This window comes from Oryctolagus cuniculus, chromosome 18, assembly GCF_964237555.1.
Source record: "Oryctolagus cuniculus chromosome 18, mOryCun1.1, whole genome shotgun sequence".
Classification (NCBI taxonomy): domain Eukaryota; kingdom Metazoa; phylum Chordata; class Mammalia; order Lagomorpha; family Leporidae; genus Oryctolagus; species Oryctolagus cuniculus.
This window is the reverse complement of record NC_091449.1, coordinates 20,115,790-20,390,256: the sequence shown is the minus strand read 5'-3', so window position 1 is coordinate 20,390,256 and position 274,467 is coordinate 20,115,790. Positions and strand designations below refer to the sequence as shown.

General features: G+C 49.9%; 4 protein-coding genes and 3 long non-coding RNA genes across 21 annotated transcripts; 4 read left to right on the top strand and 3 right to left on the bottom strand.

The window, feature by feature from the left end:
- Positions 1–36,593: 36,593 nt before the first annotated feature.
- LOC138846500 (uncharacterized) lies at positions 36,594–46,023 on the top strand. Its single transcript, XR_011384023.1, has 3 exons — positions 36,594–37,597; positions 39,577–40,081; positions 44,021–46,023. It is a non-coding gene; the product is annotated as an uncharacterized lncRNA (long non-coding RNA).
- A 751-nt stretch (positions 46,024–46,774) lies between these two features.
- LOC103346641 (b(0,+)-type amino acid transporter 1) lies at positions 46,775–79,896 on the top strand. 3 transcript variants are annotated; one of them, XM_051829742.2, is made up of 8 exons: positions 46,777–46,987; positions 49,145–49,191; positions 54,358–54,520; positions 55,584–55,788; positions 70,099–70,195; positions 71,023–71,172; positions 76,938–77,112; positions 79,569–79,896. In XM_051829742.2, exons 5-8 carry the CDS (start codon positions 70,130–70,132, stop codon positions 79,631–79,633), a joined length of 456 nt encoding a protein of 151 aa, XP_051685702.1. In that variant the 5' UTR covers positions 46,777–46,987; positions 49,145–49,191; positions 54,358–54,520; positions 55,584–55,788; positions 70,099–70,129; the 3' UTR covers positions 79,634–79,896. The 3 variants fall into 3 exon arrangements, with proteins under 3 accessions (XP_051685706.1, XP_051685702.1, XP_051685701.1); XM_051829741.2 differs by lacking the exon at positions 55,584–55,788 and having other exon boundaries at positions 46,779–46,987; XM_051829746.2 differs by lacking the exons at positions 54,358–54,520; positions 55,584–55,788 and having other exon boundaries at positions 46,775–46,987.
- Positions 79,897–80,220: 324 nt separating this feature from the next.
- Positions 80,221–189,615, bottom strand: LOC127486059 (putative ATP-dependent RNA helicase TDRD12). 4 transcript variants are annotated; one of them, XM_070062490.1, is made up of 32 exons: positions 189,224–189,615; positions 174,681–174,839; positions 172,486–172,622; positions 168,301–168,420; positions 166,115–166,170; positions 165,014–165,099; positions 153,822–154,008; positions 152,144–152,236; positions 141,191–141,288; positions 139,850–139,926; positions 135,387–135,464; positions 121,708–121,768; positions 121,239–121,346; positions 112,894–113,079; positions 111,184–111,340; positions 110,652–110,779; positions 108,143–108,334; positions 107,777–107,905; positions 106,168–106,285; positions 105,406–105,545; positions 105,070–105,290; positions 102,942–103,041; positions 93,573–93,760; positions 92,717–92,927; positions 90,894–90,986; positions 88,708–88,880; positions 85,263–85,369; positions 83,256–83,319; positions 83,060–83,173; positions 82,827–82,980; positions 82,678–82,744; positions 80,221–82,271 (listed from the first exon to the last, which is right to left on the bottom strand). In XM_070062490.1, the coding sequence occupies exons 1-32, from the start codon at positions 189,365–189,367 to the stop codon at positions 82,180–82,182; spliced, it is 4,038 nt and encodes a 1,345-aa protein (XP_069918591.1). In that variant the 5' UTR covers positions 189,368–189,615; the 3' UTR covers positions 80,221–82,179. The 4 variants fall into 4 exon arrangements, 3 of the variants coding, with proteins under 3 accessions (XP_069918591.1, XP_069918592.1, XP_069918593.1); XM_070062491.1 differs by lacking the exon at positions 152,144–152,236; XM_070062492.1 differs by lacking the exons at positions 168,301–168,420; positions 172,486–172,622; positions 174,681–174,839; positions 189,224–189,615 and adding an exon at positions 161,327–161,504 and having other exon boundaries at positions 166,115–166,134.
- A 6,461-nt stretch (positions 189,616–196,076) lies between these two features.
- Positions 196,077–211,651, bottom strand: LOC100337781 (TBC1 domain family member 3D). 7 transcript variants are annotated; one of them, XM_070062503.1, is made up of 9 exons: positions 211,557–211,651; positions 209,505–209,568; positions 204,981–209,347; positions 201,301–204,536; positions 200,578–200,672; positions 200,142–200,207; positions 199,430–199,529; positions 198,903–199,055; positions 196,077–197,370 (listed from the first exon to the last, which is right to left on the bottom strand). In XM_070062503.1, exons 4-9 carry the CDS (start codon positions 201,371–201,373, stop codon positions 196,619–196,621), a joined length of 1,239 nt encoding a protein of 412 aa, XP_069918604.1. In that variant the 5' UTR covers positions 201,374–204,536; positions 204,981–209,347; positions 209,505–209,568; positions 211,557–211,651; the 3' UTR covers positions 196,077–196,618. The 7 variants fall into 7 exon arrangements, with proteins under 7 accessions (XP_069918604.1, XP_069918606.1, XP_069918607.1 ...); XM_070062505.1 differs by lacking the exon at positions 211,557–211,651 and having other exon boundaries at positions 204,981–206,484; positions 206,636–206,705; positions 207,288–209,979; XM_070062506.1 differs by lacking the exon at positions 211,557–211,651 and having other exon boundaries at positions 204,981–206,484; positions 206,636–206,705; positions 208,130–209,979.
- An 863-nt stretch (positions 211,652–212,514) lies between these two features.
- On the top strand, positions 212,515–235,980 carry LOC127489228 (uncharacterized). 4 transcript variants are annotated; one of them, XR_011384021.1, is made up of 5 exons: positions 212,515–212,648; positions 214,789–214,958; positions 225,459–225,654; positions 225,761–225,897; positions 235,811–235,980. It is a non-coding gene; the product is annotated as an uncharacterized lncRNA (long non-coding RNA). The 4 variants fall into 4 exon arrangements; XR_011384020.1 differs by lacking the exon at positions 235,811–235,980 and adding an exon at positions 226,651–230,885 and having other exon boundaries at positions 225,761–226,238; XR_011384018.1 differs by lacking the exon at positions 235,811–235,980 and having other exon boundaries at positions 225,761–230,885.
- A 9,311-nt stretch (positions 235,981–245,291) lies between these two features.
- Positions 245,292–253,763, bottom strand: LOC138846499 (uncharacterized). Its single transcript, XR_011384022.1, has 2 exons — positions 253,628–253,763; positions 245,292–250,434 (listed from the first exon to the last, which is right to left on the bottom strand). It is a non-coding gene; the product is annotated as an uncharacterized lncRNA (long non-coding RNA).
- LOC127485353 (protein Aster-A-like) lies at positions 252,800–273,565 on the top strand. Its single transcript, XM_070062493.1, is given in 16 exon segments — positions 252,800–252,871; positions 253,530–253,820; positions 260,980–261,190; positions 261,272–261,292; positions 261,549–261,633; positions 261,729–261,832; positions 261,922–261,967; positions 261,970–262,016; positions 262,559–262,639; positions 263,243–263,355; positions 263,505–263,658; positions 264,032–264,230; positions 264,866–265,009; positions 265,861–265,979; positions 266,070–266,212; positions 268,974–273,565. Coding segments are annotated over 16 exon segments (1,794 nt in total). The 5' UTR covers positions 252,800–252,845; the 3' UTR covers positions 268,984–273,565.
- Positions 273,566–274,467: the final 902 nt, after the last annotated feature.

Below are 274,467 nucleotides of genomic sequence, written 5' to 3'. Positions count from 1 at the left end.
CAGGCCCAGCTGGACTCACCACGGCACTGATCGCGTGCCCCTTCTCCTCTGCTGTCAGTTTCCCATCTCGCACTGCTTCAGCGCAAGGGCTGCACTAGCGGGTCACTTTGGTAATTTTGCACATAGGAAATATACTCATCGGAGGGTCCTGACAGAAATTCACAAACAGCTGTCTGCACAGCCGGCAGATGTCACAATCTGAAGAGAAATGGAAGGCCTGGGTCATGGCAGGTGCGTCCCTTCACCCGCCCTGGGAGCCAGCACTGCCCTGGAAAGCTGGCCCCTGCCCCCAGAGCACCCCCAGCCCAGGCGTCCGTGGCTGGCACCCACTGGCAAGAGAGAACAGGAGCCAGGCAGCGCCGAGCAGCACCAGGCAAGCAGCAGGCTTCATGGTGCAGGGACAGCCGCTGCCATCGCGGGGCCCTTTATACCTGCTCTGTGTCCCCAGTGGGGCAGGAGGGGCCTGTGTGGCTCGTCCCTCTTCCCTTTTTATGTATTAGGGTTATATATATATTTTTAAAGATTTAGTTGAAAGTCAGAGTTACACAGAGAGAGGAGAGGCAGAGAGAGAGAGAGGTCTTCCATCCACTGGTTTACCCCCAATTGGCCACAGCGGCTGGAGCTGCGCTGATCAAAGCCAGGAGCCAGGAGCCAAGAGCCTCTTCCAGGTCTCCCACATGGGTGCAGAGGCCCAAGGACTTGGGCCATCTTCTACTACTTTCCGAGACCACAGCAGAGAGCTGGATTGGAAGTGGAGCAGCTGGGTCTCAAACCGGCGCCCATATGGGATGCCAGCGCTTCAGGCCAGGGCATTAACCTGCTGCGCCACAGCACCGGCCCCTAGGGTTATACTTTTTAAGACAAGTTTTAAAAGTCAAATGGAGCCTGTCTTAGCAGGAAGCAGCCGCTCACATCCCTTGCAGGCCTGCAGACAGGGCGGGAGGAGGGCGACAAGTGTCTAGGTGCACCTGTGACACTCAGAGGGCCCCCCCCACCCCAGGGTACCAACATAGTTCACAGACGCATGTGGACCAGCCCCGCGTGGCCGAGAACTTCAAGATGGGGGTCCTTCAAGAGCTGATTAGACAGGTGGATTGATGCCAGCATCATGGGAGGGGGTTAGTTCTCTCTGGAGTGGGACCCTGAGGGAAGGATGGGCTAGGCCCCCTTCTCTCTCTCTCTCTCTCTCTCTCTCTCTCTCCCTGGGCAGAGACACTGCCTGTCCCAGAAGTGCAGCCACAACTTAGGTCTCGCTGTGTGCTCTCCTCCCGTATTTCTAATGAACAAGATCTTGCTACTGCCTCTGTGATGAACTGGACCAGACAGAAGCCGGGAGCCACACTTTCTGGGTGTCCTATGTGGGTGGCAGAGGCCCAAAGACCTGGTCTATCATGCACTGCCTTCCCAGACACATTAGAAGGGAGCTGGATCAGAAGCAGAGCAGCTGGGACTCGAACCAGAACTCTGATATGAGATGCTGGCATTACAAACAGCAGTTTAACCCGGTGAGCCCCAACACTGGCCCCAGCATTCTATATTTTAATCTGTGCACTTAAGATTCACACACTTTTCTGTATGTATGCTGTTATCTCAATAAATAAAGGTAAATACAAATTCAATGACAAGTTGCAACGGATCATTATCAGCAGGGAGCTGTGTGGAAGTGGGGCAGCCAGAACTCCTATGGGATGTGGCATCACACGTGGTGGCTTAACCTGCTGCACATGGTGTCCACCCAGACATTCAAGTTTTATGTCGCACGTTTTTATCACTGAAATAGTTGCACATTTTTTTTTAACATTTTTTCTGACAGGCAGAGTGGACAGTGAGAGAGAGAGACAGAGAGAAAGGTCTTCCTTTGCTGTTGGTTCACCCTCCAATGGCCGCCACGGCCGGCGCACCGTGCTGATCCGAAGGCAGGAGCCAGGTGCTTCTCCTGGTCTCCCATGGGGTGCAGGGCCCAGGGACTTGGGCCATCCTCCACTGCACTCCCTGGCCACAGCAGAGAGCTGGCCTGGAAGAGGGGCAACCGGGACAGAATTCGGCGCCCCGAGCAGGACTAGAACCTGGTGTGCCGGCGCCGCAAGGCAGAGGATTAGCCTAGTGAGCCACAGCACCGGCCACATTTTGTTTTAGGAGCAGCGTCAGAAGAACACAGTCCAGTTCTGGCGTGTCTGGGGCTCTCTGAGAGACCAAATGCAAGCAGGAAGGGGGGCTACCAGTACACAGTGGAAGTCCAAGGAGACCAAGAAAAGCCGAGAGCGTGCCGGTGCTGATCTGAAGCAAAGCCGTGGCCGACGTGCCAGAAGCCGCACTCCGGGACCGGAGGATGGGCATGTGCAGCCGGCGGCTGGACCCTTCCCGGAACCAGCTGGGAGGAGGCCAGGCTGAGCCGGCACAGGGACAGCGGGGTCCCTGCTGCACTCCCGGCCTGCGGGGGCAAAGCGCGCGCTTGCTCTCTCTGGCCCAAGCCAGGAACCCGGACTCAACCCCGTGTCCCACAGGAGTGGAAGGGGCCCAAGCACTTCTGCCTCCCAGGGTGGACGTTAGCAGGAAGCCGGATCAGAAGTTGAACCATGGAATACTGAAGACAATGAAGCGATCTTTTTTTAAAAAAATTTTTTTAAAGATTTATTTTTTATTTATTTGAAAGACAGAGTTACAGAGAAAGGTAGAGAGAGGGAGAGAGAAGTCTTCCTTCCGCTGCTTCACTCCCCAAATGACTGCAATGGCTGGAGCTGAGCCGACCTGAAGCCAGGAGCCAGGAGCTTCTTCTGGGTCTCCCATGTGGGTGCACGGACCCAAGGACTTGGGTTGTTCTCTGCTGCTTTCCCAGGTGCATCAGCAGGGAGCTGGATCAGAAGTGGAGCAGCCAGGACTCAAGCCAGCGACCTTATGGGATGCCGGCACTGCAGTCCGGGGCTTTAACCCACTGCGCCACAGCGCCGGCCCCGACAGTGAGATAAGCTTAACAAAACGGCTGGGGCGAGTGCTTTGCTCCTGCATCCCACATCAGAACGTCTGGCCTGAGTTCCCACTCCAGTTCCCATCCAGTTTCCTGCTCACGCGCACCCTGGGAGGCAGTGGTGATGGTGCAAGTGTTTGGGTCCCTGCCCGCCTTGTGGGAGACCAGGTGGAGTTCTGGGCTCCTGGTTTAGACCTGGTCCAGCCCTGGATGTTGTGGGCATTTGGGGAGTGACCCAGCCGATGGAAGACCTCTCTCAGACACTCTCTCTCTCTCTCTCGTTTGCTCTGCCTTTCCTATGAATAAAAATAAAGTGAGTACTTAAAAAATAAAACTACTGGAAATAAAAGACTGAGTACCTTCGTGAAAGCAAAATTGGGTTTTCTGCAGATTTCTCAACAGCACACATGGGAAGACGAAGGTGGCAGAGTGGCTAGTGCCTGCCTCTCTAAGGAAGTGGCTGGGGGCGCCGAGCGGAAAGTGCCTGACCAGAGCTGCCTTCCCAAGCTGTCGCTCCCCCTCTTCGTGGAGGAATGACACAGGACCCTGCGCTGTTCTTTCGTCTGCTCGGCCCTCCCCGGGTTTGCTGCTGGTTCTTCCCGGGTTGGCTACTATCCCTTCCACCTCCGTGGAAGGGCAGTTCCCCTGGCCGCATTCCCCACTTCCGCAGGGGAGTGGCACACCGCCGGCCAGCTTTCTCGGGGGCTGCACGGGTTCCCTTAGATGTTCCCCATAGATGTTCCCGGTGCATGCCGTTTCTCTCCTCCTTTATAGTCCTCCTCCGCCAATCCCAACTCGGCTGCCCACACGCCGAGTACGCTGCTCTCCAATCAGGAGCAAGTCCTACAGTTAATTGGTTGAACTGGAGGCAGCTGTGCGGAAGCTGTTTACTTCTCTCCCAGCGCCATATTGTGGGAGAGCAGATGCATAGAATAAGTCTTAATTCCAGTAACAGTCTAGTCCGGTTTGCTCCCCACAGATCCCCCTTTCTTTTTATTTTTGGCGTTGATACGCGCCTGTCTTCGGTGTCCCGCGGCACACACTCTGCTCTACTTGCTAGAGTTGCCACAGGCTCTTACAAGTCCTATCAATCAGGAAAACCGAATCCGGGTCCTCTCTTCGCCATTGTGAGGAGGTTTTTAGGCGCTGATGCGTGCCTGTGTTCGGTGCCCTGCAGCGCATGCTCTGCTCTGCTAGAACTGCCTGCAGGTGTTTACAAAACCTATCAGGCAAACCGAATCCAAGCCTTCTCATTGCCGTATTGTGGGGGAGACTTATTAGTGTTGGTTTGTGCCTATCTTCGGTGACCTGCAGCTCATACTCTGGTCGAGCTGCTTGCTGGCGCTTACCGCCTTAAATCAGGCAGACCGAATCCAAGCTTAATATTGTTATATTGTGGGGAAGCCTTACTGATGTTAATTCGTGCCTGTCTTCGGTGACCTGCGGCGCATAAGCTGCTAGCTGCCCGCAGGTGCTCATCGCCTCACTTGATTAGGCAGACCGAATCCAAGCTCTCACATTGCAGTGTTGTAGGGAGGCCTTTTTATTTCTCTATTTCTCTATCTCCAGGCATTCCTATTTCTCCCATTTTACTTCTATCTTCCAGCATTCCTATTTTTCTCACTTTACTTCTAAACTTCTGTTTCTCTTATCCCTGCGGCTTTCCGGCACCTCGCCCCGCCGGCGGGTTCCCGGCTCTGCGCCGCTTCAGCCCGCGCGCCTCTCTCATCTGCGCAGCTTCCCGGCTTTGCGCGGCTCGGCTTCGCGCGCTCCGCGGTCTCCACGCTTAACCCTTTCGCGTCTGAACCACGGCCTACGCCAGCCCCGTTCCCTATCTATTCACGCCCCGTGCTCCCTGCACGCGGCGGCTTCCGCGAGTAACACAGCGTAGCTTACGTGTCCGCCACTAGCATTCAATCTAAGTTCCCCGGGCTAGCCTGGCGAATTCAACCCAGCGTACGTCTCCGCCCCATGATTTGGCTTCCCGTCCTTTGCTCCCCGGGCTAATCAGACGGATCCCAATCTGGCTCACGTTTCAGCTTCTGGTTTCAACTTTTCGCCCCCTATTCCCGGGCTAACTTGGGAACCCCAAAGTGGCTTTCGTTTCCGCCTTGGCCTGCCCCCCGCGGCTTCAATTTCCCTACCATTTTTCTCTACCCGGTATGTTTCCCCATGCTTTCCTCCAACAATATTCCTCCCTCATTTCTCCTGGCCTCTCCCCACAGTCCACGTCCGAGTCTGTTTGTTCTAGCTTTCACTTTCGCTTTCGACCTTAGAGATTTCTCCCAGCTTCCCCCCGTAGTCCGTATCCGAGTCTATGCCTAGGCTTTCAATAGCTTCTTCCGGCTCCTTTTTCGTCCGGCTTTTTCCCTAGGCTGTTTCGAGTCTATGCCTAGGCTTTCAATAGCTTCTTCCGGCTCCTTTTTCATCCGGCTTTTCCCTAGGCTGTTTGCTAGTTTCTCTCTCCGATATTTTCCCTAGTTCTTCCCGTTTCTTCCCTCCTAAGTTTCCTATCCGAGTCAGGTTTCCTATCCGAGCTAGGTTTCCTAATCCGAGTCACGGCACCATTATGTCGCTCCCCCTCTTCGTGGAGGAACGACACAGGACCCTGCGCTGTTCTTTCGTCTGCTCGGCCCTCCCCGGGTTTGCTGCTGGTTCTTCCCGGGTTGGCTACTATCCCTTCCACCTCCGTGGAAGGGCAGTTCCCCCTGGCCGCATTCCCCACTTCCGCAGGGGAGCGGCACACCGCCGGCCAGCTTTCTCGGGGGCTGCACGGGTTCCCTTAGATGTTCCCCATAGATGTTCCCGGTGCATGCCGTTTCTCTCCTCCTTTATAGTCCTCCTCCGCCAATCCCAACTCGGCTGCCCACACGCCGAGTACGCTGCTCTCCAATCAGGAGCAAGTCCTACAGTTAATTGGTTGAACTGGAGGCAGCTGTGCGGAAGCTGTTTACTTCTCTCCCAGCGCCATATTGTGGGAGAGAAGATGCATAGAATAAGTCTTAATTCCAGTAACAGTCTAGTCCGGTTTGCTCCCCACACCAAGCCTCTTGCTAGAACGAAGGGGAACTAAACACACTTCCAGCTAAATAAAAAGGGAGACGTTTTGCTTTGAAACTATCCTTAACTACAGGAAGTCCTGGAGACCTTAGCAGAAAGAAAAGCAAAGAGAGGAAAAACTAAAAGGTACAAGTAGAATAACGAGCATTAACAATGAGAAATGCATGGGAAAATCGAAACGGACAGCGATCGTACGAAGCAGCACAGTTTTCGGGTTTCAGGTTAAAAAGAGCTGCAATGCGGGATCATAACAACCCTGAAAGTCACGAAGAATGATTCGAACCCTAAAGGCTCTAAAAATCTTTGCGTTGTTCAAGAATAAGAAATATAAGAAATCATGACGTTACACGTGTCACTCTCTGGGTGACAGGAAAGGACCCGGAACAGGAATTGGGTCCCATCTCGCCCACCACACTTTCTCTTGGATTAAGGATTTTACCTGTCCATTTCCCTTCCCCTTGAGTGAGCTGTCACCCAGAGAGGCATTCCAAGGACAGGCACGTGTATGGTGCACAGCCCGTGGGCCAGGAAGGGGAAAGCCCAGGAGACAGCGTCACCTGCAGGCAGAGCGGCGAGAGCGAGCCCCTCACAGTGGCAGGTGGACGCGCTGGGAAAGGGGTTGTTTGACTGACAGGCTAGGGGAGTACCTCGAGGGGAGGCGCTGTGGCCCTGGCTTAGCTCCCTGCCCTATCCCATATCAAAAGGCCAACAGGGGGCGTGACAACGGGAAGGTGGAGGGGTCAGTGCTTGGGACACGACGTTCCATGTCAGCGTGCGTGGGGTCAATGCTTGGGACACGACGTTCCGTGTCAGCGTGCGTGGGGTCAATGCTTGGGACACGACGTTCCATGTCAGCGTGCGTGGGGTCAATGCTTGGGACACGACGTTCCATGTCAGCGTGCGGGCTTCGAGGTCCAGCTCTGCTCCCATCCCATCTTCCTGCTAACCCGCGTCCTGGGAGACAGCAGGCGGTGGCTCAGCCACCCACAGGGGATCTTGGGCTGAGTTCCAGTCTCCTGGCTTTGGCCTGGTCCAGAGCATTTGAAGAGTGAACCGGTGGATGGGCACTCTGTTTCTGTCTCTGTCTCTTCTCTTTCTGTCTGCCTTTCAAATAAAGCAAAATTTTTTTTTAATTTAAAGAAATGAATGAACAGGGGCCGGCGCCATGGATCAGTAGGCTAATCCTCCGCCTGCGGCACTGGCACACCGGGTTCTAGTCCCGGTTGCTCCTCTTCCAGGCCAGCTCTCTGCTGTGGCCCGGGAAGGCAGTGGAGGATGGCCCAAGTCCTTGGGCCCTGCACCTGCATGGGAGACCAGGAGAAGCACCTGGCTCCTGGCTTGGGATCAGCGCGGTGCGTCGGCCACAGTGGCCATTGGGGGGTGAACCAACGGAGGGAAGACCTTTCTCTCTGTCTCTCTCTCTCACTGTCCACTCTGCCTGTCAAAAAAATTATTAAAAAATTAATAAAAAAAGAAATGAATGAACAGGCCAAAGGTACTATGCTACAAATATTAAGATGACAGAACATATTATCAGCGACGTTTTTGTGAATATATTTGAGGACTTAGATGCAATGGACCATTTCCATTTGCCAAATGGACTCAAGAAGAAATATAAAGCAGAAAGGTCACAGAATAAGAGAATCGAGTAATTTTGAGTTCCTGGTTAAAATTCTACCCCTGCACATACCCCCATCAAACCATACCTACAAGATTTCTGTCTTTCAAATAAATACATAATATAAATACATAAACAGCTCTATGTTAAAGAAAAAGGAACTACTATATGAAAAATCCCCACAGTGGAAGGAAGCTAGAAGAGGCCTCCAGGGTGGCTCTGGTAGTGATGATTCCAGGTCTGTAACAGATTGAGAGAAAAATCAGGACGTAAGCCACAGTCAGATGGTCAGAGTGAAAGGGCATTGGATGAGCTCTCTGCTGTGGCCTGGGAAAGCAGCAGCAGATGGCCCACGCCTCAGGCCCCTGCACCCGCATGGGAGACCCGGAAGAAGCTCCTGGCTCCTGGCTTCAGATCGGCACAGCTCCAGCCATTGTGGCCAATTGGGGAGTGAACCATCAGATGGAAGATATCTCTTTCTCTCTCTCCCTCTCTCTCTCCCTCTCTCTCTCTCTCCCTCTCTCTCTCTTTCTCTCTCTCTGCCTCTTCTCTCTCTGGTAACTCTGACTTTCAAATAAATAAATCTTTTTTATTATTTATTTTTTATTAGACAGAGAGAGACAGAGAGAAAGGTCTTCCTTCCGTTGGTTCACTCCCCTAATGGCTGCTACGGCCGGCGCGCTGCGCTGATCCAAAGCCAGGAGCCAGGTGCTTCCTCCTGGTCTCCCATGGGGTGCAGGGTCCAAGCACTTGGGCCATCCTCCACTGCCCTCCCAGGCCGCAGCAGAGAGCTGGCCTGGAAGAGGGGCAACCGGGACAGAATCCGGCGCCCCAGCCAGGACTAGAACTGGGTGTGCCGGCGCCGCAGGCAGAGGATTAGCCTAGTGAGCCGCAGCGCCGGCCTCAAATAAATAAATAAATCTTAAAGAAAGAAAGAAAGAAAGAAAGAAAGAAAGAAAGAAAGGGCATTGGATGCTCTGGCAAAAATACTGTGGAACCCAGAATTCTCTCAAACCATCATCAAGTGGAAACAGGATTAGACATTTGCAGACCAACAGCGGCTCAAAAAAAAAAAAACAAAAACAAAAACAAACAAACAAACAAAAACCTGCCTCCCAAGCGCTGCCTCTGAGGAAGCCCCTGGAAGATAGTTCTTCGCCCACAGGGGTAAAAGGGGAGGGAGGGAGTGGACCCCACACGCAGGCTGCTGGAGGAGCTCCTGCATTAGGAGCTGCCCTGCTGGCTTCAGGGAGCCAGGCCGACGGGAGCAGCCGGGCAGGGGTCTGGAGACGGAATCCTTCCACATGACTCGCTGGAGATGGCATCGTCCCACATGACTCACAGGCGGGGTGGGGGAGGGTGCAGACAAACAGAAACGGTGCTTGAGAAACCAGTGTTAAGATTTATTTGTTTGTTTGAAAGACAGAGTTACAGAGAGGCAGAGGCAGAGAGAGAGAGAGAGAGAGAAAGTCTTCCATCCGCTGGTTCACTCCCCAGATGGCTGCAATGGCCGGAGCTGTGCTGATCCGAAGCCAGGAGCCAGGAGCTGCTTCCAGGTCTCCCACGTGGGTGCAGGGACCCAAGCACTTGGGCCATCTTCCAGTGCTTTCTCAGGCCACAGCAGAGAGCTGGATCAGAAGTGGAGCAGCCGGGACGCGAACCGGCACCCATATGGGACGCCGGCACTGCAGGCGGCAGCTTTAACCCGCCACACCACAGCACCGGCCCTAAGCTGCTTTACATATAATATCCTATTTGGAACTGGCGCCCATCTGGGACGCTGGCACTGCAGGCGTCGGCTTTACCCGCTACACCACAGTGCCGGCCCCCTTCCTGCGTATTTTAAATTGTCTCTAGATCACTTTCAGTTAATGTCAATGGGGTCTAAACGGTTGTCACACTGGATTGTTTAGGGAATGATGACAAGGAACAAAGTCTGTACATGTTCAGTACTCACACAATTGTTTCCTTTTTTTGCAAATATTTTCCATCTTCAGTTTGTTGAATCTGCTTGGGAGCAACCCGAGGAGGGTCGTACCCTAGAGAGGAGCAGGAAGGGGGCTGGGGTGCAGGCGGGCTGGCCGTTGTTTGACAGGACCACAGCAGCTCTCTCCCGTGCTCATGGTGCCTCTCTTTGTGCGGCTCTCGGGTCAGAGGAGGGAGCCACGGCCCATCACAGCACCCGCACGCCCGCCTGTTCTTCCGCTCTCAGATCTAACTTTGCAAACCCCTTTTCTTCACGTGTCATCCTTCCATTCACTCCGCAGATGTTTGCGTGAAGTGCCAGAGCTGCCGCGCCTTCCAGCAACTCACGAGGCCCGAGATGGGCACTGCTGCTGCTGGCCCGGGCGGAGCGCTTACTTCTAGCGAATCTGCTTTCACAAATGAGAAATCAAGTAAGGCAGCCGACCTCTGCTGGGAAGGCACCGGCTCCCAGACCTGCAATGCAAAACCTCAGCGTGGGTTGGAGACCGCAGCCGGCGGCAGACAGACGAGACCGCAGAAACAGACCCCAACCCGGGGGAAGAGCTGTCCCCGCTGCCTATTGCCACCGTGCAGGGAAGTGGCTTCTTGTTCCGACGCTGCAAGTCCCCCCGACATCTCAGCCCCTCTGCTTTCCATCCAGTTTCTTTATTGGTTTTCAAATGTTTATATTTTATTTATTCGAAAGGCAGAGGGTCAGCGAGGAAAAGAGAAAGAGATCTTCCCTCCTCTGGTTCACTCCCCCAAACGGCCACAATGGTTGGGTCAGGCAGAAGCCGGGAGCCAGGAACTCCATCTGGGTCTCCCACGTGGGTGGCAGGGGGCCAAGCACTTGGGCCATCTTCCGTCGCCTTCTCCGGTGGGTGCGCTGGGAGCTGGTCAGAGGCAGAGCTGCTGGGGCTTGAACTGGAGCTCCAGTATGGGATGACGGCTTAACTGCTGCCCTGCCTCCCCCAAAGCCTGGAGTCCCCAGAGCTCTCCTGTGTTCCAGCAGGTCTGCCTCTCCTTTGTCTACGTTTTACAAGCCCAGCGCCGAAGGCCGACTCTCCGTCGATGGCGGCGAGGGAGCTGCTCTGCGGCCGGCGCCCAGCGGTGCTGGGGCACGGAAGGCTGGACACGGCCTTGGCCGCTCTGCGCACGGACTGTGGCCCTTGCGCCCTCTGCTGGTCGGGACCCTCCTAGCAGTGCGTAGCGGAGCACAAGAGCTGACCTCAGAAGCCCTCTCTACCAAGACCCCGAGGACTTCAAAAAGTTCGAGGAAAACACGGCATTAAGAAATGAGTTTTTGTAGCGGCAAAAAAAAAATTTGAAATCCATGCCTGGTTTTTTCATGACATGCATTTCACATGAACTTTTGTCATGGATGTCTTTGGATTCCATTTGCCATGAGCTTCCCGAAGTACCCTGGGGTGATAACCAGAGGTTTGCAGTCTTCTCCCTGGAGCCCAGCTGGTGGGCACCTTGTACAGACCTGAGCAGAGCCCAGGCCCGCCTGCCTGGCCCCTCACCCACAGCCTGAGCTCACAAGGGACCGGTGTTTAAAGCTACTCCTACGGAGGGCACCTGCTATGCCACGATTCCTGGTAGGGAGCTGGATGGGACGCAGATCAGCTGGGGCTTGAACCAGCACCCATAGAGGATGCCCGGCGTCACGGGTGGCGGCTTAATCCGCTGCACCACAACGCAGGCCCCAAAAGGAGGACATTCATTCTCTCTCTCTCTCTCTCTCCCCCTCTCCCTCTCCCTCTCTCTCTCTCTCTCTCCCTCTCTCTCTCTCCAGGCTCATCCCGGAACTCAGGCCACACACTGTGAGCAAACACAAGCAGCCACACAGAAGGGCTCCCCGTGGCTTTTCCAGATTCAGACAGGACCCGGCTGGGCACCCACCCTGCCACCTCCCGAGACAGGTCCCAGCGGGATCCAGAAAAGCTGCACCGTGCTCTCCGCCCCCGAGTGTCACAGATCCCTGCCACACACACCCCCACCCCCACCCCCACCCGCCAGGCTGAGCCCCGGTTTTGTAAAAACCTGTGACTTCCTCAGGATGCACCTGCTTTTCCCGGGGCAGGAAGAGCCGTTTCCCTCCAGGCCGGGAACTTTCTCTCGTTTGCGCTGCTTCTGCCAGCTCCGGCCCCATCCCCTGTCGGGGGGCCAGTCACGCTCCTTGACTTTGGAAATCTGCAGAGGTCTGGCCCAGCTTTGCCGGGAGGGGCCCAGGTGCCTCACCCTGCCTGGTCTCCCTGCCCCCGCTCCCGCTGCTTCCACATTTTGTGACAATCCAGGTCTCCCCCACAACGGCTGTCTTCAATTCGCCTCTGTTCTTTTTGTCCCCACCCACAACATTTTCACTGCAAACCGTGTCAACTTAATCCAAACATCGCGCAAGGAAGACTGGGCTGCTGAGTCCCAGACAGAGGAAACTTCCAGAACATTGGCTCGATACATTTGTGTGCAGCGGAAGTTGGCCCACGTGCTTGGGCCCCTGCACCCGTGTGGGAGATCTGGACGAAGTCCCACGCTCCTGGCTTCAGCCTGGCTCAGCCTCAGCTTCTGTGGCCATTTGAGGAGTGAACCAGGGGATGGAAGACCTCTCTCTCTCTCTCTCTCTCTCTCTCTCTCTCTCTCATCCTCCCTCCCTCCCTCTGTTTGTGTAACTCTTCCTTTCAAATAAAGACATAAATCTTTAAAAATAAATCTGCCTCTGCCTTCAATGGGCTTTTTAAGTTAGAGTTTTCCAAATAGGACATTATATGTAAAGCAGCTTGGGGCCAGTACCGTGGCCTAGCAGGTAAAGCCACCTCCTGCAGTGCCGGCATCCCATATGGGTGCTGGCTCAAGTCCCAGCTGCTCCACTTCCAATACAACTCTCTGCTATGGCCTGTGAAAGCAGTAGAAGATGGCCCACGCCTCGGGCCCCTGCACCTGTGTGGGAGACCTGGAAGAAGCTCCTGGCTCCTGGCTTTGGACCGGCCCAGCTCTGGGCGTTGTGGCCAATTGGGGAGTGAACCAGTGGGTGGAAGATCTCTCTCTCTCTCTCTCTCTCTCTCTCTCTGTCTCTCTCTGCCTCTCCTTCTCTCTCTGTGTAACTCTGACTTTCAAATAAATAAATCTTAAAAAAAGCAGATTTTATTATTATGTTTAATACAAATAATCAGTCAACAAACTACACATCACATGCCTTTAGACTATGACTTTGTTTATTGCTTTTCCACTTGCTACTTTGGATGTTCTTGTCACTTTTATTATACACACACATACACACACATATGTATATATATACATATATGTGTGTGTATATATACATATGTATATATATATATATCCCCACCCCCCTTTTTTTGAGCTTTGTGCCCATTGCCTGTCAGAATTCTACAGAATTTTACAGAAGTACAATTCCCAAAAAGACAACGCCGGTCTGACTCTTTGGGATAGTGACTCCGGCCTAGGGAGCAGAGATGGCTAAGTTTAACAGCGGCAAAGTTAGCCCCAGGACTGCGTGTTCTAAAACCTCTTCGCTCCTCAAATGTGGCTGAAAGGTGTTTGACACTGAGGTCTGATGGGGAACGATTCCCCTCCCGGCGTGGGCGTGGGGTGGGATCCAAGCTGGCAACAAGGGACAGGTGGAACCTGGCTTAGGATGATTGATTAGCCCTGTGCTCAGAGAAAGATCTCGCTCACCAGGAGGGAATAAAAGTCAAGACAGAGCGCGAGAGAGGAGACACTCCCATTGCTGATACTCCCCAGATGCCTGCACTGGCCAGCTAGGACCGGACCGGCGAAGTTGGGGACCAGGAACCCGATCTGGGCCTCCCCCATGGGTGCCGGATCCCATCCACTCAAGCCGTCCCCTCCTGTCTCCCAGGGTGCACGTTAGAAAGTGGAGCTGGGACTGAAACCTAGGCCCTCTGATGGAAGACGGAGGCACCCCGAGCTGCGTCTCGCCTCGGCGCCGCGCGCCTGGCCCAGTAGCCCTTGCCTCGTCCCCAGGTACCCGTCTGTTTTCCTCTTACCACTGTCCAGCCGCCTGCTGTCTCGCAGCTGCGTCTCCAGTAGGACACGACTTCCTCTGGGTCTTGGTTATCTTTAACGAGCCTGCTGCGTCTGCCCAGAAGTTGAAGCAGTGTCTTGTTTGTTTGGGGGATATCTGGACATCGACCTTTTAATCTGAGAGTCTCATAGGAACTGGTAATAGTAAACTTTCTCTAGCACTTTAGAATTTATGAGCTGTTCTCTGGCGTATACATTCCAATGAATGCTCCCAGCAGCCCGGGGGAAGCTGCAACCATCTGTGTCTGGAGTAGGAGGAGCCGAAAGCTTAGAGGGCCAAGTGAATGATGAGTCCGAAAGCAGAACCCAAATCTTCAGATTTTTTTTTTTTTTTTGCAGTCAAACTCCCGAAGTTAGGAGTCAAACTCCTAATTCTTACCGTAAAGCACTTGTCTTGGAACACCACAGTGGCTCCATGTCCCTGACTGAGCTGCAGCTGGGAGACGGTTCTTGGTACCACGAGTGGTTTCAGGGAAGCAGACCCTCACAGCCAGAGGTCTAGAACTGGCTCTCTGCTCTGCCCAGCTTTCGTGGCATGGATGGCCCTGTGTCCAGTGGTAAACAAAAGGAGCGGCACAAGAAAAGCTCCTACCATAAAACAGACACCTTGGGTACTTGTTACTAGGTTGTCTTATTTTCTCATTAAAGCTCACAGCAAGGCTGTGTGTCATGAGGCGTTTGGAGTCCAAGACAAGCGAGTAGGCAGCTAAACCAGAAGTGGAACTTGAGCCTGACTCCAGAGACACAGGTCTTCATCTCCTGGGTGCGTTAACGTAGGGGACATGCAAACGTGTTGAAAACTAGACAAGACACGAACACACGTGGACTTTAGTCTGGGTTCTATAAAATATAGAGGTAGACCAAAAAGGGAAAGAAAATGCAGAGAGAGCAGTGAGAGAGAGAAACAGAGAGAAGGTCTTCCTTTTCTGTTGGCTCACCCCACAGTGGCCACCGCGCTGCGGCTGGCACACCATGACAATCTGAAGCCCGGGAGACAGCAAAGAGCTGGACTGGAAGAGGGGCAACCGGGACAGAATCCAGCAACCCGACTGGGACTAGAACCCGGTGTGCCGGCGCCGCAGGTGGAGGATTAGCCTATTGAGCCACGGCGCCGGCCCTAAAAGAAATGTTCAACATGGCCAAAGTGGTGCTGGTTCCAGCTCTCTGGTGTGGGGTCAGGAGCCCAGTTACTTTAGCCATTACCAGCACCTTCCAGGATCTGTGTTGGTAGGAAGCCAGCGTCGGGATCCAGAGCCAGGGACTGGAATCGGGTACTCCGATGTGGGACGTGGGTGTGCTGACCCTAGGCTAGACATCCACATGGGAGCTGTGTTTTGATACTTGAAAGGGAACTTCTACATTTAATGGAAATAGCAATTAAATATTTGAGATGGAGATCGTAATACTTTGAAAAGAATGAATCGTGAAGAAAATCCTTATCTTTCCTAGCATAATATATTATGAAGTGATAATGATTGAAAAAGTGAAATTGAGTTGCATGTGAATATGTAATTCAAGGAAACAAAGCCATGGGAATGAAAGAATTATGAAAAAATGACATTTATATTAATGGGTGAATAATAAAATAATATAAATTTAACATGGTAAAAAATGGTGTCCCATTTTTAAAGATTGGATTTAAGAAATATTGTAAAATTATTTATTTTTATTATTATTATTTTTTATTTTTTTGACAGGCAGAGTGGACAGTGAGAGAGAGAGAGACAGAGAGAAAGGTCTTCCTTTTCCCTCCAATGGCCGCCGCGGAGCCAGGAGCCAGGTACTTCTCCTGGTCTCCCATGGGGTGCAGGGCCCAAGCACTTGGGCCATCCTCCACTGCACTCCCTGGCCACAGCAGAGAGCTGGCCTGGAAGAGGGGCAACAGGGACAGAATCCGGCGCCCCGACCAGGACTAGAACCTGGTGTGTCGTCGCCGCAAGGCGGAGGATTAGCCTAGTGAGCCGCGGCGCCGGCCTTGTAAAATTCTGAGCCATGCTAAGAATCAAAAGTTTCAAATAAACAAATAAATCTTAAAAAAATTAAAAAGAGGCAGGCGCTGTAGGTGTGTAAAGCCACCTCTTGCAGTGCTGGCATCCCATATGGGCACCCGTTTGGGTCCCAGCTGCTCCACTTCCAATCCAGCTCTCTGCTAAGGCCTGGGAAAGCAGCAGACAATGGCCCAAGCCATTGGGTCCCTGCACCCATGTGGGAGACCCGGAAGAAGCTCCTGGCTCCTGGCTTCAGATCAGTGCAGCTCCGGCTGTTGTGGTCATTTGGAGAGTGAACCAGTGGATGGAAGACCACTCTCTTTCTCTCTCCAACTCTGCCTCTCTCTAACTCTGTCTTTCAAATAAATAAATAAACCTTAAAAAATTTAAAAAATCAAAAGTAAATAAGACTTTTCATATTAGAAGAATAAATTGGACAACATCAATTCCTGTCTTTTCTGGTGGGAAAGAGGGGTCACTTTTGTAAAAAAAGATCTGAGAATTTATCTAATTATAGAGATCCAAGAAGAAAGAAAAGCCAAAGAAGAGAACATTTTTCAGAAGATATTTTCTATGGTGAACAAGGATCTAAGTTTCAGACTGTAAAATCTGCTGAATATAATAATGATAACTGAACTGTCAACCACTCAACTCTGATGGTAAAATTGTAGATTGGACATGTCTAAAGGGCAGTGCTTAGGAGATTTCGGGGCCGGTGTTGCGGCACAGCGGGTTAAAGCCCTGGCCTGAGGCGCTGGCATCCCATATGTGCGCCAGTTCTAGTCCCGGCTGCTCCTCTTCGGATCCAGCTCTCTGCTGTGGCCTGGGAAAGCAGTAGAAGATGGGCCAGGTCCTTGGGCCCCTGCACCCACGTGGCCCCTGCACCCACGTGGGAGACCCAGAGGAAGCTCCTGGCTCTTGGCTTCGGTTCGGCGCAGCTCTGGCCGTTGCGACCCTCTGGGGAGTGAACCAGTGGACGGAAGACCTCTCTCTCTCCACCTCTCTCTGTAACTCTGTCTTTCAAATAAATAAAACAAATCTTTAAAAGAGAGAGAGAGAGATTTCAGGGTAAGAGAAGGGAGAGTGTCAGTTACAAAAGCACGTTGGTACAACGAACGTCAAACCTTTCATCCCCAACAATGAGGAGAAAACAATCAACAGTTTCAACATTTGGTGGGAAATTACAATTAATTAAGAAATTAATGCTTAGTAGTATTATGAATATTTTCCCCGTATATCAAAGGTCTCACAAAATAAACCACCCATAAATGAAATTCAAATAATGATATGAATCTACAAATTAACAGAAAAGAATATAACCCAAAAAAATGAGCTAACATGATTTGACCAAAGTTTATTCAGGCTTCTCTCCTCCCTCCAGGCCCTTGAACTTGAATGCATCCTTGAGTTTCAGCAATGCAGAATGCAGAACAGCCTTGGCAATGTCCCCTTCTGAGGAGCAGTGGACTGCAAAGAAAAACATTTCCTGTGCAGATGATCGCACCTGCTCACCCCACCCGAAAGCAGTTCTTTCTGGCCTTATTTATTCCTCTCGGGAAGAGAAATGCCTTCCACCCCACCCCCAGCCTTTTCAGATGCTTCTAGATCTTATGACTTGAATGTCCTGTCTACTGAAATTGCCTTTTTTTTTTTTAAAGATTTATTTAGGGCCCGGCACCGTGGCGCAGTGGGGTTAATCCTCTGCCTATGGCGCCGGCATCCCATATGGGCACCAGTTCTAGTCCTGGCTGCTCCTCTTCCAATCCAGCTCTCTGCTATGACCTGGGATAGCAGTAGAAGATGGCCCAAGTGTTTGGGCCCCTGCACCCACGTGGAGACCTGGAAGAAGCTCCTAGATCCTGGCTTTCGACCAGCCCAGTGCTGGCCATAGCAGCCGTTTGGGGAGTGAACCAACAGAAGGAAGACCTTTCTCTCTGTCTCTCCCTCTCACTGTCTGTAACTCTACCTCTCAAATAAATAAATAAAATCTTTTAAAAATTATTTATTTATTTATTTGAAAGGCAGAGTTACAGAGAGGCAGAGGCAGAAAGAGAGAAGTCTTCCATCCACTGGTTCACTCCCCAAATGGCCACAATGGCCAGAGCTGGGCTGGTTGAAAGCCAGGATCCAGGAGCTCCTTCCAGGTCTCCACGTGGGTGCAGGGGCCCAAGGACTTGGGTCATTTTCTATCATTTTCTCAAGCCACAGCAGAGAGCTACATCGGAAGAGGAGCAGCCGGGGCCATGAACCAGCACCCATATGGAATGCCGGCACTGCAGGCAGCGGATTTACCTGCTGTGCCACAGCACCAGCCCCTGCAATTGTCTTTTTAAATAAAATCTCACATTAAATTTTTTTTAAATTTATTTTCATTTTATTTTGAAAGACAGAGAGACCGGGATAGACAGAAAACGAAATCTTCCATGCCTTGGCTGGCTTACCCCCCAGATGCCTGCAACAGCAAGGGCTGGGCCAAGCCAGGAGCCTGAAACTGACCTGGGTCGTTCAAGGGGGTGGAACAGACCCAGCTGCTCACCAGGCCCTGCTGTCTCACAGAGTTCATTAGCGGGAAGTTGGAATTGGCTGGAATCAGAAGTGGAGCTGGGTGTCTTGATTGCTATGCAAAATGCCCACCTGTAAACCACTGTTTAAGTTGTTTTCAGAGGTTTCACCACCAAGCTGGCCTGAGCTGGTTTCGGCTAGATAGTGACTGACCAGCTGTGCCATGGATGTGCAAAAATAATCCGATCTATGGATGACAGCTGGGACTGAGCTGTGTCCCCTCACCTTGAAACCAAAAATTGAGGCATGAGCCAGAATGGAACAGACAGCTTTAACAGTGACGGCTCTGAAGGTGACAACATCTGTTTAGTTAGTTTAAGATTTACGTAATTATTTGAAAGGCGGAGTTACAGAAATAGGAAGAGAGAGAGAGACAGAGAAACAGAGAGAGAGAGAGAGAGGTCTTCATCTACTGGTTCAATCCTCAAATGGCCGTGAAGGCTGGGGCTGGGCCAGTCCAAAGCCAGGAGCCAGGAGCTTCTTCCTGGTCTCCCACCTGGGTGCAGGGGCCCAAGGACTTGAGCCATCTTCCACAGCATCATCCCCAAAGAATGTCCACTTAAAAAAAAAATGATTTATTTTATTTGAAAGGGAGAGAGAGATCTTCTATCCACTGGTTCACTCCCTAAAGGCCCACAACAGCTGGGTCTGGGCCAGTCTGAAGCTAGGATCTTGGGACTCCAGCCAGGTCTCCCACATGATCTGCTGCATCCAGGTGCATCAGTAGGGAGCTAAATCAGAAGTGGAGTAGCCAGCACTTGAACCAGGCATTATGACACGGCATGTGGGCATCCCAGGGAGTGGGATGAGGTCTGGTCTCATGTGTCTGGCTTGGAAGGAATTAAAAACAATAACTACAGGAGCACCAATGACTTCCCCTGAGGGACCTGTGCCTGCTTTCCCAACTCCGGGATTCACCTCCTGCTACCCACTATATTCTACGGGGTACACAAACGATCACCATGGGGGGTTAGATAATTCACCATACAATTCATCCTTTCAAAACCCTTTTCATGCGCCTCAAACCCCGCAATACCCAACATAGCTTTTCTTGGTTATGCTTCCCTGTCTTTCAGTCTACAGGGCGGGGATTTCATTTCCAGTTTAGGTATTAACACTCGGGCAAAGGACTAACCTGCGAAGCCCCAGCCGCTTCCCTCACCCACCCATCCGTGCTCTCTCTGACGGCTCTGGGAAGTCACCCAAGCATCCCTGGCCTCTCACGGCTCCTCAGGTCACTGATAGTCCTCATGCTTGGGACAGATTTGTTCCCATTCCTGACACACTTTGGGGTCAAGGGAGATGGGCACGGGACGCATTTGGGAAGCAGTGATTTCGAAGATGCTTCTCCCTCAACCGGCACAACGCTCTTCAAAACTGGAGGCAATGTGTGGTCTCCAACAAAAGGGGCCTTGGATAGATGATAGGTAGATAGATGGATAGATAGGTAGATAGATGGATAGATAGGTAGATGGATAGATAGGTAGATGGATAGATAGGTAGATAGATGGATAGATAGGTAGATAGATGGATAGATAGGTAGATTATGGATACATGGACGGATACCACCCATCTGCTGGTTCACTTCTCAGATGCCGACAATGGCTGCGGCTAGTCTGGGGCTGAAGCTGGGAGCCAGGAATTCAATTCAGGCCCCCACACGGGTGGCAGGAACACCGCCACTTGAGTCGTCACCGCTGCCTTCCAGTTCTGCGTTGATGGGAAGCTGGAGCCACAGGAGTCAGAGGAGGGCGTGGCACCCAGGCACTCCACCAAGGGCTCCAGGCATCTTGGCCAGCATCTGCCTCCTGTCCCCGACACACACACATTGCTTTAGTAGGTTTATTTGTACCGATCCATTGCTGCATCAATCCCCAGTCCCTGGAGATGAGGAGTATTTTCCCATCTTTCTCAAAGGCGTCGGAGAGGCTCACTACAGGCAGGATGGTGGGTCGTTTCGCAACTGCAGCAGGAAGCACCGGACGGGCTGACTCAGCAGAGGTTACTCCTTCACCTCCCCTGCGGTGGAATTCATTTCCGGGATGCCTTTGGCTCCACCCTTATCCTGGGGCTCGCAAACTCTTCCTTTTCCTGCCCCATCCCTTCACGAGCGGAGACACCTTCAGACTTCCGGTCTCAGAAACGCAGCAGAGCCAGAGTGCCCACGGCCGTCCCAGTCCCACTCCAGGGGCTGACCCTGACCTGAAGTTTCTTGCTGGAGAGCTGTGGAGGCAGCGGCAGGCTGGGTTCAAGGTCGTCCCCCGCGCTGTCTAAACCCCTCTCCTGCGAGAAACGCTACTTCTCGTCCTCTCACCTTGCCTCTCCTGGGAGTCCTCTGCTTCCTCGTCCTCACATTATTTTCCACTGTGGTTCAAAACCTTAACTCTGCCACTCCTCTTCCTCCCCTAACTCAAGGACAAACTCAAGAGCGCATGGTGGTGACCTGGCCATTTGGGGAGTGAACCAGTGAATGGAATATCACCCCTCCCCCTCTGCCTCTCTCTAACTGATTTTCAAATAAAAATAAATAAATCTTAAAAAAATATAACGAGGGCAAGGTCTGGGGGTGAAGGAGCGAGGCAGTTTAATCTGTTAATAGACGAGGACCACAGCAGATCAGCAGCCTGAAGCAGGACCGACCGCCTGCTTGCTGAGGACGTCTGGGTTAGCGGTGCAGAGAAGGGGGCTGGTTTCCCGGAAGATGCGGCAGGACAGCGCATCTGCGGGTGGCTCTGATACAGTCCCAGACTGCTCAGCCAGGCGCCGAGCTTGCCACGGCATTGCAGCTGGGCCCTCGGGAGAGGCTGCAGGTGCAGAGATGAGCCTCTCTCTGACTGGCTTGCTCGGCCCCGGCTGCTTGCATGGGGGAGAGGGGAAGCCAAGGACTTAGCCTTGAAACAGAACATAGCAGAGTGTTTTCTAAGAGTGGCTAGAATCAGGGAGAGTGAAACTGTGCATGGTGAGAATCTGCCATCCTTAGACGGCCCTGTACCCAGTGACAAGAACACTCTGATCCTTCATGGATGCGTCCGCAGTCAACTAATTTTTGACAAATGAGCAAAGGCAGGTTGATGGAGAAAGCAGCATCTTTTCAAGAAATGATGGAGTTACTGGACAGCCACAGGACAAAAAATACCAAAATACTCTGGACACAGACCTTACACTCTTCACAAAAATTAGCTGAGGGCCTGGCGCTGTGGCGTAGTAGGTTAATCCTCCACCTGCCTGCAGCGCCAGCATCCCATATAGGCACGGGTTTGTGTCCTGGCTGCTCCTCTTCCCATCCAGCTCCCTGCTAATGGCCTGGGAAAGCAGCACAGGATGGCCCGAGTGCTTGGGCCCCTGCACCCACGTGGGAGAGCTAGAAGAAGCGCCTGGCTCCTGGCTTCAGGTTGGCCCAGCTTCAGCTGTTTCAGCCATTTGGGGAGTGAACCAGTGGATGAAGATTGCTCATGCGCGCGCTCTCTCTTTCTCCCTCTCTCTGTCTGTAACTCTGCCTCTCAAATAAATAAGTAAATCTTTTAAAAAATACTATCTCAGTGCATTATAAACCTAAATGTAAAATGCAAATCTATAGAACTCTCAGAAGATAGCACAGGAAAAAATCTAGATGGCCTTGGGTTTGGTTAGGACTTTTTACCAGTAACACAAAGGCATGATCCAAGAAAGAAACAATTACTAAATTGGACTCCATTAAAATGAAAAACTTCCACTTTGCCAAAGACACCGTCAACAGGATAAGAAGTCAAGCCTAAGACCGTAAAGAAATATTTGCAAAAGACATTTGATAAAGGGCTGTCGTCCACAACAGGTGGAATCTGCAAACGCTGGCCGGGCAGGGGCAGGGTGCAGAACGGTGGCCGGGCAGGTGCAGGGGCCGCGGTGGGAAGCGGGCGGAGAGAGGAAGTGCTGATCAAAGGCTCCAGAATTTCAGTTAGGCAGGTGAAGGACTTGAAGAACTCTGTTTTCCATAGATAACAACAGCACACTGTGTTCTTGGAGCATGTCAAGAAAGTAGATTGTAGGTGTTCTGACCACAAAGACCGTAACTATGTGAGATAAGACATATATGAACTAGATCGCTTTAGCCATTCCACAACCCGCACGTATTGCAAAACCATGTTGTACATGATCCCTTCATGTGATGTTGTCAATTAGAAATTAAAAATAAATTGCACTGATTTTTGAAGAAGATGAAATAAAATAAAACAAAAGAGCCCAATGGTGCAAGGGTGCGCGTCCCTGTGAAAGTCGTGATCGTCACCTGAGACAGTCGCTGCATTTTCTGTCCCAACAAAGGTGGGAGTATTGTGATTTGTAACGGCCAGCTTCCGGCTCAGGACCACCCAGAGAATGCCAAGTGTGCCCCTCTCACCGTGACACCTTGCCCATGGTCATCTCTGCCCGTGCTCCACCCTCGTGGCCTCAGGCCGACTCCACAGCTTCTGCTGTGGCACTTGCCCACGGTGGCCTACGCTGCAGGTGTCATCAGACACACACATTGCCTAGAAGTTCTGGTATAGAGCTCGGCTGCAACAAGATTTTCATGGGTCTGGACATTCCTGCTGTAGGCAAAGGCCCCGCTTAAAGGTCTTGGTAGGGACATGAGCTGGAGATCCTGTCTCACCACCCAGCACTGAACCCCATCCTTGTGTTCTTGGGCTTTCCCAGTTTGTGATCCGACCAGGCCAGCACTGCCATGTGGACCACTCCTTACCATTACCCAAGGTTTCGTATGTTTCCAACAATCCCGTGAACTCATCCCTGGGTCAGATGGGCACATGCAATGGGGCCGTTTGCTGTTATCAGAGTTTACGTGAACTTGGCCGGCATTTCTCTGCTTTCAGGTCGTCACTGTGGATCAGAGGGTGAGGAGTTACCTTCTCAGCCAAGTGTCTCTGTAGAAGGAGTGTCACAGGACAGGAATCCCAAGGCAGCTGTGTCCACCCAGGAAACCTACCCCTGTGACGTGTGTGTGAAAGACATTTCACACTTGGCTGCACATCAGGCCTCATATCCCGGGCACAAACCATGTGTGTGTTGAAGCATCTGGGAGCAGATCTGAGTTCAGTGTAAAACTGTCACAGCAGCAGCAGGTGCAGCAGCAGGTGAGCAAGCCCTTGGAAGGGAGGAGACGAGGCCTGGCCGGTGGGAACCTACAGAGAGAACACATCAGAGAAGCTTTGCACACGTAGGGAGGGTGGGGAGGGTGGGAAGGCCTTGGGGGCCACGGGAGACTTTCACGCCCGGTGTGGACAAGAGGACTGAAGCCGGGGGAGATTTGCACACTGCACAGGGCATAACGAGCGCCGTGATTCTGGGCGCAGATTCACACCTGCTGGGCATCAGAGAATCAGACGAAAGATCTTATGCGCGCAGAGATGTGGAATAGTTTTAGCCATGCCACTCATCTCATTCAACACCAGAGTGTTCATAACAGAGTAAAACCCGATGGATGCTGTGAGTGTGAGTCTCCTGGGAAACCCTTTGCCGGCAACCCCAGCCTGATTAAACACCGGAGAGTTCACGCTGGAGAAAGGCCTTCCCAGGGCAATGATTGTGGGAAACTCTCCCCGAACAGCCCTTTGGGGGGCAGTGAATGTGGGAAGGCCTTCAGCCGTTGCTCCGACTTCTGCTGCTTTTCCTAGGTGCAGTGACTTTACCTGCTACAACACAATGCTGGCCCCTCTTATAATGGTTTTTATTTCTGTAAAATCAGTAATAGTCCCTGCTCTTGTTTCTAATTGTTTTAGTAATTTGTTTTTCTCTCTTTTTCCTTGGTAAAAATAGCTAAAGTTTAGTTATAGTTGTTCATCTTTTTTTTTTTTTTTTTGAAAGGCAGAGTGGACAGTGAGAGAGAGAGACAGAGAGAAAGGTCTTCCTTTGCCGTTGGTTCACCCTCCAATGGCCGCCGGGGCCGGCACGCTGCGGCCGGCGCACCGCGCTGATCCGATGGCAGGAGCCAGGTACTTCTCCTGGTCTCCCATGGGGTGCAGGGCCCAAGCACTTGGGCCATCCTCCACTGCACTCCCTGGCCACAGCAGAGAGCTGGCCTGGAAGAGGGGCAACTGGGACAGAATCCGGCGCCCCGACCGGGACTAGAACCCGGTGTGCCGGTGCCGCAAGGCGGAGGATTAGCCTATTGAGCCGCGGCGCCGGCGTTGTTCATCTTTTTGAACCACTGACTTTGGTTTTGCTGACTCTATGTTGTTTTTCTGTTCTCTAGGTATCTCTAATGTCTTTATTCCTCCCTTCCTCCTACTAGCTTTGGCTTTTTTAAAATTTTATTTGAAAAAGAGATAGAGATTTTCAATCTACTTGTTCACTCCTCAAATGACTGCAACAGCCAGGCCTGGGTCAGGCTAACACCAACATTTGGGAGCTCAATCCATGTCTCTCTCGTGAATATCAGGGACTCAACTACTTGAACTATCCCTGGCTGCCTCCCAGGGTGTGCATTAGCAGGAAGCCGGATCAGAAGTGGAACTGAGACGCAGATCAGGTACTCCAGTATGGGATGCAGGCAGCCCAAATGGTATCTTAGCTGCCAAGCTAAATGCCTGCCCTAGTTTTGGGTTTCAGTTTGTTTTTCTTTTACTAGTTCTTTAAGTTGTAAAGTTAGATACAACTTTTTAAAAAATTATTTGAAAAAGAGAAAAAGAGCAAGAGTGCCCGTCTGCTGATTTATTCCCCAAATACCCGCAACAAGCAGAGCTGAGTCAGGTCAGAGCTGGGAGCTGGGAGCTCCTTCCAGGCCTCCCACGTGGAGGGCAGGTCCCCAAGTACGTGAGCCATCACCAGCTGCCTCCTGCGCTATGCATTAGCAGACTGTTGAATCAGGAGAGGGGCTGGAACCCGACCCAGGTGCACAAAAACGGGATGTGGGTGCCCCAAGCATGATCCTAACTGCCATGTCAAACAGCCCCAGAATGAGATTTCTGATCTGAGGTCTTCTTGCTTAATACAAGCTTGATAGCTGTAAAATTGCCGTTTAGGACTGCTTTGACCACATCCCATACATTTTGGTAGGTTGTATTTTCATTTTACCTCTATTTTATGGCTTCTTTTGTGATGTTTTTCTTTGATATACTGATTATGTTATTTAATTTTTACAAAGTTATGAGTTTTCCAGTTTTCCCTTTGCTCTTTTTTTCTTTTTCTTTCTTTCTTTTCCTTTTCTTTTTTCTTTCTTTCTCTCTTTCTCTCTCTCTCTCTCTCTCTCTTTCTCTTTCTTTCTTTCTTTCTGACAGGCAGAGTTATAGAGAGACAGAGAGAAAGGTCTTCCTTCTGTTGCTTCACTCACCAAATGGCCGCTACGGCCAGTGCTGTGCCGATCCAAAGCCAGGAGCCGGGTGCTTCCTCCTGGTCTCCCATGCAGGTGCAGGGCCCAAGGACCTGGGCCATCCTCCACTGCACTCCTGGGCCACAGCAGAGAGCTGGATTGGAAGAGGAGCAACCGGGACTAGAACCCGGCACCTCAACCAGGACTAGAACCTAGGGTGCTGGCGCTGCAGGCAGAGGATTAGCCTAGTGAGGCGCAGCACCGGCCTGCTCTTTTTTTTTTTCTAGCTTTATCCTGTTGAGGTCAGCGAAGAGACCATGTATTAAACTGATTTTTAATGTCTATTCATTCTTGGGATGAGCAGAAGCATGGTTGTGGTGAAGGTAAGACTTCACCAGGTGTTTTTTTAGCTATTAACCTTTTTTTTTTTTTTTTTTTTGCTAAAGTTTGGGCTTTCTCATCACTCTTGCAAGCACATGTTATCTTTGGTCCTTTGGAAAGACAACAAGTAAAATTCCTTGAATATCCCAAACAAACTATTGCTAAGATTTTCTCTTGAGTGGTCTGCTCTTGTCTTTTTTTTTTTAATCTATATTTTAGTTTTCTGAGCCCTGTACTAAAAACCACAATTTTCATGTGGGGAAATTAGTTACACAAAGCAATTCACAGATGGTGCCCAGAGGAAGTAAGGTGGGTGAAATCCAAAGTTGTTTACCACCAAAGCTAATTGGCCATACAACATCAGGGGAGGTAACAAAACTAGTAACAAGTGTATAGACATATGGCTAGTCCTATAGAAATCGCCCCGTAAAATGACCGTTTAAGTGACTGGTTGGTCCTTAGCCCTGCCCCAATGACTCTGCAGTTTTGTGCTTTAAAAGGCTCTGTTACCTGTTGCTAGACTTGACTCCCCGCTGCGTCTGATTGTCTCTGGGATCAGGAGGCTGGGGAACGGGCGAGCGGCGCACTTACTTTTCCTCGGACCCAGTCCATCCTTGTACGGGTGGACTAAGACCCTGCATTTCATACTCAGACCATCACAACCCATGCCCATGGGAATCTCTGGCTATTTTGTGTCTTTGAAAAAATCCTAATTTTTTTAAAGAATCATTGCTCTCTGTCCCAAGCTGTTCCACAATCACCTGTAATCACCTCTGTCCATTCCTGGAAGTAGTCATTTCTCCAGAAAGTCTTGGCTAATTTTGGGAAGAATGCTATTGAAGGAAGAACGTTACAGACTGAGTATGTCTCCTCCAGATGCATATGCTGAAGCCCCAATCCTCAACGTGATGCCATTTGAAGGAGAGACATTTGGGGGATAATTAGGTTTAGATGAAGTCGTGAGGGTAGAATCCCCACAAGGAGACTGGTGTCCTTTCAAGAACAGAGGGCGACACCTCTCTTCATAAAGCAACAGAAATAAAAAATGAATCAGGTAAAATGTTATCAAAGACGGTGGCAATTTTGCTCTCCTTTCCACTTTCCTCTGTTGAAATGTTCATAGCAAAAAAGTCAAGAAAGGGATGTTTAAAGGAGTAGTTGGCTTTGCTACTGTATTACTGACTTCCAATTTCTTTTTAACTTCGGACAGTGTAGATCACAGGCTGTTGACATTTTCGCACACATTAAAAGTGAGTATCTTCCAAAAACTTGATTCAGTTTAAGAGGTAATTTCCACATGAATATCTTCTCCTGTTCCTTTCCTTCTACAAAATTTTATCAGAAAGATTCACCTACAATTCTAAACTGGACGAATGGAGGCATTGCTAGACTAACTACGTCTGTGGGTTTTTTCGATCAAAGTTTCGCTAACAGGTAGAAAAAAATAATGAAACTAAGATTACTGAGCAAAGAATGCAAGTTCTATTAATCATCATTTTGAAAACAATACCCCGACCGGCGCTGCGGCTCACTAGGCTAATTCTCCGCCTTGTGGCGCTGGCACACCAGGTTCTAGTCCCAGTCAGGGCGCCAGATTCTGTCCCGGTTGCCCCTCTTCCAGGCCAGCTCTCTGCTCTGGCCAGGGAGTGCAGTGGAGGATGGCCCAAGTGCTTGGGCCCTGCACCCCATGGAAGACCAGGATAAGCACCTGGCTCCTGCCATTGGATCAGCACGGTGTGCTGGCCGCAGCGCGCCGGCCATGGTGGCCATTGGAGGGTGAACCAACGGCAAAGGAAGACCTTTCTCTCTGTCTCTCTCTCTCTCTCACTGTCCATTCTGCCTGTCCAAAAAAAAAAAAAAAAAAGAAAGAAAGAAAGAAAGAAAGAAAGAAAACAATACCCCATAGTGGTAAGCACACTGGCTCTCCTGTTTGTTAACTATACTGGTCCCCTGTTATATCTAAGTATAAAATTTCATGCTTTCAACCTTGAGAACATTAAATTATGTTTATTATCTTTCCCAAAAAGTCCACTGGTATGATTATTCTAATACTTTAAACACAAGAATGACAAATGAAGCCTTTTTTTCTGAATTACATTATAAATTCTCTAATTCAGACAGGCCCTGACTTACAATGGTTTGAGTGTTGATTCTTTGGCTTTATGATTGTGTGAACTGATATGTATTCAGTAGAAACCGCACTGTAAACTTTAATCTTTTCAGTAAGTTACATGAGATATTCAATATTTTATTATAAAATGGACTTTGTGTTAGATAACTTTTCCCGGGTGTAGCCTACTATAAATATTCTGAATATGCTTCAGACAGACTAGGCTAAGTTATGATATTCAGCAGGTTATGTGTGTTGTATTAAGTGCATTTTCAATGTCTGACATTTTCAACACAAGATGGGTTTATACTGACAGAATCCCACTGCAAGTCAAGGGGCATCTGTATCAGAAAAATGAAAATATCTTCTGGAAATCTACCAACAATCTTTGCATTTTGAGTTTTTCTTGCCAACATGAGTTCTCAGATGCTGAACAATGAGCCCCACGTGAAAGACTCCACATTCCCACGACTGAAAGTCTTTCCACATTCCTCACCTGCATATGGTTTCTCTCCAGTGTGAATTCTCAGATGCTGAACAAGCTATGCACCAGTGCTGAAGGCCTTGCCACATTCCGTACCCTCATAGGTTTCTCGCCAGTACGAAGTCTTTTGTGTTGAACAAGCTATGGAGAACAGCTAATGGCTTTCCCACATTCCTCACATTCATAGGGTTTCTCACCATTATGGATCCTTTGGTGTTGAACAGGGTATGAGCTACTACAAAAAGCTTTTCCACATTCTCTTCACATGGCTTCTCACCAGTATGGATACTTTGGTAAGTAAGTTGTCCAGACACAGAAAAGGCCTTTCCACATCCCTCACACTCATAGGGCTTCTCACCAGAGTGAATTCTCTCATGTTGAACACCATATTAAAAGGTACTAAAGGCCTTTGAGCATTCCTTACACCCAAACTGCTTTCACTAGTGTGAGTATTCTGATGCTGAATAAGTCTCCCATAGGCTGTAAGAGCTTTCCCACATTCCTTACCTTCATAGGGTTTCTCACCAATATGGATCCTTTGGTGTTGAACAAAGTATGAGCTACTACAAAGCTTTTCCACATTTTCTACACACAGGTGGCTTCTTACCAGTATGAGTACTCTTGATGTACAATACGTTGATGGCTGCTGAGAAAGGCCTTCCAACATCCCTTATGTTCATGTGGTTACTCACCAGCATGCCTTCTCCCATGTTTAACACAGGCTGAGCCTTGACTAGAGGCCTTCCCACATTCTTTACATTCATACTTTTCTTAACAGTGTGAGTTCTCTGATGTTGAACAAGATATGAAGAAGCACTAAAGCCCTTCCCACATGCCTTCCATTTACATGGTTTCTCACCCAGATACAACTTCTGATGTATAACATATTGATGTTCACTACTAAAGTCCCTCCCACATTCTTCCTGTTTTTCCTGGGTATGTGTTCTGCCATGTTGAACAAATGCTGAGCCTTGACAAAAAGTCTTCCCACATCCCTGTATCCAAATGGTCTCTCTCTGTTAAGAATACTCTGTTGTAGAGCAAAAGATGTACAATTTTTATAAGTGGACATTTCGTCATAATTGGTTATCTCACATTTCAATTGCAAATGTGAAAGCAAATTAAAAAATTTTTTTTGTTTTCCTATGTAGAAAAAATAAATTCCTGTGGAAGAAAAAAGACAAAATACCATAATACTAAAATATTGTTGTGATAGTCAAAAAAGGAGGAATGAAGCGATTAATGAGAGTTTATATGAACTAAGGCTGGTTATTAGTGAAACAGGTGTCACTTTATTTGAAGAGCTAATTAAAACATTGACATTCAAGCACCCTCCAGACCCCCTGAACCAGAATACACAGTGAATGAATGTTCCTGTGCATCTATTTTTTTAAAAAAGCATTTTACTGAAATATAATAAACATACCAAGAAATGCATGTAAGTTTACAGATGAGTTCTTTGTTCTCTGATCACACTCCTAGCCAACACCCAAGAACAAAACATTACTAGCACCCCTAAGAGTGCTTTTAATTCTTTTAATGTGGGAAAGAAGAGTATATTGTCATTCACATGGTATGATTAAGTGAAACAATATTTATAACTTATTGCCAAATTATATGACATCCACATAATTTTTATACTGTTATATTAACTATCACAAATAAGAAAAAAATCTGATATTTATCTTTTGGGTTTGGCTTATTTCACTGAGCACACTGATTTCCAGTTGTATTCATTCTGTTGTAGATATATTTCATTTTTTAATACTAAGTAATATTTCATCATGGATATATACTTTTGGTATATAGGTATATGTGTGTGTGTGTATGGGTGGATATGTCTGCCCATCAGCTGATGGACATCTAGGTTGATTCCAAATGTTAGCTACTGTGAGTTGAACTGCTATTAACACAAGAGTGCAGGGAATTCTTTCATATGCTGATTTCATTTCTTTTGGATATATTCCAAAGAGTGAAATAGCTGGGTCATATGGAAGATTTATTTTTATTTTATGAGGAATCTCTATACCGTTTTTCATTATGGTTGCACTAACTGGCATTCCCATCAACGTATTAGGGTACCTTTTTCTCTACATCCTCACCATCACTTATTGTTTGTTAATTTCTCTATGTAAGACATTCTAACTGGGGTGAGGTGAAACTTCATTGTGGTTTTGATTTGCATTTCCTAGATGGCTAGAGATCCTGAGCATTTTGTCACTTGTCTGTTGCTATCTGCATTTTATCCTTTGAAAAATGCCTGCTCATATCCTTTGCCCATTTCTTAGCAGGTTGTTTTGTTGTTGAGCTTCTTGAGCTCCTTATGTCATCTGTATGTTTTTAATCCTTTATTGAATGCATAGTTTGCAAATATTTTCTCCCATTCTGTCAGTTGCCTCTTCACTTTGTCATTTGTTTCCTTTGCTGTGCAGAAGCTTTTTAGCCTGATGCAATCCCATTTGTCAATTTTTGTTTTCACGGCCTGTGTTTCTGGAGTCTTATCCAAGAAGTCTTTGCCTAGGCCAATGTCTTAGAGCAGTTCACCTACGTCTTCCTCTAGTAATTTAATGGTTTCAGGTCTTAAGTTTAGATCCTGGATCCATTGAGTTGAATTTTGTATGTGGTTTAAGGTAGGGATCTTGTTTCAAACTTCTGCGGGTGGAAATCCAGTTTTCCCAACACCTCTTATTGAAGAGACTATCATTTATACAGGAAATGATTTTAGCTAGTTTGCCAAAGATGAGTTTGTTGTAGATACAGATATGTGGATTCATGTCTGGGGTTTCTATTCTGTTCCATTAGTCTACAGGTCTACCTGTGCATCAAATTTTTAACATCTGTAACAAATGCTTCTGACACAGATGAAATTTTTACTTGTGTAACCTGTATTTCATCCCTCCATCCCCTCCTCCAGATTTCTCTTTGCATTTAAATTAAAATCCATCTAACTTTTCATAAATAATGTGGTCCTTGCTTACCTATCAGGCCTCATGCCAAGCCACATCTCTCTTGGTTCCTATTCACATCACTTCCCCTTTCAGCACCTAGAATGTATCACAAGCTTTCTCATCTTTTGTGTAGGTGGTGTCATTTCCCAGAAAGCCTTTGGCATGGGTTCTTTGCAGACCAGATCTTTCTCACCCTATACATGTTTAAGGTAAAAGGTCATTGCACCAAGAATGTTGTAAGCTGCTGGCTTTGTCTAAGAACATTCATTTATTTTCTGTTCCTATTACTTCATTTCTTTGCTTTCCCACTGGCTTTCAGTATATAAATAGCAATATATTCTTCATTTATTTCTCCCAAACTCCCTGTACTAGACATTATTTTGGCTCTCATGCCCTTTGCCCACTTGCTAAGCCAGTGAATATGTTGTATCACATGGCAAAGAAATACTTATCAGTTGATTTATGATAGGGACTGGATTACTCCAGATGGGCCCTCAAAGCAGAGCTTTTTCCTTGCTGGGGGTGCAAGAAGTCAGAGAGATTTAGCAGAAGGGAAGTCAGGATAGTCACAGCGTGAGAAGGATGGCTCCTGCCAGACAGAGATAAATTCTGCCAGTAACTGGTGAGCTCGGAAGAGGACCCTGAGCCCCAAAGAACAGCAGCTATGGTTGATATCAGTTTTTTCTCCACATATTTACTTAATTAACTTATTTGAAAGGCAGAGTGACAGGCAGAAGGGGAGGAACACAGATCTTCTATCCACTGGTTCACTCCCTAAATGGCTGCTACAGCCAGGTCTGGGCCAGGCCAAAGACAGGAGCCAGTGACTCCAGCTGGGTTTCCCACATGGGTAGCAGGGTCCCAAGCAATTGGGCCACTCTCTGCTGCCTTCCTATGCACATTAATGGAATTGAATCAGAAGTGAGCAGCTGAGACTTTAAGCTCCAATATGGGATGCTTGTATAACAAGCAGCAGCTCAACATGTACGCCACAATGCCAGCTGTAGTTGATATCTTGACTTGGCTATGCTGCACTGGACTTCTACTCTATAGAACTACAATTGAGGGTGGTTTTAAGCTACTAAGTCTATGATAGTTTATTACAAGCATAGTTTGTTACAAGCAGTACACATTAATACATTCTTCAAGAGTGGGCCCAACCCATGTCAATCAGCACAAAACTATAACCCATTGATATACAGAAGGAATTGGCTGATAACAAGCAACAAACAAAATCATTGGACAAAAATAAGTTAAATCAGGATACTAAAGGGCAATCATTGTCAATCCACTAATATGAATGAGGGAATCCTTGAAACAATGTCTAGAGTGAGACAGAGAAGGTACAGGTAAAGTTCAGATATCTTGTGCCAAAAAGGAAGGAAAATATCAGATTCATGGGTTCCTAAACTCTTCAAATTATATTAATTAAATATGTACAGCTTTTTGTATGTCAGTCATAGCTCAACAAAGTGGGTAAAAAAATTGGGATGGATATTTGGCGAAGCGGTAAGACACCACTTTGCAATGTCTACACCCTGTATCAGAACACCTGAGTTCTAGTACCAGCTCCACTTCCAATTCTAGCTTCTTGCTAATGTACACTGTGGGAGGCAGCAGGTGATGGCCCAAGTCGTTGGGTCTCTGCCACCGAGCTGGGAATCTGATGGAGTTCCATAACTGGCCTAAAAGTCATCTTAAGAATGGGAGTACGAGTTGGCGAATTATTTCATCTTTGTAAATATACACTGAACCAAATGTCTCAGCTTGGTCTAATTCTGTCAATCTAAGAAAATACTTTCCATTGTTATTTGGTATCCCTTTCTCAACACTTCTTCCTGCTTTTTTTAAAAAAGATTTATTTATTTATTTATATGAAAGTCAGAGTTACACAGAGAGAGGAGAGGCAGAGAGAGAGAGGTCTTCCATCCGCTGGTTCACTCCCCAGTTGGCTGAAACAGCTGGAGCTGCGCCAATCCGAAGCCAGGAGCCAGGTCTTTCACATGGGTGCAGGGGCCCAAGGACTTTGGCCATCTTCTACTGCTTTCCCAGGCCATAGCAGAGAGCTGGATCGGACATGGATTAGTGGGGACTCAAACTGGTGCCCCTGCTTTTTTTTTTTTTAAGATTATTTATTTATTTGAAAGGCACAGTAATAGAGAGAGGAAAGAGAGAAAGCATTCATTCCCTGATTCACTCCCCAAATGGCTACAATGGCCAAAGCCTGGAACTTGGAACTCCATGCAGGGTCTCCCATGCAGGGGGCAGGGCCCAAAAACTTGGACTATGATCCACTGCTTTCCCAGGCACATCAGCAGGGAGCTAGATCAGAAGCAGAACAGCTGGAACGCAAACTGGCACTTTGACATGAGATCTCATCTTATTAACAAGGTGATCAGTCATCTTATCAGGTCCCTGGGGAATTCCAAATCTTCTGACGTGTGGTCCAATGAAGCCATCAAGTGAAGCCCATGGCTCTAACTCCCCAGCCACAGACTGCCCGGGGAGCTTAAACAATTTTCTAGGACATTTCACTCCTTCACTGCCCTATGGTAGCCCCCCCGGCAAGAAATCCCACATCGTACCTGCTCCTTAATTTACTCAATGAATGCATGAACGCCAGTTAGAAAAAAAAACAGTCTCATAAGGAGGAAACAGGTACTTGGCATCATTCCTCCAAACAGGAGGAATTCAAGAGGTAGGTGATTAGATGGTGCCGTCTTAGGTAGAACACTTCAGGCTAATTCATGAAAAATAGTTATGTAACCTAAAAATCCCAGCATTTCAAGGAGAAACACCGACTTATGTGAGCCACGCCTTTAGGAACGTGAGAACCAATCCGTCTCTGTTGGAGTTCTATCAGACTCTGGGAAACCCAAGCTGGAAGAAAAGGAGACTTCGATGTCCACAGATGACGGAAGCCAATAAACCTTCTCGTCCCTCCCTGTCAGCCTCCTTACAGGCTACGACCACCTGCAGACAAAATCTGGGAAGAGTGGGGGCGGGGGGGTCGAAGCCCACGGAACCCAGCTGCTCACAGCTGCACGCAGGGCAGACCTCTTCCTGGAGGCAGAATCACAAACGCCTACAGTGTTCCAGCCAGGCCCCCCTGGAGGAGGCTGATCTACGTCTGACACTGGGCTCCATGGCTCTCCTTGACAGATTCTCCTCGTTCCACCCTCACACTCTGGATGTTGAAAAACAGTTCATATCACCCAAGCCAGAACTTTTTTCATGGTGCCAGGAGAGGGTGAGGTCAGCCAAGACAGGACAAGTGGAGAAAATAGAAGAACTCGCTCAGGCTCAATTTTCTCATCACTAATACAGGGTTAAGAACACCAGTCACTACATATGGTTCTCTTGAAGAGTAAGAAAACCCACAGAAAACACTTAATAGAAGAATTGTATAACATGAGTTAGCTGTTATTATTGAAGTTATTATATGAAGAACATTACATGCCCTTTATTTCATTTTTACAAAAGAAGAACGTTGCTTCTATTCTTTGTGGACACATCTCTCTGGCATGCTTTATTATAATTTTAAGCACAAAATTTAGAAAGCAGCCTTAAGAATATCGTTCTACAGGGCTGACACTGTGGTGTAGTGGGTAAAGTCGCCTCCTGCAGTGCCAGCATCTTGTATAAGGTGCCAGTTTGAGTCCCAGCTGCTCCACTTCCGATCCAGCTCTCTGCGATGGCCTGGGAAAGCAGTGGAAGATGGCCCTGTACTTGGGCCCCTGCACCCACAGAGACCCCAAAGAAGCTCCTGGCTTTGGATCGGCTCCGCTCCAGCCATTGCAGCCATTTGGGGAGTGAACCAGTGGATGGAAGACCTTTTTTTTTCTCTCTCTCTGCCTCTCTCTAACTCTGCCTTTCAAATAAATAATTTTTTAAAAAATCATTCTTAAAAAAAAGCAGAAAAGACTGACACTTGAATTGACACTTGAATTTCTCCCACACTAAAGAGGCCCCACTCTGATATGATGGCTGGAAATATCAAAGCTTGTCACTGGGAAAGTAATTTGTACGACAGGTCTTTGGAAGTCCTTTTACCTGCACTAACAGCTTTTACATAACACTGCTATAATCCTTAAGAGATAATAAAATTTTTCAATGATTTATTTATTTGAAAGGCAGAATGTCAGAAGGAGAGAGAGAGGGAGAGGGAGAGGCAGAGAGAGAAAGAGATCTTCCACCTATTGGTTCACTCTTCAAATGGTGGCAACAGCCAGGTCTGAGCCAGACCAAAGCCAGGAACCAGGAATTCCATCCATCCGGGTCTCCCATACAGATGGCAGGGGCCCAAGCACTCGGACCATCTTCTGCTACTTTTGCAGGTGCAGCAGGTACTCCAACACAGGACGTCAGCATCGCAAGTGGTGGCCTAGCCTGCTGAGCCACGCCAGCCTCGAGGGTCTTTTTCAGACTACAGGAGGCTCAGGGCGTGCTCTTCTCTTCCTGGAGCACGCATGCGCATGGTATGAAGTCCACAGCCTCCTTTTTAAACTAAGAATTAAGAGTCTTTTGCTTCCTAACATAAGTGGTTAGCGTGAATCTATTCTAGACACAAAACAGAACCCTAGTCACAAGCTAGCAAGAAAGAGGTAGAGAATGCATCCCTAAATAACTATTCTATCTTCAGGTTACTCATTTTTTTCACAAGTCTGTATTAACTCTGCCTTCAGAAATTTCATATGCACATCCATTAATTGTACTTTATCAATATAATTAGGCTCATTCACTAACAAGAGTCTTCTCTGGAAGACATAACTCTGGCTAAGTGGTGGTTATAGACTAAGAGAATGAATGCAAAGTGGACGGAATCTTGCCTACGGAAAAGATGCTCACAAACTTGCCAAACCCCTGTTCTCCTTCACTAAATAACCAAAATATTGCCCACAAGAACCTTGCAAAATATCTTAGAAAATCTCATATTTAGATGGGATTCCTAAAGAACTTAAACACTTCTTGACTACCACTGCCCGTAACTGCACATCTCGGGCTCACACGGGTACCCCTTCTCAGGACTAACCCTATTCCCCGCCCACCAGTCCATCACGTGAGCGTCCCTGACCTAGCCAGCTGCATGGTCTTGAGCTCTGATCGTGCGCACGGCCATTCCCAGCACAGCCTCACATCCAGAACCAACGGGAGAGAAAGGGAGCCGGGCTCTGCTTCCCCAAGCTCCCAGCCTGGCAGGAGGCGCAGTCTCCGCGGGGGAGGTCCCCTGAAGACCCCTCTGGCTCAGAAAGGTCAGCAGCGGTCAGCACGGTGCCGGGACACCGCATCCCGCAGCCCGAGGCCACCCAGACCGGCTCCCTGCTGGCGCACCCCTGGGAGGCAGCGCGGGCTCCAGGCTCCGGCCTGGCCCACACCTGGCCGTTGAGGGCATCTGGGGAGCGCGCCCGCGGAAGGGGGACCTGTCTGTCTCCCTCGCTCTCTCAAATACAGGAGTGACTGGATAAACACACACACACACGACAGAGAACTCGTGCAATCGTAGTTCTGCGTCTCCTGCGGGAGAACATCACTCGAGGGCTTGGTAACCGCCCCGGCGCGGGCCCACTGCCCGGTGCGGACCCGCGCGGCGGCTGGAAGCCGAGCCGAGGCCTAGGTCACGGCGGCACCTCCACAGCTAACGGACGCAGGGGCACCCAGTCCTCGCGGGCACGCGCACGAGCGCACGCAACGACCCCCGCGCCTGAGACCCCGCCAGAGCCCACGGAGCCTCCCTGCCCTCGCGCTCGCCGCCTGTTGGGGTCCGGGTCCCGCGCCGGCCCACGTCCGCAGAGGTCCCCCAGTTCCTCCCATTATTGTTGTCTTCTTCACTCAAGCCCTGGTTACCCCGTGGGGTTGGTCGGAGTCCGCAAAGCCCTTCCCCAGAGAACAAGCACTGCCTTAGCCTAAGTTCGCTGCCCGGCTATAGTAACGAAAAACTGGCAGTGGGATCCGGGGTCCTAGTTGTCCCCGGTGGCCTCTGGGAAATGTAGTCCAAGCTAAATTGGCCTGGCCTCAGTGGCCTTTGGGAAATGTAGTCCAGAGGCGTAAAACGGCCGCGCAAGGACTGCCCACCCGGCGCCCCGGGGACTGGGAGTGCGCAGGCGCAGGAGCGCCGGTAGCGCTGGCCGTGGAACCCGGAGCTGGGAGATAACGAAAAATCCTGTAATAGGTACTAAAATGTGTCCTGACGTTAACGTGAAAATATGGTAGCTATTCAAAATAACTTATATTATTCAATAAAATATTAATAGGCGTAAAGTAACCTGGTATTGCTAATAATAGACTAAACATGTGAGGGAAATGTAGCCGCCCTCTGATAAAGCGATTTAATTTTTATTAGATATTAAAATTATAGGCTAGGGGCCGACGCTGTGGCGTAGCGGGTTAACGCCCTAGCCTGAAGTGCCGGCATCCCATATGGACGCCGGTTCTAGTCCCGGCTGCTCCACTTCCAATCCAGCTCACTGCTAGGGAAAGCAGAGGAAGATGGCCCAAGTCCTTGGGCCCCTGCACCCACGTGGGAGACCTGGAAGAAGCTCCTGGCTCCTGGCTTCAGATCAGCGTGGATCCGGCCATTGTGGCCAACTGGGGAGTGAACCAGCGGATGGAAGACCTTTCTCTCTCTCTCTCTCTGCCTCTCCTTTGCTCTCTGTATAATTCTGACTTTCAAGTAAATAAATAAATCTTTAAAAAATAAAAATACAATTATAGGCTATAGTGTTGTGTAGTCTTAAGATTTTTCTTGAGGGGCTGGCGCTGGCATCTCATATGGACACCTGTTTGAATCCTGGCTGCTCCACTTCTGATCCAGCTCTCTGCTATGGCCTGGGAAAGCAGTAGAAGATGGCCCAACTCCTTGGGCCCCTGCACCCATGTGGGAGACCCGGAAGAAGCTCCTGGCTCCTGGCTTTGGATCAGTTCAGCTCCAGCCATTGCGGCCATCTGGGGAGTGAACCAGCAGATGGAAGCCCTTTCTCTGTCTCTCCCTCTCTCTGTAACTCTACCTCTCAAATGAATAAATGAAAAATATTAAAAAAAAGATTTTCTTTGAAAAAGAAAATAAATACAATCAGGCTAATTAAACAACTATTACCTAAATTTAAAAGACATGTATCTTTCTGTCCTACCATGCATTACAGGATTTTTACTCTTCTTGATTACTTTTCCAGTAACATTTCTCTGAATTGCCTGGAGCTTTTACGGCGTAGTTCTTTTTGTTTATGTAGCAGTAAAGCCGAATTCAGGCAAATGTAAGATTCACTTTGCCTTCCAACCCAGCTTTTATTAAGCCCACATCACACTGTCTCCTGTTGTCAGCTCAATAACATTTGGGGACGGAATAGGATTCTGCTTGATGGTAGCAGCAGGCTTCGGCCTTGGAATTGATTCCCAGCTCTGCACGCGTGTCCATCCACTGTGTTCTGCAGGCTTTCCCAGGTACAGCGGCTGTGCACGTGTAGACTGCTCATCTCCCTCTGAACTCCGTTAACCTGGAAACTACAGGGAGAGGGGTTGCTGCCTGCTCCCTTCATGTTGATTTTGTAATTGGCCAGATAATATTTTGGCTGCTTCTGCAAAGGCATTTTTCGGATAAGATTAACGTTGAAATCAATGGTCTTTGAGTAAAGCACATTAGCCTTTATGATTTGGGGTGGACCATATCCAATCAGTTGAAGGATTTAATATAGACTTCTTCATGCAAGAAGGAATATTTAAAAAAAAAAAGATTTACTTATTTGAAAGAGTTACAGAGAGGCAGAGAGAAAGAGAGAGAGAAAGAGAGAGAGAGAGAGATCTTCCATCCGCTTGTTCACTCCTCAAATGGCCACAACAACTGGAGCTAAACTGATCCGAAGCCAGGAGCCAGGATCTTCTTCCACGTCTCCTGCATGGGTGCGGGGCCCAAGGACTTGGGCCATCTTCTGGAGTTTTCCCAGGCACATCAGTAGGGAGCTGGATCAGAAGTGGAGCAGCTAGGTCTAGAACTGGCACCCATATGGGATGCTGGCCCTGCAGGCTGCGGCTTAGCCCACTGCACCACAGTGCCGGCCCCGCCTTGTATTTTTAATATGCGTCCTTTTCTGTTTGAATGATGACACTACATTTTTTTTTATTATTGCATTTGAATGGATTTTAGTCTTTTTTCAGAGATCCAGCCACTGGAGGGAGGAGCCTGTTGTGTATAAGATACTGTGTTCATCTGAAGCTGAAGGTAAACTCACAGGTGCTGAGGGGAACGGGAATGTCCTCTGTGCTATTACTCTCACCCGCGGAACTTCACAGACCTGCGTAATGCCAGCACCCAGGACATCTGGGGAACGTGTAAACATGACTCATGATCTCCCAGCTGACTTCCTGGTGCACCTCAGGTCCCTCCTGCGTTGGCTCTATCTTCAGTTTGGCACCGGTGATGGTTCCTGCACGGATCTGTCCTCACTGAATTGGAGAATAAATGACACCGTGACATAAAGTGACGCAGGGAGAGGCAGCTTCGGTCCTTTTCCTGTCGAGGAAAACATCTCTGCACAAACTAATAGAGATGAAGGCATCAGCAAGATTGGGTCACCTGGGCCGTGCTCCTTTATAGCACTTTGCAGAGAGTGACGGGGAAATTCTAAGGGGAAATGAAGATGCTCAGCCTGATCAGGCCACGGTAAGCAGCCAGGTCCCCATGTTGTTGTACCCGGATGTCCGGCAGTGGTGGTGCCAATTATACTGCTCAGTGCTTGGCAGCTAGCATTCCCCTCTCTTCCCGGCCCCCTCCTGCCCTTCCTGCCTCCCTCCCACTTCTCTCTCTCTCTCCCTCTCTCTCCCTCCCTCCTCTCCTCTTTCACCTACACATTCTTCCCGTTTTCCACACTCTCCCACTCTGCTTCATAAGGCAGGCATGAGCTGTCCTCAGAAAGAACCCTCAGTATCTTGGGAAGCCTCTGTCTTAGGTGAGGCTTCTAGATGGTGTCCAGATAAAGGGAGGCCCCTGTCCTCCCAAAAGGAGGTGGTGACCACATCTGTTAGCCCAGTATCATGGAGTGCAAATATTTTCTTTTCTTTTTTTAGAATTATTTATTTATTTGAAAGTCAGAATTATATAGAGAAGGAGAGGCAGAGAGAGAGAGAGAGAGAGAGAGGTCTTCCATCCACTGGTTCACTCCCCAGTTGGCCACAATGGCCGGAGCTGTGGCGATCTGAAAGCAGGAGCCAGGATCTTCTTCCGGGTCTCCCACATGGGTGCAGGGGCCCAAGGACTTGGGCCATCTTCTACTGCTTTCCCAGGCCATAGCAGAGAGCTGGATCAGAAGTGGAGCAGCCAGGACTCGAACCAGCGGCCATATGGGATGCCAGCACAGCAGGTTGGCAGCTTTACCCGCTACGTCACAGCGCCAGCCCCTCAAGTATTTTCAAATGCATCCACTGAAATACATCCCAGATCTCAAGGTGCAACTCGTTCCGTATCAGGCGCTGACTTCAGTGTGACAGACCTGCCAGGGCCGTGAATTGAATGCAGAATAGGAGTGCAGAAGCTCTACTGCATTATAACTGCACCTCGTCATTAGTTTTCAGCGAAGCCTGCTCTCTTGCTGCAGGGTGAGAATGCCTTAAACAAGGGAGCTTTCTGGCTTTGCTAGCATTCTCAGAGTTCATTTATTTTAAAGTCTGACCATTTGTTTTCTTTAGGTATTCTATGGAGGTTACAGAAAACTAACCAATTATACAGTCCTTAAAGTTGCCATTGCTCATGTATTTTTCAAGTTCAAGAGCCTTTGTTACCCCCATACATATGTAGCTCATCTCATTCACCACGGGCAAGAGTTCCAGTAACTGTGATCCTGCAGCATATTGGGGGAAATCAACCCTGGACTGCAGCCAGCAAGTGGGCCCTTGTCCTCTGATGGATTGATGAGTGATCTAATTCTATTTGTTTTTAAAATATTTATTTATTTGAAAGTCAGAGTTAGAGAAAGAGAGAGAGAGAGAATCTTCCATCTGCTGATTCACTCCCCAAATGGCCCAGTGGCCAAGGCTGGGTCTGGCTGAAGCCAGGAGCCTGGAACTCCATATGGGTCTCTAATGTGAGTGCTGGGGCCCAAGCACTTGGGCCATCTGTGGTATGGGAGACAGGGGTGGTAGGAGCACCAGTAAAGACCCCGTGCAAACTGGGGCTTGAACACAGGCTACCTCTGAGAGGCAGGAAATGCACCTGAATTTTTTCTCACTGAGGACGAGGAACACTATTTATCCACCCGATTCTGTGCTTAGTAACTGTGGTCACTTCAGGGATTCTGTTGCTCTGGCTGGGCACCACAGACTGGGTCATTTATGAGGAACAGAGGTTGGTCTGACTCCCAGGTCTGGAGGCTGGGCAGGCCCAGAGTGTGCACTGGCGACTGCTCACCAACTGACCTTTTCCCTGTGTCATGGTGGCAGGCATCATGCGGCGAGATGGAGCAAGTCAGAGAGAGAGTTTGCTGTTATTGCAAAGTCCCTCCCTGGAGAGCCCACGGCTCTCTCAGTCCCTGGCTCCCTCAGTCCACGAGCGAATTAAGACGTTCAAGAAGGCAGAATCTCATGGCCCATGCACCTCTCCATGACGCACCTGTCAGACACCATGAACACATGACTTAGGGGGCTGTGTGTCCAATGCATGAAATCTGGAGGACACAGTCAAACTGTAGCAGCCAGAGAGGGTCCCCATCACTCTCACCGAGTCCGCCATGATCCCTCCTCTGGACCATGGCCTCAGCCTCCTGATGGCTCTCCTCGCTTCAGGGCTCGCCCCCAGCTACCCATCGCTCATCCCCGTCTCTCAGGAAGGGGCAGCTTTCTCCTGGCTTCCTTCAAAGCCTGCACAGCCTCTGCTCTGTTCTCTCTCTGAGCCCCCCTCCTCTCCTCGACTCCATTCCATCCCCGTTGGCTTCAAGGACCATTCCCTGAGGGCACCAAGCGGCCCTCCTCAGGCCTTTGCCGTGACTGGATTGCCCTTCCACTGACTAACTCTGTGGCTCACTCAACTGCCGCCTTCTAGACTTCACTTAAATCTCACCTTAGTGAGGCTTGCCCTGTCCATTCAGTGTGAAACCTGAAACCCATGCTTCTCCCCATCCCCAAACTCAATTCCCCATGAGTTGCTTTGTTCTCTACGGCACTGGTTACTGCTGATCTATGAAGTAATCTACTTTTTGATTACGTTCCTTGCTTGTGCTCTCCCCTCCAACTAGGATGTGGGCACGATTAAGGCAGGAAGTTTTCCTTTCTGTAATCGATGCTGCACTTAAAATTGTCCCAAGCACATCCTCGGTACTCAGTAAGTTGGCTAATGGATAAATGAGTGCCTGAGCAGTGTTCTGCATGTTATCTGGAGTTTCACTAGAAATTGAATTTACTGGGGCAGGCGCCGTGGCTCACTTGGTTAATCCTCCGCCTGCGGCACCGGCATCCCATGTGGGTCCTGGGTTCTAGTCTTGGTTGCTCCTCTTCCAGTCCAGCTCTCTGCTGTGGCCTAGGAAGGCAGTGGAGGATGGCCCAAGTGCTTGGCACCTTCCCCTGCATGGGAGACCGGGAGGAAGCACCTGGCTCCTGGCTTTGGATCGGCGTAGCGCCGGCCGTAGCAGCCATTTTGGGGGTGAACCAACGGAAAAAGGAAGACCTTTCTCTCTGTCTCTCTCTCTCTCACTGTCTAACTCTATCTGTCAAATAAAAAAACAAAACTAAATTTACTGTATTTTGGCAAAGCCAGTCAAATCTGTTTATTTAGACCAAGTGGCCAGGATGGTTCTGGTCCTGTTTCAGTCACCTACTTCCGTTTTCTGTCAGCTTCTCGCCATCGCCTTTGTCAGCCCCTCTGTTCCAGCTCATGGTTTCGCCTTTGAGTCATTGCAGAACCATTTAAGCTGTCACTGGGTATGGGCACTGTGCAGAGCCTGCCAGGTTACCCAAAGGGAACGAGCTGGAAAAGCTCTTAGGGGGAGGTGCGAAGCCAGCCTACTGGGAAATGGGTGTGGCATATCCACAATGGTTTCATCAGAGTCAAAGCCAACCCTGACTTCGCAGTCTGAAGAGCGGCTGCCTACTCGAGTGAAGGTGACTGTGGAATCCGTGGCAGGTGGGCCAGAAAACAGGACACCGGGCGGAGTAGCTCTCCGTTGCTGTCCATCAGGACCCCAGGATTTCAGCCGAGGGGTGGATCCTGGCTCAAAGGGAGGTTTTAAAATTGGCTGGGGCGGAAGTCGCCCGCGACTTGGGGCAGATGCATTAGGGGCTGATGCGGCTGGGGCTGGAACCCCTGCTTTCTTCTTGTCACAAAACGGTGCGGTGGCCGGGATGCACCCGTCTTTGAACAGCCCACGAACTCCTGGTTCACTTTTAAAATCCGGCAGTACTAGGCTGAGCCCTAAGCAGCATGACCTTTTCGTGGGAAAAGCTGAATGGTTGGGGGCAAGTGACTTCACTTTCTGTCTCTTTTCTTCCACGATGAGTTTTCATTCTTTAATTTTTGTTTTTAATTTAGCCTAAGCTTCCTGGTTTTCGCTTATCTACAATAAGGGGCCTGGCCACAGCCCCTGACATTCCATCTGACACATGCCTACCCTTTCAGGTGCTGGCATGAGGGGCTCATCGTCTTGCAGGCAGACGCAGAAGGACGAGGGAGGGGAAGAGTAGCTTCTCCGCAAACAACCACAGGACCGATATGGCCACCACCAATTACGCCTCGCTGTATCTAACAGACGTGGGACCTGTGCATTTATTCTGAGGACCAGCTGAGAGGAGGCCGCACGTGTTCCAGGTCAGAAGTTCCAGGCTCAGAGCAGACGCCTTCAGAGAGCTCATGCCTGAGGGTGAAGTAGAAGCCATCTTCCGAGGATTTTCTGGGATGGAAGGGAGAGGTTTGGGGAAAGGTAGTGGGGTACCAAGAAGCCACTTGCATTCCTTATTGTTGAAACAATAACGTACTAGTGTAGGCCCAAAGAGGATAAGGAGTTAAAGAATACGAAGGGGCTGCTGTTGTGGTGTAGCGCATAAAGCTGCCTCCTGGGACGACGATGCCAGCATCCCACATGGACAACGGCAGAGTCCCCGTTACTCCACTTCCCGTCCAGCTCCCTGCTGATGTACTTGGGAAAAGCAACAGAAGATGGCCCAGGAGCTTGGGCCCCTGCCACCCATGTGGGAGACCTAGAAGAAGCTCTTGGCTCCTGGCCTCAGTATGGCCCAGCCTTAGGGCCATTGCAGCCATCTGGGGAATGAACCAGAGGATGGAAGCTCACGCATTCGCTCTGTCTCTCCCTTTCTTAGTGTAACTTCGACTTTCAAATGAGTAAATCTTTTAAAATATATTTTAAAAATTGGCTGGGGCTGCTGAGCATAAAACCAGGTGGAGTGGTGGAGACGTGGCCTTGGTAGGGGGTGTCTGCTCCGGCTGGCCTGGCCCTGGCGAATGGGGGAAGCTCACACGGGGTCACCGTGGAGACCCGAAGGTGGGTGCCTGTGAGTGGGGATTGGCTTCCATGTGGCTTACCAAATCACACTTGGCCGAGTCCACAGACTCTGTGCAGCAGAGTCTGGCTGCACTGGTGACAGTGACCGCAGAGGCCGTGCTGAGCTCGCTGGTGAAGACGGGAATTTGTGGCAGCGACTCAAGGAATCTGTAAGGAAAAGAGAGGGACTCCATATCCATAGGGGTGGAGGACTCAGTCCTGCGGGTGGTAGACTTGGAGAAAACGGAAACAGCTGCTTTCTCCTCTGGTCTTCGGTTGTCCATCAGAACACATCCGAGTTTTAATTTCTCCTGACAGTAAGATACTTTGAAGATCAGAGTAAAGACTTATAGCGAAAAGACCAGAATTGAAATGGGCTCTATTTCCACTTGAAAGTGGAATTCTTAAAAAAAAATACTGAACTTCAGGAAAGAAATGGCCAGAACAACAAAAAGAAAAAAAAAATAAGGATTGAGTGTCTCATCCCATCATTTCAGGATCAGCATATGGCGTGGGGTTGGTACAAGGGCAGAGGAATTTTGTTAACAGAGCCCGCATCTGGCAGGAGTGGGTGGAGATTTTGTTTGACAGCACATCTGTAGCCTTCCTCCCTTCCTCTCCTCTGTCTTCAGTGGGGTTGGAGAACCAGGCCAATGGCCTTCAGGAACTTTTCCTTGGCTAAACTTTCTGAACCCATTGTGGCTGGATCCCAAAGTCCCTGCACCACTCTCCTAAAGAGGCAGGAGCCGGCTGGTGCCGCGGCTCACTAGGCTAATCCTCCGCCTGTGGCACCGGCACCCTGGGTTCTAGTACCAGTTGGGGCACTGGATTCTGTCCTGGTTGCTCCTCTTCCAGTCCAGTTCTCTGCTGTGGCCCAGGAGTGCAGTGGAGGATGGCTCAAGTGCTTGGGCCCTGCACCCCATGGGAGACCAGGAGAAGCACCTGGCTCCTGGCTTCGGATCAGCGCAGCGCGCCTGCCATAGCGGCCACTTTGGGGGTGAACCAACGGAAGGAAGACCTTTCTCTCTCTCTCTCTCACTATCTAACTCTGCCTGTCAAAAACAACAACAACAACAACAAGAGGCAGGAGCCCCCCAGCAGGGCCGGCTCCATGAGCTGGGGAAGGCACGACTTCTGACGCCTGAGCTCACAGGGGAAAACTTCGCCTTCTTACTCCCGGTGGCTCCCGGGTGGTTGGAAGGAATGCAGGTTTCCTGCAGAGGCCCAGGTCCCCAGAGCAAGGAAAAAGCATCGGGTCGCTTCCCCGGACGATGCTGATGGCACACTCCATTGCCTGCATGTGATGGGCGCTTCTACGCTTGGGTCACTATTTGGCCGTCCTCCATCTTCGGCTGTCCCTTCCTCCTCCCCAGGGCTCGCTCAGTCTTCTTGGGGCCGGCATCTAGGTTCTCTGGATGGAACGGAGCTCATAGGGGGAACTTCTTTCTCGCCGGGGTGGTGATGGAGGAGGGTCAGGTTGCACCCTGGATGACAGATCTTAGCTGTCCGGAATGGCCGAGCCTCTTGGAGTTCCCAGTGCCCAGTGCTGGCTCCATCTGAGAGTCCTGCCCAACACTGAGGAGCTTGGAGCCTCCTGGATCGCATAAGCTAAGCAGCGAGACAGAAACCCCGGTGGAAGACAGGCCAGGGAGCGGTGCAGCAGCTGCCGGGTGGGCATGGCCAGTCAGGGGGACCTGGAGCGCGGTGGCCCCGGGAGGCGGGTATGAAGCTCGCCGAGGCCGTTGCCCGCGGACAGCAGCTGCGTGCGCCGTGGGGTCCCTTGGCGCGGAGTCCGGAACCTCAGAGCGGTGTCCTGGCTGCCAACTCGGAGGCGAGGCATAGCGCTCAGCCCCAGGCGGGTGAGGGAAGGGTGCGTGAGCCAAGGGCGCGAAGACATCGCAACGGAGGCCCAAGGGCGAGGTCCAACGGCCCAACCCCTGCTGGCCTCGCGCGCTTCGCGCCTGCTCTCGCTTGGTGGCGGGCGTTTGGCACCGAGCGGGCCCCCGCCGTAGGTGGCGACCGACCAGGTCTGCAGGGGCTCGCCCAGCACCGGCCCCCGGGGGCAGGAGCGTCTGTCACCTCTGCCTGTGAGTCGGCCAGCCCTTGTCACGAAGACCCTACCCGAAGGCAGAGAGGCGGGAGCAACCTTGATTCTCCCGGGAGAGGAGCTGGACTACGGGAAGGGGGTGGGGCAGGGGAGAGGGGCTGCTGACCACATCCCGGGCTGGCAGGCGGGTTCTCTTCACTGCTCGCTGCAAGTTTGCTTTTTAAAAAGGCGTGTGAGCCTTAGAACCCTTCCCCCCGGCCTGACAGCTGGTAGTGGCCCTAAAAGGACTTCTTGTCCCAGGCGCTCAGACTCCAGAGCCCCCGAATATAACCGTTTGAGCCACGGTGTCTCCCTGTGTCATGGACGCGTCGTGAATTGATGCTTTCTATGGTCTTCGGGATACTGTGCACCAGGCACCCCTGTAGTGGGCACAGGCACTGCCTGCTGGGAGGCCGTGTTTGGCTCGGCTGCTAAGCAGACCATGGGCCACAACTGGGTTGTCAGCCCAACCCACAGGCTGTTTCTCTTCAAGCTGACCCATACAGCCAACCACCTGTCACCTGTGTAACGACAGGAGATGGCACATCCGCGGGGTGCAGGATCCACCTGGCTTAAAACCCTGGTGTCACCAAGGGCACCGATGTCTCTGGTGACAATTTTTGTTGGCTGGATTTTAGTGTCCTGGCCCAAATTGATGTTTTGCCAATATTAGCTTCTTCCGCGCACCACATGGGGTGTATCTCACACATCTCCATACAGCTGGGTCTTTTACCTTTTCTCTCAGCAACGCTTTGCAGTAATAGCAAATTATGTAACCCATGAGCCATTTGGAACTTAGCCTGATTTTGTAAGGTCAATAAATGAAAAAGGAGATTAGTATGTTTAAAGGGTTGTAAAGAAAGTTTAAAAAAACCAACAGGAATCCAAAGAATATGTTGAGAGATCAGTGCAGTGTGACCTCCAAGGCCTGTGTTATTTATTATCCGGCCCTTAAGGGAGGAAGTTCGCTCTTGCTTTTATGATTTTCTGTGTGGAGTCTTGGTCAGCTTTGTGCTAGTTTATCCTCTCATATTTTATGGGATTTGGAAATGTTCTTTAAGTGGTTTTAGATTTTATTGTTGAGTAGGTCATTGGTAATACACAGAAAGTACATATATATGTGTGTGTATGTATGAGGGCACTTCAAAATTTCACAGAAAAATTAAAATAAGTTGAATTTGGCACAAAAATTTTTTGAAATCCATATATGTTTTGTTCAGAATACACATTTTTTGTGAACTTTTCATCCTTTTAAAAAGTTATTTGTTTGAAAAGGAGACAAGGTGAGACAGACATCTTTTTTTTTCAAGATTTATCTTATTTTATTTATTTTGAATTTATTTTATTATATATTTATTTTATTTATTTTGAAAGACAGAGTTACAGGGAGAGGTAGAGACAGAGAGATTTTCCATCCACTGATTCACTCCCAAATGGCCACAATGGCCGGAGCTGTGCCAATCCGAAGCCAGGAGCCAGGAGCTTCTTCCAGGTCTCCCACATGGGTGCAGGGGCCCAAGGACTTGGACCATCTTCTACTGCTTTCCCAGGCCATAGCAGAGAGCTAGATCAGAAGAGAAACAGCTGGGACTAGAACCAGCACCCGTATGCAATGCCAGCACTTCAGGCCAGGGCTTTAACCCGCTGTGCCACTGCCCCAGCCCCTGACAGACATCCTCTCTCTGCTGGTTCACTCTCCAAATGCTCATGGCAGCCAGAGTTGGACCAGGCCAAGCCGGAAGCCCAGAATTCAATCAGGTTTCCCATGTGGGTGACAGGGACCCAAGTCCCTGCTGCCTCCCAAGATGTGCATCAACAGGAAGTTGGGCTCAAACGTGGAGCCAGGATGTGAAGCCAGGGACTCGGATGATGAACTTTTTGAAGCTCTCTCATGCATGGATATATTTTTAGTACTCGTGTATACAATACTTGTGTGCATGTGTGTGTACACACACATATATATATATCATAAATATATATGTAGATGTATTTACGCTGGTACCTTGCTAAATTCACCTTTTATTTCTGGTAGTTGTATTCTTTTCTTGGCATTAGGATTTTGGTGGTCACCTAGAATGAGTTAGGAAAAATTACCTTCTCCATGACCTCAAAGAGTATGCGTCACACTGATGAAATGTCTGTCTTTTATATTTGATAGAACGCACCAGTAAGACCATTTGGATCTGCAGTTTTCTTCCTGGAAAGGTTTGTTTGTCCTTTGCTGTTCTTTTAATATTTTAGATCTGTATTTGTGCCCCATTTTTATTGTTAAATTTTTTGTTTTCCTTTTTATAGCTTTGTGGTATCGTTCCTATAACAATATCACTTCCACACTTAAAGAATACAATTTGGTGGTTTGTATCAGAGTCATGCATATATAAAACCATCACCAGGGCAAGATTTAGAGATTTCTATATTTAGAGATTTATATTTTTATTTATATATTTATATGAAATATTTAGGCTATATTTATATATTTATATTTTATATATTTTACTTTTATATTTAGAGATTTAATATTCCATTACCAGCTGCTCCTCTCCAATTCCCAAGCCCCAGGCAGTCCCAATCTACTTTCTGCCTCTATGACTTTGCTTATGTGGACAATTCACATGAATGGAATCATGTAACACTTAGCATAATGCTTTCAAAGTTCATCCATGTTTAGCATGCATGTTTTTATGACCAAATAATATTCCATTACTTGCATACACCACGTTTGTTTATCCATTCATCAGCCGATGGGCAAGTGGGTTCTTTCCACTTTTTGGCCCTTCTGAATAACGCCACACTCAGGTGTGAGTTTTGATGTGGATAGACTTTCAGTTCTCTTGGGGATGTGCCTTGAGCCAATTGCTGGGTTGTATGGTAGCTTTGTATTTAAGAGTTTGAGGAACTAAAAGACTGCTTTCCTAAGTTGCTGCACCATTTCGCATTCCCACCAACAATGCTGAAGGTTCTAATTTCTGCATGTTCTCACCAACACTTGCTGTTATTTGGCTTTTAAAAAATATTTATTTATCTGAAAGGCAGAGTTACAGAGAGAGAAGGAAAGACAGAGCTGCTGTTGGTTCACTCCCCAGATGGCCACAACAACCAGGGATGGGCCAGGTTGACACCAAGAGCCAAGAGATTCATCTGGGTCTCCCATGGGGTGTCAGGGGCCGAGGACTAGGGTCACCATCTGCTGCCTTCCAAGGCGCATTAGCAGGGAGCTGGATTGGAGGTGGAGCAACTGGGACTCAAACTGGTACCCTTATGGAATGCCAGCATTGCAGGCAACAGTTTAACCCACTAAGCTACAATGTGGTCCCTATTTGGCTTTTGATTCTAGCCATCATAGTGAGGGTGAAATAGTATATCATTCTGGTTTTTATTTGAATTTCCCTGATGATTAATGCTGCCCAACATCTTTTCGTGTGCTAATTGGCCATTTGTATGTCTTTGGAGAAATACTGATTCAAATCTTTTGTCTATTTAAAAAGGGTTTGCTTATTTATTTGAAAGGCACAGTGACCAAGAGAGGGAGGCAGATCTTCCATCTACTGGTTCACTCTCCAAATGCCCACGACAGCCAGGGCTGGGCCAGGCCAAAGCCAGAAGAGAGGAACTCCATCAGGGTCTCCCATATGGGTATCAGGGGCCCAAACACTTGGTCCATCCTCTTCTGCTTTTCCCAGGCCATGAACAGGGAGCTGGATCAGAAGTGAAGAAGCCAGGACTTGAACTGGTGTCCATATGGGATGCCTGCATCACACCCACTGTGCCACAATGCCAGCCCCACCTTTCAATTTCTTTATGATAGCCTTTGAAGTTAGAAAGTTTTTCATTCTGATACAGTCTGTCTATTTTTTCTTTTATTTGTGCTTTGTTGTCATACCTGAGAATATTTTGCCCACTCCAAAGTCATGAAGGTTTACTCTTACATTTTCTTCTACGAGTTTTACAGTTTTAACTCTCACATTTAGATCATTGATCTACTTTGAATGAATTTTTATAAATGGTGCAAGATACGAATCAAACTTCATTCTTTTTCCTGTGACTGTTAGTTGTCCCAGAACTATTTGTTGAAAAGATTTTTCCCCATTGAACAGTCTTAGCACTCTTACCAAAATCCAGGGCCATGTGTTTGGCATTGCTATTAAGATGCTGCTTGAGACTCTTAATAGCAAACTCGCATCCCATATGGAAGTGCCTGGGTTCAAATCCTTGCTCCACTCCTATTCCAGCTTCCTGCTTATGTGCACCCTGGGAGGCAGCAGGTGATGGCTCAAGTTCTTGGGGCCCTGACACCCATGGGGGAGTCCTGGATTGATTTCTGGGCGCCCATTGTTGGCCTGGCCCAGCTCTGTCTGTTCTGAGCATTTGGGAAGTAAACCAGTGGGTAGGATCTCTCTATCTTTCCTGTGCTCTTTGTCTTCCCGTGGGGACTTGAATACAGCCTGGAGTCATGTGGTTTCAGCCTGAAGAATTACTGCTAGTGTTCCTCGTAAGGCAGGTCATCAACAACACATCTCGGGTTTTTTTTTGTTGTTGTTTAAACGTGGCAGGTCTTTAACTTAATTTATTTCAGAGGTGGGGAAAGAGAGAGGGAGGGAATGAGAAGGGGAAGGAGAGAGGGAGAGAGGGAGGGGGAGAGGGAGAGGGAGAGGGAGAGGGAGAGGGAGAGGGAGAAACACTTCTCTCACTGGTTCACTCTCCAGAAGTCCGCAATAGCCGAGGCTAGGCTGGGGCTGAAGCCGGGAGCCGGAAACTCAATCCAGGTCTTCCCAGTGGGTGGCAGCGATCCAAGTACTTGAGCCATCACTACTGATGTGCAGGATCTGCATTTGCAGGAACCTGGAGTCTGGAGCTGAAACTGGGAATCAAATTCAAGTGCTCAGACGTGGAACATGGGCACGGGCTAAATCCCACTGCCAAGCTAAATGCCCACTGCTGCCTTTATTGCTGAAATAAAGCTTTACTGCATTATAGATGTAGCATAAGGTATATACAGTTAGGACTACTGCTTGGTTGATGGGTTCTTTCGTGCTTTGAGCATTTTGAATACATTATCCTAACCGTTTTGTGACCTGCATTGTGTCTGTTGAGATGTCAGCTGTAGATCTTAGGGCAGTTTTCCTGGTAAATGCATCATTCTTCTCTTACTTTCCAAATGTGCTCATGTCTTTGATTTTCAGCTTTTTTTTTTTTAAAGTATGATGCCTCTGTGGATCCCTTTGAACTTAATCCTGCATGGATTTCATTGAGCTTTCTGTATGTATTGGTTTTCAACATATTTGGAAAGATTTTTTTTAAGATTTATTTATTTATTTATTTATTTGAAAGGCAGATTTACAGAGAGGCAGAGAGGTCTTCCATCCGCTGGTTCACTCCCCAAATGGCTGCAATGGGCAGAGCTGCGCTGATCCAAAGCCAGGAGACAGGAGCTTCCTCCGGGTACCCCACAAAGGTGCAAGGACCTGGGCCATATTCCACTGCTTTCCCAGGCCATAGCAGAGAACTGGATTGGAAGTGGAGCAGCTGGGACTAGAACTGGTACCCATATGGGATACTGGCACCCCAGGCAGTGGCCTCACCTGCTATACCACAGCACCAGCTTGGAAAGTTTTTAGCCTTTATAATTTTTTTAAATTCTTGTTCTTTTATCTCTCCTTTCTCAGTACTATCATTACATGTGTATGCCTGGGGCTTGGGACCCAGTACAAGCAGATCCAGATTCCAACAGGGCAGAGAAGAACTCGGAGCCATTTGTCCATTTGTATCTCCTTTACTCACAGTGGTGGTGAGAAAATCACAAGGGACAGCCACTTGCCCCCAACTGCGGTGAGCCCACAGGAGATAGCCACCTTTGTGTCCAGACACACACACAGACACTGACACACAGCCGCACAGCCACATCTAGCCATGCCGCCCAGCTGCTTATGTGGGTTTATAGACAGTAGTGGCCCAGAGCCAAACCATTACATAACAGATGGTGGGCAGCCTGCCAGGCGGATGGACCTGCCGGTTACCATGACACCAGTTACCATAGAGATACAGAGACAAAAGGCAGGGAACGTGATAACTTCACCTTCTCAAGTTCATCTCCTCGACAGTGTGTATGGTCTCTCACATGTTTCCAAGGCTCTGTTTATCTCCCTCATAAACTTCACTGTTTGTTCTTTGGCATTCATAATCTCAATTGATCTATCCTCAAATTTGCTTGTTCCTTCTCCCAGTTCAAGTCTACTATTGAGAACGTGTAGTCAATTTTTTATTTCATTAAGTGTGCTTTTCAACTCCAGAATTTCATTTTGTCCTTTTTGAAGTTTCTGTCTCTGCTGATAATTTCTATTTGATGCAACACTGCCAATACCTGTTCCCTTACATTTTAACCATGGTGACTTTTAGCTCTGTGAACATACTAGTAATCGCTACTTTGAAGTATTGTTTCCCCTGATGAATCGGACTTACAGTCACTGTCACAGGCAGTATCTTTTGTTCCTCTTCTTTTCCCAGTGTGTGACTCATATCTCCCGTGTTTCTTTGCATGCCTTGTATTTTCACAAATATTTATGTTGGAAAACTGAACATACCAGTTGACACTGAAGAGCCAAAATGACTCCATTTTAAAACAAAACAAAACAAAAAAGCAGCCTCCATTTCCCATAGCAGACCTGGGTCCTTGTAAAAGCAGGCATTCAGGCATTCCGGAGATAGCAAAGCTTACCAGGGACAGCCAGCTCTGAAGACCAAGGACAGCACAGCAGAGATTACTAAACAAAGTAACTCCCTGCGCCCAGAGCTTCCGTGCTGTAAGCCCCCCGTAACTCAACTCCCTGCACCCAGAGCTTCTGTGCTGTATGTAACTTTTTTCCTGCTGATGTAGCCATTTTTCTCTCCCAAAGACGGGGCCTCACTCCTGCCTCCGCTGGGCTGGCTGGTTGGATGGGGTCCCTGTCGCAGCTTGTACTCCCGAATAAACCTTGCTTTTGCAGTTCGGTGTGATCGACTGCAGGTATTTGATCCCTCCCATTCCTGAGAGGCTTGTTATTGTTATTGTTATTGTTATTGTTATTATCTGCTCTGTGACAGACTGGATTGTTTAGCTAAATCTGTTTTCTTTCCATTACCGTGAAGGCTCTGCTGTTCCTGCTCCGGGAGACAGGGCTCTGGGTGCTCCACAGTCACCCTGTGTGGGACGGTGGTGGTTTGGTGGCGCTCTCTTCTCTTTCCCTAACACATTCAGCCGTTTAACTCCAAAGCCATCTATTTCTGTGGGATTAGGTGTAAAAATGGCTACAGTTTACATCAGTCAGTGAGTAGGGGGAACACAGAACAAAATACCAGAGTGGAGGGCTTAACTAACAGAAAGTTGTTTTCTCACAGCTTTGGAGACTCGAAACTCAATATCAAGTTGCGGGCAGGGTTGATTTCCCGTGAGCTCTCTCCTTGGATTGGGAGTGGCTGCCTTCTCGCCATATCCGCATACGGAGGTCATACGAGGTCATATTGCTGTCCGTGTCCCCAGGCTTCCGTCTGGAACCCTAAGGTAGGTGGAATCGTTTTGATCCACTGGAAGCTCTCCCCTTAATTCTCTCCTCCCCCCCGCCCTTCACTCTGACTGCAGCTGGGGTCCCCATCTCATGACCTTTCTCTTTTTAACTTTTTAAAAAATCTTTTGAAGAATTTCTTTTACACCTATCATCACACAGCATGTTTTAAACGCAGATCTATAACTCTCTGATAAGGTAAAGACAAAGTCTGCCTTATTAGAAACAAGACACTGCACCACGTAAGCCTTCAAACGTTATTGTACTTTAAGTCCAGGCTGCACAGCAAGAGCCAGCCGCAGTGCCGCGGCAGGGAGGGGCCCCGTGGGCAGGTGCAAGGCCATGATTCGCGAAGCCTACAGATGTCAGCCCACCCACCTCTGAGTTGTGGGCTGGGCTGGTGATCCACTGGGTGTCGGGATTGCTTCTGGTAGCCTATGGAAGGGATGAATGAAGATAATCTCTTGTATGTGGAACCTTCCCCAACCCAGTAAGAATTTCAGGGCTCTCAGTCTCTTACAGTGGCACAAATCCTGCATCTGGCCTAGCCTGGCCTGGCTTGGTGTCTCAGTCCACGTGCATGGTCAGGCCGAGTGGGGCAGGGAGCTCTGTGGAGTGGACCCTTGTTACTGTGGATTCGTTGAGAGGAGGAGTGCGATGGGGGCAAAAGGTGTGGAGTCACCTGAAAGCGCGCCAGAGGCGAGCTGCCTGCAGTTGGTACAGCAGCTTAAATAGCCAAGGCAGCCAATCCGGTCAAGGGGCGGTCTTTGCCCTAACCAATCACAGCCCGTTGCCAGGCAGGCTCCGTTGCCAGGTGGTTTCCAAAGCCATCCAATCACAGCCCGTTGCCAGGCAGGCTCCGTTGCCAGGTGGTTTCCACAGCCATCCAATCACAGCCCGTTGCCAGGCAGGCTCCATTGCTGGGTGGTTTCCCAGGGGGTGTCGGAAGCCATTCCTAGTAACTGACGCTCTCTTGCCAGCGGCCATCTTGGCATGGCCTTCTCATTCCACCACGGACCCTCAGAGACAAGGGCCTTGTATCCAACTGCTGCTTTCTCGTAGCTCCTGGATGTACTTGTGTGCGACCCCCCTCCCGCCCCCGGCTCAGCGCCTGCTGCTGGCAGAGGGAAAGACCGGGACCCCTCTGGCCGTCCCCAGGGAAGCCGCTGGACCTGCCTGCGGTGCTGACGCAGCTGCGGGAGCCCCGTTTCCCACACTCTGGCAGACATGGTGCGTGTCGGACGGCTCGCTTTTGCCTTTTTGATTGGTAAGCAAAAAACAAAAACAAAAACAAAAAACTCTCAATATAAATGCTTAATTGATTTGAATGAATTGGATTCTCCATTAACCTTCGTTCGTGACAAACTCTCATGACTGTGTTTTTGACTCATTGATTATTTATTTATAATTTATCTACTCGTTGATAATTCATAATAATTAATAATAATTATCCACGAACCCACCACCCAATACAAATATCTGACCCTGACCTTTGTTTAGAAGCCTTTTAATTTTGTTCTCTATAAACTTTATTTGAGAAACATTTCCCCAGATTCCTTTTTTTTTTTTTTTTAAGATTTATTTGAGGCCGGCGCCGCGGCTCAATAGGCTAATCCTCCGCCTAGCGGCGCCGGCACACCGGGTTCTAGTCCCGGTCGGGGCGCCGGATTCTGTCCCGGTTGCCCCTCTTCCAGGCCAGCTCTCTGCTGTGGCCTGGGAGGGCAGTGGAGGATGGCCCAAGTGCTTGGGTCCTGCACCCCATGGGAGACCAGGATAAGTACCTGGCTCCTGCCATCGGATCAGTGCGGTGCAGCGGCCATTGGAGTGTGAACCAACGGCAAAGGAAGACCTTTCTCACTGTCTCTCTCTCACTGTCCACTCTGCCTGTCAAAAAAAAAAAAAAAAGAGAGAGAGAGAGAGAGATTTATTTATTTGAAAGGCAGAGTTACAGATAGAGAGTGAGATCTTCCTTCTGCTGGTTCACTCCCCAAATGACATAAATGGCTGGAGCTGGACCAGGCCAAAGCCAGGAGCCAGGAGCTTCTTTCCAGGTCTCCCATGCAGCTGCAGGAGGCCATCCCTCACTGCTTTCTCAGGTGCATTAGCAGGAAGCTGGATCAGAAGTGGAGTAGCAGGGATTTGAACCAGTACCTATATTGGATGCAGCTGGCAGCTTTACCTGCTATGACACAGCGTGGGCCCCTCATTTTTCTTGTTGTTGTTGTTTTTTTTTTTTTATTTAAATTTACTTATTTGGAAGGCAGGATTACAGAGAAAGAGAGAAAAAGAGAAAGAAGTAGCCCTTCTTTATTTGTGTTACCCAGCTTTTGAGAGGATATCCAACTAATGATTGACAAGGCCAAAGTCAAGGAGATTCCCCCCCTGAGTTTTCTTCTAGCAGTTTTGTAGTTTCAGGCCACATATTTAGGTCTTTAATCCATTTTTGAGCCAATTTTGGGGTGTAGATAACATACAGGTCTAAATCAACCCTTTTGCACATAGATATCCAGTTTGGCAAAGCCATTTATTGAAGAGACGCTCTTTTCCCTGTTGTACCATCTTGATTGGGCTTTTCAAAAATTTACTGCCGGTATATACTTGGTTTATTTCTGGGGTCCCTGTTCTGTTCTGTTGGTCTGTATGAGTCCATTTTCATGCCAGAACCAATACTTTTGACTGCCACAGCTTTGTAACATAACTTGAAATTAGGAAGTGTGGTGTCTCCAGGCTTGTTTTTTCTTTCTCATGGTTGTTTAGCTATTAGAGGTCTTTTGTGGTTCTGTATGAATTTCAGAATCTTTCTCTATTTCTGTGAAAAATACCATTGCAATTTGATAGTGATTTCATTGAATGTGTATATCACTGTGGGTAGTATGAACATTTTAGCAATATTAATTCTTCCAGACTACAAACATGGAATATATTTTCGTTTATTTTTATCTTCTTGAATTTCTCTTATTAATGTATCATAGTTTCCGTGTGTAGATGTTTTGCTTCCTTGGTTAAATTCATTCCTAAATACTTTATTCTTAATGCTATTATATGATTTCTTCTTCAGATAGGTTGCTATTTGAAATGTATATAGACATGCAGTTGACTTTTTTCAGTGTATTTTGTATGCTGTAACTTTACTGAATCCATACGTTAGTGCTTGTATGGAATCTTTAGAATTTCCTACATGTGGATTCATGTCAGTTGCGAGGAGAAGTAATTTTACCTCCTCCTTTCCGACTGCTGTGCCTGCAGCTTCTTTCTCTCATCAGGTTGCTCTTGCCGGTATTTCCAGCAGTGCGCAGGAACCACAAGAGCATGCTTCATCCTGGTGGACCCCAGTCCTAGAGCAAAATATTTCTATTTTCTCTCATTGCTTATATTAGCAGTGAGTCTTTCAGAAGTGGACTTTATCATGTTGAGGAAGTTAGCTTCTGTTTTGTTGAAAGTTTTTATTTTTACCATGAAGTGATGTTGATCTTTGTCAAATGCATTTTGATATCTATTGAGATGATCTTCAATTCTTTTAATATGGTGTATCAAATTGATTATTTTCAGTATGTTACACTAGCCTTGCATCCGTGGGATAACTCCCATTTTGTAACAATATATAATATTTTTGATGATGAATTAGTTTGCCAATATTTTATTCCTCAGTATTTTTTTTAAAGATTTATTTTATTTATTTGAAAGAGTTTCAGAGAGAGGTAGTAAGAAAGAGGTTTTCCATCTACTGGTTCACTCCCCAGATGGCCACAACAGCCAGAGCTGCGCCTATCTGAAGCCAGGAGCCAGGAGCTTCTTCCTGGTCTCCCACATGGGTGCAGGGGCCCAAGGACTTAAGCCATCTTCTACTGCTATCCAAGGCCACAACAGAGAGCTGGAATGAAAGAGGAGCAGCTGGGACTAGAACCAGCGCCCATATGGGATGCCGGCACTTCAGGCCAGGGCTTTAACCCGCTGCACTACAGCGCCACACCTCCCCCCCGCCCCACCCCACCCCGTCAGTATTTTTTGCTTCTGTAGTCATTAGACATATTGGCCTGTAGTTTTATTTTCTTGTGATGTCTTTATTTGGCTCTCATCTCAGACTGATGCTAGCCTCATAGACAGAGTTTGGAGATAATCCCTCATATTTTTGGAAAAGTTTAACAAGGATTGGTGTTAATTTTTTCTAGTCAGGTAGAATTCATGCTGAAGCCATCTGGTCCTAGGCTTATCATTGTTGAGAAGTTTTTGATTACTGCTGTGATCTCTTTATTTGTTATTAGTCTGTTCTGGCTTCTATTTTTTTTCATATCAATTAGACAATTTTTACTAAATGAGAAAGTACATTTAAAATGTGTTTTAAAAAATAGAATTAGAAGCCGGCGCTGTAGCTCAATAGGCTAATCCTCTGCCTGCGGCGCCGGCACACTGGGTTCAAGTCCCAGTTGGGGCACTGGATTCTGTCCAGGTTGCCCCTCTTCCAGTCCAGCTCTCTGCTCTGGCCTGGGAGTGCAATGGAGGATGGCCCAAGTCCTTGGGCCCTGCACCCCATGGGAGACCAGGCTCCTGGCTTCGGATCAGTGCAGTGCACCGGCCACAGCGGCCATTGTTGGGTTAATCAACGGTAAAGGAAGACCTTTCTCCCTGTCTCTCTCTCACTGTCCACTCTGCCTGTCAAAAAAAAGAAAAATAGAATTAGAAAAAAAAGACATATGCAGTTTAAGGAACCTTTGCACTGTGCCGAAAATCAAACATTTCTTGCAGTAATACAGTGGGCCAACTCATAAACTGTAAGTTAGCAGAATTCTCAATTTAACATTTTCGAGGACAATATTAAGGTCAAGAATTTCACATCTATGGTAGCACATATAGAAGGGCATTATAAATGTGATGTCCATCCCTACGAAGCTTACAAATTTGACAATGCTCAATAAAACCACATCCAATAGTTTTGCATCCAAACAATCACATTTCTATTTCTTTTGATTCAGTCTTGGCAGGTTGTAATTTTATAGAAATTTAATCACTGGGGCCAGTTTTGTGGTGTAGTGGGCAAGTCTACCTGTGATGCCAGCATCCCACATGGGCTCTGGTTCATGTCCTGGCCACTCCACTCTGATCCAGCTCCCTGCTAATGGCCTGGGGAAAGCAGTGGAAAATGGCCCAAGTGTTTGGCCCCTGCTACCCATGTGGGAAACCTGGATGAAGCTCCTGGCTCCTGACTTCAGCCTGGCCCAGAGCTGCTGTTGCAGCCATCTTGGGGTGTGAACCAGATGATGGAAGATCTCTTATTCTCTCTCTCCCCCTTTTTCTCTGTAACTCTTTCAAAATAAATAAAATAAATCTTTTTTAAAAATATATTCATTATTTTTATGTTATCCAGTCTTTTGCCATATAATTGTTTATAATAGTCCCGTATGAACCTTTCCACTTCTGAAGCAAGCTTTTCAATGTCTCTTCTTTCATTTTTTATTTTATTTAAGTCTTTTTACTTTTTTATTTGTTTGTGTGGCTAAGGACCTATATTCTCAAAACTCAACTCCATGTGTGCTAATTATTTTCCTATTTTTTTCTGTTCTCTCTTTATTTATGTTGACATTTTATTTCCTGCCTTCCACTGGATTTAGTTTTTTCTTCTTCTAGTTCCCTGAGGTGTAAACTTAGGTTGCTTATTTGAGATCTTTATTTCAATATAGGCGTCCCATACGTTTTGGTAGTATTTATTTTTTATTTCATCCAGTGAGAGATTTTTTTCAATTCCATTTTGATCACCTCTTTTACCTAGTGGCTGCTCATGTACAAATTAGTTTACATATGTTTGTGAATTTCTTGCTCTTATTGGTTTCCAGTTTCATTTCATTGTGGTCAGAAGAGAAACTTGGAATGACATTAATCTTCTTAAATTATTTTATGATCTAGCACATGATCTGTGCTGGAGAATGTTCTGTGTGTACTTGAGAAGAATGTGTAAAGAATTATACTGGTGAAAATTTGCATTATATTTAAGTCTATTAGGTATACGATGTTGTCCAAGTCCATTATTTATTGATTTTTCAATCTGGATTTTCTGTTATTTAAAGTGAGCTGTTGAAGTATTCTATTATTGTATTGCTATCAATTTCTTCAGTAAAGTATATCAATAATTGTCTTATATACTTGGGTGCTCTGAGGTTGGATATTATATATATATATATTATGTATCATTGTTATATATCATGTTGTAAAAATGTAATAGAAGGATCTTTGTCTCTGGAGACAGTTTTTGATTTAAAATCTATTTTGTCTGACATTGGTATAGCCAACCCTGCTCTCTCTTGGTTTCTATTTGCATGGAATATCATTTTCTATTCCCTTACTTTTGGTTTATGTGTGTCTTCTCAGGTGAAGTGAGTCTCTTGTAGGTAGCATATGCTTTGGTCTTGTGTTTGCTCCATTCAACCATTCTGTTTCTTGCAATTAGAGAATTTAATATATTTAATTATTAAGTACAGATAATTATTAAGTACAGGTAATTATTAAGTACAGATTTACTCCTGGCACCCTCTTGTTTTCTAGTTGTTTTATAGATCCTTTCTCCCATCTTACAGTTTTCCTTTGTGATTGATTTTTCTAATGGTGCGTTTTGATTCTTTGCTTTTTATTTTGGTGTAGGTGTAGGTTTTTGCTTTGCAGTTATCTGGCTTAGCAGAAAAACACAGTGACAACAGGCTACTTTAAACTAACAACAACTCAACTTTGTATAAAAAGAAAATTCTGTTTTAAGTCTCCCCATTTTGAATTTTTGATGTAACAATTTATATTTTTTAAGGATTTGTCTATTTAATCTAAAAAGCAGAGTTACAGAGAGAGAGAGAGAGAGAGAGAGAGAGAGAGAGAGAGAAGCTGAAAGATCTCCATCCCCTGGTTCACTCCCCACGTGGCTACGACAGCCAGAGCTGGGCCAATCCAAAGCCGGAAGCCAGGAGCTTCTTCTGAGTTTCTCATGTGGCTTCAGAGACCGAAGCACTTGAGCCATTCCCTGCTGCTTTCCCAGGCCATGAGCAGGGAGCTGGGTTGGAAGTGGAGCAGCCGAGACTCGAACCAGCACCCATGGGGGATGCCAAAGCCACAGGTGGAGGCCTACCACGCCATAGCACCCGCCGCAACAGTTTACAATTTTATGTTGCATATCTTTTAATTCTTTTAGTAAGTGTTGATAGTTTGTCTTTTCATCTTCATACTAAAGATATGTAGCTTATACACCATGATTACAGTACCATTCAGAGTATTCTGAATTTACTGTTTACTCCCTATAGCCAGCGAGCTTTAAACATTCAGATGTTTGCATGCTACTAATTAGAATACTTTCAGCGTGAACTCCTTTTTCGCATTTCTTGTAAGATGGGTCTGGAGGTGATGAACTCTCTCCGCTTTTGTCTGTCTGGGAAAGCCTTATCCCGCCCCTCATTTCTGAAGGATGGCTGTACTTGGTACAGTATTCTCCAATGATAGTTTTTTCCTTCAGCAATTTAAATATTCCATCCTACTTTTCCCTGGCCCATAAGGTTTCTGCTGAGAAGCCTGTAGTCTGTTTCTAGGCTTGTGAGTACTTCCTTAGATGTCACCTGCTGCTTCTCCCTGTTGCTTTCAGGATCCTGTCTTTATATGTGACTTTTGACAGTTTGATTAGCGTAAGTCTTGGAGTAGTCTCATCAGGAGTGAGTCTCATTGGTGACAGTTGATCTTGTACCTGGGTGCCTGTCTCCAGATTTGGAAAGTTTTATGCTTTAAATAAGTTTTCTACCCTTTGTGTTTCTCTCTTCCCTCTTGAACTTCAATGAACTCAAAATTTGCTCTTTTGATGTTGTTCCACAGATGGCATAAGCTTTCTTCATCACTTTTCATACGTTTGCTTTTTGTTCCCAATGGAATCTGTGGCTTGGAACAGCCTGGTGATCTCACTGACTTTTATGCAGTCAGTGTGCTTTATTAAACTTTTCATTTCATGCATTGTTTCTCAGGTCCAAAATGTGTTCAACATTTCTGTCACAACCTCTATGTTAAATATTTCTGCTTACATTTCTGAATTATTCCCTAAGTTTGCTGAACTTCCTTAAACTGGCTGTTTTGAATTCTTGGTTGGGCAGATCACACATCTGCATCTCTTTGGGGTCAATCACTGGCACCTTTTTTGCTCATTTGGTGATGCCATATTTCTCTGACTGTTCTTTTTTTTAAGATTTATTTTATTTATTTGAAAGACAGAGTTACAGAGAGAGGTAGAGACAGGGAGAGAGGTCTTCCACCCACTGGTTCACTACCCAGAGGGCCATAACAGCTGGAGCTGCACCCATCCGAAGCCAGGAGCCAGGAGCTTCTTCCTGGTCTCCCATGCGGGTGCAGGGGCCCAAGGACTTGGGCCATCTTCTACTGCTTTCCCAGACCATAGCAGAGAGCTGGATCAGAAGTGGAGCAGCCAGGACTAGAACTGGTGCCCATGTGGGATGCTGGCACTTCAGGCCAGGGTGTTAACCCGCTGCACCACAGCACCGACGCCTCTCTGATTGTTCTTGATCCTTGTGGTCATGCATCAATGTCTCTGTACTGACAACGCTGGTATTCACACTGATCTTTGCATTCTGGCTTTTTCTGTTACATCCTGTCATAGCAGGTCTCGGAATTCAGAGAAGATTATCTGTTGTGATTCCCTAAACCCAGGCTTCAGACCTGTTAGTGGCTAGGTACCAGGATGATTGCCCACTTCAGGGCAGTGCCTCTGTTGCCAGGCACGCAAGTTAGCTTCAACTAGGTCTCTGTAAAGGTTCCTGTGGCTCACTGGTTGGGTGCCTTAGTGGCCATACTTGAGTTGGTGGTTGTAGTGAGCTATAACTGAGGTAAGGGTTGTTTCAGGTCCACAGCCAAGACAGTTCTCAGGCCCGCCTCCAGTGTCACAGACAGCTGTGTCTCCCAGCGGATTTGGAGTGAACAGGCCTTTTCTCAGACTGGGTTTTCGAAGGACTAGAGACCATTTATAGGGCTGTTGCATTGATTCACAATGTAACCAGGGTCAGGCTGTGTGCCTAGGGGTTCTACTGGGTTTCTAGGTGGGTAGAACTGCTATCAGCCTATAGACAAATGGGGCCAGAGCCAAGTTTCAGGAGTGCTTGACGAAATACTGGGGGCAGAGGTTGGCAAGCCTACCAAGGAGTCTCAGCAGGCCATGTCTCCTGGCAGGAACCTGGCTGGGTAGAATTGATGCAGGACCACAACCAGCAGGAACTGAAACAGCTTTGGTGATAATACAGGATCTGTTGTGGAACCAGTATTGGCAAATCCAAACTGAGGGCAGCAGTGTCCATTTGGTCTTGGGTGTTAAGACCTCTGTTTCCTAGTTGGTTTTCTCTTTGTATGTTCTATTCATTATCGAAAGTGCAGTATTGAAATTTTGTATTATTGTTGGAGGTTTTTTTTCTCCTTTGAGTCCTGCCAATGTTTCCTCTTATGTTCTCTTATGTTGAGCTTACATATATTTATTTTTTCTATTTGTAGTAATTTGTCCCTTGTATCAGTTTATAACATCCTTCTTTGTATTTTGTGATAGTTGTTGACTTAGAGTCTATTTTGTCTGGTATAAGTGTAGCTATCTCTTGGTTGCCACTTGCATGAAATATTTTTCCATCTGTTCATTTTCAGATTATGTGTGTCTTTAAATCTAAAATGAGTTTCTTGGCTGGCGCTGTGGCATACTTGGCTAATCCTCCGCCTGCAGCGTTGGCACCCCAGGTTCTAGTCCCGGTTAGGGCGCCAGATTCTGTCCCAGTTGCTCCTCTTCCAGTCCAGCTCTCTGCTGTGGCCCGGGAGGGCAGTGGAGGATGGCCCAAGTGCTTGGGCCCTGCACCCGCATGGGAGACCAGGAGGAGGCACTTGGCTCCTGGCTTTGGATCGGCACAGTGCCAGCCACAGTGCCAGCCACAGTGCACTGGCCGTAGCGGCCATTTGGGAGGTGAACCAATGGAAAAGGAAAACCTTTCTCTCTATCTCTCTCTCTCTCACTGTCTAACTCTGCCTGTCAAAATAAATAAATAAATAGATAGATAGATAGATAGATAGATAGAAAATAGATAAAATGAGTTTCTCACTGACAGCATATAGTTGGGTAATTTTTGATTCATTTAACTACTTTGTCTTTTGATTAGGGAGTTTAACATATGAACATTTGAAGTGATTATTGATAAGAAAGGATTCATTATTGTTTTGTTAATTGTTTTGTTAGCTTGTTACCTTAGTTTCTGAAGGATTTATTAATTCTTATTTTTTGTCCTCTAACCTGCTCTCATATTCTTACTTGTAACCCCCCAAGTTTTAACTATGATATAGTCATTTGTCATTCATATTTTATTATCAATTCCCTTGAAGGAAGCATGTCTTTTGAGCCATGTCACTTGGCTCTAGTGTAATGTCTAGGATAGAATCTACTCAGTGAAATATTCTCGCAACCTGAGCGAGGTGCTTGTGTTTCTTCCCCACCGGCTTCAGTGGCTCATCCCGATGGTGGATTGCCATAGGGAAGATCATCCTCGGAGTTCGGTCTGGTGGAGATACATAAGGGCTCCAGATCTGTGGGAAGTTGTAAGGGGAAGGGGAAAGCCAGGTTGCTTTTCCAGCTAGAACTTACTGAGGAATTTTATTGGAAAGAGTATCTTTTCTGATTGTTGTGAAGCATGAAAACACTTCTATATAATATGCACTATATAATATAGCTATGTAATATGCACTATATAACATGCACTGTATGGTATGTACTATATAATATGCACTATATGGTGTGCACTATACGATATGCACTATATAACATGCATTATATAATATACACTATATAACATGCACTATATGGTATGCACCATATAACATGCACTATATAATATCACTATATGGTGTGCACTATATAATATAAACTATGTAACATGCACTATATGGTATGCACTATATAACATGCACTATATGGTATGCACTATATAACATGCACTATATTACATGCACTATATGGTATACACTATATGGTGTGCACTATATGATATGCACTATATAATATAGCTATGTAATATGCATGATATGATATGCACTATATAATATAGCTATGTAATATGCATGATATGATATGCACTATATAACATGCACTATATGGTATGCACTATATAACACACACTATATAATATGCACTATATAGTGTGCACTATACGATATGCACTATATAACATGCATTATATAATATGTACTATATAACATGCACTATATAATATCACTATATGGTATGCACTATATGGTGTGCACTATATGGTATGCACAATATGATATGCACTATATAACATGCACGATATGGTATGCACTATATAATGTGCACTATATAATATGCACTATATGATATGCACTATATAACATGCATGCAGAAATTGCCAACAATTACAAGGCAGCCATGACTTTTTCTTCCTTTGTTCCTCTAGGCCCAGCTGGATGTGTGCCATCCTCTCTAGTTGAGGCGACAGTGTGAGGAAATGATTTCCCTAAGTCTCAACTAAAAAGAAAGGCATTAATAAAGCATTTAATTTTTTTTATTTGACAGGTAGAGTTACAGACAGTGAGAGAGAGAGACAGAGAGAAAGGTCTTCCTTCTGTTGGTTCACTCCCCAAATGGCCACCACAGCTGGAGCTACGCCAATCTGAAGCCAGGAGCCAGGTGCTTCCTCCTGGTCTCCCATGCAGATGCAGGGCCCAAGCACTTGGGCCATCCTCCACTGCACTCCCGGGCCACAGCAGAGAGCTGGACTGGAAGAGGAGCAGCCGAGACTAGAACCGGTGCCCATGTGGGATGCTGGCACTGCAGGCAGAGGATTAATCAAGTGAGCCACAGCGCCGGCCCCACATTTAAATTTTTTTAAAGACAAAAATTTCCGAATATGTTTTCCTGTGCATAGCCAGGAGGGAGAAGAGCCCGGAGGGGAGAACGAGACATCCCTTCCTGTGAACCTCACTTCTTGTGAGGCCGCTGTCCCTTACACCCAAAAAAGAGAGTTCAGGTGTCAGCATGTGCAGTTACAAAGTGCAGCTGTGCCACATGTATTTGGTGAAATACAGAACCCAAAAAGGTAAGTTGTCTACCTCAATGTATCACTGTTCATATAAGTCAGTTCCTTCCTCCACAGCTGAGAAAAACAGCAAAGAGGATCACTGAACAAGAGCAGGCAGATACAGACCCTAGATAGACCCTACAGATCTTTCTCTTAGAGTTGCTTAGGTATTGTTTATTTCACTATAAGAAAGTAAATAGATCAAACACCAAGCACTCGGCTTGCTTTCTCTCTCCATCTCTCTCTCCCCCTCCTTCTCTCCCTTCCTCACCAAAGCTGAGCAAAACATATAACCAAAGAGGACTGATGAACAAGAACAGGGATGTTTAGATCCTAGCTAGATCCTAGATGTCTTTGCAAATATTAGATATTATTTCTTTCACTGTAGGAAAGTGAATAGGTCAGGCACCTCTCTCTCTCTATACACACACACACACACACACACACACACACACATATATATATACATGCACTTACTATATATATTTTTTATTTTTTATTTTTATTTTTGACAGGCAGAGTGGACAGTGAGAGAGAGAGACAGAGCTGGATCAGAAGTGGAGCAGCCGGATCTCAAACCGGTGACCACGTGGGATGCCAGCCTCACAGGCGGCAGTGTAACTTGCTATGCCATGCCGCCAGCCCCTAGAACCCATTTTTTTGAATTCTGAAACTCTGAAATTTATCAGTCTTTAAAAAGTGTATGGAAAATGTGTTGTGATGGAAAAAAATTACATGGATTTCAGAATTCTTTCTGCACCAAAACAAACTTACTTTTGAGTCCAGTTCCCACGACCTTTCTGAAGTCCCCTTGTGTGGCACACTGTGATTAACCATGGTCACCTTGCCGGGCAACAGGTGCCAGAAGCCCTTCTCCCGGCCTCCCTTTGGCTACCAGCACCCCCTCCAAGGCCACCTCCCCTCTGCCATTCCGAGCCTCCAGGAGTCTGGAATTTTGGGATTGTACCTGTGAGATCATGTGCTGGCTGTCTTTGCGTGCCCAAGCTTACTTCCCTTGGCACAGCGGGTCTTCACAGCACGTTCTCAGCCTTTCATTTGTTCCTGGGTGCTGGACTGCCTCTGTGTCTTGGCTATTGTGACTGCTGCTGCAATGAACACTTCGACTTTTCTGGATGTTTAACCAGAAGTGGGATGCTGGATCTCACGGTAATCCTATTTTTGATTTTTTGAGGAACCCCTGTTTTGTTTTCAAAAATGGCTACGCTAATTCCGGTTCCCACCAAGAGTGTCCTCCCCACCTCCTCACCAAGGCTGCTCTTTGACTTCTCGGATCGCGGCCGCTGGAACAGGTGTGAGGCGGTGCACTGCGGCTTGCAGTCCCGTTTCTCTGACAGGTGATGCTGAGCCTGCTTCATGTGGCTGTGGCCTTTCTGTTCAGGTCCTTTGTCCACCTTCACAGTTGTTTGCTTGTTCTCTGGAGTTCCCTGTGTCCTCTGGAAGTCAGCCTTCAGTCTGATTATGCTTTGCCAGTATTTTCTCGCAGCTGGACGGTTTCCTCTTCACTCTGTTGTTCTCTGTCCTGTGCAGAGGCTTTTCAGTTGGCTGCCACCCCCGTTGTCAATTTCTGCACTTGCTGCTTGTGCTTTTAGGGTCACACATGAGAAACTATTGTCCAGACCAGTGGCCTGTGGCACTCCCATTACCTTTGCATGGTCTCCCCGTTAGGTCTTTGGTCCATCTGGATAAGGGGGACAACGGATCAGCGTAGGGGTCACCAGTTTTCCCATGTCTGTGAGGATTTTAGAGCCTTGGGGGCTTGGGGCAGGGCTGCACGGGGAAGTGCCAAGTCTCCCACTCCACGGGCGTGGACTGCTGTTCACCTGGTCATCTCTGATTTTTTCTAAAAATGTTCTGGAGTAGTTGTGGGTGTACAGTTCTTACACATCTTTTGTCAGATTTATTCCAAAGTCATATATTTTCCTGCTATTACAAGTAACAGTGGCTCACTCTGAGTATATAAAAACACAACTTTAATAGCCCTACTGAGGTCTAAGTACCATAAAACTTACCCTTAGTAAAGGCTCAGCTCAGTTACGTTAGCAGGCTTATAAAGCTGTGTGAACCCCATCACAATCAACCCCAGGACATTCCCATCAACCCAAAAGCTCCCTCCTGCCGAACGCTGATCTCTGTTCCTACCTCCAGGCCCAGGCAATATCTAATATTCCGTCTCAGTGGAGTTACCTGTCCTTTGCAGTTGGGACTGTGTTCTACTCATTTATGTTGTATATATATTTTTTTGAAATATTTATTTATTTGAGAGGCAGAGGTAGACCTCAGTAGCGGCCATTTGGGGGGTGAACCAACCGGGACTAGAACCTGGCACCCATATGGGATGCTGGCGCCGCAGGTGGATTAAGCCAGTGAGCCACGGTGCTGGCCCCTAACGTGGCTCTTTGAAATTCCCTGCCGTGAGCTGTCCTCGTGCTAGAGAAGACTTGGGAGCGCAGAGTGGGTGCCTCCATCCATCCAAAAGTGCATTTACCTTGCCGGTGTCCTGAACGCCAGCTGACTTACATCGAATTCCAATCTGAAAGTTCCCTCATCACTCTGGATACCGTTTCTCGTGACGTTTGCTATAGCTCATGCTAACTCAGGGGCTCATCGTCTAAATCCAGTAGCCTGTAAGAGTCTGCCTCTTTGCGATGTCTACATCCGGGGCTGTTGGTGTCTCAGGTCGAGCGCTGGTCTCTGCATCATAAAGCTTTCCGCATTTTAAATTCGCCTTACGTTGTTTCTGATCGTGAATTTCTCGTATTTCTCACCTGCGTTTTCCAGCTCTCTGTACTTCAGATCCAGGTTCCAACCCATTTTTTTCCACTGGTCTCTAATTGAAACTTTAATTATGGCCACTTTTTGAAGAAATGCTTAGATCATCTTCTCGATTATCTTTTCATGTTTATTTTTTCATCTACTCGGGAGGCAGAGGGAACTAGCGGAGAGAGAAACCTGCATTCCGTCTGCTGGTTCAGTCCCCACACGCACATGCAGGTGATGGCTGGGGCTGGGCCCGCGCACCTGAGTCACCGTCTGCTGCTGGCTCAGAGGCCGAGCGGCCGGCACTCGGACGCGGGACGCAGTGCCTTTCTCGAAGGCGTTAAGCATCCTCCAGATTACCGGACTATCCCTGCGTGCGGAGCCGCCCCTCCTTTGGCTTGTTTCGTAGCGTAGGATCAGCACCGCCTGTCTGCTCTGCCGGCAGCCCTAGGCGCTGAGCTCCCAGCTCTTCCCCCAGGACCCGCGTTTCTCGCATATTTTAAGCCTCAAAGATCTCAGGGCCTCTCCAGTGTCTCTTCCTGCTCTGCCGACTTCATGCTGGGTGCCTTCCTCTCTGCCGCTCTTCGCTCCTGGTTCCTCCTCCAGGAGGGCAACCAGGCCGCCCAGCGGGCCCTCTGTGGCCTCAGGAGTGGGACTCGGACACTAACTCAGGGCCTGTGGGACAAGCTGCTGATGGCTGTGTGCTTGTTTTTCAGACTCGTTTACGTGGCCGGCCGGGAAGGCCACATGCTCAAAGTGCTCTCTTACATCAGTGTCAGGCGCCTGACCCCAGCCCCTGCCATCATCTTTTACGTACGTATGGGACCTGCGCAACAGCGCCCACCTGGAGGGCAGAGAGACCCCAGTTTGCACGGTGACAGATGCGTACTGCTAAGCCCAGGTTCCCAAGATCCTTGCATTGAAACAACACCCAGGACAGTTCAAACAAGCAATACACCTGGCTGCGCCCCCGGAATTTATCCACGACAGCCACCGTGTGGATCTTCCACGTGTGTCCTTTGTTCCGGGTCTTTCTAACAAACGACACTGGCCCACTGGCCCAGAGAAGACTGATGCATTGTACTAGTGGTGACTGACAGCAGCCACTCCCAACTCAGAGGTCAGGGCCTCTGTGGGGGATGGTCCTCGGTTGTGTGTCACCACTCTGGGGTCCCAGGACACCCACATTCCTAGCCTTCTGTCCAAGCTCCCCACCCCTCTGCTGTCCATCAACCTGCTCACCATGGAGACAGCGAGACCCACAGCGGGGAAAGACCAGTCCAGGGCCATGCAACCAGCACAGGCCCAGACCAGACCTGAGCTTCATCGTCCGAGGTCCTGCCTGTGTGGAGAACTCTGGAAGGGAAAGTCACCGTTAGGCAGGGCTGGTCAGACCCGTCCACGCTCAGTCCTTGCGTTGAACCACAACTTCAAACGTTTGGCTTTCCCAAGCCGCTTCCCAGGCTTCAGAGAACAGACCCCACGGCCAAGTCCGGTTTAACCCCTGCCCGGGTGGGCTGCCCGGGGTCTCTGTCACGCTAGTGCTGTGCGCAGGGAAACCGCTGCTCTGGCCGTCTGCGAAGCAGTGAGGACCGGGTTTCATGCACCGATGACCTAAAATTTGCTCTTCTGTCTACCAGGGGATCGTTGCGACCATTTATATCATTCCTGGTGACATAAACTCCCTCGTCAATTACTTCAGTTTTGCCACATGGCTGTTTTATGGCCTGACGATTCTAGGACTCATCGTGATGAGGTTTACAAGGAAAGAACTGGAAAGGCCCATCAAGGTAAGCTGAGTGTCCCGCGGTCACGAGCGGCTTTGGTTTCTTACAGTGACGTAGACGGCTCTGCACTGAGCAAGAGCCCAGTGAGCAGCGTGTGGTCAGTGCAGGCCGCAGGCCAGGCCAGCCTGTGCACAGCCGTGGGGCGAGGACGCCTAGCCAGTTTCCTTACTGCTTCTTGTAGACCACACCTAAAGGGAGGGGCTGACGCTATTATGTGGGCATACATAGGAGATAATATAACCTATCATGTAAAATATCTAAGGGTCGGCACCTCCTGGCCACCACTGGTTCTGACAGCTGTGGTAGCTCTAACGGTTAGGGTGACTCTCAGAACAAAGGCACAGCCTTTACCAGCAGACACTTTATTTTCTTAAGATTTATTCATCTCAAAGTCCGTTATGCAGACAGGAGAGAGAGAGAGAGGTCTTCCATCACTGGTCCACTCCCTAGATGGCCCCAACAGCCACGGCTGGGCCAATCTGAAGCCAGGAGCTTCTTCTGGGTCTCCTAAGTGCCTGGGCCATCCTCCACTGTTTTCCCAGGTGCATTAACAGGGAGCTAGATTGGAAGTAGAGCAGCCGGGACTGGAACCAGCATCCATATGGGATGCCAGCACTGCCCACAGAAGACACATTTCTCAAATAGGGGAGGAGGTGACAAAAGAAACGGAGCACATCATATAAGACCCTGGATAATGAGCTGTATGGGGGTGCCCACGAGAACATCTTCCTGGTTAATGTTTTCTTGGGAGAATATGTGTCAGGCTCCTTTGTTGTTTGAAAGGTAGAGAAGGGAAGCGACAGAGATCTTCCACCTGCCAGTTCACTCCCCAAATGGCCAGGGCTGGGCCAGGCGCCAGGAGCTTCTTCCCACGTGGGTGCAAGGGCTCAAGCACTTGGGCCAACTTCCACTGCTTTCCCAGGTGCATTAGCGCGGAGCTGGATCGGGAGTGGAGCAGCCAGGACTCGACCACAGTGCCGGTCCCAACATCTCTATATAATCTTGAATCTCCTAATCCTTCCACTTCCAGCTCATGTTTATATGAGTAAATTGCCAAAGGCAGCAGGAAGTTTTCAACAAAACATGCATGTGAGGTTTGAAGTCACATTCCAAAGGCACCACACACGCCAGGGAAGCGAGAAGCACGTGTCAGGCTGGGCCGCCCTGCGTGAGCCACGTGACTCTGCTCAGCGCAGACACCTGTGAAGCACGCAGCGTGCTGGCTGTGTGAGCTACTGTTGCTTTAGCTGTTTTTGAGCTGGGAATTTGAATTTTTTTTTTTTTTACAATGCAAGATAGTTTTCCGACTTGAAATAAGGAAAATACTCTCCTAGGGAGTGTTTTCCCACAGACTGGCTCTCTTCAAGGGCAGAAGACTGACAGAAGTACACGCTGAGTGTTGACAGAAATACGAGTGACGTGAGATGGGAGAACGAGCCTGTCAGCTGTGCACAGCTGGCTTATTGAGAGGTTTTTAGCAGGAAGGTTTATGAAGCTGTGGAAAATCAAACATAAGGGGCTGGCGCTATGACACAGTGGGCTAAGCATCTGCCTGCTGCATGGCATTCCATGTGGGCATCAGTTCGAGTCCCGGTGGCTCCTCTTCCAATCCAGCTCTCTGCTGTGGCCTGGGAAAGCAGCGGAGAATGGTCCAAGTGCTTGGGGCCCTGCACCCACGTGGGAGACCCGAGAAGCTTCTGGCTCCGGCTTCAGATTGGCCCAGCTCCTGCCGTTGTGGCCATTTGGGGAGGAAACCAGTGAATGGAAGCCCTTTCTGTCACTCTGCTTCTCAAGTAAATGATCTGTAAAAATAAATTAATTAAAGAAAATCAAACATAAGAGGATAGGCAAAGCAGCAGCAGGCAAATTAAAACTCAGAAAACAAGGGCGAGACGTGTCAGACAAGCACTCAGGCCTACAGCGTTGCCCAGGACAAAGCCAGATCATTTGGCAATGCGAAATCTCCCGGTGAGGAGATGATGCTGAAAATCCATCCACGCAGCCATCCAGCTCCCACACCCTTGCGAAGTGCTTGTGAGCAGAGACCGCAGGACCGGCAGGGAGCAGCGAGCACACCTCCTCCAGCCAGCGTGGAGCCAGACACTCCACTAGGAAGAGGCCCGGGACTGGAAACATCACCAGCTACGGCTCCAACTCTGGACCCCCCAACACGCGCCTCTCCAAGTGCATCCAAGACAAGACTGGCACGTGACCTCCTCTGCCACCACAAAGGAAAATTTAATATTTCAAAAAATAATACAAGTCTCGTTCTCTGTGAGGCAACAAAACAGGAACTCAAGAAGACAAACCTGTGGGGCCAAGAGGACACGGGCACTGCGCGTGCGCACACAGCTGGAGCAACAGTGGGAGGAGACGGAGGCCCGGGCACCATCTACACTGCACGTGAAGAACTTCCTCACATTCGATACTTGGATGAATAAACAGGAAAACAGGCAACTCAGAAAGCACAATAACAAATGCAGAAAACCAAGAGCAGAAAAACCTAATAACATCGAGAAGCCGAGGTGTCAGGGAGGAGAGAGCAGTCACTCTGTAAGGAATACGCAATCACTCTGGCTTCTTTCAGAGTTCTCCTTTTTCAGTGATCTGGAACAAATGAATACCAGGAAAATCTGATTTTAAGAATTTCCCAGCCGGCGCCGCGGCTCACTAGGCTAATCCTCCGCCTGCGGCGCCGGCACCCCGGGTTCTAGTCCCGGTGGGGGCGCCAGATTCTGTCCCAGTCACTCCTCTTCTAGTCCAGCTCTCTGCTCTGTGGTCCGGGAGGGCAGTGGAGGATGGCCCAAGTGCTTGGGTCCTGCACCCGCATGGGAGACCAGGAGAAGCACCTGGCTCCTGGCTTTGGATCAGTACGGTGCGCCGGCTGCAGCAGCCATTTAGGGGGTGAACCAATGGAAGGAAGACCTTTCTCTCTGTCTCTTTCTCTCACTGTCTAACTCTGCCTGTCAAAAAAAAAAAAAAAATTCCCAGTACATTATATGAAGATACTTAAAGGCAAGTTTATTTTGGTGCAACATTTTTTTTAAATCCTTGCCAATGAGGGGGTCTTTAAAAAGTTCATGGAAAATGAATATTATGGGAACATTAATTTCACCCAGGTCTCCCACAGGGGTGCAGGGATCCAAGCACTTGGGCCATCTTCCACTGCTTTCCCAGGTGCATTAGCAGGGAGCTAGATCAGAAGTGGAGCAGAGGGCACTCGAACCAGTTTACCCACCACACCACAATGCTGGTCTCCATTTAGCATTGTTTTGAATATACTAGCAAGGGATATAGAAAGAAGAAAGCAATTTGGGGTGTGAGAGGCAGAAAATAATTTTTAAAGTCTTTAAAACCTTTTGAAGATTGTATAATTATGTATCTGGAAGATGCAAAGGAATCAAAGAACAAACTATTAATAAAGTGGTAAGATATACCATCCACACACTGAAATCAACAGCCTTTATGCAAATGATTCCAATGAAAAGATAATGGAAAAGAATACCTGGGTCCCCCAAATTAAACACAAAAAAAATCCCCAAAATAATCCCCTGCTGTGGGCATTAGGATGCCTACTTCCCATCCCTTTCCGTGGGACCTGCCTTTCGTTCCTGGCCCTTCCTGCCAGTGCAGAGCCTGAGAGGCAGTGGTGACGGCCCCCCAGCTGGGTGCCTGCCGCCCACGTGGGAGACCTGGATTGAGTTTTTGGCCCTTGACTATGCCCAGCAGGAATCTGGAGAGTTTGTCCCCTCTGTCTCTTTAAAATTTAAATTATGTATCAATGTAAGGAGGTTAGACCTCTAGGTGGGAAACTATAAACTACACCTGAAAGACCACAGACTCTAGACTTAGGGTGTGATGCGCGAATGAAGTGTGAACTGCTCTGTAAGCCATGAATGCAGACAGCCTGCCCAGGACTCAAATTCCAGAAGTAATAAAGAGAAAAAAATCAGTCTTTTTAAAAAGCAAGTGAAACACACACACAGCAGAATGGGGGCGGGCAGTCTTTGCAGGTGATATCCTCCCCTGCCCCCCCACAAAAGAAAGAGTTCCCAACAATTGAGATGGGAAACACCAGTCCTTGAAGAAAAAAATTTTTTTAAAAGTTCAAACAAAAATGCAAAGGCGCTTACACATGAAAACAAAGAAGCTCGGAATCCCAGCAAGCTCATCAAGCAAGCAGGCCAGAACGAGGAGAAGTAGCACTTGCGGCCCATCAGGTGGGCAGCAAAGACGAGCTCACTCCCTTGCCCGTTGTTGGCACTGGGTGTGGAGCCCTGCCCCTCGGGGCGGTACCTGGCAAAACTATCCAATCATTTTCTCTTTGGCCCTTTATCCCAATCCCAAAGAGAAACTGCAGACATGTGAAATATACACAAAGTTCTTTCTTGAGGCACCAATTCTATCAGCAAAAGATTCAACACGACCCCAAAGCCAACAGGCAACACTCAAATGGTGTTTCAGCCACAGACACTATGGTTAGCAGCAACAGGAAACGGATGATCACTCACTTCACATTTGACTATGTCAGCATCTCTGGATGTGCTGCAGGAGCAAGGCCAGGGGCAAAGCTATGATTGTGTCATTTGCTACTTCCTAAACAGCAGTGGAAGGTGAACATATAAGTTTATGTATATGTGTTTATTCTCATGGAAGAAATATGAAAAGGGAAAAAATGAAACCCCCAAATTAACAAAGGAGCAAAAGAAGCCTTGCTTGTGTGACAAGCAGGTGACAGCCACGGAGAAGGGGATTACCAGGACTGTTCATCCCCTTCGTGCGTTAACCAACCACACAGCGCCTTAAAGGTCCAGTGACTTACGTTCCTACTCGTGTAGTTCCTGGGGAATTTCTTATAGGTGCATTACAGAACACAGCAAATAAGGAATTATGTTCACATGATTAAGAAACAAGATTTTCAGGGAAAAAAGGCATAAAAATACATATAATCTTACATTGGAATTGGAAATGTCAGTATGGATATATGAATTTTTTTCCCTTCTTGAAAAGTTTTTTCTGTCCTTGCAAAAGAACAGAGCATACTCCAGACCCTGCACGAGGGTCTTTGAAGCCACTTCTTAACCGGACGGCAGGTGAAGGGCTTCACTCTACAGTTCCACAGCATTAGGTGACTCCTTTGTACCCTCGGTGAAGCAATGAATCAAGGCAATGTTAGCAGTAGAGGCTAAACCACTCGAGCTTCACCTCCAGTTCAAAACCAGGAGGTTAACAGGGACATTTCTCATGGTGGGCCTGGACCGCTCTCCCTCTCCTAAGCCCACTGACAGACCTTAGGAATTCCAAAGTGGACAGACAGACATGTGCCTGATGGAAGTGCACTGCTCCACCAGGAAGTATTCGTGCCTCTAAACCTAGCTACCAGTGTGCAGGGAATACAGGGGACAGAGGCCAAGGCCAAGGCCAAGGCAGCAGCAGGATGCCATCACACGAAGCTCTACGTAGAGCATAGAGGGTCCATCTTCCAGTTTGTTTACCACAAAAGGGAGGGAGAAGAATGGCACTGAACTCATCAGAGACACACTGAGATGTGCACAGTGACACGGTGTCCAGTGGGTTCTTCGTATTCTAGGAAAAAGAAAAGGTGGAGTAGATGAGGTAAGACTGACAAGCTGACAGAAGTTCCTAAAACTGGAGGGGTCACGTAGAGGTCACCATACTCCATACTTCAGTGAAAAACATCGACAGCAAGACAGACGGACGCACGCAGCTGCACAGCCAGCCCTGACCCCTCGCTGCTCTGCTTGCAGGTGCCCATCTTCATCCCCATCCTGGTGACCTTCATAGCTGCGTTTTTGGTCCTGGCCCCAGTCATCACTAACCCAGCGTGGGAGTATCTCTACTGCGTGTTATTTATCCTGAGCGGCCTTGTATTTTACTTCCTTTTCGTCTACTACAAGTTTGAATGGGCTCAGAAAATCTCAAGTAAGTATCACATCAGGTGGTTCCGCTATGAAAGCACAGAGCTGCAGTGCCCCACAGTGCACCACTGCCCCCGGCTGAACACCTCCGGGCCCGTCCTGGGCCGCCTGTTTCCATCACTTCGCCTGCCAGACAGGAAGGGAAAGCAAAGCATTTTAAACAGAATCTTAGGGAGTGGGGCGGGGGCGGGGGCATGGGGAGGGGGGAGAGGGAGCAGGGAAAGGGAGGAGAGGGGAGAGAGGGAGAGGGAGGAGAGGGGAGAGAGGGGAGGGGAGACAGGGAGACAGCTCCCATCTGCTGCCTCACTGTCCAGGCCTCCCTTGTTGACACGGTCGCTTCTGCCTCCCACGGTCTGTGTGAGCAGGAAACTGGCCTCAGAAGCCAGAGCCTGAACCCAGCCACTCCCGTGTGGGACACGGGGTCCTGACTGCTAGGCTAAACACCTGTCCCTCATTTCCTTTTTAACTTAAAATACCTGTAAGCTTAGATGGCCACCGTGACCTCTGATGAGTGCGGTTCACTAGTGTTAAGTATGTTTATCTTCAGCGCACCACGTTCCTCTGCCTGACACACGTGCGTACCAGCTAAGAGCTCACTGGCACGCCAGTCGCTCAGTGACAGAGCCAGGGCTGGGAGAGTGACAAGGCCTGTGCTGCCGCAGGTCTCTCCTCCATCTGGCAGTCATTTGCATCTGTTTTTAAAAAAGACAACTATTTATTTTTATTAAATGTATTCTACTTTTCACTTATTTGAAAGGCAGAAAGAGATCTTCCTTCTTCTGGTTTGCTCTCCAAATGCCCACAACTGGGGCTGGGCCAGGCCAAAGCCAGGAGCCGGGAACTCCGTGTGGCTCTCCCACACGGGGTGGCAGGGACTCAGGTTCTTGAGCCACCATTTGCTCCCGCCCAGCATGTGCGTTGTTAGCTGGGAGCTGGATGGGAAGTGGAGCAAGGACGCAGGCCCAGGCACTCCAGTATGGGATGCAGGTCTCTCCAGTGGCATCTTAATCATGGTACCAAGTGCCTGCCCTCAACTGTTGTCTACAAGTTTAGCTGCATAAGCCACTTTCACACCTAAAGTCCACTTGTGCCAAAGACGCCTCTGAGACTCAATTACACTTTTCTTTACTTCAGTGCTATATTCATAAGTTGTAAACTGCACAACAAATTGAAGTGCACCAACCCTCCTCATCAAAGCCTTCCCAGGCTCCCGAGCACCCCCACCAGGGCCTGCCTCCTGCTCTGTAAGCTCCCTGAAGACAGGAAGTGGGCTGTGTACGATGTAATCCCAGCAGTGTCTGGCCTGTCACAGCCCCGTGGTGTTACTGAGTCCTGTGGCCGAAAACCTGCCCGCTGCTCAGTTTCTCACCAGCAAGGCGCAGCCTCCCCTGCAGGCACTCCTGTGCGTGCCATTTATAGACCACACACACAGGGGGGACAGCCAGGGGATGACCAGTAGAACCCGACCAGAGGGCCAGCAGGGACCTGGGCTTCAGACCCTGCCAGCCAGGACTGAGAATGCCTGAGCACGCTGGGTCCTCTCCACCTGCACTTCCTGGGCCATGAGATCGGTGCCGTTACTGACCTGACAGTGGCGAGAGAATTTAGTTCATGTTGATTAAGAGTGAAACAGCAGCAACATATTGTTATTTCCACCAGGCACTTGTCTCCTTCCTGAAACAGCCCCTCCCCCCGTCTCTACTCTGACCTCAACCCTGCGCTGGGAAGGAGTGAGGTTGTGGGCACTCCGACAGAAGGGAAAGGAAATGTATTCGTGTGAGAGGAAACAGCCTTCTGGGCCTGTTGTGGGTTAGCGGGAAAAGCTGCCACCTTTGATGGCAGCATCCCGTGTGGGCACTGGCTCCTGGCCTGGCTGCTCCACTTCTGATCCAGCTCCCTGCCAGTGGCCTGGGAAAAGCAGAAGATGACACCCATGTGGGGACTTGACCCAATCCTGGCCGTTGTGGCCATATGGGCAGTGAACCAGCAGATAGCTCTAATTCTAACTTTCAAATAAATAAGGAAATCTTAAAAAAAAAAAAAAAAAAAAAAAAAAACAACCTTGGATTTGATCATGCCAACAGATAATCTGGCTAGGATGACGGAATCAGGCTTTGGAAGCCCACGGCACAAAATAGATCTTGTTTCTCAGCTCTAGAAGATTCAGCAAGCTGCTTCCTACAGAAGTTGGTAGAAGTTGGGTTAAGGTGGTGAAAACCAATGAGTGATCTTACACTTTAAATAAACAGAAGTCCTAGTGACTTAGACACTGGTAGTAAGTATATGTGTAACTTAGTTTTCCTAGAGTGTGCATTGGTTAGTGGCAGTTAAATACTTGGCAGCTTCCTAATTCCTTAACGGAAACAGCTCGCTCCAAAGCCCCAGCGCGGCTCCGGGGACAGCCGTCCGTGGGCACGCACGCTCCGCTAACCAACCACCTGCCCGCTGCTTGTGTTCCAGAGCCCATCACCATGCACCTCCAGATGCTCATGGAAGTTGTGCCGCCGGAGCCAGACCCCAAGTGACAAGTTTGTGTCTTGTAACCAACTCAAAGCTGTGAGGAGTTTATTTTTGTAAGCAGTATTTGTGGTATTTCTTCCTGATTTTTTTCTTAAGAAGAATTGTATCAGATGCTTATGTAATATTATTTTTGGTATCCTTAATTGTCTGGGTGGGTTCCAGGCGTGTACGGTGACCCCGGCAGGTGCAGCCATGGCCCAGCGGCTGCTGTGTGCCTGCCCGAGGGACACAACACGCTCCCGCGAATAAAGCGCATTCCTGCATCGCCGCCAGCAGCAAGTGTGTGCCTCTGCAGGCCTCGGGGCTTCCGCTTCCGCCGACGGGACGTTGCAGGCAGGCAGGCAGGCCCAGTGCTTTACCGCCTGCTCTCCTCGCTGCTCAGACGCTGCCACCTCTGTCTTGAGCCAGCAAAGGGCCCGGCCGGGCCACGTCAGGCTGCAGGAGGCAGCCCCGGCGCAGAGCCGCCCTCGCGCTCGCAGGTCCGTGCCCCCGAACCCCCAGCAGCCCTCTCTGGCCTCCTGGGCCAGGCAGAAGGGGCCGCGAGTGGGATCTGATGTTGCAGGGGCACGCGGGAGGAAACACGTGGGACACGTTTCTGTCAGAACACGGAAGCTTTATTGCTAACACAACAGACGTCCCCAACCCATGACTGCGCACAACCTCAGAAGCCACGACAAAGGTGCTTTCCCCTCGCGCCTAAGAAATTACTCAACGCATGAAATCAGTACAGACGTAACAGCGGTACAGGAAGGCGGTGACCACGTGCTCACAGACATCAGGAAAAGCTGAACGTCTGAACAAAAACAGGTTTAAACCCAGCCGCTGCCTGCCCAGGGCTTTCACGCGGCCGACTGAGCCGCACGGGGGAGCTGGCCTGCAGTCTCTTCTCGGACGGCAGGGCCCCCACCGCTTGGCTGGGACACAGACAGCAAAAAAAAAACCCCTTGCCGACCCAACCCAAGCCTGTGCCATGGTGAGCACAGGACACGGCGCGGGGCCTCTGTCCACCATGACCCCGCCTGCAGCAGCTGACACAGGAGGCACCCCGCGGAGTCAACAGCTTCACCAGCGTCCTCAGAGCCTGTCCAACCGGCTGAGAACAAGGAAACCACCCCTCCCTTCCTGACCGGTCTGCCTCCTGCCACCTGCAGTCCCCGTGAGAGGCGCAGCAGCAAGGCACTGCCCCCAGAGCCCCCACGCAGAGCACGCGCCGGCTCTGGCTCTGCACAGGCTCCCCGAGGTGGGCAGGGCCTCGCTTTACAGATAAGGAAACTGAGGGCCAGAGTATGACCCAAGGCCGCTCACCGGACCACGTGCGCTCAGGCGTCTGCGCTCCGGGACGTAAAGAACCAAGATCTCCGTGCAGCTGCGATGGGCCAACGCGTTTCCCACTCAGCTGCTGCCGAGGAAGTCCAGGGGGCCTCACGGTTCCCAACAGCTCACCTTAAACCTTCCCCACGAGCAGAGAAGCCCGCAGCAGAGGGGCGGCCCACAATTCTTCCCAGACCTCGGTGTGCTGCAGCCTTCCCCCAGGACGAGGCCGTCATCACGGCAGGTGTTCTGAGTCCCCTCTGGGCACCACGCAGGTCCTTGAAAGTTTCTGCCACAAAAGAACCTGGGAGCGCAGGTCACTCGGAAGCAGCAGCCGCCTCTCCAGAGGGCGCTGGGCCTGCCAGCAGGCACTGTGCGGCCCCCGGCACTCACCCCAGCTCCGAGGCAGACCCACTCGGAGGAGCCGGGGTGGGTATCGGTAGTGCTCGGAGGCAGCTATGGCGACCCCCGCGAGGCCGCTGCTGAGGGCGACGGGCAGGTCCGAGGCTGTTCAGCACAGCAGGGGAGAGCAGCGAGTGGCCGACTCGGGCCTGCACGTTCCTCACCGAGTGGCAGGGTCTGCGCTGCCACTCAGAGCTGAGTGCGTCAGGGCGAGCTGAGGCGACGGCTGCGCCAGGCAGCACAGCCAGGCCGGGAGGGCCAGCGCGCTGCTCCTCTGCTCCCACCCTCCTGACAACCTTCTCATAGCAACCACGGTTTAAAATTTATTTGAAAGGCAGAGTGACAGCCCTGGGGCAGAAAGAGAGGGAAAGAGAGAGAGAAAGAGAGAGGAGAGAGTATCTTCCATCTGCTGGTTCATTCCACAAATGGCCACAACAGCCAGGGATGGGCCAGATGGAAACCAAGAGCCCAGGACTCCATCCCACGTGGGTGGCAGGGGCCCAAGTACCCACGGTACTTTGCTGCCTTCCCAGGAGCATTAGCAGGGAGCTGGATTAGAAGTAGAACAGCCAGGATTGGAACCAGCATTCATATGGGACGTCAGTGTCGCAGGCGGAGGCCCAACCTGCTGCGCCACAATGCTGGTCTTATCAGCCTGTTTTTAATTGACCAGGAAATCTGTCACCATTACCAATCCTGAAGCATAAGATGACCCCTGGCAATAATTCCCCCTTGAGGTGAAAGACGGTTTGGGTAGCATCACTTGTTTTCTTAACTTCCAACACACGGCCACAGCCATGGTTGTTCCAAGTCTCGGGCTGCCGGCGGGACTTCAGTCTCACTCACTCTCACTCCCGTCAGCCTCCGAAGCGCTGCTGCTGGGTCCGACCACCTCTGCCACTTTGCAGGGCAGCCTCTTAGAAGTCACAGCTGCAAGAGTGAGGCATCATCAGAAACATGCTGAGTGCGTGGTAAGGAGCGAATCTGTCCCCCACCCAAAGATGTGCCTTTGCCTCTAGCTCCACCTTGCGGATAATTTTATATTTTCATTATTTTAGGCAAGAAACGAGGAGGTCTGCTTGTAAGTAAGTGATTCTAGGGAAGAGAATCTGTAAAAGTGTTGTAAGAAGGTAATGTTTTTAACCAAAGGTCAGCAAGTCCCCAGACTGGAACACTCAGCACCAGGACACCCATAAAGAGAACACTGACCTCTGAAGGCTGGCTTTATTAACGGCCCATTTCCATAAAGGTGGGATCCCTAAAGTCAGCTGAGGGATATGTCCACGCCGGCATGCAGGGCCCCAGCCCCTCCAGGGAGTGGGTGCCCAGGTCCTACCCTTGGAGAAGTGGCTGTCCTCTTCACACTCTTCCCAGTGGTCAAAATCAAAAGCCACATTCGGATTCTGTCCAACAGAACAGCTGCCGTAAGTGAACACAGAGTCACCCTCGGAGCCACGGCCGCCAGCCTCCGTCACCGGCACTCACCCTGTGTCTGAGCAGGCCGCGCCACGGCTCCCTTCTCTCTTTCGCCAGAGTAATCACGGGCTCGTCGTTTCTGATGACGCACCTGCAGCTGTCTTTTCTGATGCTGCCCTGCAGCTCCAAATCAGCTCTGTAGAACTTGTCTCCCACCCAGGCGCTAGGAGAGAGAACCCAGTCAGCCTTTCCGGAGCCACGGGCCAGTCCTGTGGCCCAGCACACGGCGCATATCAACCTACCTGAAAACGACCCTGTCTCGGAAGTATTTACATCTGTAATCCTTGACATTCCTTACTTGTATCTTCAAGATGACAACATCGTCTTTCTGGAACCATTTTATTTGTGGATGGAAGCTAGGAGGAAAGAGGAGGCCTTTAGCGCGCATTGTTTATCCAGTGTTAGGAGAGGCGGGCCTCTGGGCGCTGACCACTGTACCTTTTCACGTGTGGCTGTGGGGGCTTGCTGATGGGGGCGTCTCCTGTGTTTGCAGACAATGTTTCTGTGGGAAATCAAAGTCAGATTTTTACAGGTTGTTTATATGCACCTCTGTAACGAACATATGCATTTGCACCGATACAACCTTTAGATGAGGAATTAGTCACTAAAGAGTGTGACTGCGACAGTGACCCGAGCATCCACCTGAAAACAGAGTTGGTGCTCTGTATTTGTGGGCTGTACGTCTGCAGATTAAACCAACCACAGATTGAAATATTTTTTTTTTGACAGGCAGAGTGGACAGTGACAGAGAGAGACAGAGAGAAAGGTCTTCCTTTGCTGTTGGTTCACCCTCCAATGGCCCCCACGGCCGGCGCGCTGCGGCCGGCACACCACGCTGACCCGATGGCAGGAGCCAGGTGCTTCTCCTGGTCTCCCATGGGGTGCAGGGCCCAAGCACCTGGGCCATCCTCCACTGCACTCTTGGGTCACAGCAGAGAGCTGGCCTGAAAGAGGGGCAACCGGGACAGAATCCGGCGCCCCGACCGGGACTAGAACCCGGTGTGCTGGCGCCACTAGGTGGAGCATTAGCCTAGTGAGCCGCGGCGCCGGCCAGATTGAAAATTTTTTTTTTTTTTTTTTGACAGGCAGAGTGGACAGTGAGAGAGAGAGAGACAGAGAGACAGAGAGACAGATTGAAATATTTTTAAAAAATCAACTGAGTCTATAAGCATGTATAGGTTTGTTTCCCTGTCATTATCCCCTAAACAACACAGTAGGGCTATTTACATGGCATTTACACTGTATCAGTACTTAAATTGCCCAGGAAGGCGTGGGCGCTTGGCCTACTGCTCAGGATACTGGAGTGCGTGGGTTCAGTGTCTAGCTCCCTGCTGTTGCAGGCCCTGGAAGGCAGTAGTGACAGTTCAAGTAACTGGGTTCCTGCTGCCCACGTGGCTGATACGCACTGTGTTCTCAGCTCCAGGCCTGGGCCCTGGCAACTATGGGCATCTGAGGAGCGAACCAGTATACGGGAACTCTCTCAAGTAAATAAACCAATAAAAATAATAAAAATAGAGTACTTGGAAGTGTGTAGGCTCTATGCAAACAGGATACCATTTTCTACACGGGACTTGAGTATCTGGTTCTGGCATCCACGTGGAGGCCTAGAACCAGTCCCCTACAGATACTGAGGGACGGTGATAATCCTGAAAAATTAAAATATACATCATTTCATAAGATTAACATGTTGTCAAAATAAAACAGGCTCTGACAAATACTAAAACTAAACCACCAGGAACTTCACGTTCCTCTTTTATGAGAACCTGCACTACAACTGCCGGCCACAGGACACACTAAGTGTCTAAGTTCCTTCAGTGCTGTCCTAACCCAGCAGGACCCCACGGGAGGTGACTTCCACGCAGTCAGCGCACAGGAGCAGGTGCCGAACACCGTATTTCCTGAGTCTCCATCGACGAGGTGCGGGGCTGCTGTCCCAACCAGAACAACGATGGGCCCATCAGCCCTCATCACAGCAGCGCCGTGGAGAAGCGCGAAGCCGGGGTGCAGGTGACTGCAGAACACAGCTGGCGTTTAAAACAGACCTCCCACCATGCGCCGTGCTGTGCCAGACACCAACTTCAGAGTCACGCTGTCCCGAACGGAGCCACAGTGCACACTGCGCACCCCGAGTCGGCAGCACTGGCGGTGACAGAGCAGGGGTCACCGGGCACGTTCCCAAACCAGCAGCTGATGGCGCGTGGCTAGCAGACATGACTACACATAAACACGGATGAGCTGTTCACGCAACACTGCGAACCCCCTGAATCCCTGTCCTACCTCAAGTAACCAAAGGGAGACGGCGCAAACAAACCCGAGAGCTGAGCTGGCGAGCGCAGGAAAGGGCACGGCAGTCTGCGGCGGCTCTGGACTCCCCCGAGGTGGAAGGGCGTCGCCTTCCGACACAGCCGAGACCAGAAGTCGGCCATCCTGGGACCGAGCACTCACCTGGCTTTGGGTCTTCTGCGCTTGTCTCCGCGTCCGCGCCGCCTTCTGCGCCACCAGCCCCCTGCTGGGAGTGCAGACTGGCAGCATCCTCTGGCGAAGGCGCGGTCCTGGGCGGGAGAGGCACAGGTTAGCCCCGGGGACTTCGGGGGACGCTCGGGCACCCCGGCTCTACAGGAAGAGGACGCCAGGCGTCGCTCACCACAGACGCCTCAGAGCTCCCTCTCACGTGACCAGGGCAGGGCTGGCCCACACACGAGACTTTTCCTTCCACAGTCACTGAACGGTGAGAAGGGCATCCACACAACCACCCACTTCCAACAGGATAAAAGGGCAGAAAGGAGAGGCCACGTTCCCTTCCGCTCTTGGCCCAGTCTTGGGCAATCTTCCGAGACCACCTGTTAGCAGTTCTGGTCTGCTTCTAACATACTCTTTGCAATAATAAGTAAACAGCACAGTGACTAGGATGCCACTTGAGATACCCACAATCCATACGGAGTGCCTGGGTATGTACTCAACCAAAAGATCTACACAGACTGGGGCCAGCACCATGGTGTAGTGGGTTAAACCACCACTTGTAGTGCCAGTATCCCACAAGGGTGCTGGTTTGGGTCCTGGCTGCTCCACCTATGATCCAGTTCCCTGCTAACACACCTAGGAAAGCAGAAGATGGCCCACACATGAGAGACCCTAATGAAGCTCCTGGCTTTGGCCTGGCCCAGCCCTGGCTGTTGCAGCCATTTGGGGAGTGAACCAGCAGATGAAGATCTGTCTCTCTCCCTCCTCTCCCGCTCTCACTCTTGCTCTCTCTCCAACTCTGCCTTTCAGATAAGTAAATGAATCCTCACACACACACAAAAAACACACACACACACAATTTAAAAATTTTTAAAGGAAGAGGCAGACCTCTCTCTATGTTCTGATAAGTCTCAGTGGTCAGGTATGGCACTGGTACTTAGGCAGGTGGACCTTGGACATTGAAAATACAGCAGAGTAAATACCGTACTGGGAAGGGGGAAGAGAGTACATGATGACGCAGGAGAAATCAGACTAAGACAACGTCTTTCTACTTAAACCACACACACACGGGACCTGCTAAACCTGAAGGGCTGCCCTTGTTTCACTTATTATTTGTTCCTTTTTCTTTTTTTTTTTTTAAATATGAGAGAAAGAGAGAGGGAGAAACAGAGAAAGAGAGCTCCCATCTGCTGGTTCTCTCCAAATGCCTGCAACAGCTGGGACTGAGTCAAGCTGAAACCAGGACCCCAGAACTCCATCTAGGTCTCCCACGGGTGGCAGGAACTAAGCACTTGAGACATCCCTGCTGCCGCCCAGGGTGCGCGTTAGCAGGCAGCTGGAACTGGGAGCAGGGCTGGGACGCAAACCAGGCATTGCAGTATGGTGTGCACGTGTCCCACGCGCCAGCCCCTGCCCCGGTTTCACTGTCCTTATAACTAGCTAGAGTGAGTTAGTGTGGATGCGCTTTTCTGGTTTCCTGAAAATGTGCAGAAACTAACTTGTATCCTAATCCCATGGTACCCAGTTTTGTTAAGGTACAAAACAAAAAACTTCAGAATGTCAAGTACTTAATCTTTGCCCCATTCTCTTAAAATTCCTCTACTTTCAGCAGCCGTTTAGAACTCTCCCAGGGTCACCAATGACCCCATCACCAAGCCAGTGGCCAATTTCTCTGTGCTCGTTTGGTGTGGGCTGCACGCGGCACAGCTTCCAGCCGCTGTGGCAAGCGCTTCCTTGGCTGGCACCCAGGACAGATGGACATGCTTCAGGGGCTGGAGAGGCCGGCTGAGGCTCTGGGCAACGCGGGCACTCACCAGTGGCTGTTCAGGGGAACTCCAAGTCGCACGCACACAGAGGCAAGATGCACGCGCGAAGCACCTGGAGAGACCCTCGTTCCGCCTGGGCTGATCCCGGGTGAGGGTGTGGAGAAACTGCACGCGTGCTTGCAGGAACGTGCAGCACGCCTTCCTCCGGGAACTAACACAGGGTGACCAGATGACCCTGCGATTCCCTTTCTGAGCACATGCCCACAGAAGCGAAAGCAAGGACTCCGACAGACCCGTGTTCACATCAGCACGATTCACCTGCCGCTGAACAGGTAAACAGGCCGTCGCACCACCTACAGAGGAACTGTCTCAGCCTTGCAGCGGGCCCTGAGCCAGACACAAAGATCAAGCTACAGGGGTCTACAGAGACGAGCAGAGGGGAGGGGGGAGGGCTCCCTGCCAACAGGCAGTCTCTGCTTGGGAAGATGGCGGAGCTCTGGGGAGGGATGGTGGTGACGGGCACACACAACTGCGCGTGTACAAATGCCACCCCAGAGACACCCTTAGAAACAGCCAAAATGGCACATTTCCCATTCTGCGTATCCTTCCCACAATTTAAAAAACCACGTACTTTCAGACATTACTGCTAATTTTCTGAGATGGGAGACCAGCAGTCTAGTCAAATGTGGAAAGCCCTGTTGTTCTAGATCCCCAGCACTTCGTGTTTTCTTCCCCTCATTTCACCCTTCTGCTGGGTCCATGGCAGCACTGCTCACTGGGGCTTCACTCTGCATTTCCCCAAGCAGGGTGAGCAACTGCTCACACATCAGCTGGGGGCTGTGAGCGGGCCCTCCCCCCTGGGGTGTCCCGACCAGCAGGAGCTCCTGCCCCAAATCCTCTGGCAGACACGGGCTGTGTCCGTCGTCCGCCTTCCCTCTGGGGGCTGCAGAGTACTTTCTCAGTCTCGAAACACTCCATACAGGGACATAAATGGCACAGCCCCTGTAACAGCTGGTGGGCTGCAGCGCCAATTCTAATCTATGAAAAATGGACCAGGAAGTGCACCCAAAGACACGCAGCAGAATGCTAACTGCTCCGTGGTAGCCCAGGGACTCTCGAAAGCACAGTGGGCACAGCAGTGACGGTGTCCCCACACGGGAGCTGAGCCCCACACTGCCGTGCGCACAGGAGAGCCAGGATCACAACCGATGCGGAGGCACAAGGCAAACACGCTGCATGACCTGCTCCAAGGGCAACGTTCAGGATAACCCACCTCTGCCTTTCCGCGTCAGGAGACGGGCTCCTCGGGGGAGGGGCGCGGCCCGAGCCACGCTGTCCCCTTGGTCCGGGGCTGGCTCCCTTGGCTGCGCTCAGAAGCCCATCACACGGCAGCCGGGTGTGCGTGCACAGCACTAATTCTCAACAATCAGAAAAGGTAACAAAATTCCTTTCTGTAGGGGACACGGTGATGTCATCAACCCCCTCCAAAAGCAAGAGTGTGAGTGCGGGGAACCAATGGGACAAGACTGCTCAGACCTCGGTAATTAGGAAAGTTTGATGGGAACACGCGGATGCAAATTACTCCTTTCATAACAAAAGCCCTCAACGCTGCGAGTTGTATTTCTACAAAACAGCTCCAACAAAGGACACAGAAATCAACTTACGGGGTCTGGGTTAGATGTGCTTCAAAAGCTGGCATTTTAGCTTCTTCGTATAATTTTTTCAGTCGTTCCACATGTGCTGAATTATCAACGCCCATTCCCATTGACAAAATTTCAGCTCGAACATTATAATCAATGACAGATGTTTTCAAATTTGAAAGTTTTGTAACATGCACCTTGAATCGAGAGAAAACAGAACATCTGCAGAGTCACACTTTGAATCCTAACCGAGTCAGGAACTCTCCCCGGGCCTCTCGGCCTGTCCCTGCAGCGCTGGTGCGCTCCGGCCGCTTCCACAGGGGCAAGGGCTCCCTGCGCACAGTGTGGACTGGGGCATAGCCAGGGCAGCCGAGACTCTTCCAAAGCCCAGGCCCGCCTGAAATACGGTCAGGTGTGGGATCGGCCCGAGACCCAGTCCCGGAGTAAAGTCCCCAGCCAGGCAGGAAACTGTTTTCCTGATTCTGCCTCTGTTTACAAGCAGGCCACTAAGGCCCCGAGTCCCCCCGTGTCGGGAAAGGACCCACACCACAGCACTCCCGTGTCTGGATTGCTTCCCCCACTGTCTCTTCTGCCATCAGCACATTCAAATCCATTTCAGCTTACAGAGAATTAAGCAAAATATGAAAATCTGCAAGTCTCATGCCCGTGTGCCCCTCCTGTGGGGGATGAGGGGCGCTGGGCACCTTCCCAAGTGAGCCCTTAATTCTTATGCCCAAACTCCCCTTCTAATGTGTTAAAATTCTCCAAATCTTATAAAAGTAACTGTCAGCTAAACAGTTTCTAGAAACAGAATCAGAATTCCTTTCAAACTTAGAAATAATCATCCTAATTAAGACTTGGGTCTTATAGAGTGAAACTTTACATTGAAAACTGGAGCTCCTGGGGAGCATGCAGACCCGGGACGGCACCAGCAGCAGCAGAAGGGCAAAGAGGCCCTGGGAGGCTGGCTCCTTGTCTGCCACTCCCTCCCCCACCCCAGCTGGGCAGGGCAGGAGGCCCCATGGGCTTTGCTCAGGGAGGAATGTGGGGAGCAGCCCGGACTGGACTGAGTTACTGGAATTAAGACTTATTCTATGCATCTGCTCTCCCACAATATGGCGCTGGGAGAGAAGTAAACAGCTTCCACACAGCTGCCTCCAGTTCAGCTAATAAACTGTAGGACTTGCTCCTGATTGGAGGAGAGCAGCGTACTCGGCGTGTGGGCAGCCGAGTTAGGATTGGCGGAGGAGGACTATAAAGGAGGAGAGAGACGGCATGCACCAGGAACATCTAAGGGGAACATCTAAGGGAACACCTGTGCAGCCCCCGAGAGAGCCGGCTGGCGGTGTGCCGCTCCCCTGCGGAAGTGGGGAATGTGGCCAGGGGGAACTGCCCTTCCACGGAGGTGGAAGGGATAGTAGCCAACCCGGGAAGAACCAGCAGCAAACCCGGGGAGGGCCGAGCAGACAAAAGAACAGCGCAGGGTCCTGTGTCGTTCCTCCACGAAGAGGGGGAGCGACATAATGGTGCCGTGACTCGGATAGGAAGCCTAGGCAGGGTTTAGTGTCGTTCCTCCACGAAGAGGGGGAGCGACATAATGGTGCCGTGACTCGGATAGGAAGCCTAGGCAGGATTTAGTGTCGTTCCTCCACGAAGAGGGGGAACGACAAGGAACCCAAGCATCCAGTATGGGTCCCAGTGCACAGGAGATTCTCAACACAGGATCTGCTGCCTGAACACGGAGGAAGTAACACACGGTAAACCCACCTCTGTAGGCCCCAGGACCAGACTCCTTGGCACAACTCAGGCCCCCAGGGCCATCTGCAAGCCAGGGAAGACCAGCAACAGCCCCCCCCCCCCCATCCCTGACCAGGGCCTCACAGCGTGTGGACAGTGCCCTGTGAAATCAGCTGAATGGTTCATGATCCACACTTGAAAAGATGAGACAGCAAATATCAGCGAAAGTGACATCAGTGAGGACGGTTTCATCCAGCTCCGCTCAGCTGTGTCTGAGTGTATGGGCACCACACATAAACACAGGTGCATGCTGGGTCACATCGAATACTCCCTACCCAGAAACCAAACCTCCAGCGAAACTCCTGACCCACAGAGCACAAGAAGCACCTCCGTTATTCAAGCAACAGGTGGGACTAGTGGGTAATTGTAGGGGTCCGCTGAGAATCTTCTTTATAAGAAAGCGGCGTACTTACCATTGGGTCAACCCAAACTGTATTTCCCAGAGCCAGCATCACTTTTGCATCATGCAGTTTTCCAACAATTTTATTATGAATGTACCTAGTAACCTGAAAAAAAAAAAAAAAAAGCACGTGACGTTATTTACCCGAGGTTGAGCACCGTGTTCTGTGTGTACTGCACACTTCGCAAACGCGTCACTGGAGCCTGACAACCTCTGGGCTCACAAGGCCATCAGCCTCCTTTCCGTGAGGCAGACAGCAGAGGTTCACAAGAACAGAGTCACACGAGTGCAGGAGGCTGCCCGTGGCCCCGAGAACAGACAAGGCCCGTGCCCTTGGACGACCAGTCTTGTGTGTGCCCCCCGCCCCATGCCTTCTACCAGCTGTCAATGTGTCTGTGAGAGCTCAGCGAGGGGGAAGGAAGGGCAGGGAAGGCGGTGTCTGCTCCAGAGGCCACCACGGGCGGTGACCACGGCCGAGGACCCAGGTCTCCTGTGTGCGCGCTCCTCTCGAGTCGGGGCTCACCTGTCCTGCGTATGTCACTTCTATGAAGCAGAACAGGAGGGAGCTGGCCCTCCCGTGCTAGTCTCATCCCTCGTGAGCTCTGTGAATGGACTGCACAAACACCCAGAGGGAACTCTCCCCACGTCTGCACAAGGCTGCCCACGCCTGCTGTTCTGGGGACGAGAACCATGACCCCTCGCTGACGGCTGCCTCCCCCAGACCTGCACGGCACGTGGCTCCCGGTGCACACTCGGTAAATGCTTATTAGAAGCAAGGGAGAAGACTGCTGTCTGATAAACACTGACGTCGCTGAGCTCAAGCGCTGGGGCTGTGTATTCCTCCTGCGCTGTGGAAACACTCCCTCGCGTATTTCCCAGGCAGTGTTTAACCTTACTTATAACGCAAGCTTTTTATTTCGCCAATTCTAATGGCTTACTCCAGATCCCATTAATCAGACTGCAGAATGTAACCTTCCCTTTGTGGGAGTAAGAGTGGAATGAGGAGTCCAGGGACTAAAGTCAGCTGGGGCACGGCCCGAGCCGCGAAGACTGCCGCCCAGCTGTTCCTAGAAGACATGCCCTTTAGAGAAGCTGAGCCGTGAGCAGGAGACTTCTGGACAGCAAGGAGTAAACTTTACTAAGCACTGGGCCACCGTCTAGGAGAGTGATTACACTGTCTGCCCCCCCCCCCCCCGCCACGGGGCTGGGGTCGGGGGTCACTCCTTAATCAGTCGTCAAGTCTGTCATCTGCTCTCCAATACTTTCCCACTTTCAACGTGGTTGGCAACCGCACCTAAGTCTGTACTGTTTAAGAGTGGCTCAAAGCACGCACCCACCCTGTAAGGAAACGGTCAACCACAGCCAAACCCAGGCTGGTGGTGCAGCTGACTCAGGGCAACCGACTGGTAGTCTGAGACCGGAATCCCTGATCCCGGCCCACACCGAGCGTCAGGGGCATCGTTACGAGAGCACCTGGCTGCTCAGGTGCTGAGCGGGGCTGTGCCTAGCCTCTCTCCACCCCACCGTGGACGGACACACGGGGCCACGCAGGGCCACTCTTCTGTGCTCCATGCCCTGGCATGGGGAGACTTCTTGGCTGGCAGTGCCCCACCCATTCTACTGGGTGACATCCTAGCAACCCACAGGGCCCAAAGGAAACACCACCCCCTTCAGAAGCGTCTCTGGCCACCACCTCTCCTTCCTTGTCCCCCGGCCGTCACGTGAGTCGCTGGGCGTCTCCAGGCACGCCCATCGCCAGCATCAACACCCAAATCCATGGGGCCTCCGTTGTGTGTACTCTGGGCTAAAGAGGTCTCAGCAGCCGAGGCCGCTCACCTTCGGATTCCACTCCACTTCGTTATCTGCTGGCTTCACTCTACAAACCACGAACTCCACAGCCTGCGGCGGCAGCGTGCAGAACTGCTCCGGGAGGCGCCACAGCTGCTCTCTGGGGACGAGTCCAGTTCTGCCTTCGTCAACGAACCTCACCAGGACGCTGTTCAGGACACAAGTGTCTTCTTTCTGGCTCATCTCCAACACCTGAACCCTGGAGAGCAGCAGCGGCAGAAATTCCAGACACACAGAGCTGTGGCCTCCGCTTGCCCGTTAAACGCAGAACCTAAAAAGACTCCTACGTTGCAGATCTACCCTACACTGGAACTAAAACACGAGGGCTTTCCAGTGGAGGGTCATTCTGAGTAACCCGGCATACAAGCACGGAGCACTTCTCACAGGTGACTCCCAACATAACACAAACACAGCCAGTGGAAGCGGCGTCGGTCAGCTCTGACCCCAGGCCAGCGACCGGCAGCCGCGGGGGTGGATTCAGCGAATGAATGCAACAGGCAGCTGGGCAGAGCACCGGCCACCGAGCTGCCGCTGGAACAATGAGGCGAGGCCGCCAGGGCTCAGTGTGCTGCTCTGGGAAATGGGCATGGTACCATCTGACAGACACGGGATAGGGAGCTGCACGGTATGTCACACATGGTGACAGCTTCGTAACCACCTGAGGTTGCACAGGGGACAGTCTCCCATGGAGAACTGTACCGGGCATCGGGGGAGGCACTGCACCAGCGCCACCTCCCCGGGGGCCGCCTCTCTGACAGAGGGGAAAAGAGGGATTCCACAGCACGCAAAGTACAGACCACTTCATGCTTCGCAGCTTCAGGAAGGGAATGCACAGGTATCTTACCTGTGAAACAGTGTTTTTTCTGCTAATCCATACAATCCACATTTCTCCACCTTTTCAACAGCTGTTTTATTACTGGAATCCTTAAAATATTCATTCATTTCGGCATTAAGAGTTGCAAAAAGATCCAAATATTTGTCAATTATACGGCCAAAGTAATTTGTTGCATTTGAAACATAAAATGGTATTACCTGAAACACATACAGTAAACAAATCCAGAAAACAAAATTTAAATAAAAAACACACACACTCCCTGTGTTTGCAGAAAGCAACACCTGACCTGAGACCTCGATGCAAGCAAACGGGGACTGAAAGTTAACTGTGAGGGGCCGGCGTCGTGGCCCAGCGTGGTAGGCCACTGCCTGCAGCACCCCATCGAGCTCGGGCTGCTCTCCTTCCAACCTCGCTCATTTTCTCTGCTAATGGCCTGGGAAAGCAGCAGAAGTGCTTGGGCCCCTGCACCCACGTGGGAGACCCAGAAAAAGCTCCTGGCTTCGACTCAGCCCAGCCCCGGTTGTTGTGGCCATCCGGGGCTGAACTGGCCGCTAGAAGATCTGTCTCTCTCTGTAACTCTGCTAGCTAGCTAACTAAAATAAATATACAAATAAATAAATAACTCAAACTAGGACGCAGGCAAATTTCTCATCATATTTACAAATAATTTCACTTTAAGATTTTTTCCAAATTCCCTAATTTTTAAAAAATATTCACTTTTGTTAAGATTTATTTTATCTTATGTATTTGAAAGGCAGAATTACAGAGAGAGAGAGAGCTCTTCCATCCACTGGTTCACTCCCCAAATGGCCACAACAACCAGGGCTGGGCCAGGCCAAAGCCAGGATCCATAGCTTCTTCTGGGTCTCCCACACGCGCAGCAGGGGCCCAAGAACGCGGCCCATCTTCCGCTGCTTTGCGAGGTGCATTAGCGGGGACTCACATTAGTGCTCTGATATGAGATGCGGGTGTCACAAGCGGTGGCTTAACACACTGCACCACAATGCCAGCCAGAAATTCCATTATTTTAAAGGCTCCATTTAAATAGAAGCATTCCACTGTCTACTTCCCAACTGCACTTCTGTAACAGTTCTCCTGGGAACAGCACTGGTGTCTCAGCCACTTCTACTTGATTCCATGTAAACAAGCACAAGTGCTTTAATAAAAGCCTTCTGCAGGCCGGCGCCGCGGCTCACTAGGCTAATCCTCCGCCTTGCGGCGCCGGCACACCGGGTTCTAGTCCCGGTCGGGGCGCCGGATTCTGTCCCGGTTGCCCCTCTTCCAGGCCAGCTCTCTGCTGTGGCCAGGGAGTGCAGTGGAGGATGGCCCAGGTGCTTGGGCCCTGCACCCCATGGGAGACCAGGAAAAGCATCTGGCTCCTGGCTCCTGGCTCCTGCCATCGGATCAGCACAGTGTGCCGGCCGCAGTGCGCCGGCCGTGGCGGCCATTGGAGGGTGAACCAACGGCAAAGGAAGACCTTTCTCTCTGTCTCTCTCTCTCACTGTCCACTCTGCCTGTCAAAAAAAAAAAAAAGCCTTCTGCAAACCAGCCCCAGGGGCCTGCAGTGACAGGGCGTGGACAGAGGCCACAGCCATGGCACGGTTAAGACAGCAGGGCTGCTGGTGTGCGAGGGGGAAGGCGGGGAGGCACCGGTACACCTGCCAGAGTGTGGGGAGGGCGTTCCAGACAGAGGGACTTCGTTTGCATTAAGGCAGGGCGCCCCGTCTGCCTGGCAGGCAGCAGTGAGGAGGAGTTACTTGTTAGGATGGCAGAGAGGCCAGTGCTGACTGGGAGTAAGGCCGGGGAGGCAGGCAGGGATCAAAAGGAGGGTGGGGACTCCCAGGGCTGACAGCCCACAGCCTCTTCTGTGGCCCCTTCTAACTTTATCACCTGCCACTTCCCCACTCGCATCGCCAATGAGCCTTGTGCTGCCCTTCGCACTGGCTGACTCCTGTGCCTGGGCTATTCTTCCCCAGATCCTCCCATTGCTGGGTCCTTGTTACTCAGGCCCGAGTGCTAGTCACCGCCTCTGCAGACGGTCCCCCCTGCCTGCCACTGCCAAGGGCCCTCTGCCCCGGCACACTCACACCAAGACACCCGCTGGTACTTCACCGCCTCTCAGCTCTGCACAGTCACCTTCCTCACTGACGCTCCCTGCTGACCACCTCCACGGAACGCCCGCCCCAAGGCACAGGAACCGTGTCTGGCAGGCAGCTCGGGGAAGGGCCCTAACAAACCCGGAGCCTCCTGCGTCCTCCTCAGGCAGTGTGCGCCATTCTCCTTCCTGCTCACACACGGCCCTGGCCCAGGGGGGCTGGGAAAGGCAGGCTCCCCCTGTGGAGAGGGCCCCCATCTGCGTGCCCACCTGGTGAAGGCAGACATGGCCTGAGGAAAACACGCACTACCACGTCATGAGACGTGAACTGGGCGTAGTATGATTACACACGGCAGTAGCGGACTATAAAAAGACGCAGAGAAAACATACTGAGGCGCCAGTGGTGGCAGCTTCAGGAGAATGGGTATAAAGGGCGCACTCCCCGCCCCCACGCCGCAGTTGTAACTCTGTGTGCTGGGCCTGGGGGCCCTGCAAGCTCAGCAAACAACGGAATGCAGGCCCGCACCCGGCGGCAGGTCTAGCAGTCTCTCGTGGGGATCAGCACGCCTGGGCATAGAGGTCACCAGTGGGAGGGCGGGGCCCACAGCAGCCTGTGGGCTGGATGCTCTTCACAGAGGGGAGCACTGGCCCCCCCCACAGGGTGACCAGCTCGCCCTGCAGCCTGGGGCCCCCAGCTCCGGCACCCGGGAGACTCCTCAGTCGTCCTCGCTACCAGCCTGCTGCCACTCTCCCTCGGACCCTTGCAGACAGCTAACTGTTCTTACGGGGACAGGACGCAGGGGAAGGAGACAAAAACCAACGATATTTTTAAAAGCAATTAGAAAATAAACTTAAAAACAGCAACAGTAACAGGCGTGGACACCTGGCACCCTGGTTAAGGAGCCGGTTAGATGTCCACATCTGACGCCTGCATCTCTGGCTCCTGGCTCGTTTCCTGCTAATGCAGATCTTGGGAGGCAGTGGTGATGGCTCAGGGAATTGGGTCCCTGCACCCATGTGGGAGATCTGGCTTGAGTTCCTGGCTCCTGGCTTCAGCTACAAGTATGTGATGACAAAAGGGCATCCCATATGGGCGCGCCAGTTCGAGTCCCAGCTGCTCCACTTCCTATCCAACTCTCTGCTGTGGCCTGGGAAATCAGCGGAGAATGGCCCAACTCCTTGGGTCCCTGTACCCGTGTGGGAGACACAGAGGAAGCTCCTGACTCCTGGCTCCAGATCGGTGCAGCTCTGGCCATTGTGGCTATCTGGGGAGTGGACCAGCAGATGGAAGACCTCTCTCTCTCTCTGCCTCTCCTTCTCTCTCTGTGTAACTCTAACTTTAAAATAAATGAATAAATCTTTAAAAAAAAAAATAAAGATGAATCAGGGGGCCGGTACTGTGGCATAGTGGGTAAAGCCGCCGCCTTAATGCTGGCATCCCATACGGGAAAAAGAAATAAAAGGGCATCCCAAAATATATCGAGAATTGTTTAAAAACTAATTAAGTAGAAATCTCAAATAAAAAAGGCACAAAATCTGAGCAGAGTTGATAAAGGAGATGTAAATGGCCAGTGGGGGCTGGCATTATGGTGCAGTGGGTTAACCCACTGCCCGTGATGCTGGCGTCCCATGTGGGTGCTGGTTTGTGTCCCAGTTTTGCCCCACTTCCTATTCAGCTCCCTGCTAATGATCTGGGAAGGCAGTGGAGGATGGCCCGAGTGCTTGGGGCCCTGCATCCCACATGGGAGATCCGGAGGAAGCTCCTGGCTCCTGGCTTCAGCCTGGCTAGGTCAGGCCATTGTGGCATTTGGAGAGTGAACCAGCAGAGGGAAGCAAGCTAGCTCCCTCTGTCTCTCCTTTTAGCTTTCAAATAAATAAATCTTTTTTAAAAAAAAATGGCCAGGAAGAAGAGCAAAGATGCTCATGAAGCTTCATGGCCAGGGAAATGCAAACAAGCGATAGCGGCAGACTCCACAGAACGGCTGAGACGGAAGACGGTCAAGTGCCGATGGCAGAACCAGAGTTCTCACAGGCAACGCTGGTGAGAATGCAAGATGGCACAACGACTCTAGAAGAACGTTTGGCAGTTTCTTATAAACACACACGTCTATGACTCAACAATTCTACTTCTAGGTCTCAATGGAAATGGAAAGATACCTCCAAAAGACTAGCAACACAACTGTTCCCAAGCAGCTTCAAACTGGAAATGACCCACATGCAGCAACCTGTGAACACACAGACATGGTACGTCCATGTAAAGGACTCCTACTCAACAAGGAAAGGACACCACGGAGGAATCTCTAGAGCTTCACACTGAGGAACTGGGGTGGGCATTCGGCTTAGTGGTCAGGCCGCCCGTCAGAACACCCGCATCCCAGGTCAGAGTGCCTGGGCCTGAGTCTCCGCTCTCTCCCGATTCTTTTTTTTTTTTTTTTTTTTGACAGGCAGAGTGGACAGTGAGAGAGAGAGACAGAGAGAGAAAGGTCTTCCTTTGCCGTTGGTTCACCCTCCAATGGCCGCCGCTGCAGCCGGCGCACCGCGCTGATCCTGGCAGGAGCCAGGAGCCAGGTGCTTTTTCCTGGTCTCCCATGGGGTGCAGGGCCCAAGCACCTGGGCCATCCTCCACTGCACTCCCTGGCCATAGCAGAGAGCTGGCCTGGAAGAGGGGCAACCGGGACAGAATCCGGCGCCCCAACCGGGACTAGAACCCGGTGTGCCGGCGCCGCAAGGTGGAGGATTAGCCTATTGAGCCACGGCGCCGGCTCTCTCCCGATTCTAACTCCCCGCAGGCAGCAGGTGACGGCTCAAGTAGTTAAGTCCCTGCCATCCACATGGGAGACCTGGATTGAGTTCCTGGCTCCTGTGGGCAGCTGAGGAGCAAACCAGTAGATGGAAGCTGCTCTTAAATAGATGAAAAAAAATTTTTTTTGACAGAGTTAGAGAGACAGACAGACAGAGACAGAGAAAGGTGTTCCTTCCATTGGTTCACTCCCCAAAGGGCTGCCACGGCTGGTGCGCTGCGCTGATCCGAAGCCAGGAGCCAGGTGCTTCTCCCCAGTCTCTCATGCAGGCACAGCGCCCAAGCACTTGGGCCATCCTCCACTGCCCTCCAAAGCCACAGCAGAGAGCTGGCCTGGAAGGGGAGCAATCAGTACAGAACTGGCACCCAACTGGGACTAGAACCCGGGGTGCTGGCGCCGCAGGCATAGGAATGAGATGGAGAGACAGAGAGAAAGGTTTTCCATCCGCTGGTTCACTGCCAATGGCCGCAATGGTCGGAGCTGTGCTGATCCGAAGCCAGGAGCCAGGAGCTTCTTCCCAGTCTCCCATGCGGGTGCGGGGGCCCAAGGACTTGGGCCATCTTCTACTGCTTTCCCAGGCCACAGCAGAGAGCTGGATTGGAAGAGGAGCAGCCGGGACTAGAACTGGCGCCCATATGGGATGCCAGTGGCGCAGGCAGAGGATTAACCTGCGGCGCCACAGTGCCAGTCCCGGGGATGGCTTTTTAAGATAGGACATCAAAAGCACCATCCTGAAAGAAAAAATCAGTGAGCTGACTGCATTAAAAACAGAAACTTCTGCTCTGCAAAAGACACAACTATCATAAAGTGAATGAAAAGATCAGACCAAGACTGAGAGAAAACTTCTGCAAAATGCTTAACTGATCAAGTTGTATCTAAAATATACAAAGAACGCTTAACACTCAATAATAGGAAAATAAACCAACCAACTAAAACCATCTGAATGGACGCTTTACCCAAGACTCCATACTGATGGCATACTTTTGAATGAAAGCCTGTTCAGGGCGACAGTTGGCCTGGAGGCTAGGATGCCTGCATCCCACAGCTGGGGCTCCTGGGCTCAGCCTGGTTCCAGCCTCCTATTAACCCAGATCCTGGGACGAGGCAGTGACAGGGTAAGTGACAAGGTCCCTGCCACACACACAGGAGACCTGGCTAGTGATCCTGGTCCCCTGCTGAGGGCATTTAGGGAGAGAAACAACGGATGGGAGCTCACTCTCTTTCTGTATATTTTTATCTACTACCCTCCCACCTTTCAAATAAATAAATACATGTTTTAACAAAGAAGGAATGTTCAGCATGGTGTGTCATGAGGATACTGGAAATTAAAAATACTACAAGCTGACAGAATAGCTGAAATCCAACACACTGACTATGCCAAACGCCGGTGAGGAAGTGAGCAACAGGAAGGCCCATTCACTGCTCACGGGAATGTAAACTGACACAGCTGTGCTGGAAAGCAGTTGGCAGTGTCTTGTAAAACTAAACACCGTGCACCCTTGATCCAGCAAGCACACTCCAAACAGCTCACATGGGTGTCTGCAGCACCTTCAGTCAGAGCCAAAGCCCAGACGCAGCAGGTGAACGGACGCGCCAACTGTGACACTGACACCAGCTACTATTCAGCTCGGAAAAGGAATGAAGCCTCATGCCATGGGAAGAGCTGGAGGAAATACAGATGTGTATGATTTTCTTCAAGATTTATTTTTATTTAAAAGGTAGAGTTACAGAGATCTAGATGTGTATTTTTTTTAAGATTCATTTTTGTTTTTTGAAAGGCACAGTGACAGAGATCTTCCATTCGCCACAAACAGCCAAGGCCAGGCGGAGCTCCATCAGGTCTCCCACACAGGTGGCAGAGGCCCGTCCGCTGCTGCCTTCTCGAGTGCATTAGTGGGGATTTGGATCAGAAGTGGAGCAGCCAGGACTCAAAGTGGTGCTCTGATTCGCGATGACAGCATGGCAGGTGGTGGCTGAACTCACTGTACCACACGCCTGGCCTCTGCGGGCGTGCATTAATGACTATACGAGAGCCGGCAATCTGATAAAGACCCTAAATAGACGACATTCTGGGAAAGCAGAATGGCTGTCCTAAGTGTGGGGGCAGGAGGGGGACGTGCAGGCGGAGCGCAGGGGGCTTGAGGCAATGAAAGGACTCCAATGCTGACGTCGCAGTGGGGGACAGGCACTACCACACGCCTGTCACAACTCTACACCAGCAACAGGGAGCCGGCACCGAGACCACGGACTTCAGTTAATAAAAATGCAGCAATACTGGTTCATTGGTTGTCACAAATGTGGTACACCAACCCAAAATGCTAGTAACAGAGGAAACTGGGGGTGGGGGGGAGGCTTATGGAATCCCATCTTTTCTGTAAATTTAAAACTGCTCCAAAAACTAGTATCTATTAATTTAAAAAACAATGAAAAAACAATTAAAAGTAGAGCAAAAGCCACCCACATCCACCAAAGCTGCCTGGTGCCCGTGTCTGGGTGGCAAGCGGCAGAGCGTCCAATGGGTTCGGGAATGGAGAACTGTGGGGGAGGCGGCAGGTGCCTGGGAAGATGCTGTGGCCTGCGGGACAACAGCAGCTACACTGGGAAGGCCCTCACCTGCTCTGCAGCAGGGCAGGCTGCCGCCGCTATGACACACCCAGACTGACCCTCCAAGGGCAAGAGAATGGCCAGACCGAAGTGGGAAGGGAGACGGCCGGGATGTTTCCAAACCTCATACACTTTATCAACATACACATACTATATATATATATATATATATATATATATATACACACACACACACACACACAAACATACAGAACACAACAACAGAAATGGGAACTCTATCAAATTAGAAAAATTACCCTGACCCACACCTCCTAAAATTTTCAGAAACTGGAATTTACATAAAAGTGAGCAAGACAAAGAATTGAGGCTACATGAATCGGCTTTTTGTCACTGTAACAAAATACCTGGAACAAACTGTCTATGAAGGAAAGAGAGGATTATTCTGGATCACAGACTTGGAGGTTCAAGTCGAAATCCACAGCTCCATCAATCCACACCCCATCAGCCGGGCATCTGGTGAGGGCACTGTCGCTGGGAGGGTCCCAAGGAGGTGCAGCACGTCACTCAGTGAGAGGGAGTACAGGTGCCCCTGTCTCCCTGTGATTCAATCCTAACACCCTAACAGCCCATTAAAAACAATCACCTCCTGAAGGCCAACCCTTCAACCCTCACAACTGGGTGAAGTTTCCGCCTTCTCAGCACCACTAACATGAGATGCTGGGGACCAAACCTTTAACACAAGAACTCGGGGACACTCAACACTCAAATCACAGTAAGAGTCAAATCTCACATTAAGTAATAATAAAATAAGAAGCAATAAAATATTTAATAAAATAGTTAAAAAGACAGTTAGAGGCAGAACAGCCTCTACAATGAAAGCCATTAGCAAGATGGATACACAAGAGACTAAAACTGTAATCTGCAATTTCTAGACATGCTCAGTTTAGCTTAAAAATATTATTATATAAAAGAATAACATAAATCAGAATTAGAAAAGCTTAGAAATGAGTGACAGAACTCAGGAAAGAATGAGGAATTAAAGAAAAAATTATTTCGATAATGAAAACCATAATAGTTTGCAAAACAGCCCCACACGTAGGTGCGTCTGTGTCCTAGCATTCACAGGGGCTCTGCAGATGAGGAGATGTCGTGAATAGGCCGGGTCAGGGGTGGGCCTTCTCCAGGGGGCACAGAAAAAAGGGGGAGGGCGGTAAGGAGGCTGCGGCAGGGATGGGGGCGGCGTGGCTCCGAGCAAGACACACCAAGGAATGGCCGGGTCAAGAGAAGCTGGAGAGACAGCACAGGCTGTCTTCTGGCTGTGGAGGGAGCACGGCCCTGCCAACACCTTGATCCTGGACCTCCGGCCTCCAAAACCATGAGGAAGTCAATGGGGGCTGTTCTAGGTCACTACTGCTGTGGTAACTTGCTACAGCAGCCCTAAGACACTAACACAACAGACAGTGTCTTATGGAAAGAGGTGAACGGGAGGAAATATTTTAACGCAAAAAGAAATGAAGACATCTAGAATTCAAAGAAAATGAACTCTTTAACTCAGCCATTCTATTTGCATCTCAAGAATTTTCCTCAAAGGAATAATCTTGGATGTTTTGAAAAGATTCATGTAATCAATGCATTATTTTTAATAGCCCCAAATGGAAACAATATTTTAAAAATATAACTGAAAAATCCAATCCCTAAATTTTCCTCCATTTGGCTAATTTGACCTTGCTTTTACCAATAAACTGGGGCCCTGGAAGGAGGCTGCATCTAGGGAGCCAGGCCACTTGTCAGATAAGCAGTTGTCCCCTAGCACTGACTACCCAGTCCTAACTGCGTTTTGGAAGATTCTGGTCCTCAGGAGCACCTTCACGGAGATGGCATCACTCAGCGGGAAAAAGGATCTTTACCAGAACTTACTTTAATGTATCCAGACACGGGCAGGGCTTGGTTGGATAATTTCCTGGGCATGTCCATTTCTGGGTTAATGTGGTGTCGGTCAGGACAGATCCTTTGGTCTCTGAGAAAAAAGAGAACACTAAATTTTTATAACCAGAAAAACACCACTAACAATTGTTGCCACAAATTTGTAAGTGTTCTTTAGAAAATTAATCTACCATCATCAGAGAATTTTTCTTCCAAACACCTTAAAAGTTAAGTAACCACGACTCATACTTGATATAACACAACAATATATAAATAATTGAAAGGTTTCTAAAATTTAACACTGAATAATAAAGAATTACTTGATTACTTTTCTAGAATACTCTTTTAAAAAAAAGATTAATTTATTTGAAAGGCATAGTGACAGAAGGAGAGAGAGGATCAATTTTCATCTGCTGATTCACTTCCCAAATAGTCACAACAGCCAAGTCTAGGCCAGGCCAAAGTCAGAGGCCTGGCACTCTATCTATGCTGCCCATGTAGGTGGCAAAACTTGGGCCATCATCTACTGCCTTTTCAGGCACATTAGCAGGGAGCTGGATCAGAAGCAGAAGAGCTGGGACTCAAATCAGCACTCTGATGTGGGATGCTGGCATCAAAGGTGGCAGCGTACCCTGCTGCGCCACATGCTGGCCCCACGTAATAAATGGTGAGGGAGCATCATGTGCAAGATGGCAACTCTGCCCTGTTTCCCACCAGACACACAAATTGACAAGTGTGGGTCTCAGACTTAGATGATACAGCTAAAACTACAAAGTTTCTGGAAGAAAACATAGGAGAATGTCTTTATGGCCAGAGATAGACAAATATTTCTCATGTAAAAACATACAAGACAGCAACCCTAAAAGGCTGCACCAAACCAAGTGTCTGTTAATGAAAGGGCTACTGAAAAGAGTGAAAAACTACAGCCAGACTGAGAGAAGACATCCTCGATGCATGTCCCAGATATATACACACATCTGTGTGTATATGCATGTATGTGTGCGTATATGTGTATATATATGTGTGTGTATGTTATATACATGTTTTATACGTACACCTATATATGTGTATATATAGTCACCACCCATAAATCAGTAAGAACAAGATAAATGCCCTCATTTATTTACTTTTAATGATTATATTTATTTATTTGAGAGGCAGAGCTACAGAGAGAAAGGGAGAGACACAGAGAGAGGTCTTCCATCTGCTCAATGGCCACAGCTGAGCCATTCTGAAGCCAAGAACCAGGAGCCTCCTCTAGGTCTCCTATGTGGGTACAGGGGCTCAAGCACTTGGGCCATCCTCTACTGCTTTCTCAGGCCACAGCAGAAAGCTGGATTGGAAAAGCAGCAGCTGGGACTAGAACCAGCACCCATATGAGATGCCGGCACTGCAGGCAGATGCTTAGCCCACTATGCCACAGTGCCAGCCCTCAAAAGCCCCCAATTTAAAAACAGTCAATAACCTGAACAGGCATTTCACAAAAAGAGGATAGTCTAATGTCCCACAAGCATATGAAAAGATGTCTGACCTCACTGTAGGGAAATCCAGTTAAAGTCACTATAGTGGTTTGCCACTATACCCCAAGGTCGGGTAGCGCAAACTGTGTTCTACAGCCTTCAGGATCCCAATAGGTTAACCACCAGGAGGAGGTGGCTGGACACCCATCCTGTGACCTAGCAATTCCACTCCTTAATAAAGACAAAGAGAAATGGATGCAAATTTCAACACGAAGACATGAACAAGGCTGCTTGTAGCAGTTTTCACACACAATAGCCAGAAACCAGCAACAGCAGGAGGGACACACACACATTGTGACAGAGTCACAGAATGCAACACTCAGCCACAAATTACACTCAGTAAAATACAGAAACCACAACGACAGACAGGTGTTGCTGACCCTGGGTTGAGGAAGAGACCAAACACAAAGAGTACCTACCACAAGTCCCTTTATATGGGGCTCAAAGCAAGCAACATTACTCCAGGCTGACAGCTGCCGAGAGGGCAGTCACCTCTGGTGCCCCTCAGTGCTGGGAGGGTGCACGCGCCCAGCGGTAAACTCAGCAGCTGTGCACCTGACGGCATGGGCTACCTCCCTTTTAGAACAAGAACACAGGCTTACTTGCAAAATCCAAAAGCCTTAAGGTACGGACAAAGCGGACTTGTGGCCTTCTTATCTTCTTTGGCTTCCAGAACCCCTGCAGTGAACTCGTACAGCTCCGATGGGACTTTGGCATCTGCTCGCTCCAAGTAGCGCAGGACGCCCATGGCATGGCTCGCGTTTCTCTCCGTCAGCAGCAAGACAGACTTGGTCTTCCTGTCTCCCTGTTCTGCAGGAGAACCCTTAACACCGGGGTGAACACAGGAATGGGGTCACCCACACCAGTCTAAATGGGGAAACATGTCATTACATAGAAAACCACCGTGACACCCTGAAGATAATAAAAAGTAAGCAAACCTGTTCGGTTAAATTCTGAAAATGATCAGACATGCAATACAGGCGTCCACCAAAAACTTTTGGCGAGGAGGGGAAGCTGAAGTGAATCACACATGTGGCATCAGTGATGGCCAAGAGTGGTATGCAATCGTCCGTCAAGGCTGGGGGAGAGGATTCCAACAACCGCACGTGAGCCGGGCACGAGCCGCTCCAGAAACCACACAACACGACACTGCCGTGTGCGTTTTACTTCACACTTGCAAAGAAACTCCCTTCCCACCGTTTTTGTCAAAAGTGCCGTTGCCTGTGGTAATTGAACTCTAGAGAGAAGTGGCCTCCCTTCCAGTTCAACAGTGCCTCTTTCTACTCCAATGCGCAGGCTGCCTGTATGCTTTTCACTTACTTCGTGCATCTAGCCTTTCGTATTTCTGATGTTCAATGTAACTATCATTCACAACACATTTCGGCACAGGCATGTATCTGATAATGATGCCTACAGGCCGACTCACCCACCCACCTACCCAACAGGGATCTGCCAGCCACAACTCCAGGGAGAAAGTCTAGACTGAGGGTTTCTGCCGGTTACCAACCTGAGAGCCCGGGGGTGGGGGGCCCTAGATTCACCTCAACAGGAAAATCATAGCGGAGGTTAATCTCCAGCTTAAAATTAACATTACTAACTCCCAGACAACCTGGGAAAGAATGAGAACTCTGGAGATGAGAAACATAAGTACAAATGAATTAAAGACAGGATTCCTATTAACTAGAAATTAAAACACTTACCTAGGACAATGTGAGAGCCAGAACTCAACCTCTTTTTCCACTGTTCCAAAACACTTTTTAAGTTAAAAACCATTTCTTTGTGCATTTTCAAGCAAAATATTGAATTGCTTTCTACTACCTAAACGAGAAACCAAAGAGGCCAGTTCACAGTCAGGAACAAGCTTGAAGCCACTTGTTCCATCAAGAACGATCAACATAAGGACTGGAGTTGTAGTGTAGTGGTTAAACCAACACCTGTGATACGGCATCCCACATGGGCACTGGTTGAGTCCTGGCTGCTCCACTTCTGATCCAGCTCCCTGTTAATGCACTTGGGAAAACAGCAGAAGACAGCCCAAGTACTGGGGGCCCTGCCACCCAGCTGGGAGATCTGGATGGGATTCTGGACTCCTGGCTTCTGTATGGCCCAGCCCTGGCTGTTGCAGCCATTCGGGGAGTGAACCTGCACAGGGAAGCTCCTTCTCTCTGTGTCTCTCCCTCTGTCTCTGCAATTCTGCCTTTCACATAAAAAATAATTTTTTTAAAAAAATAATTATCAACATAAGCCACTTTACATTACCCAGGAAATTACTATCTCCCTGATTAGGCATTCTTACTAATGAGATGACTAAGTTTTGAATAAATGTATTTTCCCAATTTTGTAATCTATCTATATCTAAAAACCCGCTGAAATATTATTTTGCTAAAATATTTTCATTCCCTTTTAAATGACATGTATATATTTATGTATGTAATATACAAAGTATGGGTGTGAATGTATATGTGTACGCACATCAAATACACAGCACTTTTGTTAACAAGCACTTTTTTTTAAGGAGATGGAGACGGAAGGAGCTCCCATCTGCTGGTTTACTCCCCAGACGTCCACAATGGCCAGGACTGGGCCAGGCCAAAGCTAGGAGCCCAGGAATGCAATCCAGATAGGTGGGTATCAGGAACCTAACTCCTTGAGCCAGCACCACTGCCTCCCAGCGTGCTTTAGCAGAAAGTTGGAATCAAGGGCCAGAACCAGGACTCGAACCAGGCACACCAAAATGGGATGTGGGCATCCCAATAAGGTCAAGCCCCGCCCCAAGAAGGGCTTTTGAATTCTACCTTCTAGGTCATCACTGTAGAAAGGTAGATGTGTAACTCACTCCCTGTATCTGGCTTTGTTTCTATATTTGAGCACTTATGTAGACAAAATCAGATCAAACTGAATATATCCTAAGTCAGTTTATCTGGTTCTTGTAGCCAACATCTGATCTTTCTAGCTACACAGTAACTGTCATCTTCTCAATCTTCTTGAAGGAAGGGGACACAAAATGTGGGCATTTCTTCACAAGTGGGACCCTCTCCCTGCTCTTCCAGACAAAGCGTGAGCACTGCGCCCCAGGGGAGCGCTGCTACAGTGCGAGGCTGGCTGCACCCCTGGGGCGCCAGACCCACTGCCAGGCCTCCAGGCACCAGTGCTTCCGGGAGCAGAGCCCACTCCCCTGCTGCCTGATGTTAAACTTGTGGACTCGGATTTCCCCCATTGCATACTCAGCTCCCCTGGTCATTTTCTGACGACCTGAGATTCAACCACAGTTTAAACAGCGGGGACATTTTAACGTGTGGTAGGGCTCACCTTAGACACCATGTCTGCTTCAGCCACGGAGCAGGTGAAGATCAAGGTCTTCTGTGTCTGGCTTGGAATGAAATCAAGAACTTGGAGTAAAGTAGAAGTTTTTCCACTCTCCAGGCAAAGGTGCACAACCTAGTAATGACATACAATAGTATCATCTTCTAAAAGTTCAAGGCGCTCCAGTTTCACTTTCTGTAAGTAAGTTCTGATTCTCAAAGGAAATAATACCTAGGAAATCAATACAAATTTATACATAATCACAAATTTGTGTATCAAATCAAATCAGAGTGTAATGGTTTAATATCAGCCCATGTAATGCAGCTGCTTGCTGTGTTCATCAGCCCTGCTCCCCTTCCCCATGGCCGCTACCTGCTGGACGTTGCCGTAGAGGGCAGCCTCTTCCATGGCCGTGATCACAACACAGGGGTCGTTCAGGAACTCTCTGATTAAATGCGCTATATGTTTGTTCCAGTGAACTCCAACTGCAACGATCTGATGAGGTGCAGACTCTCTTTCTTCAACGTCAATATTTTTTTTAAAGTTATCTAATATAGCAAGCATCTAAAAAATCAGTATAATTCATTTCATTTTAAGAGAGAATAAGCTGGTTTGACAGAACATAAAATATAAAATGGAGAAAATGTTAAATTTCAAGTCAATAAACGTCCAAAAACCCCCACTCTAAAAAAAACCTGGAGCACCAACAAAGTCTTGGTACATACGTGTAACAAAGGATTAGATGTTCATACAGAAACCTTTTTTTTTTTTTTTTTTTTTTTGACAGGCAGAGTGGACAGTGAGAGAGACAGACAGAGAGAAAGGTCTTCCTTTGCCGTCGGTTCACTCTCCAATGGCCGCCGCGGCCGGCGCGCTGCGGCCGGCGCACCGCGCTGATCCGATGGCAGGAGCCAGGAGCCAGGTACTTTTCCTGGTCTCCCATGGGGTGCAGGGCCCAAGCACCTGGGCCATCCTCCACTGCACTCCCTGGCCACAGCAGAGAGCTGGCCTGGAAGAGGGGCAACCGGGACAGAATCCAGCGCCCCTACCGGGACTAGAACCCGGTGTGCCGGCGCCGCTAGGCGGAGGATTAGCCTAGTGAGCCGCGGCGCCGGCCCATACAGAAACTTCTAAAAACTGGTGACAAAGATCATCCCACCCACAGAAGGTAAAGAAATGAATATGCAATTCATAGAGGGATGGACACAATGTTCAACGCAGGGAAATACAAACCAAGCTAAGGAGATCTCACTATTTACTAATTAGACTGCAAAGCAAGCTGGGCCCAGGAGTGCGGGAGCAGGGTCGGTGACACAGGGGGAGTGTCCCTCGGCCTGTGCTTTCACAGGCAAATGTACAGAAGTAACCCCAGAGGAAAAAAGTAAGATCTTTAGCCAAAGACATATACAAACTAGGTTAAGTGTCCAAAACTAAGACAATTTTGGAGTAAATTGTGTTACACGCATGTGACTCAGTGCCATACGGCCAATGAAAATCATGCTGCAGAATAGCAACTAACAATACAACAGTGTTAACTGCAAAATGCAAGTTACAAAACTGTACCTAAAATATGTTCTTTTTTTTTTTTTTTAGCTTTTATTTAATGAGTATAAATTTCCAAAGGACGACTCATGGGTTACAATGGCTTTCCCCCCAATACCGTCCCTCCCACCCACCACCCTCCCCTTTCCCACTCCCTCTCCCCTTCCATTCACATCAAGATTCATTTTCGATTATCTTAATATACAGAAGATCAGCTTAGTATACCTTAAGTAAGGATTTCAACAGTTTGTTCCCACACAGAAACATAAAGTGAAAAATAATAGATGATTTTTTTTAAATGATGATGAAATCAGATCAGACCTATTGTCATGTTTAACCCCAGTGAGAGTCAACTTGGGAATTGATAATTTCTTTTTTTTTTTTTTTTTACAGAAGATCAGTTTAGTGTACATTAAGTAAAGATTTCAATCGTTTGCACCCCCATAGAAACACAAAGTGAAATATACTGTTTGAGTACTCATTATAGCATTAAGCCTCAGTGTACAGCACATTAAGGACAGAGATCCTACATGAGGAGTAAGTGCACAGTGACTCCTGTTGTTGACTTTACAAATTGACACTCCTGTTTATGGCATCAGTAATCTCCCTATGCACCAGTCATGAGTTTCCAAGGCTATGGAAGCCCCTTGAGTTCTCCGACTCTTATCTTGTTTAGACAAGGTCATAGTCAAAGTGGAGGTTCTCTCCTCCCTTCAGAGAAAGGCACCTCCCTCTTTGAAGACCTGTTCTTTCCACTGGGATCTCACTCACAGAGATCTTTTTGCCAGAGTGTCTTGGCTTTCCATGCCTGAAATACTCTCATGGGCTTTTCAGCCAGATCTGAGTGCCTTTAGGGCTGATTCTGAGGCCAGAGTGCTATTTAGGACATCCGCCATTCTATGAGTCTGCTGAGTATCTCACTTCCCATGTTGGATCACTCTCCCCTTTATTTATTCTATCGTAAAATATGTTCTTGATATAAAATATATGCATCAACGAAAACAGGAATTAAGAAACAAAATACTTCAAAACAGTTGAAGCAATTCCTCTGAATGTGAGATTATGAATGTGGGGCTTTTCCCTGGTCTCTGCTCAAATTCTCTAAATTAAGAATTCCTGCTTCCATAATCAGAAAAATACTAAATATTCAGAAAAATCTCCTGGTAAAGAACTGCTTCTCAGTGAGAACTTTAACAGTGGGAAAGAAATTCCAGATACACATTCTCTCCATCACAGAAGTCACAAGGGGAAGGGGGCTTGGATTAGCCGCTTTGCTCCCCACGGGACACCGCCCCGACCCTGCAGAGCGCTCAGGACTGCAACCCTTCGCGTGGCCTACCTGCTCGTTAGCTTCCGAGAACAGCACTTCCACCTCATCCAGGACCAGGTGGCAGAGCCTGAGAAACAGCAAGCTCTGGTCCGTGAGCAGCCGCAGCAGGCTCTGTGGGGTTGTAACAATCACATCACCTGCATTTTCAGAGAAAAAAAAAATCAGATTTTCCACAATTTCTCTAACATTTCCTTTACTAATCTTCCAGTGTTTTTCAAGAGGCGGTTTGTCTACTCAGGTGGGTGCGGCCAGCCCCTGCCCACTGAGGCTCGTCCCTGCCAGTATCCAGTCCAGTGCCTGGGCTCCACCAGGCTTCGTGCTCCTGAAAGGCAGGCAAGGCTGGAGTCCACACCACGTGTCCAGCACCTAACACACTCCACATGCTCAACAAAGAGCTGCCAAATGAACGAATTCACACCGCTGTCTCAAGGTCACCCACTGGTGACTGATGGGGAGCGAGGGCCCCGTCATCACACGGCCCGCTGGGCAGGGATCCACCATCTTCCACAGGAAAACCCAACAGCCCGGAAAGGACGCTTACACCCCCTGGGCAGCTTCAGATTTTTGGCTTCGTCTTTGTGGAGTCCGATTGTTAACAACATGGGATGAAGAGGCCTCGAGGACTTGCTATAGTCTTCCAATAATTCAAAAGTTAATTGGGCCTTTTTCCACCCAGGGCACACGATGACTGCAAGAGGCTGCAAAGACAAGCAAATTCAAGTAATTGTGGACACTGGTTAGGAATCCAACTTAGTGTATGGAAACATCCAGAACATCTCCCTGCACAGCATAAGCCTCTCACAAGTTTTTACAACCATCGTCATTGAAGAGTTCAGCAAAATTCATTAGACTGAGACACACTGAGTGAGATTTCCCTAGGGCTTAAACCTAGTACTTCACAAGTTCTCACCGAGTCCTCCGGACACTCCTTCACGGGGGGGTCTACTGTTACTCCATCTCACAGATGGCAGGTCTGAGGCACAGAGAGGTAAGCCAGCTGCCCAAAGCTGCACAGCTAGTACACGGTAGTCTGGCCCCAGACCCCGCAGTGCGAGGAGGCACCACTGAGAAGGGCCTTCCCAAAGGCTGACACCTCTTCCTGAGGAGACCCCCTTTCCGACCTCGGCAGTCCACCAGCCCCCAGGCACTTGCTGCCAAACACCCTCCCGGACACATGCCCTCCACTGACGAAGACAGAACCCAGGTGAGTGCAACTTCCAGGCAGAGGGCTGAGAGCGGGGCAGCCACAGAGGTGTGGAGAAAGCAGGGGGGGCACGAGGAGGAAGATCTGGACATCCCTTTCTCTTTAACCTAAGTGGCATCTCACCAGCACGGCTCAGCTGTTCACTAGTTCGGGGATAGACACGCATGCATTCGTGGTGACCGTGGTGACCGCACAGTGCCTAAGATGCCACTTGGGATGCCCACATCCTATTATCAGAGTGCCTGGGTTCAAGTCCCAGTTCTACTTCTGATTCCGGTGCCTGCTAATGCAGACTCTAGCAGGCAGCATGTGATGGCTTCAGGAACTTGGGTTCCTGCCATCCACATGGGACATCTGGATTGAATTTTGGGCCCTTGGCTTTGGCCTGGCTCAGTCCTGGCTATCACAGGCATTTTGGGAATGAACCAGTAGATGGAAGATCTCTGTTTATATCTCTCTCTTCCAAATAAATTAAAAAGTGGTTAATTACTCATTTGATTAAATCAATATATATATAAAATGATGCACATGTCCAAAGGGCAATCATTAAACTGCATAGCATAACAACAAACTACTGCATGTTTCTGCCTACTATTTGTCACCTGACGACGAGTGGCAGAACTCCTTGTACTGCACCCTTTGTGCCAGATTTCAGATCCATCAGTTCACCCATAAGACAAAACCCAGTAAGGGTAGCTGTCTCTGCCCACCATCATTCGACTCTAATACTCAATTCCTTTCCATCCCATCATCTTTCTCAGTTATTTTCAGATCCCCTCATGTGGTCCCCTCATGTGGTCAAAGCAGGATTATAAAACAATATGGTTGTTATGAAATAATTTAAAGAATGTATAACAGTAGATACTTATATTCTACTTCTACCTCTTGTCAGCTGTTAAGAATTTACCCAAGTAACTTTTCATGAGTTAATGTTCTTATCTATAAAACGGTGAAAACAAATTGAGTAAGTTGTCACTAGACCATCACCAACAGTTAAAAATAAACACTGAATCCGCTTTGTTGGGAAACCAAACCATCTCAACTTACTCCGTTTCTACTTGGCAGCGACTTGTAGCAGCCCCCCGTTTGCAAAACTGTGAGAACTGGTGGGAGGTACAGCAAAGGGTCATTTCCACAGTGAGAAATGACCACCACATCGCAGCCACGCGCTATGGGAGGCCACGAGTAGGATTCCGTGTGGCTGGGTCCAGGGTACTTGTTTCTTTGAAGAGTCTACGAAACACAAAACCCCAAAACCACAATAAAGTACAGGAAACCAACAAAAACTCCATGTCATTGTTCACTTTAGTCCAATAACCACTACAGATTAGCCTCTACTGAATATGGTATTCCCCATAGGTGGCACACTGACCTCTGCTTCAAGCACTCTGGGACATCAGTGTGGCTCTTCCTCCCTATTTGTCTAATAATCAGTCCGTCTATCAGCTTCACTTGGAAGGCTTTTTAAAAACACACTTCTATTTGCTCCTTTTCCTACGTCTCCGACACTAAAATCCAAATGTTCCACCGGTTTTCCAACCATGTCAGGATCTTCCCAAGGCTGGGCTCCTCAGCACCCTTTCTCTGTGACGTCCTCCTCCGCGAAGCCACTGCGATCCAGGCTGTTTCTATGCATTCAGCATTCGACTGCCATCCCGGGAGTTCCCTTCTTGGCTTAAGCCTTCGCTCTGATGGAGAACAGGGGATGTACATTCTGTGGAGCTCTGAACATCTGAAGGCGTTTTCAGTCCACCTCTCCCCTCCCTGACATAATGAGGAAGGGACTCACTTCTCACCAGAGGGCTCAAGGCCACACCCCTTGTTCTTGCAGAGACATCCGAGATCATTCCGACTGCTGGTCCTGGGAGGACCAGGTCCTTTTCTTCTAGAAGCCTCCATGATCTCCAACACCCTTGGGTGTAGCTGCCTCACAGCCACACATCTGCCATCCTCTGTCCGTGATGGCAGACTAACCGCTAATTTGCAGAGTCATGGCCGCAGGCGGGACAATGGCCACAGCTCACCCTTCAGAGAACCATCTGCCCCCTTCCATCTCTCTCTAGAAATCCCACTTTCAGACCTTGGACTGGTCAAAAATCTTTTTTGTTTTTTAAAATTATTTCCATCTCTTTGCCTTTGTGGTTCTACTTTGATAGTTAGCTTCTCTTTTATATCTCAAACCAACTGCTGATTTTGAAAGTTTCTGTAATTGCTTGGATTTCCATGTTTTTATTTTCTCACTGTTCCTTTTTTTATAGCACCGTGTCATGTTAACTGGATGCAGTTTTCTTCTCTGATTCTGGAGGATCCTTTTACATTCTCACATGTTCTTCTATCTTGGCATTGTCTATTTCCTTCAGAGTTTGGTCTCTCTTGTTTGTGAACTACTGCAGAGGCCAACACTAAAACCTGGCTAGAAGCTTGGTGGGTGGGACAACCTGTCATCATGTGAGTGTCATGTCACTGAGGGAATGCAGGCCAGGAGGTGGGCATCTGCACTGGGAGAATTCCAGACAGAATCATCTAGAGGCTACTTCTCCAGGGCCATGTGGTTTTTCCAGAAAGAGTCTCCAATCTCTCTCTCCTGGAAACAATACAAACTGGCTCTGCATGTTCAGGGAACAGGGCAGGAAAGTTCACAGCCTCACTCTGTCCACTATCATCGGCCACAGTGCACCACTTGTTTTTCCATCTTCGAAAGGCCTGTAGACACTTCTGTCCACTAATACCTGTCTCTCTTTGTATACATTTTTTTCCAGAAACCTTTTATTTAAGGACCATACACTTCATGCAATTCATAACTTTAGAAATATACTGATTCTTTGCACAGTACCCACCCTCCCACCCCTTTTCCTCCTCTTTCTCCTATTCCCATTGTTATTTTTACTAAGATCTACTTTCAATTAACTATAATCATATGACTAACTCTATACTAAGAGTTCAAGAAATTGCATGAAAAAAACTGTTCTTCAACAGTTAAGACAAGGGCTATTCAAAGTCACTGTATCTCAGAATGTCAATTTCACTTCTATAGATTACCTTTCAGGTGCTCTATTGGTTATCACAGGTCAGGGAGAAAATATGGTATTTGTCTTTTTGGGACTGGCTTATTTCACTAAGTATGATGTTTTTCAGTTTCACTCATTTTGTTGTAAACAACAGAATTTCATTTTTTTTAATCGTTGTGTAGTATTCCATGGTGTACATATCCCACAATTTCTTTATCCAGTCATCAGCTGATGGACATTTGGGTTGATTCCATATATTAGCTATTGTGAATTGAGCTGCATGTAGTATGTCTTGAAATCTGGTATTGTGATGCCTCTGGCTGTGTTTCTGTTGTATAAGATTGCTTTAGCTATTCAGGGTCTCTTGTGTTTCCATATGAATTTCAGCATCATTTTTTCTGTATCTAAGAATGTCTTTGGTATTTTGATTGTTATCACAATGAATCTGTAAATTGCTATCAGCAGTATGGACATTTTGATGATATTGATTCTTCCAATACATGAACATGGAAGATTTTTCCATTTTTTTCTTCCTCTCTTTCTTTCTTTAATGTTTTGTAATTCTCATTGTAGAGTTCACTGATATCCTTGGTTAAATTTATTTAGAAGTATTTAATTTTTTTGTGGCTATTGTGAATGGGATTGATCTTAGAATCAAGCCATGGCATTGTCTATGTATACAAAGGCTACTGATTTTTTGTGTTCATTTTTTATCTTGCCACTTCACCAAACTCATTTTTATGAGTTCCAATAGTTTTAATGGAGTCTTTTGGATGCCCTATATATAGAATCATTTCATCTGCAAACATCCTCCTTCCCAATTTATATCCTTCTGATTTATTTTTCTTGTCTAATGGTTCTGGCTAAAACTTCCAGGATTATACGGAATAATGATGGTGATAGTGGGTATCCCTGTCTGGTTCCAGATCTTAGTGGGAATACTTCCAACTTTTCCTCATTCAATAGGATGCTAGCTGTGGGTTTATCATAAATTGCCTTGATTGTATTGAAGAATGTTCATTCTATACCCAATTTGCTCAAAGTTTTTATCATGAAAGGATATTGTATTTTATCAAATGCTTTCTCAGCATCTATTGAGATAATCATATTGTTTTTGTTCTTCAGTTTGTTAATGTGAGGTAGCACATAGATTGATTTGTTAATGTTGAACTATTCCTGCATACCAGGGATAAAACCCACTTGGTCCTGGTGAATAATCTTTCTGATGAGTTGCTGCATTCAGTTGGCTAGTATTTCATTGAGGATTTTTACATCTATGTTCATCAAGGAAATTGGTCTATAGTTCTCTTTCGCTGTTGTGTTTTTTTTTTTTCAGGTTTAGGAATTGAGGTGATACTGGCTTCATGAAAGGAGATTGGGAGGTTTCCCTTCATTTCAATTGTTTTGAATAGTTTGAAAATAATTGGAGTCAGTTTTTTAAAAGTTTGGTAGAATTCAGCAGTGAAGCCATCTGGTCCTGGGCATTTCTTGATCAGTTATTACTGATTCAATTTCCATCTTGGTTTTTGGTTTGTTCAGGTTTTCTATGTCTTCATGGCTCAATTTAGGTAGGTTGTATGTATCCAGGAATCTATCCATTGCTTCTAGGTTTCCCAATTTGTTGGCATATAGTTCTTTGTAGTAATTTCTGAGATTCTTTTTATTTCTGTGGTGTCTGCTGTTACATTTCCTTTTTCATCTCTGATTTTATTGTTAGGTCTTCTCCCTCTTTTTTCTCTTTTCCTTTTGGTTAGTTTGGCCAATGGTCTGCCTGTCAATTTTGTTTATTTTTTCAAAAAACCAGCTCTTTGTTTCTCTGGGTTTTTTTGTTTGTTTTTGTTTTGTTTTTTATTTTTTTATAGGTAGAGTTATAGACTGTAAGAGAGACAGAGAGAAAGGTCTTCCTTCCATTGGTTCACCCCCTAAATGGCCACTACGGCCAGTGCTGTGCTGATCTGAAGCCAGGAGCCAGGTGCTTCTTCTCAGTCTCCCATGCGGGTGCAGGGGCCCAAGCACTTGGGCCATCCTTCACTGCCTTCCCGGGCCACAGCAGAGAGCTGGACTGGAAGAGGAGCAACTGGGACTAGAACCCAGTGCCCATATGGGATGCCAGCGCCACAGGCGGAGGATTAACCAAGTGAGCCATGGCACTGGACCCTTCCCTGATGTTTTGTACTGCTTTTTTTGTTTCAATTTTGTTTTTTTTTCTTCTCCATTTTTAATTATTTCTTTTCTTGGGGCCAGCGCCGTGGCACAGTGGGTTAACGCCCGGCCTGAAGCGCTGGCATCCCATATGGGCACCAGTTCGAGAAATGGCTGCTCCACTTTCTGTCCAGCTCTCTGCTATGGCCCAGAAAAGCAGTAGAAGATGGCCCAAGTCCACGGGGTCCACCTGCATGGGAGACCGAGAAGAAGCTCCTGGCACCTGGCTTCAGATCGGCACAGTTCTGGCTGTTGTGGCCGTCTGGAGAGTGAACCATCGGATCAAAGACCTCCCCCCCCCCCCGCCTCTCCTCTCTCTGTGTAATTCTGACTTTCAAATAATCTTTAAAAAATCATTTCTCTTCTCCTACTAATTTTGGGTTTAGTTTGCTGTGGTTTTTCTAGGTCCTTGAGATGCAATAATAGTTCATTATTTGGTGCCTTTCTAATTTCTTGATGTAGACACCGAGTGCTGTGAACTTTCCTCTTAACACTGTTTTAGCTGTATCCCGTAAGTTTTGATGCATCGTCATTTGCTTCCAGAAATTTTTTGATTTATTCAATGACCCACTGTTCATTCAGGAGCATGTTGTTCAGTCTCCATGTGTTTACCTATGTTCTAGAGATTCTTGAGTTGATTTCCAGCTTCATTCCACTGTGATTCAAGAGGATGTATGGTATGATTTTGATATTTTTGAATTTGCTGAGACCTGCTTTATGGCATAACTTGTGGTGTATCATAGAGAAAGTTCCATGCATTGGTGAGAAGAACGTGTATTCTGCATCTGTAGGATGAAAAGTTCTGTAGATATCTGTTAGATCCATTTGGTATGTAGTGTCAACTAACTGTGTTATTTGCTTGTTGATTTTCTGTCTGATCTGTCCATTGCTTAAAGTGGGATATTGGAGTCCCCCATTACTACTGTATTAGAGTCTATGTCTCCCTTTAGATTCATTAACATTTTTTTAAGCAACCAGGTGACCTGTAATGAGGTGCATATACATTTATAATAGTCACATCTTCCTGTTGAACTGATCCCTTAATCATACATAGTGCCCTTCTTTGCATATTTTAACAGTTTTTGTGTTAAAGTCTATTTTGTCTGATATTAGGATGGCTACACCAGCTCTTTTTTGGTTTCTGTTAGCATGGAATATCTTTTTCCATCCTTTCACTTTCAGTCTGCGTGCATCTTTCTTGGTGAGATGTGTTTCTTGTAGGCAGCAAATAGATGGGTTTTATTTTTTAATCCAGACAGTCTGTATCTTTTAACTGGAGACCTGAGGTCATTTACATCCAAGGTGACTAATGATAAATAACGACTTGACTTGGCCCTGCCATTTTTCCATAAATATTCCTATTGTTTCCTTTGGATTTCTTTTGTACTTTTACTGGGAGATTTTTTGCCTTCACTTTCTTTCATAGTGATGACCATGTTTTGTGTTTCTTTATGTAGCAACTAGGACTAGCTAGAAATGGTGCCTGCATGGGATGCCAGCACTGCAGGAGGCATTTTTACCCACTACACCACAGCGCTGGCCCCAACATATTCTTTTAATTTCTGTTTGTTATGGAAGGTCTTTATTTTACCTTCATTCATAAATTACAGCTTTGCAGGGTACAGTATTCTGGGTTGACAGTTTTTTCCTCTTATAAATTGGAATATATCTCACCATTCTCTCCTAGCCTGTAAGGTTTCTGATGAGTAGTCAGCTATGAGTCTAACTGGAGATCCTCTGAAAGTAACCTGGCATTTCTCTCCTGCATCTTTTCCACATGTTTTACTGTAGGGAGTTTACAATTTGTCACAGTGAAGATCTTTTCTAGTCATGTCTATTAGGAGTTCTATGTGCTTCCTGTACTTGGACATCCCCTTCTTTGTCCAAATTGGGGAAAGTTTTGTGTAATTATTTCATTAAAAAGGCCTTCTAATCCATTCTCTCTTTCCACAGCTTCAGGAACTTCTAAAACCTATCTATTGGGTCGCTTATGAGTATCCCATAAATCTCCAACAGTGTTTTTCAGTTTTCTAATTTCTTCTTCTTTTTCTTTTGGTCTGAATGTAAAATTTCCAGATACTTCTCTTCATATATTCTTTCTTCTGTTTCACCAAGTCTGTTGTTAAGGCTTTCCAGTACATTTTTTATTTGACCTCCTGAATTTTTCATTTCTAATATTTTGATTTCTCTTTGAATAGTCCATTTCATGGGAAAATTTTTCATTCATGTCATGTACATATTTCTTTACCTCTTGAATTTGCTTTTGATCACTTTTAAGTAATTCTACAATCAATTTTTTGAAATCCATTTGGCATTTCATCAATCTCTTCATCTTTACATTTTAGTACTGAAGTGCTATGTTCTTTGGAGGATGTCATGTTATCTTCCTTATTCTTGTTTCTTGAATTGCTGTTTATTATTAGGCATCTGTGGTGATACTTTTTGTTCTTATTTTTTCTCTGTGATAGCTTTTATTTTTGGACTAAGCCTTTGTGGAGTGTCTGCACTTTCAGTGAATATATTCAGGCATGAGTTGGGTGTAGTCAAGAAGTTCTGTTCAGTGCTCCAAGGTGAGGGGAGTCCCCAAGGTTACACTTATGTTGGGCATGGTAAATCTTTTATTATTATTATTATTATTATTATCAGAGGGGAGGTTTATTCTGCTGTTGGTCTAGACTCAGCTCATCACCTCCTCTCCTCAAAGTAGACCAAGGCCTGGGTGCTAGCCCTAGTAGATACAATTTTCATCCATGCTGCCACAAGAACACCCAAAGGATCTGTGCAGTTCTCAGTGTAAACCCGGATCCTGAAGCAGTGACCCTCACTAGGCAATCTGGGAGCCCTGAACATGTGCAACCACCCACAGTGACTGCCCCAAGTCCCAGCCACACCCTGCGCCCTCCCATGCAGTCCCATCCTGGCACACAAGGCTCCCACAGTTACAAGTCCCCAGTACCCTGTCAGTTCTCCCAGCCAGACTCAGGCATCTCCTCTCAGCTGGTTGCTGGGCATGCAGACATGAGCTGGAGCAGCTGTTACGTATGTTCACTGGCTAGTTACAGGGCACTGGTGCCAGGTGGTTGTGCACAGAGAAACGCGCCCCATTTTTTTCCCTCTAGGTTGGCAGGTATACTGTCCTCCACAGGGCTCCAAGTTGGATTCACACCAGGCTCTTCCCACAGCTTTATCACCATTGGCTTGGGCTGCTGCAGTCTGGTCTCACCTCACTCTCCAAAGCTGGTGCTGAGGCTCTCGGCTGCTGGGGTCCTGAGTTGTGCACATCTACACCCTCCACCTAGGTCCGTGGTGTCCCTCTTAATTTGTATGGAGTTTCCTCTGCCATTTTCTCTTCCCTGAGATTGCACTCTCTCCACTTCTTTAACTATCTTCCCCTAGTCTAGAGCAGTAAGCTCCTTCCATAATACACCATCTTGAAAACTCCTGTATCCATTTTTTAAAAAAATATTTTGAACCTTTCTTTTCTACCAGGAAGTAATCATACATGATGAATTTGCCAAGTGAAAGCATCGTCTGTGAGGCAGTTTGGAGAAGACCAATTCAGAAGTATGTGTGTTACATCTGCCCTGGCCACTGGCTGTTCCTTGGAGCCCCTTTTCAGAGGCACATTTGAACATGGGCTTCGCAAGGCTTGCAGTCACAAAACAGCTTCTCCCAAAAGTACTGTTCACTTAGACTCAGCCTGGGCTGAAGAGTCAGTGAGAAGTTAGCAGCAAAAGCTTAGGGGAGGGGGCCAGCACTGTGGCGCAGCAGGTTAAAGCCAGCGTCCCATATGGGTGCTGGTTCTAGTCCCAGCTGTTCCTCTTCCTATCCAGCTCTCTCCTATCACCTTGGATAGTAGTGAAAGATGGCCCAAGTCTTTGGGTCCCTGTACCCATGTGAGAGACTCAGAAGAAGCTCCTGGCTCCTGGCTTTGGATAGGCACAGCTCCGGCCATTGCAGCCATCTGGGGAGTGAACCAGTGGATGGAAGACCTCTCTCTCTTCTCTACCTCTCTCTGTAACTCTTTCAAATAAATAAAATAAATCTCTAAAAAAATTATTTAAAAAAAAAAGCTTAGGGGAGGACTTCAAAGCAAAGTAGAACCATAGATGTGTTTATGAAGAACTCCATGCTGGAGGAGGACGGTGCCTCTTCAGGAGTTGGGTTCACGAGTGCACTTACCTTTTTCAGGTCTGCTGAAAGAGGGGACGTGTCAATGGTCAAGCAGGGCTCGATCCTGTTCCAGAGCACTGCAACAGGCGGTTGCACAGCCGACTTCAACTTCTGCAACTAAGCAGATACAGGCATCACACAACCATGTCTGCCCTGAAGTACAGGGTAGCAACAACTTTACAAAACTGAAAAAAAAAAAAAAAAAGTTCACAGTGTGAAAACCCAAGTCCATTAACTTACAAAATGCACCCACACTGCCAAGTTGAAAACACAATAACCAAATACCTAAAGAAGTTAAAAAAAAATAACCATTTCTTTAAAGCAGTGATTCACTGGGTAATTTCTGAAAAGGTGTCTCCAGGTAAAGTCCTTCATCTATGAGTTTCTCTCCTCATACCAAGTCTGGAGGGAGAAAAGTGAGGGACTGACAGAGAAAACTGTTCCCTCTCTCTTCTAACATTTTTAGGGCCTGAAATACCTGCTGTAGATCAGAGATTCCATCAGCTCTCAAAGGGTCCGGATTTAAAAACTGCAGCAGTCTGCAAAACAGTTGAGAAGGAACGACCTGAAGGAAAAAGTGTTTGTTTCCTCCCTTGCATTGTTATTTTAATTCTTCCTAAGTAGAGGTAAAATGGACTACACATCCCAAGGCAAAGCTATAAAATCATGGCTTGCCCTGTTGTGTCTGGTTTATGAAGACGCCAGCCCATGGGAGCCATGCCAGCTGCATGCTTCCCACTTCCCACCCCGAGCCTGCATCTGTGCTGCAGCAACCCTGGGCCTAGGCCCTTGTGCAGAAAGGGGGCCAGACCATGCTCGGGAATGACTGGTCTACTTCAGTATCTTTATTCTATGGCTGAGAAGACAGGATCAGGGAGGACTTGCCCACTACAGCTTCTGCTAACTCAGAGAAGAAAATCAACACTGCTTTCCTTCAGCCTAGGCCCCAGCCCCAAGTGGGTAAGGACTAGTGACAGCCACAGAGAACTCACAAGCCAGAGGAGATCACAGATGGTGGATCTCTCTCTCTCTCTCTCTCTCTCTCTCTCTCACACACACACACACACACACACATACCCAGGGGTCCTCTTTCCTGAAACTTCATTCCTGGAAATGGAGTTGCTTAATGCACAAGCTACAAGACCCAGATGTCCACTCACTGATGAAAAGACAGAGAAAATGTGCTGTATCCATGCAATAGAATATTACTCAGTCATAAAGAAGAACAAAGTACTCATCTATACTATGACAGAGATGAATTTTGAAAGCACTGTACTGAATGAAAGAAGTCAGTTACATATATTACATGTTTCCTTTTATATACAATGGTCAGAATAGGAAAACCCACAGAAAGTAGATCAGTGGTTGCCAGGGGCTACTGCAAATGGATCCGAGTTTCTTTTTGTGCTGCTGAAAACATTCTGGAATTAGACCATGCTCATGGTTGTACAAGTCTCTGAATATACTAAAGCCACTGAACTATGTACGTTTTAAAGTACATGAGGGTGGGGCCGGCACTGTGGCTCAGTGGGTTAACACCCTGGCCTGAAGCGCCGGCACCCCATATGGGCACCAGTTCAAGACCTGGCTGCTCCACTTCCCATCCAGCTCTCTGCTATGGCCTGGGAAAACAGTAGAAGATGGCCCAAGTCCTTGGGCCCCTACACCCGTGTGGGAGACCCGGAAGAAGCTCCTGGCTTTGGATTGGCGCAGTTCTGGCCGTTGCAGCCAATTGGGGAGTGAACCATCTGATGGAAGATCTCTCTCTCTCTCTGCCTCTCTTCTCTCTGTGTAACTCTGACTTTCGAATAAACAGATCTTTAAAAAAATAAAGTATATGAGGGTACATCAAGAAGTTCATGGAAAATGGAATTAAGAGATAGAGTCTTGATACAAAACATTTTTGAATTCCATGTATAGCTTTTTGCAAAATATGCATTCCTGTGAACATTTTGAAGACCCTTATTAATACTTTACAGGGTAAACTCTTGTTATATACTATCTCAGTAAAGTTATTTTTAAAGACAAAGAGAGAATCATAGAAGAGACAACATTCCAAAACAAAACCTTACAAGACAGAAAACAGATGGGCAGGTGGTTAACTGCCATGGCCAACCCAAGACAAATGATGCTGAGCTAGCCACAGGAGGCTCAACTCTATCTACACAGAGAAATCTCCAGAAAGTCCAGGGTTGAGGACCAGGCTCCTTTGGTTATGGCAACATCACAGGGAACTAAACAAAGAGGGCAATCTCTGGATCCCCTGGTTCTTCTCAGTGCTCCCACCCTAGGGTACTATCAGGGGCTGGTTCTTGGGAGACAATGAAAGCAGTCTTCACACTGGGGCACCAGAGGCACAGCCGAGGAGGAAGTGTTACCAACTCCAGGTTCTCTGACTCACTTGCAAGCAGCATTTGGCAAGAGGCCACCGTGCAACCCAGACAAGGCTTACTGGGGGCTTATCCTCAAACACTAGAGACAGCACAGCAAGAAGAGGTTTCGCCACCTGACTCCCTCACGGGAGCTGAACAGGTACTTTTACAGGGTTGAGGAGGTGTGAACTCCCCACACACAGCGTGTGGATCAGCACCCAGACTGCACTTCTCCTTGGCTCACTCTCCTTGGCACATGCCATTTTCGTTTGGTTTGCACTTAGCTCAGTGCTCTGTGTAGGTGACTATGGGTTTCTGTACACATGACACACTCAAAAAACAGTGTGCTACTCACTACCATCACCCCAGGAAGGCCACATACGGGTCACCCAGGGGTGTTCTGGGCAGGCATGCAGACTGGGGAAGTTCCTATCATGGCAGTAGGGGATCTTCTGCAGTCAGGGTTTAGATAGTCCTTGTTCCTGACTGGTTTGGAGCTGGGGATGGACACACAGTAAGTCAGGAAGAGCTTAAGGAGAGGGGGACAAAGGTCTCATCGTGTGTAGTGCTGTCTGCTGAGGAAGGACAGCTGAACTCTAAACCTTGGAGGTGTAAAATCCCTTGCCCTCAATTAGACCTTGGCTCTTCTGATGGAGGGGTGGGTGACAGCCCCAGCCAGTGTCAGCCTGACACAGAGCTGCTGGAGCTCATCTGTTCTTCCCTTGAGGAGATGTCTCAGCTCCATCACTGGCTCGCAGTAGTAGGTGGGCTCCTTGGGAGCGGCCTATGGGGCTTAGAAGAGACCTGCTTTACTGGGAGAGGTAGGCCCAGCTGGGGACTCCTTTGCATTTTACTGCAGTAAGGGTGGCCAAGATCCCTCAATAATGGTCCTTTCCACTCTAAGTTGTAAGCAAAACCTGGTCCCCTGGTTGAAACTGGGCATGGGATGATGTCTCCTGAGGAGTTGGCAAACCTGCGCTCCATGTTCCAGGATGACTCTCGACCTGTCCCGGGTTGATCAGGCCCCTGTCTGTGAGGTCAGTGGTAAGGAAAGGTCTTCCACACATCACACCCCTGGGGGCAGTGTGGACCCTGAGGATTGCTTTGGGAAGCTTTTGGTCCATGGTTTGTGTGTTTCTTGGCAGAGCTTGGCTATGGTTTTCTCAAGGATGTGATTCATTTGCTCAACCTTTCCAGTACACTCGGGGAGCCAGGAGGCATGTAACTTATGGCATATTCCTGGGGGCCTGAGAGGGTCTGGGCAACACTTGCTAAGAAGGATGGCCCATTATTACTCTGGAGGGATTGAGTCTAAAATGAGGGATTATCTCCCAAAAGAGGAGTCTACAAAGTTCTACGGCCTTTTCAGTGCAGTGGGAAGGCACCCTCCACTCTGTAAAGGTACAGGTGAACACCAAAAAGTACTGGAGTCCAGATCTAGGGAGCATCTTGTAAAACCCATCTGTCAGTCTTCTGGGTGTGTCCCTCCATGGTGGAGTGGTTTTATCAATGAAGGTAAGACAGGATGGTCTGGGGGATTATTGTGGACACATGACTTCACAGGGCAGGGTCACCTACTTTATGGTTTTTCCCTGTAAAGACCCCATAGATCAGTTTCTACCAGTTCTCTCTCCCACAGCGGGCAGCATCATGGAAGAGTTTAATGAGCTTCTGTTGGTCTGATCCTGGGAGAACTCCACTATTTTTGAGGAACCACTGATATCCTCATCTCGTATCCCAACCTCAGCCTCCTCATATTCTTGCTGGGGCTACTGGGGACGGCTGGGGAACGTGGAAGGATCTATTATTGGGGTCAGCACCTTGTCAGGCTCCGCAGGCTGATCCCCCTCCCCCGTTTGGTGGCCTTCTCTTCCTACTGTTTCCCTGGTCCACGCTGGATGCATCCTCTCAGTAAACAACTGCCACCTGCTGAGGAAGCTGAGCTGCCTCTCAAAGAAGCATGATTAGGTCTTCATGTTTAATACCAGAGTTTTCAGCTCATGACATTCCCCTTTCCTACCATATGGGTGGTGTGGGCATGCAGTTACCAGAAACCTGTACTTTGAATAGGTATAAATATTGAATGTTTTACTTTTTCCCAATTATAAGGCCTGAATCTGAGCGATCAGTTTGTCCTCTTGGTCTGAGGTTTGGGGTGATAGTGCTCCTGCTCTATGGCATCAGTTAAACTCTCCACAGCATAGCCTGCCACCCACACTGCTCCCTCTGTAACAGCCCTTCCATCCGTGTGCCATTCAGCACGCAGGTTCTCGAGGGGCTCGTCCCAGAGGTCAGGCCTGCTGGAGGAGGTCTGTCTTACAGTGACGCTGCAGGCCCCTCACCTGGGCTGGACAACACACTGACGCTGCGGGCCCCTCACCTGGGCTGGACAACACACTGACGCTGCGGGCCCCTCACCTGGGCTGGACAACACACTGACGCTGCGGGCCCCTCACCTGGGCTGGACAACACACTGACGCTGCGGGCCCCTCACCTGGGCTGGACAACACACTGACACTGCGGGCCCCTCACCTGGGCTGGACAACACACTGACGCTGCGGGCCCCTCACCTGGGCTGGACAACACACTGACGCTGTGGGCCCCTCACCTGGGCTGGACAATACACTGACGTTGCAGGCCCCTCACCTGGGCTGGAAAACACACTGACGCTGTGGGCCCCTCACCTGGGCTGGACAACACACTGACGCTGCGGGCCCCTCACCTGGGCTGCAAGGCGGACACATGTTCAGGTTTAAGAGTCTGACAGACCTGTCAGGGCAATCTGGTAGAAGTCTTCTTCCTGTCAGCCAATGGTGCCCTTTGACTTCTAACACTGTCTGCACCTGCTGAAGGGTTTGTGCCTCTATGGGTTGCCCCAGCATCAATTTAGAGGCCTTGTTGACCAACAAGGGAATGGCAGCTCTGTTCTTAGGCAACTGGGCTATCCCTGAACCAGAGAGCTCAGTGGTTCTGAAAAGAATGCACCAGTCTCTGGATAGGTCTTAGCCTTTAAATCAGAACTCCTAAGGCAGCTCCTAACCTACCAGACATAAAAATGAATGGCTTTTCTAGGTTTGGAAGTCCTAGAGCCACGGCGTAGCCCAGCTCTGGCTGTAGGGCCTCCAAGGCCTGCTAGCATTCCGGGTTCCAGAGGTACTTGCTCATCATGCTTTCATGCTTCACATAGGGGTTTTGCCAATAATCCATAACTTGGGATCCAGATGCAGCAGAAACCTGACATTCCCAGGAATCCTTGAAGCTGTCCTAGTTTTGGGCACCAACAGGAAATAACTGCTTTTTTCTATTCCACAGTTAGGACACAAGACCCTGGGTCTACATGTAGACAAACTTGGGCTTTCGAGGGGGAGACTTTGTACCTTATTTATTTTTTATAGTATTATAATCAGAATCTCACTGAGAGGGGCTGGTGATCACAAACCATCTACCTATGATACTAAGGACCATTTTTAGGGTGAGTTCTCTCAGTTCTGTAAGATGGTCCCAAATGGTGGGTCTATCTCTGAAACTCTGAGGAGGCATGGTATAAGTGGACTGTATAGTTTCCCGAGTGTCCAGGTTTCTATACACAAAGGCAAAAAGGTATTAGGACTCTGAGTTAAGAGGAATTAATTTAAAAAGGCATCTTTTTGGTTCAGGACAGTATATAAATGAACCTTTCCTCTCCAGGTATCTGAGTAAGTAGAGTGTATGTGTTTGGGATAACATAGTGACAGGAAAAACCGCCTCACTCACTACCCACAGGTCCTATACTAAGCAGTACTCCCCATTTGGCTTCCTGACTGGGAGAACCAGGGTGCTGCAGGGTAAACTGACAGGCTTAATCAATCCAAGCTCCAGGGACTTCCAGAGCAGGGGCAGATTCCTTTCGTGGCCACTGTCTGATGGGTACTGTCTCTTTCACAGATATTCTACTGGGGAAATGTTATGGGCTAGCCCTGGGGTGGAAGTGTCCCATACAGATGGGTCTACTTGATTTTTAACACTCTCAGGAACACTGGCATGTTCTGGGTTCTTGGGGTTGAGAAGTACTGACAGGCAGCTGCCTGTGATGGCTCACCATCATTTGTACCTGGTCCTTTCTAGGGAGACAGCAACCCCAAGTTTAGCTCAGGAACATATAAAAGGGAGTGGGTTAGACTGGTCTCATAGGCAAGGGGGGAAGTAAACTCTTACCTTAGGTTGACTGTCTGTACCTGTTACCATGCAGTCGCAGTTGGAGAGGGGGCCGACAGGATGAGTCAGGACACAGTAGGCGGCTCCGGTGTCCACAAGGAACTCAGTTCCCCTACCTGCCACTTCTAGAGTGCCTGGGGTTCTGCTGGAGTGATGGTGAAGGATCGTGCTGAAGTCGGAACCGAGCAGGTGCCTGGGTCTCATCAGGAGGTGACTGCCTGCCTCCCATCCAAGAGGCTGGCCAGGAGGGGTCTCTTGCCAGGGTCCCCCAGTGGCCCTCTAGCCTGCAATAGGCACTCTGGCTGCATCTGTGGCTGGTGTACCCTCTCTGGTTGTCTGATCTTCTGGGCTTTTGGGGGTTCCTCCTGGAGTGGCTAATTATTTAGGGCAGCAGAAAGCTGCACCACTTTAGCCAATCTATTACCTCTGCTCATCTCCTCTGTCCTGTCTCAACTGCTGGAAGACCCTGAAGTCCTCCTCCGCCATGATCAACAATCGGGTCTGAGGTCCTGCCTCAGTGTTTGTTTCTTCTAATGTCGGGGCTGCCTGAATGATAAAACACCCAGCAAGTAAGGCTCACACTCAGCAGTCGGGATCTGTGCTCATGTATTTCCTAAAGGCCTCGGTGAGCCAGCCCAAAAAGCTGGCTGGTTCTCTTCCTTTTCCTGAATGGTCCCTGTTAACTGTGTCATAATTAACAGGCTGCATCACACACCTTTTCATCCCCTCTGTTATAAGGCAATAAGCTGTGCTATCCTGTCTCTCAGTCTGATCTACAATCCCACTGTGTTCCTGATCTGGAACCACTCTGTCCCTACCTGGGATACTGAGTGGTGACAAAACTGGTTGCTCGTTCTCTGGCCTTCTTGAGGAAATGCACTGGGGGCACAACAAACAACAACATCTTGCCTAGTAAGAGGGTCAAGCTTAGCTTTGTAAATTCACCTCTAAACCTCCACTATCTCAGAAAGCCAGCTAAACTGTTCTTGAGGTAGTCCCAGCTCAGTTACTGAGAAAGAAGCATGGACTTTGGGACTCCACCTTCCCCACCTGCTACTCCTCTTAAAAGAAAGCAGTCTGGGTCGTAGAAGGTGGGGTGGGAGAGAAGATAGCTGTTTCTGCAGCCCAGTGGAGGCCCATCAGGAAGGGGACACAGGTGGGTTGTTCCTGATGGTGGTTGTGAAGGGGTGGAAGGCATGGAGGAGGTGACACCAGGGTTAGCGTCTGGGATGCCAACAGGATGAGGACAAACTGGTAGAAGCCAATGGGGGTCAAGGAGCTGGGGTTCTAAAGATGAGGTCAGTAACTAACGGTCAGGGACTGCAGGACGGGGTGCCTAGGAACAGCAGCCATGCAGCCTCAACAGGAATCATGAAGCTTGGGGTCCCGACAGAGCTTCAAAAAAATCTTGACCACAAGGAATTTCTCCACATTTTCCCTCAAAACACAAAAACCCAGTTAAAGAATGGTGTTATAAATTAGTGACCTATTCATGGGCCATGTCTCTTGATCCTCTCCCTGTACTGAGGTCATACCATGTTGAATAAAAAGTAACTTTTTCCTTTTTAGCCATCCAACCTAAACTGTTCCCAAGTGTTTAAGACGCAATCCAGGGGACAGTGTCTGGGATACTTGAAGTGTTTCCCATATGGGCCCTTCAATGGAGTATGTGGCCTATTATTAAAGGTCCTGGGACTGGGTAGTGTCTCCACCAGTGGCAGCTATCCGTGAATACAAGCACCCTGGTCCTGACCCACCTGCAGATATAAGCAGCAAGAAACAAAGTAACAGTCAAGATCAGAGAGGCAGAAGGATCAGGAGGAAAAATCTCAAATCTGCCTCTATGGACTCTGTGTGGTAGGGGATGATCCCCACCAGTTCTCCATGATCCCTGCTGGGTGATATCCATGGGGCACCTGAATCTGAATGGCCTAGAAGCTCCAGCCACCTTGCAGGTAGTGGGAGCCGTGGCTGGAGGGCAGGAGCCAAGATGATGTCCTGGGAGGCAAGATCAGAGTAAAAGGACATCGACTGGGAGTTTTCAGACAGGACTAAACCAAAACCAAAGCTGCAGCTCCAGCAGTCAGCTGTGTTGATTCTACCCAGTAACCAGAGTGCACAGGGGCAACCCACCTGTCCCCTGCTGCGTGATCAGTGCCAGGAGCCAACAGTTTCAACCCACCCCATGTGATGTCTGCCAAGGTGCCTTAAATCAAAATCCAAAACTAAAACCAAAAACCAAGCCCGAGGACTTAAAGAGGAAAAAGAGAGGAAAGAAAAACAGGTGAGAGGAAAGAAAAACAGTGGGTGGGGTAAGCTGGGATTCTGGGAGGTCAGAGAACTCTCCAACAGCAGAGACCCTGAAGCAAAGGCACAGGCAGCCACTGCCCCACTGAGAGAGGGTTCCATCTGTCTGTACACCCACCAACCCTCACCTTCCCCAAGGGGAAATACTCCCTTTGCCAGGTTCCAACCAGAAACATGTTACTGACCCCAGGTTCTTTGGCTCACCTGCAAGTATCAACGCACAAGAGGCCAATGTGCAACCCACACAAGATTCGTTGGGGGTTTTGTGTTGGAGCACAAGGTGGAAAGCATGGCATGAAGAGGTTCTGCCAACTGGTTCTCCAACAGTAGCCGAACAGGTGCTTTTATGGGGTTGGGAAGGTATGGTGACTCCCTGTTGGCACAAAGCATTTTGGTCTGCACCTGGCTTAGTGTCCTGTGCAGAGGTGCTCTTGTGTTTTTGTTGTTGTTGTTGTTGTTGTTTTTTGCACACAACACCCTCAAAATGGTGGCGTTACTACCACCACCCCAGGAAAGTCACCTATTGTTGCATGAGTTACAGGGGGCAGGTACAGGTTGAGGAAGTCCTTTAGCAGGGCAGCAGGGGTCGTCTGTGGTTAGGATCTGATGCTCCTTGCTCCGATTGGTTTCAAGCTGGATATGGACACATGTCAGGTTGGGAGGGGCTTGACTGCATAGCCACTGCTTCCATCCTGTCTCAGAAGGACTGTACTTAGAAAGAGGGAGGTTAAGCTAACAACTGAAAAATGACAGTTTGATTGGCTTCTGTCACTCAGCACCCAGGACCCTGGCAAGCAGATCTTGTCCCATGGCAAGAGACAGGAGGACTTTTCCTGGGGCATCTGACCTACTGAGGAGGAAGGACTAGAGACAGACTTCAGAGGTTCCCCCACAGCAGCTAACTCCACGATGAGACTCACAGTCAACGAGCTGTTGGGCACTCAGAAGCCTTAGGAGGCTGGTTAGGCCCCTACATGAAAATAAAAGCAGACAAAGACCACAGCCATCTAGGGAAAACCTCTCACCTTGCAGAGACAAAAATAACTGTATCTTGCAAAAAATAGAAACACTACAGGGAGAAGAAGTCTCCACAAAATTAGTAGTATCCTTAGAGAAATAAGAGAAAACATCATTAAGAGGAAACAAGGGTGGGACATCACATAAGAGAGAAAAATCCAGCAAAATACAATTTAATATTTGAAATTAAAGACTCAGTAAAATTAGAAAATAAAGTTATGAAAATGTCCCAAAAGTAGAGCAAAAAGAGATGAAATAACAGAAGAAAAAATGTATTTGTATTTTTAGCATTTTTTAATTCATTTGGAAGACAGGCAGAGAGAATCTTCTATACATTACTTTATTCCCCCAAAAGCCTGCAATAGTAAGGGCTGGACCAGGCCAACACCAGGACTCCATCCAGGTTTCCTACATGCAAATGCACTTGGGTCATCACTGGCTGCTTCCTGGGGTACAAATTAGCAGGAAGTTGGAGTCAGAAGCAGATCCAGGACTCAAATCCAGGCACTCCAATATGGAATGTAGGTGTCTCAAGTGGTGTATTAACTGCAGCACCATACATTTTCTCCAGAAGAATATTAAAAGAAAAATTTCCATGACCAGTCCAGGAAATCCAAGATGTGACTCATGGTTCTTGAAAGACAAGAATGTGGTGCAGAAGAGATCAATAAAATAGAAAGGCAAGAGTACTTTCCAAAGTGAGAGACATGAGTTTACCAATGAATAGGATCCACTGGCACTGCAGCATGAAATCTCCCCACACTGGCTCTAACGGGAGAACTGGTTAGTTTCCAAAGAGTTTAAGAAAATGCTTTATGGTTTATTTTCTTTTTCTTTCTTTTCTTTCTTTTTCTTTTCTTTCTTTGACAGGCAGAGTGGACAGTGAGAGAGAGAGAGACAGAGAAAGGTCTTCCTTTTGCCATTGGTTCACCCTCCAATGGCCGCTGTGGCTGGCGCATCGCGCTGATCCAATGGCAGGAGCCAGGTGCTTCTCCTGGTCTCCCATGGGGTGCAGGGCCCAAGCACTTGGGCCATCCTCCACTGCACTCCCTGGCCACAGCAGAGAGCTGGCCTGGAAGAGGGGCAACCGGGACAGAATCCGGCGCCCCGACCGGGACTAGAACCCGGTGTGCTGGCACCGCAAGGTGGAGGATTAGCCTAGTGAGCCGCGGCGCCGGCTGGGAAATTCTTAAAATCAGATTTTCCTGGTATTCATTTGTTCCAGATCACTGAAAAAGGAGAACTCTGAAAGGCCGGGAAGATTCTTAAATAAGGAATCAGAAAGGAGAGGACCTCTCAGCAACAGAAGCTGGAGACCAGAGGATGAAGCAGAAATGCATTCAAAATGTTCACCCACTCTATGGATCAAGTGTGCCGATAGTTTAAAAGCATTTAGGGGAAGTTTCAAAAATTGTATCTTTCATGTTTCCCTTCTCTGGAAGTTACCAAAGGATGTTTTCTACCAAAATAAGAGAGTAAAACCAAGGAAGAGAAAGCTGGGAGGTCTAGGAGAAAGGATTCAGTTCAAGAGTGTTTCCCAAACATGGAGCTCCTCAGGCACAAACCAGGGCAGGCCAGAGGCTCTGGGGAGGTCTCCAAGGAGACACAAGTGTAGACAACAGAGGGGACTCTAGAGCTACATCAGTAAACAAACACATATTCTCTTTCTTTCTCTCTCTCACACACACACACACACACACACACACACACACACACAGGAAAAGCAACAGAAGATAAGGAACTCCATCACTCTCGGTTCCGTGCTCAGAGTCTGTGGACACTGAATGTCCATCTCACAGAATCAGGATGTCGGAGGATGGGATCATGGGAGGAACACATGTGACTTCAAGAGGGAAGAGAAGTGGTAACCAGAGCTCACCAGCCAGTGTACTCTGGCAGAGCACTCTGGTTAGGAAAGACAGCTGCCCAGCATCAGGATTCCACAGCCTCTGTGAAGCTCATTTCAGTCTATAAAGCTTTACTAAGCACTGGTGATGAAACCCTGATATTGAGACAGTATTATAAAGAATACATGTATTTGGGGGCTACCATTGTGGTGCAGTGGGTTAAGCTGCGGCTTACAACAATGGCATTGTTGTGCCAGTTCAAGTCCCAGCTGCTCTGCTTCTAATTCAGCTTCCTGCTGATGGGCCTAGGAAGGCAAGAGAAGGTGGCCCAAGCACTTGGACCCCTGCCACCCATGTGGGAGATCTGGATGGAGTTCCTGGCCCAGAACTGGCTGTTGGAGTCACTTGAGGGGAGTGACTCAGCAGATAAATCTCTCAAGTTCCCCCAACCCTTTGCTGCCCAACAGCTATGCCTTTCAAACAAATAAATGTATCTTTAAAAAGAACACATGTATTTAGAGAAAAATTTCCATTTTAAGTAAGCGGGTAGTACAAAGTAGGCAAATGTGAAAATGTTTAATGGTAGACAATAATAAAGAACATATTATAGTAAGAATGAGACAGAGGAAAGACAGGCTAAGAAATGAAAAGAAAGCCACAGGGTCATAGACATTCCAGATGACACACAGGAGCCAACTGGCCAGCACTCCATTCTCCCTGCACCCAGACCACCTCCTTAAGCATTCGTGAAAGTACTCTCCCTGGCACTTCTGGCTGCAGCAACAACACCCTCTTCACAATAATGCTGTGGAGAGCTGCTACCAACCACATGGAGCTGAAATTCACCACCATTCCCAGCAGACACCGAGGGCCCCTGCTGAAGTTGATGACAGGCTAGAAATCGCACCTCAGGCACAATCTAAGCAGCTTAGACTACACCAAGGGGAGCAGCTTCTCTTGCAGTTATGGGCCCTTCAACTCTGGAGTGGATCCTGACACTCTCCTTGCCACCCAATGATCCAAGAACCCAAAGGACAAGTGGCATGCATTCCCAGAATGGGCAAGAAGACTGACTCGGGGGTGGCCTCTTCCTGAGCTCACTATAATTTGGAGGTTTCAAAATGAGTTATGTGAAAGACATAATTCTAAGGAGAAAGAAACAGAATTGCATGATGGTACTTACAGACTGAGCAACACCATCAGTGCCAGAAACTGGCAGGAAAAGCAAACAAGCTTCAAACAGAGGAGGCTGGTGGATGCTCGACCTTGAACACCGTCCTTACTGGCCGGGCAGTATGTGTCACCTTTCCTGACGTTATTACCGTTTTCAACACAGATTTCATTACAGGGCTGTGACACCTGCAGATCATACTTGAGAAAAGGCCGTCTCTTTTTCAGGTTGCCCTCACCAGAGGGCCAGATATGACCGGCACTTGGTTCCCCAGGCTTTGGACATGGCACGGCCAGTCAGGCAGGATCTCCAGGCCACCCTGGGGTTTCTAGGAAACCCACTGCTTATTCCTTCTCTTCTGTTTAATCTTGAGCCACTTCAAGGTTCCACCGTAAATAAGACTGCTAGAATAACTGATGTCATTTAACCACAGGGTTCTAAGTAAAAGACACTGAGTGAGAGACAAGACAGAATTTTCGAATATAGAAATAAAAGGGAATAACATTCCAGAGTTAATTTAGCAGGTTATAATTTAAAATAGAAGAAATCAACTGCAGGGAGACACAAAATCAGGTCCATTAACAGCTACCTCCAGATCTGTGGACTCCATGGCAGCCTTCAAAGTCTGGCCCTGGACTTATGCGAGGAGCTCCTGCTATGCCAGAGGCCTCTGGGGGGTACAGCTAGCACCACCCCCACTTCGACTCCCTGGCCCAGTCAGTGGATAGATTAGGACCCATTCACCTCCCAACTTTCTGCCATTCTAGTGGCTCCAGTGCAGCTGTTGCTATTTCAAATATAAAACTGCTTAGGCTGGTATAGTAATAATAATAGAGAAAACTGACAGGAAAATACTTTGTGGACCACACAAGTATATAATTTACTGTTCTGCTGCCAACAGTTCTCCAGCAGGTAGGAGACCTGTTTAACCCCATAAAACTAGGAGGAAAGCAAACACCAACCCATAGAGAATCAACAGCCCCAATTTTGTCTACTTCATTTTATAAACCTGTTCACTTCACAAGAGAATCAGGAATGTGAAGGAAACGACACTCTGGAACAAAGCCCTGAACACAGACACTGTTGATCAGGAAGGAAAAGCATAGCTCAGAGCCTGCAGGAGTCTTACTGTATAGATATTTTCTGATGAGAACATAGGTTTGAAATTAATAATAAAATATATCAATTCCTCCTTATAATTTTATTACAATCATTTCAATAAACAATTCAGGCAAACAAAAACTCTTACTTCACACAGCCATTCTTCTCATCGTAATCCTTCTCAGCCAGGCAAAGTGGTTTCTCATTTGGTTTCTGACTTGAAGCACTAGAAATCAAAAAGCATTGTTAAAAATTTGTGAACCTATTTGCCCCAATTTTGAAGATACCTTGGGGCTGGCGCTGTGCGCAGCAGGTTAACGCCCTGGCCTGAAGCGCCGGTATCCCATATGGGCGCTGGTTCTAGTCCCGGCTGCTCCTCTTCCAATCCAGCTGTCTGCTGTGGCCTGGGATAGCAGCAAAAGATGGCCCAAGCCCTTGGGCCCCTGCACCCACGTGGGAGACCTGGAAGAAGCTCCTGGCTCCTGGCTATGGATCGGCTCAACTCCGGCCATTGCACCCAACTGGGGAGTGAACCATCGGATGGAAGACCTCTCTCTCTGCCTCTCATCTCTCTGTGTGTAATTCTGACTTTCAAATAAATAAATAAATCTTCAAAAAAAATGAGAAAAACTACATCAAGACAAATAATAATTAAATTGCTCATACTGGTACTATCGATAAAATCTTAAAAGCACTCAGAAGAAGAGACATACGGCAAACAGAGGAACAGAGAAAAAGATGACAGACTTTGCACCAAGAATGATACAAGCAAGAAGGCAGAAGAGCAGTAAGTTTAAAATACAGCAAAGAAAGGACTGTCAATGTAGAATTCTAGACCAAGTGAAAATGTTGTTTTCCAAAGTGAAACTACTAATTTTTTCAGACATACAAAGCTAAAAGAATTCATCACCAGCAGTTATCTGGTTCAGAGGCAAATGCTCCAACTTAACTACATACGTAAGGCTACAGTGTAGTTAGTTAAATCTTTCTGAAAGATACTTGAGTGTTTAAATCAAAGTCATTTTCAAGACATACTAAAAGGCAGTCATAATCAAAACAGCTTGGTACTGGTACAAAAACAGATGGATAGACCAATGGAACAGAATAGAAATGCCAGAAATCAATCCAAGCATCTACAACCAACTTTATATTTGACCAAGGAGCTAAAACCAATCCCTGGAGCAAGGACAGTCTCTTCAACAAATGGTGCTGGGAAAACTAGATTTCCACATGCAGAAGTATGAAGCAGGACCCCTACCTAACACCTACACAAAAATCCACTCAACATGGATTAAAGACCTAAATCTATGACCTGATAGCATCAAATTATTAGAGAATATTGGGGAAACCCTGCAAGACATTGGCACAGGCAAAGAGTTCTTGGAAATGACCCCAGAGGCACAGGCTATCAAAGCCAAAGTTAACAAATGGGATTACATCAAATTGAGACACTTCCTTACTGCAAAAGAAACACTCAGGAAAGTAAAGAGGCAACTGAATGGGAGAAATATTTGTGAACTATGCAACTGATAAAGGACTAATAACCAGAATATATTAACAGATCAAGAAACTCCACAACAACAAACAACCCAGTTAAAAAATGCACAAAGGACTTAAACAGACATTTGTCAAAAGAGGAAAAGAGACACACGCTCAGGATCACTAGTCATCAGGGAAATGCAAATCAAAACCCCAATGAGGTTTTACCTCACCCCAGTTAGAATGGCTTTCATACAGAAATCAACAAACAACAAATGCTGGTGAGGATGTGGGAGAAAAGGTACCCTAGTCCACTGTTGGTGGGAATGTAAATTGGTAAAGCCATTATGGAAGACAGTAGGGAGATATCATATGACCTAGCCATCCCACTCCTGGGAATTTACCCAAGGGAAATAAAATCAGCAAACAAAAGAGTTATCTGCTCCCCCATGTTTACTGCAGCTCAATTAACAATAGCAAAGACACGGAATCAACTTAAATGCCCATCAACTAAAGACTGGATAAAGAAATTATAGTATATGTACTCTATGGAACACTACACAACTGTAAAAACAAAAATGAAATCCAGTCATTTGCAACAAAATGGATGAGGTCCAAAAGGGACAAATACCATATATTCTCCCTGATCTGTGATAACTAACACAGCACCTAAAAGGAAATCTGTAGAAGTGAAATTGGTACTTTGAGAAGCAATGACTTGAACAGCACTTGTCTTGACTGTCAAGGAACATTTTTTTCTTTTCCTTAATGGATAATGGGACTGGGAATGGGGGGGGGGGGAGGAGGAGGAGGAGGTGAGGTGGAAGGGCAGGTATGGTGGGAAGAGTCACTATATTCCTAAAGTCATACTTATGAAATTTGTACTCATTAAAGGTTTCTTTGGGAAAAAAATGTCATACTAGATTCTAGTATATAAATACATCACATGCCATCTACAGCATATAGTCCAGGAGGGGAAAAGTAGAACACTATCTTAAGTTCTTAGACTACAAAGGAAGTGGTATAGTGTGATGGCTTTTCTGTGGTTTCTTTAATGTTATGGACACATATCTTGATGAGACAAGTTTATAGTCAAAACCCTTGATACTCATCTTTAAGGAGATGACAATCCAGGCTTTGCTCCCCACTAACTCTTAACCCCCTAAGTAATCCTGCCCTCTGGTCTGTGTATACCCATGCTCCATACCCAGACCACCCCATGCTGGCCTTCACTGGACCTGCCTTACAGAAACTACTCTGTCCAACAAGGAAATAAGGTCATCTAGCACCCATTTTCATTGAGTTTTGTTGCTAAGCAATCATCACATGATTTTTCCTTTACATTAATATATGTTCAATCAGATAGGCATATGGCCTAGTGGTTAAGACAACAGTTAGGAGGCTCATGTCCCACATCAGAGTGCCCAGATTCCATTCCTAGCCTCAGCTCCCAATTCCAGTTTCCTGACAATGCAGACGTTAGGAGGCAGCATGATGTGAGCTGGGTTCCTGCCTGCTACACCGGAGACTTGAGTTGAGTTCTGGGTACCTGGTTTCAGCCTGGCTCAGTCCTGGTCACTGCAGGTATTTTGGGTGGGAACCAGTGGATTGGAGCTGTCTATCTCATTCCTTGTCTCTCTGCCTATATATGTATGTGTACCATTTATAAATAAATGTGAGATTATTTATTTTAAGGGCAGAGTAACAGAGACAACTAGAGACAGAGATTGTCTAGCCCAGGTCCACCTCCCAGAGGCCTGCAACAAGCATGGTTGAGTCAGGGTGAAGCCACCAGGAATGCCATCCAGGTCTCCCACATGGATGGCAGGGGCCCAGGCACTTGGGCCATCATTTGCTGCCTTCCCATGAACATTAACAGGGAACTGGATTGGAAACAAAGCAGCTGGAACTCAAACTGGCATTCCAATTCGGGATATGGGTGTCTCAAGTGGTGACTTAACCTGTTGTGCCACAACACTAGTCCCTTCATATCCCTGGGTTTTAATCTGTTTAATCTCTGGGTTTATTAAATCTGTGGGTTCAAGAAACCACACATCGAAAAATGCTCAGATGGGGCTGGCGTTGTGATGTAGTGGATAAAGCCACAGCCTGTGACACTGGCATCCCACATCTGTACTGGTTCGAGTCCCAGCTGCTCCACTTCCAATCTAGCTCCCTGCTAATACACCTGGGAAAGCAGCAGAGGATGGCCCAAGTACTTGGGCCCCTGGTACCCATGTGGGAGACCTGGAAGAAGCTCCTGGTTTCGGTATGGCCCAACTCCAGCCACTGTGGCCACTTGGAGAGTGAACTGGCAGATAGAAGATCTCCCTCTCTCCCTCTCTCTCTGTAACTCTGAATTTCAAATAAAGGGAGGAGAGAATTTCCACTTCTGACTATGACCTTGTCTGAATAAGATTGAAGTCGGCGAACTCAAAAGGCTTCCATAGCCCTGGCAACTCATGACTAGAGCCTAGAGAGAATACTGACTCCATAAACAAGAGTGTCAAATTGTTAAGTCAACAGCAGGAGTCACTGTGTACTTACTCCTCATGTGGGATCTCTGTCCTTAATGTGCTGTCCAATGTGAATTAAAGCTATAACTAGTACTGAAACAGTATTTTACACTTTATGTTCTGTGTGGGTGCAAACTGATGATATCTTTACTTAATATATACTAAATCGATCTTCTGTATAGAAAGATAATTGAAAATGAATCTTGATGTGAATGTAATGGGAGAGGGAGCAGGAGATGGGAGGGGTGCGAGTGGGAGGGAAGTTATGAGGGGGGGAAGCCATTGTAATCCATAAACTGTACTTTGGAAATTTATATTTACTAAATAAAAGTTAAAAAAATACTCAGAAAAAAATCTATGTCTGCACTGAACATGTGCAGATGCCTTTCCCTGTGATTATGCCCCAAACAATACAGTCTAATGACTACTGGCAGAGCAGCCACGCTGTACTAGTCACAGAAGTAATCTAGAGATGATTTAGCACATGGAAATGTGCATGGGTCACACAAGAGACTCGAGTGTCTGTAGACTTTGGTTTCATGGAAACAGTCTCCCACAGAGAAGACAACATTACACTACAGGCTCTACCCAATTATGCTGAATTTTTAAATCATACCTTGTTGCTGGGATATCTGGGTCGGCATATATGGTTATTCCTCTTTTTGTTGGCCAGTATGCTGAAGATTCAATACACTTCAATAAGAAAAAAAAAAGTATGTCAGCAACATACAGATATAGACATTTCTTTTTAAATAAAAATCCATGGGAATTATTCTCAAGAGGAACCAGTCCAGGTAATTTTCATATACAAAACAATCTGCTGAGACAAAGAACGCAAAGGCAGATGATTACAGGTTACACCCCTGCTGGAGTCACTAGACGGAAGAGAAGGCAGCTTTACAATGTCCCATAATGATACTCACCATTCTCGCCAAAACTACTGCAGGGCAGTTAGAACTGAAATAAACTTTTTTAAATAAAAGATTAATTTACTTAGTTGAAAGGCAGAGTTAAAGGGACAAAGGGAGAAGGTGGGAGAGAAAGACATTGATCTTCCATCCACTGGTTCACTCCCCTAATATAGCTCAACTTCCAGGACTGGGCCAGCCCAAAGGCAGGAGCCTGGAACTCCATCTAGATTTCCCACACAGGGCCCAAGGGAGGGGCCCAAGGACTTGGGCCATCCTTTTGCTGCTTTCCTAGGCATATGAGCGGGAGCTGGACTGGAAGCGGAACAACAGGAACTAGAACTTGTACCCCTATGAGATGCTGCTGCTGAAGGCAGCAGCTTAACTGGCTGAGCCACAATACCAGCCCTGCAACAAACTATTAAGAGTGTCCCAGAATGCCAGGTTTTCACAGTCCTAAATGAGAACACCTAATTTTGCAGAGGCCATTAGTCCCATAAACAAGAGCTTGGTAGGAGGGGAGCTGGAGCTCTTTCAAAGTAACCAAACATGTAAAGTCTGGTTTCATAAACAAAACTATTGTAGCCAAGGATTTTTCTAATAGAAACCATGTTTTTGGTTCCTAATAGACTCTAAAGAATATTATTAACATTTTGCAAATTGTGTATAAAATGAGCATTTTAAAAACACAATTTTATTGGGCCAGCACTGTGGTGTAGCGGGTTAAGCTGCCGCCTGCAGTACCGGCATCCCATATGGGTGCCAGTTCGAGTCACAGCTGCTCCACTTCTGATCCAGCTCTCTGCTATGGCCTGGGAAAACAGTAGAAGATGGCCCAAGTCCTTGGGCCCCTGCACCCACGTGGGAGACCCAGAAAAAGCTCCTGGTTCCTGGCTTCAGATCAGCCCAGCTCCAGCCACTGCGGCCAGCTGGGGAGTAAACCAGCAGGTGGAAGACCTCCCTCTTTCTCTCTCTCTCTCTCTCTGCGTCTCCTTCTGTGTAACATTGACTTTCAAATAAATAAATAAATCTTTAAAGGAAAATACAACCTTATTTTCATCTTTTAAAGAGAGGCACTGCTGTTTCTTTTCAGATTTCTTTTTAGGTGAATCTCTCAATGAATCCATATTACAATTCACATCTTTATCTGAAAAAGAAAAACAGTGATAAAAAAGCTACTTTGAAAGGTGTTATTGATAGAAAGGATACCAAAAAATTAATAAAAATAAACACCATTATGAAATCTTAATACAGGAAAATACAAAATAGGACTTTACATGGAATTTAAAATCTTGTGTCACAATACCAGATTTCAGGACATACTACAGGGCAGTTGTAATCAAAACAGCATGGTACTGGTACAGAAACAGACGGATAGACCAATGGAACAGAATTGAAACACCAGAAATCAACCCAAACATCTACAGCCAACTTATATTTGATCAAGGATCTAAAACCAATTCCTGGAGCAAGGACAGTCTATTCAATAAATGGTGCTGGGAAAACTGGATTTCCACGTGCAGAAGCATGAAGCAAGACCCCTACCTTACACCTTACACAAAAATCCACTCAACATGGATTAAAGACCTAAATCTACGACCTGACACCATCAAGTTATTAGAGAACATTGGAGAAACCCTTCAAGATATTGGCACAAGCAAAGAGTTTCTGGAAAAGACCCGGGAGGCACAGGCAGTCAAAGCCAAAATCAACTATTGGGATTGCATCAAATTGAGAAATTTCTGTACTGCAAAAGAAACAGTCAGGAGAGTGAAGAGACAACCGACAGAATGGGAAAAAATATTTGCAAACTATGCAACAGATAAAGGGTTAATAACCAGAATCTACAAAGAGATCAAGAAACTCCACAACAACAAAACCAACAACCCACTTAAGAGATGGGCCAAGGACCTCAATAGACATTTTTCAAAAGAGGAAATCCAAATGGCCAACAGGCACATGAAAAAATGTTCAAGGTCACTAGCAATCAGGGAAATGCAAATCAAAACCACAATGAGGTTTCACCTCACCCCAGTTAGAATGGCTCACATACAGAATTAAACCAGTCATATTAAGTAGAACAGACAAAAAAAAAAATACTATGAGGGATAATGTATTAAGTTGTCCATTAGCAGTCAGGGCTATGCTGATCAAGTCACCATTTCTCATAGTGTCCATTTCACTTCAGGAGGTTTCCTTTTCCTCAGCAGACTCATAGAATGGCAGATGTCCTAAATAGCACTCTGGCCTCAGAATCAGCCCTAAAGGCACTCGGATCTGGCTGAAAAGCCCATGAGAGTATTTCAGGCATGGAAAGCCAAGACACTCTGGCAAAAAGATCTCTGTGAGTGAGATCCCAGTGGAAAGAACAGGTCTTCAAAGAGGGAGGTGCCTTTCTCTGAAGGGAGGAGAGAACCTCCACTTTGACTATGACCTTGTCTAAACAAGATAAGAGTCGGAGAACTCAAGGGGCTTCCATAGCCTTGGAAACTCATGACTGGTGCATAGGGAGATTACTGATGCCATAAACAGGAGTGTCAATTTGTAAAGTCAACAACAGGAGTCACTGTGCACTTACTCCTCATGTAGGATCTCTGTCCTTAATGTGCTGTACACTGAGGCTTAATGCTATAACGAGTACTCAAACAGTATATTTCACTTTGTGTTTCTATGGGGGTGCAAACTGTTGAAATCTTTACTTAATGTACACTAAACTGATCTTCTGTTAAAAAAAAAAAAAAAAAGAAAAGAAACTATCAATTCCCAACTTGACTCTCACTGGGATTAAACATGACAATAGGTCTGATCTGATTTCATCATCATTTAAAAAAAATCATCTATTATTTTTCACTTTATGTTTCTGTGTGGGAGCAAACTGTTGAAATCCTTACTTAAGGTATACTAAGCTGATCTTCTGTATACTAAGATAATCGAAAATGAATCTTGATGTGAATGGAAGGGGAGAGGGAGGGGGAAAGGGGAGGGTGGTGGGTGGGAGGGACGGTATGGGGGGGAAAGCCATTGTAACCCATGAGACGTACTTTGGAAATTTATATTCATTAAATAAAAGATAAAAAAAAAAAAAAAAAAAAAAAAAAAAAAAAAAAGAATGGCTCACATACAGAAATCTACCAACAACAGATGCTGGCGAGGATGTGGGGAAAAAGGGACACTAACCCACTGTTGGTGGGAATGCAAACTGGTCAAGCCACTATGGAAGTCAGTCTGGAGATTCCTCAGAAACCTGAAGATAACCCTACTGTTCGACCCAGCCATCCCACTCCTTGGAATTTACCCAGAGGAATTTAAATTGGCAAACAAAAAAGCGGTCTGCACCCTAATGTTTATTGCAGATCAATTCACAATAGCCAAGACCTGGAACCAACCTAAATGCCCATCAATGGTAGACTGGATAAAGAAATTATGGGATATGCACTCTTTAGAATACTATACTGCAGTAAAAAACAATGAAATTCGGTCCTTTGCAACAAAATGGAGGAATCTGGAACACATCACGCTGAGTGAAATAAGCCAGTCCCAAAGGGACAAATATCATATGTTCTCCCTGATCAGTGACAACTGACTGAACACCAAAAAGGAAACCTGTTGAAGTGAAATGGACACTATGAGAAACGGTGACTTGATCAGCATAGCCCTGACTGTTAATGAACAACTTAATACGTTATCCCTCTTAGTATTTTTTTGTCTGTTCTACTTAATATGACTGGTTTAATTCTGTAATTAATACACAGTTATTCTTAAGTGTTGAAATTTAACTGAAATGTGATCCCTGTTAAATATAAGAGTGGGAATAAGAGAGGGAAGAGATGTACAATTTGGGACATGCTCAAGCTGACTTGCCCCAAATGGTAGAGTTAGAAACATACCAGGGGATTCCAATTCAATCCCATCAAGGTGGCATGTACCAATGCCATCTCACTAGTCCAAGTGATCAATTTCAGTTCAATTGATCATAATGAAAGGACTAAGAGTCAAAGGGAGCAAATAAACAAGTCTAGTACCTGCTAACACTAACCGATAGAATAAATAAAGGGGAGAGTGATCCAACATGGGAAGCGAGATACTCAGCAGACTCATAGAATGGCAGATGTCCTAAACAGCACTCTGGCCTCAGAATCAGCCCTAAAGGCATTCTGATCGGGCTGAAAAGCCCACGAGAGTATTTCAGGCATGGAAAGCCAAGACACTCTGGCAAAAAAAAAAAAAAAAAAAAAAAAAAACAAAAACAAAAAAACAAAACAAAAACCAAACCAAACCAAACCTAAATGAAAGATCTCTGTGAGTGAGATCCCAGTGGAAAGAACAGGTCTTCAAAGAAGGAGGTACCTTTCTCTGAAGGGAGGAGAGAACCTCCACTTTTGATTATGACCTTGTCTAAACAAGATAAGAGTCGGAGAACTCAAAAGGCTTCCATAGCCTTGGAAACTCATGACTGGAGCATAGGGAGATTACTGATGCCATAAACAGGAGTGTCAATTTGTAAAGTCAACAACAGGAGTCACTGTGCACTTACTCCTCATGTAGGATCTCTGTCCTTAATGAGACTTAATGCTATAACAAGTACTCAAACAGTATATTTAACTTTGTGTTTCTATGGGGGTGCAAACTGTTGAAATCTTTACTTAATGTATACTTTTTTTTTTTTTTTTTAATTTTTGACAGGCAGAGTGGACAGTGAGAGAGAGAGACAGAGAGAGAAAGGTCTTCCTTTGCCGTTGGTTCACCCTCCAATGGCCGCCGCTGCAGCCGGCGCACCGCGCTGATCCGATGGCAGGAGCCAGGATCCAGGTGCTTTTCCTGGTCTCCCATGGGGTGCAGGGCCCAAGCACCTGGGCCATCCTCCACTGCACTCCCTGGCCATAGCAGAGAGCTGGCCTGGAAGAGGGGCAACCGGGACAGAATCCGGCGCCCCAACCGGGACTAGAACCCGGTGTGCCGGCGCCGCAAGGCGGAGGATTAGCCTATTGAGCCACGGCGCCGGCCTACTTAATGTATACTAAACTGATCTGTAAAAAAAAAAAAAAAAGAAGAAATTATCAATTCCCAACTTGACTCTCACTGGGATGAAACATGACAATAGGTCTGATCTGATTTCATCATCATTTAAAAAATCATCTATTATTTTTCACTTTATGTTTCTGTGTGGGAGCAAACTGTTGAAATCTTTACTTAATGTATGCTAAACTGATCTTCTGTATATAAAGAGAATCGAAAATGAATCTTGATGTGAATGGAAGGGGAGAGGGAGTGGGAAAGGGGAGGGTTGCAGGTGGGAGGGACGTTATGGGGGGGAAGCCATTGTAATCCATAAGCTGTACTTTGGAAATTTATATTCATTAAATAAAAGTTAAAAAAAAAATCTTGTGTCAACCCTGACTGTTAAGAAAAAGGTTCTAAAAATTCCCCTATCAGTTTAATGAAAAATGAAACATAATTTATTTTCCCAACTTAGCAGAGATCTTTTCCAAAGAAGGCAACAGTCTTATCTCCCAACACATAATTACAATGCGACTTTGACTCCCATAGCAAGATGGGATCTACGAGTATTTTACTTTCCCATGAACCTGAGTGGGTTCATCAAAGACATGGGAGTGATACTGCATGACTCTAAGGCTAGATCACAACAAGACTTGCTCTCTTGGACACTCACTGTTGAAACCCAGCAACCAGGTTGGGAGGTGCCCAAGCAACACAAGGCTGCTACAGGTCAGACAACAGCCTCAGCTGAGGTTCCAGCCCAAAGCCAGCATCAACTGCCAGAACCTGACTACACAGTCTTCAGGTGAATCCCAGTGTTTGGTTACCATCAGCCTCTATGTCTTTCCAGCTGAGGCCCAAGACACTGAGAAACAGTGACAAACACTCCTGGGGGCCACTCTGAGGTCCTGATCACAGAATCCAGAGCATTATAAAATGGGGAGATTTGTTGTAACTGGAATACTGACTGTAAGTCAGTTTCAGCCAAGTTCAGGTTCACAACTATGCACATCACTTCTTTTAGGGGTACACGGAACAATAGATACCTGCACTACATGAGCTCTGAAGGACCCATTGTACCTTCTCTGCCCTACTCTTCCTCAAATACGACTCTAGTTCCTTGTCCTCTGATATACAGCCATCTCTCTGCTACACCAGCTCTGTCCTGTGCATCTCACTTTATCATGCAACAGACACAGAGGGCCATCGATCGCTGTAGTGCAGTGAGCTAAAGGCCCGGCCTGCAGTGCTAGCATCCCATATGGGCACCAGTTCTAGTCCAGGCTGCTCCTCTTCCAATTCAGCTCTCTGCTATGGCCTGGGAAAGCAGTACAAGATGGCACAAGTCCCTGGGCCCCTGCACCTGCATGGGAGATCAGAAAAAACTCCTGACTCCTGGCTTCAGCTCAGCTCAGCTCTGGCCATCACAGTCATTTGGGGAGTGAATCAGTGGATGGAAAATCTCTCTCTCTGGCTCTTCCTCTCTCTGTAACTCTTTCATAAATAAAATAAATCTTAAAAAAAAAAGACACAGAAGCTACCAGAAAACAGGATGATGGGCACCTGCATTTGTCCTAGTGGTTATGAGACCCACATCCCACACAGGAGCACCTGGACTTGATTCCTGGCTACAGCTTCTCATTGCAGCTTCTTCCTAATGCAGACCCCAGAAGGCAGTGGGGATGTCTCAAGTAACTGGGTACCTGCCACCTACACGGGAGACCTGGGTTGTGTTCCTGGTTCTCAGCTTCAGCCTGGCTCATCCTTGGCCACTGTGGGTGTTTGGGACGTAAGCTAGCAGATAGAAATTCTCTCTCCCTATACCTTAAAATAAATTTAAAAAAAATTTAAGATGAAAGTAAACAAGCTGAATCTGAATAACCCAGGAGGTATAAAAAATTCTAAAGCACTCTCTTTCAAATATCTTCATCATGGATTGGCGCTGTGGTGTAAAGCCACCACCTGCAGTGCTGGCATCCGATTTGGGCATCGGTTCAAGTCCTGGCTGCTCCACTTCTGATCCAGCTCTCTGCTATGGCCTGGGAAAGCAGAAGATAGTCCAAGTCTTTGAGCCCCTGCACCCATATGGGAGACCAGGAAGAGGCTCAGCTCCTGGAATTGCAGCCCTCTGGGGACTGAACCAGCAGATGGAACACCTGTCTCTCTCCCTCTGCCTCTCTGTAACTCTGCCTTTCAGATAAATAAATAAATCTTAAATAAATCTTCATCAGCTAAGCCTAAATCTGATTTTGAGAAGTGAAAACAATCATTTAGTGAATACTACAGATAATCAAGCTGGGTATTTACAGGTTGTAAAAATTGAGGCATGACTTCCAAGGAAGGGAATCCAACCCCACATCATCTCCTAGGAACCTCCAGAGGCAGTTCCAGCAGTGTTCACTCTAAGTACTAATAAGAAAACCAGCCATTAGACACTAAACTACTGAAACAAAGAGCTAACACGGCAATGTGAGCTGATACCGCATTCTGGTCTGATCCTTCTCTAAGGTACTGTGCAGGCCAGGCATGCGTAGCTGGGGTCTAGAATTACACTACCTGTTTGGGGGTGCAGCATCTCAGCTGAGAACACAAACTCCAATCTGGAGCTGGAGTAGAGGTAGTAGTTGAAATTCACAAAGAGAAAATGTCCACACAAGATCAGCCTTCAAACAAAAAGCACAAAGTAGTGCAGTGCCATCAATACATGGCAATCAAGAAACAAAGCGTGGGAAGGGAGATTCAGGCCTGAAATAAAATAACGGTCTGAAAGGATTTTTAAAAAGATGTAAAAGTCTGTAAAACTATTTAGAACACCAGCGAGAATAAGGAATAGTATTCATGGAACAAAACAGTTGGATATAAAAAGGCAGGCAAACAAACAAAAAAAATTAGGCAATAAAAAGTCTTTAAACTGAAAACTCAAAAGATAAATACTAGACTGGAAACAAAGAGGATGACATTCAAAAAATTAAGAAAACCTCTCAGAAATCAGTTCATTTAAAGTAAAAGTAAATACAAAATAGAAAAAAAGGAGCTTGGTGGGCACTTAACCTAGCAGTTGAGACACACACATCCATGTCAGCACACCTAGGTCACCTGGCTCTGGCTCTGGCTCCAGCCTCCTGCTAATGCTGACTCTGGGAGGCAGTGGTGACAGCTCCAGTAATCTGATTCCTGCCTCCCACTTAGAAGACTCGGATAGCATCCCAGGCTCCCAGCTTCAACCCCAGTCCAGCCCAGGCATTCTGGGATGTGAAACAGCAAATGCAAGTGTTCTCTCTGCCTCTCAAATAAATAATTTTTCAAAAGAAAAAAGAAGGCTAAGAGAAAAGGATGAGAGATGAAGAAACACTAATCTACAGAAGGAAAGGAGGAAAAAAAATCCGTCAAACATGTTACTAACATCAGGGCCACTGTGGCACAGCAGGCTAAGCTGCTGCCTGTGATGACAGCACTCCCTATGAGTGCCAGTTTGAGTCCCAGCTGCCCCACTTCTGATCCAGTTCCCTGCTAGTGCTCCTGGGAAAGCAGCTGACCATGGCCCAAGTACCTGGGCCCTTGAAAAACACATGAGACCCAGATGGAGCTCTGGGCTCCGGGCTTTGGCCTGGCCCAGGCCTGGCTACTGCAGCCATTTAGGGCATGAACCAGCAGATGAAGATGTCACTTGTTCTCTCTTCCTCTCTCTGTAACTCTGCCTTTTCAATAAATAATTTTTTTAAAAAAAGTTAACTTCTAATGACACCAAAAGAGACAGATATAAATATGTGTGTGTATGGACACACATACACATCAACTCCTGATTTTCTTTTTAAGATTTATTTATTTATTTAAAACAGTTAGAGAGAGACAGAGAGAGGTCTTCCATCCAATGGTTCACTCCCCAATTAGCCGCAATGGCCGGAGCTGCACCAATCTGAAGCCAGGAAACAGGAGCTTCTTCCAGGTTTCCCACATGGGTGCAGGGGCCCGAGGACTTTGGCCATCTTCTACTGCTATCCCAGACCATAGCAGAAGCTGGATCGGAAGTGGAGCAGCCGGGTCTTGAACCGGCGCCCATATGGGATGCTGGCGCTTCAGGCCAGGGCTTTAACCCACTGTGTCACAGCGCCGGCCCCAACTCCTGATTTTCAATACATAGAAAAGATAATAGATGTACAGATGTACACACACGCCAAAGACATACATATCCTTGCTTCTGTCCACAGGAGTGCCTCAGAGCAATGGTACCCTAACAACCACACCTGGCTCCCAGATTTTGGCTGAAAAATGCCATTCCCTATGAAAGGAAGCCAGGGCAATTTAGAAGAGCTGCTGATTTCTGTTACAGATAGGAATCCACATTAATATGCTCATGAATACATGAGCAAATACAAGGGACAGAAGTCTTTACATGGTTTCCCAGCACCTGTCTGCAAAGCCCTCACAATGGGCAAGAGCACAGCTTTCAGTGGAGAAGCCCGGCGGGCTCCACCTTCCTCAGTGATACAGTGAACTCCATCAGGAACAGGGCCAAGGGAAACCCTGCGTCGTCTGGCAGGACGGGACGGGATGAACAGCCCCAGGCAAGGCTGAAGGACACGGCGCGCAGTCAGGTAAGGCATCAGGAAGGACCGGGGAACAGCTCCCGACGGCACAGCACTCAGGAGACGATCACTAAAGCAGTTCAGTGGTGCTAACCCGCATCCCTCCACTATCAGCAGAATCTGACTGGGGTCTGAGGGTTACAGGGTCACACGGGTGCCTGCTACCATTCCATTCCGCTTTTGATGGCTGTTGTGGATATTTGGGGGAATGTCCTTGTCTGATGAAGAAACACTCAGGTATTAGGGAACGATGGACATTAAGGCAGCAACTTTTTTTTTAGTGGTTTTGGGAAAAACACTCTTTACAATGTTCTCCAACTTTTTAGAATGTCTGGGATTATTCTAAAAATACTTCTACTGAGAAGATGGATGCAAACTCCGCAGAAGCAGATGAATCGCCAGAATAGCACCTGACTTAGAGTAAGTGCTTCACAAAGGTCTTTAGAAGGAATGACTGTGGACAGGGGTACGGGAGCTCATCTGTCACAGAAATCATGACCATGTCTACAGCTGACAAGCCTCAAAACAGTAAAAAATACACATATGTAATTATTTTTAAAGTTCAGAATTAAATATCAAAATAAAGAGCTTTAAAATAAAAAGGTTTATGTCTGGGGAGCAACCTAGGATGAGACAAGTATGAACAGGAGGGGCCAGTGCTATGGCGCAGTGGGTTAAAGCCCTGCCCTGAAGCACCAGCATCCCATATGGGCGCCGGTTCTAGTCCTGGCTGCTCCTCTTCCAATCCAGCTCTCTGTTATGGCCTGGGATATCAGAAGATGGCCCAAGTGCTTGGGCCCCTGCACCCACGTGGGAAACCTGGAAGTAGCTCCTGGCTCTTGGCTTTGGATTGGCGTAGCTCTAGCCATTGCGGCCATCTGGAGAGTGAACGAGTGGATGGAAGACCTCTCTGTCTGTAACTCTGTCTTTCAAATAAAAAAAAAAAAATAAATCTTCCAAAAAAAAAGTATGAACAGGAGAAAATCACTTTCCATGACAGCCATTTTATGCTATTTATTTGACCAACCATTAGCAAAGCATTACTCTTTGGTTTTAAAAAATATATGTAATGTAGAATGGGCATTTGGCCTAGCAACTGACGTTCATGTTTCATATTGTGGTGCCTAGGTTCAATGCCTGACTTAGGCTCCCGACTCCAGCTTCCTGCTAATGCAGACCCTGAGAGACAGCAGCGATGGCTTTAGTGATCAGGGTCCTGCTACACATGTCAGAGACTTGGACTGAGTTCCTGGCTCCTGACTTCAGCACCCCCCAACCTGGCCCTGGGCTGTTACAGGCACATGGAGACAACACATGGGGGCAAGCTCTCTCCCTTCCTGCCCTTTCTGTCTCTCAAATAACTTAATTTTTAAAAATTAAAATAAAATTATATAAGGCAATTTCAAAGAGAAATAGCAAAAATTAATTGAAATACAGTTAAAATAGCTTTTTACAAGGATTAAAGGAAAATAATTACATGCATAAACAACATCTAACAATTTTGCTTTTTTACATAACCATCTAGTCATACTTCACATCAGCTTTTGTTGGTTCACTATAACATTTTCCTTTTCAAAGATATGCATGAGAGGCCAGCATTATGGCACAGCAGATTAAGCAGCCACTTGTAAGGTATGAACCATGTATATTTTTTAAAAAGATTTATTTATTTATTCGAAAGGGAGAGAGAGAGAGAGGTTTTCCACTTGCTAGTTCAGTTCCCAAATGGCCACAACATCTGAGACTTGCCCAGGCTGAAGCCAGGAGCCTGTAACTCCATCTGCGTCTCCCATGTGGGTACAGGGGCCCACATACTTGGGTCATCTTCTGATTCCACAGTTTTCCAAGGTACATTAGCAGGGAACTGGATCTAAAGCAAAGGAACAGGATTCAAACAAGCACTACGACACAAGATGTGCGCGTTGCAAGTGGCTGCACATTTCATTCTACCTTTCAAATAGATTAATAAAAACTTTAAAAAAAAAAAAAAAGAAAGAAGCCAACAGATTTCACCCTGGTGCAACATTCTAATTCATCAAATATCTACACAAGATATGAAATCAAAGACTGGTGATCTCTGCCCTCCTCAGTGTGTCTTCCTTGCCTGTACACGCTTGATTGCTTGAAAGAAAACTCAGCCACAAAAGCATATGTACAGCCTGAGAACACACCACTGGCCTAGGCCAGGCTGAGAAAAATCCGTACCACACACAGACAAGCTCTAAGGATGCACCATAGGGCCAGTTACCACTGACAGCACCTATGTCACAAACTGGCTCCACTAGAGAGCAAGCGAGCGAGCAAGCGCGAGAGCGCGAGAAGCTACCACAGCCCCTCTAAACAACCTTCATAAGCTTTAGACAGATAAGAGTATTCTCTTACTCTGCCTATGAAATAAGCCGAAGTAGTAGAACTCACCCAGCACTGCAGCAGTTGGCTCCAGGTCACCAACAACATCCTTGCACCTCGTATGCTGCAGAGAATGTGTCAGCAAATTTAAACCATGAGAATCTGATCAAAAGAACAAATTTTAGGATTAAAGCTTGAAATAAAACTCCAAATTACATGATTTCTGTTCTTATTGGTGCTTTAAAGAACAAAATACCTGGGTGGGGACAGGAATGTGAGTGACATTTAAAAAATCATTTCCACAGTCTACAACTGCCCCTTCTTCATACCTTATAGAAAAATACATTTTAAATAAATAACTCTTTAAAAAAAGATTTATTTGAGAGGTAGAATTACAGACAGAAGAAGAGACAGAGAAAAGTCTTCCATCTGCTGGTTCACTCTGCAAATGGCTCCAACAGCCAGAGCTGGGCCGATCCGAAGCCAGGAACCAGGAGGCTTTTCCGAGTTTCCCACATGGGTGCAGGGGCCCAAACAATTGGGCCATCTTGTGCTGCCTTCTCATATGCATTAGCAGGAAGCTGGGTCACCAAGACTTGAATTGGCACTCTGTGTCACAAGCAGCCACTCAACCCACTCCACTACACCACAACACTGCCCCCAGTTTTAGACGTTTTGTTTATTTGAAAGGCAGAGTACAGGGAACAAAGAGAGACAAAGAGAGAGATCTTCTATCTGTTGACTCACTATCCAAAGGATATTCCTTTTGCTGATTTAAAGTCACTGAAAAGTGGATTTTCCTCAAATTGAGTTTCACAGCTAAAACAGATTGCAATTTCGAGGTTGCAATTTCCTTAGAACTGATGAATATTTGAGCAAAGTTAAAGATGTTCATCTAATAAATTGATTGCTGTGAGGTACAGGCTAAGACTGCCATCCACATGGGAGACCCTGATGGAGTTCCAGGTTCCTGATTTTGGCCCGGCCCAGCTCTGATTGTTGTGGCCATTTGGGAAGTGAACCAGTGAATGGAAGATCTCTTTACTTTTTATTTACTTTTTTAAGATTTATTTTATTTATTTGAAAGAGTTACACAGAGAGAGAAGGAGAGGCAGAGAGAGAGAGAGGCCTTCCAATCGCTGGCTCACTCCCCAAATGGCAGCAATGGCTGGAGCTGTGCTATCCGAATGAAGCCAGGAGCCTCCTCCGGGTCTTCCCACGTGGGTGCAGGGGCCCAAGGACTTGGGCCATCCTCTACTGCTTTCCCAGGCCATAGCTGAGAGCTGGATTGGAAGAGGAGCTGCCGGGACTTGAACTGGCACCCATATGGGATGCTGGCACTGCAGGTGGCGGCTTTACTCACTACACCACAGCGCCGGCCCCAGAAGATCTTTTTCAACTCTCCTTCTCCATCACTCTGCCTTTCAAATAAATAAATATTTTTTTTTAAAGTGTGTTTAAAACTTATTCAAAAACTTACTTTGCAAATAACTTTAAGCTGCAGACATCTGGACTTCTGAAAACATAATGTTAACAAGAAACCAGAATTGTTTCGTCCTGGTCTCACGTAAACAAACTGTAGCAGTTTCAGGACCTTAAAACCTATCTCAGACTCATCAGGATTAAACTTTAAACAGTCCAAGTCTTTGTCTCCACATGGGGAAAAGTTGGCACAATAACTCCTATCAATACAGTAAGGTCGTGAACAATCTGAGAGAAATACAAGTTGGTCAGAGAATTCACTCACCTTCCATTCTTTGGAAATATTTTCCTTGCAAAAACATTGGCCAAAGAGTAAGAGCTGGGTTGAGTTTCTTGGAGGAGGCTGAGTTCATATTTAATCTTGGTTTCTCTACAGAATCCAGCTGCTGCTTCTCCATGGGTGACACATAACAAGCAAAATTCTTTGCAACCAGGTCGTCATTAACACAAACCTGCAGATGCGACACATTTCATGAAGGGTAAGACAGGATGGTCACATGACTGAAGAAAGCATTTCAGACTCAACTCAAGAGGACTTTACAGAACACAACATGGTAAAAGCTGATCTCAGGACTTCTGTTGTGGTAATGGTGAACTGAATACTTCTCACCGATCCTCCTGCTAAGAAAACAGCAATGATCTGTGTGAAATACAATCCTCGAAAAGGCACTAGAGAACCAACACCACCCAGCCAGGCAGAGATCTGGTGGGAAAACAAGGACAAAGCATTAACCATAAAAGGAAGACTGACAAATGAGATTTGATCAAACCGAAAACTCTGCTCTTCCAAAGACAGTGACAAGATGGGGCAAAACATTTTAAAGCCAGGTGCCTGAATAGACATGTACCTAGAATAAATACAGAGAGAACATGTATCTCTCTGAAACTCAATGAAAAGAGAACTACCCAATTAAAAACGGGCAAAAGGTCTCAATGTCACTGAAGACGACAGAGGATGGCAAAAAAGGATGTGAAAACATTTTTTGTTTTTGGGGAACGGCAAACTTAAACCCCTGGGAGCCACCACTACTCATCTTTCAGAACAAGCACAGAGCATCAGAAAGGAAGTGGAGAGGGGCAGTCGTCGCTGTGCAGTGGATTAAGCACTGTGGCATCCTGTATCAGAGTGCCAGCTCAAGTCCTGGCTCCTCCGCTTCCAAACCAGCTTCCTGCTAATGTGCCGGGGAAGGCAGCAGAGGATGACCCAAGAGCTCATGTCCCTGCCACCCATGTAAGAGACCTGGACAAAGTTCCAGGTTGCTGGCATCAGCTTGGCCCAGTCCTGACTGTTGTAACCATTTGGTGGAGTGAATCAGTGGAGGATCTCTCTCCCTCTCTACTACTCTTCCTCTCAAATACATAAATAAATCTCCTCCTCCTCCCTCTTTCATTACCAGTCCCATTCTCCACTGAAATCCAGTTTGATTAACTTTATGCACAGAAGATCAACTCTGTATTAAGTAAAGAGTTCAACAATTGGAACAACCACAACAAAACAAAAACTGTTCCTCAACAGTCCAGACAAGGGCTTTTTCAAAGTCTTCGTATCTTGAAGTTAATTTCATTTTATTTTTAGAAATTTAGTAACTTTAAAAAAGCACCCAAGAATGATATGTCTCTTGTGAGCACTCAGACATAATTATAACTCTTTGAGGACAGAGGTCCTGCATGGGAAGTTAGTGCACAGTGATTCCTGTAGTTAATTTAACAATTAACACTCTTATGTATAACATCAGTGATCACCCAAGGCTCTTGACATGAGCTGCCTAGGCTTTGGAGCCTGTTGAATCCACAAACTCCATCAGTATTTAGACAAGGCCATCAGCAAAGGAGTTCTCTCCTCCCTTCATAGAAAAGTGCCTCTTTCTTTGATAACTACTTCTTTCCACTGGGATCTGACCTACCGAGGTCCTTCACGTAGGACATTTTTGCCACAGTGTCTCGGCTTTCCATGCCTGAAATGCTCCTGTGGGCTTTTCAGCCAGACCAGAATGCCTTAAAGGCTGATTCTGAGGTCAGAATGCTACTTAAAGTGACTGTCATTCAATCAGTCTGCTGTGTGGACTGCTTCTCATGTTGGAGCATTTACTCCTTATTAATTTCATCTATTATTATTACGAGACAGTTAAATTGTATCCAATCACTTTAACATTTAAGATGGTATTTTTATCACCAAGCTTAAGGGGATTTGGGGTCCCATGGCAAGTTTTTAAACTGTACCCTTAGAAGTAAGCTTAGGAGCTGATCTTCTGTATAATAAGATAATCGAAAATGAATCTTGATGTGAATGGAAGGGGAGAGGGAGTGGGAAAGGGGAGGGTTGTGGGTGGGAGGGACGGTATGGGGGGGAAAGCCATTGTAACCCACGAGTCGTACTTTGGAAATTTATATTCATTAAATAAAAGATAAAAAAAAAAAAAAAAAGAAGTAAGCTTAGGGCCGGCGCCGTGGCTCAATAGGCTAATCTTCCGCCTAGTGGCACCGGCACACCAGGTTCTAGTCCCGGTCGGGGCGCTAGATTCTGTCCCGGTTGCCCCTCTTCCAGGCCAGATCTCTGCTGTGGCCAGGGAGTGCAGTGGAGGATGGCCCAAGTGCTTGGGCCCTGCACCAGCATAGGAGACCAGGAGAAGCACCTGGCTCCTGCCTTCGGATCAGCGCGATGCGCCAGCCACAGCGGCCATTGGAGGGTGAACCAACGGCGAAAGGAAGACCTTTCTCTCTGTCTCTCTCTCTCTCACTGTCCACTCTGCCTGTCCAAAAAAAAAAAAAAAAAAAAGTAAGCTTAGGGGCTGGCGATGTGGCATAGGAGGTAAAGTTGTGGCACACAGTGTGGGCATCCTATATGAGCACTGGTTTGAGTCCCTGCTGCTCCACTTCTGATCCAGCTCTCTGCTATGGCCTGGGATAGCAGTGGAAGATGGCTCAAGTCTTTGGGCCCCTGCAACCATGTGGGAGACCTGCAAGAAGCTCCTGGCTTCAGATCAGTTCAGTTCCAGCCATTGTGGCCATCTGGGGAGTGAACCAGCAGATGTAAGACACTCTCTCTCTCTCTCTCTGCCTGTCAATTACACTTCAACTGATTGTCTTTTAGGTGCTTTGTTAATTATCACAGATCAGGGAGGGGGGGGAGAGGGAGGAGGGAGGAGGGAGTCTTCCATCTGCTGGAGGGAGGAGGGAGGAGAGAGGAGGGAGGAGGGAGTCTTCCATCTGCTGATTCACTCCCCAATTGGTCACAATGGCCAGAGCTGTGCTGATCCACTCCCCAATTGGTCACAATGGCCAGAGCTGTGCTGATCCACTCCCCAGTTGGCTGCAATGGCCAGAGCTGTGCCAATCTGAAGCCAGGAGCCAGAAGCTTCTTTAGGGTCTCCCACGTGGGTGCAGGAGCCCAAATACTTGGTCCACTTTCTGCTGCTTTCCCAAGCCATGGCAGAGAGCTGGATCAGAATTGGAGCAGCTGGGACTGAACCAGCACTCACATGGGATGCAGGCATTGCTGGCGGCAGCTTTACATGCTACAGCACAGCGATGGCCCCTCCAGAAATTTTTTTTTTATTTCTCTTTCTGGATTTCTTCAATGACCCACTGTTCATTCAGGAGCATGCTGTTCAGTCTCCATGTGTTTGCATATGTTCTAGAGATTTCTGAGTTGCTGATTTACGGCTTTTCTGCATTGTGGTCTGAGAAGATGCATGATATGATTTCAATGTTTTTCAATTTGCTGACTTGCTTTATGGCCTAGCATGTGGTCAATCCTGGAGAAAGTTCATGCACTGGTGAGAATAATGTGTATTCTGCAACTGTAGGTTGAAAAGATCTATGGGTATCTGTTAGTTCCACTTGGTCTATATTGTCAATTAACTGTTTCCTTGCTGATTTTCTGTCTGGTGATCTGTCCATTGCTGAAAGGGAGTTTTGAAGTCCCTCATTATTACTGTATTGTCTCCTTTTAGATTCCTTAACATTTTTTTTAAATAGCAATGGCCCTGTAATTAGGTGCATATATGTTTTTAACAGTTCATCTTCCTGTTTAATTGATCCCTTAATCATTACATAGGGACCTTCTTTGTCTCCTAGCAGCTTCTGTGTTAAATTCTATTTTGTCAGATGTTAGGATGGCTATACCAGCTCTTTTGTGGTTCTGTTAGCATGGAATATCTTTTTCCAATCTTTCACTTTCAGTTCACATGCATCCTTGTTGGTGAAATGTGTTTCTTGTAGGCAACAAATACAAAACATTCTGCCAATCTGTGCCCTTTAACTGAAGAGTTGAGTCCATTTACATTCAAAGTGACTATTGATAAGCAAAAATTTCACCCTGCCATTTTCCCATAAATACTCCTATTGTTTCCTTTGGATTTCCTTTGTATTTTTACTGAAAGATTTTCTGCCTTCATCTTCTTTCACAGTTATACCCATGTTTCTGTGTTTCTGTGTGTAGCACATCTTTAAGCATCTTTTGCAAAGCTGGACAGGTGGTGACAAATTCTTTCAATTTCTGTTATGGAAGGTCTTTATTTCACCTTCATTTTAAATGACAGCTTTGCAGGGTACAGTATTATGGGTTGACAGTTTTTTTTCCTCTTAAGCCTTGGAATTTATCTCATCATTTCTCTCCTAGCCTGTAGGGTTTCTGATGGTAAGGTTGCTGTGAGTCTAATTGGAGATCCTCTGAAATTTCTCTCATGTACATTTTACAATCTTTTCCTTATGTTTTACTTGGGAGAGTTTGATTACAATGTGTCATGGTGAAGATCTTTTCTAGTCATGTCTAATTAGCTCTATGTGCTTCCTGTACTTGGATGTCCCTTTCTCCAAATTGGGGATGTTTTCTGTTATTATTTCACCAAAAAGGCCTTCTAATCCTTTCTCTTTTTCCACACCTTCAGGAACTCCTAGAACCCATATGTTGGGTCATTTGATAGGATCCTTAAGATTCCCAACAATGCTTTTTAGTTTTCCAATTTCTTCTCACTTTTGACATGACTGTATAATTTCCTGCAATTTGTCTTCTAAAGTCAGATATTCTTTCTTCTGCTTCATCGATTCTGTTGTTAAGGCTTTCCACTGCATTTTTTATTTGTTCATTCAATTCTTTATTTCCAAAATTTCATCTTGCTTTAAGATCTCAATTTCGTGGGATAAATATTCTTTCACATCATGTATGGATTTCATTAGTTCGTGCATTTGCTTCTGATAACTTCTAAGTAATCCTACGATCAATTTTTTTTTAATTCTCTTTCTGGCATTTCTTCAATCTCTTCATCTTCACAATCTAGTATTGAAGTGTTATGATCTTCTGAGGGCATCATGTTGTCTTCCTTATTCTTGTTTCTTGAATTGGTGCATTTATTTGGCATTTCTTAAGATTAACTCATTGATTTCTTCGTTTTTAGCTGTGGTGGCTTTTATCTTTGGACTATGCCTCTGTGGATTAGTGGAGTATTTTTTTCAGCAGATACCTAGAGGCACAAGGTGGGTATGGCCAGGGGCTCTGTTCCAGGCTGAAGGGAGTATCTTAGGTGACACTGGGTTGGGTGTGGTAAGTCTTTATTATTATTTTAATCAGAGGGGAGGTTTGTTCTGCTCTGTTGGCATAGACTCAGCTCACCTCCTCTCTTCCAATGACACCAGTGCCTGGGCACTAGCTAGGATCACACAAAGGATCTTTGCAGGCCTTGGTATAAGTAGATTCCCCAGCAATGTCCTTCACCAGGTAACCAGGGAGCCCTGAGCATGTGGAGTCTCCCACAGTGACTCCCCAAAGTCCCAGCCACACCTTGAGCCCTCCCACACAGCCTATCTGTTCTCACAGTCCTGGCATAAAAGCCTCCCACAGTCATGAGCATCCAGCCCCCATTAGTTCTCCCCACCAGACTCAGAAGTCTCTGCTTGTCTGGTCCTGTGTGCAGACACAACCTGGCGCAGCTGTTATGTATGTCCAAAATAGTGCCTGCTCTCTATTTGCTTCTTGCAGGATGCCGTTGTAGGGTGATTGGAGAGAGAGAAACATGCTCCCCCCTTTTCCTCCTCTAGTTTGGCAGGTATGCCATCCTCCACAGAGCTCCAAGCCAGATTCTCTCTAGGCTTTTCCTGTAGCTTTATCACCACTGGTTTGAGCTGCTGCAGTCTAGTCTCACCTCAGTCTCCAAAGCTGGTGCTGATGCTCTTGGTGCTGGGGTCCTCAACTGTGGGCATTTACACCCTCCCTACTGTGTCCCTCTAATTTGCATGGAATTTCCTCTGTCGATTTCTCCCTAATTCTTCCCTGAGACTGCACTATCCCCACTTTTTAAAAAACTATCTTCTCCTGGACTAGAGCAGTAATCTCCCTCTCTACTCTGCCATCTTAATCTAATCTGATAAATAAATCTTTAAAACAAAGAGGAAGCAGAGAAATTGGAACCTATACATTGCCTTTGGAAATGTAAAATGATATACTTTGGAAAACAATTTGGCAGTTCCTAAATATCTACAGTATTATCCATGACTTACACAAAATAATATTCTTTTTAAAAGATTTATTTATTTATCTGAAAGTCAGAGTTACATACAGAGAGGCAGAGAGGCAGAGAGAGAGAGAGAGAGAGAGAGAGAGGGGTCTTCCATCTGCTGGTTCACTCCCCAACTGGCCGCAATGGCCGGAGTTGCACCAATCCTAAACCGAGAGCCAGGAACTTCTTCCAGGTCTCCCACATGGGTGCAGGGGCCCAAAGGACTTGGGCCATCTTCTACTGCTTTTTGAGACCATACCAGAGAGCTGGATTAAAAGTGAAGCACCCAGGACTCTAACCGGTGCCCATATGGGATGCTAGCACTATAGGCAATGGCTTTACCCACTGTGCCACAGTGCCGGCCCACCCAAAATAATATTCTAGGTATTTACTCAAGAGTCACAAAAGCACAGGTCCACAGGAAGACTTTTACATGAATATTGGTAACAGCCCCAAGCTGGCCACAACTCAAACACCATCAATAAGTGCAGGAATAAATGCACACATATCACATCCCTACAACAGGAGACCACTGACACACGCAACAACATGGAAGTATCTTAAAATCATCTTGAAAGAAAGCTGCCAGCCCAAAAAACAGAACACCCTGGGACACATGCTGGTGTTTCCTTTGTGAGCCTAAAGAGGATTATTGGCCCTAATCCTCTTTCTCTGGCAATCATGACCTCATGCATCCATTTTAAGTTCTCCCTCAGTTAAGCACAGACCTCCCAGCCTTCAGTCAAGGCAAGTCTTATAAGCACACCAACCCATGTGGTGAGAAAGACTTATTTTTAAACAGCAAGAATAAAGCAGTCAATAAAGGCTTTTTAAAACAAAGACATCTTACAAGGTTGGCCCTCATAATCAGCAATCTGATAGTTTTCTGCTTGTTTGTTTTCACCAAAGCATAAAATAAACAATGAAAAATAACAGATAAAAATCAACCAGAATGTGAGAAACCCAAAATGCAAAATAAACACTAACATTGAAGAAGTTGTGAAAGAAAAACACTAACATCAGTAACTTTTAAAACAGTATTTTGGCTGTATATAATAGGCTAAAGACAAATCTCTTAGAGCAATGTTGGCATTTGAGATTTCTTTATGTGAATCAGGTAAGTATACTGTTAGAATAAAGTGTCAAGAACAAGGAAAGTGGCAAGTGTTGGGGTACAGCGAGTTAAGCCACCATCTGTGGATGCCAGCACCCCCTACTGGAGCACTGGCTCAAGTCCTTGCTGCTCTGCTTCCAATCCGATTCCCTGCTGATGTACCTGGGAAGGCAGTGGAAGATGGTCCAAGTGCTTGAACCTGCCCCTTATACCCATGTAAAGACCCAGTTAGAGTTTCTGGCTCCTGGATTCAGCCTGGCCCAGCCCTGGGCATTGCAGCCATTTGGAGAGTGAACCAAGCATAAGGAAAATCTCTTTTTCTGCATCTCTCCCTCTGTCTCTGTTTCAAATAAATAAGTATAAAAAAAAAGGAAAGGGGAGGGTTAGGTTGTTGGACTGAAATCAAAGTATCAGAGTCCTTAACATAAGTATAGATAGATAGGTTAGCAATAAAGACATGTGTGTGTGCATGTACACACAGTTATAAAGTGTGTGTGTACATGTTTGTATTCCTAACTCTTTCTGCTGAGAGGAATGACAATCTCTTTCATCCCAGTAGCAGCAAACACACCTATGCCCTCATCTGGGTATCTAAATGTCATTTTTTAACAAAAGGAACCAGAGTTTCTTGAAGAAGTGGTTGATTATACAGCTGGGTCTGGAAAATGATCTTGGGGCCCCAGAAAACTGTGTGTAAACAATGAGGGGTCACAATGGAAGAACACAAGGAAGCCCTTAATGACCCAAACTTGAGACAACTGAGCAAGATGGTAATGATAATTTGAGGGGATTACAACCCTCCAAACAAAACAAATAATCCAAAGTCCATACTAACAGAAATTGCTGAATACAATCAGTAAGTGAGGAAGAAGGGATAGTTTTTTCATTAAAAATGTAGAGGCAGGCATTTGGCACAGTGGTTATTTATGTCACCACTTGGGATGCCTGCATCCCATATCAAAGTGCCTGGTCCGAAACCCAGCTCTGCTTTCAATTCAGCTTCCTGCTAATGCAGACCCTGGGAGCCAGCAGATGACGATTCCAGAATTTGAGTCCTGGTAACCCATACGGGGAGACCCAGATTGAGTTCCTGGCTCCCTGCTTTGGCCTGCCCAGGCTTAGTCAATGACAGCATTTGGAGAGTGACCCAGGATATTGAGGATCTCTGTCTGTCTGCCTTTCAAAGAAACAGAAAGATCAATAGGGGCCTGTGCTGTGTACAGTAGGCTAAGCCTCCACCTGCCACACCAGCATCCTGTATGGGGCCAGTTTGCATCCCAGCTGCTCCTCTTCCAAGCCAGCTCTCTGCTTATGGCCTTGGGAAGCAGTGAGAGATAGCCCAGGTGCTTGGGCCCCTGCACCCCTGTGAGAGAGCTGGAAGAAGCTCCTGGCTTCTGACTTCAGATCAGCTCAGCTCCTGCCACTGCAGCCATTTGGGGAGTGAACCAGCAGATGAAGACCTTTCTCTATGTCTTTCTCTGTCTATAACTCTACCTCTCAAATAAATAAAATATTTTTATTGTATTTTATTTTTTTATTTTTGACAGAGACAGTGAGAGAGAGAGAGAGAGAGAGAGAAAGGTCTTCCTTTTTCCGTTGGTTCACCCCCCAAGGGGCTGCCACGGCCTGCCAGCCAGTGCACTGTTCCAATCCAAAGCCAGGAGCCAGGTGCCTCCTCCTGGTCTCCCATGCAGGTGCAGGGGCCAAGCACTCAGGCCATCCTCCACTGCACTCCCAGGCCACAACAGAGAGCTGGTCTGGAAGAGGAGCAACTGGGACAGAATCCAGCGCCCCGACTGGGACTAGAACCCGGGGTGCCGGCGCCGCAGGCAGAGGATTAGCCTAGTGAGCCACGGGGCTGGCCAAGAAAATCTTTTTTAAAAAAGATAAATAAAGGACCAGTGCTGTGGTTCAACGGGTTAGGGCCTAGGCCTGTGGTGCCAGCATCCCGCATCCCATGTGGTGCTAGTTTGGATCTTGGCTGCTCCACTTCCAATCCAGCTCTATGCTATGACCTGGGAAGGCACCGGAGGATGGCCCGGGTCCTTGGGCCCCTGTGCCCATGTGGGAGGCCCAGGGAAGGTTCCTGGCTCCTGGCTTCAGGTCAACTCAGCTCTGGCCATTTCAGCTGGTTGGGCAGTGGACCAGTAGATGAAAGACCTCTCTCTCTCTGTCTCTCCTTCTCTCTCTGACTTTCAAATAGACAAATAAATCTTTTTAAAAAAGATAATTAAAGTTTTAAAACTGTAGAAGGAACGATGGAAAAAGTGAACCTCACCGTAGCAAATTCAGAATGCCTGATAGGGCCTGGCGCTGTGGTGTTGCAGGTAAAGCTGCTGCCTGCAGTGCTGGCATGGCATACAGGTGCCAGTTCTAGTCCCAGCTGCCCCACTTCCGATCCAGCTCTCTGCTATGGCCTGGGAAAGCAGAAAATGGCCCAAGTCCCTGGGCTCCTGCACCTGTGTGTGAAACCCAGAGGAAGCTCCTGGCTCCTGGCTTTGGATCGGCGTAGCTCCAGCCGTCGCAGCCAGTTGGGGGGTGAACCAGTGGATGGAAGACCTCTCTCTCTCTGCCAACATGCACAACCTCAGTCTGATCATGAGAACATCAGGCCAAGTCAAACTGAACGTTCCTCTGCAGCATAACTGACCAGGACTCTTCAGAAGCGTCCAGGCCATGAAGGAAGACTGAAGAACTGTCCCAGACTCTGGGAGACTAACCAGACAGGACACTGGAGGCAAGCTGGAGGCCTGGCTCACACCCTGGACCAGAAAAAGGAAACCAGTGGGAACACTGCAACACTCCGGTGAGGGCCAAGGACACTTTAGCAGTATTTACTCATGTTAATCTGCCAGTTTTTGACTGCACTGCGGCTCTGTACGACGCTAACATTAGGAAAACAAGGTAAACCACATCCAAATAGCTCCATACTATTTTTGAAGCTCCTCTGAAAGTCCAAAATTATTTTTAAAAAAATTAAATTCATGAGGAAGGCACTGTGTGTGGGCTCCCGGAGGCCCTGGATCCACACCACCCTGCCGCTCTGACCCAGGTGCAGAACTGCACCAGGGCAGCAGCAGGTACTTCAGGAGGGGCTCATGTGTGCCATCTCCTTCTCTGCGCTTATGTGAATCCTTTAAAAGGCCACAAAATACACTGTGAACAAACCCCAGAGCAGGCGAGAGCAGTGAACTGACATGGTAGCAAATGAGTCATTTCTTTCTTTTTTTTTTTTTTTCTTTTTTTGGACAGGCAGAGTGGACAGTGAGAGAGAGAGACAGAGAGAAAGGTCTTCCTTTTGCCGTTGGTTCACCCTCCAATGGCCGCCGCGGCCGGTGCGCTGCGGCCGGCGCACTGCGCTGATCCGATGGCAGGAGCCAGGAGCCAGGTGCTTTTCCTGGTCTCCCATGGGGTGCAGGGCCCAAGCACTTGGGCCATCCTCCACTGCACTCCTTGGCCACAGCAGAGAGCTGGCCTGGAAGAGGGGCAACCGGGACAGAATCCGGCGCCCCGACCGGGACTAGAACCCGGTGTGCCAGCGCCGCAAGGCGGAGGATTAGCCTAGTGAGCTGCGGCGCCGGCCCACAAATGAGTCATTTCTAAAAATCATAAGGAAACAACAGTTCAGACTTATTACTATAATAATTTTTGCCCATCACTAAATAAAATGAAGTATTTTTTAAAAATAATCAATAGAAAATACACAGTCCTGGCTACTTTTAACTTAAGACTTTGAAATATTAAGATGATTTCTATGCTGCATGAATTATACTGTTTTACTTGGCATTTATTCACTGTTTTACTAAAGTAGAATTTAAAATAGAATTTAAAATTTAAAATACAACTTACTTTTTCATTTTTTATGGTTACATAAAGGTAAACCTCAAAAGTGTCTTCTTCCACAGCACATAACTTGGCTTCTACCTGGGTAGTTGCTAGATGGCACAAAAGAAAACTCAAATCAGCTGACATTAAAAGCGTTCTTGAGAAAATCATGGCTATTTCCCATCTGTTAATCTCTGCCAACCACGAAAAAGTTCCCAGTGCCAAAATGACCAAAGTCTTCCTAGGAGCCGTGAAAAAGGCTCTTCGGCCAGTGGTGTTATAAGTAAGCCCTTTATCCCATCAACAGCATCCTCCTGCCACCCTTCAAATGCCTCCCCCTCCAGGGTACTTCTTGGTCCTCCCAATGGTCGGCCTCATCCAAACCCCCATGCTCACTTCCCAGAAGCCCCAGAGAGCTCACAAGGGCCCAAATTCCAAATCTAGCGACCCTTCCAACCTCCAGTTCCTTCCAACATCAGAGCACTTGGTTTTCCTTTCCCCAGTGTTGCAGGACAGCTCAGAAGAGGAGGCAGGACTCAATTAGGTACCAGGCCGTCCCACAGGCATTTCACACTCCCTAACTCTTCTGAACAGCCTACAGCCTTAAGAAGCAGACAGAGTCACTAGGCTTCTGACTGCCAGGGGTCAGGACAGATGCCACAAGAGACACTGACATGAAATGAAGAGAGCCACTACACAGGTTGTCAATGACACTTTACACATCTTAAATCAGCAACTGATTATTATATAGCAAACACCCACTTCCTATAATCTCGCTCACTGAACAAAGCTAGGCTTTCCAGCAACTGCTGGTCTAATAACATCCGTGTCCATTTACTCTGCAGTGTTGCAGCTTCTATGCAAGCAAAGCAGTGGACACTATTCTCGTGCAGGCATCCCCCCCACAAAAGGCCCCCTTCTGATCAGCTGTCAGCTACTGACCTCCCCGTTCACCTACAAAGCTGCAGGGGTGCTGAGTACTGGGCAGAAGCAGCTGCAGGTACTTAGGGAAACCTGCCAGGAGGGTCAAACAGCCAGATAGGCACCTGGCCAAGCCTGCACCCACAGAAGGCTGAGCGACCTCGGCGGCAGTTCAAAGCAGGCTCTGAGTGCGCACCGGCTTACCTTTCAGGACATTCTGAAAGTACTGAACAGCGGCACTGTCCCACTTCTTGGCAGGTCTGAAACAGTGAACAGGGCAACTTCATTAAACAAAACCCCAAGGCTAGTACACTAACCTTGCTTTGTAAACCACACACAGGGCTCTTTCTGCATGACCAATCAAGCACACGATGCACACAACAGACAGCATAGCTCTGGCCCTGCTCTGGGTGGGGATAAAGACCCCAGCTACTTCCTGTGACACACCCCCTCCACACTGCTGCTTGCACCAACACAAACTCACATCCCAGGAGCCCCAGTGAGGTGACCTGTGCTCACCACCTGGCACTGCCTGCTGCAACATCAGTTACCTGTGACAAATCAAAACACAAGCTCCCTGGGGCAGCGATTCTGAGATCACTGCGTCTCCACAGGCTGGCACAGAGAGGGATCAGTACATGTCGGCTAAGCCAACAGTGTAGGGGCAGCTGTGGGGAAGCGGCTGCTATGGTCCTCACTCTGCCCACTAGAGCACCCATTCGCCACCTCCCATTTGATCTCTATCAACTTAACCTTTCTACAGCTCGCCTATGCTTTGGAAAGAAAATCACAGGAAAAGGTATAGGCAGTAGAAAATCAGGAGAAACCAGTATTTAGAAGGAATAAAAATAAAATAAAAAGTCAAGATCAGAATAATATATTTACATTTCTCTTGTTTGGATCTATCAGATATGCTACCACCATACTTCAAGAGTTATTTTAGTTTTTTAAATGTTTATTCATTTTTATTTATTTGAAAGGCAGAGCATCAGAGAGGGCAAGAGAGAGAGAGAAATCTTCTATCTACTGGTTCACTCTCCAAATGTCTCCAACAACTGGGCCTGGACCATGCTGAAACCAGGAGCCCGGAACTCCACTCAGGTCTCCCTCACAGGTGGCAGGTACTCAGGATTCGATCCACCATTTGCTGTCTCCTAGGGCACTAGCAGGAAGCTGTCCTGGAAGTGGGCAGCCAGGACTTACATCAGGTACTCCAGTATGGAACCAAAGGTGCCCCAAGCAGTGGCTTACTCGGCTGTATCACAAGATCCATTCCTTCCAAGAGTTATTTTAAAGATCAAATGGGGGGGGGGCAGTTAAATCCAATAACCACATCGGTCATAGTCACCCATGAAAAAGACTCAAAGTGGTTAGGAGAGGGATATGGATTGGCAAAGAACCTCCACAGCTACTCCTAAGTTAATTCTGCAAACAAGAGAGCCTGTTCTCTTCCTAAGAAAGTCCATGCCCACAGAGGTGTCTAACCTCACGGACAGAGGGGAGGATCCAGGCTCACAGGGGTATGTAAGTGCATCCACAGAGGGCGAGATCCAGGCTCACAGGGGTGTCTAAGTGCACCGACAGAGGGCGAGATCCAGGCGCACAGGGGTGTGTACAGGCACTGACAGAGGGCAGGATCCACGATCACATGGGTATGTAAGTGCACCAATGGAGGGTGGGAAGGTCACAGCCTGCACAGCCCACAGAGGCCTCCAGGAGGAAAGACGTGGGACAGAGGCAGGCATGTGGTCAACATTTTTTTAATGCTCCAGCAGTTTTATTTCATGAAAGCTTTTCTTTAGAATTACTCTACTACTTTTTTTTTTTTTTTTTTTTGACAGGCAGAGTGGACAGTGAGAGAGAGAGAGAAAGGTCTTCCTTTGCCGTTGGTTCACCCTCCAATGGCCACCACGGCTGGCGCGCTGCAGCCGGCGCACCGCGCTGATCCGAAGGCAGGAGCCAGGTGCTTCTCCTGGTCTCCCATGGGGTGCAAGGCCCAAGGATTTGGGCCATCCTCCACTGCACACCCTGGCCACAGCAGAGAGCTGGCCTGGAAGAGGGGCAACCGGGACAGAATCCGGCGCCCCGACCGGGACTAGAACCCCGTGTACTGACGCCGCAAGGCGGAGGATTAGCCTATTGAGCCGCGGCGCCGGCCTCTACTACTTTTTATAAGTTTTTTTTTAAGTCAAAAGGCACAGAGCTCTGGCCTGGGAGGGGGTGCCTGAGAATTCTACTCACAGCCAGTTTGACCAGCACCAACTCAGAGGCTGCCTCCTGCAGAACCCAGACCTTCAAAACCTGCTCGCGGGTAACTGATGGCACATAAATGCAGACACAAACTGAAGGCGTTTACTCATGATTCCTGTGACTTCAGAACCTGTACTTACACAATCTCGGCGCTGTCTTCACAGAAGTCAATGTGCAATGTAACAGGCTTCATGCAGTACAACCGGAACTTTTTTGCTCTGTAGGGAAGCTGCATAAATGATTCCACTGCAACTCGGATGCTGACAAATGAAGCAGAGAGAGTTCCATTATAAAACACACAACACAGAACAGACTCCTTTATAGTTCACCTAGGTCAGTAACATGCTTGCCGTAAAACAAAGTAAAGACATGCCTTTCTGATTCTAACACAGCCTCCAACAGATGCCTGGAGACATCTGGCCAAGGGAACAAAACTGCTTCTTGGAGGGTGGAAAAAATCTTCCTGTAAAAGCAGAGAGATCCTACATAGTGATTCAGTGTATCTGTGGCATCAAAATTTCATGGCACAGGGGCAGGAATTCAGGGAGAGTGTATCTGGTGAGGCTCCTCAGGTTAAGACACACTGTGCAGCTGGCACTGTGGTGCAGGTGAAGGCGCCACCCACGGTGCCAGTGTCCATGCGAGTGCCAGCTTGGGCCCAGATCCACTGCCGATCCAGCTCCTTGCTAATGCGCCTGGGACATCATGAAGACAATTCAAGTACTTGGGTCCCTGTGCCCACATGGGAAACTCAGGTGGAGTTCTGGGTTCCTGGTTTCAGCTTGGCTGTGGTGGGTATTTGCAGGAGTAAACGAAAGGATGAAAGATACACTTCTCTTTCTTTCTCTCCTTTTCTGTCACTCTGCCTTTCATACCACAAATCAGAAGGAAGGAGGGAAGGAGGGAGGAAGAGAGGAAGGAGGGAAAGAAGGAACAGAAATACTGCACAGGGGCAGGCATGCGGCCTCCCTGCTGGGATGCTGCTTGGGATGCCCTGATCTCGAGTCAGAACACCCGGGCTCCAGTTCTTGTTCCACACCCAATCAGCCTCCTGCTGGTGCAGGCCCTGGGAGGCAGCAGGTGGCTGGGTCTCTGCCACCCACAGGAGAGACCACATTGAGTTTCCAGTTCCTGGCTCCAGCATGGCCTACCCAGGGCTGTTGTAGGTATTTTAGAAGTGAAACAAGAAGGCACGTGCTCGCGCGCTCGCTCTCTCTCTCTCTCTCTCTCTGTCTCTCTGCCTTTCAAATACATAAAAAGTTAAAAATAAAAGGAAACACTGAATAACAATGAATAAGCCTGTGAAATAAATTCCATTTACTACGTGACCAGAATTACTCCAACATTGCTGTCTATGAACAGATGTTTTAAAAATTAGTATTTGCCAACTTTGCACAAAACAGCTGATGGACGGCGAGGTGACAAGTAAGGCAAGCAACAGACATGTCAACGTATTTCCTCACCATCAAGCAGCTCTCTTCCCTGAAGCCCTACCCTTTGTCTTAGACAGGTTAGAGCTCTACTTAATCATTTGATTTTCTTGCCAAAAATAAACTCAAAACACCAAATACAAAAGGAAAAGCTCCCCAGATGGCTAAACACAGTAAGTACTTAAAAAAAAAAAAAAAGACTTATTTGAAAGAGTTGCACAGAGGGAGAGGGGGGAAGGGAGAGCGGGATTAAGAGGGGGAGGGGGAGGGGGAGGGGAAGGGGAAGAGGAAGGGAGAGGTCTTCCATCCACAGGTTCACTCTCCTATTGGTCACACCGGCTGGAGCTGTGCGGATCTGCAGCCAGGAGTAAGGAATTTCTTCCAGGTCCTCCTACACACGGGTGCAGGGCCCAAGGACTTGGCTTTCCCAGGCCATAGCAGAGAGCTGGGTCAGAAGTGAAGCAGCCTGGGCTTTTTAACCGGCACCTATATGGGATGTCGGCTCTGCAGTTGGTGACTGTACCGCTATGCCACAGCGCTGACCCCAAGTACTTTTATAACAATTATGGTCACAGAGGTGCAGAATCCCAAGCTGGGGAGGCACCTACTTTTCCCTTGAGTATCTGCAAATCCTCCATGTCTGGTGAGCCCTTCTGCCACGAAACTCCTCTACGTGAGAGACACCTCTTACTGCACCGAAGGCTAGCTGGCTCTGCTCTTTTTGCACTGGAATAAGAGCCCTTGTGTTTGCCTATTAAATGGACATCCTTTTACTCTGGGACAAACCATGGGACAATTATCACTAAACACCAACAGTGACTTGTGCTAGCTTTTTCTCAACATTTATTTATTTGAGAGGTAAAGTTATAGACAGAGAGAGGGGAAGACAGAGAGGTTGGTCTTCCATTCTCTGGCTCACTCCCCAAATAGCTACAATGGCCAGAGCTGGGCCAATCGGAAGCCAGGGGCTTCTTTGGGTCTCCCACGTGGGTGCAAGGGCCCAAGCACTTGGGTCATCTTCTGCTGTTCTCCAAGGCCATGAGTAGGGAGCTGGATTCAAAGTGGAGCAGCTGGGATCCGAACGGGTGCCCATACAGGATGCTGGCACGGCAGGCAGAGACTTAACCTACTATACCATAGCACCAGCCTCGTGTGCTGGCATGTTCCCTCCCCCCTCCCCGCCCAGAAACCATTTATTAAAACTTCATGCATTTTATCAATACAACTTTAGGAACACAGTGATGTGCTAATGTTTTCTAGTGAGCTGTGACATGCAGTCCCACAGTCAATGAAGGTTACAGTCAGGACGAGCCTGAACTGTCTCCGCACCCTACGTGATAGCCACACCTTTACTCTGTGATGCAGAACAACCAGGAATACGCACTTGAGTATATAATCTGCTCTCTGCAACCTGAGGGTGGCCATCAATTTCCTCCTCTGTGGAGACACGGAGAGTTTCTCTCTACCTCCCGGTAGTGAGGCAAACCGCACTGAAGGACCCACCCCATCCCACGTGCAAACTAAGAGGACAGGCCAGAGAGCAGCTGGCACAGGGCACCCAGGAGACGAGAAGGGAACAGCCTGAACCTGCCCTGCCCCACCCTAGGCAGGCAAGTGGAGAAAGGCCACAGTCACTCTCTCTGTCCTCATTAGGACCATTTGCTCCTCTAGTCATGCACGCAGAATGGAAACCTGCAGTCTTCCTTCATTATTTATCTGAAAGTCACAGACAGAGAGACAAACACAGATGCCTGTCCACTGGTTGATTCATTTCTCAAATGCGGCAACAGCCAGGCTGACACCAGGAGTCCAGAACTCAGTCTCCCGTGTGGGTGGCAGGGGTCAACTTGAGCCCTCATGTGCTGCCTCCCGGGGGTGCACTGGCAGAAAACCAGAGTGGAGAGTGGAGCTGAGATTCAAGTGCAGGCACTCTGATGTGACGCACAGGCATCCAAGTCGTGACTTCATCACCGCGCCAAATGCCTGGCCCAAGTTTTCATTTCTTAAGGCACAAAAACTCTCAATGTCTTCTTTTTGCAAAAGGTAATCCCCTTACTTTAAAAACTGACATTCTCCTTTAAAATTCATCATTATCTCCTTAAACAGAGTAAGGCAAACAGACATAAAACCACACATACGTCTAAACAAATTCAGAGTTGGTGAACTCAAGGGGCTTCCATAGCCTAGACAGCTCATAGCAAGAGGCTCGGGTGATTGCTGACAGCATAAATAAGTGTGCCAATTGTTAAATCAACAACGGGAGTCACTGGGTACATGCTCCCCATATAGGATCTCTGTCCTTAATGTGTTTTACTATGAAACTTAAAAACAACACTACTAGTCGAACAATACCCTATACCTGGTTCGGTTGTGTGAGTGCAGCCTGTGGAAATCCCTGCTTAGTATATACTAAGTTGATCTTCAGTATATGAAGGTAATTGAAAATGAAACGTGATGAAGGGCGGGATGGGAGAGGGAGTGGGGGAGGGGAGGGCCACGGGAGGGAGGGAGGTCAGGGTTGGGGGGAAGCCACAACAATACAAAAGATGCATTTTATATTCTACTTAAAACTATTGGTTGAACTCTGTAATTAATACACAATTACTCTTAGGTGTTTAATTAATGCTGTAAGTAGTACTCAAATAGTATTTTACACTTTGTGTTTCTGTGTGGGAGCAAAATGTGGAAATCTTAACATATGCTAAATTGATCTTCTATATATAAAGATAATTGAAAATTAATCGTGATGTGAAGGGGAAGGGGAGAGGGAGTGGGAGAGGGGAGCGTTGTGGGTGGGAGGGAAGTTACGGGGGGGAGAAGCTCTTGTAATCCATAAGCTGTACTTTGGAAATTTATGCTCATTAAATAAAAAAAAAAAAACACACACATACGTACTTTTTAGATTTTACTGGAATGTACCTGGCGAAGTCTACAAGGAAACACTCTGCCAGGTAATGGTCTGCTGAAGACATGATTGACTTAATGACAGCCCTGCACCAGCACCGTAGCTCCGGACAATACACCACGCAGACCTGCAAAACAGAAGGCAGGCTTTATTACGTTCAGCAGTCAAACCTCTAGTCACGTGATGACAGCCCTAAAGGCTCCTCTCCACATCGTCTCAGCCTGTACCCCACTTACAGGAGATGACACAGGTGTAGGAGGCTGCCCAAACTGAGCACTGTCTCCCAGGAAAAGGCCCCCAGAAAGCAGAGATCAGCTGAAAGGAAAGTGCTAAACAGGAAGAATTCCAGCTCACCAATACAGAAGGAGTGGGAGAAATCACCATATTGAAACAAATGAGGGGCCCGTGCTGTGGCATATCCTGTAAAGCCACTACCTGCAGTGCTGGCATCCTATATTGGCGCCGGTTCGAGCCCCGGCTGCTCCACTTCCAATCCAGCTCTCTGCTATGGATGGGAAAGCAGTAGAAGATCGGCCACGTCCCTGGACCCCTGCACCAGGAGCTTCCTCCTGGTCCCTGGCATTGGATCGGCACAGCTCTGGTTGTCGCGGCCAACTGGGCAGTGTACCAGGGAGTAGAAGATCTCCTCTCTCTCTCTGCCTCTCCTCTCTGCGTAACTCTGACTTTCAAATAAATAAATCACTCTTTAAAAAAAAAAGAAAACAAATGAAAGTGGATTCGGGCAGTGACAGCCACTGAATGGAGAGAGCATGAAGTGAAACACTCACAGCAGTGCCACGAAGGAGGGGTCACCCTAGCATGGCTTGCAAGTGGCACTCTCTCCCATGTTAAACCCACGTGAAGGTAACAGCACGCCTGTTCTTCAAAACAAGTGACCCTGAATCTATTCACAGTGTCCTGTTTAACCACCTCTCCACAAAAGGACAGGGAGAAAGCACTAACCTCCTGGGTAAATGCTCACTGTGAGGAGCCCATCATGCTTTCCCAAACAAGACTACACTTAAAGGACCACTGACCCCGTTCCATCCCTCCAGTAAGTCACTGGTATGGAAAAATAACAAATTGGTCACTAAGGACATTTGTGGGCACGAGGGAAGGAATTCAGATGAGGTCTTGTCTCCCTCCTAACGAGTGTTCACGTCCTTCCCCTCCATGCTATTACCGAAGTTCACACTTGGAACGATGGCTGACCCAAGAGAAATCAGACCACAGCAATGGTGGCTGAGGCTGCACGAAAGCAAAGAAGCCCTGATGTGGAGCACAGAGCAGAAACAATCCCAAGTCGGTCAAAGCCATGAGCAACCAAAGAGGAAGGCACTGGCCCAGAACTGAAAACCCCAGGTCCTCTTTGCCAAGGTCCCTATACCTGCCCTGGCTCCCACCGCCAGGAAGACGGCCCTAACACCTGGATCTGGATGGCATCTATCCCAAGGCCCCACTTGGACCTACACAAGCACCACCCCCTGCCACCATCAGCCTGAGTCTCATGCAACCCAAAAACCTAACACAAGGCAACAGCCATGAACGTTAAAATACTCTAATCACATTCATCATTCTAAGCTCCTGAAATATTTTTAACAATTATCTGGTAGACAGAGCACTCCCACCCAATGATTCACTCCCCAAGGACCACAACAGCCGTGGGGGAGAGGGTGAAGGCTATGAGCTAGGAACTCAATCCAGGTCTCTCAGGTGGGTAACAGGGACCTAATTACTTGAGCTATCATCTGGTGCTTCCCAGGGTCTGTGTATTAGCAGGAAGCTAGAATCAGGAACCGAATGCAAACACTCTAACATGGTGGTGTTTCAACTACCTGGCCAAACACCCACCCCTACATCCTGATTAGTGTTTCAAGATAGGATAATTAAAGGCTGGTGCTGGTTCCAGTTCCGGCTGCTCCACTTCCAGTCTGGTTCCCTGCTAATGAGCCTGCGAAAGCAAAGGAAGATGGTCTGAGTCCTTGGGTCCCTGCACCCACGTGGGAGATCCTGATGGAACTCCTGACTCCTGGCTTCGGCCTGGCCCAGTCCTGGTCATTAAGGCCATTTGGGGATTGACCTAGAGGATGGAAGATCTATCTGTCCCTCTAACTTTGCCTTTCAACTAAATAAATCTTCAAATAATAATAAAGATACAATAAATAAAGTGCATTCAGATACATACCTGTCCTTCTTCCAACATTAATGGTTTTATTTCTATATCTTTACACATGCTGTTATAGAAGTCATTCATGGCGCTATTTAGTTTTTGATAGTCGACTTCATGATCCAAAAAGGGACTACATCCTTTTATAATAACCCAGAAGCAATCTGGATCTTCAACCTGCAGAATTTTTAGAAGATTATAAAATAATGCATGATTTATTTTAAAACCAAATAAACCTTAGAACCATGTAACTTTCTAATTTAAGTGATCTATCATTTTTGACAACTACCTTTCTCTTAAATGGTCATACCAAAGAGCCAAAGATAAAATTTAAAACATGTGATCAATAATATGCAATTCTCAATTATGTAGTACAACTCAAAAAGCAATCAGTTCTATTTGGTCTCCTGTAGCTTAAAAATATAAATATTAAAAATATTCTTATTATTAAAATACCTATTAAAACATCCATATATATAAAAGGTTCAGAACATTTTTAGTATTCTTTTTGTGTAAGAAAAATAAGTATGAATATATATACAGCCTGCTCATATTTTTTTAAATGACAGCAGATGAACCAAAACAAATACAGATTACCTCCTACAGGAGAAAAGAATGGAGTAGAAAGAATAAGGATGAAACTTAGACTGACTTCTCTGAATGGGTCTTATCTACTATTGTTATTATTACCTACTATTGTTATCTACTATTGTTATTTTTATTGTTAGGGGAAAGAATTATAAAATGGAAAATTAAATTTTTTAAAAGATTTTATTTATTTGAGAGGTAGAGTTAGAGAGAGAGGGAGAGACAGAGAAAAAGGTCTTTCATCCGCTAGTTCACTCCCCAAATGCCCACAACGGCCAGAGCTGGGCAGATCCGAGACCAGGAGCCAGGAGCTCCTTCTGGGTCTCCCATGCAGGTGCAGGGGCCCAAATACTTGGACCATCTTTTACTACTTTTCCAGCCCATACAATAGAGCTGGATAGAAGAGGAGTAGCTAAGACATGAACTGGTGCCCATAAGGGATGCCCGCACCACAGGCAAAGGCTTAGCCTATTATGCCACAGCACCAGTCACCCCAAAATTAAGTTTGATTGACAACATCACTAAAAACTCATGATTTGGGGCAGACGCTGTGGTGCAGAGGGTTAAAGCCCTGGCCTGAAGCGCCAGCATTCCATAGGGGTGCCGGTTCGAGTCCCGGCTGCTCCACTTCCAATCCAGCTCTCTGCTGTGGCCTGAGAAAGCAGCAGAAGATGGCCCAAGAACTTGGGTCCCTGCACCCATATGGGAGACCTGGAGGAAGCTCCTGGCTTCCGACTGGCACAGCTCCAGCCGTTGCAGCCATCTGGGGAGTGAACCAGCAGATGGAAGACCTCTCTTTCTGTCTCTACCTCTCTGTGTAACTCTTTCAAATAAATAAAATTAAATTTTAAAAAAGAACTCAAGATTTGTTTTTTGACAGGGAGAGTTAAACAGTGAGAGAGAGAGAGAGAGAAAGGTCTTCCTTCTGCTGGCTCACCCCCCAAATGGCCGCTACAGTCAGGATGCTGCGCTGATCCGAAGCCAGGAGCCAGGTGCTTCCTCCTGGTCTCCCATGGGGTGCAGGGCCCAAGCACTTGGGCCATCCTCCACTGCACTCCCTGGCCACAGCAGGGAGCTGGCCTGGAAGAGGGGCAATCGGGACAGACTCCGGCGCCGCGACCGGGACTAGAACCTGGTGTGCCGGCGCCGCAAGGCGGAGGATTACCCTAGTGAGCCGCGGCACTGGCCAATAAAATTAAATTTTAAAAAAGAACTCACGATTTTTTTCTTTTGACAGGCAGAGTTAGTGATAGAGAGAGAAAGGTCTTCCTTCTGTTGGCTCACCCCCCAAATGGCCGCTACAGCCAGCGTGCTGCACTGATCTGAAGCCAGGAGCCAGGTGCTTCCTCCTGGTCTCCCATGGGGTGCAGGGCCCAAGGACATGGGCCATCCTCCACTGCCTTCCAGGGCCACAGCAGAGCTAGACTGGAAGAGGAGCAACTGGGACAGAATCCAGCGCCCCAACTGGGACTAGAACCTGGGGTGCCAGTGCCACAGGCGGAGGATTAGCTAAGTGGACCACGGCGCCGGCCAGAACGCACGATTTTTCAGAGGTTTTTCCTAACTCTGTCTACTGAAAAGGTATGGAAGCAGAAACACCCAGAGATATGGAGTCTAAGTTACCAGTGGCAGGAATAGAAGAGTTCACCTTAGTAATCGTATTATTTTTCTGAATGTTTGACTATTCTCATAATAAATAACTGGAAAATGAACAGCAGTCATTCTGGCAAGGGCAAAATAGTGTATAAGTTACACACACAGCACAATTATGAACCTGAAAAAACACAAAATAAATGAAGAGCTAGCAAAAGCAACAGACACTGGAGAGCTGACCCTCGAAAGAAGGAACTTCACTGGGCACTATCCCAGAACACCTCCCAGTTGTACAGAGTGGCAACAACGCAACACAAAGTCACACTGTGGCTCGGGGAATCAGAGCTGTCGGTGCCAGTGAGGATTAGGGGGAGAAATTCTGAAACAGCCATAGAGGGAGCCCTGATGTCTGCACATCAACACCCCTCCCATCCTTGCCAAGTCCTGAACGGCAATGGGGGAGACAGCAAGAAGTACGGAGTAAGTGAGCGGTGCAGGGCTCAGAGGAGCACGCAGTTACAGCTGCTGCCCCTAGAAACAGCACTCCGGGCATGTGGCTCCATTCAGTCCTTCGCACTCAGAGACAACCAGATTCCGGCTTCCAGCAGCACAAGGCCACAACCCTGGGATGACTGCAATTATTCATTAAAGTGCTCACTTGAGTGGTGAGCATGTGGCCTAACAGTCATGACACTCACTGAATCCCCCCGCCAGAGTGCTAAAGATTCAATATTCAGTTCCAGCTCCTGACTCCAGCTTCCTGCTAATGCAGAGCCTGGGAGGCAGCAGTGATGGCCCAACTGGGTTCCTGCTACCCATGCAGGAGACCTGGAATGGGTTCCCTACTGCCAGCTTTGGCTTCAGTCCAGTCCTGGCCATGGTAGGTGTTTGGGAAGTGTATCAGTAGATAAGAGCTATTTCTCTCGCCCGACCCCTGTCACTCTTAAATAAAACTGATAAATAAGCAAGCCTGCCTGCCTGCCTGCCAGAGAAAGCTCCACAATGCCAGAAGAACTGACTGTTCAGGCTATCATCTGAGGCAGGCCCCAACCTTCCGTTCTTAGAGGCTTCACTCAAAAAAGCTTACAAATCTGGAAGTGTGTCCCTGCTCAGTAGCCACTCCTATGAGGCCAGGGCCGCCATGCCAGTTTCTGCAAGAAGACAGCGTGCTAACTTCCATAACTTCCAGCTAGCACACACAGCTGGGATCACCGCATTTACCCTGAATGACCTCTTCTCACTCTTCCCTTGAGCTGTGCCAACCCCAGCCCTCCCTTTAAAACACCCAGGCACCTCCGCACCACTGGTGATGGAGCTCAGCTCTCCTCAGGAGGTACTGAATAAAATCTGTTTTCACTGCTTTAACTAGTCTCTGGCCTCCAAACAAAAAACAAACAAACAAACAAACAAAAAAGCCCGGACACTCACCCCAAGGAAAGAGTGGAGCCCGCCAAGCAGAGGGCGGGAAGCAGCTCAGGGTTCAGTGCCGGAGCAGAGCCCTCCCTGCAGAACAAGAGCGTGTGCTCTCACGGCAACAGCCAAGCAGGGTGCAGGAACCGAGCCTCCCCAAGTGTGGCAGAGGCCTTTGTCTTTTACTTAAACTTGTTTCTAGCTGACACAACTGAGGTTGTGCTAGAGGCTTTCCCAAGGTCTAAAGAAGAAAGAGAAATCTGTCCTGGGAATGAAATGTGGCTGTCATCGGCTTACCTATGAAGGCTTCAACTGTAATCCCTATTGGCTTCTATGCAACCATTACAGGTTCTGCAATGATGCTAACCCTTGCCAGACAGCAGGTGACTAAATGAAAAATGGCCATTTAACAGATCTCAGGTTGATAAAACTGATTTCCAGTTTTATAAAAAATAAAATTCCATATAAATGTAGTTCTGACATTAATTCAGACAAAGCATGATACAATGCCAGTATCTTCAGTCATCTGTAAAGGGCTCATGGCCCCTTCCCCATTCCTTCTGCCCTCAGCCCACCCCCTCCCCATTTCCTCCCTTCCTTCTGACAACCAGTGCAACCTCCTCTGGGTGGGGAACCAGGTGCAACCTCCCCCAGACTCCTTGCAAAACAACTAATTAAATAGATGAGCTGCACAGGGCAGCTTTCTAATTAGATTTGAGGAAAGTTCCCAAGGCTTCCCAGAGCCCCCTAGTTCCACTTTCCACCAGCTGCAAAGTCTTCTCCCTCCCCCACAGCGACAGTGGCAAACTCCCTCCTTAACCAGATAAAACCCCAGCCCCAAGTGCACTCCAGACCAGACTTTTCTAGAACAGGATGCTTCTCCCTCTTTGCCTTAATGAAGTGACCTGTCTCCGTTGATGTCAGTTCTCTCATCCCGGGGTGGCGGGGGTGGGGTACAAAAGGCCAGAACCCCAGCTACTCCAACCCTAACAATCTGTGTAGTTGCTAAATGTAAATTGGGTAAAGGTAAATGAGATACATGTGTCCACAAGTAAACTTAGGTACTCTTAACACCTTACAGTCTATGAAAAACTCTGGATTTGTTGACAAATAGGTTTTTATAAGCTGTCTATAAATAAAAATAATTCAAGACTGCTCAGAAGTAACTAAGGTTGAAATTCGGGATATTCTTTTAAATTGTGATTTTCAATGTAAATCAAGAAAATCAACAGATGGAAAAAAGGTTGCCAAGTCAAAGCTGTGCTTCTTAGTGAAATAATAAAGAAAGGACATGGATTGTAAGATTGGAATGGAAAAGATAAAACGGTTTAGGTAGTTGCAAAAGGTGTGTGGAAGTCTTAAATGGTTATACAATTTTTTTGTTAGCTACAAAAGTTATCAATCTGTTTTTTTTTTTTTTTGACGTAAGATTAAAATCTGATCCTCTGTAAAAGCAATGAGGTTGATGAAATACTTAAGTGTTAATAGATATTTGGGAAAATAGTCTTTTTGTATCCTACTGAGATAATCGTTGTCTCATTAAGTTCTACTTGTTTAAAAACAGCTGAGTTCTAAAAGTTTCAAAGTTTTAAAAGTCTGTTTAAATATGGACTTGTTTTACATGTCAAGCATAGAAAGCCAAGACACTGTGGCAAAAATGTTCTACATGAAGGATCTCCGTGAGGCCCCAGTGAAAAGAAGCAGCCATCAAAAGAGGATGTACTTTTCTCTAAAGGGAGGAGAGAACTTCCACTTTGCTTCTGGCCTTGTCCAAATACTGAGAGTTGTGGACTCAAAAGGCTTCCTTAGTCTAGGCAGCTCATGTCAACAGCCTCGAGTGGTCACTGACATCATAGATTAAAAAAAAATTAACACTCTTAAGATTTCTTTATTTGAAAGTCAGAGTTAGAGAGGTCTTCCATCTGCTGGTTCACTCTCCAATTGGCCGCAATGGCCGGAGCTGTGCCAATCTGAAGCCAGGAGCCGGCGCCCACGTGAGATGTCGGCGCTTCAGGCCAGGGCGTTAACCTGTTGCACCAGAGCCAGCCCCATTAATTTTTTTTTTTGTCTTTTCTTTTCTTTTTTTTTCTTCCGACAGGCAGAGTGGACAGTGAGAGAGAGACAGAGAGAAAGGTGTTCCTTTTTGCCGTTGGTTCACCCTCCAATGGCCGCTGCAGCCGGCGCACCGGGCTGATCCGATGGCAGGAGCCAGATACTTATGTGCAGATTGTGTGTCTATATAAAAATTATTAAAAACTGCTAAATTAACACAAATTACCTTTCTGGTGCACCTGACTTAAATAAATATGATAAATAGGCTGTTCTCAATTTGTTGGTACAGAAAAACTAAAAAAAAATTTTTTTTAAGTTATTGACATGTTTGCATTTGGGTCTGCTGGTCAAACAAGTTGCACTTGTGTTAGGTATTTGCAACCATAAAGGTGTACTATTTATCTAAAAACAATATAGTTAGAGGTATAATACAGTGCTCATTGCTCCCTCTAAAGTCCAAGTTAAAGTTGTTCTTGGCAAATTAATAACAAAATTTATAGACAAATTAGTGAAACCATCTTCATGTTTTGATCTTACTTAAAGAACATAGCTCTCCTCATGGGCACTGCATTGTTTCAAAAAAAAAAAAAAACTGTCAAAACATGCCTGTGACTACAGACTTCTAGCTCAGCCACCAAAGATTAAGGACAGAACTCAACAACCCCTTAACTGACATCTTAGAGGATGCCTCTGTGGTCTGCTTTAGCAGGAGGAATGTAAAGATAGCTGTCAAGCCAACTAATAGCTACTTTACACAGTGTTCTGCCATCAACGAGACCCAGTGAGGCCAGTCCATCCCAAATGGCATCAGGCTTCAATTTGGAAAGCCAGGAGATGGGGCAAACAGCCATCCTGAAAAAAGCCAGCCTCTACCAAATTCTGTCAAGAGCTGGGTGAATGGAATTGCCTTGGGGCTGAAGGGATCCCAGGTTAGAACCACAGATCCTACTGGCTCCAAGCTCAAAGAGCCCTTTACTCTGCCCGGCTTCCAAGATAACTACTGCCATTGAGGGCAAGGCCTCGGGTCAGGACAGGCAGGACTGCAATCTTCCTTTCAGAAGTGCCGCCTGTTCTGTACTAACCTCCTGTTCAAGCCAGCTCTTCTCCCAGGCCGCCTAGGTAATGGAGTCAACAGGGGGTCTTCCCTCAAGAGGTTCACACCTTTCTTATGATGTCTCTTCCACTATCCCATGTAAAGACAGTGGTCGGGCCTCATACGTACCTGGCCAGGCCTACATGCCTCTCTCTGTGAGAAAACCTGCTCCTGGTTTAGAGAACACATTTCCTAGGTACTCTAATAACGATTCAATCTTTTTGTTTTAGATCCTGTTGTATCTAATTTGCTTGTTAGACCTGCAAATTCCAGACTTAGAAAGCCACAAAGTGGGGAAAAGTCCTCTATTGTAAAAAAGCCTTCTCGGGGCTGGCGCTATGGTGCAGCGGGTTAACACCCTGGCCTGAAGTGCTGGCATCCCAGATGGGCGCTGGTTCGAGTCCCAGCTGCTCCACTTCCGATCCAGCTCTCTGCTATGGCCTGGGAAAGCAATAGAAGATGGCCCAAGCCCTTGGGCCCCTGCACCTGCGTGGGAGACCAGGAAGAAGCTCATGGCTCCTGGCTTCAGATCGGCGTAGCTCTGGCCATTGTGGCAAATTGGGGAGTGAAACAACGGAAGGAATACCTTTATCTCTGTCTTTCCCTCTCACTGCCTAACTGTACCTCTCAAATAAATAAAATCTTTAAATCAAATAAAAAAGCCTTCAAACAGATAAAACAAACTCTTAGAAATAAACAGACCCTTGTTCCATCCACCCCTACTACAGTCAAAGTCCTCAAGATAGCTCCCTGGACCCACCACAACACAGACAGGCAGGTGGGCTGACACTGGAGTGCAGCTCAAATCCAGCAATACCGTACAAGCTGAGCCTCTGACACAGGAGGGTCAGCCCTAAAGAGACCAGCAGGGCCGGTGGCTGCAGAGAAACTCTGGAAGTGGACTGACTTACGCAGGGCCGAAGCTTGAGGGAACAGCTGCCCAGTTAAATAAATGCAGCGATCCTTTAGTTTTTGTCTCTTTAGATTGGTTTTAAAATTTTAAGCAACTTTTGTATACAAATAGGTGATGAGGACAAGATCATAAAAAAATTACTGATCAAACGAAAAAGGTCACCCTTGGGGCAGGGGTTGTCCATCCACCTCAGCGGAGGGCCCGACTGGACCCTCAGCACCATGGACTATGCGCCTTGAGGGGTGGCTGACAGTAATGGAGGCCGTTCATGCGATGCTGCGCAATGCTGGGGGTGGGATGCCCCCTAGCACCTGTGGGGGCCATAATTAAGAAACGGCTGTTTTCCCCTGAAGTGATCTAGAAATACAACACAATTCCAGCAGGTTTAATGATGGATTTTTGCAGGGAAGGGGTGGTTACAAATCAGCATGCTAATAATGAGATCCTCCTTGGAAAGACAAAGGAATTAGGGGCTGGTGCTGTGGTGCAGCGGGTTAAAGCCACAGCCTGCAGCGGCGGCAAAAAATATAGGCGTCGGTTGGAGTCCTGGCTGCTCCACTTCCGATCCAGCTCTCTGCTATGGCCTGGGAAAGCAGCAGAAGATGGCCCAAGTCCTTGGGGCCCGGCACCTGCGTGGGAGACCTGGAAGAAGCTCCTGGCTTCAGATCAGATAAGCTCTAGGTGTTGCAGTCATTTGGGGAGTGAACCAGCAGAGGGAAGACCTCTCTCTCTGGCTCTACCTCTCTCTGTAACTCTCACTTTCAAATAAATAAAAATAAATCTTTTATTTAAAAAAAAGACAAAGGAATTAGAACAGCCTAAATAATCATGAGAAAGAAGAACACAACTGGAGGACTCACTATCCGACCTCAAGTCCAAGTCTCAGCTGTGAGTCTACAGCCATCAGGTGAGGCTGGCGCTGGAGAAAGGGCGTGGGTTCCAGTCACAGCTGCTCTACTTCCAATCCACCTCCCTGTAATGTAATGTGCCTGGGACAGCAGTGGAGGATGGCCCAAGCGCTTGAGCCCCTGCACCCATAAAGGAGACCCAGATGGAGTCGGGGCTCCTGGCTTTGGCCTGGCCCAGCTCCCATCTTTGTGGCCAATTCAAGAGTGAACCAGCAGATGGAAGATCTCTAACTCTGTCAAAATCATCAATCTTTAAAAAACAAACAAACAAAAAACCTTACAATACTAACTGTATACAGGGATGAAGAGCAAATAGAACTCATACTTTTTTTTTATTATTAGATAGAGTTAGTGAGAGAAACAGAGAGAAAGGTCTTCCTTTCGTTGGTTCACAACCCAGATGGCTGCTATGGCCGGCGCATTGCGCCGATCCGAAGCCAGGAGCCAGGTGCTTCTCCTGGTCTCCCATGCGGGTGCAGGGTCCAAGCACTTGGGCCATCCTCCACTGCCTTCCCGGGCCACAGCAGAGAGCTGGACTGCAAGAGGAGCAACTGGGAGTAGAACCCAGAGCCCACATGGGATGCCGGCACTGCAGGTGCAGGATTAACCAAGTGAGCCACGGCGCTGCGCCCCCCCCCCCCCTTTTATTAGACAGGCAAAGTCAGACAGTGAGAGAGAGAAAAAGGGAACTCAGACATTTTTGACAGAAATGCAAAAAGGCAGTTATGCTGGAACACAGTCCATCAGTTTCTCATAAAGTTAAAACACAAGCAATTCCATCCTAGTTATTCTCCCAAATGAAATGAACTCGAGTCCATACAACTACCTGTAGGCAAAGATTATAGCAGTGTTGTTCATCATCTCCCTAAACTGAAACAACTCAAGTGGCCTGTGAGTATAAACTGCTGTGTGTGCACACAATGGAATACTACTCTGCCACTGACCCTATGCAGCAACACAAAGCAGTATCCAATGTGTCGTCTTTGAAGAAGCCACAGTGAAAGGCCACTACTGCTCTGGGATTCTGCAGGCACCCATTTCTGTGACATTCTAGAAAAGAAAAACTAATAGCAGCAGAAAACAATCTTCTTTATAAAGCATTACAGGTAGAGAAAGATACAGCTACAAAGGAGCTTCATCATGGGAATATGGGGAAGTGAGGAAATGCTTCTGCATTTTGACTGTTGGGGTGATTTCACGATGCTATGCATTTTTCAAAATACAGAAGTCTACACAAAAAGGAATGAATTTTTCTGTAAATAAATTATACATCAATTAAAAAATAGGGGTGGGCTTTTGTCATAGCAGTGAATCCTCAGGCAGGGTCTGCGTTCCACATGGGAGTGCTTAGGTTTCCGTCCACGTTCTGATGCCGATTCCAGCTTGCTGCTAATCAGTGCACACTCTAGGAGGCCTCTTGACCATGGCTTGAGTGACTGGGTCCCTGTCCTCAGTGTGGGGGACTCAGGGTGAGTTCCCAGCTCCAAGCTTTGGCCTGGCCCCGCCTTGGCTACTGTGGGCATCTGGGGTGTGAACAAAGGGATGGGAGAGCTCTGTCTCTCCTTGTGTCTCTACCTTTCAAATAAATAAGAGTTTGGTGGGTGTCCCAATATTGATACTATTTTCCACACTTTTCTGCATCTCCAATGTATTTTCTAATAAAAAGTTAAAATTTTTAAATTAATCTGAATTTTTAAAAAAGATTTACTTATTTATTTCAAACGCAGAGTTAGAGAGGGAGGGAGGCAGAGAGGGGGGCAGAGAGAGATCTTCCACCCACCAATTCACTCACTCCCCAAATGGTTGCAATGACCAGGGCTGGACCAGGCTGAAGCCAAGAGCTTCATGTGGGTCTCCCACATGGGTGGCAGAGGCCCAAGCACTTGTGTCATCTTCTGTTGCTTTCCCAGGCACATTAGCAGGGAGCTAGATCTTAAGTGGAGCAGACGAGATTTGAACAGGTGCCCATATGGGGTCCTGACATCACAGGTGGTAGCTTACCTTGCTATACCACAATGCTGGCCCCAGCATCAATTTTTTTTTTTAAAACATCTTGTCCTCTGACGTGGCATAACTTATGTAGCATTTTTACTAAAAGTGTCTAACCTAAATATATTAATATAGTTATAATTATTGAGGAATACTTTGCAAAGTGACTGCCCTTATTCTTCAGAAATTTCAGTATCATCAAAGATAGACCAATGTACTGCCTGAATGAACTCTACAAGGCCATGACAATTAAATGCAGTGTGTAGTTCTGGGTTCTTTATCAGAGAAAACAAGCTACAGTAGACCTTATCAGGACAAAGGGAGTACAGACTGTGTATCAGGTAACAGACTTGCACCAACATTAAATTTCTCAAGTGTGATGATTACATTATAGTTCTATAAGAGGAAGGCTTTGTTCCTAGAAAAATCACTTAAGTGCTCTGAGTTCTAGACTCATTCTCAAATGGCTCAACCAAAAAAGAAAAAGTAATTTTTACATACACATATTTCTGAAGTGCAAACGCAGCAAAGCGTTACCAACCAGTTAGTGTGGGTGTAGTACACACAGGCATTCATGATGCTGTTTTTGTGTTTGGAAATTTTCCAAAGAGTAATTTAGGAAAGACGTTTACAAAGCATTCTTAGGGGTGGGCGTTTGGGGCAGCAGTCAGGTCACGGCTTGGGATACTCAGAGTACCTGGTTCACATCAAGGCCACACAACCACCAATCCAGCTTCCTGCCAACGTGCCTACTGGTCAGGCAGCAGATGATGGCTCGAGCACTGTGGCGCTGTCACCCATGTGGGAGACCAGGACTGAGCTCTAGGCTCCCAGCTTTGGCCTGGCCCAGCCCTGGCTGCTGTGGGCATTCTGGAGTAAACCAGCAGATGGAAGAACTCTGCTGACCTGTTTTCCCAATGAAAATACATAAATAAATTTTTTAATGTTAAATGTTGAGGCTGCTAGAATGTTTCATTTAATAAAAAAATCTGCTTCTAAAACCTGTAAAATGCAAGCCGGGCCCAGTTTTTGCAGACAGCAACACACACAGTTCTAGTTGCCAGTTCCTCCAGGAGCTTCCCAGGGAAGGCCGAGGACTACTGCTTTCTGCCACTGCTCCAAGGCCACGTGCCCAGCCATCAGGGTGCTACGGCCTCCCAGATTTCAAACACAGAAGTGTGTGGCCCGGGCTGCTTTCCTCATATATGCTGTGTGTACTTATGTATTTGAAAAGCAGAGTGACAGAGAGAGATGGACAGCAAGAGCAAGGTGGGGGATGGGAGAGAGCTCTTCCATCTGCTGGTTCACTCCCCAAATGCCCACAACAGCCAAGTCTGGGAGGAGGGAAGGAACTCCACTCTGACCTCCTACACAGGGGCAGGGGTCAAAGTACTTGGGCCATCATACGCTGCCTTCCCATGTGAGCACACGGGAAGCTGGACCAGAAGCTGAGCGGTCAGATCTGAACAGGCACCCTGAGGTGCGATGCAGACATCACACGCGGCACCTAACCAGCTGGGGCGTGCGAGCCCTCCTCATGTTCCTGGCAGCCAACAGCTCTTCTCGGCCCTCCTTAGCCAGGAGAGGTCTCGGCCCCGCCAGATGTGGCAGAGTCTCCTGCAGGCCGGACTCTTCAGGAACAGCACAGCTGCCCTGCTACAGGGCTCCTGGTGATGCGGCTCTCCAGGTACAGCTCTCGCCTCTGTCTGCGTCACTCAGGGAGGCCGCTGTCTTCCGGGTCGCTGCTTCTCTTCTCTGCCGGGTTCCTGTCTCATGACCACCAAGAACCAGTTCGAGTCCCGCCTGTTCCACTTCTGATCCAGCTCCCTGGGAATGTGCCTCGGGGTCCCAGTGCTTGGACCCCTGCCACCCACATGATAGGCCCGGATGGAGTTCCTGGTTCCTGGCTTCAGACTCTGCCAGATCTGGCTGTTGCGGCCATTTGAGGAATGGACCAGTGGATGGAAGATCTCCCTCTCTGTTGGTCTCTGTCATTCTGTTATTCAAATAAGTAAATCTTTTTATTTTTATTTATTTATTTTTTATTTATTTATTTATTTATTTATTTTATTTTTTTGACAGGCAGAGTGGACAGTGAGAGAGAGAGACAGAGAGAAAGGTCTTCCTTTGCCGTTGGTTCACCCTCCAATGGCTGCCGCGGCCAGCGCGCTGCGGCCGGCGCACCGCGCTGATCCGATGGCAGGAGCCAGGAGCCAGGTGCTTCTCCTGGTCTCCCTTGGGGTGCAGGGCCCAAGCACCTGGGCCATCCTCCACTGCACTCCCTGGCCACAGCAGAGGGCTGGCCTGGAAGAGGGGCAACCGGGACAGAATCAAGTAAATCTTTTTAAAAAGTCGTGGCAAACTCCAGATAAAATTCATCCTTTTGGGCAATTTTAAGTGTACAGTTCAGTAGCATTACGTAGACTGGCACTGTTGTGCAACCGCGAGCACCAGCCATCTCCAGAATTCTTCACCTTGCAAAAGTGAATCTCTGCCCTGTACGCACAAACCCAACCTCTGGCAGCTGCCATTCAACTCGCCCACAGAATCATACAGCACGTGGGCCTTTCTGCTTGGGTCACCTCACTTCATATGACATCCTCACGTGTAAGAGGACACCTCAAAACTAAACAATGTGAAAGCTAAATAATTTCCCATCCTCCATGCACACCACCCTGAGGGTACCCCATCACCTGTTGATGGGCACAGGGTGGGAGGGGGCACCGTATCCATGGAAATGCCACATCAATCTGGATCAGGACAGCTGGAACCTGGACCTCACTGGGGCACATACTCCTATAAGGGACAGAAGATTTCCTCCAAGGGTGAGCCAGGTCGCAGTCATAAGTGGAGGCCGGGCAGAGCTGAGGGGAGACACAAGCAGGTTCCAGGGCCCAACACACACACGGGTTCCCAAGCAGGAGGGCACGAGCCCAGCACTTCTTGCCCAAGTCCTGCACCCACGGGCGTGCACGTGGCACGATGGGTGAGAGCCCTTTCACAGGAAGGAATTGGGACTGACATATTTAGGACTGATGGAGAACATTGACTAGTGCAGAGGAGCCTCCCAGGGAGACCTGAAATCCCTTCAAAGTCTGAGAGCCAGGGGCCGACGCCATGGCTCACTTGGTTCATCCTCTGCCTGGGGCGCCAGCGAACCATATGGGCGCCGGGTTCTAGTCCCAGTTGCTCTTCTTCTAGTCTAGCTCTCTGCTGTGGCCCGGGAGTACAGTGGAGGATGGCCCAAGTGCTTGGGCCCTGCACCCGCATGGGAGACCAGGAGGAAGCACCTGGCTCCTGGTTTCTGATCGGCGCAGCACGCTGGCCGTGGCGGCCATTTGTGGGGTGAACAAAAGGAAGGAAGACCTTTCTGTCTGTGTCTCTCACTGTCTCTAACTCTGTCAAGTAAATAAAACAAATTGAAAAGTCTGAGAGCCAGGCCTCCTTGCAAGGAGTCAGCGGCTTCGGGGGTGTGTGACGCTCTGGTCGGGTGAATCCACAGAACACAGACACCACCCATCCCCCTCCTTCGCGGCGCCCCTCCCCATCCCACACCCTGGCTCCGGTTTGTAAACTCCCTCCTCCAGCGCCTCCCCTCAGTCTTCCTCGGGAGCCCTCCCTGCACCTCAAGTCTCCCAGGTGGCGGCCCATGCCCGCCCCGGGGACCAGGACACCCGCGTGAGGAGAGGGCGGCGTGGGGGGAGCGGGGGGGTCCCAGAAGCCGAGCCCTGAGGGCGGCGGGCGGCGGGGGAAGGGCGGGAGCCAGGTCCACGGCTCCCCGCGAGGGGCCCTAACCTAGGGCGGACGTGGGCTGGGGTGTGCGGGGCACCGACACACCTGCCAACGTGCCCGAGTCAGGCACGCACACCTAGTGCGAGACAGCTCGCAGCAACCGCCCTCCGGGGTTGTCCGGAACAGCGCACGCGCCCCCTTCTGAAGCGACCCCCACCCGCACTCCAGCCTCCCGCCTGCACCGACCCGGGCCCGACCGTCCGTGCGCGGGCTGCTCGCTCACCTGGAGCACCAGGACCTGGAGCATCTTCGCCGCGCCTCTGGCCCGCTCGCCCTGGACGACGCGCCCGGCGGCGGGCGTGGCGGGCGTGGCGGGCGTGGCGAGCCGCGCGGCCCCTGCCGCCGCCCCGGGGGCGGCCCCTGCCATCGCGCCGGACGCCTCAGGCCTCTGCGGGGGCCGCGCCCACCAGCTCGACGGGGACTCCAGCTTCCTGCCCTGGACGCGCCCCCGCCTGCAGGCCGGCCGCCACGCCCCCCAGTGCCGCGCCTCGTCTTCCCACCCGACGCCGCCGCCGCGGGCGCGCTCTGGGCTCCTCGTCGGCTCCACCCCGCGCCCCCGGCCTCTCGTAATGGCGCCCGCCCCCGCGCCGGCCTCCAGGCGTCCAGAAGCCACGTGGGCGCCCAACGGCCCGGACAACGGCCGGCCTTGCGCAGCGCCGCCGTGCGGCGGGGAGGGGCGTGGGGCCCCGCGATGCTGGGCGCGCGGCTCGCTTCCTGGGCCGCGGGGCGCCCGGGGGCTTGGGGACCTGGGCTGGCCTCCCCGCCGGGAGCGCGCGGGGCCTGCTGGGCTGTCCACCCCCAGCGTCCAGCGGGCCGCGCTCCCCAGGTCTCTGTGCTGGGCTTGCTTGTCTTAGCGGAAGTGTGCACGACCCCGTCCTCTGAGTGGGCCGGGGTCTGCAGCTCCTGTGACTGAAGCAGCCACCAGAGTTCTCACTTGGAAGGCTCTGTCCCCGCACCCAGAAGAAGCTGCTGGCTTCTGATTGGCCCAGCTCTGGCCATCTGGGGAGTGAACCAGCTGATGGAAGACCTTTCTCTCTGTCTTTCCCTCTCTCTCTAACTAGCACTGAAATAAATAAATAATATTTTTTTAAAAAATGAAAGAAACCTCGACACCCCCCCCCCCAAATCCTGGGCCAGGAAGCTTTTACAGCTGAATTCCTTAATATTTCAATGGGGGGTGGGGGTGGGCACAAGGTTTCTTAAGCTCTATGTGGAAATGTGTTAATTGATTGGGGCAACCAACAAAATAGTAGAAGACCAGATTAGAGAGAGCATGGGAATTGTTAGGTTCTGTGCTTGGGGGAGCAAGATGTTCAGGTAAGCCTCTAGTTTTAAAAAATAAGCTCGACTCTCTCGGTAACTGACTTTCAAGTAAACCTTTAAAAAAAATAAAAATGCAAGGAAAAAAAAAAAGCTTGATTCTACAGGCCCCACAGGTGTGTGCTTGACGTCCCCCAGGAGGACCTTGGGAAAGGACAGGTGTGCGCCTGCGAGTCAGGCAGGAAGCTGCTGATGGGGAGCATGGTGTTCACCTGGTGCTGGGGGGGGGGGTGGCGAGGAAGCAGGCTACATACCTGGCAGGCCAACACGCCTGTCGACAGGTGAGACGTGGAAGGTCCCAGGCCTGAAAGGAGGTGGAGAACACGGGCAGGCGATGTGCCAGCGCGGTGGCTGGAGCCCCTGCGTGCGGTGTCCGTCTGCACTTGCATTCAGTTTCCTGCGATGTGCATGAGAAGCAGCAGGGGGAGGCCCAGGTGCTGGGTTCCTGCCACCCACGTGGGAGATGCAGCTGTATTTCCTGCTTTCAGCCCGACTCGGCCCTGCTACTGAGGGCACTTGGGGAATGAACCAGTGGATGAAAGATTCTCTCTCTCCCTCCCTGCCTCCCTCCCTCCCTCCTTCCTGCTCTCTCTCTCTCTCTCATTTTGCATTTCAAATATATAAAATTTTTTTAATGAAGAATGCAAGGGACAACCTTTGTCTTTTTTTCTTTGACTAACTCTCATGCTGCAAAAGGTGATCCTGAAACATTGTCACAAACCTGCTTCCAGAAAGTGGAACTATTTGTACATCACAGTGGCCTTACCAAGCCCAGGGTCTTTGGCTCACTTGCAGATAGAAATTGACAAGGGGCCAATATGCAGCCCAGAAGGGTTTATGGGGCGCTCATGCTCCAACACAGGGACAGCACAGCAGGGTGAGCTTCCATCAACTTGCTGTCCTATGGGAGCCGAACAGGTGCTTTCATGGGGGTGGGAAGGCATGCCCGTTCCCCCAGTACACACGGCACTTCAATCTGGCTCAAACCCCTGGGCACAGGACAGCATTTGGCACCCAGCTAGGTGATCTGCACAGGCACCGCTGATTTGGCTTTCACTGTTTTTGCACACGACACACCACAGCAATGGTGCTTGATACCATCACCCCGGAAAGTTCACATGAGGCCATTTTGGGCATGCTTGAACGTTCAGGAGTCCCTACCAGGGCAGCAGGGGTCACTGCCGGTGAGGATCTGACACTCCTCGCTCCTGATTGGTTTGGAGCTAGAAATGGACACGTGTCCAGTTGTGAGGAGCTTGATATTTTTATAAATGAGTCCTGTTTCTCTCCTGTTGCACTGGGATGGATACTCAAAATGAGGCTGCAGCCACCCAGTCTCTTAAGACTGCAGAGTTTCAGAATCTGTACCTGTAACCTGCTCCCCCCTCCCCCAACTCTGATGCTAATGGGCAGATTTTTTGTTTGTTTTTTAAAAGACCTTGCACCATTGTTTTGGACATTTGGTGCAGCAGTTAAGACACAGCTTGGTATGCTGGTAGCCCCTATCAGAGTGCCTGGATTTGAGTCCTGGCTCCACTTTGAATTCCAGCTTCCTGCTGGCCTAGACCCTGGGAGGGAGTAAGTGACAGCCCAAATATTTGGATCCCTGTCACCCACACACGAGACCCAAATTGAGTCTGGGGCTCCTGGCTTCAGCCTGGCCCAGCCCTGGCTGTTGCAGACATTTGGGGAATGGATCAGTGGCCAGGAGATCTCTGTCTCTCTGCCTTTCAAATAAACAAATGTAAATAAAAATTCTAAAACTTTACAACATAAAAAGGTAGAAAGAGAACAAGGTTGTGGAAAAAAGGAAGACGTAGTATGGTGCTGCCATATCGTCCCCATTGGGTGTCTGGGCCACTTTGGAGCAGAGTAGCTGGGGTTCAGGCTCTGTGGTCTGTAGGAACCCCCAGAAGAGCCCAGGGAAGAGTTGGCCACGTTAAGTGGAAAAAGAAAGCAATGACTGATTACGATGACTTTGCATTTTGGGTCTGGATTTGCCACTCCTTTCCTGATGCGAAGACACCTAAACCTTAAGAAAAACATTGGGGGCAGGCCCTTGGTGCAGTGGTAAACCCGCTGCAGCCAGGTCCTATATAAGAATACCTGAGTTCAGGCCGGCATCCTGGCTCACTAGGCTATTCCTCCGCCTTGCGGTGCCGGCACACTGGGTTCTAGTCCCTGTCGGGGCACCGGATTCTGTCCCGGTTGCCCCTCTGCCAGGCCAGCTCTCTGCTGTGGCCAGGGAGTGCAGTGGAGGATGGCCCAGGTGCTTGGGCCCTGCACCCCACGGGAGACCAGGAGAAGCACCTGGCTCCTGCCATCGGATCAGCGTGGTGCGCCAGCCGCAGTGGCCATTGGAGAGTGAACCAACGGCAAAGGAAGACCTTTATCTCTCTCTCTCTCTTTCTCTCTCACTTTCACTGTCCACTCTGCCTGTCAAAGAAAAAAAAAGAGTAATTTTGCAGACTCTCTCTCTCTCTCTCTTTCTCTATCTCTGCCTCTCTGTAACTACGCCTTTCAAATAAATAAATAAATAAATAAATAAATATTTAAAAAGGAAAACAAAAAAACCAATATGTGATAGTCACAGAAAGAATTCTCTGGATCATGGGCTCTGAAGATTCTCCTGCTCAAAATACTATAGATGAAAAAACAAACAAAAAAGAAATACTATAGGCTTCTAAAAATTAATCAGAATCAAATATTTTGAATGAGCAGTGCATGGTAGAAGTCCTGATAATAAGTGTCAAAGTCAATTAATTATAGGAAGTAAGTCTGGATAATTACTCTATTTTTTTTTCTTTGACAGGCAGAGTGGACAGTGAGAGAGAGAGAGAGAGAGGTCTTCCATCCACTGATTCACTCCCCAGATGGCCGCAACAGGCAGAACTGAGCCGATCTGAAGCAAGGAACCAGGAGCTTCTTCTGTGCCTTCCACACGGGTGCAGGGGCCCAAGGACTTGGGCCATCTTCTACTGCTTTCCCAGGGCATAGCAGAGAGCTAGATCATAAGAGGAGCAGCTGGGACTAGAACCGGTGCCCATATGGGACACCGGTCCCTAAGGCCAGGGCGTTAACCCACTGGGCCACTGCGCTGGCCCCAATAATTCCTTTTTAAACACAGTAAGCTGGGGCTGGTGCTGTGGCTCTGGCGTAGTGAGTTAAAGCCTCCTCCTGCAGTGCTGGCATCCCATATGGGAGCCAGCTTGAGTCCCAGCTGCTCCACTTCCCATCCAGCTCTCTGCTATGGCCTGGGAAGGCAGTAGAAGATAGCCCAAGTCCTTGGGCCCCTGCACCTGCGTGGGAGACCAGGAAGAAGCTCTGGCTCCTGGCTTCGGATCGGCACACCTGTGGCTATGGGGGCCAGTTGAGGAGTGAACCAGCAGATCGAAGACCTCTGTCTCTCTTTCTCTCTCTGCCTCTCCTCTCTGTGTGTAATTCTGACTTTCAAATAAATAAACGAATCTTAAAAAAAAAAAAAAACAGTAAGCTTATTTCAGTGCAAAAATTTCGAAAGTCACATGACTTTTTCATAAAATGCAGCTTCCACTACGTTTTTGAAGGTCTTTTGTGAATGTGTAGATATTGCCTCACATTAATTTTTAAAAAAAAAAAGACTTATTTTATTTATTTGAAAGACAGAGTTAGAGAGATAGAGAAAGAGAGAGAGAGAAATGTCTTCCATCTGCTGATTCACTCCCCAAATGACCAAAATGGCCGGAGCTGTGCTGATTAGAAGCCAGAAGCCAAGAGCTTCTTCTGGGTCCCCCACGCAGGTGCAGAGGCCCAAGGACTTGGGCCATCTTCTACTGCTTTCCCAGGCCATGGCAGGGAGCTGGATTGGAAGCAGAACAGCCAGACTTGGCCAGCATCCATATGGGATGCCAACACCACAGGCCTGGGCTTTAAACCCACTGAGCCACAAGCCAGCCCCTCACATTTTTAAAAGTGCAGGTTTTACATGTCACAATATGTCAAAATTAGGGTCCATGTTGTGGCTTAATGGGTAAAGCTGCTGCCTGCTGTGCCGGTATCCCATGTGGGCTCCAGTTCCAGTCCCGGCTGCTCCACTTCCCATCCAGCTCTCTGCTAATGGCCTGGGAAAGCAGTGGAAGATGACCCAAGTGCTTGGGCCCCTGCACCCAAATGGGAGACCCAGAGGAGGCCCAGCTGCCATTGCAGCCATTTGGGGAGTGAACCAACGGACTGAAATTCTTGCTCTCTCTCTCTCTCTCGCTCGCTCTCTCTCTCTCTGCCTCTCTGTGACTCTGCCTTCCAAGTGAATTCAAGATTAAGCACTTTTGTTTTGTTTTGGCTGGAGGCACTCTATCACCAACAATGACAGAATACGGTTTGCTGGGCATCAGAGCAGAAAAGACACACAATTATTTCGAGCCCAGGGAGAACCCTGTGCCAAACAGGATTCACATCCGGCAACTGCTTTAGGCAAAGAAGCACCCAGAGCTGAGTGCCAGCTGCCCGTTGTCCACCTGTCCTCGGGGCTGGGAGCTTTCTCAGCCTGTCCTGGGTTTTCTGACCTTGCCACTCTAGGGGAGGCCTGGCCAGGGATGACCCAATGTCCCCTACACTGTGCTCTCTTTGGAGTTTGGACTGGGGTTGGGGAGTTTGGAAAGAAAACCAAAGAAATCAGGTCCCTTCTTGTCACCTGGCATCCAGGTGCATGACAGCTGTGGCTGACCACGGGTTATCACCAGAGGACTGTCCACATCTGTCAGGGAGGGGCAGTAGCTCCCCCTGCTGGAGCGGAGTCAGCCATTGACTACTTAGGGTCTCTCTCAGGAGTATTTGTCTCTTCTCCATCCGTCTGCTTATGCAGTTATCTGTTTGTATCAGGATGCACTCACATGTGGGGTTTTATTCATGGTTATAACCCGATATTAAGTTACTCCTCTTGCTGCTCACCGGGTTCCAGATAAGAGCACAAGCAGCTGTCTTGGGCTCGCTTCTGCTAGCGTTTCCATGGACACCCTCGTCTTGTTGGAGCCAACACACTGTGCTCCTGCATCGGAGGCTGGGGGAGCTCTCTGGAGGGTCTAGGCAGAGCAGCACCGCCCCTTGGTGACCCGGCGTGTGGGCCTGTAGGGCTGCAGCCTCAGGGGCTGGAAGGGCTCGGGACAACTCAGTCTGGGGAGATGCCTCTCTCCCGATACCACCTGCTGGTGCTGATGGAGGCACAGGGCCCTTTAAACCGCCCAGGGGGTTCAAGGCTCAAGTTCAGAAAAAAAACTCCATTGCTGTGCTTACGCTGGTTTGCAGGTCATACTTGCTGCTTGTTATGTGAGTTTCCCAAGGCAATGAAAAGGTCGATCATCTTATCTCCTGCAACTTGGCTGCCATCAGACACCTAGAACAAGCCCCTATTCTACACCAAAAACTTCATATGGCAGAAAGCAACACAAAATCACTTTTCCCGGAGCTAACAATGAGCCAATGCAAACACCTAGTGCACTCTTGCAAGAATTGTGCCCCCTCGCCCCGTCAGCCCCACTGCTACAAGCAGGAGTGAACCCGCGAGGACTTGCTCCTAAGAAGCTCTGGCAAGTGGACTTCACCCACATGAACTCCTTGGGTCAACTTAAGTTTGTCCAAGTGGTGGGAGATACTTATTCAAAGGCTGTATTTGCAGCAGCCCAATCCGGAGAAAAGGCTAGAAATGTGATAAAGGCGGTTAAGTCAGCCCTGCTGGTCCTCGGTGTCCCCTGGAAAATAAAGACTGATAACGGGCCAGCGTATACACCACAGGAATTTAATTCCTTCCTGAGGTCCTGGAACATACAGTGTGACACAGGTATCCCATACCTGTGAGAGACATGTGGGGTCAAGCCAGGGATGCTGCAGCCACGGCCGCCCAGGTCTAGGGGAGAGCACAGAGGTGACACAGGCCCTCCAACCACGGCTGTTCCTATTGTGCTGATCTGTCCCAGAGGTCACGGGCACTCACAGCTGCTGCTCTCCCACCCTGACCCAGTTCCCACAGGGCACAGCTGAATCTCAGGCATTGCCTGCAGGGTCCTGAGTGGGTCTCTGCCTGGGGCTGGGGGCTGTGGAGCTGCCTACGCTCTCCAGGAACACGGGGAAGCTTGCTGCCGCTGGGCACCGGGGTCACAAACTGGAGCAAACTCGTTTCCATGGAACAATTTAATACAGACTCAGCACCACCTGAGGGTGGCGGTGGGGGAGGGGGCGGGGAGGAGAGTACAGTGGCTCCTGGCACGGCTGTTGTCTTCCAGTGTCAGGGTGTCCTGGCCCCAGGAAGAGCCTGGGCGGTGGGGGCTCAACCAAGTGCATAGGATGCCGTGAAGACACACGGAAGGCTGCTGCCCAGCCTGGGCAGGACAGATGCTGGACTCGGCCTCTCTTCTAGGAGGCACCCATCATCCAGGTGCCCCACAGAATAAGAGGTAAGGAGGCCTCTGGCCAGGGAGGGCACGCGGGCCTGGTCTCCCATCCCAGGGCTGGCTCTGGCCGGCTCCACCCCGTGACTCTCCCCAGAGTGCGTGGGGCTGCCATGCCAGTAGGGGGGAGTCTTCAGCTGTGGCCCCCAGGCGGGGACAGCCTGCATGGGCCCTGGTTCTGGGGGCTCTGAGGCCTGTGGAGGAGCCCACATCCACAGGCCCTCCCGGCTGCCAGCGTCGGAGGAGTCGTCCTCCCTGTGCTCTGGCCCGCTCAGGTTAGGGAGACTGGCGCACTGGCACAGGCCTCCCCACCTCGAGCACTTTGGAGACTCCGTGGGGCTGGCAGAACCTGGAGACTCTGCGGTCCCCACAGGGGAGCCCAGGCCGAGGGGCTCTGGGCTGCCTTCCCAGCTCTCCTCCTCCTCCATGCCTTCCCTCTTGGTGATGCGGAGGCCAAAGCTTCCTGGAGGACGGATCATCACTGCACGGGTAGCGGGACCCCTGGTCTGCTCCCACGCTGCCACTGTGTCCTGAATGGTGATTTTGGCCTTCGGAGCAGTGGGGGCAGGAACGTGCATCTGGGGGACGCGTGCCTGCCCCAGGGGCCTGCTGCACTGTTCGATGGCCTTGGCTGGAAGAAGAAGAGACGCGGTTTGCTTCTCCACAGCCCCCGTCTGGCCTGCAGGGTGCCTGCCCCGACCTCATCCTGGGGTCCCCATCACCACGTGTGACGCTGAGGACTCTTCCAGGCTGCTGGCCCCAGACGGGAGGGTGTGTGCAGCCCGGGCAAGGGGAGCCCTGGGACACCACCGGCTCCTCCTGCACAGCCCCACAGGGTGGATGGCCCTGAACTCCTTGCCTCACTCTCATCTCTGGGGACCCAGGCACCAACTCAGGACCCCATCACCTACCCCACCTGACCTGCTGCGCCCTAACAGTGCATTGGCTGATTTCCCGCATCTGAGTCCCTCCTACATGGCTGGAAAGGAACTGAGCCTAAGATGATGGGGGTGAGAGCTGGGGCTGTGGGGCAGACATGGAGTCCGGTTCAGGACTTGGGGACAGGGAATGCAGTTTCTAAAGAGGTGGCAGGGGTGCCCTGTGTCCTCTGCCCCTGGGCCACTGTCTCTTTCCTGGTGAGACTGGGCTGTCACCGCTACTGTCCCAGGAGCACCCAAGGAGGCAGCACCTGGAGGCACAGTGGGGCCTCCCCAGTGCCTGGACAGCCTGCACCTGGGCCCCCACTTAGAGCCTCTAGAGCTGGGACAAGCCCATCTCTGCTCTGCATGGGGACCCAGGCGCTCAGGTCCATGATGGCAGCAGCAGCAGGGGATGAGCACGGGGACCCCTCCCCACTAGAGCCCAGAAGCCAGCGATGCTCCGGGTCCCGCTGCCTTCTGTTGGCCCGAGGCTAGGGCTGCAGAGCCCACACTCTTGTTTTCTGCCGTGGGGCCCCCAGCCCTGCCTCTGTGCCCAGCCCTGCTCGCAGGAGTGCACTCGGCCCCCACAACTGCGCTCAGGGCACCTAGGCCTTCCAGGGGTTCTCAGATGGCTGAAGGGGATCCAGTGCCGGCAGGCTTTACATCACTGCACAGGGTCTCCCACAGCCCCACCTCCCTCTAGCCCTGCCCACATGCAGGTGGGAGCCCCGCCCACCCCTGTCCTAGGAGGGTCCTGTGTGCAGACAGCTGTGGTCATCGGGCCAGGAGCCTGTGTGGGGTCAGTTGGGGAGGGGCCCCCTGGGCAGGCAGGGCCACTTCTCATCTTGCTGGAGTGGGGGTCCAGCTGTGCTCCAGGCTCCTGGGGGCACTGAGCCAGGGCACCTGCTCCAGACCTGGGCAGGGTAGCTCAAGGCGGGGCCTCCAATCCACTCCAGAGTGGGGGTCAGCCGAGGAGCCAGAGCCACAAATGTCCTGAGGACAGCTCCACGGCCCGGCCCCAGAGTGGTGGGGGGAGAGCCGGCACCCACAGGAGGATTCTGGGAAGCTGCCCGAGGCCCTGCCAGGCCATGCTGACAGAGCTTCAGAAAGCAGAACTGCTGAGCCCGGGGAGGACAAGGAGGACCAGGAAGAGGTGAGGCCCAGGGCGGGGATGTCAGGGCCTGGCACTCCCACTACTGACTCTCCCAAGGGAGCATGGGACGGGGCCGTGTGCTGGACTCACCTTCGGGAGGCAGGAGGCACTGGAGCTTCCCCAGCTCACGCATGGAGGCCCGCAGCTGCCTGATGACCGCGTCCTCGCTCAGAGACCAGGCCTGCTTCAGGGTCACCTGCAGGAACTCCCGGAGGTGGTCCCGGGGCATCTTCAGCAGGCGCTCTAGACATGGGGGTGGGTGTCAGGCTGGGAGGGGCCCTAGGGATGGCGCAGCCACCATGGCTGCTCCAAGCCCTGTCCCAGCACCAGACATGGGCTGCAGACACCCTTGGACACCCTTGGGTGTCACGCCAACCACTAGAGGGACTGCTCAGGGGCCAATTTCCAGTGCGATGACCCTGGCCACTTCTCCTTGTGGTCTGTGGGGGCCTGGGATTGGGGATGCAACAGGGGGATTCTCAGTGCCCTCCTGAAGGGAACCCAGGCCTCCCAAACCCCCTCATCCCTCCCTCAAGCCCTGCTCACGAGGGACAGGCAGGGGACCCCCAGCTCCTCCGTCCCCAGCACCCGGGCCTCTGTGGGCCCTGAGGACTCACTGTTATGGATCTTGAGGGCCGTGTATGCCATGGCCGGGAGCACGTGCTCGCCCTCCAGGATGTATATATCCCATATTCTCAGAGCCAGGGGGAATGGCACCTGGGGACAGAGGCATTGGAGGACCCGCCCGTCAGGGCCTCAGCAGGGCCCACAGGGGTGGGTGTGCAGTGTCACTCCCCTAGGACAGAGGGAGACTCCAGGAGGCTGATCACACAAGAAGGCCAGAGCTCCTCCTGGGAGGGGAGGGGAGGCCATGCCTCATGGCCACATCCCTGCCCACTCAGCGAACCAGACCCAGAGAGGATGACCATGTCCTGTCCTGGACCCTGGGGGTCTGCACACTTTGGAAGCCACACTGGAGATGCCAGACACCCCAGGGACCTGGGGAGGGGTCAGCCCTTGGGCTGTGCTGCCACCAGCCTCTGCCTCGGGGGGTCTATGGATCTCCTGCCTCTCACTGTAGGGCTCTGGCCTTTGCCAGGCTCTCTGGATAGGTCCTGGTGGGACCTGTCCCCTCCTTGCTGGCTCTGAGGCTCAGCCTCAGCTTGGACCACCCTTAGCAGGGCTGGACAGGGCCTGCCTGGTCTGCACAGCAGGCTCCCTCCTGTGTCTGCTGGGGCTGGGGGAGCTCAGAGTCACAGGCCACCAGCACCAGAGAACCAGGCACTGGGGCAGGAGCTTCCCTGGGCAAGGGGTCCCCGGGGCACTTACCCCATCCAGGAAGCACTGGATGTACCAGTGGGTGGTGGAATCCTCCAGGCACACACCCTCCTTCTCCTAAGAAAAGGCAGAGGCAGAGGGGGCTCAGGGCCCAGGGCCCAGGGCCCAGGCCTGACTCCCTCTAATCTGAGCCCTGGGGCAGAGCCCCTGGGTGCAGGAAGCCCAGCAGCAGGGGCATCCCCCCTCCCAGCCATGCAGGTTCCTGAAGGGACACAGGTCCCTCCTTCCACTCTGCTCTGGGGACAGCGTCTCCCTTCAATCTACGCCAACTCTGGGGGACCAAGTGCTGGACAACAAACCAACACCCAAGCTGCCGTGGACCCCCGTAACCAAGGAAAGTTTTGGTGAGGATGTGGCCTCCCCTGGCTCAGGAAGCAGTCCCATGAGCCCAGAGCCCCCAAGAGGAGAAAGGAGATGCTTAACTTACCAGGTGTTTCTCCAGGGAGGGGAGCACGCGATGCACAATGAGCCCCAGGTGTTGCTGGAATCGCTCCAGTTTGGGGGTGTTTGGTTTGTAGAAACCTGAGTAGAATCAGCCACACCCTCATGTGAGAGCCTCCTCCTAGGAAGGCTGGAGAGCCCCAGGCCTGGGTGGGGTGCTTCTGAGCATTGAGGGTCAGGGGAGGCTGGACCAGGGGCAGGTGGGGATGAACGTGGCCAGGGCAGAGGATCTGCTTGGGAGGTGGGTGCAGGTGGGTGACTGTGTGCAGCCCAGGCCTGGCTGCCCCCTGGAGCCCGCTGGGGTGGGTGCAAGTCAGACTGGGTGCCTCCTGACCATTCCAAGACTCAGGAGCGAGGAGGGGTGACCCTACAGGGGATGCTGCCTTCCACAAGTTCCCTGGGTGTGGCTCTGTGCTTGAGAGTTGTGTACAGACGTGTGAGGCAGAAGAGTCAGAATTGACCTGAGTCACTGGACAAGGACAGGACCCCTTGTTCTGAAGGTTCTCACACCCAGGATGGCCATGGCCAAGCTGCAGGGCCTTTGGGTGGTGGTAAAAGAAGGGGGCTGGCTCAGTCTGGGAGGCCTCTGCCAGCCCTGGCTTCCTGGGAGCCCCCCCCCCCACACTGTGACACTGTCCTGCACATTCAGGAGCCAGTGAGGGCCGTGCACGGACTTGCATGCACTGGGCCCCACACGCCATCCACCTACCGTGCATCGCATGCTTCCTGCTTTCCATGAGCTGCACCAGGGCCCAGAAAGCGTCCTCCTCGGGCATATACATGAGCAACAGCGCCACCACATGGCTCAGACCCTGGCTGTAGCCCACCTCCTGCAAGATCCCAGAATACCTTTAGGAGACCTCCCCTGGCAAGAATGATATCCTAGGATGGCCCACCTCTCAGGCAGATCAGGGTCACCCACTGAAGGGTCCAGGAAGATTTAGGCACAGGGAGCCCCTGTGCCTGAATCCTGCCACTTGGTGTCAGCTGCCCAAGAATTGGAGCCCAGAGAAGTTCTCCAAGTTCCTGGAGGGAATCCTGCAGGGCCTGAGCTTAGGCAGCACAGGGGGAGAGCTCAAGTATGGACACCTGTTACCCCCAAGATGTCAGCATGGGCCAGGTTGCTGTGGGAATCCAGATCCATGCCCATGGAAGCTTCTGGACCCCTGAGCTCTGCAGGTGAGCCGGTGGCCCTTTCTCACATGAGGAAGAAGTAAGCCAGGAAGTGCTACCAGGACCGGAACAGGAGGTGTGCCTCTGGCATGGGTGCAGGCCTGGGCTTCCTGAATGCCAGGCCCCCCTGGGAACCAGGGCACCAGGTAGGGTTGGCCAGTGGCAGGTCAGGGGGGTGGGGATGTCCAGGCCTTGCTGGGTCACCCATGGAGCCCTGTGCCTGCTCCACTCATGGGAAAGTCTGAGTGGGTGGTTGTGGCAGTGGCGCTGTACAGAGTGGGATTCAGGCCCATGGGTCCAACCACAGGGCTGGTGGGTGTAATGGCATCAGTGGGACCCAGAGCAAAGTCGTACACCTGATCTGCCCTGCCTTCGCCCCCCGCCCCACTGCGTGGAATGCTAGTCCTGGGAGGGGCATCCCAACACGGCCAAGCTCCTGGGGTCTGGAGCCCAGCCCAGGAGAAGGCTGCCTTTCTCCTCCCAGAACTTGAGGTTGGGTCCAAGAGGCTCAGAGCCTGGCCTCTACCGCTCTTCCTCAGATCTGTGGATGAGCGAGGCCCCCTCAACCCAGGCTGGGATGTCTGTGACCAGGGGTGCCCTGCAGGGACTGCCGGGATAGCACCTGCGCTATGATCCCAGAATACTCACAGGATTGTAGACGGAATAGGCCATCAGTATGTGGAATAAGGCCTGTTGGCTGGAAGAGAGAGGACAGAGGCCGTGTGTCTTGTGCTGCCGAGGCTCTCAGTGCAGCTCTGCCTAACAGAGCCTGACAGCCACACGCAGGGCCCGTGACACTCTGCTCATGCGCAGTGACGTTGTCAGGGCACCTGCGTGTTGTCCACCGTGTGGGTGAGTGCCGCCTGCATGGACACGCACACCTCCCAGGGCGCAGTCACGTGCACTTTCATTTCCCCAGGTGGGTGTTCAGGGCACAGGTGAGCGTCCCACTGTGGGAGTGCAGTCCCGTGGGTCCAAGCTGTGCAGAGTCAGCCTCCCATGCACGTTTAGCCTTGTAGGGAGCAGCACCCGGTGTCCTCAGTGGTTTTAGTTCCCCCCTCCCACAGCTGTGCGCTGGTGCCCCTTTGTGGTGTAGGGAATAAGTGTGTGTTCATGCGCTGAGGAGGTGAATTGTGTGTGCTTTCATGAAGGGTCCCCCCGAGCCTGTGTTCCCGGGGTACTGGGGGGCTGCCCACTGCTTCCTTGTGACTGAGTTGAAGGGCTCCTTGAATATTCTGGAAACAACACCTTTATTAGATAGATTGCTACTATTGTCTCCCCTGGTGTTTCTTTTCATTTCAGTCTCTCCACAGTGTCTTTGGGAAAGTTTGTGTACTATAGAAAAGGCAAGTTTGTTTTCTGTGCTCAATGAACTGTTTTAGGCTTGCACCCAATCTTCCCTAGGGACCCCATGTGCCCCAGGACCCTTGCTCCTCCCACCCGCGGGTCCTCCCCAGCCCAGAGGCCTCACTTCATTCCGTAACGTTCCCGGAACATGAGGTGGTTTCTGAAAGTCCATGCGATGGCGGAGTCGATGTGATGGAAGTGAGTGGCGCCCAGCCTGGCCAGCTCTTTCATCTCCTGCAGGGCAGGGACGAGGGGGAGGGGCAGCCTCAAGAACTGCACAAGCCCCATTGCCACACAAGGACCTCAAGTCCACGTCAGCTCTTCTGGCTGACAGGGAGTTCCCTGCAAGCGCTCATTCCTTTCTGGGTCCCGCCTTGAGGGAGGGTCATGGGCTCCCTAACTTGCCTCAGTGCCCACGTAACCCTGACGGTCAGCAGCAGACAGGGGCTCTGAAAGGTCCCTGTGCACTCCCCCTGCCTGCCTCAGCTCTCAGCACGACGTGGTCTGCCCCCAGCCAGGCTTCTGAGCCTTCTCACTGACATCTCAGGCCCTGCCCTCCAGGAGTCAGCCACAGCCTGACCACTGCTCCATGCTGCCCCCTGCTGGAGGGGCCCATCTCCATCTCGACATTGCAAGCCGCCCTTGGCTTGGAGCTGAGCCTGGGCAATGACTGTCTCCAGGCCCAGCTCCCAGGGCCAGCCCCAGACTGCAGACTTGGGGGAGGCAGGGTGGGCCACACAGCTGGGCCCTGCTCCCTGATGGCAGCCAGGGGCCATGAGAGCCAGCTGCAGCTGACAGCCCTCTGCCCACACCAGTCCTCACTCCCTCCTTTCCCAGAAGCATTGAGAGCTGTCTGACCATTGGAGCGGCCTCTCCAGGCAAGGGCAATGCCAGGGGCTGCAAGTCCATGTGAAGGCAGGGCCAGCTGTGGGCAGGCCTAGGTGAGGGCCGGCCAGCTGCGGGCAGGCCATGTTAGCACAGAGCCTGTGGGGCTCCCTACCTCACACCATTGTGATCTCATCCTGGGAGACCCCCGCCCATCAGGGACCAGCAAGTCCTCTCTTCTGGCCGTATGCCAAGCTGCCCAGGTGAGCTCAGCAGAGAGCAGGTTAAAGCCTCTGGCACAAAACACACCTGTCCAGTCCCAGCTGGGTCTGAGGAGACGTGGAGGAGGCACTGACTAGGATCTAGGGAGAGGAAGGCAGGATGGGGAGGAGGCTCCCGAGGGCTCAGTGAGGGACGGTCCTCCACGGAGACTCAGGCTCCTGAGCAGGCCCGAGCAGGCCGGGCCCCCTTGGGCTGAGTGCAGAGCCGTACCGCGTATTTGCCCGGGTTCTGGGACTTCCTCTTGTCCACCTCCAGCATCACGGCCCACACCTTCCCGCGCACCTGGGCAGGGATGCCTTTGTAGATTCTGCGCTGAAACTACAGGAAAGAGGAGGCTCTGGTGAGTGCTGAACGTGGCCACTCGTGGAGGCAGCGCAGGGTGAGACAGCAGAGGGAGAAGCCAGGGGCTCCCTGTGTATTGGCAGAGGGAGTATCTGCCCAGATGGGGGCCTTATGACCCACAGTGACTGGAGGGCCAAGGGCTCAGGGGCACCGGCTCTGCCGTGTACGGAGTGGCCGCTACAGGGCTCCTGGAACCACGCCTGCCCTGCATCCGGGATTGTCTTCAGCAGTGACTTCAGATTTTCTACCAGGACAGTGTCCTGTGTGTATGGGGAGGTGTGCCCATGACCTGTGTCTCTAGGGACTGGACAGTTGCCCCTGGGCATCTGAGAGGCAGGCGGTGCCTGGCACAGGAATGGGCACTGCTCAAACCCCAATTCAGCTCTCAGTGTTCCCGAGGGGCCCTCATCGCCACGGTACCTTGTCACTGCCGCGGTATTTACTATGGTTCTTGATCATCTTTATCCACTTCTGGATCCTTCTTACCTCCTGTTTACGCTGGAAAACGAGACAGGATGGCGTGAGCCCAGCTTGGGGCTCTGAGAGGGGCCCTCGGATGCAGCTCAGGAGCTCTGTGGGCGCTCAAATGGAAGGAGCCAGAAAAGGCACAGACCGTGAGCCCCAGATCTTCTGTCTGGGGGAGCATCGGTGGCCTGGCCTCTGACCCGAGCTGCCCCTTCGTCAAGGAGAGCCCCTGAGCTCCAGCCAGGTCACTCCCAACCATGCCAATGAGTCAGGGCGGCCGACAGCAGACACCCCTGAGCTGCGGCTCACTTCTGGGACAGGTGAGTGTGGTAAGATGTCAGCAGGTGCCGTATAAGTACCGCATCGCAGGACCTTATGGCGCTCCCACTCACCACTGCCGAGCCCCACGTGCCCCCTCTGCCCAGCTCTGCTTCCAGATGACTGGCCCATGGCCAAGGACTTGTCCTTACCTTTGCCCCCGGGGTGCTGTCTTGGGGCAACTTCTGCTCACTGGAAAGCAAGGGAGGCGGAGAGGTGAGGACAGGACCACAACAGGCACCGCGACCTCCCTAGTGGGCCAGGGAAGGACCAGCTTCATCCTCTCAGCCCAGGGGACTGAGATGGGGAGGGAGGGGCTGGTGACCATGAGCACAGGGAGCCTAGGGCCAGGCAGGGGCCCTTGCTGCCAGTGGGGGGCTCCAGGCCTCTCAGAGGTCCACCTTCGTGGGTGTGTGGCAGCCCCCCACAGCGGTTGTGGGGTGGCTGTCCTGAGCAGGGCCAGGCTGCCCAGGGCTGAGGCAGCTATATCCCCACATCAGCTCTGCCCAGGACGTCACCCTGGAACTGACCGAGTCTGGGTGGCCTTCCTGAGAGATGCTCAGTGCTGTGAGTGTGCACCTGGGGCTCGAGGCACCTGGGACCCCCACACCCCTCAGGGTCCCCCACTGCCCACCCTCCCCCCGTGCCCTGGCCTCCTGAGGTCATGCGCCCCACCTTACCCCCTCCTCTGTCAGCCCAGACCCTGACCATCTCTCCACCACTCTGCTCCTACTTATTCTCCAGGTTCTGGCACAACATGGAGGCAGAAGCCCTCATCCCCGTGCTAAGGTGGGCTGCTGAGTCATGCCAGAGATGGCCCGAGATGGCTCCATCCCTCCAGGTCACCGGAGCCCACCCTCCAGCAACGGGGCCTCTCTCCCCGACATCTGTGGGAACAGCCTCCACGTCCGACTCCTGCCCCCAAATGCTGACCAGTGCCTGCCTGTGACCACAGCTGAGCTCAAGGTCGGGACCCGGGGACAGGTGTGCCGCCTCATGTTGGGGTTTCTGACCCCAGTCCCGCCCTGGGGTGAGCTGGGGTGCGGAGGACTCACTGCAGGAACCCAAGCCTGTCTGGGACGAGGCAGCCGCCCTCATCGTCCTCTTCTTCGGGCACCAACAGTGCCGCTCCTCGGCATCCCTGCAGCCGAGAGGGACCCGGGATGAGAAGTCACTGGGGGAGCTGTCCACCTGCCCCCTCCCCCGTGTCCCCAGGGAGGCTGGGTCTGGCTCTCACAGGCACAGTCCTTGAGGCAGGGCCCCACCTCCTCCCCCAGCACCCTGGCCGGTACCTGCTCATATTGTCTGAAGAGCGCTGCTCGCTCCTGGGCCCTCCGGGACCTCAGGGCATTCATATCCAATCTGTAAGACACACACGCACATGGGAGCCAGCACCGGGGAGCCCACAGGAATGCTGCCCTGAGGGCTGTCCCCCTGGTCAGAGGGGGGACTGCCACACAGCCAGGCAGGCGGGCACCTGGTGTCTGGGTCCCTGGAGGATGACTTGTGCAGAGCTCAGGGACTAGGGACGGTTGGGGAAGGACAGCCCCCACCTTGCCTCCCCTGCCCTCGGAAAGGGCGCTCCTCCCCCAGGCTGGCATCCATGTGTCCTCCAGGGAGCCCAAGTCTACGGGGCTCCCTGGCCTGCTACCAGCTCCCGCATCTCTGGGGCTCTCAGAGCCGGCCTCCCTGCCCACCTGATACCAGCTGACCCGACACCTAGTCTTGAACCCATGTCCAGACAGGGACTCACACCCAGGCCCATTCAACACTGGTGACCAGCAGAGCGGGAAGAATGAGAAAACTGTATACACGCTCTGCACACAGGGGCAGCACTCAGAGCTCCACCACATCACTCATGGAATCCAGTGTGGGAGACCAGAGCCACCCCCTGGCAGGACCTTCCCCACACCACAGCTCATGCAGAGAGCAAGTGCCACTCACCTCCATCGCGAATCCATGTGATTCTCTGAAATGCGCCTGCTGCCTACACTACCAACTGGTCAGTTGGGCAGTAGACGCACTACTGGCCTCTGGTCGCCTCCCAGCCCAGAGTGCGCATCTCAGTGACTGTGACATCACAGAAGCCTGCCAGCCAATCCCTAGTGGCTCTGCTGTGGCAGGGCTCAGGGTCCTCAGGCCTGGCTTCATTAAAGGTCACCAGAAGTGGGGCCTGTGTTCTCCCCAGGGCCCAGGTGAAGAGGTCTTTACTGGTGCTCCCACCACCCCTGTCTCCCATACCACAGATGGCCCAAGTGCTTGGGCCCCAGCACTCACATTAGAGACCCATATGGAGTTCTAGGCTCCTGGCTTCAGCCAGACCCAGCCTTGGCCACTGGGCCATTTGGGGAGTGAATCAGTAGATGGAAGATTCTCTCTCTCTCTCTCTCTCTCTCTGTTTCTCTAACTCTGCCTTTCAAATAAATAAGTATTTAAAAAACAAATAGAATTAGACCACTCATCAATCCATCAGAGGACAAGGGCCCACTTGCTGGCTGCAGTCCAGGGTTGGTTTCCCCCAATATGCTGCAGGATCACAGTTACTGGAACTCTCGCCTGTGGTGAATGAGACGAGCTACATATGTATGGGGGTAATGCCGGTGTCAACAAAGGCTCTTGAACTTGAAAAATACATGAGAAATGGCAACTTTAAGGACTGTATAATTGGTTAGTTTTCTGTAACCTCCATAGAATACCTAAAGAAAACAAATGGTCAGACTTTAAAATAAATGAACTCTGAGAATGTTAGCAAAGCCAGAAAGCTCCCTTGTTTAAGGTATTCTCACCCTGCAGCAAGAGAGCAGGCTTCGCTGAAAACTACTGACGAGGTGCAGTTATAATGCAGTAGAGCTTCTGCACTCCTATTCTGCATTCAATTCACGGCCCTGGAAGGTCTGTCACACTGAAGTCAGCACCTGATACAGAACGAGTTGCACCTTGAGATCTGGGATGTATTTCAGTGGATGCATTTGAAAATACTTGAGGGGCTGGCGCTGTGACGTAGCGGGTAAAGCTGCCAACCTGCAGTGCCGGCATCCCATATGGCCGCTGGTTCGAGTCCTGGCTGCTCCACTTCTGATCCAGCTCTCTGCTATGGCCTGGGAAAGCAGTAGAAGATGGCCCAAGTCCTTGGGCCCCTGCACACATGTGGGAGACCTGGAAGAAGATCCTGGCTCCTGCCTTCAGATCAGCACAGCTCCGGCCATTGTGGCCAACTGGGAAGTGAACCAGTGGATGGAAGACCTCTCTCTCTCTCTCTCTCTCTCTCTCTCCCTCTCCTTCTCTATGTAACTCTGACTTTCAAATAAATAAATAATTCTAAAAAAAGAAAAGAAAATATTTGCACTCGATGCTACTGGGCTAATAGATGTGGTCGCCACCTCCTTTTGGGAGGACAGGGGCCTCCCTTTATCTGGAGACCATCTAGAAGCCTCACCTAAGACAGAGGCTTCCCAAGATACTGAGGGTTCTTTCTGAGGACAGCTCATGCCTGCCCTACGAAGCAGAGTGGGAGAGTGTGGAAAACGGGAAGAATGTGTAGGTGAAAGAGGAGAGGAGGGAGGGAGAGAGAGGGAGAGAGAGAGAAGTGGGAGGGAGGCAGGAAGGGCAGGAGGGGGCGGGGAAGAGAGGGGAATGCTAGCTGCCAAGCACTGAGCAGTATAATTGGCACCACCACTGCCGGACATCCGGGTACAACAACATGGGGACCCGGCTGCTTACCGTGGCCTGATCAGGCTGAGCATCTTCATTTCCCCTTCGAATTTCCCCGTCACTCTCTGCAAAGTGCTGTAAAGGAGCACGGCCCAGGTGACCCAATCTTGCTGATGCCTTCATCTCTATTAGTTTGTGCAGAGATGTTTTCCTCGACAGGAAAAGGACCGAAGCTGCCTCTCCCTGCGTCACTTTATGTCACGGTGTCATTTATTCTCCAATTCAGTGAGGACAGATCCGTGCAGGAACCATCACCGGTGCCAAACTGAAGATACAGCCAACGCAGGAGGGACCTGAGGTGCACCAGGAAGTCAGCTGGGAGATCATGAGGCATGTTTACACGTTCCCCAGATGTCCTGGGTGCTGGCATTACGCAGGTCTGTGAAGTTCCGCGGGTGAGAGTAACAGCACAGAGGACATTCCCGTTCCCCTCAGCACCTGTGAGTTTACCTTCAGCTTCAGATGAGCACAGTATCTTATACACAACAGGCTCCTCCCTCCAGTGGCTGGATCTCTGAAAAAAGACTAAAATCCATTCAAATGCAATAATAAAAAAAAAATGTAGTGTCATCATTCAAACAGAAAAGGACACATATTAAAAATACAAGGCGGGGCCGGCACTGTGGTGCAGTGGGCTAAGCCGCAGCCTGCAGGGCCAGCATCCCATATGGGTGCCAGTTCTAGACCTAGCTGCTCCACTTCTGATCCAGCTCCCTACTGATGTGCCTGGGAAAACTCCAGAAGATGGCCCAAGTCCTTGGGCCCCGCACCCATGCAGGAGACGTGGAAGAAGATCCTGGCTCCTGGCTTCGGATCAGTTTAGCTCCAGTTGTTGTGGCCATTTGAGGAGTGAACCAGCGGATGGAAGATCTCTCTCTCTCTCTCTCTTTCTCTCTCTCTTTCTCTCTGCGTCTCTGTAACTCTTTCAAATAAGTAAATCTTTTTTTTTTTAAATATTCCTTCTTGCATGAAGAAGTCTATATTAAATCCTTCAACTGATTGGATATGGCCCACCCCAAATCATAAAGGTTAATGTGCTTTACTCAAAGACCACTGATTTCAACGTTAATCTTATCCAAAAAATGCCTTTGCAGAAGCAGCCAGAATATTTTCTGGCCAATTACAAAATCAACATGAAGGGAGTAGGCAGCAAGCCCTCTCCCTGTAGTTTCCAGGTTAACGGAGTTCAGAGGGAGAGGAGCAGTCTGCACGTGCACAGCCGCTGTACCTGGGAAAGCCTGCAGAACACAGTGGATGGACACGCGTGCAGAGCTGGGAATCAATTCCAAGGCCAAAGCCTGCTGCTACCATCAAGCAGAATCCTATTCCGTCCTCAAATGTTATTGAGCTGACAACAGGAGACAGTGTGATGTGGGCTTAATAAAAGCTGGGTTGGAAGGCAAAGTGAATCTTACATTTGCCTGAATTCAGCTTTACTGCTACATAAACAAAAAGAACTACGCCGTAAAAGCTCCAGGCAGTTCAGAGAAATGTTACTGGAAAAGTAATCAAGAAGAGTAACAAAACTGTAATGCATGGTAGGACAGAAAGATACATGTCTTTTAAATTTAGGTAATAGTTGTTTAATTAGCCTGATTGTATTTATTTTCTTTTTCAAGGAAATTATTTTTAATATTTTTCATTTATTCATTTGAGAGGTAGAGTTACAAAGGGGGGGGGGAGAGAGACAGAGAGAGAGCTTCCATCTGCTGGTTCACTCCCCAGATGGCTGCAATGGCTGGAGCTGAACTGATCCAAAGCCAGGAGCCAGGAGCTTCTTCCAGGTCTCCCACACGGGTGCAGGAGCCCAAGGACTTGGTCCATCTTCTACTGCTTTCCCAGACCATAGCAGGAAGCGGTATAGGAAGTGGAGCAGCCAGGATTCAAACAGGTGTCCATATGAGATGCCAGCGCCAGCCCCTCAAGAAAAATCTTAAGACCACACAACAATATAGCTTATAATTTTATTTTATTTTTTAAAGATTTATTTATTTACTTGAAAGAATTACACAGAGAGCAAAGGAGAGGCAGAGAGAGAGAGAGAGAGAGAAAGGTCTTCCATCAGCTGGTTCACTCCCCAGTTGGCCACAATGGCCGGAGCCGCGCTGATCTGAAGCCAGGAGCCAGGAGCTTCTTCCAGGTCTCCCACGTGGGTGCAGGGGCCAAGCACTTGGGCCATCTTCCTCTGCTTTCCCAGGCCATAGCAGTGAGCTGGATTGGAAGTGGAGCAGCCGGGACTAGAACCGGAGCCCATATGGGATGTCGGCACTTCAGGCCAGGGCGTTAATCCGCTACGCCAAAGCGTCGGCCCCTAGCCTATAATTTTAATATCTAACAAAAATTAAATCGTTTTATCAGAGGGCGGCTACATTTCCCTCACATGTTTAGTCTAGCATTAGCAATACCAGGTTACTTTACGCCTATTAATATTTTATTGAATAATATAAGTTATTTTGAATAGCTACCATATTTTCACGTTAACGTCAGGAAACATTTTAGTACCTACTACAGGTTTTTTTGTCATCTCCCAGCTCCTGGTTCTGCGGCCAGCGCGCTCCTGCGCCTGCGCACTCCCAGTCCCCAGGGCGCCAGGTGGGCAGTCCTTGCGCGGCCATTTTACGCCTCTGGACTACATTTCCCAAAGGCCACTGAGGCCAGGCCAATTTAGCTTGGACTACATTTCCCAGAGGCCACCGGGGACAACCAGGACCCCGGATCCCACTGCCAGTTTTTCGTTACCGTAGCCCAGCCAGCAGCGAGCTTAGGCTAAGGCAGTGCGTGTTCTCTGGGGAAGGGCTTTGCAGACTCCGACCAACCCCACGGGGTAACCAGGGCTTGAGTGAAGACGACAACAATAATGGGAGGAACTGGGGGACCTCTGCGGACGTGCGCCGGCGCGGGACCCGGACCCTAACAGGCGGCGAGCGCGAGGGCAGGGAGGCTCCGTGGGCTCTGGCGGGGTCTCAGGCGCGGGGGTCGTTGCGTGCGCTCGTGCGCGTGCCCGCGAGGACTGGGTGCCCCTGAGTCCGTTAGCTGTGGAGGTGCCGCCGTGACCTAGGCCTCGGGCTCGGCTTCCAGCCGCCGCGCGGGTCCGCACCGGGCAGTGGGCCCGCGCCGGGGCGGTTACCAAGCCTTCCGGTGATGTTCTCCCGCAGGAGACGCAGAACTACGATTGCACGAGTTCTCTGTCGTGTGTGTGTGTGTTTATCCAGTCACTCCTGTATTTGAGAGAGCGAGGGAGACAGACAGGTCCCCCTTCCGCGGGCGCGCTCCCCAGATGCCCTCAACGGCCAGGTGTGGGCCAGGCCGGAGCCTGGAGCCCGCGCTGCCTCCCAGGGGTGCGCCAGCAGGGAGCCGGTCTGGGTGGCCTCGGGCTGCGGGATGCGGTGTCCCGGCACCGTGCTGACCGCTGCTGACCTTTCTGAGCCAGAGGGGTCTTCAAGGGACCTCCCCGCGGAGACTGCGCCTCCTGCCAGGCTGGGAGCTTGGGGAAGCAGCGCCCGGCTCCCTTTCTCTCCCGTTGGTTCTGGATGTGAGGCTGTGCTGGGAATGGCCGTGCGCACGATCAGAGCTCAAGACCGTGCAGCTGGCTAGGTCAGGGACGCTCACGTGATGGACTGGTGGGCGGGGAATAGGGTTAGTCCTGAGAAGGGGTACCCGTGTGAGCCCGAGATGTGCACAGTTACGGGCAGGGGTAGTCAAGAAGTGTTTAAGTTCTTTAGGAATCCCATCTAATATGAGATTTTTCTAAGATATTTTGCAAGGTTCTTGTGGGCAATATTTTGGTTATTTAGTGAAGGAGAACAGGGGTTTGGCAAGTTTGTGAGCATCTTTTCCGTAGGCAAGATTCCGTCCACTTTGCATTCATTCTCTTAGTCTATAACCACCACTTAGCCAGAGTTATGTCTTCCAGAGAAGACTCTTGTTAGTGAATGAGCCTAATTATATTGATAAAGTACAGTTAATGGATGTGCATATGAAATTTCTGAAGGCAGAGTTAATACAGACTTGTGAAAAAAATGAGTAACCTGAAGATAGAATAGTTATTTAGGGATGCATTCTCTCCCTCTTTCTTGCTAGCTTGTGACTAGGGTTCTGTTTTGTGTCTAGAATAGATTCACGCTAACCACTTATGTTAGGAAGCAAAAGACTCTTAATTCTTAGTTTAAAAAGGAGGCTGTGGACTTCATACCCTGCGCATGCGTGCTCCAGGAAGAGAAGAGCACGCCCTGAGCCTCCTGTAGTCTGAAAAAGACCCTCGAGGCTGGCGTGGCTCAGCAGGCTAGGCCACCACTTGCGATGCTGACGTCCTGTGTTGGAGTACCTGCTGCACCTGCAAAAGTAGCAGAAGATGGTCCGAGTGCTTGGGCCCCTGCCATCTGTATGGGAGACCCGGATGGATGGAATTCCTGGTTCCTGGCTTTGGTCTGGCTCAGACCTGGCTGTTGCCACCATTTGAAGAGTGAACCAATAGGTGGAAGATCTCTTTCTCTCTCTGCCTCTCCCTCTCCCTCTCTCTGTCCTTCTGACATTCTGCCTTTCAAATAAATAAATCATTGAAAAATTTTGTTATCTCTTAAGGATTATAGCAGTGTTATGTAAAAGCTGTTAGTGCAGGTAAAAGGACTTCCAAAGACCTGTCGTACAAATTACTTTCCCAGTGACAAGCTTTGATATTTCCAGCCATCATATCAGAGTGGGGCCTCTTTAGTGTGGGAGAAATTCAAGTGTCAATTCAAGTGTCAGTCTTTTCTGCTTTTTTTTAAGAATGATTTTTTAAAAAATTATTTATTTGAAAGGCAGAGTTAGAGAGAGGCAGAGAGAGAGAAAAAAAAAAGGTCTTCCATCCACTGGTTCACTCCCCAAATGGCTGCAATGGCTGGAGCGGAGCCGATCCAAAGCCAGGAGCTTCTTTGGGGTCTCTGTGGGTGCAGGGTCCCAAGCACTTGAGCCATCTTCCACTGCTTTCCCAGGCCATCGCAGAGAGCTGGATCGGAAGTGGAGCAGCTGGGACTCAAACTGGCACCTTATACAAGATGCTGGCACTGCAGGAGGCGACTTTACCCACTACACCACAGTGTCAGCCCTGTAGAATGATATTCTTAAGGCTGCTTTCTAAATTTTGTGCTTAAAATTATAATAAAGCATGCCAGAGAGATGTGTCCACAAAGAATAGAAACAACGTTCTTCTTTTGTAAAAATGAAATAAAGGGCATGTAATGTTCTTCATATAATAAATTCAATAATAACAGCTAGCTCATGTTATACAATTCTTCTATTAAGTGTTTTCTGTGGGTTTTCTTACTCTTCAAGAGAACCATATGTAGTGAGTGGTGTTCTTAACCCTGTATTAGTGATGAGAAAATCGAGCCTGATCGAGTTCTTCTATTTTCTCTACTTGTCCTGTCTTGGCTGACCTCACCCTCTCCTGGCACCATGAAAAAAGTTCTGGCTTGGGTGATATGGACTGTTTTTCAACATCCAGAGTGTGAGGGTGGAACGAGGAGAATCTGTCAAGGAGAGCCATGGAGCCCAGTGTCAGACGTAGATCAGCCTCCTCCAGGGGGGCCTGGCCGGAACCCTGCAGGCGTCAGCCTCCTCCAGAGGGGCCTGGCCGGAACCCTGCAGGCGTTTGTGATTCTGCCTCCAGGAAGAGGTCTGCCCTGCGTGCAGCTGTGAGCAGCTGGGTTCCGTGGGCTTCGACCCCCCCACTCTTCCCAAATTTTGTCTGCAGGTGGTCGTAGCCTGTAAGGAGGCTGACAGGGAGGGACAAGAAGGTTTATTGGCTTCCGTCATCTGTGGACATCGAAGCCTCCTTTTCTTCTCCCAGCTTGGGTTTCCCAGAGTCTGATAGAACTCCAACAGAGACGGATTGGTTCTCACGTTCCTAAAGGCATGGCTCACGTAAGTCGGTGTTTCTCCTTGACATGCTGGGATTTGTAGGTTACATAAGTATTTTTCATGAATTAGCCTGAAGTGTTCTGCCTAAGACGGCACCATCTAATCACCTACCTCTTGAATTCCTCCTGTTTGGAGGAATGATGCCAAGTACCTGTTTCCTCCTTATGAGACTGTTTTTTTCTAACTGGAGTTCATGCATTCATTGAGTAAATTACGGAGCAGGTACGATGCGGGATGTCTTGCCGGGGGGCTACCATAGGGCAGTGAAGGAGTGAAATGTCCTAGAAAATTGTTTAAGCTCCCCGGGCAGTCTGTGGCTGGGGAGTTAAGAGCCATGGGCTTCATCTGATGGCTTCATTGGACCACACGTCAGACGATTTGGAATTCCCCAGGGACCTGATAAGATGACTGATCACCTTGTTAATAAGATGAGATCTCATGTCAAAGTGCCAGTTTGCGTTCCAGCTGTTCTGCTTCTGATCTAGCTCCCTGCTGATGTGCCTGGGAAAGCAGTGGATCATAGTCCAAGTTTTTGGGCCCTGCCCCCTACATGGGAGACCCTGGATGGAGTTCCAAGTTCCAGGCTTTGGCCATTGTAGCCATTTGGGGAGTGAATCAGGGAATGAATGCTTTCTCTCTTTCCTCTCTCTATTACTGTGCCTTTCAAATAAATAAATAATCTTAAAAAAAAAAAAAAGCAGGGGCACCAGTTCGAGTCCCCACTAATCCATGTCCGATCCAGCTCTCTGCTATGGCCTGGGAAAGCAGTAGAAGATGGCCCAAGTCCTTGGGCCCCTGCACCCATGTGAAAGACCTGGCTCCTGGCTTCGGATTGGCGCAGCTCCAGCTGTTTCAGCCAACTGGGGAGTGAACCAGCGGATGGAAGACCTCTCTCTCTCTGCCTCTCCTCTCTCTGTGTAACTCTGACTTTCATATAAATAAATAAATCTTTTTTTTAAAAAAAGCAGGAAGAAGTGTTGAGAAAGGGATACCAAATAACAATGTGAAAGTATTTTCTTAGATTGACAGAATTAGACCAAGCTGAGACATTTGGTTCAGTGTATATTTACAAAGATGAAGTAATTCGCCAACTCTTACTCCCATTCTTAAGATGACTTTTAGGCCAGTTATGGAACTCCGTCAGATTCCCAGCTCGGTGGCAGAGACCCAACGACTTGGGCCATCACCTGCTGCCTCCCACAGTGTACATTAGCAAGAAGCTAGAATTGGAAGTGGAGCTGGTACTAGAACTCAGGTGTTCTGATACAGGGTGTGGACATTGCAAAGTGGTGTCTTACCGCTTCGCCAAATATCCATCCCAATTTTTTTACCCACTTTGTTGAGCTATGACTGACATACAAAAAGCTGTACATATTTAATTAATATAATTTGAAGAGTTTAGGAACCCATGAATCTGATATTTTCCTTCCTTTTTGGCACAAGATATCTGAACTTTACCTGTACCTTCTCTGTCTCACTCTAGACATTGTTTCAAGGATTCCCTCATTCATATTAGTGGATTGACAATGATTGCCCTTTAGCATCCTGATTTAACTTATTTTGTCCAATGATTTTGTTTGTTGCTTGTTATCAGCCAATTCCTTCTGTATATCAATGGGTTATAGTTTTGTGTTGATTGACATGGGTTGGGCCCACTCTTGAAGAATGTATTAATGTGTACTGCTTGTAACAAACTATGCTTGTAATAAACTATCATAGACTACATCATAGACTTAGTAGCTTAAAACCACCCTCAATTGTAGTTCTATAGAGTAGAAGTCCAGTGCAGCATAGCCAAGTCAAGATATCAACTCAGCTGGCATTGTGGCGTACATGTTGAGCTGCTGCTTGTTATACAAGCATCCCATATTGGAGCTTCAAGTCCCAGCTGCTCACTTCTGATTCAATTCCATTAATATGCATAGGAAGGCAGCAGAGAGTGGCCCAATTGCTTGGGACCCTGCTACCCATGTGGGAAACCCAGCTGGAGTCACTGGCTCCTGTCTTTGGCCTGGCCCAGACCTGGCTGTAGCAGCCATTTAGGGAGTGAACCAGTGGATAGAAGATCTGTGTTCCTCCCCTTCTGCCTGTCACTCTGCCTTTCTGATAAGTTAATTAAGTAAATATGTGGAGAAAAAACTGATATCAACCATAGCTCCTGTTCTTTGGGGCTCAGGGTCCTCTTCCGAGCTCACCGGTTACTGGCAGAATTTATCTCTGTCTGGCAGGAGCCATCCTTCTCATGCTGTGACTATCCTGACTTCCCTTCTGCTAAATCTCTCTGACTTCTTGCACCCCCAGCAAGGAAAAAGCTCTGCTTTGAGGGCCCATCTGGAGTGATCCAGTCCCTATCATAAATCAACTGATAAGTATTTCTTTGCCATGTGATACAACATATTCACTGGCTTAGCAAGTGGGCAAAGGGCATGAGAGCCAAAATAATGTCTAGTACAGGGAGTTTGGGAGAAATAAATGAAGAATATATTGCTATTTATATACTGAAAGCCAGTGGGAAAGCAAAGAAATGAAGTAATAGGAACAGAATATAAAGAAATGAATGTTCTTAGACAAAGCCAGCAGCTTACAACATTCTTGGTGCAATGACATTTTACCTTAAACATGTATAGGACGAGAAAGATCTGGTCTGCAAAGAACCCATGCCAAAGGCTTTCTGGGAAATGATACCACCTACACATGGAACCAAAAGATGAGAAAGCTTGTGATACATTCTAGGTGCTGAAAGGGGAAGTGATGTGAATAGGAACCAAGAGAAATGTGGCTTGGCATGAGGCCTGATAGGTAAGCAAGGACCACATTATTTATAAAAAGTTAGATGGATTTTAATTTAAGTACAGAGAGAAATGTGGAGGAGGGGATGGAGGGATGAAATACAGGTTACACAAGTGAAAATTTCATCTGTGTCAGAAGCATTTGTTACAGATGTTAAAAATTTGATGCACAGGTAGACCTGTAGACTAATGGAACAGAATAGAAACCCCAGACATGAATCCACATATCTATATCTACAACAAACTCATCTTTGGCAAACTAGCTAAAATCATTTCCTGTATAAATGATAGTCTCTTCAATAAGTGGTGTTGGGAAAACTGGATTTCCACACGCAGAAGTTTGAAACAAGATCCCTACCTTAAACCACATACAAAATTCAACTCAATGGATCCAGGATCTAAACTTAAGACCTGAAACCATTAAATTACTAGAGGAAGACATAGGTGAACTGCTCTAAGACATTGGCCTAGGCAAAGACTTCTTGGATAAGACTCCAGAAACACAGGCCATGAAAACAAAAATTGACAAATGGGATTCCATCAGGCTAAAAAGCTTCTGCACAGCAAAGGAAACAAATAACAAAGTGAAGAGGCAACTGACAGAATGGGAGAAAATATTTGCAAACTATGCATTCAATAAAGGATTAAAAACATACAGATGACATAAGGAGCTCAAGAAGCCCAACAACAACAAAACAACCTGCTAAGAAATGGGCAAAGGATATGAGCAGGCATTTTTCAAAGGATAAAATGCAGATAGCAACAGACAAGTGAAAAAATGCTCAGGATCACTAGCCATCTAGGAAATGCAAATCAAAACCACAATGAAGTTTCACCTCACCCCAGGTATAATGTCTTACATAGAGAAATTAACAAACAATAAGTGATGGTGAGGATGTAGAGAAAAAGGTACCCTAATACGTTGATGGGAATGCCAGTTAAACGGTATGGAGATTCCTCAGAAAATAAAAATAAATCTTCCATATGACCCAGCTATTTCACTCTTTGGAATATATCCAAAATAAATGAAATCAGCATATGAAAGAATTGCCTGCACTCTTGTGTTAATAGCAGTTCAACTCACAATAGCTAACATTTGGAATCAACCTAGATGTCCATCAGCTGATGGGCAGACATATCCACCCATACACACACACACGCACACACACACACATATACCTATATACCAAATGTATATATCCATGATGAAATATTACTTAGTATTAAAAAAATGAAATATATCTACAACAGAATGAATACAACTGGAAATCAGTGTGCTAAGTGAAATAAGCCAAACCCAAAAGATAAATATCACAGATTTTTTTCCTATTTGTGATAGTTAATATAATAGTATAAAAATTATGTGGATGTCATATAATTTGGCAATAAGTTATAAATATTGTTTCACTTAATCATACCATGTGAATGACAATATACTCTTCTTTCCCACATTAAAAGAAAGATAGGACTCTTTGGGGTGCTAGTAATGTTTTGTTCTTGGGTGTTGGCTAGGAGTGTGAGCAGAGAACAAAGAACTCATCTGTAAACTTACATGCATTTCTTGGTATGTTTATTATATTTCAGTAAAATGCTTTTTTAAAAAAATAGATGCACAGGAACATTCATTTGCTGTGTATTCTGGTTCAGGGGGTCTGGGGGGTGCTTGAATGTCAATGTTTTAATTAGCTCTTCAAATAAAGTGACACCTGTTTCACTAATAACCAGCCTTAGTTTATATAAACTCTCATTAATCTCTTCATTCCTCCTTTTTTGACTATCACAACTATATTTTAGTATTATGGTATTTTGTCTTTTTTCTTCCATAGGAATCTATTTGTTCTACATAGGAAAACAAAAAAAATTTTAATTTGCTTTCAGATTTGCAATTGAAATGTGAGATAACCAATTATGACGAAATGTCCACTTATAAAAATTGTACATCTTTTGCTCTACAACAGAGTATTCTTAACAGAGAAAGACCATTTGGATACAGGGATGTGGGAAGACTTTTTGTCAAGGCTCAGCATTTGTTCAACATGGCAGAACACATACCCAGGAAAAACAGGAAGAATGTGGGAGGGACTTTAGTAGTGAACATCAATGTGTCATACATCAGAAGTTGTATCTGGGTGAGAAACCATGTAAATGGAAGGCATGTGGGAAGGGCTTTAGTGCTTCTTCATATCTTGTTCAACATCAGAGAACTCACACTGTTAAGAAAAGTATGAATGTAAAGAATGTGGGAAGGCCTCTAGTCAAGGCTCAGCCTGTGTTAAACATGGGAGAAGGCATGCTAGCGAGTAACCACATGAACATAAGGGATGTTGGAAGGCCTTTCTCAGCAGCCATCAACGTATTGTACATCAAGAGTACTCATACTGGTAAGAAGCCACCTGTGTGTAGAAAATGTGGAAAAGCTTTGTAGTAGCTCATACTTTGTTCAACACCAAAGGATCCATATTGGTGAGAAACCCTATGAAGGTAAAGAATGTGGGAAAGCTCTTATAGCCTATGGGAGACTTATTCAGCATCAGAATACTCACACTAGTGGAAACAGTTTGGGTGTAAGGAATGTTCAAAGGCCTTTAGTACCTTTTCATATGGTGTTCAACATGACAGAATTCACTCTGGTGAGAAGCCCTGTGAGTGTGAGGGATGTGGAAAGGCCTTTTCTGTGTCTGGACAACTTACTTACCGAAGTATCCATACTGGTGAGAAGCCATGTGAAGAGAATGTGGAAAAGCTTTTTGTAGTAGCTCATACCCTGTTCAACACCAAAGGATCCATAATGGTGAGAAACCCTATGAATGTGAGGAATGTGGGAAAGCCATTAGCTGTTCTCCATACCTTGTTCAACACAAAAGACTTCGTACTGGCGAGAAACCCTATGAGGGTAAGGAATGTGGCAAGGCCTTCAGCACTGGTGCATAGCTTGTTCAGCATCTGAGAATTCACACTAGAGAGAAACCATATGCAGGAGAGGAATGTAGAAAGACTTTCAGTCGTGGGAATGTGGAGTCTTTCATGTGCGGCTCATTGTTCAGCATCTGAGAACTCATGCTGGTAAGAAAAACTCAAAATGCAAAAATTGTTGGTAGATTTCCAGAGATATTTTCATTTTTCTGATACAGATGCCCCTTGACTTGCAGTGGGATTCTATCAGTATAAAGCCATCATGTGTTGAAAATGTCAGACATTGAAAATGCACTTAATACAACACACATAACCTGCTGAATATCATAACTTAGCCTAGTCTGTCTGAAGCATATTCAGAACATTTATAGTAGGCTACACCTGGGAAAAGTTATCTAACACAAAGTCCATTTTATAATAAAATATTGAATATCTCATGTAATTTACCAAAAAGAGTAAAGTTTACAGTGTGGTTTCTACTGAATACATTATCAGTTCACATAATCAAAAAGCCAAAGAATCAAAACTCAAACCATTGTAAGTTAGGGCCTGTCTGAATTAGAGAATTTATAATGTAATTCAGAAAATAAGGCTTCATTTGTCATTCTTGTGTTTAAAGTATTAGAATAATCATACCAGTGAACTTTTTGGGAAAGATAATAAACATTATTTAATGTTCACAATGTTGAAAGCATGAAGTTTTATACTTAGATATCAACAGGGGACCAGCATAGTTAACAAACAGGAGAGCCAGTGTGCTTACCACTATGGGGTATTGTTTTCAAAATGATGATTAATAGAACTTGCATTCTTTGCTCCGTAATCTTAGTTTCATTATTTTTTCTACCTGTTAGTGAAACTTTGATCGTAAAACCCTACAGATGTAGTTAGTCTAGCAATGCCTCCCTTTGTCCAGTTTAGAACTGTAGGTGAATCTTTCTGATAAAATTTTGTAGAAGGAAAGGAACAGGAGAGGATATTCATGTGGAAATTACCTCTTAAACTGAATCAAGTTTTTGAAAGATACTCACTTTTAATGTGTGTGAAAATGTCAACAGCCTGTGATCTACACTGTCCGAAGTTAAATAGAAATTGGAAGTCAGTAATACAGTAGCAAAGCCAACTACTCCTTTAAACATTCCTTTCTTGACTTTTTTCCTATGAACATTTCAACATAGAGGAAAGTGGAAAGGAGAGCAAAATTGCCACCGTCTTTGATAACATTTTACCTGATTCATTTTTATCTCTGTTGCTTTATGAAGAGAGATGTCGCCCTCTGCTCTTGAAAGCACAGCAGTCTCCTTGTGGGGATTCTACCCTCACGACTTCATCTAAACCTAATCATCCCCCAAGTGTCTCACCTTCAAATGGCATCACGTTGAGGATTGGGGCTTCAGCGTATGCATCTGGAGGAGACATACTCAGTCTGTAACATTCTTCCTTCAATAGCATTCTTCCCAAAATTAGCCAAGACTTTCTGGAGAAATGACTACTTCCAGGAATGGACAGAGGTGATTACAGGTGATTGTGGAACAGCTTGGGACAGAGAGCAATGATTCTTTAAAAAAATTAGGATCTTTTCAAAGACACAAAATAGCCAGAGATTCCCATGGGCATGGGTTGTGATGGTCTGAGTATGAAATGCAGGGTCTTAGTCCACCCGTACAGGATGGACTGGGTCCGAGGAAATGTAAGTGAGCCACTCACCTGTTCCCCAGCCTCCTGATCCTGGAGACAATCAGACGCAGCTGGGAGCCAAGTCTAGCAAGAACTCGTTTATTTCACACGTAACAGAGCCTTTTATAGCACAAAACTGCAGAGTCACTGGGGCAGGGCTAAGGACCAACCAATCACTTAAACGGTCATTTTACGGGGCGATTTCTATAGAACCAGCCATATGTGTATACACTTGTTACTAGTTTTGTTACCTCCCCTGATGTTGCATGGCCAATTAGCTTTGGTGGTAAACAACTTTGGATTTCACCCACCTTACTTCCTCTGGGCACCATCTTTGAATTGCTTCATGTAACTAATTTCCCCACATGAAAATTGTGATTTTTTAGTACAGGGCTCAGAAAACTAAAATATAGATTAAAAAAAAAGACAAAAGCAGACCAGTCAAGAGAAAATCATAGCAATAGTTTGTTTGGGATATTCAAGGAATTTTACTTGTTGTCTTTCCAAAGGACCAAAGATAACATGTGCTTGCAAGAGTGATGAGAAAGCCCAAACTTTAGCAAAAAAAAAAAAAAAAAAAGGCGAATAGCTAAAACAACACCTGAACACCTGGTGAAGTCTTACCTTCACCACAACCGTGCTTCTGCTCATCCCAAGAATGAATAGACATTAAAAATCAGTTTAATACACAGTCTCTTCGCTGACCTCAACAGGATAAAGCTAGAAAAAAAAAGAGCAGGCTGGCGCTGCGGCTCACTAGGCTAATCCTCTGCCTGCAGCGCCAGCACCCTAGGCTCTAGTCCTGGTTGAGGTGCTGGGTTCTAGTCCCGGTTGCTCTTCCAATCCAGCTCTCTGCTGTGGCCCAGGAGTGCAGTGGAGGGTGGCCCAGGTCCTTGGGCCCTGCACCTGCATGGGAGACCAGGAGGAAGCACCTGGCTCCTGGCTTTGGATCGGCACAGCACTGGCCGTAGCGGCCATTTGGTGAGTGAAGCAACAGAAGGAAGACCTTTCTCTCTGTCTCTCTGTAACTCTGCCTGTCAGAAAGAAAGAAAGAGAGAAAGAGAGAGAGAGAGAGAGAGAAAGAAAGAGAGAAAGAGAGAAAGAAAGAAAAAAGAAAAGGAAAAGAAAGAAACAAAAAGAAAAAAAGAGCAAAGGGAAAACTAGAAAACTCATAACTTTGTAAAAATTAAATAACATAATCAGTATATCAAAGAAAAACATCACAAAAGAAGCCATAAAATAGAGGTAAAATGAAAATACAACCTACCAAAATGTACGGGATGTGGTCAAAGCAGTCCTAAAAGGCAATTTTACAGATATCAAGCTTGTATTAAGCAAGAAGAAAGACCTCAGATCAGAAATCTCACTCTGGGGCTGTTTGACATGGCAGTTAGGATCATGCTTGGGGCACCCACATCCCGTTTTTGTGCACCTGGGTCGGGTTCCAGCCCCTCTCCTGATTCAACAGTCTGCTAATGCATAGCGCAGGAGGCAGCTGGTGATGGCTCACATACTTGGGGACCTGCCCTCCACGTGGGAGGCCTGGAAGAAGCTCCCAGCTCCCAGCTCTGACCTGACTCAGCTCTGCTTGTTGCGGGTATATGGGGAATAAATCAGCAGACGGGCACTCTTGCTCTTTTTCTCTTTTTCAAATAATTTTTTAAAAAGTTGTATCTAACTTTACAACTTAAAGAACTAGTAAAAGAAAAACAAACTGAAACCCAAAACTAGGGCAGGCATTTAGCTTGGCAGCTAAGATACCATTTGGGCTGCCTGCATCCCATACTGGAGTACCTGATCTGCGTCTCAGTTCCACTTCTGATCCGGCTTCCTGCTAATGCACACCCTGGGAGGCAGCCAGGGATAGTTCAAGTAGTTGAGTCCCTGATATTCACGAGAGAGACATGGATTGAGCTCCCAAATGTTGGTGTTAGCCTGACCCAGGCCTGGCTGTTGCAGTCATTTGAGGAGTGAACAAGTAGATTGAAAATCTCTATCTCTTTTTCAAATAAAATTTAAAAAAAGCCAAAGCTAGTAGGAGGAAGGGAGGAATAAAGACATTAGAGATACCTAGAGAACAGAAAAACAACATAGAGTCAGCAAAACCAAAGTCAGTGGTTCAAAAAGATGAACAACACCGGCGCCGCGGCTCAATAGGCTAATCCTCCGCCTTGCGGCGCCGGCACACCGGGTTCTAGTCCCGGTCGGGGCGCCGGATTCTGTCCCGGTTGCCCCTCTTCCAGGCCAGCTCTCTGCTGTGGCCAGGGAGTGCAGTGGAGGATGGCCCAAGTGCTTGGGCCCTGCACCCCATGGGAGACCAGGAGAAGTACTTGGCTCCTGCCATCGGATCAGCGCGGTGCGCCGGCCGCAGCGTGCCAGCCCCGGCGGCCATTGGAGGGTGAACCAACGGCAAAAGGAAAACCTTTCTCTCTGTCTTTCTCTCTCACTGTCCACTCTGCCTTTCAAAAAAAAAAGATGAACAACTATAACTAAACTTTAGCTATTTTTACCAAGGAAAAAGAGAGAAAAACAAATTACTAAAACAATTAGAAACAAGAGCAGGGACTATTACTGATTTTACAGAAATAAAAACCATTACAAGAGGGGCCAGCATTGTGTTGTAGCAGGTAAAGTCACTGCACCTGGGAAAAGCAGCAGAAGTCGGAGCAACGGCTGAAGGCCTTCCCACATTCACTGCCCCCCAAAGGGCTGTTCGGGGAGAGTTTCCCACAATCATTGCCCTGGGAAGGCCCTTCTCCAGCGTGAACTCTCCGGTGTTTAATCAGGCTGGGGTTGCCGGCAAAGGGTTTCCCAGGAGACTCACACTCACAGCATCCGTCGGGTTTTACTCTGTTATGAACACTCTGGTGTTGAATGAGATGAGTGGCATGGCTAAAACTCTCTGCACATGTAAGATCTTTCGTCTGATTCTCTGATGCCCAGCAGGTGTGAATCTGCGCCCAGAATCACGGCGCTCGTTATGCCCTGTGCAGTGTGCAAATCTCCCCGGCTTCAATGCTCTTGTCCACACCAGGCGTGAAAGTCTCCCATGGCCCCCAAGGCCTTCCCACCCTCCCCACCCTCCCTACGCGTGCAAAGCTTCTCTGATGTGTTCCCTCTGTAGGTTCCCACCGGCCAGGCCTCATCTCCTCCCTTCCAAGGGCTTGTTCACCTGCTGCTGCACCTGCTGCTGCTGTGACAGTTTTACACTGAACTCAGATCCGCTCCCAGATGCTTCAACACACACATGGTTTGTGCCCGGGATATGAGGCCTGATGTGCAGCCAAGTGTGAAATGTCTTTCACACACACGTCACAGGGGTAGGTTTCCTGGGTGGACACAGCTGCCTTGGGATTCCTGTCCTGTGACACTCCTTCTACAGAGACACTTGGCTGAGAAGGTAACTCCTCACCCTCTGATCCACAGTGACGACCTGAAAGCAGAGAAATGCCGGCCAAGTTCACGTAAACTCTGATAACAGCAAACGGCCCCATCGCATGTGCCCACCTGACCCAGGGATGACTTCACGGGATTGTTGGAAACATACGAAACCTTGGGTAATGGTAAGGAGTGGTCCACACGGCAGTGCTGGCCTGGTCGGATCACAAACTGGGAAAGCCCAAGAACACAAGGATGGGGTTCAGTGCTGGGTGGTGAGACAGGATCTCCAGCTCATGTCCCTACCGAGACCTTTAAGCGGGGACTTGCCTACAGCAGGAGTGTCCAGACCCATGAAAATCTTGTTGTAGCCGAGCTCTATACCAGAACTTCTAGGCAACGTGTGCGTCTGATGACACCTGCAGCGTAGGCCGCCGTGGGCAAGTGCCACAACAGAAGCTGTGGAGTCGGCCTGAGGCCACGAGGGTGGAGCACGGGCAGAGATGACCATGGGCAAGGCGTCACGGTGAGAGGGGCACACTTGGCGTTCTCTGGGTGGTCCTGAGCCGGAAGCTGGCCGTTATGAATCACAAGACTCCCACCTTTGTCGGGACAGAAAATGCAGCGACTATCTCAGGCGACGACTACAACTTTCACACGGTCACACACCCTTGCACCATTGGGCTCTTTTGTTTTATTTTATTTCATCTTCTTCAAAAATCAATCCAATTTGTTTTTAATTTCTAATTGACAACATCACGTGAAGGGATCATGTACAACATGGTTTTGCAATACGTGCGGGTTGTGGAATGGCTAAAGCGATCTAGTTCATATACGTCTTATCTCACAGTTACGGTCTTTGTGGTCAGAACACCTACAACCTACTTTCTTGACATGCTCCAAGAACACAGTGTGCTGTTGTTATCTATCGAAAACAGAGTTCTTCAAGTCCTTCACCTGCCTAACTGAAATTCTGGAGACTTTGATCAGCACTTCCTCTCTCCGCCCGCTTCCCACCGCGGCCCCTGCACCTGCCCGGCCACCAGCACCCTGCCCCTGCCCGGCCAGCGTTTGCAGATTCCACCTGTTGTGGACGACAGCCCTTTATCAAATGTCTTTTGCAAATATTTCTTTATGCTCTGAGGCTTGACTTCTTATCCTGTTGACGGTGTCTTTGGCAAAGTGGAAGTTTTTCATTTTAATGGAGTCCAATTTAGTAATCGTTTCTTTCTTGGATCATGCCCTTTGTGTTACTGGTAAAAAGTCCTAACCAAACCCAAGGCCATCTAGATTTTTTCCTGAGCTATCTTCTGGGAGTTTTGTAGATTTGCATTTTACATTTAGGTTTATAATGCACTGAGATAGTATTTTTTAAAAGATTTACTTATTTATTTGAGAGGCAGAGTTACAGACAGAGAGAGGGAGAAAGAGAAAGAGTGCGCACAAGCGATCTTCCATCCACTGGTTCACTCCCCAAATGGCTGAAATAGCTGAAGATGGGCTGACCTGAAGCCAGGAGCCAGGCGCTTCTTCTGGCTCTCCCATGTGGGTGCAGGGGCCCAAGCACTCGGGCCATCCTGTGCTGCTTTCCCAAGTCATTAACAGGGAGCTGGATGGGAAGAGGAGCAGCCAGGACACAAACCCGTGCCTATACGGTATGCTGGTGCTGCAGGCGGGTGGAGGCTTAACCTACTAAGCCACAGCGCCAGGCCCTCAGCTAATTTTTGTGAAGAGTGTAAGGTCTGTGTCCAGAGTATTTTGGTATTTTTTGTCCAGTAACTCCATCATTTCTTGAAAAGATGCTGCTTTTTCCATCAACCTGCCTTTGCTCATTTGTCAAAAATTAGTTGACTGCGGACGCATCCATGAAGGATCAGAGTGTTCTTGTCACTGGGTACAGGGCCGTCTAAGGATGGCAGATTCTCACCATGCACAGTTTCACTCTCCCTGATTCTAGCCACTCTTAGAAAACACTCTGCTATGTTCTGTTTCAAGGCTAAGTCCTTGGCTTCCCCTCTCCCCCATGCAAGCAGCCGGGGCCGAGCAAGCCAGTCAGAGAGAGGCTCATCTCTGCACCTGCAGCCTCTCCCGAGGGCCCAGCTGCAATGCCGTGGCAAGCTTGGCGCCTGGCTGAGCAGTCTGGGACTGTATCAGAGCCACCCGCAGATGCGCTGTCCTGCCACATCTTCCGGGAAACCAGCCCCCTTCTCTGCACCGCTAACCCAGACGTCCTCAGCAAGCAGGCGGTCGGTCCTGCTTCAGGCTGCTGATCTGCTGTGGTCCTCGTCTATTAACAGATTAAACTGCCTCGCTCCTTCACCCCCAGACCTTGCCCTCGTTATATTTTTTTCAGATTTATTTATTTTTATTTGAAAATCAGTTACAGAGAGGCAGAGGGGGAGGGGTGATTTTCCATTCACTGGTTCACTCCCCAAATGGCCAGGTCATCACCACCATGCGCTCTTGAGTTTGTCCTTGAGTTAGGGGAGGAAGAGAAGTGGCAGAGTTAAGGTTTTGAACCACAGTGGAAAATAATGTGAGGACGAGGAAGCAGAGGACTCCCAGGAGAGGCAAGGTGAGAGGACGAGAAGTAGCGTTTCTCGCAGGAGAGGGGTTTAGACAGCGCGGGGGGACGACCTTGAACCCAGCCTGCCGCTGCCTCCACAGCTCTCCAGCAAGGAACTTCAGGGTCAGCCCCTGGAGTGGGACTGGGACGGCCGCGGGCACTCTGGCTCCACTGTGTTTCTGAGACCGGAAGTCTGAAGGTGTCTCCGCTCGTGAAGGGATGGGGCAGGAAAAGGAAGAGTTTGCGAGCCCCAGGATAAGGGTGGAGCCAAAGGCATCCCGGAAATGAATTCCACCGCAGTGGAGGTGAAGGAGTAACCTCTGCTGAGTCAGCCCGTGCGGTGCTTCCTGCTGCAGTTGAGAAACGACCCACCATCCTGCCTGTCGTGAGCCGCTCCGACGCCTTTGAGAAAGATGGGAAAATACTCCTCATCTCCAGGGACTGGGGATTGATGCAGCAATGGATCGGTACAAATAAACCTACTAAAGCAATGTGTGTGTGTCGGGGACAGGAGGCAGAAGCTGGCCAAGATGCCTGGAGCCCTTGGTGGAGTGCCTGGGCGCCACGCCCTCCTCTGACTCCTGTGGCTCCAGCTTCCCATCAACGCAGAACTGGAAGGCAGCAGAGAAGGCTCAAGTGGCGGTGTTCCTGCCACCCGTGTGAGAGGCCTGAATTGAATTCCTGGCTCCCAGCTTCAGCCCCAGACTAGCCGCAGCCATTGTCAGCATCTGAGAAGTGAATCAGCAGATGGGTGGTATCTGTCCATCTATCCATCATCTACCAATCTATCCATCTATCTACCTATCCATCTATCTACCTATCCATCCATCTATCTACCTATCATCTATCCAAGGCCCCTTTTGTCGGAGACCACACATTGCCTCCAGTTTTGAAGAGCGTTGTGCCGGTTGAGGGAGAAGCATCTTTGAAATCACTGCTTCCCAAATGCGTCCTGTGCCCATCTCCCTTGACCCCAAAGTGTGTCAGGAATGGGAACAAATCTGTCCCAAGCATGAGGACTTTCAGTGACCTGGGGAGCCGTGAGAGGCCAGGGAAGCTTGGGTGACTTCCCAGAGCCGTCAGAGAAAGCGCGGATGGGTGGGTGAGGGAAGCGGCTGGGGCTTCGCAGGTTAGTCCTTTGCCCGAGTGTTAATACCTAAACTGGAAATGAAATCCCCGCCCTGTAGACTGAAAGACAGGGAAGCATAACCAAGAAAAGCTATGTTGGGTATTGCGGGGTTTGAGATGCATGAAAAGGGTTTTGAAAGGATGAATTGTATGGTGAATGACCTAACCCCCCATGGTGATCGTTTGTGTACCCCGTAGAATATAGTGGGTAGCGGGAGGTGAATCCCGGAGTTGGGGAAGCAGGCACAGGTCCCTCAGGGGAAGTCATTGGTGCTCCTGTAGTTATTGTTTTTAATTCCTTCCAAGCCAGACACATGAGACCAGACCTCATCCCACTCCCTGGGATGCCCACATGCCGTGTCATAATGCCTGGTTCAAGTGCTGGCTACTCCACTTCTGATTTAGCTCCCTACTGATGCACCTGGATGCAGCAGATCATGTGGGAGACCTGGCTGGAGTCCCAAGATCCTAGCTTCAGACTGGCCCAGACCCAGCTGTTGTGGGCCTTTAGGGAGGGAACCAGTGGATAGAAGATCTCTCTCTCCCTTTCAAATAAAATAAATCATTTTTTTTAAAGTGGACATTCTTTGGGGATGATGCTGTGGAAGATGGCTCAAGTCCTTGGGCCCCTGCACCCAGGTGGGAGACCAGGAAGAAGCTCCTGGCTCCTGGCTTTGGACTGGCCCAGCCCCAGCCTTCACGGCCATTTGAGGATTGAACCAGTAGATGAAGACCTCTCTCTCTCTGTTTCTCTGTCTCTCTCTCTCTCCCTATTTCTGTAACTCCGCCTTTCAAATAATTACGTAAATCTTAAACTAACTAAACAGATGTTGTCACCTTCAGAGCCGTCACTGTTAAAGCTGTCTGTTCCATTCTGGCTGATGCCTCAATTTTTGGTTTCAAGGTGAGGGGACACAGCTCAGTCCCAGTTGCCATCCATAGATCGGATTATTTTTGCACATCCATGGCACAGCTGGTCAGTCACTATCTAGCCGAAACCAGCTCAGGCCAGCTTGGTGGTGAAACCTCTGAAAACAACTTAAACAGTGGTTTACAGGTGGGCATTTTGCATAGCAATCAAGACACCCAGCTCCACTTCTGATTCCAGCCAATTCCAACTTCCCGCTAATGAACTCTGTGAGACAGCAGGGCCTGGTGAGCAGCTGGGTCTGCTCCACCCCCTTGAATGACCCAGGTCAGTTTCAGGCTCCTGGCTTGGCCCAGCCCTTGCTGTTGCCGGCATCTGGGGGGTAAGCCAGCCAACACATGGAAGATTTCGCTTTCTGTCTATCCCGGTCTCTCTGTCTTTCAAAATAAAATGAAAATAAATTAAAAAAAATTAATGTGAGATTTTATTTAAAAAGACAATTGCAGGGGCTGGTGCTGTGGCACAGCAGGTAAACCGCTGCCTGCAGTGCTGGCATTCCATATGGGTGCTGGTTCATGGCCCCGGCTGCTCCTCTTCCGATCTAGCTCTCTGCTGTGGCCTGAGAAAACGGTAGAAAATGACCCAAGTCCTTGGGCCCCTGCACCCACGTGGAGACCTGGAAGGAGCTCCTGGATCCTGGCTTTCAACCAGCCCAGCTCTGGCCATTGTGGCTAGTTAGGGAGTGAACCAGTGGATGGAAGACTTCTCTCTTTCTGCCTCTGCCTCTCTGTAACTCTGCCTTTCAAATAAATAAATAAATAATTTTTAAAAGATTTTATTTATTTATTTATTTGAGAGGTAGAGTTACAGACAGTGAGAGGGAGAGACAGAGAGAAAGGTCTTCCTTCTGTTGGTTCACTCCCCAAATGGCTGTTATGGCCAGCACTGGGCTGGTTGAAAGCCAGGAGCCAGGAGCTTCTTCCAGGTCTCCACGTGGGTGCAGGGGCCCAAGCACTTGGGCCATCTTCTACTGCTTTCCCAGGCCACAGCAGAGAGCTGGATTGGAAGAGGAGCGGCCGAGACTAGAACTGGTGCCCATATGGGATGCCGGTGCCATAGGCAGAGGATTAACCCACTGTGCCACGGTGCCGGCCCCTAAATAAATCTTAAAAAAAAAAAAAGGCAATTTCAGTAGACAGGACATTCAAGTCATAAGATCTAGAAGCATCTGAAAAGGCTGGGGGTGGGGTGGAAGGCATTTCTCTTCCCGAGAGGAATAAATAAGGCCAGAAAGAACTGCTTTCGGGGTGGGGTGAGCAGGTGCGATCATCTGCACAGGAAGTGTTTTTCTTTGCAGTCCACTGCTCCTCAGAAGGGGACGTTGCCAAGGCTGTTCTGCATTCTGTATTGCTGAAGCTCAAGGATGCATTCAAGTTCAAGGGCCTGGAGGGAGGACAGAAGCCTGAATAAACTTTGGTCAAATCATGTTAGCTCATTTTTTGGGGTTATATTCTTTTCTGTTAATTTGTAGATTCATATCATTATTTGAATTTCATTTATGGGTGGTTTATTTTGTGAGACCTTTGATATACGGGGAAAATATTCATAATACTACTAAGCATTAATTTCTTAATTAATTGTAATTTCCCACCAAATGTTGAAACTGTTGATTGTTTTCCCCTCATTGTTGGGGATGAAAGGTTTGACGTTCGTTGTACCAACGTGCTTTTGTAACTGACACTCTCCCTTCTCTTACCCTGAAATCTCTCTCTCTCTCTTTTAAAGATTTGTTTTATTTATTTGAAAGACAGAGTTACAGAGAGAGGTAGAGAGAGAGAGAGAGAGAGGTCTTCCATCTGCTGGTTCACTCCCCAGATGGTCGCAATGGCCAGAGCTGTGCGGAACCGAAGCCAAGAGCCAGGAGCTTCCTCTGGGTCTCCCACGTGGGTACAGGGGTCCAAGGACCTGGCTCATCTTATACTGCTTTCCCAGACCACAGCAGAGAGCTGGATCGGAAGAGGAGCAGCCGGGAGTAGAACCGGTGCACATATGGGATGCCAGCGCCTCAGGCCAGGGCTTTAACCCGCTGTGCCGCAGCACTGGCCCCGAAATCTCCTAAGCACTGCCCTTTAGACTTGTCCAATCTACAATTTTACCGTCAGAGAGTTGAGTGGTTGACAGTTCAGTTATCATTATTATATTCAGCAGATTTTACAGTCTGAAACTTAGATCCTTGTTCACCATAGAATATATCTTCTGACAGTGTGGAAGACCTTTCTGTTTCTCTCTCTCACTGTCCACTCTGCCTGTCAAAAAAAAAAAAGAGAAAATATCTTCTGAAAAATGTTCTCTTCTTTGGCTTTTCTTTCTTCTTGGATCTCTATAATTAGATAAATTCTCAGATCTTTTTTTACAAAAGTGACCCCTCTTTCCCACCAGAAAAGACAGGAATTGATGTTGTCCAGTTTATTCTTCTAATATGTGAAAAGTCTTATTTACTTTTGATTTTTAAAAATTTTTAAGGTTTATTTATTTATTTGAAAGACAGAGTTAGCGAGAGGCAGAGTTGGAGAGAGAAAGAGAGTGGTCTTCCATCCGCTGGTTCACTCTCCAAATGACCACAACGGCTGGAGCTGCACTGATCTGAAGCCAGGAGCCAGGAGCATCTTCCAGGTCTCCCACGGGGGTGCAGGGACCCAACGGCTTGGGCCATCGTCTGCTGCTTTCCCAGGCCATAGCAGAGAGCTGGATTGGAAGTGGAGCAGCCAGGACTAGAACTGGTGCCCATATGGGATGCCAGCACTGCAAGTGGTGGCTTTACACACCTACAGCGCCTGCCTCTTTTTAATTTTTTTAAGATTTATTTATTTATTTGAAACTTTGATTCTTAGCATGGCTCAGAATTTTACAAGGCCGGCGCCGCGGCTCACTAGGCTAATCCTCCGCCTGCGGCACCGGCACACCAGGTTCTAGTCCTGGTCGGGGTGCTGGATTCTGTCCCGGTTGCCCCTCTTCCAGGCCAGCTCTCTGCTGTGGCCAGGGAGTGCAGTGGAGCATGGCCCAAGTGCTTGGGCCCTGCACCCCATGGGAGACCAGATAAGTACCTGGCTCCTGGCTCCATGGCGGCCATTGGAGGGTGAGCCAACGGCAAAAGGAAAACCTTTCTCTCTGTCTCTCTCTCTCTCTCTCACTGTCCACTCTGCCTGTCAAAAAAATAAAAAACAATAATAAAAAAAATTTTACAATATTTCTTAAATCCAATCTTTAAAAATGGGACACCATTTTTACCATGTTAAATTTCTATTATTTTATTATTCACCTATTAATATAAATGTCACTTTTTCATAATTCTTTCATTCCCATGGCTTTGTTTCTTTGAATTTCATATTCACATGCAACTCAATTTCACTTTTTCAATCATTATCACTTCATAATATATTATGCTAGGAAAGATAAGGGTTTTCTTCATGATTCATTCTTTTCAAAGTATTATGATCTCCATCTCAAATATTTAATTACTATTTCCATTAAATGTAGAAGTTCCCTTTCAAGTATCAAAACACAGCTCCCATGTGGATGTCTAGCCTAGGGTCAGCACACCCACGTCCCACATCGGAGTACCCGATTCCAGTCCCTGGCTCTGGATCCCGACGCTGGCTTCCTACCAACACAGATCCTGGAAGGTGCTTGTAATGGCTAAAGTAACTGGGCTCCTGACCCCACACCAGAGAGCTGGAACCAGCACCACTTTGGCCATGTTGAACATTTCTTTTGGGGCCGGCGCCGTGGCTCAATAGGCTAATCCTCCATCTGCGGCGCCGGCACACCGGGTTCTAGTCCCGGTCGGGTCGCTGGATTCTGTCCCGGTTGCCCCTCTTCCAGTCCAGCTCTTTGCTGTCGCCCGGGCTTTGGATCGTCATGGTGTGCTAGCCACAACGCGGTGGCCACTGTGGGATGAACCAACGGAAAAGGAAGACTTTCTCTCTGTGTCTCTCTCTCACTGCTCTCTCTGCATTTTCTTTCTCTTTTTGGTCTACCTCTATATTTTATAGAACCCAGACTAAAGTCCACGTGTGTTTGTGTCTTGTCTAGTTTTCAACACGTTTGCATGTCCCCTACGTTAACGCACCCAGGAGATGAAGACCTGTGTCTCCAGAGTCAGGCTCAAGTTCCACTTCTGGTTTAGCTGCCTACTCGCTTGTCTTGGACTCCAAACGCCTCATGACACACAGCCTTGCTGTGAGCTTTAATGAGAAAATAAGACAACCTAGTAACAAGTACCCAAGGTGTCTGTTTTATGGTGGGAGCTTTTCTTGTGCCGCTCCTTTTGTTTACCACTGGACACAGGGCCATCCATGCCACGAAAGCTGGGCAGAGCAGAGAGCCAGTTCTAGACCTCTGGCTGTGAGGGTCTGGTTCCCTGAAACCACTCGTGGTACCAAGAACCGTCTCCCAGCTGCGGCTCAGTCAGGGACATGGAGCCACTGTGGTGTTCCAAGACAAGTGCTTTACTTAGGAGTTTGACTCCTAACTTCGGGAGTTTGACTGCAAAAAAAAAAAAAAAAAAATCTGAAGATTTGGGTTCTGCTTTCAGACTCATCATTCACTTGGCCCTCTAAGCTTTCGGCTCCTCCTACTCCAGACACAGATGGTTGCAGCTTCCCCCGGGGCTGCTGGGAGCATTCATTGGAATGTATATGCCAGAGAACAGCTTGTAAATTCTAAAGTGCTAGAGAAAGTTTACTATTACTGTTAGACCCTCAGAGTGAGGATGCTAACACATCGAGAGGCACACCCCAAAGACTCAGAGTCCAGATGCAAAAGCAAGAGGATTTATTCGGCGTCTGCGCTGACGGGCCTCCTGAACTCGGGAGTCCAGAGAGCGCACCCAGCACAGAGCCACACGGTTTATATACCCGCAGCGACCAATCCGTGAGCTGATCATGTGAAAGGCATGCGCCTTCTGTCCAATCAGTGAGCTGATCATGTGAAAGGCATGCGCCTTCTGTCCAATCAGTGAGCTGATCATGTGAAAGGCATGTGTCCTCTATCCAATCAGTGAGCTGATCATGTGAAAGGCATGAGTCCTCCATCCAATCAGTGAGCTGATCATGTGAAGGGCATGCGTCCTCTATCCAGTCAGCTACGGGATCACATGGGAGGCATGCCCCTCATCGCCATTTTGTTGTTTACTTCTTCAGCAGTTCCTTTCCCTGCCAGCGCCATCTTATTCACCCTGAGTGGGGACGACGTCTCGCTCCCTTTGTTCCCCTTGTGGGAGAGCAGGTCCCGCTTCCCACACCGTTATCTGAGTATTAGGAGGCATACAAAATAGGTTAGGTCTTAGCACAGCCAGGCGCAAGTGTCTCAGCTAGCTAAGCATAGGGTCCCTTATTTTTATAGCTGCACCTAATTTTAGCTTTGGGGAAAAAGTTTAGGGCTATAATTTTTAAACTTTAATTTTATTTGGGGCAAAGGTGACTTCTTATTTTTAATAGCGTTAGCTTAAGTCACTCCATCTTGGTTTGATTTTAAGGTTCTTCATTACCAGTTCCTATGAGACTCTCAGATTAAAAGGTCGATGTCCAGATATCCCCCAAACAAACAAGACGCTGCTTCAACTTCTGGGCAGACGCAGCAGGCTCGTTAAAGATAACCGAGACCCAGAGGAAGTCGTGTCCTACTGGAGACGCAGCTGCGAGACAGCAGGCGGCTGGACAGTGCTAAGAGGAAAACAGACGGGTACCTGGGGACGAGGCAAGGGCTACTGGGCCAGGCGCGCGGCGCCGAGGCGAGACGCAGCTCGGGGTGCCTCCGTCTTCCATCAGAGGGCCCAGGTTTCAGTCCCAGCTCCACCTTCTAACGTGCACCCTGGGAGACAGGAGGGGACGGCTTGAGTGGATGGGATCCGGCACCCATGGGGGAGGCCCAGATCGGGTTCCTGGTCCCCAACTTCGCCGGTCCGGTCCTAGCTGGCCAGTGCAGGCATCTGGGGAGTATCAGCAATGGGAGTGTCTCCTCTCTCGCGCTCTGTCTTGACTTTTATTCCCTCCTGGTGAGCGAGCTCTTTCTCTGTGCACAGGGCTAATCAATCACCCTAAGCCAGGTTCCACCTGTCCCTCATTGTCAGGTTGGAGCCCACCCCACGCCCACGCCGGGAGGGGAATTGTTCCCCGTCAGAACTCAGTGTCAAACGCCTTTCAGCCACGTTTGAGGAGCGAAGAGGTTTTAGAACGCGCAGTCCTGGGGCTAACTTTGCCACTGTTAAACTTAGCCATCTCTGCTCCCTAGGCCGGAGTCACTATCCCAAAGAGTCAGACCGGCGTTGTCTTTTTGGGAATTGTACTTCTGTAGAATTCTGACAGGCAATGGGCACAAAGCTCAAAAAAGGGGGGGGAGAGATATATTTATATGTATATACACACACACACGCGTGTGTGTATGTGTGTATAATAAAAGTGATAAGAACATCCAAGGTAGCAAGCCGAAAAGCAATAAACAAAGTCATACTCTAAAGGCACGTGATGTGTAGTTTGTTGACTGATTATTTGTATTAAACATAATAATAAAATCTGCTTTTTTTAAGATTTATTTATTTGAAAGTCAGAGTTACACAGAGAGAGAAGGAGAGGCAGAGAGAGAGAGAGATCTTCCACCCACTGGTTCACTCCCCAATTGGCCACAACGCCCAGAGCTGGGCCGGTCCAAAGCCAGGAGCCAGGAGCTTCTTCCAGGTCTCCCACACAGGTGCAGGGGCTCGAGGCGTGGGCCATCTTCTACTGCTTTCACAGGCCATAGCAGAGAGTTGGATTGGAAGTGGAGCAGCTGGGACTTGAGCCAGCACCCATATGGGATGCCGGCACCGCAGGAGGTGGCTTTACCTGCTAGGCCACAGTACTGGCCCCAAGCTGCTTTACATATAATATCCTATTTAGAAAACTCTAACTTAAAAAGCCCATTGAAGGCAGAGGTAGATTTATTTTTAAAGATTTATGTCTTCATTTGAAAGGAAAAGTTACACAAACAGAGGGAGAGAGAGAGGTCTTCCATCCCCTGGTTCACTCCTCAAATGGCCACAGAAGCTGAGGCTGAGCCAGGCTGGAGCCAGGAGCCTGGGACTTCGTCCAGATCTCCCACACGGGTGCAGGGGCCCAAGCACGTGGGCCAACTTCCGCTGCACACAAATGTATCGAGCCAATGTTCTGGAAGTTTCCTCTGTCTGGGACTCAGCAGCCCAGTCTTCCTTGCGCGATGTTTGGATTAAGTTGACACGGTTTGCAGTGAAAATGTCCTGGGTGGAGACAAAAAGAACAGAGGCGAATTGAAGACAGCCGTTGTGGGGGAGACCTGGATTTTCACAAAATGTGGAAGCAGCGGGAGCAGGGGCAGGGAGACCAGGCAGGGCGAGACACCTGGGCCCCTCCCGGCAAAGCTGGGCCAGACCTCTGCAGATTTCCAAAGTCAAGGAGCGTGACTGGCCCCCCGACAGGGGATGGGGCCGGAGCTGGCAGAAGCAGCGCAAATGAGAGAAAGTTCCCGGCCTGGAGGGAAACGTCTCTTCCTGCCCCGGGAAAAGCAGGTGCATCCTGAGGAAGTCACAGGTTTTTACAAAACCGGGGCTCAGCCTGGCGGGTGGGGGTGGGGGTGGGGGTGTGTGTGGCAGGGATCTGTGACACTCGGGGGTGGAGAGCGTGGTGCAGCTTTTCCGGATCCCGCTGGGACCTGACTCGGGAGGTGGCAGGGTGGGTGCCCAGCCGGGTCCTGTCTGAATCTGGAAAAGCCGCGGGGAGCCCTTCTGTGTGGCTGCTTGTGTTTGCTCACAGTGTGTGGCCTGAGTTCCGGGATGAGCCTGGAGAGAGGGAGAGGGAGAGGGAGAGAGGGAGAGGGAGAGGGAGAGGGAGAGGGAGAGGGAGAGGGAGAGGGAGAGGGAGAGGGAGAGGGAGAGGGAGAGAGAGAGAGAATGAATGTCCTCCTTTTGGGGCCTGCGTTGTGGTGCAGCGGATTAAGCCGCCACCCGTGACGCCGGGCATCCTCTATGGGTGCTGGTTCAAGCCCCAGCTGATCTGTTTCCCATCCAGCTCCCTACCAGGAATCGTGGCATAGCAGGTGCCCTCCGTAGGAGTAGCTTTAAACACCGGTCCCTTGTGAGCTCAGGCTGTGGGTGAGGGGCCAGGCAGGCGGGCCTGGGCTCTGCTCAGGTCTGTACAAGGTGCCCACCAGCTGGGCTCCAGGGAGAAGACTGCAAACCTCTGGTTATCACCCCAGGGTACTTCGGGAAGCTCATGGCAAATGGAATCCAAAGACATCCATGACAAAAGTTCATGTGAAATGCATGTCATGAAAAAACCAGGCATGGATTTCAAATTTTTTTTTTTTGCCGCTACAAAAACTCATTTCTTAATGCCGTGTTTTCCTCGAACTTTTTGAAGTCCTCGGGGTCTTGGTAGAGAGGGCTTCTGAGGTCAGCTCTTGTGCTCCGCTACGCACTGCTAGGAGGGTTCCGACCAGCAGAGGGCGCAAGGGCCACAGTCCGGGCGCAGAGCGGCCAAGGCCGTGTCCAGCCTTCCGTGCCCCAGCACCGCTGGGCGCCGGCCGCAGAGCAGCTCCCTCGCCGCCATCGACGGAGAGTCGGCCTTCGGCGCTGGGCTTGTAAAACGTAGACAAAGGAGAGGCAGACCTGCTGGAACGCAGGAGAGCTCTGGGGACTCCAGGCTTTGGGGGAGGCAGGGCAGCAGTTAAGCCGTCATCCCATACTGGAGCTCCAGTTCAAGCCCCAGCAGCTCTGCCTCTGACCAGCTCCCAGCGCACCCACCGGGGAAGGCGACGGAAGATGGCCCAAGTGCTTGGCCCCCTGCCACCCACGTGGGAGACCCAGATGGAGTTCCTGGCTCCCGGCTTCTGCCTGACCCAACCATTGTGGCCGTTTGGCGGAGTGAACCAGAGGAGGGAAGATCTCTTTCTCTTTTCCTCGCTGACCCTCTGCCTTTCGAATAAATAAAATATAAACATTTGAAAACCAATAAAGAAACTGGATGGAAAGCAGAGGGGCTGAGATGTCGGGGGGACTTGCAGCGTCGGAACAAGAAGCCACTTCCCTGCACGGTGGCAATAGGCAGCGGGGACAGCTCTTCCCCCGGGTTGGGGTCTGTTTCTGCGGTCTCGTCTGTCTGCAGCCTGCTGCCGTCTCCAACCCACGCTGAGGTTTTGCATGGCAGGTCTGGGAGCCCCGTGCCTTCCCAGCAGAGGTCGGCTGCCTCACTTGATTTCTCATTTGTGAAAGCAGATTCGCTAGAAGTAAGCGCTCCGCCCGGGCCAGCAGCAGCAGTGCCCATCTCGGGCCTCGTGAGTTGCTGGAAGGCGCAGCAGCTCTGGCACTTCACGCAAACATCTGCGGAGTGAATGGAAGGATGACACGTGAAGAAAAGGGGTTTGCAAAGTTAGATCTGAGAGCGGAAGAACAGGCGGGCGTGCGGGTGCTGTGATGGGCCGTGGCTCCCTCCTCTGACCCGAGAGCCGCACAAAGAGAGGCACCGTGAGCACCGGGAGAGAGCTGCTGTGGTCCTGTCAAACAATGGCCAGCCCGCCTGCACCCCAGCCCCCTTCCTGCTCCTCTCTAGGGTACGACCCTCCTCGGGTTGCTCCCAAGCAGATTCAACAAACTGAAGATGGAAAATATTTGCAAAAAAAGGAAACAATTGTGTGAGTACTGAACATGTGCAGACTTTGTTCCTTGTCATCATTCCCTAAACAATCCAGTGTGACAACCGTTTAGACCCCATCGACATTAACTGAAAGTGATCTAGAGACAATTTAAAATACGCAGGAAGGGGGCCGGCACTGTGGTGTAGCGGGTAAAGCCGACGCCTGCAGTGCCAGCATCCCAGATGGGCGCCGGTTCCAAATAGGATATTATATGTAAAGCAGCTTAGGGCCGGTGCTGTGGTGTGGCGGGTTAAAGCTGCCGCCTGCAGTGCCGGCGTCCCATATGGGTGCCGGTTCGCGTCCCGGCTGCTCCACTTCTGATCCAGCTCTCTGCTGTGGCCTGAGAAAGCACTGGAAGATGGCCCAAGTGCTTGGGCCCCTACACCCACGTGGGAGACCCGGAAGAAGCTCCTGGCTCCTGGCTTCGGATCAGCACAGCTCCGGCCATTGCAGCCATCTGGGGAGTGAACCAGCGGATGGAAGACTTTCTCTCTCTCTCTCTCTCTCTGCCTCTGCCTCTCTGTAACTCTTTCAAACAAACAAATAAATCTTAAAACTGGTTTCTCAAGCACTGTTTCTGTTTGTCTGCACCCTCCCCCGCCCCCGCCTGTGAGTCATGTGGGACGATGCCATCTCCAGCGAGTCATGTGGAAGGATTCCGTCTCCAGACCCCTGCCCGGCTGCTCCCGTCGGCCTGGCTCCCTGAAGCCAGCAGGGCAGCTCCTAACGCAGGAGCTCCTTCAGCAGCCTGCGTGTGGGGTCCACTCCCTCCCTCCCCTTTTACCCCTGTGGGCGAAGAACTATCTTCCAGGGGCTTCCTGAGAGGCAGCGCTTGGGAGGCTTTTTTTTTTTTTTTTTGAGCCGCTGTTGGTCTGCAAATGTCTAATCCTGTTTCCACTTGATGATGGTTTGAGAGAATTCTGGGTTCCACAGTATTTTTGCCAGAGCATCCAATGCCCTTTCTTTATTTCTTTCTTTCTTTTTTTTTTTAAGATTTATTTATTTATTTGAGGCCGGTGCTGCGGCTCACTAGGCTAATCCTCCGCCTGCGGTGCCAGCACTCCGGGTTCTAGTCCTGGTCGGGGTGCCGGATTCTGTCCTGGTTGCCCCTCTTCCAGGCCAGCTCTCTGCTGTGGCCCAGGAAGGCAGTGGAGGATAGCCCAGGTCCTTGGGCCCTGCACCCGTATGGGAGACCAGGACGAAGCACCTGGCTCCTGGCTTCGGATCAGTGCAGCGTGCCGGCCGTAGCAGCCATTAGGGGAGTGAACCAATGGAAGGAAGACCTTTCTCTCTGTCTCTCTCTCTCTCTCTTGCTGTCTAATAAAATATAAATAATAAAAAAGATTTATTTATTTGAAAGTCAGAGTTACCAGAGAAAGGAGAGGCAGAGGGAGAGAGAGGGAGGGAGAGAGAGAGAGAGAGATATCTTCCATCTGATGGTTCACTCCCCAATTGGCCACAATGGCTGGAGCTGTGCCGATCTGAAGCCAGGAGCCAGCAGCTTCTTCCGGGTCTCCCACGCGGGTGCAGGGGCCTGAGGTGTGGGCCATCTGCTGCTGCTTTCCCAGGCCACAGCAGAGAGCTCATCCAATGCCCTTTCACTCTGACCCTCTGACTGTGGCTTACGTCCTGATTTTTCTCTCAATCCGTTACAGACCTGGAATTCTGAAATCATCACTACCAGAGCCACCCTGGAGGCCTCTTCTACTTTCCTTCCACTGTGGGGATTTTTCATGTAATAGTTCCTTTTTCTTTAACATAGAGCTGTTTATATATTTATATTATGTTTTTATTTGAAAGACAGAAATCTTGTAGGTATGGTTTGATGGGGGTATGTGCAGGGGCAGAATTTTAACCAGGAACTCAAAATTACTCGATTCTCTTATTCTGTGACCTTTCTGCTTTATATTTCTTCTTGAGTCCATTTGGCAAATGGAAATGGTCCATTGCATCTAAGTCTTCAAATATATTCACAAAAACGTCGCTGATAATATATTCTGTCATCTTAATATTTGTAGCATAGTACCTTTGGCCTGTTCATTCATTTCTTTTTTTATTCATTTTTTATTAATTTTTTGACAGGCAGAGTGGACAGTGAGAGAGAGAGACAGAGAGAAAGGTCTTCCCTCCGTTGGTTCACTCCCCAATGGCCACTGTGGCCAGTGCACCATCCTGATCTGAAGCCAGGAGCCCGGTGCTTCTCCTGGTCTCCCATGCGAGTGCAGGGCCCAAGCACCTGGGCCATCCTCCACTGCCTTCCCAGGCCACAGCAGAGAGCTGGCCTGGAAGAGGGGCAACCGGGACTAGAACCTGGGGTGCCAGCGCCACAGGTGGAGGATTAGCCTACTGATCCATGGCGCCAGCCCCTGTTCATTCATTTCTTTAAAATTAAAAAAAAAAATTTGCTTTATTTGAAAGGCAGACAGAAAGAGAAGAGACAGAGACAGAGTGCCCATCCACCAGTTCACTCTTCAAATGCTCTGGACCAGGCCAAAGCCAGGAGACTGGAACTCAGCCCAAGATCCCCTGTGGGTGGCTGAGCCACCCCCTGCCGTCTCCCAGGACGTGGGTTAGCAGGAAGCTGGGATGGGAGCAGAGCTGGACCTCGAAGCCACACACGCTGACATGGAGCGTCGTGTCCCAAGCACTGACCCCTCCACCTTCCCGTTGTCACGCCACCTGTTGGCCTTTTGATATGGGATAGGGCAGGGAGCTAAGCCAGGGCCACAGCGCCTCCCCTCGAGGTACTCCCCTAGCCTGGCTGTCAGTCAAACAACCCCTTTCCCAGCGCGTCCACCTGCCACTGTGAGGGGCTCGCTCTCGCCGCTCTGCCTGCAGGTGGCGCTGTCTCCTGGGCTTTCCCCTTCCTGGCCCACGGGCTGTGCGTTTTTCTTACCGTCTCAATCCCTTTATCATTTTGCGCACCATACACGTGCCTGTCCTTGGAATGCCTCTCTGGGTGACAGCTCACTCAGGGGGAAGGGAAATGGACAGGTAAAATCCTTAATCCAAGAGAAAGTGTGGTGGGCGAGATGGGACCCAATTCCTGTTCTGGGTCCTTTCCTGTCACCCAGAGAGTGACACGTGTAACGTCATGATTTCTTATATTTCTTATTCTTGAACAACGCAAAGATTTTTAGAGCCTTTAGGGTTCGAATCATTCTTCGTGACTTTCAGGGTTGTTATGATCCCGGATTGCAGCTCTTTTTAACCTGAAACCCGAAAACTGTGCTGCTTCGTACGATTGCTGTCCGTTTCGATTTTCCCATGCATTTCTCATTGTTACTGCTCATTATTCTACTCGTACCTTTTAGTTTTTCCTCTCTTTGCTTTTCTTTCTGCTAAGGTCTCCAGGACTTCCTGTAGTCAAGGATAGTTTCAAAGCAAAACGTCTCCCTTTTTATTTAGCTGGAAGCGTGTTTAGTTCCCCTTCGTTCTAGCAAGAGGCTTGGGAAGGCAGCTCTGGGCAGGCACTTTCCGCTCGGCGCCCCCAGCCACTTCCTTAGAGAGGCAGACACTAGCCACTCTGCCACCTTCTTCTTCCCATGTGTGCTGTTGAGAAATCTGCGGAAAACCCAATTTTGCTTCCATGTAGGTACTCAGTCTTTTATTTCCAGTAGTTTTATTTTTTAAGTACTCACTTTATTTTTATTCATAGGAAAGGCAGAGCAAACGAGAGAGAGAGAGAGAGAGAGTGTCTGAGAGAGGTCTTCCATCGGCTGGGTCACTCCCCAAATGCCCACAACATCCAGGGCTGGACCAGGTCTAAACCAGGAGCCCAGAACTCCACCTGGTCTCTCACAAGGTGGGCAGGGACCCAAACACTTGCACCATCACCACTGCCTCCCAGGGTGCGCGTGAGCAGGAAACTGGATGGGAACTGGAGTGGGAACTCAGGCCAGACGTTCTGATGTGGGATGCAGGAGCAAAGCACTCGCCCCAGCCGTTTTGTTAAGCTTATCTCACTGTCAGGGCCGGCGCTGTGGCACAGTGGGTTAAAGCCCCGGACTGCAGTGCCAGCATCCCATAAGGTCGCTGGCTTGAGTCCTGGCTGCTCCACTTCTGATCCAGCTCTCTGCTGATGCACCTGGGAAAGCAGCAGAGAACAACCCAAGTCCTTGGGTCCATGCACCCACATGGGAGACCCAGAAGAAGCTCCTGGCTCCTGGCTTCAGGTCGGCTCAGCTCCAGCCATTGCAGTCATTTGGGGAGTGAACCAGCGGAAGGAAGACTTCTCTCTCCCTCTCTCTACCTTTCTCTGTAACTCTGTCTTTCAAATAAATAAAAAATAAATCTTTAAAATTAAAAAAAAAAAAGAGAGAGAGAGATCACTTCATTGTCTTCAGTATTCCATGGTTCAGCTTCTGATCCAGTTTCCTGCTAACGTCCACCCTGGGAGGCAGAAGTGCTTGGGCCCCTTCCACTCCTGTGGGACACGGGGTTGTGTTCCGGGTTCCTGGCTTGGGCCAGAGAAACAGAAAGTGCGCGCTTTGCCCCCGCGGGCCAGGAGTGGCAGCAGGGACCCCGCTGTCCCTGTGCCGGCTCAGCCTGGCCTTCTCCCAGCTGGTTCCGGGAAGGGTCCAGCCACCAGGCTGCACATGCCCATCCTCTGGTCCCGGAATGCGGCTTCTGGCGTGTCGGCCATGGCTTTGCTTCAGATCAGCACCGGCACGCTCTCGGCTTTTCTTGGTCTCCTTGGACTTCCGCTGTGTGCTGGTAGCCCCCCTTCCTGCTTGCATTTGGTCTCTCAGAGAGCCCCAGACACGCCAGAACTGGACCGTGCTCTTCTGACGCTGCTCCTAAAACAAAATGTGGCCGGTGCTGTGGCTCACTAGGCTAATCCTCCGCCTTGCGGCGCCGGCACACCAGGTTCTAGTCCTGGTCGGGGCGCCGGATTCTGTCCCAGTTGCCCCTCTTCCAGGCCAGTTCTCTGCTTTGGCCAGGGAGTGCAGTGGAGGATGGCCCAAGTCCCTGGGCCCTGCACCCCATGGGAGACCAGGAGAAGCACCTGGCTCCTGCCTTCGGATCAGCGCGGTACGCCGGCCGTGGCGGCCATTGGAGGGTGAACCAACGGCAAAGGAAGACCTTTCTCTCTGTTTCTCTCTCTCTCACTGTCCACTCTGCCTGTCAGAAAAAATGTTTAAAAAAAATGTGCAACTATTTCAGTGATAAAAACGTGCGACGTAAAACTTGAACATCTGGGCGGACACCATGTGCAGCAGGTTAAGCCACCACGTGTGATGCCACATCCCATAGGAGTCCTGGCTGCCCCACTTCCACACAGCTCCCAGCTGATAATGATCCGTTGCAACTTGTCACTGAATTTATATTTACCTTTATTTATTGAGATAACAGCATACATACAGAAAAGTGTGTGAATCTTAAGTGCACAGATTAAAATATAGAATGCTGGGGCCAGTGTTGGGGCTCAGCGGGTTAAACTGCTGTTTGCAATGCCAGCATCTCATATCAGAGTTCTGGTTCGAGTCCCAGCTGCTCTGCTTCTGATCCAGCTCCCTTCTAATGTGTCTGGGAAGGCAGTGCATGATAGACCAGGTCTTTGGGCCTCTGCCACCCACATAGGACACCCAGAAAGTGTGGCTCCCGGCTTCTGTCTGGTCCAGTTCATCACAGAGTCAGTAGCAAGATCTTGTTCATTAGAAATACGGGAGGAGAACACACGGCGAGACCTAAGTTGTGGCTGCACTTCTGGGACAGGCAGTGTCTCTGCCCAGGGAGAGAGAGAGAGAGAAAGAGAGAGAGAGAAGGGGGCCCAGCCCATCCTTCCCTCAGGGTCCCACTCCAGAGAGAACTAACCCCCTCCCATGATGCTGGCATCAATCCACCTGTCTAATCAGCTCTTGAAGGACCCCCATCTTGAAGTTCTCGGCCACGCGGGGCTGGTCCATGTGCATCTGTGAACTATGTTGGTCCCCTGGGGGGGGCCCTCTGAGTGTCACAGGTGCACCTAGACACTTGTCGCCCTCCTCCCGCCCTGTCTGCAGGCCTGCAAGGGATGTGAGCGGCTGCTTCCTGCTAAGACAGGCTCCATTTGACTTTTAAAACTTGTCTTAAAAAGTATAACCCTAGGGGCCGGTGCTGTGGCGCAGCAGGTTAACGCCCTGGCCTGAAGCGCTGGCATCCCATATGGGCGCCGGTTTGAGACCCAGCTGCTCCACTTCCAATCCAGCTCTCTGCTGTGGTCTTGGAAAGTAGTAGAAGATGGCCCAAGTCCTTGGGCCTCTGCACCCATGTGGGAGACCTGGAAGAGGCTCCTGGCTCCTGGCTTTGGATCGGCACAGCTCCGGCCACTGTGGCCAATTGGGGGTGAACCAGTGGATGGAAGACCTCTCTCTCTCTCTGCCTCTCCTCTCTCTGTGTAACTCTGACTTTCAACTAAATCTTTAAAAAATATATATAACCCTAATACATAAAAAGGGAAGAGGGACGAGCCACACTCGGCTAAGGGCTCCTCTCACAAAACCTGGCCGTGGAGCAAGGCGGGATCTTTCCCATTCCTCCCTTCTTTGTTCTCTTTGCAAACAAGCGTGCATCATCTTCTCATTGGAAGTACTTTCCCAGTAAGAGCTGTGGCAAAATAACCCCGAGCCGAACAGAGCAGGGAAGCAGCCAGCGTTCCAGGATTCTCCCACTCGGTCTGGCTTTGTTTCCCCCGCATCCGGTTTCCAGTGTCTTCTATAACGCGGTTGTTGAAACCACAGACCATAGACACTGACTGAAACGGCCCCTGGGGAGCATAAACTAATAGGCGTGAGAGCCCTGGCCACTCCGTGAGTGCTGGCGTCTGCGCTGAGCCTTGTCCTTATCTCGTTAGAGTCTCCGCAGGCCCCGGAGGTGTGTAACCACATCCCCCCTGCTGCGCAGACCAGCGCTGTGGGCTCCTCCACTGTAGGCTCGCGCTGGCTACTGTAGGCTCGTAACGTGCCTACGGCTCAGTTCCCACTGTCCAGAGGCGCTGCCGCGATGTGTCTGTCCTGGGCACAGGAGCCAGCCTGAAAACCATAGCAGTGGATGGAAATTCCCCTCTGTCGAACCTGGGCCACTGAGTGGCGCCTCTCGTGTAGCTGATCTCAGGGACTCATCGGCCAGTCTCCCTCTCTTGGCTTAGTTTCCCAGTGCTGCTTTGATGAGCGAAGGAGAATTTGTTGCTAAAGACGAACGCCCTGCATTGAGGAAGTGGTGCGTTCGCTGCAGACAGTCCCGTGGGGTCCGGACCACAGCCTCCTGAGGTCGGCATCTGTAGACAACACCTTTCTTCTTAATTTTCAATTTTTTTTTTTTGACAGGCAGAGTGGACAGTGAGAGAGAGAGACAGAGAGAAAGGTCTTCCCTCCGTTGGTTCACCCCCCAATGGCCGCCGCGGCCGGCGCACCCCACTGATCCAAAGGCAGGAGCCAGGTGCTTCTCCTGGTCTCCCAGTGGGTGCAGGGCCCAAGCACTTGGGCCATCCTCCACTGTACTCCCTGGCCACAGCAGAGAGCTGGCCTGGAAGAGGGGCAACCGGGACAGAATCCGGCGCCCCGACTGGGACTAGAACCCGGTGTGCCGGCGCCGCAAGGCGGAGGATTAGCCTATTGAGCCACGGCGCCGGCCCTCTTTTTCTTTTTTTTATTTGTGAAAGGCACAGTGACAGAGAGAGGAAGCAAGAGGCAGAGAAAGAGAGAAACTTCCATCCTCTGGTTTTCTCCCCAAATGCCTGCAACAGCCAGGGCTGGGTCAGGCCGAAGCCAGAATCCAAGAAGACTCCATTGGGTCTCCCATGTGGGTGGCAGGGGCCCCAGCCTGCCTCCCAGAATGCATAGCAGCAACAAGCTAGATTGGTAGTGGAGGAGCTGGGAATCGAACCGGGAACTCCAACACGGGATGCAAGTGTCCCAAGCAGCAACCCAACTGCCGTACCAAACACCCACATCTCTGTGGGGTTTGAGAAACAGGACAGGCCTTCCCTTCCCAGAATATCAGAGGAATAAAATACATAAATTGAGAAGGCGGAACAGGAAAGTCGGTGCAGAAAAAGAGACTAGGGAGAGGCAAGAAGCCCTTAGGAGGCCAACCTTTTAGTGCTTTGGTTCATAAAATGAAAACAAACAAAAAAGTCACGCCCTGTTTCCCTGCCCCTGGCAAGGTGCTAACACCTGGCCAACTCTGAGCACATCAGCCAGGCAGCCCCAAGCTCAAGGGCAGGAGACGGCCTTGGACCGGGCGTCTGCTGTGAGGGCTGTGGCCCTGTGGGTCCAAGATGCCAGAAAGACAAAGTACAAGTTCACGAGAAGCGGAAGCCGTAGGAGGCCGGCGGGGGGTGGAGGGGCTGTCCCGCTCGCCCTGGTACCGTTACTTGGCACAAACGGATGCATCTGCTCTGTGGAAATGGAACTTAAGGCTGTCACAAAGAATTGAGGCTGGGAAACCCAAGGATCTGGAATGTTCTGAAGGATTTGGGGCTCTCCAGAATGGAGCCTGTGGGAAGGAACTTGGTTCAATTAGACACAGCTGGGGAAGAAACCTTCCTCAGAGAATGTGGGCGGGATTTAGTAAAAGGTCAGAACTTACTAGACCCAAGTGGGCATACTCAGGGGAAAACCCAGAAGCCACAGTTCATTAGAAACACATACAGTCGGTGCCAGCGCTGTGGTGTAGTGGGTTAAGCCGTCGCCTGCAGTGCTGGCATCCCATATGGATGCCAGTTCGAGACCCGGCTGCTCCACTTCTGATCCAGCTCTCTGCTATGGCCTGGGAAAGCAGTAGAAGATGGCCCAAGTCTTTCCCCGCACTCGCATGGAAGACCTGGAAGAAGCTCCTGGCTCCTGGCTTCGGATCGGCACAGCTCCGGCCGTTGTGGCCAATTGGGGAGTGAACCAGCAGATGGAAGACCTCTCTCTCTGTCTCTGTCTCTGCTTCTCTCTGTGTGTAACTCTGACTTCCAAATTAATTAATTAATTAAAAAGAAGCACATATGGTCGGGGGCATAGAGGGTTAAGCCACAGCTCGCAACACCGGCATCTCATAACAGGGTTCCAGTTCTAGTCCTGGCTGCTCTGCTTCCAACCCAGCTCCCTGCTGACCCACTGGGAAAACGACAGAAGATGGCCAAGCGCTTGGGCCCTGCCACCCATGTTGGAGTCCCAGGCTCCTGGCTTCAGCCCAGCCCAGCACCTGCCATTGCAGCCACTTGGGGAGGGAACCAGTGGATGGAAGATCTCTTCCTCTCTCTCTCACTCTGCCTTTCAAATAAATAAAACAAAAGGTGGTCAGCCAATCTTCCTGTATCTGGGGTGTGAAAATATATTGCTGTTATTTGCCAGAAGTACATAGGCCTACCTGCTGTGGAGGCCCTGCGTAAGAGGAGAAGAGGACCCTCTCCCGGTGCCCACTCCGCGTGTGCAGTCTGTAGCAACGGCCTGGGATTTGGACCAGCCAACGAAGCGCCCCCTGCAGGCTTGGGAGGGGACTGCAGAGGGCGATCTGGGGACCCTGGGAGCCCCTGCAGAGAAAACCGAGTAGAATGGATGGTTTTGAGGGAACTGATAAAGACAGGAAACACACGGGCATTCCTACCGGGCACTTGGCCATGTCTGCAAGGACATGACGTCCAAATGAGTTTTCTTCTCTCCGCAGCCCTAGTGGGAGGCAGGAACTTTACTCAGAAATCGGCCCTGTGTGCCTGTGTAAGAGCGGAAAAGTAAAGAGGACGCGGACTACCAGCCCCGTTCTCCCAAGAGAGAGTCTTGGGCCCGCCTGGATAGCTCTTGCAGATGATAACCTTGGGCAAGGAGAGAGGGGCGGATCCCGGCCCGGCGAACGAATGCAGGCGCCGTGACACAAGGGGCAACTTGGCAGCTGGATACCTTCAGGGACGGGACACCCCCCCTTCCCCCCGCCGTGTGGACAGCTGCCCACCCAGCAGCGCCACTGGAGACCCACAGTCATCACAGATGAGCTTTCCTAGCAAGAATGGACCACGTCCTCGGGCTCCTGCCCCCACGTGGGAGGCCCAGAAGCAGCTCCAGGCTCCTGGCCACTGGAGGAGGGAATCCACGGGTGGAAGATCGCTGTCTCCCTGTCTGTCTCTAATTCTTTCAGATTAAAAACAAAACAAAACACACAATTAAAGAAAAGCAGAGGTGAGTGTTTGGCCTGGCACTAAGACACCAGATGGGATGCCGGTGTCCGATCCAGCGCTGGCCACTGCAGGCAAAAGTGGAGGGAACCAGTGGATGGGCGTGCAGGCTCCCGAATAAATTTTAAGAAAGAATAAGAAGAAATAAAAGGAAGGGGTTACCCTAGGCTTCAGGGCCATGCTTGTCTCCAGAGGAAAAGGCACGGTGGCTTCGAGGGCACTGGTACCACGCCTGCTCTGGCCCCGGGTGGTGGGGCCCCAGGTCCTTTATAATTATCTATTAAGCTGTACATTTATGCTTCATACCTTTTCTGTATTACCTGCAAACCAAAGAGTTTAAAAAGCCACGAATTACCAAAGTTAAAATACTACTGAATAGTACATTTAAAAGTGGCTAGGATGGTACATTTAACACTTTGAGTGTATCTCACTGCTATCTAAAATCTAAACACAGACGGTGAAATATCGCAAAAACATGCACAGAGAGCGACCCCATGTGGACATCTTGGGAAACGCAGTTTGAGCCGAGGCTCCTTTAACGAAATGCCTGCAGCGAAAGTGTTAGAGATGTTGGGGTATTTGGGGACTTTGGAATACTTGTATATACACAATGAGATATCGTGGGGAGGGGACCCAGATGTAAACATGAAACTCATTCGTGTTTCACAGACACCTTAAACACAATGTTCTTGATCATCTTATGTACAAACTTGGTGACCACGGAGCCAGCAGACTTGTGGTGTCATGTTGGCATTCAAAAGGCTCCAGATCTTGGAGCATTCCAGAGTTTGGATTTTTGGGGTAGGAATGCTCAACCTGCATTGTAAAGATATCAGTTATCGGGGGCCGGCGCTGTGGTGCAGTATGTTAATCCTCCGCCTGTGGCGCCGGCATCCCATATGGGTGCCAGTTCAAGTCCCGGCTGCTCCTCTTTCAATCTCGCTCTCTGCTATGGCCTGGGAAAGCAGTGGGAGACGCCCCAAGTCCTTGGGCCCCTGAACCCACATGGGAGACCCAGAAGAAGCTCCTGGCTCCTGGCTTCGGAACGGCGCAGCTCTGGCTGTTGTGGCCATTTGGGGAGTGAACCAGCAGATGGAAGACCTCTCTCTCTCTCTCTCTCTCTCTCTCTCTCTGCCTCACACTGTCTGCAACTCCACCTCCCAAATAATAAATAAAATCTTTAAAAATATCAATTATTGGTTATAGATTCAGAATCAAATTCCCCCTCTAACTAGACAGACTCTGACACAATCAGAGTGAGAGGAAGGCACCCTTTATCCGATACCAAGACTGACCACAGAGCTAAGATAATTGAGACAATGGACAATAGCCCAGTGCTGGATCAAGGGAGCCCACGCAGGCACTTGGATGGAACCACGCAGGTGAGGCAGCTGTGGCTGGGCAACCTGTGGGAGGTGGCTTCTCCATTCGTGATCGCGCTGTCCATTTTAGCAGAAAACCATAAATAACTCAGAGTCCATGGGCAGGAAGAATGGATAAATCAGTGATGATGCATGCCCACGCTGGAATACTATGCAGCAGAAAAAAAAACAGATCAAATCTGGGACCTGTGTGGTGGCACAACAACCACGGGGTAAGCCAACGCATGCACCCCAGCGTCCCATACGAGCGCTGGTTCTAGTCCCGGCTGCTCCACTCCCACTCCAGTTCCCTGCTAACAGCCTGGGAAAAGCATCGAAAGGTGGCCCGGGTGTTGGGGCCCCTGTCACCCTCGTGGGAGACCCAGATGGAGTCCCAGGCTCCTGGTTTCAGCCTGGTCCAGCCTTGGCTGTTGCAGCCATCTGGGGAGTGAACCAGTGGATGGAAGACTGGTCTCTCTCTCTCTCTCTCTCTCTCTCTCTCCCCCTCCCTCTCCCCTCCCTCCTCTAACTCTGCCTTTCAAAAACATAAATATTTTTTAAAAAGATAAAAAAAAGAATTATGAGTAAAAAAAAAGCAAGTCTCAGAAGATAACACAGGGTGTATGATTTCATTTCATAAACCTCAAAAGCAAACAAAACCAAAAACCAAACCAAAACAAAATAATATTGTTTAGGGATGCACACCAATGTGATTAAAAAGTATTAAAAAGGGAAAAAAATAAAAAATTTAAAAAAGAAAAAGCAAACATCAAAAATACATAAGAGAAAAGTTGTCAAGAGGAGGGTGACAGAGACTTCGGGGAGCGGAGGCAGTGGGGGCTGGCGGGGGCCCAGAGGCAGTCCCGGGGCTCCTACCGGGGCTGGAGTTCCCGGGGCTCACTCTGCTGTTAGACATCATAGCTGATCTAGGCACTCTTCAGTGTGTGTCAACCCTCACACGAGTGTGACAAACATGGAGGAGCAAGGGACAGTGCCCGCCCTCAGCCGAGGGCCACGCTGGCTTCCACAGACCAGACACTGCCTCCCTGGTCCGGGCTGCCGAGAACAAGGTGGGAAGATGAGGACCAGAACCGGGCCACTTGGGGGTGATCTCCGAACTTGGAGGAGCCGTTCTGGGCAGACAGGGCCGCCTCGGGCAGGGCGCTGCGGGAGAAGCCCTCATCTCCACTGGGCAGTCCAGGGGGGCAGGAGGGGCGGCTCTGCAGCCTCCTGCTGGCCGCACACCTCATCCCCACCCTCGCTGTCCCTTCTCCCAGGAGCAGCTGGCCAGAGGGTAACACGACTCCAGCCACGCATGCGCCCCGGCCTGAAGGTCAGGACGCCACGGGGCAAGGCAGGGCCTGGTCTCCATGCTTACCGCAGTGGAAGCCGTAAGGTAGGGCTGTCGGGGCCCCAGGGGGCCTGGCTCCCAAGCTCAGGGTCACCCCCACACCACAGGGACTCTCCCCAGGTCTCCCAGGCCCTGCTTCCTTAGCCTCCAGGCAGCTGGGTACCAAGAAGCCCTTGCTGTTCTAACAAAGGACAGACAGACAGATGGGCTCTGGCTGGGCCTCCCCGGACCCAAGTGGTCACCAACACCACTTCCACAGCCACCAGAGCTGGCCTGGCTTCCTTACAGGCCGAGGAGGTGGCGATGGTGGCGGCAGCACGCACCCTCCCTTTGTCTTGGGAGCAGCAGGTGCCCAGCACACAGGGAAGCCAATCCGGGACTCTGCCTGTCTGCAAGCCTGAGCAGCCTCCCGCAGGCCTGCGTGTGGAGGGCACGCTGGGCTTGGGTGGGGGTATACAGAATGCCCAGGGCACCACGAGCCCAGGGATAGCAGCAGCCAGGGAGTGAGCGCTTACTGTGTGCAGGTCCCGGGCTGGGCCTGCCCAGCCATCCAAGGATGCTGTACCGGGATCTGCAGTTACCAGGAGGGTGCTGGCAGAAGGGGGCCTCCGCTCGGACCTCGCTCCCTCCCACACCGTGCTTATCACCAGCGAGCTGACGGGGACTTGGACGAGGGCCTCTTACCTTCGCCTTTCTCCCCCAGCGTCCACACCACTATGGCCGAGCCCCTCCCTAAGGCCGAGCTCCTGCCCCCGCTGCCCTGGGAGCCCCCAGGGGACCAGAGCAGCATCCGGGACCCACCTGTCGTCCCTGCAGAGCGGCAGCCACAGGATGGCGCGACCATCAGCCTGGGCCCTGGGCCCTGGAGGTTCCTGGAGGTGCCCTCCATACACGTCACGCCATCCAGTGACGGGGAGTCGCCCCCCTGCACGCCGGCCCCGCGACGCTCGGGGCGGCTGAGCAGCTCGGACCTGGACAGCCTGTCCCAGGACAGGTGAGACCAGGGCAGGGGGGCGGGAGAGGCGGGGGTCTCTGGGAGCTCAGACTCCTGGATGGGCTCTCCGTGTCCAGGCGAGCCGGCTGCAGGTTGGATATCGTGTGGCCTCACCCCACGGGGGCCTGAGTGGCAGCACAGCAAACCAGCAGCGAGGAGAGAGTGCGTGGGTAGCGGTGACCATGAGTCAGCCTTTGGCCCGCTCACTGTGGGTCAGGACCCCGCGCAAGGAGCGCTTGGTCTCCAAACTGAAACAGGACAGAGTTGAAAACAGCAGCCCGGGCAAGGCATGGCGGGGCCGTGTGGTTTCCTGCAAGCAACACGGCGTGACGTACATGTTGAAGTGTGGGCTGGGATAAAAAGCATTTCCTGCCGTAGCTCACAGGCAAGCAAAACACAACACGGCCTCTGGCCCAGGCAGACAGGAACTGGGTCGTTCGGGGCCACAGGCCCAACGAGGACAGAACGAGAAGCAGCCGGGGTGGTGGGCTCCAGCAGCAGTGGACGCCCTAGGACTAGAGTTTGAGCTCCAGAACCTCAGACCCCGTGGTGACCGAGAAAAGCGAGCCGCAGAATGATCCAGCAGGAGTCTGGTGGCAGATCTTTCTGAAAGACCTGTGAGGCGGGCTGCAGCAGGGCTGGCAGGTGCATCCTGGAGTGTTAGCACACGGACCCAAGAGCCCACGGTAAAGCTACACAGGGACAGCAAGGGGGTTGGAGCATGGAGAAAAGGGGCCGTGGGCTGTGGCTCTGATGGTTTCTGTCTTTACAAAAGAGATATATCTGCCTCTGCCCCTCCCCCCCCCCAACATCCTGGTCCTCGCGTGTGAAATTGATACGCCCTGCTCGGAAATGTCAAGGTATCTCAAAAGCAGACACAGGCAAGGGGAAATACAAAGGGAGCCGGGGACAGAGGAGGAGCTGGGGGAAGGCCGGCCGGAGCCTGAGGGTAGATGCAGGTGGGGAACAGGCTGTGGGGGCGGGGAGGGGAGCAGTAGACCGGGGAAAGGAAGGAGGCCCGGCCAGGCCAGGGGGAGTCCAGCGAGGCTGGGGGCCGGGAAGAGTTTTAGATTCTGCAGGTGTGAGGGGAAGAGAAGGGTGAGGGACAGACACGTGGGCCCGCCACCCACCAGGGCGCGATGGGAATGGGGCAGCCTACCTAGGAGCTATGAGGTGGGCCTCACGACCCCAGGGGCCGGGCAAGGAGCCAGCGGCTCCCACAAGTGGCCACGACCCATGTGCCTGGGCTCGCACAAGTGGCCACGGGCCCCGGCCACTGAGCAGGGGGGCGGCACCCAACTGCGTAGCCACCAGGCCCCAGGCCACCCAGCAGCCCCTTCCCACCCGCCAGCGCGGCCCTGCGCGGTGGCCCGGGGAGACTGGCACAGACAACAGCCAAGGGGGTGCTGGATTCTGACGCCGTCTGGCTGCCAGGGCTGGACGTTCCAGGCCTCGGGATCCTCTCGGGCCCGGCACCCCCAAATCCCTTCCCGCCAGCTCCGGGCGCCCCAACGCCTGGGGTCAGTCCCCGCCGCCGCCAACCTCGCGGGGGTCTCCTGGAGGGCCCGGGAGCCTGGTGCGCGCCGGCTCCGCGTCTCCGGCGCCTGCTCGGCCCGCAGCCCGGCGGTCGGCGTCTAGGCCGCGGCCGCCCTGGGCGCGCTGCTGCGGGCGGGGGCGGCGCCGTGACGCGCGGGGCGGGGAGAGGAAGGGGAGTCGCTGACGCCGCGGCGGCCTCCGCGGCTCCGGCCTTTTGTGCGGCCGGCGGGGTCGGGTGGGGGCGGCGGCCGCGGAAGGCGAGGCCGGTGCCCTGCGGGGACGCCCAGCGCAGCCCAGCCCCGCGCAGCCGGGCCCTGCCCTGCCCTGCCCTGCCCTGCGGCCGGGGCGCCGCCGCACCGCATCCATGTTCGAGTAAGAACCGGGGCCGCCGGCGTCGGGGGGCTGAGGGCCGGGCGCCGGGGAGGGGGCGCCTGCGCGGCTGCGGGGCGGCGCGGCCGAGCTGGGTCCAGCGCTGGCGCACGTGGGCCTAGGTCTGGGCTGCCGGCGCGGGGCACCTGGGGTGCAACCCCCGAGGGGCGACTCCAAGGGGGTCGCCTTTGCGGGCCCGCGAGGCGCTGGGTGGCGGTGGCGGGGGTCTGGCTGGCTGGGCCGGGCGGGGGGCTCCTCTTGCGGGCAGCGCCGCCTGTGGGGAGGGCGCGCAGGCACTGCTGGCCTCTGCCTGGGAGGCCGGCCCGGGATGCGGGGAAGTCGGCGAGCACCCCGCCGGCTGGGCCCTCTCCCGCCGGCCTGGTGGGTCTGGGCTGCGGGGGGCGGGGCTCCTGCGTGGCCCAAGGGCCGCGTGCCCGAGTGCGTTTCCAGCTGGACGTGTGTGTCCCTGTGTACAGTAGTGCGGATCCGTACGCGTGTGCAGGCCCCCTCTGCTGCCTTCCGCGGCTCTGCCACCCTCAGCGAGTGTCTGATCGTGCCCCCCACCCTCTGGGGTTGTGTGCCTATGTCTCCTGTATCTCCCTGCGTGTGTGGCTGGTTCCATGTGGGGGTGTGTAGCGGCTGTGGCCCTCGGTGACTGTGTGTGTGTGTGTGTGTGTGTGTGTGCACGCACGCGGTCACCTCCAGTTCCGCCTGTGGCTCCGGGTGTAAGTTACCAGTCCGTGTCCAGCTGTGACTTTGCGGTGTGTCCGGGTGTGCGCCTGTAATTGGTTTTTGAAACTCTAGTTAGCCTCGTGTGCAAACGTTGAGTTATCTGTGTGTGTCCCAGGCGCCGTGTGTGTGTGTGGCTCTGGCTCCCGGGGTTGCCATTTCTGTGTGTATCCCTTGTGAGGCCGCCGGGTGTGGGCCGCCGCGAGACCCTCTGCCACTTTCTTTGTGTGTGAGAGAGAGGCCCCTCGTGGCTGTGAGCCTGCCCCCCCCCCCCAACCTGCCCGGTGCTTGGGTGCTTGACTGTGGAGGCCGCAGTAATTACTGACCTTTGGCCCCGGGGAGGGCTTGTAATGATGTCGGTGCTCGGTTCCGGTCCGTTACCTGGCCGCTGTGCCTTCCAGGTGTGTGCACAGCTCCCTGGTGCTCCGAGCCCTTCACGGCTGGGTGGCAGGGTTCCCACCGCCTCCCCGCCGCTGCAGCACTGGCTCCTGCTTTGTCTTCCGCACCAGATGGTGGACCCCAAGGGGGCAGAGGGACCCTGGGCATGTGTGGGCTGACCTGGTCGCTGGTGCCCTCCCCTGCCCCCACGGGGGGGGGGGCTGTGTTTTCTGTGTGTGCCTCCCTTTGTGTCTGTGAGTTGCCTGCCATTGTCCGCTGAGACTGGGGTGGGCCCGTGTGTGCGTGTATTTTATCTGGGGTTCTCTGGGCTTCTGTGACCCTCAGGAGCTGTGTGTGTGTCTGTCTGTCTGTCTGCCCGCCCCGAGGCAGCTGTGGGTGAAGGGCCAGGAAGAGGGGGGTCTGCAGTGCAAGAACCCCATCTCTTACTGAGTCCCCACCCCCCATAACGGTTCTGCAGCCACTTGGGCTCCTCCCCTCACTGGGCTGCAGCCGGCTGGTAGGTCCGGCAGCCCCAGGGCTTAGAGCACTTCCCCTTTGTCCTGCAAGAACCAGGGGTGCGAGCCCTGCTCTGTCCCTGGGCTTGACCCTGGCCTCAGGCTTCCTGCTGCAGACTGTGGCTTCAGACGAGCTGGGCAGGTGTGTGGGAGGCCAGGGAGGCTGCAGTGCACCCCTGCTTGGGCCCCGAGTGAAGCCCACACTCCTCTGCCCTGCGCTCCTCCTGCAGCCCCCACAGCCACCTTGCTCCTCTTCAGCCCTGCCAGGCCCGGCCCTGTCCTGAACTTGATGTTCCTGCCCCAGAACGGACTTCTCCCACTCTGCCAGAGCTGTCCTTTGTCCCCAGAGCTCAGCCCACGCGAGCCTTGCCCAGCGAGGCCCTGGCTGACTCGGACTTCAGCAGCCACGTCCATCCTTTATCTCTGTGGTCCCCAAACTGGCGCGGGCATCAGGTTCTGACCTGGGCCATGGGGGGCGGGGCGGGTCCCCAAACGTGCAGTAGGAGCAGCTTCCTCCTGCGGCTGCTGCTGGCCAAGTGGCGCTGCTTTGCTGCGCCGGCCGCTGTCTGCGGTCAGCACCCTCATTTCCGGGTTTCCTTCCCGGCTGTCTGTGTCTGCCACCCTGCAGGCGGGGGACTGCACCCATGGTGCTTGCTGCTGCGTCCCCAGGGCCAGGGCCTGGGCCTTTAGACAGTGCACGACTGGAGTTAGGGGGCAGGCAGTACACGGAGGCTGATCATGGCTGCTGAGGTCGCTTGGGGCCCGGGAAGGCTCGGCATGGTAGCTGGCTCCGCATGGCTGGGAAGGTGGCCCGGCCACTTGCCCGGTCATCACTTCTGTCCACCCATCCCTGCAGGGCACCTGCTAGGCCCCGAGCTTCGGGTCTCTCACCTCCCTTTCCCCTCCGAGCAACCCCGCGAGCTGGGTACCGTTAGTAGTCCCATTGCACACACGAGGAAACTGAGGCACGAGCCCGTCCAAATACTGGGCCAAGGTCACACCGGGAGGAAGTGACAACGTGGAGCCTGGAAGCCGGCCAGGCCCCTGGGGCCCAGGCCCCTTGCTGCTGCCCCCTCCAGAGCTGCTAGTGCCAGGCCGCAAGGTGCACACCTCGGGGAGCACAAGCTCTGGGCGGGGCCGGGAGGAAGTCTGTCATTCCTTCTCATCTCAGCAGCAGATGCCGGCCCCATGCTAGGTGCTGGGGCCACTCCCCGCAGGGAGAACCAAGGGGGTACAGAGGGGCCCAGGGGAGCCCGCAGAGAAGGAGGAAGGGGCGAGTGGGTGCTGGGGGAGTCCCCTCTGAGACCTGGAGGCCTAAGGGAGCCCCGTGGACATGTGGGAGGGAGAGCATTGGGGGCGGAGGGGACACTCAGGACAAGAGCCAGAGCAGAGGGTGTGCTGGAGAAGGACTAGCCCTGCCTCGACTTTTTTATTTTATTGGAGGGAGGTGCGGCCATGGAGGGCAGAGCCTGGCTGCAGGTGGCGAGCAGGCAGTGGGGGCAGGGAGGAAGCTGAGCGGCTGTGGTGGCTCCTGGGAGTAGCAGCGGCTCACGCCATCATTGGTTCAGTTTTTGCCTTCATTTATTTGGTTCTGCAAGTTGGTTTTCTAAGTAAGCAAGTACTTTGCAAAAGTTCTTGGGAAAATGGAATTGAAGGGATGCATTTATTTTTGCTCAAAAATGTTGCCATGTACACATCATCTGCATTTTTCATAAACTTTTTGAAGGCTCCCTCGCAATCATGGATTTGAAAGGTTTTTTTGCACCAAAATAAACTTATCTTTCAATTCCATTTTCCAAGAGCTTTTTTTTTTGAAGTACCCTCATGTTAGGCAAAGGAGCTGCACTGTGTCCAGAACAGGGCAGGGGGCAGGGTGGTGACCACGACGACACCAAGGCTTGCCAGCTGGGAGCCCACAGACGTGTGCACGAAGCGGACCCGTTGTGAACCAGAGGCAGCCAGAGTCACCAGGGCTGGCATGTGTGTGCTGTCGGGGGGCCACGGAGAAGGGAGGGGCCGTGGGAGCAAGAGTCTTGAAGAACGTGGAAGAATCTGCAAGGCAAAGAAGAAGAGAAGATGGCGTGGGCCCCGGAACGGCCGATGCTGAGGCTTGGAGGCGAGAGAGACCAGCTCAGGGCGCCCTGAGTGGCTGGGGGAGTCCCACCCGCACCCCAGGGTGGATGTGGGGCCCGGCACTGGAATTCCGCCCTGCAGTAAGCCGGCCACGCGTCCTCTAGCGACTGGTTCCTGGTTCAGCTTCCTCCTCCATGGCGGCAGGGACGATAGCATCGAGTGCGCAGGGGTGTTTGCAGAACAATAAAATTAATCATACACAGTTCCTGATAAGGAGTCAACACTGGCTGTCCCTCCAAAGCTTCCGCCAGCCGGCCCGCGGCCCTGATTGCACTTGGTGTTTGTACACTCACCGGAGTGTTCTGTTTGTTCAGCTCGCCAGGGGCAGGAGCCTCTGCTCGGGCGCACTTGCGTCACTGACGTTTAATTGTGCACCTGCCACGTGCCGCCTGCAACCCGGGGTGCTGGGGACACGGTGGCCACCAAGACCTCCTGTAGCGCTCGGTCTGAGGCAGGAAATAAGCAGAGTGAATAAGCTGACAGGACGAGTTCACAGAGTGTGGGGTGTGACCAGGAGGGAGGAGCGTTGGAAGTGAATAAGAGCCGCTTATGCCGGGGCGTGGGTGGACGTTCCGCAAATGCAGAGCCCTTGGCCTGGGATGGAAGCTGGGGAGGCTCCACGAGGCAGGGATGGCTGGAGTGGAGTGGAGGGGGCAGGGCATGGCGTTGGGGGTGGGGGTCCCAGTCCTAGGACATCCATTGGCTTTTAGCTGGAGCAAGGTGCAGTCCAGGACAGAGCTCTGGGCCTGGAGGACCTGACCCAACTCAGGCTCCCCTCCGGCTGCAGGTGGGAAGCAGCCGGGGGGGGGGGGGGGGGGGGGGACAGGAGCAGGGAGGAGGGGCCAGGTGGGAGGGGACGGAGCTGGGGCGGGAAGAAGTGGGCGTAATAAGAGTAATGGGAATAGATCTCGAAGTTGATGGGATTAGGTTGGAAACGAGAAGTGGGAAAAGAAACAACAGAGAAGCTGAGGTGTTTTTTTTTTTTTTTTAATTTCTCGGACAACTAAGTGGGAAGCCGCTACTCAGTGCGTGTTCATGGTGTGAGTGATGGAATGAGCTCATAAACCGCGGCGGGTATCGCGGAGCCTCGCTGCATATCAGGCCCTACCAGAAGGACTCCCCAAGGGTTGATTCGTTTAACCCTGAAAACAACTAGCTGAGGCCCCGTGTTCGCCATCCCTGGGTTACAGATGAAGTGACCAAGGCGCAGAGCCCTTTGGACACGTACTGTGGGTTCCACTGCTGGGCTGGGACGCAGAGTGGGTGGCTGGGCAGGTGGACGGGGTGTGTGGGTGGATGATGGGTAGAGATGGGTGAACCAGTTGGCTGGGACTGGTGGGTAGGGTGAATGGGATGAGTGGCCAGAGGCATGTGTGAGTGGATGGACAGATGGACAGATGAGGATCGACGGGCCGATAGGTGGGCCTTGAGAAATGGTCCTGACCCAGACCTCAGCCTGTTTTCCCCCATAACAGCCCCCATCCTCTCCCTGCCCCCAGCACCACCCCCCACTCAGGCCGGAGCACCCCAAGCAGTTCTCCATCTCTGCGGAAGCGGCTGCAGCTCCTGCCCCCGAGTCGGCCGCCGCCCGAGCCCGAAGCAGGCACCATGGTGGAGAAGGGGTCGGACAGCTCCTCGGAGAAGGGCGGAGTGCCCGGGACCCCCAGCACCCAGAGCCTGGGCAGCCGGAACTTCATCCGCAACAGCAAGGTGGGGGCCTGCGCGCCCGGGGCTGGGAGGACTGGCGGCCCGGTCAGGCACTCATCCCGCCTCTCGTTCTGTCTCTTGTAGAAGATGCAGAGCTGGTACAGTGTAAGTGTTGGGCGAGGGGGCGCGCTGGGGGCTGGGGGAGAGACCGGGACAGGTGCGGGCCGAGCTGAGATGAGCAGACCTGGGGTCCTGTCCTGCCCTGTGCTGCTGTCGGGTGCTGCGTGAGCCCCTTCTTTGTCCCCACCTGGTGAGGCTGAAGGGGCAGCAATGCTGCGGGCTGGACGCTGAGCCGCCGGGGCGGGGCTTGTGGGGGCGGGGCTGCAGTGCGCCCCGCCCCCCATGCGTGCCCTCCCCGCAGATGCTGAGCCCCACCTACAAGCAGCGCAACGAGGACTTCCGGAAACTGTTCAGCAAGCTGCCGGAGGCCGAGCGGCTCATCGTGGGTGAGGCCAGCGCCCCAGGCCCACCCGCGGCCCCCTGCCCCCCAGCGCTGCTGCCCGCTGACTCGGGTGTCCCATGTCTGTCCCCTCGCTCTCAGATTACTCCTGCGCCCTGCAGCGCGAGATCCTCCTCCAGGGCCGCCTCTATCTCTCTGAGAACTGGATCTGCTTCTACAGCAACATCTTCCGCTGGGAGACCGCGGTGCGGGGCGGCGCGGGTGTGGCGGGGCGGCGCCGGTGTGGCGGGGTGGACCGGGCTCCGGCCGCTCTGACCTCTCCCTGCGCCCATAGATTTCCATCCAGCTGAAGGAGGTGACGTGTCTGAAGAAGGAGAAGACGCCAAGCTGATCCCCAACGCCATCCAGATCTGTACGGAGAGCGAGAAGGTGGGCTGGAGGGGCCCGCACTGACCCCGCCTCCTCCCTCCCGGGGGCCCGCCCTGGGCTGCTCTTGGGGCTGTCACCTGCTCTGTGTCTCGGCTTTGCCAGACTCTGCTCGGGACGGACACCGATCAGATTCTCCTGGTGTCCGGGTCCTGATTCCCCGTCCCTCACGACCCCCCCCCCATCCCGGGATGCTGATTGGTGGTCACAGGATGGCCAAGTCACCCCTGAGGAAGGGGCAGGGCAGTGGGGAGCAGGACTTCTCAGCACACGTCTCTTTGTGTATCGCTGGCCAGGCGTGGATCAGCGGGTCACCTCCAGGACAGGGCCCAGGGCTCCCCGCATCGCAGCCCCACCCACCACAGGCTGACCCTGCCGGGACTGTCCACAGTGTCACCACGGCGACCCCAGCCGGCGTCCCTCTGCTCAGGGCTGGCACGGGATCTGCGTGGTGGAGAATGAATGCGGGGAGGAGTGAACAGAGGGGTCAGGTAGCTGGGGGCCGAGGACGGAGCTGCCCGCCCATGCCCCTCTCTCCCCTACAGCATTTCTTCACCTCCTTTGGGGCCCGGGACCGCTGCTTCCTCCTCATCTTCCGCCTCTGGCAGAACGCGCTTCTGGAAAAGGTAGCCTTGGGTGAGGCCTGGGCTGGGGCGAGGAATGGCCCCCCGGGGACCCCGGCTCTTTGTGGGCACCAGGTCCTGGGCACCTGCAGCTTCCTACATAGCCGCCACCAGGGGGCAGGCAAGGGTTCCCGCCCCGACCCCTGAGCAGAGTCCATGGCAGAGAATTGGTGTGAACCACTCACGGTTCGTCCCCGGCGCTGGGGCAAGGGAACCCCCCAGGTGGAAACAGGGAGGGCGGACGTCATTGCACGGGTCTGCCACCGCCGGCCATGGCTCCGCTCCTCCAGCTGTGCCATGCTGCCCGGTGTCCTGCCATGTCGGGGCTCTTATCCCTAGGGGTAGCTCCAGCCATGGCTGTTCCCAGGAGCAAAAATGCCAGAGGACCCCATTCAGGAGCCTGAGAGAGGGACAGTGCAGGAGGTCAGGCCCCAGACACAAGGCCTGGAGGGGGCTTCCTAGCAGATGGGTAGCGAGGGGGCACTGGATCTGGCGCTAGAAGTCATGCTCAGGCTGCCCCCTGGTGGTAGCCAGAGGAACTGCTGCGGCTCAGGGATGGTGGGGCACCTGCTGGAGTGAGGCCAACCCTACCCCCTGCGTGCCCAGACGCTGAGTCCCCGCGAGCTCTGGCACCTGGTACATCAGTGCTACGGCTCGGAGCTGGGCCTCACCAGCGAGGACGAGGACTACGTCTGCCCCTTGCAGCTGAACGGTCTCGGGTGAGTCAGAGGCTGGGGGTCGGAGGAGAGCCGGAGGGGCTGCCTGCAGTGCTGGGTGGACTGAGGTGGGTGTCCAAGGTCTGGGAGACCCTGGAAGGTTGGGGGGGGGGTCGCAAGCATCCAGCAGGGCTTCCACGTCCTTTCTACAGCAGCCCCAAGGAGGTGGGAGATGTGATTGCCTTGAGCGACATCGCCCCGACCACAGGGGCTGCTGACCGCAGCCAGGAACCAAGCCCTGTGGGTTCGCGCCGAGGCCGCGTCACCCCCAACCTTTCCCACGCCAGCAGCGATGCCGACCATGGGGTGAGCAGAGAGGATGCTGGGGCCAGAGTGGGAGACAGGGACAGACAGAAGGTTGTGAGCAGGAGGGGAGGTGGGCGGGGGGGCAGGGAGTGGGCTGGGGGGTGAGGAGGGTGGGGGTGGAGGAACAGGTCAGAGATGGGCCGAGTGAAGAAGCAAAAGGGGCAGGAGGTGGGGCGATGGATGCGGTACGCACAGGACAGACAGCCAGGGCAGGCAAGAAAGCCTCACGTGCAAGTATCTAAAATGAGAGGCGAGGTAGGGACCAAGGGGAGCCCTCACCCGGTGGGCTCAGCTGTGAGTCCCTGCCCGGGGAGGCACAGGGCCCTCGGCCGGGACGCAGGTGGGCAAGGCTGGACGAGGCCTCTCTCTGCAGGCAGAGGAGGACAAGGAAGAGCCGACGGACAGCCAGCCAGACGCCCCGTCCAGCCAGACTGCCACTCCGCTGGCGGAACCCCCGAGCACAGAGCCCACCCCGCCCAACGGGCCCGCCTCCCTGGGCCCCTTGGACCTGCTGCCCAGTGAGGAGCTCCTGACGGACACCAGTAACTCCTCCTCATCCACCGGGGAGGAAGGTGAGGCTGCTTCCATTACCTGTGACGTCGCTCACACCGGTGACGTCGCTCCCTCCGCCGGCTCAGGAGGCTGAAACCCCAAGGGCTGGGGCGCGGGAGTGGGGTGGAGGGGCGGACTTGTCCAACCCCAGCCACCCAGGTGGAAGTCTGTCAAACTGTCAGGCACACAGCTGCCAGGGTGAATAAGACGTAGACCTGGGAGGGCAGGGGCCTGGGTTCAAATCCCGGTCTCCTCTCTGGTCCTTGTCTTCCTCATTGAAAAATGATGTTAGCCGTGACGATGGGGTTGTCGCGTTGCCACGTGTAAATGGGTGCTGCACCTGTGTCAGGCTGAGAGGCCACAGCCTGGCCCCAGGCACACCTAGCACCGACCCAGCAAGCTTCTCCCAGTGCCTGCGGCAGCCGCCCCGGGCTTGGCTCCTATTGGTCCGACTTGGAGAATGAGCCAATCAGTGCCTGAGAGCCGCAAAGGCGCTCACGCCCACCCCGTCATCACCGCGACTCCCATTGGCTGGGCCTGGGGGTGTGTGCTGCTCCCAGAGCCGGGCCGTGGCGCCGGTGGCTGGGCCCTGGCGGGTGGCGGGGAGCCGGGTCTGCCCCTCCACCGCCAACGCCCGTCCCTTGCTGGCCCCCAGCCGACCTGGCCGCCCTGCTGCCCGACCTCTCGGGCCGGCTCCTCATCAACTCCGTCTTCCACGTGGGTGCTGAGCGGCTGCAGCAGATGCTGTTCTCAGACTCGCCCTTTCTCCAGGGCTTCCTGCAGCAGTGCAAGTTCACAGGTCAGGGGGCGGGGCCCGGCGGAGGGGCCCGGGGCACTGCTGCGGGGCGTGGGCACTGCTGCGCGGTGTGGCGCTGCCTCCTCCCTGCTGGGAGGGTGGGGTTCCGAGCTTGCTTCAGTGACGGGGCCCATGGTGACGGTCCTGCTGGGCAACGGGAGGGGGTGTGCAGAGGAGCAGCAGGCGTGCAAAGGCCCTGGGGCTGGAGGCAGACGCTGGAGAGGCCCCTTGGGGCCAGCCCTGTAGCGTGCTGTGGGTGAGGCTGCAGCCCTGGTGCGGAAGCAGCAGAGGGACCAATTGGAAAAGCAAGAGTGCTTGGTGTCCTGGAAGCCATAGAATATTCTAGAAAGAAAAGGCTTAGGGTCAGGCTTCACCAAGCTACTTCTGAACCAGATGTGGAGACCAAGGCCAGGCACCCCGGGGCGGGGGTGGGGGTGGGCGGCTGGGCAGGAGCAGCGCTCAGGAGAGCTGGGAGCAGCCGACAGCAGGGGAGGTAGGGCCAGGGCTCCAGTGGGGCCATCCCTGGGAGAGGGTCTCAGAGGGGCAGGTCTAGGGAGATAGCAATGCGCATGTGGGGCCGGGAAGCGAGGGGAAGCTGGGGGCTTCCAGGTAAAGTGTGTAGGGGGGTGGCAGGTCCCTGGGTCAGGTGCTCAGGAGCGGAGCCAGGACTGGTCCCAAGGGGGAAACTGAGGCTGCATCTCAGGTTTCAGGCTCCTGGCAGGCAGGTGGTGCAGAGGGCAAGGGGGGACCAGAGGTGGGGTCTGGGACGCACGCCCCAGAGAGTGGAAACCGCAGCACGCGGGCACAGCACTGGGGAACGGCCACCTCACTCTGCTCCTCCCGTCCGCCCCCAGACGTGACCCTGAGCCCCTGGAGCGGGGACAACAAGTGCCACCAGCGCCGGGTGCTGACTTACACCATCCCCATCAGCAACCCGCTGGGCCCCAAGAGCGCCTCTGTGGTGGAGACACAGGTGGGCCGGGCGGGGCCGGGTCGGGGAGGGAGGGCAGGCAGGTAGGACTGCGGCGCGGGAGGTCCTGACCCCTCTGCCCTCGCCCCACAGACGCTGTTCCGGCGCGGCCCGCAGGCTGGCGGCTGCGTGGTGGACTCAGAGGTGCTAACTCACGGCATCCCCTACCAGGACTACTTCCACACCGCCCATCGCTACTGCATCCTGGGCCTGGCCCGGAACAAGGCCCGGCTCCGGTGAGCCGCGCCCGCCCCTCGCCCCACCCCCCACCCCAAGAGCGGAAGTGCTGGGCCCCGGGGCCCCTGGACTCTGGGACCCCTCCCCTCCTCATCCCCGCAGAGGGCGGTGTTGAACCGGGAGAGAGGGAGGGACCCCGGGTGAGAGTGAACACGCGTTCATCGGCTGCCAAGCATCTTGTGTGCGCCCAGCGCTGGGGGAGACCAGACAGACCCTGTCCCTGGGGAGCTCGTGTTCTGCTGGGGAACCAGTTAGCACTGGTGCCGGTGCAGGGCGTGCCGTGGCAATAAGGACTAGGGCACAGCGTGGGGCGGGGCTGGGGGCCCTCTGCAGCCCCGGCACAGCTGGGAAGCGGCACAGCTGGGAAGCGGGCGGGAGGGCTTTGATCTCGGGCTCTGTAAACACGGCCTCCCAGCAGGCAGTGCCTGTGCCCACTACAGGGATGCCTGGTGCACAGTATCCCGAAGACCATAGAAAGCATCAATTCACGACGCGTCCATGACACAGGGAGACACCGTGGCTCAAACGGTTATATTCGGGAGCTCTGGAGTCTGAGCGCCTGGGACAAGAAGTCCTTTTAGGGCCACTACCAGCTGTCAGGCCGGGGGGAAGGGTTCTAAGGCTCACACGCCTTTTTAAAAACCAAACTTGCAGCGAGCAGTGAAGAGAACCCGCCTGCCAGCCCGGGATGTGGTCAGCAGCCCCTCTCCCCTGCCCCACCCCCTTCCCGTAGTCCAGCTCCTCTCCCGGGAGAATCAAGGTTGCTCCCGCCTCTCTGCCTTCGGGTAGGGTCTTCGTGACAAGGGCTGGCGGACTCACAGGCAGAGGTGGCAGACGCTCCTGCCCCCCGGTGCCGGTGCTGGGCGAGCCCCTGCAGACCTGGTCGGTCGCCACCTACGGCGGGAGCCCGCTCGGTGCCAAACGCCCGCCACCAAGCGAGAGCAGGCGCGAAGCGCGCGAGGCCAGCAGGGGTTGGGCCGTTGGACCTCGCCCTTGGGCCTCCGTTGCAATGTCTTCGCGCCCTTGGCTCACGCACCCTTCCCTCACCCGCCTGGGGCTGAGCGCTGTGCCTCGCCTCGGAGTTGGCAGCCAGGACACCGCTCTGAGGTTCCGGACTCCGCGCCAAGGGACCCCACGGCGCACGCAGCTGCTGTCCACGGGCAACGGCCTCGGCGAGCTTCATACCCGCCTCCCGGGGCCACCGCGCTCCAGGTCCCCCTGACTGGCCATGCCCACCCGGCAGCTGCTGCACCGCTCCCTGGCCTGTCTTCCACCGGGGTTTCTGTCTCGCTGCTTAGCTTATGCGATCCAGGAGGCTCCAAGCTCCTCAGTGTTGGGCAGGACTCTCAGATGGAGCCAGCACTGGGCACTGGGAACTCCAAGAGGCTTGGCCATTCCGGACAGCTAAGATCTCTCATCCAGGGTGCAACCTGACCCTCCTCCATCACCACCCTGGCGAGAAAGAAGTTCCCCCCATGAGCTCCGTTCCATCCAGAGTACCTAGATGCCAGCCCAAAGAAGACTGAGCGAGCCCTGGGGAGGAGGAAGGGACAGCCGAAGATGGAGGACGGCCAAATAGTGACCCAAGCGTAGAAGCGCCCATCACATGCAGGCAATGGAGTGTGCCATCAGCATCGTCTGGGGAAGCGACCCGATGCTTTTTCCTTGCTCTGGGGGCCTGGGCCTCTGCAGGAAACCTGCATTCCTTCCAACCACCCGGGAGCCACCGGGAGTAAGAAGGCGAAGTTGTCCCCTGTGAGCTCAGGCGTCAGAAGTCGTGCCTTCCCCAGCTCATGGAGCCGGCCCTGCTGGGGGGCTCCTGCCTCTTGTTTTTGTTGTTGTTGTTGTTGTTTTGTTTTGTTTTGTTTTGACAGGCAGAGTTAGATAGTGAGAGAGAGAGAGTGAGAGAAAGGTCTTCCTTCCGTTGGTTCACCCCCAAAGTGGCCGCTATGGCAGGTGCGCTGCGCTGATCCGAAGCGAAGAGCCAGGTGCTTATCCTGGTCTCCCATGGGGTGCAGGGCCCAAGCACTTGGGCCATCTTCCATCACTCCTGGGCCACAGCAGAGAACTGGACTGGAAGAGGAGCAACCAGGACAGAATCTAGTGCCCCAACTGGGACTAGAACCCAGGGTGCCGGCGCCACAAGGCGGAGGATTAGCCTAGTGAGCCGCGGCACCAGCCGGCTCCTGCCTCTTTAGGAGAGTGGTGCAGGGACTTTGGGATCCAGCCACAATGGGTTCAGAAAGTTTAGCCAAGGAAAAGTTCCTGAAGGCCATTGGTCCAGTTCTCCAACCCCACTGAAGACAGAGGAGAGGAAGGGAGGAAGGCTACAGATGTGCTGTCAAACAAAATCTCCACCCACTCCTGCCAGATGCGGGCTCTGTTAACAAAATTCCTCTGCCCCTGTACCAACCCCACGCCATATGCTGATCCTGAAATGATGGGATGAGACACTCAATCCTTATTTTTTTTTTCTTTTTGCTGTTCTGGCCATTTCTTTCTTGAAGTTCAGTATTTTTGTTAAGAATTCCACTTTCAAGTGGAAATAGAGCCCATTTGAATTCTGGTCTTTTCGCTACAAGTCTTTACTCTGATCTTCAAAGTATCTTACTGTCAGGAGAAATTAAAACTCGGATGTGTTCTGATGGACAACTGAAGACCAGAGGAGAAAGCAGCTGTTTCCGTTTTCTCCAAGTCTACCACCCGCAGAACTGAGTCCTCCACCCCTATGGATATGGAGTCCCTCTCTTTTCCTTACAGATTCCTTTAGTCGCTGCCACAAATTCCCGTCTTCACCAGTGAGCTCGGCATGGCCTCTGCGGTCACTGTCACCAGTGCAGCCAGACTCTGTGGACTCGGCCAAGTGTGATTTGGTAAGCCACATGGAAGCCAATCCCCACTCACAGGCACCCACCTTCAGGTCTCCATGGTGACCCCCTGTGAGCTTCCCCCATTCGCCAGGGCCAGGCCAGCCGGAGCAGACACCCCCTACCAAGGCCACCAGTCCACCTGGTTTTATGCTCAGCAGCCCCAGCCAATTTTTAAAATATATTTTAAAAGATTTATTCATTTGAAAGTCGAAGTTACACTAAGAAAGGGAGAGACAGAGCGAATGAGTGAGCTTCCATCCCCTGGTTCATTCCCCAGATGGCTGCAATGGCCCTAAGGCTGGGCCATACTGAGGCCAGGAGCCAGGAGCTTCTTCTAGGTCTCCCACATGGGTGGCAGGGGCCCAAGCTCCTGGGCCCTCTTCTGTTGCTTTTCCCAAGTACATCAGCAGGGAGCTGGACGGGAAGTGGAGCAACGGGGACTCTGCCGTTGTCCATGTGGGATGCTGGCATCGTCGTCCCAGGAGGCAGCTTTATGCGCTACACCACAACAGCAGCCCCTTCGTATTCTTTAACTCCTTATCCTCTTTGGGCCTACACTAGTACGTTATTGTTTTCAACAATCAGGAATGCAAGTGGCTTCTTGGTACCCCACTACCTTTCCCCAAACCTCTCCCGTCCACCCCAGAAAATCCTTGGAAGATGGCTTCTACTTCACCCTCAGGCATGACCTCTCTGAAGGCGTCTGCTCTGAGCCTGGAACTTCTGACCTGGAACACGTGCGGCCTCCTCTCAGCCGGTCTTCAGAATAAAGCACAGATCCCACGTCCATTAGATACAGCGAGGCGTAATTGGTGGTGGCCATATTGGTCCTGTGGTTGTTTGCGGAGAAGCTACTCTTCCCCTCCCTCGTCCTTCTGCGTCTGCCTGCAGGACGATGAGCCCCTCGTGCCAGCACCTGAAAGGGTAGGCACGTGTCGGATGGAATGTCAGGGGCTGTGGCCAGGCCCCTTATTGTAGATAAGGGAAAACCAGTAAGCTTAGACTAAATCAAAAACAAAAATTAAAAAAAGAAAACTCATCGTGGGAGAAAAGAGACAGAAAGTGAAGTCACTTGCCCCCAACCATTCAGCTTTTCCCACGAAAAGGTCGTGCTGTGCTGCTAAGGGATCAACCTGGTACTGCCGGATTTTAAAAGTGAACCAGGAGGTCGCGGGCTGTTCAAAGACGGGTGCATCCCGGCCACTGCACCGTTTTGTGACAAGAAGAAAGCAGGGGTTCCAGCCTTGGCCGCATCAGCCCCTAATGCATCTGCCCCGAGTCGCGGGCGACTTCCGCCCCAGCCAATTTTAAAACCTCCCTTTGAGCCAGGAACCACCCCTCGGCTGAAATCCTGGGGTCTTGATGGACAGCAACGGAGAGCTACTCTGTCCGGTGTCCTGTTTTCTGGCCCACCTGCCACAGATTCCACAGTCGCCTTCACTCGAGTAGGCAGCCGCTCTTCAGACTGCGAAGTCAGGGTTGGCTTTGACTCTGATGAAACCATTGTGGATAAGCCACACCCATTTCCCAGTAGGCTGGCTTCCCACCTCCCCCTAAGAGCTTTTCCAGCTCGTTCCCTTTGGGTAACCTGGCAGGCTCCGCACAGTGCCCGTACCCAGTGACAGCTTAAATGGTTCTGCAATGACTCAAAGGCGAAACCATGAGCTGGAACAGAGGGGCTGACAAAGGCGATGGCGAGAATCTGACAGAAAACGGAAGTAGGTGACTGAAACAGGACCAGAACCATCCTGGCCACTTGGTCTAAATAAACAGATTTGACTGGCTTTGCCAAAATACAGTAAATTTAGTTTTGTTTTTTTTATTTGACAGATAGAGTTAGACAGTGAGAGAGAGAGAGACAGAGAGAAAGGTCTTCCTTTTTCCATTGGTTCACCCCCAAAATGGCCACTACGGCCGGCGCTACACCAATCCGAAGCCAGGAGCCAGGTGCTTCCTCCCGGTCTCCCATGCAGGGGAAGGTGCCAAGCACTTGGGCCATCCTCCACTGCCTTCCTGTGCCACAGCAGAGAGCTGGACTGGAAGAGGAGCAACCAAGACTAGAACCCAGGACCTACATGGGATGCCGGCGCCGCAGGCAGAGGATTAACCAAGTGAGCCACAGCGCCAGCCCCAGTAAATTCAGTTTCTAGTGAAACTCCAGATAACATGCAGAACACCGCTCAGGCACTCATTTATCCATTAGCCAACTTACTGAGTACCGAGGATGCGCTTGGGACAATTTTAAGTGCAGCATCGATTACAGAAAGGAAAACTTCCTGCCTTAATCGTGCCTACATCCTATTTGGAGGGGAGAGCACAAGCAAGTAACGTAATCAAGAAGTAGATTATTTCTTAGATCAGCCAGTAACCAGTGCCGTAGAGAACAAAGCAACTCATGGGGAATTGAGTTTGGGGATGGGGAGAAGCATGGGTTTCAGGTTTCACACTGAATGGACAGGGCAAGCCTCACTAAGGTGAGATTTAAGTGAAGTCTAGAAGGCGGCAGTTGAGTGAGCCACAGAGTTAGTCAGTGGAAGGGCAATCCAGTCACGGCAAAGGCCCGAGGAGGGCCGCTTGGTGCCCTCAGGGAATGGTCCTTGAAGCCAACGGGGATGGAACGGAGTCAAGGAGAGGAGGGGGCTCAGAGAGAGGACAGAGCAGAGGCTGTGCAGGCTTTGAAGGAAGCCAGGAGAAAGCTGCCTCCTCCTGAGAGTTGGGGATGAGCGATGGGTAGCTGGGGGCGAGCCCACAAGCGAGGAGAGCTGTCAGGAGGCTGAGGCCGTGGTCCAGAGGAGGGATCGTGGTGGACTCAGCGAGAGTGATGGGGACTGTGTCCTCCAGATTCCATGCATTGGACACACAGTCCCCTAAGTCATGTGTTCATGGTGTCTGACAGGTGCGTCATGGAGAGGTGCGTGGGCCATGAGATTCTGCCTTCTTGAACGTCTTAATTCGCTCGTGGACTGAGGGAGCCAGGGACTGAGAGAGCCGTGGGCTCTCCAGGGAGGGACTTTACAATAACAGCAAACTCTCTCTCTGACTTGCTCCATCTCGCCGCATGATGCCTGCCACCATGACACAGGGAAAAGGTCAGTTGGTGAGCAGTCGCCAGTGCACACTCTGGGCCTGCCCAGCCTCCAGACCTGGGAGCCAGACCAACCTCTGTTCTTCATAAATGGCCCAGTCTGTGGTGTCCAGCCAGAGCAACAGAATCCCTGAAGTGACCACAGTTACTAATCACAGAATCGGGTGGATAGTGTTCCTCGTCCTCATTGAGAAAAAATTCAGGTGCATTTCCTGCCTCTCAGAGGTAGCCTGTGTTCAAACCCCAGTTTGCACGGGGTCTTTACTGGTGCTCCCACCACCCCTGTCTCCCATACCACAGATGGCCCAAGTGCTTGGGCCCCAGCACTCACATTAGAGACCCATATGGAGTTCTAGGCTCCTGGCTTCAGCCAGACCCAGCCTTGGCCACTGGGCCATTTGGGAAGTGAATCAGCAGATGGAAGATTCTCTCTCTCTCTCTTTCTCTAACTCTGCCTTTCAAATAAATAAATATTTAAAAAACAAATAGAATTAGATCACCCATCAATCCATCAGAGGACAAGGGCCCACTTGCTGGCTGCAGTCCAGGGTTGATTTCCCCCAATATGCTGCAGGATCACAGTTACTGGAACTCTCGCCTGTGGTGAATGAGATGAGCTACATATGTATGGGGGTAACAAAGGCTCTTGAACTTGAAAAATACATGAGAAATAGCAACTTTAAGGACTGTATAATTGGTTAGTTTTCTGTAACCTCCATAGAATAGCTAAAGAAAACAGACTTTAAAATAAAGGAACTCAGAGAATGTTAGCAAAGCCAGAAAGCTCCCTTGTTTAAGGCATTCTCACCCTGCAGCAAGAGAGCAGGCTTCGCTGAAAACTACTGACGAGGTGCAGTTATAATGCAGTAGAGCTTCTGCACTCCTATTCTGCATTCAATTCACGGCCCTGGCAGGTCTGTCACACTGAAGTCAGCGCCTGATACGGAACGAGTTGCACCTTGAGATCTGGGATGTATTTCAGTGGATGCATTTGAAAATACTTGAGGGGCTGGCGCTGTGACGTAGTGAGTAAAGCTGCCAACCTGCAGTGCCGGCATCCCATATGGCCGCTGGTTCCAGTCCCGGCTGCTCCACTTCTGATCCAGCTCTCTGCTATGGCCTGGGAAAGCAGTAGAAGATGGCCCAAGTCCTTGGGCCCCTGCACACATGTGGGAGACCTGGAAGAAGATCCTGGCTCCTGCCTTCAGATCAGCACAGCTCCGGCCATTGTGGCCAACTGGGAAGTGAACCAGTGGATGGAAGACCTCTCTCTCTCTCTCTCTCTCTCTCTCTCTCTCTCTCCCTCTCTCTCCCTCTCTCTCCCTCTCTCTCCCTCTCCTTCTCTATGTAACTCTGACTTTCAAATAAATAAATAATTCTAAAAAAAGAAAAGAAAATATTTGCACTCGATGCTACTGGGCTAATAGATGTGGTCGCCACCTCCTTTTGGGAGGACAGGGGCCTCCCTTTATCTGGAGACCATCTAGAAGCCTCACCTAAGACAGAGGCTTCCCAAGATACTGAGGGTTCTTTCTGAGGACAGCTTATGCCTGCCTTACGAAGCAGAGTGGGAGAGTGTGGAAAACGGGAAGAATGTGTAGGTGAAACAGGAGAGGAGGGAGGGAGAGAGAGGGAGAGAGAGAGAGAAGTGGGAGGGAGGCAGGAAGGGCAGGAGGGGGCGGGGAAGAGAGGGGAATGCTAGCTGCCAAGCACTGAGCAGTATAATTGGCACCACCATTGCCGGACATCCGGGTACAACAACATGGGGACCCGGCTGCTTACCGTGGCCTGATCAGGCTGAGCATCTTCATTTCCCCTTAGAATTTCCCCGTCACTCTCTGCAAAGTGCTATAAAGGAGCACGGCCCAGGTGACCCAATCTTGCTGATGCCTTCATCTCTATTAGTTTGTGCAGAGATGTTTTCCTCGACAGGAAAAGGACCGAAGCTGCCTCTCCCTGCGTCACTTTATGTCATTTATTCTCCAATTCAGTGAGGACAGATCTGTGCAGGAACCATCACCGGTGCCAAACTGAAGATAGAGCCAATGCAGGAGGGACCTGAGGTGCACCAGGAAGTCAGCTGGGAGATCATGAGGCATGTTTACACATTCCCCAGATGTCCTGGGTGCTGGCATTACGCAGGTCTGTGAAGTTCCGCCGGTGAGAGTAACAGCACAGAGGACCTTCCCTTACCCCTCAGCACCTGTGAGTTTACCTTCAGCTTCAGATGAGCACAGTATCTTATACACAGCAGGCTCCTCCCTCCAGTGGCTGGATCTCTGAAAAAAGACTAAAATCC

What these genes read in the sequence shown, in the direction of transcription:
- LOC103346641 (XM_051829746.2), top strand. Translation starts at nt 70,130, where the DNA reads ATGCTCAAAGTGCTCTCTTACATCAGTGTCAGGCGCCTGACCCCAGCC. An exon ending in CCCCTGCCATCATCTTTTAC is followed by an intron (nt 70,196 to 71,022) that starts GTACGTATGGGA and finishes TCTGTCTACCAG; the next exon opens with GGGATCGTTGCGACCATTTA. An exon ending in ATGGGCTCAGAAAATCTCAA is followed by an intron (nt 77,113 to 79,568) that starts GTAAGTATCACA and finishes CTTGTGTTCCAG; the next exon opens with AGCCCATCACCATGCACCTC.
- LOC127486059 (XM_070062490.1), bottom strand. Translation starts at nt 189,367, where the DNA reads ATGGCAGGGGCCGCCCCCGGGGCGGCGGCAGGGGCCGCGCGGCTCGCC. An exon ending in TCTACGGCAACGTCCAGCAG is followed by an intron (nt 107,906 to 108,142) that starts GTAGCGGCCATG and finishes TGTCATTACTAG; the next exon opens with GTTGTGCACCTTTGCCTGGA. An exon ending in CGCAGAAGACCCAAAGCCAG is followed by an intron (nt 83,320 to 85,262) that starts GTGAGTGCTCGG and finishes GATTTCCCACAG; the next exon opens with AAACATTGTCTGCAAACACA.
- LOC100337781 (XM_070062503.1), bottom strand. Translation starts at nt 201,373, where the DNA reads ATGTATATGCCCGAGGAGGACGCTTTCTGGGCCCTGGTGCAGCTCATG. An exon ending in CAGGAAGCATGCGATGCACG is followed by an intron (nt 200,673 to 201,300) that starts GTAGGTGGATGG and finishes GATTCTACTCAG; the next exon opens with GTTTCTACAAACCAAACACC. An exon ending in GTGCCTCCTGCCTCCCGAAG is followed by an intron (nt 197,371 to 198,902) that starts GTGAGTCCAGCA and finishes TTCTTCTTCCAG; the next exon opens with CCAAGGCCATCGAACAGTGC.